Source organism: Anopheles gambiae, chromosome 3 (assembly GCF_943734735.2).
Source record: "Anopheles gambiae chromosome 3, idAnoGambNW_F1_1, whole genome shotgun sequence".
Taxonomy (NCBI): Eukaryota; Metazoa; Arthropoda; class Insecta; order Diptera; family Culicidae; genus Anopheles; species Anopheles gambiae.
In genome coordinates, this window is record NC_064602.1 from 64,715,149 (window position 1) to 65,003,506 (window position 288,358).

At 41.3% G+C, this 288,358-nt stretch overlaps 13 protein-coding genes and 2 long non-coding RNA genes across 34 annotated transcripts; 7 read left to right on the plus strand and 8 right to left on the minus strand.

Moving 5' to 3' along the window:
• The first annotated feature begins 1,054 nt into the window (after positions 1 to 1,054).
• Positions 1,055 to 156,581, plus strand: LOC1275325 (protein O-mannosyl-transferase Tmtc3). Of its 5 annotated transcripts, XR_009766608.1 has the most exons (14): positions 1,055 to 1,187; positions 2,254 to 3,059; positions 18,033 to 18,430; positions 56,665 to 56,801; positions 64,591 to 64,672; positions 85,130 to 85,229; positions 98,475 to 98,590; positions 128,057 to 128,238; positions 138,299 to 138,554; positions 151,793 to 152,545; positions 152,625 to 152,811; positions 153,320 to 153,600; positions 153,675 to 154,589; positions 154,662 to 156,581. XR_009766608.1 is itself a non-coding variant. In XM_061663098.1 (13 exons), exons 3-13 carry the CDS (start codon positions 18,245 to 18,247, stop codon positions 154,440 to 154,442), a joined length of 3,048 nt encoding a protein of 1,015 aa, XP_061519082.1. In that variant the 5' UTR covers positions 1,372 to 1,494; positions 2,254 to 3,059; positions 18,033 to 18,244; the 3' UTR covers positions 154,443 to 156,581. The 5 variants fall into 5 exon arrangements, 4 of the variants coding, with proteins under 4 accessions (XP_061519082.1, XP_061519083.1, XP_061519084.1 ...); XM_061663098.1 differs by lacking the exon at positions 1,055 to 1,187 and adding an exon at positions 1,372 to 1,494 and having other exon boundaries at positions 153,675 to 156,581; XM_061663099.1 differs by lacking the exon at positions 1,055 to 1,187 and adding an exon at positions 1,397 to 1,484 and having other exon boundaries at positions 153,675 to 156,581.
• A 15,000-nt stretch (positions 156,582 to 171,581) lies between these two features.
• Positions 171,582 to 182,691, plus strand: LOC1275326 (bombyxin F-1). The gene is made up of 3 exons (XM_314564.4): positions 171,582 to 172,905; positions 180,595 to 180,808; positions 180,913 to 182,691. Exons 2-3 carry the CDS (start codon positions 180,595 to 180,597, stop codon positions 181,101 to 181,103), a joined length of 405 nt encoding a protein of 134 aa, XP_314564.3. The 5' UTR covers positions 171,582 to 172,905; the 3' UTR covers positions 181,104 to 182,691.
• Positions 182,692 to 184,934: 2,243 nt separating this feature from the next.
• Positions 184,935 to 186,021, minus strand: LOC1275327 (uncharacterized). 3 transcript variants are annotated; one of them, XM_061654382.1, is made up of 3 exons: positions 185,888 to 186,021; positions 185,604 to 185,821; positions 184,935 to 185,487 (listed from the first exon to the last, which is right to left on the minus strand). In XM_061654382.1, the coding sequence occupies exons 2-3, from the start codon at positions 185,779 to 185,781 to the stop codon at positions 185,183 to 185,185; spliced, it is 483 nt and encodes a 160-aa protein (XP_061510366.1). In that variant the 5' UTR covers positions 185,782 to 185,821; positions 185,888 to 186,021; the 3' UTR covers positions 184,935 to 185,182. The 3 variants fall into 3 exon arrangements, with proteins under 3 accessions (XP_061510366.1, XP_314565.3, XP_061510367.1); XM_314565.4 differs by having other exon boundaries at positions 185,604 to 185,812; positions 185,888 to 185,990; XM_061654383.1 differs by having other exon boundaries at positions 185,604 to 185,812; positions 185,878 to 185,980.
• Positions 186,022 to 190,193: 4,172 nt separating this feature from the next.
• Positions 190,194 to 192,839, minus strand: LOC4577740 (uncharacterized). Its single transcript, XM_061656600.1, has 5 exons — positions 192,672 to 192,839; positions 191,918 to 192,131; positions 191,594 to 191,839; positions 191,063 to 191,278; positions 190,194 to 190,980 (listed from the first exon to the last, which is right to left on the minus strand). The coding sequence occupies exons 2-5, from the start codon at positions 192,129 to 192,131 to the stop codon at positions 190,676 to 190,678; spliced, it is 981 nt and encodes a 326-aa protein (XP_061512584.1). The 5' UTR covers positions 192,672 to 192,839; the 3' UTR covers positions 190,194 to 190,675.
• An 11,043-nt stretch (positions 192,840 to 203,882) lies between these two features.
• On the minus strand, positions 203,883 to 204,505 carry LOC1275330 (mitochondrial import inner membrane translocase subunit Tim8). The gene is made up of 2 exons (XM_314568.4): positions 204,274 to 204,505; positions 203,883 to 204,205 (listed from the first exon to the last, which is right to left on the minus strand). The coding sequence occupies exons 1-2, from the start codon at positions 204,373 to 204,375 to the stop codon at positions 204,035 to 204,037; spliced, it is 273 nt and encodes a 90-aa protein (XP_314568.3). The 5' UTR covers positions 204,376 to 204,505; the 3' UTR covers positions 203,883 to 204,034.
• A 244-nt stretch (positions 204,506 to 204,749) lies between these two features.
• On the plus strand, positions 204,750 to 207,252 carry LOC1275331 (F-box/LRR-repeat protein 20). 2 transcript variants are annotated; one of them, XR_009766328.1, is made up of 4 exons: positions 204,750 to 205,048; positions 205,215 to 205,867; positions 205,945 to 206,152; positions 206,226 to 207,252. XR_009766328.1 is itself a non-coding variant. In XM_061659626.1 (3 exons), the coding sequence occupies exons 1-3, from the start codon at positions 205,005 to 205,007 to the stop codon at positions 206,004 to 206,006; spliced, it is 759 nt and encodes a 252-aa protein (XP_061515610.1). In that variant the 5' UTR covers positions 204,750 to 205,004; the 3' UTR covers positions 206,007 to 207,252. The 2 variants fall into 2 exon arrangements, 1 of the variants encoding a protein (XP_061515610.1); XM_061659626.1 differs by having other exon boundaries at positions 205,945 to 207,252.
• Positions 207,253 to 212,596: 5,344 nt separating this feature from the next.
• On the minus strand, positions 212,597 to 218,508 carry LOC1275332 (clathrin light chain). Of its 9 annotated transcripts, none has more exons than XM_061659631.1 (6): positions 218,334 to 218,508; positions 217,000 to 217,107; positions 214,761 to 214,790; positions 214,095 to 214,284; positions 213,748 to 213,759; positions 212,597 to 213,222 (listed from the first exon to the last, which is right to left on the minus strand). In XM_061659631.1, the coding sequence occupies exons 1-6, from the start codon at positions 218,506 to 218,508 to the stop codon at positions 213,039 to 213,041; spliced, it is 699 nt and encodes a 232-aa protein (XP_061515615.1). In that variant the 3' UTR covers positions 212,597 to 213,038. The 9 variants fall into 9 exon arrangements, with proteins under 9 accessions (XP_061515615.1, XP_061515614.1, XP_061515621.1 ...); XM_061659630.1 differs by having other exon boundaries at positions 214,761 to 214,793; XM_061659637.1 differs by lacking the exon at positions 217,000 to 217,107.
• A 287-nt stretch (positions 218,509 to 218,795) lies between these two features.
• Positions 218,796 to 219,332, minus strand: LOC1275333 (dnaJ homolog subfamily C member 24). The gene has a single exon (XM_314571.4). The coding sequence runs from the start codon at positions 219,330 to 219,332 to the stop codon at positions 218,871 to 218,873; it is 462 nt and encodes a 153-aa protein (XP_314571.4). The 3' UTR covers positions 218,796 to 218,870.
• Positions 219,333 to 219,495: 163 nt separating this feature from the next.
• LOC1275334 (NHL repeat-containing protein 2) lies at positions 219,496 to 222,470 on the plus strand. Its single transcript, XM_314572.6, has 2 exons — positions 219,496 to 221,121; positions 221,185 to 222,470. The coding sequence occupies exons 1-2, from the start codon at positions 219,496 to 219,498 to the stop codon at positions 222,022 to 222,024; spliced, it is 2,466 nt and encodes an 821-aa protein (XP_314572.5). The 3' UTR covers positions 222,025 to 222,470.
• A 54-nt stretch (positions 222,471 to 222,524) lies between these two features.
• On the minus strand, positions 222,525 to 236,646 carry LOC1275336 (macoilin-2). Of its 3 annotated transcripts, none has more exons than XM_061659627.1 (9): positions 236,529 to 236,646; positions 234,005 to 234,778; positions 230,342 to 230,486; positions 230,135 to 230,261; positions 229,920 to 230,046; positions 228,038 to 229,822; positions 227,662 to 227,953; positions 226,081 to 226,270; positions 222,525 to 225,989 (listed from the first exon to the last, which is right to left on the minus strand). In XM_061659627.1, exons 2-9 carry the CDS (start codon positions 234,079 to 234,081, stop codon positions 225,283 to 225,285), a joined length of 3,450 nt encoding a protein of 1,149 aa, XP_061515611.1. In that variant the 5' UTR covers positions 234,082 to 234,778; positions 236,529 to 236,646; the 3' UTR covers positions 222,525 to 225,282. The 3 variants fall into 3 exon arrangements, with proteins under 3 accessions (XP_061515611.1, XP_061515612.1, XP_061515613.1); XM_061659628.1 differs by having other exon boundaries at positions 234,005 to 235,038; positions 236,529 to 236,625; XM_061659629.1 differs by having other exon boundaries at positions 236,431 to 236,547.
• A 604-nt stretch (positions 236,647 to 237,250) lies between these two features.
• LOC1275337 (probable elongation factor 1-beta) lies at positions 237,251 to 238,277 on the minus strand. Its single transcript, XM_314575.4, has 2 exons — positions 238,036 to 238,277; positions 237,251 to 237,940 (listed from the first exon to the last, which is right to left on the minus strand). Exons 1-2 carry the CDS (start codon positions 238,113 to 238,115, stop codon positions 237,352 to 237,354), a joined length of 669 nt encoding a protein of 222 aa, XP_314575.2. The 5' UTR covers positions 238,116 to 238,277; the 3' UTR covers positions 237,251 to 237,351.
• A 20,004-nt stretch (positions 238,278 to 258,281) lies between these two features.
• Positions 258,282 to 263,995, minus strand: LOC1269074 (trypsin beta). Its single transcript, XM_061658472.1, has 4 exons — positions 263,827 to 263,995; positions 259,068 to 259,191; positions 258,626 to 259,002; positions 258,282 to 258,535 (listed from the first exon to the last, which is right to left on the minus strand). Exons 1-4 carry the CDS (start codon positions 263,964 to 263,966, stop codon positions 258,340 to 258,342), a joined length of 837 nt encoding a protein of 278 aa, XP_061514456.1. The 5' UTR covers positions 263,967 to 263,995; the 3' UTR covers positions 258,282 to 258,339.
• Positions 263,996 to 265,065: 1,070 nt separating this feature from the next.
• Positions 265,066 to 266,453, plus strand: LOC133393432 (uncharacterized). 3 transcript variants are annotated; one of them, XR_009766154.1, is made up of 3 exons: positions 265,066 to 265,823; positions 265,918 to 265,981; positions 266,052 to 266,453. It is a non-coding gene; the product is annotated as an uncharacterized LOC133393432 (long non-coding RNA). The 3 variants fall into 3 exon arrangements; XR_009766152.1 differs by lacking the exon at positions 265,066 to 265,823 and having other exon boundaries at positions 265,851 to 265,981; XR_009766153.1 differs by lacking the exon at positions 265,066 to 265,823 and having other exon boundaries at positions 265,851 to 265,981; positions 266,055 to 266,453.
• A 706-nt stretch (positions 266,454 to 267,159) lies between these two features.
• LOC133393431 (uncharacterized) lies at positions 267,160 to 268,079 on the plus strand. The gene is made up of 3 exons (XR_009766151.1): positions 267,160 to 267,450; positions 267,546 to 267,611; positions 267,682 to 268,079. It is a non-coding gene; the product is annotated as an uncharacterized LOC133393431 (long non-coding RNA).
• Positions 268,080 to 271,401: 3,322 nt separating this feature from the next.
• On the plus strand, positions 271,402 to 272,119 carry LOC4578478 (trypsin alpha-3). The gene is made up of 2 exons (XM_061656601.1): positions 271,402 to 271,757; positions 271,829 to 272,119. The coding sequence occupies exons 1-2, from the start codon at positions 271,402 to 271,404 to the stop codon at positions 272,022 to 272,024; spliced, it is 552 nt and encodes a 183-aa protein (XP_061512585.1). The 3' UTR covers positions 272,025 to 272,119.
• The last annotated feature ends 16,239 nt before the right edge of the window (positions 272,120 to 288,358 follow it).

Here is a 288,358-nt window from a genome sequence, read left to right on the forward strand (position 1 = left end):
GCTGTCAGTTTTGCAATCGAAATGTGTGAAAATCGGACTTGGAATGGTCAAATATTGTGCATCTAGGATATTGTTTGTTGCTATGCAATGCTTCATCGAAATTGGAACAAAATAACTATAGGTTTGGAAAAAATAGTTTAAAAGACAGTACTTGAACTTTAACGATTCCTTAATTTACTAACAATGCGCAGTTTGTTACATTCACCATAGATTTTTTTAAATGTTTGGATGATAAAACGCTCTTGATACATGTAAAGCAACTTTATTTACTTAACCATCAATTGGATTTTAGTTTTGCGACTTAGAAGTAAGATAATATTTATAATCATTAAAAAGAAAAGATGATGATTATATAAATATGTTATTCCTTGATGATAACACACTGTTTTCTGAGTCAGTTTCGGCATGTGAACGGCATTATTCAAACAATGACAACTGTTGAAAAACATCTTGCATGTTTTGAATAATGCTGTTCACATTGGAAACTGAGCCGGAAATCAGTGTGATGTAATGTTATGATGAAACAATATTCATAATAACCAAAACAATTTCATAAATATCTTCGTAAAATTAAAATTGCATGATGTATGAAGGACACATTAGTTACTACAGCATGCTGATAACATGCCATGTTTAAGTGCAGTTCAAATTCAACTCTCTGTCTTAATTGTAGAACACGGCTTTGTAGGAAACGGTTGCTGTAGTGCAATTTATTAACGACATGTATGCCTTAAGCTCATAAAATTGAACAAATATCAGACCTTTTCAATGTTCAGTACAACAATTTCCAATCTCAATACAATCCATTTAATTAATTGCAGAATACTAAGCAAGTCTAATCGTAGCCCAAGTATTAAAATGCTCACTTACCTTTAACATGCAACAGCTCGCCTCGCTTCGCAAACTGACAGCATACGTTATGGTTTGAAAAGCATGCTTAAGTTCCCCTCGGAACCGAAGGCAACATTGCGCACACTCGTCCCGGATCCGGAGAGTCGTTTCCTCGTGCCCGTGGCACGAAGTTCCCCCATCTATACCGCTCAGAGCACAAAAGGCTCGATCATGTGATACCGAGCGCTTCAGTCTGTCGGTCACTTTACACGCGAACGGAAGTGTCTCAGTTTTAACGCAAGCGGTTCAAATTTGTTTCACCACCCAAATTCAGCCACTGTAACCGCAACGCTCAGGTTTGCCTTTCTAATATTTTTTTTAGTTTGCCGTACTCAATCGTCTGATTCGTCGGATTGCATTTGAGCAACGGTCAATTTGAACGAACCGTCACGCGTAAGACGTTTCGTGAGAGCATGTGCGGACACGTGCGAAAGAGAGTGCACACACGGGCAGAGCGAGGAAGGCGAAACTGTCTGCAAGGTCAAACGTCTGCGTCAAAAACCTTTTGCACACAACTGACAGATAAAATTCGATGAAGAAGTTGTGGCTTTCGGTCCGCAAGGCCGTGCGGGAGCATTCTTGAAAGAAAACAGGTGAAAACAGGTGAACGAATGGCGCTGCTTGGACGGGGAATGTGCTGTGCAATTGAATTACAGTTGCCGAACGGTGGAAAACAAGTGACAAACACGTTCGTTCAATAGATTTTCGTGCCGTTTTCGCCTCCGGTTTCAAAGTGTGTGCGTGTGCGAATCTGTGGGTTGAAGAATGTGACCGCAGCGTCTGGGTTGCCGTGTTTCGGTGGTGCAGATCGTGGATAATTGCTGAAAAGTTCTCCCAGCTGTACCGAACGGCGACAGACAGAAGTAAAGAAAAATCAATCGAATTAAATTTAAGACGTGAAATGGAAGCACAACGAGACACAACTTTTCAGTTTTCGGTCACCGAAAAACAAGTGGTTAATGGGAGTGCCGTATGTTGGAAATGTCAAAACAAGATTTGTTTAGAGCGAGATAGCTGGTGCGAGCTGCCAATGCAAATTGCACAAGAGAGTGGATAGTTCATCGAAGCGATAAAATTGTGCATTCTACGATGAAATTGTGCCGCGTACCGGACACTTTGCCGTGATGCAGATTGCTCTTCCCCACCTCCAGCCGATGCAGTCAAACCGCATCGCATGTCTGTGTGTTGATGTGTCGCAATCTCTGATGATGTTCGCTCTCTCTCTCGCTCTTCCGTGTGCTGCCCGGGAAGGCCGTGCAAGAACAGGCCCAGCTGAAACTATCCCTTTTGCAAATTTACGTAAAACTTAAATTATTTTAACGATTGTGTCTTTTTTCTCTCTTTCTTTCACTCTTCATTCAGATAAAATGAATTCTACCACACTTGTCTAGTTTTCGTTGTCGCCAAATTGTTGTTTGAAAGTCGCAAAAGTTCAGAGTTTAGAGCAGAATATTTTAGAAAGAAAAAATTGCAAAGGTGAAGGTAATCCCACTTCAACCCAGGATCGTCACCAACGTTACTTGCTTGAAAAGTTCATTTGGAGCTTTTCGTACAGAGCGCCTTGCGTGTGTGAGTGTGTGTGTCTGTTCGTGCATTTTGTAGAGCGCAAGGGTCTCTACGTATGTGTGTTCGCGTATGTGCGTGTTTTGATAAATTTGGGCGAAATTCGTGTATGTGTGTCTCGTAAATGTAGGCGCCAGTCACCGTGCTGTAAATGTGCTTTATGTGTGTGTTTGTGTAAAAATGGTGTGTCAATCGTTACAAAAGCAAAAGAAGGCGGTGAAGTAGTGCAAATTTGTTCCCCGTTCTCTCCCAACATCCCTTTAACACCCGAACCCCTAGCAGCACACCAGTGTTAGTAAATGTGTACCCTTCCCTTTCCCACGCTTCCCGCTCCTCTACCACTTGCCGGATGTAGAGAAGGAGAGAGTGCATGGAGTGTGTTGGTAATATCAGTTGTTGTTAAAATGTGCAAAGTGAGCCAATGCTTGAAGTGAAAATATTTTCAAAATTTGTATCCGCATCGATATTGCTCATCTAAAGTTACTGTATAATTTTCACCGAGAAAATTCCGCTCACTCGCCAGAGAATGCAATAAAAGGAGAGCGGGTGCTCTTAAAAAGCCGATAGTGTAAAGGAGGCCATCCGAGAGCAAGAGATTGTGGTCTGTAAGTAAGCAAGAGGAGTGAAAAATGTTCACCCATTTATTATAATTTTCATTTATGTAAAGAAGAAGAAAAAATCCCATGAAGTGAATTAGAATTTTTGCCTCGTTTGTTCTGCTTTGGGGATGATTTTTGTGAGGGAGATTGGATCAATTTTAGCACACCAAGCCTTATTCTAGGGATGTTGCAGTGCCAAGGAAGGAAAAGTAGGCTAGTCGATGTATTCAGCATACGCCGCCCAGGGAACTCAACCCTTGCTTTTCCATCTTGTGTGTAAGTGTAGTGTTGGTTTCGTGGTGAGCCGTACTGTGATTGATAGCTGTGTGAAATCCAAACGTCTGTCGTATATGTGTGTGTTCGTGTTTGTATGCAGGATTCTAGGATGTAGGATTTCTCCGAGATTTCAGTACAGGAAGAAAACAGCAGCGTGATATGGGCACCATATGGTGTTTTCCCTCCTCGCAAGCAGGAATGTCCTTTGAGTGTCCTTTTTGAAGTTGGAAACGCTCATGTGGAGTGATGCATTTTCATCATGCTTTTCATACTGCCGTTTGAGCTGACATTCAACGGAGCTTGTGTGTTCAGCTCTTCCTTTGAATGCAGGGATATATAGATTCCATGGCCTTCCGTTCACTAAACCTTTGCCATCAGGATCAGACATTGATTTTCATCTGTTGGGTTGAAATTTTCTGTGGTAAAATCGGAAGACACGTGCAAATAGGCTGTTGAATGAATAAGCACGCATTTGTGAAGGGGAAAAAGAACCCATCGGCTTCGATTCGTTTCGAGCAGCCACCGGGTCCGGTGTCGATAGAATAATTAATCGAATTCATTCGATACCCCGGTAGGCCGGACGACGCAGTACCGTCCGGGTAAGGCGACACCGTCCGAACGCCGGTGGATCGAAGGCTGAGGACTGATTTACGACGACTGATAGGACTTATTACTGTAATAAATATTTCACCAATCCACCAGCGCGTCCAGATGCACTCTTGGCTCACTCACGCCTCAACCCACCGACAGTCGTCCCTCGTTTTCTCGGGGTATCTTTCAGCACGTTTCCTGCGGGATGAGGGCTGGCAATGGCTCTCCTGTCCCGTTTGTACACAGTAGCGTTTGCGGTTTTGCCATCGGGCCGAGAGTGTGTCTTAATTAGATCGGATTTATCGAGACCATTAGCACGCCAACCCACCCGGTGGCTGCGATGAGGTGCGTTTCGGATGGAATCTAGCCCGCCACTTCCCTTTCGCCAGCAGTGTGTGTATGGAAGCGAATGGTTGCGTGGCCATTAGTGGCCACCCTAAATGTGAGGGTAATTTTATTGATTCTGCTGACCCCATCAAGATGATTCGCTACACGTACCTTGACTGCATGTGGGATGGCATCCATTGCCACCTAAATGATGGCTGTGTGCGACCTTTGTTTGAGGTTGTAGAAAAAGTGTAAAGTAATTGTTATCATTTTCTAGAAAACCTACAAGACAACTTTAAACATTAAACATTAAACTAAAATCTTACTTACGTACTTATCCGGCTGAAGAAATCCGGCTTACTGATTTTCTATATGAAATAATAAAATTTTCTGACAATGTTTGGATGTTAACATGTTTTGACATTACAATGTTATGTTCAAGTAAACGGATTTGTAGACGAATAATTCGTTCCAACGCGTTTTTTAAATGTCATCTCATTATTATTATCATTGTTACCACTATTTACATCAAGTCAAATTAGATTCGATTATGGTAATCGAAAATCGTTTCAAAAACACTTGCCTTTCAGCTATGCTGTTATTGTAACATATTTTGGGCAATGGTGTAACTTTTTTTAAACGAACAATATTTACAATCGATACTACCGAAAGGGAAATACCTTGGGAATGATACAAACCGTTAGCACAAGAAGTGTTAACAATACGGCTATTTAAAAGCCGTCATACAAAAAATAAATAAATAAATAAAAAATAAATAATGTTTTTAATGTTAGTTCTTGATTTGTTCCACTTCTCATAGTTTCTGTAATTTTTAACATAGCCAAAGTAAAACCCCCACAAAAGTTCCACTAGTTTTTTGGTTGTTTTTAGCGCATTGTTTTATGACCCACAGTCGGTCAATTGTAATGAATTCGTTATAAAATGATGAATCAAGGCAACGTCTTTCAATGTTCCTGATAGATTTTCAAGACTTTTTCAATTCCAAACCTGTACCTTACAACGCGATAGCAATGGTTCGCCGGTTTCGATGGTGCTTCGCTTCTTTTCAACGGTTTCTACGTTTTAAAGCAATTTCATGCCTTAGATACTTTCAATACCACGACACAAACTAGAGGGAAATGTACCTCCTTCGGTACCGGATGCCAATTCAGGCTCAGCGGAAAAACAGAGCGATTTCCGGTTGCTGTGCCCGTTTCTTTCAGACCGATTTTCATCACCACCACCCTGTCGCGCCGTCAACGCCGTCCGATACCATTGGCTTTATGAAAATGCTTTTGTTTAGGTTACCTTTAGGAGTAAAACCATCATCTTAAAATTTGACGCACTTGTTCGTGGTATGGGAATGTGGTGGAAAGCACCACACCGCCAAGGGGTAACGAAGATGAAAGTAAAATCTGTTGTAAAATGTTTCCATCCATCGCTTTTCCACCTCAAACCCTGGGTGGTGTGTAAAGTAACGCTGTAGTAAGATCAAAGCAGAGATGGTTTTTGTTAGTATCATTTCAATTTTCGTCGTCAAATTGTTGCGAAACCGTGCATGGTTGGCTATCAATGAACACAGTACTGTAGTGGGGAGGGAGGGATTAATTTCTTTGTTGCTGTTCCTGAAGGCTTTTCTTAAGCTGCAATACCTAGAGTGAATTGGAAATGTTTGCAGTGCTGCTCGTGAGTGATACGAAATTTTGTAGGAAAACACCAGTTTTTATTCAGATTGAGCAATGAACATTCACTGCCGTCTGGTGGTTTTGCAAATGATAGAAAGTAATCAGTGTTCGGATTAAAAATTAACGGTTAATATTTCTTGAACATGCAATTAGTAAATGAAAGTATTCAGCATAGCCGGGCTTTGATCCATGTATTTAGGCTAATTTCGTCTAGATTGCTGTATTAAATGAAACAGTAAGCTAAGTATATGCTGCCATTGGCAACAAATGCTCCAATGATGCTACGAGTTGCTTAATGTACATCAAACTATCTACAAAGAAACTTAAAAAAAAACAAAACGGAAAAAAAATACTCGTCTCATGTGTCATTTCCTCCACTGGTCCAGACAAATTCCAAGCAATTTTTACAATGCACGGTATTTTTTGAATGATTTATAAACATAACAGTACAGGAGAACTTTAGCTTAAAGGAATTTAAAGTAAAAATTAATTATTGGTGCTTGTGATTCACTCACAGGTTCTATCCACCGGTTTAGGTCCTAACGATCCACTTACAAAATTATAGAAATATACAACTGATTACTGTTACCGTTATCAGTTGATCCCATTCCATCCGGTAATCAGTTGCCTCAGCATAATCGCCATAGCATTTTAAGCCCCTATTTTAAACATATTCAATGTAAGCGTTTAATTATTGTTATTTAGACATACTGCCCGATATTAGTACGATGTTTAAGAAATAATTACATTAAAAAATAAATTTAGCCGGTCTCATGGTACAGTCGTCAACTCGTACGACTTAACAACGTGCCCGCCATGGGTTCATGCCCCAAATAGACCGTGCAGCCATCCGTAGGACTGACTATCCTGTTATGGGAAGTAATCCAAAAGTCATTGAAAGCCAACCCCACAAGTGGTACAGGCAGGCTTTGACCGATAACGGTTGTTGAACCAAAAGAAGAAGAAGAAACAATAAATAATTATTATAAATTATATCAACAAGCCGCATACTGATTAAGGTTTTTTATAGTAAAAAAATGCTCAAAAGTACATAAAATGAATATTCTTTGAGTCATTGGAACCTTTCAATGCACAAACTTTACAGGGTTCAGCTTCATTTTTATTTTGGCCATTATCGAATCAGCCTTAATCGGTTCAACAAAGTAGAGCGAACTGTATTTCTGTCTACAAATTTGGCTATAATAATGAGAAGCTACCTTGTTATACTTATGATAATTTGATCCTTAACTCTAATGCAATCGTTTATCTAATAACTAGAGTCATCCAAACACTTTTTATTGCATCAGTTTCTATAGATTTTCAGCATTATATCATGATAAAATGGTGTCTATTAAATCCACCAAATAGAAATTGTATTTGTTATAATTAAACCATGAGAGGTACAACCATGGTTCTGCACTAAACAACACAAAAAAGTCTTTAGTCGCGACTTGTTGGAACAATTGCATCGATTGTTTGACTTTCTTGTTTTTTTCTTCTTCTTTTGTGTTTGGTTGCAGTAGATACTCTTTTCATAGTTTCAACTTTTCTGCCCCTTTTTTACTTTGTTGCATTTGTTCGACAACCGTCAGCGTTGTAGCAGGAAATTTGGTGTTTTTTTTTTCTACCAAAAAACATCGTACAATCTGCGTTCAAAACATTTCGGAAAACTCGCCACCATACCTTGGCTTGTCTATTTCGTACTAAATGTTGTCCAAGTTGTAAACTGTGTACGGTGGTATCGGTGTAAGTTTTCCACCAGTGCCGATGCGGATTGTCATACAAGTGGTACATGTCGTGCGCTTGTTTTTTTTTGTTACTGTTCTTGTAATTCTTTATTTTGGTGTCGAGTTCGTTTCTCCGGGGCTACAATTTGGCGGGCAACCCCACACAGCTGAAGCGGGTTGGTAAAAGTACGTTTTCTTGTAATTTGCTGTGGGTGTGTGTGTGTGTGTGTTGTTGTTGTTGTTGTTGTTGTTGTTGTTGTTGTTGTTGTTGTTGTTATTGTACTGGCAACAGTTTCACAACAACCAATAGCCTAGAGCAATTGACGAAGAAAGTTAAGGCTTTTCCGAAGTGGAATCGTTGCCACAAGGTCCTCGCCTGGCGGTTAGGGTAGACGGAACGGTACGATTGTGTTCAGTATATCAGAAAGCATGCGGAAAGCGCGCGGTAGCATGAGCGCGGGGAAATGAACTGTATTGGGAGTGAAAAGTTAGCTTTTTCATCGCTGGCAAGTTGGATGGCGGGTACCGTAAAGGATGCGAGGGTGAGAAAATTTAATATAACTTTCGTGTAACTGAAAAATAACAATGAAATTCTGATGGGATTCCAGCACGGCACAGTCGATTGCGGGGCCATCTGATAATTCACCAGGCGCATTCCCGGGCGCAGCTCAGTGTGAAGCTTTCCGAAACCGGACTGGACTTTACTGGTTTGCTGCCGAGGAAAACTTTGTAGTGTTGTGAGAAAGATAGAGAGAGAGCGTAAGGTATAGAACCTTGGGTCAGTGTGATGGTAATGAAATGATAGTTAATTTTATTTTGACAACCAACAACAACTGCTCGCCAGCTGGCGTCCGTCGAATTAAATACACATCCTTTTCCTCTCTCACTTTCTCTCTCTATCGTTCGCTCTGGCACTTGCAAAACGATTTCAGTCATTGGCTAGATAAAAGCCATCGACAAAATAAATATAAACCTACTTGCTGAAAGCTTGTGCTCCTCGGCCCTTTTGAACACTCATGCACTAATGCGTTTGTTCGCGCGATGCTCCATTTTTTTAAGGTCATCTTCCCGTTTCCATCGGTTTTGCAGTCGTTCGAAACTTGTACGCAGCAAAGCACGGGAGGCAGTTGTTTAATTACAAGTAAATTTTGGATAATGTTTGACGCAATGGCGCAATCGCTTGAAATAAATGAGAGCATTTAGCGTGCAATTGTGTGGTTCTGTTTGTGTGTGTGTGCATCGGGAATGGCACTGTTTTTTTGTCGCTTACTGTCAATTGCGTCCGGTAGAAGCGTTCAGATCACGAACCGCTGCACATGATTGCCTTTTAATTAGACTCTATGGTTCCTGCTTTTGATAGTAATTGGTTTCTGGAATTTGGTGAACAACAGTCGTATGATTTGGCTTTTAATGCTATATTAAAATATCATTATTGATTAGGGTAAATGTACCAATAGTGGTGCAATTTGTAGTGGTACCGATGTGTTTTAATGGATTTAAAGTGTCAGGAACGACAATTTCTGAATATTTTAACACATAGCAATTGGAATATGTTTTATCTTCGCAATCACAACCATTTTTACCCTGAAATACATCAAATTTACGAAAAAATACATATTTTTGTGATTGCTTCCTTGTACCTATAATGGTGGTATGGTTCCTATAGTCGTCGTATTGTGTTCCAATAGTGGTGGTAAACAAAGATACCTCGAAAACAGAGTATAATATCAATGAAACTTAGTTCCGAAGTTGTTTTTGTATGAATAGCAAGGATAGCTGCCATAATAATGATTTCTTTCGTTATTTGATCGTAAAAAATGTGTGAATTTGGTTGATGAAAATATTGACTGAAGTACTGAATAACACCTGTCGTCAATCCATACTCAGAAGAGTTTGCTTGATTTGAAGTCGATTTTTCACTCAGCCAGATAAGCGAATTTTGGCCTTTGTTTCATAAATTACTTACAGAAAACTAATTTTTGTTGCTTATTTTAATGAAAACAGTACGACATGTCAAAAATGTCGTCGAAAAAAATCTAAAATTAGCTGTTTTAATTGATTTTAGAACTAGGACCACTATAGGAACATGCCTGTTTGGTGTACCTATAATGGCACTATCGTAAATAACACCTAAAAATACGTAAATATGGTCAAAAGCCAATGAATTTGAATAAAACAATATAATTTGATAACAATTATGTTAAAAAACTAATAATTGCATTGTTATGTGGTCATTTAGAACGTTAACAAGAATATGAGTATCGTTATGAAATCCTAAGGATTTTGGAAAAATGTTGATACCTTTCACAAAATAATGGATTTTTCGGTCACTAAGAAACGGAATGGCCCAATTTCATTTTTAAATCCTTTGTAAAAGGCTAGAGAACATTTCACACTATCATAAAAAACTTAACTACTGTTAATTTATCGTATGAGACGCATTTTAGTGCAATACCACCACTATTGGTACTAGCACCACTATAGGTACGTTTACCCTAATTGAGCTGTGTTTTTCCCGCACGATACCAGAACGCCCGGTGAAATTTATTAATCAACTAGAATAACAGAATAATATATCTACATATAATATCATCATTTCATATCATCTACATAACTTTGAAAATGCAAACTGTTACCCATATTACAATAACTGTTCCATCCTTGAGAAATGTTGTTTGATTCGCATGTTATTGATTCGTTTGATGTAACGACTGCCTCACAGGATTTAATTAATTAAACTAGTCATGCTTAGTTTGTTTCAGATGCCTCATTTAGGTATTTACTTGTACGGAAGTATTTAGATCGTAAATTTAAAATTCGTTTCGAATTGAAAGCGTGTGAGTTATGCTCACAAATTATCAATGTAATTAAATTTCAATAACAGTTAGTTACAACTCTTCTCATTAAAGTATACAGCATTTAGGGTCGGTCTTTTGTGCATCTGTTCATTTCCTCATTTCATCATTTCCTTTCCCCTTTGAAATCAACTTATCCTCCCTGCAAGTATGCTAAGCATTCCCATGGGAGCATAAATATTATTCGGTCCCCCATCATGAATGATTATTAGTGCGCGGAATTGCTCGTGGTTTCGAGGAATTTGCGTAATGTAACAGAGAGTGTTTATGGTGCAGAGGAAAAATCTTTCACCTGTATCGATTTTCTATCACTGTGGTCGGAACGCTTGCTCGTTGAATGTTTTTCTGAAACCCAAGCAGTCGTTCATAACTCTTGCCGCCTTCGTGCTCACAGTTACTTGCAGCCGGAAAAGGAGCAACGAAAAGCGGCGTTGTAGGAATGAGGGAGATAAAAAGGTGAAACTTTCGTCCTTTGGCAATCCCTCCGGACCACCAGCGGTTTGTATGTGTAAGTGCTGTGGAAAAACTTTACCGTACGTCTTATGCGGCTACGAAGTGCGTCCCCGAAGACAGACACCTCGGATGCGCCACCGCCCAAACTAATGAGCCGGGCCCGTGACCATTTTCCGTGTGCGAGTTTCCGTTTTCCCCGAGCGCTTCGCGACTTTCCCATCGTGAACTTTCTACACTTTATGCCCGGTGTGCTTCTTACGGGCAAAGAAAAGTCAGCTTTCCGAGTTCGTGCCTGGCTAGCCGTTGACGTGACTTGAGCGGTTGTTTGACGAAACAACGTATCCGTTGCGCTACAGTGCCACCGACGGCACTGGCTGCTGACCTAGTGCGGATGCTAACTTTTGTGCCGTGTTTGGGAGGCGCGATGTCACTGGTGTCCTTGTTTATGGGTATCCCTTGCTGGCCGGGCGTAGGTAATGCTGGATAATATTTCTAGGGATTTTAGCTAATAAGTCGCTAAGACCGGGCAACGATGTGTGAGAAAATTAATTCAATTCCTTCGGATGCATGTGAGTGTGTGTAAAATGGGGCATATTCCAGAGCCGGGTTGAAGCACTTTAAGCGTTCGCCTGGTGTTTTCTTCGCGTATCCTACAAGACAGCGCTCTTTCACAGCGCATCGGCGTGGCTGTTGAAAGTTGTCTTCCATCCTTGGTTTTCGCGTTTGTCTCTGTTTTTCTTTTTAGTTGAAAATTATTCTCTTCCGTCGTCCGACCGTTGCTTAGCTTGCCCGGTGGCGAACTCAGGCAAGTGCATTATACAATGGATTATTCATAATTTTCCAGCCTTCGTTCGGGGGTTTTGAGACTGGCGATGATGAGCTTCTTCGCCCCCAGCCGTTCGTGACCGCTGCTGCCAGGTTGGATTATGCATGCGAAGGTTATTATAATCATGATATGGTGTGCCGTACATTCGGTACACCAGCTTTCATCGCCTGTATCGTTCAAAAGGAGCAAGGGTGCTGTGTAGAGATTTGTTTCTGCTTTTCTCCGATTCTATAAGTTCAGAATGCAAAAGCAGCAAGAAACAGTCTATAGCTTCTTTATGGTTCTATACGTTTTAGTTGTTGAGCAAAGTTCAATCATAGAAATAAAATAGTCAAAAAAGGATTTATTATTTGCATCGCACATTCATCTATTTTAGACAGTATTTCTTTTTGCATTTTTGTAATGAAAATTAACTGGAACAGTGCTGCATAATGTATACTACAATCAATGCAATCAATCAACTGCTGTGACATTATATATTCCTCCTGAAAAGGCTTATAAGTTTTCTCAAAACATAAAAATAATACAAATAAAATGTTGTGTGTGGGACAGAAATCCAGTCTATTTGGAATGTGTTGGATACTAGCTGGTTGCTAAACTGAATAATTATTTGAATTTACTTGTGAATAACGTTGTGAATCTATATAAAAAAACTTGCAATTTAAAATATTCGTTGGTGAAATTTGTGAGTCTCCTATTTTTTTAATTTATAAAATCTAATAAAAATAAAGATCTTCTCCATCCTGCTCCAAGAGTCAGTTTTTAATATAACCTTTGCCATACTTTACAGTAGTACGCCACGGCTCCTCCAGTAACGTTTGTAAAGGGCTCGCGTGTCTGGTTGGATCGTTTAGAAAACCTGCTGCTGTCTTCACAGGCTCAAGTGAAGATTGTCGTTAGACCATTGTCCCTTTGACTCGTTGTCCGACAGTCCCTTTTTTCAAAACCCCCACTGCGCATTTTAGAATCGTGTGATCTTTTCTAGCCGGAAGCGGTTCGTGTGGGTCGTTTTTTACTGTCAGCCAGCATGTGCGTTTAAGTGGCGATATAAAACGGTACTGGCTCGTTGTGTAAAAGGGCCTGCAATGTTTCGGACTGGGTGTCGAATGTCCAACCCGACTCGGGAGGTGGTTGCCCTTTTTTCTCATTCGTAACCACTGTGGAAATCTCCCGAGGTAAAGAGCTTCAACCTGGTTGTAAGATGTTTTTGAGCGCTGGAGGCAAATTTTCGTCTTCCATTGTTTTCTGAATTGCTTTATTTCTGCGTCCTGTGTTTGTTCCAATCTTCTGTGCTAGCCGTTTTATTTTATTTTGGATGGGTAAATATCAACATTTTACTGTACAAGTCTCTCTTACCTTTCTGTGGATCAAATGTATTGCAAACTATCTGCTTATTTAGGGCTGTAGTAGCTTCAAGAGTTTTTTTTTTGTTATTTTGGAGTGATTTAGTTTCGTTCCGTTGATATCCCTTATTCCTATCATTTGATACCAATCGCTTAAACATTTTCTGATTAAATTATTGGAACATATATGCCAGATGTAGAACTATTTTTGTCAGAGAAATGTATGCAACAAATGTAAAATGGCATGGATTTCGGATAGTATAATGCACGATCAAAAAGCGAAAATTAGGATTCTGATGTTGGATGAAAATTAGCCATGAGTCGCAGATCTGCAACGTCCAAGCAATGGAATGTTCGTGCGAAACGTAAAAAAAAATCGTCCGATTTGTCGCCCGCTGCTGAGCTCGATTCACTTTATAGGCTTGTCCAGTTGGTGATTTGCTGTTTTTTTGTTTTGTTTTCTAGTTATGCTTTCCTCCCTTCACAACGTTGCCCGGTCATCACGACACTCGCTCGAACAAGGACCAACCGTGGCGGAAATTTGTGTGAACATTTTCTAGACCCCTTCTTATTTTGCTTCGTTGTGGCACTACGCACTTTGCGAGCAAGCAGCTGAACGAGGCCAGACTTTTCGACTCCATTCGGTGACGCAAGGATATTTTTTTGGCTCTTGAAGGAGAAAAAAAAGTATGTAAAGAAAGCAAAAACCATGCCTTTTTGTCCCAGTTTTCCGGCGCGAAAGCCACCGAAGATGGGACGGCCTGTTGCTGCGTGTTTCTGGTGGCACCAGAATGGAGGGCCGTATTTTTTGCACCTTTTTCCCCCGCCTCGAAACGGGACGTGCAACTTTCACCGATGGACGATGGACGACGGCGATACGTGCAGCAGGAGTGGCACTTAAAATTCAGCCCGACATGGTGGTGCTAAATTTCATCTTTGCTTTCCCGGTGCCATTCATTTTAAATGCCGCTGGCAGTTGGCGATGTGGCCTTTTGCGCCTTTGCCGTTTTTTTGCCTACTTCATTGTGCACGTGATTTTTTTTTGGGATGCTTTTTTTCCTCTTCCCACGCGTAGGTAACATTTTTGAACCTTTCTCACGTTTTTCACGTTCCATCTCTTCAGCCAGTCGGTGGCTGCTGAGGCAAACGGGACAGCACTAGAAATGGCACCGAAAATGATGGCCGAGCCAAACCAGTTTGCTTTCCCCTGGCCGAAGGATACTAATGAAAAAAAAAAGTTAATAAAAAGTCACACGCACACCAAGACAAATGGTCGCACGAAAAAGGCGGCATGCACTGGACCGGCACAGCTGTCGCCTTCCGTTTACGTTGCTCAAGCGCTTAACGCAATGACCTTGGTTTTTTGGAAAGCACTTTACCTCTGCTACCACCATCCACGGCACAAATGGAATACTTTCCCGAGACCCTTAACGTGATTCTGGTGATGCTTTGCAAAAGGACATCGTCAGTTAGCGTTCGGTACGTTAGTTGTCGTCCCCTCGTTTTTCAAAAGCGTTTTTCTGTGAATATAGGTAGAGTAAAACGTTAGTTAAATAATGGCGACTTTACTTTATTCATTGTATCGATGGATTTTTTCTTAAAATGGTGGAGCATGGAGATCGTACCTGGATTGACATCACCTTTTATGGCACTCAGTTTGATGTCAATTAACGGAGAATATCTTAACGGGTTTTCTGTCCCAGGGTAAAGCAAATTGTTTCAAAGGATCTGTTAACATTTTTCAACCTGTTATGATATGCAAAGAATGAGAGATAGTTATTATTGTTATCAATTTTTCAATCAATTTATCAGCTTTTATTTTTGTATAAGCTTTAGTGGTTGAATAAATGGTTGTTGGATTGTGCACTTATAACAGTTGGGGGTCTATTCGATAGACGTGCAAGTACCTACTATACCGGGCAGGACCGATTCCTTCCCTGACAGGTTCTAGTGATTGATCGAAGAGTTTTGTAAAAGCCAATAGGATTGTGTAGGTTCTTCGCGAAAGAAGAAGAATTTATTTCTGCTTAATTTCTCTTATCTTCTTCCCCCGAGTAGATTTTCACCTGCGGAGCTAAAGTTCATCGCCCACTAAAAATCATTGTACTAAAGCTGAACTATTTTGCTAACAGCTAGCATCCCTCTTCGCCAGCACCGATCGGTTTACACACTGACAAAGAAATCTAGAATGTAGGTTGCCCTGGGATAAATGACTGCTCTCTCACTAACCTCGCGGATTGTTGCTTTTGCCTTTACCGTACCATTTAACGGATAAAGACTCCAAAAGCCGGAGTAGAAATTGTTCTACAGTATTTTCACGTTCCGGTCGCTTCGAAGCCGGATTGCGCGTGGGTTTGCTGGAATTTGTACAACTTCATCCGTTTGACGATAGCAGCAACAGCATCAAGTTCACCGGAAGTGCTGTTGCTTGTCAACGGTACGCAACTTCCGGAGAATTGCCCTTACACAGCCAAACACACATACCATCACACACTAACCAGTGTGATGTGTACAAACCCTGTACAAACTGGCTTCTCGCGGGAGAAGATGCATATTGCGGAAAGAATTCTAAACTTTAATCGGCTCACGTTATGGAACGTGGATTTCGTGCGATGATAAGTGGCGGATGTGTTGAATGTGCGTGCGATTCAATAATAAAAATCCAAGATACCGCTCACTTAAGCCTGGTGGTGGTTTTTTTTAGCAAAAGGAAGGTGAGAGATGGAGGATGTCTTTAAAAGTAGCGTTGGTAAAAATGTAGCCACTCTTTTATACGCTGGTCGTTGTAGCTCAGAAAACGAAAGAAACAGCACAATGAATGGTGATGAAGAGTGGCATAAAGTGGTGCTTCTCTTTTTGGATAAACTGTGTGGTAAGAATGTTGTTTTCTCATCACGAGCCGCTCCGGATGATGTTCTCGGCGAAAGCATGACAGTTTGTAATTGGCTTTAAATTAATGAACAAGAGGCATGCGCGCAACGATGCTTTCAATCATTTAATGACGGAAATAATTATGCCCGATGGGTGCCGAGCACGAAAAATTCTTGGAAACGAAACGCTGATCTACGCGATCCCGTGTGGTTTGAATGTCTTGTTCTTTACAGACTGGTGACAAAGGGCAAATCATTTGTTTGCATTAAAGCTTGTTTGATTGTAGAGAATTAGAAACAGTTTTAATTGAAAGCTTTTCAATATTGTGAGACTAAACTAAACTACAAAACTCCTGAAATTAGTTAGCAAGCCAAGTCTCGAAACTTCTGCCCTAGACAAAGAGCCCCAGCGAAATCACCAGAGCCTTATCCGTATACGAAAGACAAAGACAAAACCCGCTGGAATCGTAAATGTTGCCGAATAGAAAAATCTATGAGAAATGTAAATTCATGAAATGTAAATAAATATGACATGTTCTAATTTGATTGGTTGTTTGATTGGAACTCTGTCGTAACTCTTTAGTTATTTATTGCAGGTGCATAGGTTTAGTGTTAAACTACGGTAATCATGTTATCAATTTATTGAAATAATGTTTTTTAACAATAGAAAAAATCCTGTCAATTAAAAAAATACACAAATTAATTGTTTAAAATCCAATTAAGATAGAGTCAAGCAAATATTTAATAAATACTATCTTAATTTAGCGATGTATCATTTTTCGTCGGCTGATTGCATGCTGTAAAACAATTATTTTGCTCCATTACTTTTAAATTTATCAGAAACGTCAGAACTTAGAGTGAGGAATAACATAATGATTGGTGTACCTTTTGCTTGCTGAGGGATTTATGCATAATATACCTCAAATAAGCTTCATACGTATTAAACATACTAGTTCTCGTTCCTTGACCACATATCTACCGGTTAGTGTAACCTTTTGTGGAGGGATTTCCCCTGCCAGCGTATAAATTATGCGTACGCAATGGCACGTATGTTGAATGAAGGGTATTGTTTGGTACACATATCAAACAAAACAAAAATACCGAGAATGTGCACAAAGTACAAGTAGGACTGTAGCAGACCCAAACCATTCACTCTTGCTTAGTTTTACCGCAATGATGGTTGCCCTGCTGCGGTCGATGCAGCTTTATGACGCTCGGTCCCAACCCCTGTTCTCCGTATGATTTTCTTATTAAGAAAAGGTTCGTCTTCTAGCTCGTGTTCTTGTGCTGCTTTCGGAGGGATTTAATCGTACCGGGCAAATTTAAAGCACGTCGGCTCAGGCTGAGCTAAAGTTTTGTTTTCTTCATCGCCATGTAAACTGATCCTTTTCTTACGGAGCACCACAGAAAGGAGCAACCTTACGTTTGTAGATGTGTGTGTGTTGCATGTAGTTTTAGTGTAAGGATAGCCTTTTGTTCATAGTTGCTCAAGGGAAAATGACTTCACCGACAGGCAAGGGGCGGTCGATGAAGTCGAAGCAGAGATTTTGCTGCAGAAATTACGCACTCCCCTATCTTACCGCGGTTTACCCGCGGCAAACAGTTCAGGAGGAGAGAATAAGTTTTGACCCAAAGCTGGTGGTTTATGGAATTGGCCTCCAGGCTATAGTGACGAAGAAAGAACCACATTGTGTGGCCATATCGTTGGATTAAAATTTTCTTTTTCCCCTTATTTTTCACAAATGCTCGCTCGAGTGAGGAAGAAAGTTTTTCATTCTTGAAAGCTAAAAAAATCAATTTCTAGACGGTTAAAAAAGAAAACGCGAAAGCCCTAAACGGTGGCTTGTCTTGTTGTCAAATTTTAATCTGGATAATATTTTCCACCAACAAATGCCGTTTCACTATTGAAGAGCAGCTGCCATCGCAAAAGAAAGCACGGAAAAATAGAACAAAAAAAAAGAAGAAGAAAAAGAGCGACAAAATCTTGCTAATCTCCATCCGTCTTTCTTCTTTCCCTACATTGCAGGTTGGTTTAAACAGTGCGCGACCAGTAGCGGCGACTGTTGCGGGCCGACTGTTGTGAGATTCGTTGCGGGGAAAAGTGTCCTTGGGTGTTGAAAATCTTAAGCCCTGCCATCGCTGATGCGCCCATCGAACCGGTGATCCTAACTTTCGGTCATCCAATCCTCACTAGGCGTCCGTTGTGGAAAGCACTGGTGGACGGCGGCCGTGAGAACGATGGCCACCCACCATCTGCACGGGGCGCTTATCGCGCTGGTGTGCGTGCTGTGCTACCACAACAGTCTCAACTGTGGCTTCGTGTTCGACGACATCAGCGCTATCAAGGAGAATCGAGATCTGCGACCACACTCCTCGATCAAGAATGTGTTTCTCAACGATTTCTGGGGCACACCGATGTACAAGGTAAGTTTTATTTCAGATTGTTTTATTGCTGCTTTTTTTGGTGTGTAATCGCACAAGTCCCATGGATTGAAATCCGATTTTCATTGGCCAGATGGAGTGGCCCTGCTTTCATTCCCTGGCAGGGTGTGCAAGGTGTACTGAACCTTCGTGTAAGGGTCCGCTTCATAGGCGAAGCTATCCCGCAGTCGAAAATCACCCTAGGATTAGGTTACAAGCACACCTTAATTTACGCACCGATATTGTACTAAATTATTGGGGCCATTAAATTGGAAATTCATACTACTTTTCCTGGGCACACACCCATACTCACACGCAAACCCATGGACCGGTTCAGGAACCATGAACGAGGTCTGTGGTGGTTGAGCACGTGAGAACAAGATTTGGTGCTGGTGTAGCTATCGATCCGGCTGCAGGAGTTAGTAACAAGCTGGACTTTCCTTTTTTCATGTAAAGTTGTGTCATTATTTGCTGTTTTGTTGGGAATGTTTCATTACTTTTAGAGTATACCGTGAAATCTAGTTGAAAGATGAACTACAAGCTTAACGATCGACTCCTAGAAGACTGTTGAGTTTAATTGATTGATAAAACTAGAAATAATTTTTTTTGTATCAATATTTTCATGTTCTTGCATCAACCAAAAACAATTTTTTTAAAGGTTTTGCATACATACTATTCGTATTAATTAACCACAGAACCCCCATCATGCGGTTTGTGGAATTTATTTTTCCCACATTTAGTTTCTTACACTGTGCGAAAGCTTTGAAGAAAAAAACCTACCCAGTACAAAATATCATCTTTAAGCTTACAGTGATGACGGTATCATTTTCGATTTAATCCCTTCGCTTTGGTGACTTTTTTGTCCATTCCAATCCGTGCGAAACGGGGTAAGCAATTTTCAACGAGCCGACAGCAGTTGTCATCAAAATACCGAACCTTCGACAAATAAAATAAGCCCGGAAACATGCACAAAACAGCCCCGAAAGGACAGTTCCCGGGAGAAAACCGGCCTAGGAAGGAACCAGCAGTTCCATTTACGGCCGGACGGTTGTTCTTCACCGGACCAACGGTGTTAAATATTCTGCACGAGTCTCCCCATGGCACTGATCTGCTCCCTTTGCGGATGACCCAGTGCGTGTTTGTGTCGATGTGTATGGGGCACAGTCGGTACATATATATATATATATATATATATATATATATATATATATATATATATATATATATATATATATTTGTTTTTTTGTTGTTGTTATATTAAAACCCTGGGCATACCGTGTTCCCGTTTTGCTCCACAAGCCAGTTCGATACTACAGGGCCCGTTCGCAGCTATGCATTATTCATAGCGCTTATTTTTGGGGCGGCTGAAAGGGATGAAATCGAGCTACCGCTTGTGACTTGGCATTTTAGTATCGGGATTTCCCAGTTTCCGGCGAACATTTGCCAACTAAAACGGAATTTAATGTTCTCAGTCTTTCCGCTTCCTCGTCATATGGTTTGAGCGTAACTAACACTTATAGTAGAATTCTTCTACAACATGCCAGAACCGAAGCACTCTAAGCGAACGGTCAAAAAGTGGACACACCGAAATCAGTTCTAATGCTGTTTTATTAATTAAATAAAAATAAAGCCAAGAAATATGTACCATGTGCATGTGGTGTGGGAGTTGGGATACTTCGATATACTGGAAAAAATGTGATAGTGTGTCCCCGCCGTCTTCATTGGATTCCAATTATTTTTGTTGGAAATATGTTCCCTCTGGTTTCAGCTGGAAAAAAGGGAGCCAGAGTGGTTGGTGGGTGGAAAGCTATTCAAAATTTTCGAGCATCACTTATTCATTCTTATTGATTTCTTCCAATTAATTAGAATTATATCGAAATGTTCTGCGAGGGGGATATTTTTTGCACTCCTCTTTGGCTGAATACAAAACAGTGGGAATTGCGTAGGGTGCGCGATGCCTGAGTCGTATTTGCTTACTCCAATTTACGAACTTTTGCAGCATTTATTATAGCACAGTACGATGATTCCCATTTTTCCTTCGTTTCCGTTCGATGATTTGAATGCCCGGTTTTTATCGTTGTTAGTGACGAATCCTCAGGTTGATCAGGGCTTCCAATCGATTTGGCTAAAGCATGTACATGCGGGTGCGTCGTGCGTGCGTTTGAGTAAGTTTTATGATTTTATTTGCTCGCAATCTGGTGATTGTCGAAGTGTTTTGTGTCGGGGTGAATTGATGATTCGAGGACAGCCGGGCCAAAGCAATGAAGGAATGAATAAAATTGATTGATCTCGTTCTAGTGGATAATCAAAATCGAGTGTATCGAGGGTGCGAGGTAGTTTGTTTGAGTACACGACTTATTTTGTTTGGTTTCCTCGGTTTTCTGACGAAGAGAATAAAAATATTTCCTTCTTATTTGAGCATATGGCCTTTGATGTCCGTTTTGGCATTTTCTACTAATGATCTATTCGTTAACCCGTGATTGCGAAAATATTCTTCGTACTATTCGTTTGGTAAATGATTCCGTTTGTATTCGTCATTAGCGTGGCCTGGTTCATGTATTATCATGCTGCTATTAATCCCACTATTAATGACTTCTCATTTAACCGAAGATGAGTTCTATTAGACATCGCCTGTGTAGGGTAATCATGTCGAATAATTTGATAATTGTGTCAGAAGCAAAGTTGCACGCAAAGTAAGCGAATGTGACAAATCACTCCCCATTACAAGAGGTGCGGGCGTGATCCTCCCAGCCTTTCCATAAAGGAAGCCAGGCGTTTAAAGTCTTACCACAGCGATTATTTGTGTACTTTTGTGCGACACTGCCGTGCCATCAAAGAACAAAGAGAAATGTGAAGGAAAAATAAAAAATCAACACCCACACGGGGGAAGGTGCACAAGACTCTCTGTGTAAGCTGCATGCATAAGTAAAATATAAATGACAGAGAAATATTGCTTCTCACGCTCGAGAGAACGCGCGCGCCGTGTCTCCCTCCACACGTGAGAAGAAGGGAGTTCTCTTCTAAGTGTGTGTGTGTGTGTGTGTGTGTGTGTGTGTGTGTGTGTGTGTGTGTGTGTGTGTGTGTGTGTGTGTGTGTGTGTGTGTGTGTGTGTGTGTGTGTGTGTGTGTGTGTGTGTGTGTGTGTGTGCGCGCGACAGTTGTGCGGGACCGAATGGAGGTGATGCAGAAGAAGTGCCACAGCTTTAATGTGTCGCTTTCGTTCCATTTTCTTTTGCTTTTATCACATTAAATTCCCAGGCACACCGTGGCGGCCGTGTGCCAACGGGAGTTCCACCTTCCTCTAGGGAGGTTTCGCATCCCTGGACGCGAAGATGGTAGGAGGAGTGAAGGATTTTTTTTTGTCTTTCAGGTGCGCGTTTTTCCGAGTGAAACAGCGCCTTAAGTGACACGTGGTTGTGACAAGCGTGCCCGCTCACACTACGAAAATAGGCGTGGAGAATATTTCCGCGTGAGCTTCACGAAAAGGTTCACGAGTGGTGTTTTTTTGCTTCGTTCTTTGTAGGGAGGTGACAGGGTGCTGATGTAGCAAATGCTAAAACGGGAAAAAAAGAATTTTCCCTTGTGGCGGGAGAAGTGAGGTGCTCCACAGCGAGTTACATCGCGGGTATATTAAAAGATGTGTCCTTTAGCCACGTGTGCCATTCGCGGAGGGAGGCTTCCTCCTCTCGTTCCCAGAGTTCGGTACCAGTTTTGTGAGTTTTTTTTTATGTGTGTGTACCGTCGTTTACTTTTCGGTAATGTCGCTTTCCTATAAGACTCACTGTGCCTCTATATACGGGAAATACCAGTCAACCGAGAAACATAATCATTCCACCATGAATGTTGCTTGCTTCTTTTTGTCTTTGTTTCGTTCTTTTTCTCTTAAATGCTGCTGTGTTTAGCCGGAAGAAGAGCGAGCGAAAGCCACCTTTGAAGATGTGAAACAATGTATTGCGGGAAAAAATGAAGCACCTACAACGATCCATCGGGTTCCAGGCGTGGCGTTTCCCTTTCTGCGTGGGACGGAAAAGTTCCACGTTCGATTACTCTGTGTAAAGTAGGTGACCTTCTTATTAAATGTACTGGTGCTATGTCTGTGTGTACGAGAAAATTTATAACTCTCCCGTCAGTGCTGTATGCCAAATTTTCTCTGTTCATTCGCTTGTTCGACAAACATTGCGTCTTGTCTTGGGTGGCTGTTTTTTTGCTATTCCCTCACAAAAATGTCACGAACATAAACATGCTCGCTTCTTTGCGAAATTACAAAACATGCTTTTCATGCTCTGTTTCCATTTTCTGTTTCAACGGCGGATGTCGGTCTTTTCCGTTCGGAAGTTCATTCATTCCGGCAGAATGCGTGTAATATCAGAGCGGGACGCTAAGGCGCTAGATTGATGGTTTTACTTTGGCGGGTTTGTATCGAGAGGGTGGTAGGTAGTGAGGTGCTGAGCTTGTTTGAAAGGTAAAAATTAGTCGCTGTCAGCTTAAGACTTCCGTGTGGAATATTTAATGTACATTACAGATTTAAACTACAATACATTTGGTTAAGGTTGCATACTGTTATTTATCGGTTTTCATAGTGCGATTTTACTTTAAATTGACTAACATTGGACGTTCCTCAAATCTTCATAATATTATGCTCATCTGAAAAAACTCTATCGAATGATACTCTCATTGCTGATTGCTAATGACATTTTGTCCGATCGCTAATTCGCTAAATTCGCCAGGAACAGGAGAAAAAAGACACACATACGCAAATAAAAAATGTTTTTTGTGCTTCGCTTTACCACAAACCCATCGTGACATGTTCACTTTCATTTTGAGCGCAACAATGGAACTAAGCAAAATATGTAAAAGCACCCATTTGTGTACGTGAATGTGGCACCGATGTAAAAATGCGTACGCGACGCATTTTGCGCATCGAGCACGTGAAAAGGCTACTCTCTTCTCCGTTCGCCCTTCGGTACAAAACCCATCGATTGGGACGAAAATTTGTGCACAAGATGCGTGACTCTCAAGATTGAGTCTGCTCCGTCTGCTTGCGTCAGCGTTGTTCGTCAAACGGGTGACAGTCACGGGACACGTTTGTTGACAGGTCGGCCCAAGGGGTATTACGCGTCAACGAAGTGCGGGGCACTGCCGGATGCTGGGTGAAGAAAATTGACGGAATCAATTTCGTCATCGATGCGAAAAGCCGATGCAGCCAGCGCATGATGAAGATTTAATCAGGCGGGTTCCGCACACTCACGTCTTGTGTGATGGATCGCGACCGAAAATCTCGTTTCGGGCTGTGGTGGCTTGACAGAGATGAGCCGGTAAATGACAGGGATGAGTCGCTCGATGGCTGGGTGCGGCGCCGATGAATCTTGTCGGTAACCATCCACCCACCTCCCTCCTTCTACTGATGTGCTGTGCCCTGTCGCTCCAGGTGTCCCTTGATTTGATTAAGGAGATTCGATACTGTTACTCCTCCCACTACAATGATTACTACAAAATGTGTTTCAATTTAGCGTTAGCGGCATATGCAAAAGGAACGGAGGTGGTGGAATGATGTTGTTGCTTCGGTACACTCGTGGATAGAGGCTGTAATGCAAATGGTTTTGATATAAATTTGTTCTATGTACCACGGCTCTTCCCTTCCTCTACTTGTAATGATATCGTTCCTAGTTTGTTCTTCCTGTTAAAGGCTGGCTTAACAAGAAATGTTGTTTAACCCAGTGTCGTTGAAAAGGTAGGCCCATTCTATATTTAAACTCGAACGAACGTAAAATGGACGTAATTCTTTGTGTAATGCAATTTTTTGAAAATTAGTTTGTTATTTATACCCGAACAACACATTTCTTTTAGAGTGCAAGTGACTCAACAAATTAAAAGGTTGTTCACATTAATTTAAAACTACAGCTGTGTTTTTTAGGCTTTTTTCCGTCACCCATTATGATTAAGACCATGACAGTAATGTTTGTCCAGCGACAAATGTTTTTAATTTAAACCTTTGCGAAACAAAATTTAAAAAAATACAGAAAATTAAAAAAAAAAACAATGTATGTAAACACAAATGAAAATGGCTCCCATGATTCTACGAATAACGTTGGTTGACTTATTTTTCATTTTGGTATGCTTAATTTTAACGACAGCTCCGACTACCTCAATTGATTTGCGGCAAGAAAATCATTAGCGGAACCAGCAACGAACAAGCGCCATTGCCCTGCCGGTAAGCGCTATTTTGCGTGTGCGTCCGCTGAGTGGAACAAAACGATGATGCCAAAACATTAACCATTCATGAGCATGAAATGGTGGTAGCGCGAGAAAGCGACCATCCAACGATCATCATGGTGTAATGGATACTGGGCAAGATTGGGCAAGGTCGGTCCTTCCAGCTAACTTAGGCTCACCATAGGGCAATTTTCACTGCCCGTCTAACGAAAGCCTTTTCCGCAGAAGCAACTATAAAAATAAATTGGTTTATAGGTTTGGCCAATCGTTTGAGTGCCGTTATTTAAGCACGAAAGTGCAGCAGCGAGAGGAGTTTTATGCTTGCGCAGAAGAAAATCTTTAAAAAGGAAAATTTAAAATAAAGTGTATAAAACGAGTGTCCTATTAAATTTTACCACCGTTGCGTAGAGGAATGGTAGTAAAAAGAAAAAGAGAGTTCATGTCGCATTCTGCCCCTGCGGGCGTGGTAAATCGTGCAAATATTTTAAAGCTTATCTCGGCAAACGTTGATAAGCACACCTTCGGTGTTTGAATGAGTGAAGATAAACGCAACCAAAGTGGTGTTGTGTGCCAGCGTGGTGCTCTGAAATTAGTAGTAATTATTCTTTACTGTAGGGTGAAACGTGAAGCATACTTGTCTGGTTACTTGTGTGTATGGAATGGAAGCGAAAGTCGTCTCAGCACGGTACTTTTAAAAATATACCCTACTAGAAAGGCACCATTTCGAACTCTTCCACTCTGATTTGTGCGCGTGTCAAACGTAGGTCACGCAAGTTGTTGGAAAAGTTTACACGACGGGGCGTAGTCGCTGGGACTGCAGTACTCATTGTAATGAACTGCCACTTTGCCTTGCGAAAGCCCAAACCAGTTAATGGAGTGCTTAGGAGTGAAAGGTTAAGCACCGTTGGTGCTCGATGCTAAATCCTCTTATAGGTGGTCAATTTTTTCCGTAGTAATGGTATTAAACTTTTCTGGTGGGTCATTACGAGCTAAATTGGCATACATAAAGGAGTATGTTTTGTTCATTTTGAAAAAAAGGGAAGTGAGTAGTTATTTTTTTTATTTCTGTAATAAACTGCAATTGTAGTCATCGGGTGGTGGTTGTTGGGTACAGTAATTCCTTAACTTTGATCCAGATGGTTTCAACGTGGCTTTTCCAAAACCCGATTTTTCACCAAAAGTTCTGATGAAGTTCTGGCATGAAAATAGCAATTTCGACTTTCAGTTTCGATTTAAGAATTGAAATTTGACTCAATAATTTAAGATTTTAAATTCGCTACGGCTGTTTTTGCTAATTCGTGAAACGAACAATCCAGGTATGAAGTTTTTAATTTACACCAAAGCGTTGGTTCTTGGTTTTTAAATCCATTTTAACATGATTACTTTAAGCACAAGGTTAACATGAATCCCATAATCATGCTTTGCCTCATATCTACTTGCGAAGCCGTACCTTTCGCCGATTTGTGTGTGACTCATTAGCCGTGCTTTTGGTTTCGTTTAATTGGATTACATTTTCCCATCGTTTATGGTTTGTGTAGGTGTGTGGGTTTATTAATGCGCAAGCGTGCCTGTCTAGTCGCGTCCAGCCTAAAAGAAAACGACCGGCAAGGAGCGTCCCCAGCATTCTCATTCTTTTTCGCGCAATTATGCCACGGCACTGAGGCAGGCTTTTGGTGTTTGTGTGTGTGTGTGTTTTTTTTTATTTCGCCATGTGCCAACTAAAATCTAGGACATTGAAATGTCTTACTTTTTCACTCCAACATTACTTCTAATTAGAGCCGCAGCCACCCGGCGCGTCCCCATTACGCCTAATGAGACATGTGATAATCAAAAGCCCATCATTCGCCCCACGAGACGTTATTCGTGTTGCAAAAAGCGGGCACGTTTTCTACGCAAAGGATCTCAAATTAAGAGCAAATCTCCGTCGCTCTAGATTGCTCGTCAAGGCTTGAATGTGTCTCTGTGTGTGGGGCGGTATGTGTGGCGAACGAGAGGGAAATTCTGTTTGCGGAGGCTGGCTCATTCGAATGGCACAACTCATTTCCACACCGCACCTAATTGGACGCTATCTTTCGCGTACTAGTTGGTATTTGAAGGCATGGGTGCAGTTTGAAGACTGAAGAGAATTGTCATTTGCTTCAATAGAGCGATGAAAACGAGACTCACTTGCTTCACTCGATTGCCTCCCCTTCTTTCCTGTCCATGTTTTGTCGCCTGTTCCATTTCTGCGTTTTTAGATTCATCTAATGAATTCTTTCATGTCGCACATTCCATCGTAATGAATGAGGTTTGTGGAGCATTTTGTCGCGTATTGGGCACTCGTCGAATTTGCACGCGCTCACATTCGAGTATACATATGATGAGCACGCAAAAGTGGTGTATAGGAAAGCTTTTAGGATAAACTATGTATGCTATGTAGTTCTAGGTTTATTTCTTATTTTTAAATTAAGTTATCGTCAAGGTATGGTAGACATGGTTTTATTTTGCTTTTAATCAAATGTAATTGAAGCTTGCGCAAGCAATTACTGGGATGTTAAGAATGTACTTGTAAAGTTGTAATGTTATCATGCATTTTGAAATGCATTTATTGTAGTAATCTGTATACTTCATGTATTAAAACCAAGTTTTTAATGAGAATGCGGTGAATAAAAGTGTAAAGTGGCCATTCGTTCACATGGAGGCGCCTGGTGTTTTACGCTTTAGATTCAATGTTGATTTTAGGTGTTGCCCTTTTTGTGGTGAAATAATAAAATTAATCAACGTGAATGAAATAATAGCCCACACGCTGCTATAAGCGTTTCATATTAAACCGAATGTTTTCGCATTCCCGATCGGCGCTTGATGCATTACAGCTGATGCCGTCGCACCGTTTTCCTCCTTGACTACACAAGCTTTTCCACCGGTTGTGACATTGGCCTACCTAATAAGTAATGATTGTTTGATTTGGAGTAAATTAGCAAATAACTAAGCGATAAATTTATCAGGCAAACATAAACATATTAATGTGGACAGTGACGCATGGTGGTGATGGTGGTGGTTTGCCTGTGTAAATATACATTGCCATAAAAGTTGAAATTCGTTCGCTCTACCGCGTACCCGAGACCGACCTCTGGCGCTATACCAACGCACACACCACCAATGCACACAGTAAAGCTTAGACTAAAACCAAAGCAATGGGGGAGCAGGTATGGGGCTACATTGTATATGCTTAAAGTTAATGTGCCCGAGAGCGGAACGATGCGCATAGAATGTTTATGCATGGGCCAGTGTTATTTGCCCGCAGGAAATCTGGAGCGTGTTGTGCACATTTTGTTTAGAGTTTTTTTGTTTTGTTCTTTATGTTGTGACTCCCTCTCCAATGTTTCAATATTTACAGTATACCAGTAGAACGTGGCTTTCATTAAATTGTGACAGACAGACGGTTATCGTGGAGAAACGGAATAGGTCGACGAGAATGACGATTTACAAACACCTGTTACGTTTAGAGTTTTGTGCGGCTGTGTTGTGTGAGTGTTTATTTCATTGCACGATTCCAAAGTATCGTGAATATGATGTAGAACACATCGTTTAGTGATTTTTACCTGCGTATGAAACTTTCGTTAAATTGTTACTTCCCGATAAGTAGTTAAATGGCGTGTTCAGTTTATTTTAATTGTAACAACAATTTTTATTAAGCATGTTATTCTATTTGCAAAAGTTTATTTCATTGTTTATTCGGGAATATTCTCGAACATTTTTAATTCAGCACCGATAAAAACGATACTACAACTATTACCGTGCCACTACTAATCTCACTAAATAAGTAAACTTTCTCTGAACTGAATGGACTGAATGAAGCTCAATCTCGCGCCCTTGGGATCGTTCGTCGTACAAACCGCGCAATTTGCCTTACCTTGATTTTCCACGAAGGAAAGATTAAGTTAATTTCGGTTCCAATCGTCTGCCGTCACGATGAGGAAAGTTGTTTGTATGGAAATATCCCTTCCTGGCAACTCCCTCGACCACCGGGTACGTTAGCTAAACAAACCTAAAGTTCTTGAAAAATACTTACGCTTCCAAATCACTTCCGTGTCCAATATTGGTCCCAACAAAAAGTTCGTTGTGTTAAGCGTACTCTAGACTTTTGTCCCGACTATCTGTCCTCGACCGAAGGGCACCCGGTGGGGTGATCTACCCCGCACAAGAGTGAGGTGAAAATTACTATGTACAACGACTTGGCACTCGTTAAAACAACACCATGCCTATCCTCAGCATAATTATGCTACTGACAGCTGGGATTTCTTTTGCGATAAGTGGAAACGATACCAAAGACGACTAGAACAAAGAACCGTGAACTCGACTGTGAAGGTAAAGGCGTGATTGAGTCGGAGTTTGATTTAAAAAAACAAAAGAAATCAAACATAAACGTTTATTGCGGGATGGGCGGCAAATGTGTTTTACATAGCTAGGATCTAATTATCAGTCATTTAAATAGATGGAGCAAAGTTTTTAACTACTCGGCGCAAGTTTCTAAAACAAAGAACTAGCATTTGCGTTAACTTCATGTAGGTTTTTTCTCGATATCACTTTATACTAAAGGATTTTATAAGAAACTATAAATAAATTGGAACACAGCCTGTGTGAAATCGACAATATGTGGCTTGTAAACCTGTTTTGAAACTGTTGAAATGGCTGCTGTATTTGTTATTTATCTCGTACCGTTATAATAATCAATTTTGAAAGCGTATCAACGTAAATTACTGAAGTTAACTATGTGTTGTTTTATGTCATCTTAACAACATGAAATACAAGTGCCCAGTATGTACAGAGTATAATATTTTAATTATTGTGGTCACCACTCCGCATACACAACCATACATCTCTTTGCTCAACATAATGGTAGTTTCCTGATGAGCGCTTAATTAGAATGTATCTCATACCTTTTAAAATTCTGAATGATTTACGTCTGAGAGTCTCCACTTCGTTAGAAAGGGAGGTCTCTTTCTCTCTTCAAAATAAAATATATTCGCCCTTCATCCCCAGCTGTTACCAGCTTCCCGCACGAACACTTCCGGTTTCCGGGTAGTGTCCGTCAGTGTGCTTTTGGAACGTGTCATTCAATTCCCCGTTCTATCACGCGTTCCATTTGCAGAATCGCTCTAGTGCTGTTTTTTTTTTTTTTTTTTGCTTGTTGGGTCCTACTTCCATCACCAACCTTCCTTTTCTTCTTCCTTCAGCCGCTCCACTTGTGTGAGTGCATGGCACTTGAGAGATCAGGCACCGGAAATCCTTCCCAATCTTCCCGCAATCATAAGTGATGTGGTGTATCTGATGCATTCTCCAAAAACTCCTAAGATGAATAATTCATACCGGTATTTGTGAGCGAGTGTGCGATGTGGTTCGTCTCCACATCTGTACGATTCTCTCACTTTTATTTTTTGCTTGAAAAGAAGGTTTCATGCACAGATCTAATGTCCTTATGGTCGCAGTTTTTTTCCTTTTCTTTTCCTTTCCACTCATGCATCTCACGCCGAAAGGTATCTCCAAACCCTTCCCCATTCTCCCGTCGAGAAAATTGTTAGCTGTGGCTCCAACGACACCAAACACTGATCGGATTAAAGTTTGGTTTTGGAGCAGTGTCTGGACTGGAAATGGAAAAACCTGGTAGTTTTGTGCTAGCGCTGCCGGGGTCTGCCATACGACACATGGCGTACAGGACACAAGCTTCTCCTCATACTAACCGCACATTAGTGAAGCAAAAATCGAAAGCTTGTTTTTTATTCTTATTTTTCTTCTCTTTTTGGTTCCCCTGCGTCTTGGCCCGTCACATGCACGTGATTGTTTGTGCTCATTTTCTCCACCCGAAGGTGCAAAATGGAAACAGACAACGTTCGCAAGCGGAAGAGAAAACAGTGGTTGGTACGTGCAGGCAAGGCTAGTGGTGTTTTCTTTGTACTGCAAGTCATCCTCGTTGTTTTCCTTCCCCCCTCGGTACTTTAGTCCCGGAAGTGATTGGTTTGGTTTGCATCCGTTATGCTGCGGGTTGGCTGGTACCCGTGCAAATTTACCGGCAGTGTTGAGATATGAATCTCAGAATCATCAGAGTTTGGGTGTACGCTTAGGCGTAAGCACAGATAAAAGGATTGTTGAGGCAAGGACAAAAACTGTAGATCATAAGCACACCGGGATGCACTACCTACTGCTGCACCGAATGATGCAGGATGTGGCTGACGACTGTCGGAAATTCGGGTTGATCCGGTTCGCAGTCGGGTGGGTGTGAGTGTTTTGATCTTCTGGTTGGAAGCTTGCAAGTAGGGCTTTTGTGTGTATGTGTTTTGGATCTTAGTTTTGTAGTGGGGGATTTTTCATTTTTTTCATCATTTGCATCATCCTTTCCATCATTCGTTTCGTGAGGTTGCGCTTTTTTTGTTCCTAATATGTGTGAACCATTGTGAAAGGATTTCTTTATGCTTCATAGTTGCTAAATATTTAAGTATTCTTAAAAGAAGTTGCGTGAGGTATTAGAGTAATCAATCGGAAAGCAATTTTGTGCTCAACGCAAAGAATCTCATTTGGTTCACGTTTTGTCATTCACAACAACAACCGATGATCAATATAGACGAATATTTTCCTGTTCCGCTGTTTTGATCTGGAACTTAACTGACAAAAGCATGCATTTTTGCCAATTGCACATTAACATTGCCCACCAAGAAAGCGCATCGTATACCGTACGATGGTAGAAAACAATCCGCATTCATGCCTGAATTTTCGATTCCACATAGTTTCGGCACATTCTGCCTATTGTGTGCCAATGGTGCTGATGGTGTTGGAAATTTGACCACGTACATTTCCGGCTTGCCAGGGGATTGCGTTGATCACAATGCGCGCCGGTGTCGCCCCATACATGAACATGAAGGTAACAGAAAAAACACTAGCGACTTTCACAACAATAATAACAGCAGTGAACGGAAAATGGCAGGAAGAAAACCATACCGTACGAGCACAGCAATCAACAATAACAACAAAAAGAGCGGAACTACAGGTTCATAGTTTTCGCACCTCACTTTGGCTCACATTTACACACATACGCAAGTGTTCGGATTGAATACAAGCGGCATCATATTTCCACACCAAAACATCTACACACACATACTTCGCGCAGTATACAATGAGAGTGGCGCGATGTTGATTCAGTCAGCCGAACCAAAACCTGGGCCAGCCGGAAATGATAGAGGCGATGTGTTTATTCTAGTATTTGATTATTTTCGTCCAGCAGAAAATGTTCAGCCACCGTTACCACCAGCAACACCTCCACTCGAGTCGCGTTCTTTACCACCACCACCACCTAACCAGCGTATGGAGGGGTTTGTTTTTTCCGCACGGATGCACACTTATCCCGTGTGCGAACGTCCTTCCAGCCCACAAAACAACGCAAAATAGGTACCATTTCGTTTCATTTTGGTGCTTGTTGAAGTTGAGTTTGTGTGTGTGGATTTTTTTCTCTCTTGTTTTCATCCTACTACCGTTCGGTTGGTACTGTTTTCGTTTCATTCGTGTCCAGTACGCCGAACCGCTGATATTGGTGATGGGGCTTAAACAAATGGCGTTCGTTACGGTCGGCTTTGCTCTGTTGGCGGACTGTTTGCTACTGATGTGATTTTTTTTTTCGCTGCTTTCGGTTGTGCAGGGCAAAAATTCCAAATCGATACAGAACGACAAATGCTTCATACCAGTCGTACCCGTGCGCATCATTCTGCAGGAGCGAGGGTGAGTTGTTTTTGCTTTCAGTGAAAGAAAAAATCAACGGGTCCAAATAATTCGCGCATTGTGACTGAAATTATCTCAATCGGTATGCGAATGATCAAACGGACGACTAAAAGTATTGCTTTGATTTGGAATTCGGTTAGCTAGAAGAATTGGGCAAATAATCCGTGAATGTTCATCAAATCGGTCTTCTACTTCTTCGCGTTGTGACAACTGCTTTTATTTCTTGTCTGAATTTGTTGTTACCTTTAAATAGCCAGGCAGATTCAGGTTAGAACACTAAATTTAAATCGTCAAGAGTGTGTGTGTTTTTCCTCATACAATCTCATTCGTACATTGAGCTATAATTACATGCCAGGCTCATTATTGAAATGGGATCACGTCCTCCCAGAAATAGATCTGTCAGCACGATAATGAGTTGTGCCTTACATTTTCGACTGCTCCGTTCACCGTCCATCAAACGTCCTGGGCTGTGTGACCTTAAAAAGTCCTTTTGCCGCAGATGCGGAAACCGAACCCTGCCAGGATTATAGGCAGCGTCCTTGAACTTTAGCCAACTCCGAAATGATTATGTTCCACCCAGCCGTGCGGCCGGAACGAGATGATCTTCGATCCAATTAGCATTCGTTCGCATTTCCAAGAATTACACTCGTTAGCATTGGGTCTGGAACGTTTGTTCGTGCGCTCGTTTTTTCGTTGTTGTTGCCTCCTCCGCCGCACCCAAAAAAGGTCTTGAAGGATAAAAAAATCCTTCACCGAGGCTTACGTGGAACACATTTCGTCGGGTTTTGGACCGTTTGTTTTGTATGTGTGTGTATGTGTGTTTTTTCTCGACTTTCGACATTTCCTGCCTAATGTCATTCCCAAGAAAGATGCTTTAAAAATACTAGTCCGCTTCTCTTCATAAAAAAAGATAAGAAACTTTCTCTCGCTCGTCAATTATGCGTTTCTGGGTCACCGTGCAGAAGCCCTTGTTGTATGGGTTACTGAAGAGGTAAGTTTTTTTGTGAGATTGAGTTAATTTGAATTCATAGCATAGCAAACATTCCTACATGCCACATTGTCCTCCAGTGATATTGCGGTGATAAGCCGGTCTCGTAGTACAGTCGTCAACTCGTACGACTCTAACAACATGTCCGTCATGGGTTCAAGTCCCAAATGGACCGTGCCGCCATACGTAGGATTGACTATCCTGCTATGGGGGGGTAATCCATAAGTCACTGAAAGCCAAGCCCCACAAGTGGTATAGGTAGGCCTTGACCGACAACGGTTGTTGAGCCAAAAAGAAGAAGAAGAAGAAGATATTGCGGTGCTTATAAAACTGTTTTGTAAAAGTAATAAAGTAGCTTTAAGTTAGATGAATTCACCTAAATATTAGAATTCTTTTTTGTTTCTTCGAAGTCAACTGTGACGTACAGATAAAGCTTTCCAAAAAGTAAACGTAACATTACGTTTGCTTGCACCTCCGATGTGAAACGTCCTTGTGGAGGTTCTTTTTTGTATGGAAATAAAGTTATGGTCCCGCCAGACGGTGCTAATTGTCATTCTCATCATCAAAGGCGCTTAAGCAGAGCGGCATTTGTTTCTCAGTGCCTCTCGACTTATCTGCTGGCGCTAAGCTTTCTACCGCAGCACTGTCACGATCATAGGACTGGTGAAAATCTTTCCCTCACCATCAATCGCCATACGGTCGGTCCGAGCATGCTTCGTTGTATTTGTTATTTTCTGTTGTTTTTTTTTTTGTTCATTCGCTGTCGTCCCGTCACGCTTCAGTGTGATCACGCACCACTTTCACTATCCCCGTTGGAGGCTAATGATCAATTTAGTATTCAAATCAGCCAATTTATAAGCTTATTCCAAGTGCTTGTTGGCGCGTTCCCTGCAGGGTAGATTTAACCATCGTCCTGGATAGCGTGTGTTTGTAGCTTAACACCACTACGAAGGAAAAGGAGTGTTACACAGTCGGAAAGACGTCTGGTTCTGCCATGCATCAACTATGTGGTTGTAAGATACATTCTGCCTGACAGTTGCGGCCCTGTTTGCTTGCTTCTGCATAGCTTGCGTTGAGATTTTAGGCTGAAGCAATTACTTTCCAGCCAGCTAAAAAAGCAGGAAATCAAATAAAGAATCTAAATGGGAAATCGCTCGCGGCCAGACTCGCGGGAAATGTAAACTTCTTGTAGATAAAGTGTGATGGCAAAATTGTCAAGATAAGAGAAAGGATAATTCTGAGCGCGGTTGCCGAGGCGAACCACCAGCAACAACAGAGCAATCAGTTCGGCAGAAGGGGGAAAAGAACCGAAACAACCGAAATTAAACAGGACGACAAACATAACTCTCATCGCTTTATCTCGATGCTGAAAGCGGAAATCGCAGGCTGGGAGCAACACTAATTTCCCACCTTCTGCCTTGTTTTTCCACGGCACGGTGTAGTGTCGACGGAAACCCTTTTTTTCGAGGTAGCTCTACACTGGACGGGCCAAGTTTGCCCATAAATCTGTACAAACTCCAGAGAACCCTCAACTATGCCGCCTTCCCCCCTTTTGCCCTGGGTTCTGCAGTATTCGTTGTATCCGTTTCCGGCACTCCAGCGAAACACTCCAGGGGCCGTGACGTGTTAGTGAAAGAGATGGCAGAGGGGACACATTCCTGAACACAGCTTGGAGAAAAAAACTGGAATCCCAGGCTTTTGGCCGTTTTTGGTTTCGTTAGAAAAGTAGCCCGCTGCTAGAGAGAATTGAACTAGGGTAACAACAAATGAAAAAAGCAGCAACTTCTCAACGGTCAAAAGCAGTTGCAAGTAGTAGTAGAAATAGAAAAAAAGGTAACGCAACATCAGGCATGCTTTCCGGGCAATCCCCAAAAGGAGTGTAAATTTTACGATTACACTCCCGGGCGCCCTTGCTTTTGCCGTAGTGCCAGATAGCATCTGGCAGAATCTCGAGGCTTTTGGTGTTTTCTCGTTGCTTTTTTCGTTGTATTTTTGTTTTCTTGCTCTTCTTTCGCGCCAATCTTTAGTTCCGTTGATTTTGACCGCTTGTTGTTTCCCGGGAGGCTGGAGAAACGCTTACGAACGCATCCCTGTGTTTTTTTGGTTATTTTTTGGTTGTTCCAGCCATTCCTTGAATAAGACTTTAGGCGCACTCGCTCCCTATCTGTTGCTGGTAGAGCTGCGCTGCCGGTCCCAGAAGGTTGACATTTCCGGTGCGCCATTACGATTGCCTCAGGGCCGGTGCCGTCGTATTCGGCTGTGGTATGAGTTTTGGTACATGTGCTTGATTTAAACTGGTTTTTAGGGTTCGTGTTTCTCGTTATTGTGCTTGAGCATGTTTTGATCTGATTTTTTTGGATTATCTCTAGTGCAATAGCTGGTGTACTGCCAATTAGCTGGAAGGATATTAAAGAGTTAAAATTTGCACAAACTTTCCTGAAAAAAACAATCAGATTACAGTGCAGTGATCTTTGAATTAAGTTTTAAACAATAGTTTTAAACATCTTAAAAATATTTGCTCCCTTGGTAACAATGATTTTTCCTCTCTGCTGGAAGGCAATAGGCTGCCATTAAAAAAAATTAAAATGTATTGATGATCAAAGGAAATGACGTTGTAGCGCCGATTGATTATTTTACATTTAGGTGTGTTGAAATTTTCAACTTGAAACGAAATAATTTGACAGTAATGATGTGACCGATATCGCATACTCATGAAAGTCCTTTCAGATATCACAAATTGCGCTTCCATTGTGAAATGATTGGGAATCCTTTTTTACTTCAGCATTTGCACAGCAACATCTGTGAATATTGTGCCCAACATCACTCTCATTCGGCATGTACTATGTGAATGAGAAAATAAAACAAACGTTTTATCACATCCCTTTTCAGAAATAATCATCATAATTCGTCTGCTTGAGCTTCCCTATCAAACAATTTATTTATTTTTTGTATTGAAACAACCAAACACACACTCCCAGACATGCAACAGCGCAATTGCGAACGAAATATTATGAACCGCGCGAAAGCCCGACAGCAGCAAACACGAGGATGAGCATTATAATGCAATTATCAATTGAAACCATCATGATAATGTTGCCGGTTGGCAAAGGATTTGCTGTTATTAATCGTTTTGGGTCAATTTAAAAGCCGTGCAAATTGTAACGATTGTCATGTTGTTGAACGCATAAAACTGTTGCCTTTTGTTGGTCGGTATACACCATTTTTTGTACTCCGTTATTCTTTTTTACAGAGCTCTTTTTAATTCCCTTGTTTGCATGCAATGCTGATATGAATCAAATCGATTTCAGCGCACGAAAAGCACATTGAGTGAATTAATGATTGATTGTATTGAAGTTTAATCTCCAAGATGAAGGTTAACAATATTTTGAAAGTAAAGGTATCAGAAGGTAGATGAAATTAATGTTTACTGCCTCGTAGCAATATGCTCTTGAAATACGTACTCGAATGTAATTGTAGAACGAACGTACCAGGGTGATGGAAAACTGGAATTACGTGCGTGTTCAACTTTCATCAATAGGTTGTCTTGTCCGGTACATGCAGTAACAAACAAATTTTGTTTTGTTGGGCAAAACAAATGAACGCTCATGTTCATACTGAACATGTTATCGTGCACGGGTACATTCCCCCTGGCTGCCGAGCAGGGACACGAAAGGGAAGGAACAAAAGCGTTGAAAAGGCGAACGAAAATCTCATTAGTGTGAACAAGGCCTACGAACATTGTCATGTGGCGAGTTCAATTAATCATTTTCTGCTCAGTGTCTTGCGGAAGGTCCAGAGATGATTTTTCACTGAACAAACACGGAGGCATTAAACCCAATTAATGGCCAGTTTGGTTCGAGTTTTTTTTTTGTCACGGGTGCGTTGCTGCAACAGGAATGCATTTTGCGCACCATGCAGTTGATCAATTATGGGTTCCGTGTAGCTTCGAACTTTTGTTGTGGCATTTCATCTGCATCGAAGGGAAGCAATCGAGCATCAAAAAGTTGCAACAACGTACTAGGCTGTGTGTAGGTGTGTGGAATTAATGGTATGGCGGGATCGCTTGCGTTAATCACTTTTTGGACAGCTGGGTCGCCAGTTCGATTACCACCGCTGGCTTTGAAGATTGTCGGCCGTTGGAAAATTCGAAATTAATGTAGCTACTGCGTGCGGGAGAAGAAAAAAATCACATGCATACACACGTTATAACGTGAAAATGAGATGAACCACTGTCCGCGACCTTTATTCTTTTATCCAGTCGTTTCGTTTTATGTTGTAGCACAAATTATCACCCGTGCGTAAGGGTTGTGATGCAAAATCGATAGCGAAATGCGTACAAACCAAACTTGGCTACAAAACCACACACGATCAGCCGCAAATGAGGAAAAGTTATTAAATTTTTCTCATTACTCCCGTGGCAATGATTGGACCGTTCGTTTGTGTTCGCGTGTTGCTACACTCCTGTTTCCAACCCTAGGTTGCTTTCGTTAAAAAAAACTCAAAATATGTGCTTCCAGCGCAACGCATGTTTGAGTGAAGTTTGTTCGAATATTCGTTTGACTGCAGTTTTGTTGCATCGTTGAGATAGGTAGATGGATGGCACGGGTGGATGAAGACTTTGGGTGGGTCTGGGGAGAAGGTTCATGATAGAGTGTTCCACTAACGAGTGCGTTCATCACTGTTTTTGCTGAACCAATCATAATCAGAGCACGACACTGTGCTAGCGAGGTTTCGTTGTGTTGTTGGGTTGGTGGTTTTGTAGGCTTTTTGTTTGCAATTATTAATGATGAAATGAATTTTCTATACACGGATGGTGGCGAGCCATTGGTGTCAGAGGGGGTAAAGCTCCAGGACTTCCCGTGGGACCATAGCTGTTGCTTTGTGTTTGTGGTGTCGGTGGTAAATTTTTTGAATGAAATTTTAATCTAGCAAAATGGTTATTTAGTAAAGTTAGTTCCTGTGGCTCATTTCGCATAAATGAAGTTTGCAAAGAATATTAAAGCAAAGAATAGTTGAATTGTAAATGATGTTTCTTTTTTATTTTATTTCTATATTAGTAAATGTAACCATTTAATCTTCTTAGCGAAAGTTTCGTTCTGTGAATCAATGATTTTCAGTTTAATTGTCTTTTCGGGTCTTTTCTTTGCTTCGCATTAGTTCTCTCTCTATCTCTCCCTTTGTTCTCGTTATCTCTCGATTCTCTTTCCTTATCTCTCGCCTTATCTAACTCTTTTTTCTTTCTACATCGCTGTACACATCAAGTTAAATTTAGTGTGGCAATGATAAGTACTGCTTAATTGGTTATGGTGCAGTTTAAGGCTTTTTTGTGTGGTTTGCTTTTAGGGGTTATACTCCCCGCTGCCAGCGCTGCAAGCCTTGATGTGGAAAATCAATTTGATCGCAACACTTTGTATTGGTAAAACGAAAGAGCAATTGCAAATGATGTAAGGGGTAAGGTATCCGCCACAACAAAGCCCTGAAAATGACATGCCAATCACTGGAGGCATTATCATGCTTTAATATCACATTACTGAAATTGTTAAAATTTATTTTTCACTATTTCAGGTTACGACTAGCATTTTTAAATTTTAATTTAACTTGTTGTGTCTTAAAAAAGGAAAAATTAAAAGATACATTAAAAATATATATTAAAAATTAAGCTAAGCGCAAAAGAGTCGCTCCTCCTCTTCCGATGCGTTGAATCTTTTTTTTATCTCACTGTGTTCGAATCATTATACGTATTTATGCGAACATTCATGATAAGGGATTACTTTGCCTGTTAAACTTGGGGTTGTGTTATCACAAATATTACGAATGACAACGTTTCTGAATGAAACGGTCAGAATGAGCAATTGTGTTGAAAACAATTATTAGAGTTCACATTGCATAAATGTTAGCACTTATTTTTGAAGTTTACATTTTATGCGTGAAACATATTTATTTTTGAAACATCTGACTTTGGAGTCGCATTTTCTGTATCAATTTGACGCTAACATTCACTATCAATCCATATTGTACACACTGTCCTAAGAATCTCAATTAGAATGTATTCGGCGACAGTAAAATTACTTCCAGTGACGTGACTGCGGCACAATATTACTTTCCGTCGCAATAATCGTCCTGCATACAAGGCCTTTCATTTGCAGTATTTTCCACAGCGCATTTTGTGCTTGCAGCATCCTTACTTTTTTTCCTACACGAGTTTCCACTGACCAGCACGGTTGAAAGAATGGTGTTGCAATACCAGCATCCCTCCTAAGTAAAACCACTTAGATCTTGTGCTGTATAGCCTCAGTAATAGGTCTACCGATGAAGTAACTTGGTGGTGCAACTTCGGTGCACTCTACTGCTTCTAGTGCACGCCACTTGCGCATATCCGTCGCATCCTCTGGTGTATTACATTCTGCTACGAAAAGCAGCAAAAAAAGGTCAGTTGCTGCAAAACTGGGTCCAAGAGAGCTATTCTCATCACATATCGATGCAAGACAGATCGCACTCTGTTTTTAAAGATACAGTTTAGTTTCTTTATTTGTAGAGAGAGTGAGAGAGGTAAAGGTACAACGAAAAAACAAACAAACATAAAGTTATATCATGAACACAAAATCGTGAGAAGAACAGCTTGAGCTCGTCGAGCAAGAGTGTATCGATTTTCCCCTTTACAGCTGCCGCTCTACTATGAATCAAGTCGCTTCTGAGGCTGCTACTCTTCTATGGAGACAAGGCTCCTACATTTTTTTACGGTGTACTGGTATCAATGCCATCGGACCAGCCTGTGCAAACCATGAAGCATGACCGAGATCCAACAGCAGCAGCATCGTCATTGGCAAAAAATATATGTGAAAGAATAGTATCCTAAAAATATACCCCACGATGCCCAGTGCCAGTTAGCGTGAAAGACTCGTAAGCTCTTGTGCCAGCGAGATGGCGTCAGCCGGCGTCATCCCGATGGCGTCATGCAGGCATCGAAGTCAGCAGCATACGATTGAACGACTGTGTATGTATGTGTATGTGTTTTTTTCTCTCTCCGGTTTCCACTTGGGTACCCTACAGCTTCTGTTTCACCCCGCTGTGGCAACCTTGTGGCATTGGGTTTGGTGCGTCAAAGCTGTTGTGTTAAATGGTGTTGCCTGTAGAGAACGAATGGTTCGACAACTTAAGGAGTCAAGTTCCTGCTGGGAATCTGGGTACTGGGATCCATGTCCGGCGTACATCAGTAGCGAGGAAAATGATTGCTATCCACTACCGCCCGAAAATAAAAACCTTTGCAAACAGGCAACCGGTCTCTTGGGAAAGTTACAGTCTTGATAAAGTTTTTAAAAAGGATTTCGACAATTTTTGTGCATTTTTTACTTTCTTTTAAAAGTAGTGTGATCTGTTTTCATGGCCATTTGACATTGAGTGACTTTTATACACATTGCTGTTCTATATTTGTATCAGAAAACATCGTAGTCAATGGTCAAATTTTTGATACGATGTTTTTATTTTTTCATGCAAACTCCAAAAAAAAACTCCAAAAGTGTCATGCAAACTCCAAAAATAAAACGGAAGAAAACAGGCAAGAAATTCAACATGGATAAATTATGTTATTGTTTGTTCCATTTTGTTCAGCCCGGTGGTTTCAAAAAATCCTTGTATTAAATTTACAATTCATAAATGTAGGTCACATTGCACACTCGCTCCTATTGAATGGTCTCTTTATTTCCTTCATACTTTGCATCTATGTTAAAACAAGCGTTTCATATGGCTGGGAACAAATTCTGTTTTAATTTGCTTTCAATTAGTTTTAAGTGATGTCGTTTGAAGTAGATACACAAACGGATTAAATAATATTCGAACATACGAAAGCTTCGCAAGGACAAGAAAGGTAGAGAGAAGATTGTGTTAATCAATCTGCAGAAAAATATGGTTAAACATGTATACTCTTTCAGAGTTTTTAAATATGTTTACACCCTACAAAAAATACTAAATCTTAATATCTCCTTTTTAAAAAGCAGAGGATATAAAATAATATTTTACATTAGGAGTACTTCATAAAAGGTATGTCAAGCAGACCCTCCTTTTCTCTAGGCGCTCTGTGAACGTTCTGTTTGAGTATAGTGGATAAACTGTAGCACGCAGTATCATCGTTCAACTGAAATATGCAAACACCCATAATAGAAGTAAATATAGAATAGAAAATATTGATGCGCTACACAAGGCAAAAACAGACCTAGATTAAAAACAACAAGAAACATGTGCAGAATGTGTCGCAGTGTCTTTAAAACTTAACACACATTTACTAAAGGGTACATATTTGTATTATGTGCTTGTAGAACTTGAATAGCTGAAACATTAGAGAATTATACACCTTTACGGGGACATGATCTGAAAGACAGTGTGAAGCTTTTCTTTGAAGTTGGTGATTAACTTCTTTCGGTAAAGATTGTGATAGTGCACATGCAATCCTATACACTGGCTATATCCTATGATATATCATATATCCTTTTGAAGTCTTCGTTTTCGACATAGTCCAATTGAATGGATGATAACTTATAAAATGTGATGGAACATGTACCGTAGGTTAATTTAAAATTATAAGTATTGTAAAATGGTATTTTTCATTCCTTATTGTATGTTAAATCCATGAAATCTGATACAGAAGTATGCCTTTCCAAAACATTTGAACTTCCCCCATTGCAGTTGAACGAACCGATCATTTGACAGGATTTAACCTAGACAAGCATAAAAAAACTCAGATGTCCGTTCCCATTACACACATTATTTGTGAAAATAAAGTAAAAAGAAGAACGACAACGATTCTGCAGAGTATGTTTGAGGTAATCTTGAGTGGAAAAAACTGAAAGGGAAATACGAAGAACATGAACTTCTCCATAAGAAAAAAAAATCCATATGCTATGGGGAAAAGTGAAACGAAGGCAGTTGCATTTTTGAAAGCACATCTCATGCATGTGTGCATAAACAGCATCCAATCTTGTGGTGAAGGGAAAATGTTGCCGCTTGTTTCGTTATATGCCTCAGTCTCTGCTTTTGCCCCCTTCGGTGTGAACAGTTTGGTTGCCAGAGTGCTTGTTAAATCCTTCCCGGTAACGGGCGCCAGGATTAGAAAGTTTCAGGTGATCCTTTCGGGCGTTGCTGCGAGCTTCCACCTTCAAGTGTAGCATCCGTTGTGATGGTGATTATCGGTAACAGACGTGTACAAGACGGCGGGCTGTGCAGAGCAGAGCTGTGAAAGTGATGTTGATGATGATGATGATATGGTGTGAAATTTTGCTTTCACTGTACTACTACACCGTTACCCAGTCCGCTGCATTCGTGCACGTGAAAGAGTTTCTTATCCATTATCCATGTCCGGGGTAGAAGCCCGCGCCCTTCTACTTCAGCGTTGGCAAAGACCGTATCCTTACCGTTACCTTACTACATAAAAATGGCGCCTGTTTTCGGTTTCAGTCGAGTGAGGTTGATCATGAAATATGGAACTGTTGGAACGTTATAAAGCGCATTGAATTTATTTATGTTCTTATTTTGGCACATGTCACTGAAAGATGATCATGTGTCGCGTGTAGTCTGCTTTTTGTGTGTGTCGAACATGTGAAAAAGAGACTGGTAGCAAACGAAGCATGCTTCCGGCTACGGTGAAACTGATGCGCCATCCTGACGCTGACTGTTTTCTGGTCATATAGTCTCGTAAGGCGCAACAAGGAAAACGGGTAGCGATGAATGAATATTGTCCACGGAATTGGATAGCTGTTTCTACGACGACCCAAAACACGCTAAGAAACGCCCTCAGACTTGACTAACAAGGAGTTGTGCAATACAAAGATGCTTGAATTGAACAACCTCATGCACTTCGGTGGCTCGTGTCTGTCAGAGCAGGTACTTGAAACGTGCCAAAGTGTGCGTGTGTTTATATGTGGGTGTTCGTGTGTATGTAACAGCCTAACCATCTCTCTCGTTGGTGTCACAGCCACCCATACTACCCTGAACTTGGTATGGATTATTTTTCCACGCATTAGAAGGATTTCCCATTAGATGTGAGAGCGCTACGATACCGTCAACATATTATTTTCGTTCGCACAAAAGTGTTCGATAATCCTCAACACCATTCGACGTAGGATAGAATCAGAATTACGGAGGGGGAGGGAAAGAGATGGGATAAGCGGTGAAAAAATATGACAATGGGTATTTGATGTTTTTTTCTAACCCTCTCGTTTTTGGTATAGGGGGTCGTGTTATTTCGCCCTGCCTTGAAAAGTCTACCAAATTGACATCAAGTGGGTTAAGGGTTGTTCGATAAGGATGGCTTTTTGACGGCTGGGACTTGCTGTCGGTTTGGTGGTGTGCCTTATTACAGCGTACGCTTTCACGCAACCGAGTTTATTGTTATGGGAAATTATGGTACCATAAGGTGTGCAAATGGCAATCTCTCGAGGGTATTACGCTGAGCCATTTGTTATTTGACAATTGCGTCTTCAGGTTGGATGAATGGATCGCGTTACGCTCCGGAAGAGCGGTGTATGTGTTTGCCCGGGTGTCAACAGTCATGAGTGCTCGAAATGGATATGCGTTAATGAATGAGGTCAATGTCGCATACGTGCCCAGCATTCATGTTTTTCTTCCGCAGCCGTAGGCGCTGCTGTTTCTGAAGCAAGAGTGGCTGTTTGACTTTTAGACTGAAAATTATATATTGTTTTCAATTGAGCTCTTGTTCAGTAAATTTCGTGTTCCGGTCATTTTTTTTAATGTTACCCATTGAAACACTTTTCAATACAAATGAAATGAAATCGTTTCTTAAATGGGTATTCTAAGCATGAGTACACGTGGATATCGGTCAATACCGTGATACCCTGGAGTGATTCAATGATCAATCCTAAACCTACACATGCGAAGTCATTTGTTCACATATTAAAGAATAGTGCAACTGTGAAAAAACAAATCATCAATTCTCATAAAAACAATACACACTAACCATGATTAATTCCAGGATTTGTGGAATACGTTCAACCACAATCGCTTAGTCACGGTTGAAGAGGTTCGCTCCCCTTTGCCGGAAGCAACAAAAATCACACCCTGAATGAGTCTCACTTTGTCCGCAAATATCAATAAATCACTCCTACTTAATCGTCCAGTTCGTGGGTATACATATGTATGCGTGTGTGTATGTTTATGTATGCCGATTGAGTCGTTAAATCCTTTCCTTGCTAAAGTGATGCCCCATCACTTGATTAGCAACCCTTTCCCTCCCAATCAATCATAACATGTGCTTATAAGCAAAAACAAAAGTTGTACTAATGAGTTAATCCCGTTTCTGCTGTTATTTTGCAGGTAATGCGTTTACACCATTATTATCGCGATGAATGCTGGTTCGGTAAGCAACGAAAAGAGAGGAATGGATTTTTTCCATGTCTATTAATTTGCTTTTCCAGCAAAGCTTTGAGCCTTAAGCCTGTCTGATCCATGTTCAGCTGTTCTGAGAATTAGATTTGCATTATTCTAAGTATGGGCGAACAGATATATAGCCCTTTGTTTGGTATACATAATAACCGAGCACGGTTTTGAGAAAGGTAACTCATCACATCCCCCCGCTGCTATCATATGCCAGAAAATCATCGATACAACATTTCATCATGTTAAACACGATAAAACGAAGATAGCATCATTTTGTTTCCCCTGCAACGCACCATGGTCGTACGGGACGGTGGAGCGAGTCTTTTTTGTTGGCTCGTTATCATCATTTCGTTCCTTTATCATCATTTCCAGCGAAAATGTTACCAGCCCGGAAGCGTATTTGGTATTATTTTTTTTGCACTAGCATAGGATACCGGGCAGGTTCACAGAAATTCCTCCGAAAATACAGCGCTCCGTTTCCCATCGTCCATGTTTTCCATCGTAGCCGTTCTGATTCACTTTTGAAATGTGAAAGAATGTTACTCTTGAGGAATGGGTGCTACCGCAAGACCGTACGGAATTGGTGTTGCCCAAAAAACACGACCCGAATGATCACGAGAGACGGGAGAAGCAAAAAAAACCGTGCCTGAGAGCGTGATTTCGACAATATGGCCACAACCATTTACCGCCGGGTGTATCTGTGTGTATATGGTGTGCGGAGTTAGAATCTCGATAAGACAAATATATAGATATACATATATACGTGTGTGTATGCGTGTGTTAAGACTGTGTAGATTCGCTCTCATCACAGCTTCCGGCACTACTGACGTCGACGTCCAACACAGCAGTCCAATCCTTCCCCGGGAATCTCAGCCGGTGCTGTTTGATCGTATCGCCAAATATAGTTATCATTCCCTGCTTCCTTCGTTCGTTTTCCATTCGTCTACTATACCATTCGTGAACGGCTCGCCTGCCGCTTGAAAATCCGTCCGGAAGCGGAAGTTTTTTCGCTATCGAATTCTGGTGATGTTAAACTCTTGCGCTGTAGATCTGAGCCTGATAAGGTATGGGAGGTTACAGTGGGACGCACGACATCCTGTTACTTGTGGAACAGCTTCACTCGAACCTGAAATCGATGGAAAGCAGCTCGATGGGGGCTTTGCAAGCTAGTAGGTATTCAATGTTAGAGGCATTATGGAACCAATCGTTAGTTGAGTATGGTGGAAATGCTCGATTTTCGGTGTAATGGGTGAAAAAATGATAGACATTTTAAACGTGTCCGGTAAGATAAACAAGCAGCAAAATTGTACGTCGTGTAACAAAAAAAAACACGATGCATTATTATTTATGATTGCAAAGTGCTGATTGAGTCAATAAAATTGTCGTTATTTTGAACGATCTTTTTTGTTTATAGCTCAATGTTTTAATTTTCCCATTTTGATTCTGTCTTCATTTCCATCTAATAGTGTAAGGTGTACCACCGTACAGTCCGCAAAAAAATCGACGGACCGAAAAAAGCAACTGCATTAGAACTATCACACGCTCCTGTCTCAATCCGGTTTCCAACTCGTTCGATCATAAACTTTCTACACCGATCGTTTCTGCCAATGGTCCGCACCGGTCTACTAGATGTAGGGAATGGAACGGCAAGATGTGAGACGTTTGTGCAATTTCCATAAATTAAATTTGTTATTTATTATGCACCGAAAGACCTCACCTGGTTGCTTTCAGCTGGTTTGTTTTTCCCCTTCCTCTCACGTTCGATAACCTGTTCAGTCCATTCCTGCCGTAATGGTATCGTAGCGATGCTATCGTTATGCAGGTGGAATGTATTGCTCGAACTGAAACATTGCCAACAATGCAATGCAAAGTGTATGAGTGTTTGTATTGGCGAATGTGTATGTGTGTGTGTGTTGTGTATGGGTAAATTGGAGAGAGAAAAAAACAACAACAAAAAACTGCTTCAAGCGTCGCACCAGCATAAATAATCGTTCGTTACGGTTCGTTATGTTGGCGTTTGTTTTACTGGCCCACCTCGTACCGTCATCACCGATCGCCTCTGTCGTATGCATCGATTTTTGGCTTCGTTCTTGACATTTTGTTCTAACCGTGTTTCCTTTTAAATTGAAAGGATTGGTCAATTATCTCGCTCGCTCGAATTGTTGTGTCCTCCCGTTCTTTGCTTCGTCGGAACTTCCTGTTTGCTTGTTTTGAATACGATCGAGGTAGGTACGATAAAAAGTATTGGTGCGCTACAGCGTGGTGGGGCCTTTCCTTACCACGTTTCTCCTCATCGATCGATTGATAGGCAAAAGAAAGGAAGCGATTCCCGTTTGTCTGTAGCAGTTTATTGGAACAAGAAAATTGGATGTACCGACATGTTTTCTCCTATTTTATTTCTTATGCATTTAACGCAAAAAAAAACACTTGCATGTGCACACACATTCAGTAGGCAACGTGAAGTACACATTGTTCTGTAAGGATCTGGAAAAAGAAAAAAAGGTTTGCTCTGGCAAATAACAAAATCTGACCGAAAACAACTTCCAGCGTGTTCGCGCACGTTTCAGGCGCATCGATGTTCCATGTCCTGTCTGAACAGGACTGGAACAACACACCTTGGGCGGAGGAAATTGAAATGCAGCCAAAATTCCAAGACCAATCGGGGAATGGTGCACAGGCTTCCGAACTAGTTGTTCCTTATCCGACCAGGACCGGGAAACCGGTTCAATATCAACATCCTCGGCTGGTGGCTAGCTCCGTTCACTTGCCAGCCGAGAGTAATGGGTTTCTTGGTGCCATTTGCCCGTAGTAGTATCCGGGCAATCTCAGACCATTCTAGAGGTCAGTAGAGCAGCAATAGAGTGTATGGGTGAGTGTTTGTGTGCTCTTGTTTAAACCACTTCAAGTCAACGATACTCTCTGCTAGCAGTGCTATTGGTCACCCTTAAAACACGGTGACTGTCATAGCCATAGCTTCGCAAGGACATTTTTATCATTCCTTTTTTGGCAAGGGTTGTGAAGGTAGTAGCAGCAGCAGCTCCGGTAAAGAGAATGTTTCGACTCTAGTAGCTTAAAATACCGAGACAGTGGAAAAATTGCTTGACAGAACGGTGGCGCCCAGAGAAGGTACAGCTGTACCCGAAATAGTGAGTAGACTTGCCTTAAGTGACAGAACCAAGCGGCTCCACTCTGGTGGTGTTGGCTGAGCAGTGTGTTTTAATTAAATTGTTTAGCCAACTCCATTCAGCTGCAGAAATATTTGCGGTCTGCTTCGATAAGCGTTGGAGCTGCCTGCTGGCATCTCAAATTGAACGTTCGGGAGGAGCTGAATTTTAGAAGCCGATGTTGTTCAAGTAGGAATGTTATGTTGTTTTTACAGTTGTCTGTAAGCAGTTTAGTGCGAAACCTAGCTATATTCCAGGGAGTAGCACGTTCGTTGTGTTTGTAGAGTGACAGTTCATTTCACTTCTCGTCAAGTATGTACTGCACTAAGATTGAATTTATACTCCACATTTATAGTTTAAAAAATTAGAAGGTTCCCAATCCTGTTCAAAAAAATCTTGTACTAAATTTTATGTACACTTCATGAAGAAATTTAATATTATCTCAAACTTAGAACCCAAATACTTAACTCATAAAATCATTTTTCTTTCTTTTTTTTTAGTTTAGTTTAGTTTATTAATCGATGGACTATGAAGCCCTCTCGAGTCAAAATTTGTTTACAATACACATTAGATAACGAACAGAACATTTATATATTATTATTGTTGAACGCATTCCGAACACTTAAAAGTGAAGTCAGTTCCGTTATCGTCATTCCAGGCTCGTAAATATCGTCAGCTGAATTTAATAGACGGCACATACAAAGAAGGAGGTTGCGAGAGCCAAAAGTTGTTCGGGTTTCAGCGACTGCCAGCATTGGTCGGTGACGGAGTATTCTGGCAGGAACATAGAGGTGAATCCTTGAAAGCAGCTCGGGACAGTCGATGGTTCCGTTTATGATTCCCGTGATAAATGCCAGTCTGGTGTGCTCAACACGTTAGGCGAGAGGCGGGATCCTAAGCAGCAAACACCTAGTTCTGTAGTCAAGACGACGCGGCCAATCACGAAGGGCGAAGCGCGTTGCCTTCCGTTGGATGGCCTCTAGCCGCGCAAGTGCCCGAGTAGATGCTGGCCACCAAACAATTGCTTCAGTTAACATATCCATGAAAAAAACATTAATTAAAAAAAAACTGCAATTATTTTATAATAAGTAATCTCGAAAGAAATGTCGCAAGGTTAAGTAGAATAGTCGATATGTAGCCAGATTTGTACTATTATTAGACTCTCCTAACCAACCAAGTCTGCAACATGGATGATCAATTTTACGTTAATCACCACACTAGAAGACTACACTTTGCATTAATAAAGTTAATTGTTGGCTGCTTCGAACGGTGTTCGAAGGTTTTACACCGTTCCGCTAAACAAGGCATGGTAACGAAAGGAAAAGTAGGTTTTGTTGCCAAACGACCTGCTGTCTCGAAAATGTGTCTAAGCTATTTCGACCGTAACCTAGGATATTTTTATGCTAGGGCTAGCACAGATAGAAATAGTCAAACTTTGTCTGGCGTGAAAATTCCATCAGATGGCATCCTCCTGTTAGCTTCCATTGCCCTTCGACTGAATGTCTTCAGTTCTATCTGTAAACTTCTTCAATTCATTGGTGAGCTTGGCTGGTAACGGAGGGACCATAATAAAAACCGGCACGCTATAGCCACAATTGAAGGGATTTTCACGAGAAACGTAAAGAAGCCAAACGGCAGTGAAGATATTGTGCAGTGTGAGTAAAGTCGTACAAAAAAGAGGATGTTTTCAGGTAGATAGACGCTACCGGTCGGTTAGATTATTTCTTTTACCAAAAACCGACTCTCACAACTCGTACCGATTGTTTGCTTTTGTATATGTGTGTGTGTGCGGCGCGCGCGAGCGAGCTTTTTTTCTTCTTCTTCTGGCAACGTTGATCATAATTCGAAACCCGAAACAAGTAATCGGAAATTCTCCAGCCTCCCCATCGCACCGGTTGTGTGCACGTGCGGTGCCACGATAAGGCAAAAATTCCTGTCAGCCAACGTGCGCTTCACATCACTCTAACGAGGCCTTCGTGTGCTTTTTCTCATCGTTTAGTGAAGACACAGGCGCAACAACAAAAAATTATAAGCATTCAAACGGAACAAAAGGACACACTCATTGCTTCTCGGCTGAGCTGTTCCTGTCCGTAACTTCTTTTTGTGTTCGTCTACTTTCCTGCTCAGTTTTATTGTACTGCCCTTGTTCTGGCTCGACAAAATGGTAGGCAGCGATTACGGAGCACTTCCTAGCTGTGTGCTTCCAGCCTGCCTGTCCTCCTCGTCCCTGGTGCGCAATCTATCGCAGCGCGTGCTCAAGGATGCGTCTATGAATATCGGCGGAATTTCACGCTACAATGATGTTGCAGGTGAGCGATCCTGAAGGTACAACAATTGCCGGCAGCAGGAAGCACAAAAGGTGGAGGAGCGAGGCAGCAAAATTCGTCTGTGGTTCGGTTATTTTCAATTTCAGCTTTCAAGCCGCAACTTCTTTGGTTGTGTTTGTTGCACTTAACAGGGGTGGAGAAAGAGAGTATAAAGGGGAAGAGGAATAAAAGATTCAATAAACGATTTGTTCGCTTGCTCTGGAGCAAAGGGAGAATAGGGCAAGCATCGATTCTTGCGCACGCTGCTAATGCTTCCAGCAGTAGACTTCCGTGGATGTTTAACTGAGCCTCGTGTGAAGTTTGTTACATCCTTGGTTATGGTTTTCTGTGTCATATGAGTTATGTACAAGATGCTTTTTGTTAGAAAGGCTTAACAAATATTGAATGCATGCCTAGACATATCATTTATCGGTTACTTAGAAGTATTGTAGTTTTTTATTGAATTATTATAATACATACATAGTGTACAAAAATGCTTAAAATAATTAATTAAGTGATTCATTAACCTTCCATGTATAAATCTAAAGCTCACAATAAAAACACTTTAATTTAAATTATGGCTTTTTACACAAGTATGTACAATTATATGGGAAATTTTGATCATATCGTACAGATATACACCTGTTTCCATCTACGTTCGAATCTCGTGCCGTTTGCATCGAATCGCAAACCGCCTGCTTCGAATCGCATGCCACTACGATCGAATGCGTGCACCCATGGTTGAATCGCGTGCCAGTACGGTTGAATCGCATTCCACTATGGTCGAATCATATGCCACTACGATCGAATCGTGTGCCGCTACCATTGGATTTCTGAAAGCAAGAGCATAGTAAACTGTTTGTTTACGTTTGAAAGCTGTTTCCTTTTTTGTCGGGTGCTAAAATTCTAATAAAAGGTAATTATTCTCTGATTGTAAGTATAATCCTTGTTTTCTACTAATATTCGTGATTTTTTAACAAATTTAATGTATTGTATGTAATGCTTATCAATGTGAAAAGCATTTTAAATAATGAAACAACGCTGATAATTAATGTTACGTGCCCAAATTTAATGCAACAATATGTATGTATGTAATGAGCATACTAAATTCTATTCTATGGCACAACAACAAACTATAACTAGACTATAAACTATTCAAAATTCTTCTCCGTTTGCACAGCGACGAATATTCGACCACATATGACGAACAAAGCCTTCACAATCATGGCGTGTTATTAGAGACGATCCATTCGAAATAGAAGTCATTAGATGGTCTTCGTTTGACGGCTGTGATCGTTTGACTAATGACTTCCACTTACTGAACAGATTTTCAATTGGGTTGAAAAAAGGGCTGTACGGTGGAAGTAGCATTATGGTATGGCCTCCTTCTTCTATAGCATTCTGCACATCAATGCTGCGATGGAATGGAACGTTGTCCATTATTAAAATGCATCTACCGATGCCCAAATCTGCTATTTTAGTTTTGAGATCGCTGAGGAACTCAATAAAAAATACTTTGTTGATAGCTGAGTTGCGATGTTGGTAGTGTACGATGCCCTTCCTCGTCATAGCGCATACAATAGAAATATTGCGTGAACGAAGGGCAGGAACAACCTTCATTGCTCGTTCACCAACAGGCGATCGTCCATAAGCAACACGCATGTTCACCTAGAACCCAACTTCATCGATGAAAATTATGGCATCATCGGCGTATTCGTTCGGTAACTGCAGGAACCTCTCGGCATACATCTTCCGATCTTCTTTCAATCCTGGCAGTACCGCTCGCTCAGCGCTCAGGTTCCTTTATGAACTCTTTTGAAAGAGTAGTGGAATCCTTTAATGGCTCGAGCTACAGTCGTAGTAGATACTACGACTTGGTGATGTTCCCTTAACTTTGCCACCAGCTCCTTCAATGATTGTGAGCAATCCTAGTCAATCCATTCTCGGATACTAGCAATCTCACGTTGTGAAAGCTTTTTCGTATTCGGTGTCGTTCGTTTTGTCGCCTCAATTACACCGGATTCTCGGTACTTCTTTACGATGCCGTGTACCGTAGAATGCCTCAAGTGCAGCATTTCGGCAATTTCTTTCATATTCTTGCCTTGGTCGTAGGCTCGAACAATGCGTTCGCGGTCTTCTTTAGATGTTATTTTTTTAATGGCCCCACGTTCCATTTCGTGATGTTGCATGTAAAAAGTATGAATATTAGTAGAAATGTAAGTATAATACAATCAGAGAATAATTACCTTTTATTAGAATTTTAGCACCCGACAAAAAAGGAAACAGCTTTCAAACGTAAACAAACAGTTTACTATGCTCTTGCTTTCAGAAATCCAATCGTAGCGGTACACGATTCGATCGTAGTGGCATATGATTCGACCATAGTGGAACGCGATTCGACCGTAGTGGCACGCGATTCAACCATGGTTGCACGCATTCGATCGTAGTGGCATGCGATTCGAAGCAGGCGGTTTGCGATTCGATGCAAACGGCACGAGATTCGAACGTATATGGAAACAGGTGTAATATGAAACATTTTCTATTCTGCAGAAAATATTATCGATTGTACAACGAATTGTTGGAGTTCCAGGTTATTTCTGCTTCATCTTAACGCTCCTTCTGAACTTTTATAATACTGCTGTATGGTTTCAAAATTGAAAAATGGAGACGCCCGGTTGCTCATCAATATATTTTCCTCGTTTCATTTACTTTCTCTTTTGCTTATTTTTATCTTTTTTTATTATTCCTCTTAAGCTAATTATGTCTCAAATACTCTTTTCCTGAAATAGCACGAAATGTCAGCTCATACCAAAAGCCATGATGAGAGTCCTTTCCCCTCCCGCCAACCAGGCGCCGAAAGAGCTCCAAAAAGTAAATTTTGTCGTGTGTCGGTTCGGGTGGAAATGATTTGTGTTTTGCTTTTCTGCACGGCTCACGTCACATCTTTCTGGCGACGGTCGTATTCTTCATGGCGCGTATAATTTGTGATTCGTAAGCCAACTCCCGCGAATGCCTGCCACATTCACTGTACGGCACCGTAGTAGAGATTTTATTCCTGGGCCGACGGTGGCTTTTAACCGCGAACGGCAAAGCGAGACCATTTTCCCAGCCCATTTCCATCATAGTCGGTTTGCTGCTTCGACGACTTTTTAGTGCAAATACAAAAAAAAATCTAAAAGAAAGCGTTTGGCATTTCAGTTGAGTTTCCGCGGCGATTCGGGCTCAAGCGGTTTTCGTTTCATCGCCCTTTTTTCCGCTGTTGGAGCTGCTTGTTCCGTTTTAATTGAGTTATAAATTACCGCCATATATTTTTGCAGTTCGTAACGAGCTGAAGCCGCCGTGATCCTGTCTGTCCACGCGGGGTCGACGCTTTTGTACGGTAAGCAGTGCAGCAGCGTAACAGTAACTGACAAAAGGGAACAGGGCTGCCAGGAGTGGACGAATAGACGTGCTGGTTGACTTGATCAGTCAACCGAACGTTATGCTAGCTGCTAGACAGAAAGAGTTTGTCTTTGTAACCGCGACCGTTGGTGTCTAGAGTTCTTCAAGACTTTGAGTGTGTCTTTGTAATAGTATTATTCGCACCGTCTCGAGGCGACATTAAACACGCTTGAAATGGTCTAACAAGCTCTAGCTAGAATTATTATTATAGCGTGAATGATATCGTTTCTGAGGAAGGAAAGCAATTCAATCCGTTTCGTTTAAAGTACACACCCATGTTCCAGATCGAATGAATTTTCATTCCAATGAAAATGAGCATGTTATTCTAAAGTGCAAAGAAAGACTTCATGGATTGTGGTTCCATTAGCTTATTTATAGTCATGTCGGAATCGATAAGAATTTTTGCTTAATTTGAGAGATTTCCAACTGTAGGGAAATGTAAACAAAACATATTCTAGACAGTCATGACATGCAATGTAGATTCATTTCTCGGTATCCCCCTCACGGTACAAGCATAATGAGATGAAAAACACACAATAAAAGCACACCTTTAGTGAAAGTTGCCAAAAGGATTAATTATTTTCCTTTCTTTGCTCATACTAACCCAACACATCATTTTTTCTCTTATTGCTCACACGCAACCGAGACCCTCAAGACGTCAGGAAATTCATTATTCCTTCATTTTGCCCGAAAATTGATTGGTTCGTCGTGCCGCATACATCCTCCAAACCCGCCTCCACTAGGGCCGACATTAGGTTAATCTTCACGGGTAGGGTAAAAATGCGTGCAAAGCATTACCCAATCCTAAACACTAAACCCGTAAAAGGTACTCAAGTTCCCGAACTCCCAAGGCACAGAAGCAGCAAACTGTTGGCCCGTCAGTGAAAGTGAATACCTGCAAGACTTTCCCGTGGGTTTAAGGTTAGGGTACGGATCTTATTTTTTGCGGCTATGTTTACTTTTTCCCTTCTTTGCTTGACGTACAATGCGCCACCGATTATCGACCGATGATGGATTGCGTATGAATAAATGGGCAGCCTTCTCGCGGCGTAATGTGCGTACCCGAAAGCGATTTGTTAGCGCGTAAGAAGTCATTAATTATCATCAGCGCGCCTCCCGAGAATGAAACGGAGAAAAGTTTTAGCCATGCCGTGGGGTACGTGATTGGAGATTTTGTTCGCTCTTGTTGGCTGGGGGCCAGCGGGAAGCGAAATGCTTTACTAGCAACTGAAAAAATCAGACGCGAAGGGCTTGTTGATATGCGAACGGCATAATGAGATGAATGATTATGAATGATAGACTTGAAGGAGGGTGCTGTACCAGTGAGCCGAACGTAAAAACGCACAACTCATGCACCGAAGAACGTTGCAGATTGGGTGCTGCATATGAATGAAAGAAAAGAAAGAGTTTGTTTTTTTATATTCTTCGTTGCTTATGGGAATCGCATCATAATGATGTACACTTTTGGAGGATATGAGCCGTTTTGGGTTATGTTGATGTTTTCGCAACAGGAAAAGTATATTTAACTGCATTGGCAAGCTGACGATCGGGTACTGACAAGGCAATTTTGTTTCTTGCGAGGTAACGACGCTTTGAATAATAATTCGCCTTGATGAATGTGCTGGAAATATGATAGGGTATGTTCGTGTTATGTGTGGTAGAATTGTTGTTTCATCTTTCGTTTATCAAAATACATTATTCCTTTGATTCACAATAAACAGTCCAAAAACAAATATTTGATTTGTCTTGTATTATAACACTTTACTTAACAAAAATAGTCTGAAAACTGACAACACCCGCGGTAACTTACAGTATCATCTGTAATTAATTCACCGATTCTTAGAACTGCTTAAAAACAAACCTCGCAGCAAGAAGGCGAAATACATAGTGTACCCTTAGGGTTGGTCTTGATTGTGATTCTCCCCTCCCAACAGCGCAGGGTGGAATCTAATTTCAAATCATAACCCAGGCACAGGCATAATCCACGTCTGACCGAAGATCGGTGAAATATATTTCTCTCTTCCCTCCCATTGAAAACCGCGCAATGTTACTGCCCTCAAACTTTGCGCGACGGTACTGGGCAGTTCGCTCGACTTTGCGGATAATCTCAATCCCGACTTAATGTAATAAAACCAAACAAGCCTGCCCCATGTGGTTGATTATAAGTTGCACGGGTGGGTGAAAATGTTTCCCGATACCATCGCGATCATCATCTTCACCGTTGTTACCGTCCAGAGAGTGGCGGAAAAGTGTGTTTTTGAGGTTGCTCTGCCCTCCATGAACTGTTGCTGGAATACTTTGTGTACGATAGGTAAACCTAGCGAGCTTCGCCAGTTCAGGTTATTATATGGTGGGAAAAATGAAAACAGGTTTCATGTGGAGGACGAAAAAATACGACCCGACTAGCCAGGGGCGAAGTAACTCCGGCGCTAATGGAGGTCACGGGCTAGTAAAACTCCTTGCTGGCTACGGTCGTCGCGTGGAAAGTGAATGATTCCTTTTTATAGCACGCCCTCCATAGCGGCCTCCATAGTGCTTTCGCTGCCTGGCCGGGGCGGTTTTATTCTTGGTTCGGTCTATTTATTTTCCCACTATCGGTCACCGGACAGAGGATCGCCACAAAGCAAGAACCTGCACGAATGGGAGCGGCGGCACCTTTAGCGCTCCCACAGGATGGTAAATCCACCATAAATTATTCTCATGCGATTTATTAATTCCAGGATATTCTTCCGCTGCTTATATATACGTATATAATATCCCTTGCCCGGTCCGGACCATGGTTTCTGTTCCTGAAATCCGTTTGCCTTCTGCATGAAGACTTGAGCCTGTTAAAGCCTTCATTGAAGCAGCGCTTGTCCCTGGGCCATAACGTTCATATATATTCTAGTACATTTTCCAGCGTGTGTGTGTGAAGATGAGTGTGTGTGTTTAATATGTTCTCCTTTTCCTTCGCTTCGACTAACGCTTCGTTTTGCTTGTTTTTCTTCTCCTTTAGGAACAGAGTCATAAATCATATCGACCGCTGTGTGTCCTAACGTTTCGCTGGAACTATCTGCTGCACGGACTGGAACCGGCCGGCTATCATCTGGTCAACGTGCTGCTGCACACGATCGTTTCGCTGATGTACTTCCGGTAAGTTTTCTAGCGCAAGCACACCCATCCGTCCTGCAGGCTATCCCAGGGTTTGCGTTTTGTTCTGCCACTTTCCAACCCTTTTGTAGATGCGAGCTTGTATCAAGCATTATATCCAAAAACGCTCGAAAATGTAATGCAATGTTAGCGGGAACTGCATTTGATAGGTCTTGCTCTGGGCTACACTGTACCACGGTTTGCTATGGGCTAGGGCAGTGGCGAAGATGTCAGCTGTATGATTTTGATAAGAAAAAAGTAGCTTTACTGCAGGACATACGCTGAACGAGAGTTCAGTGAAAAGGTTGTTGTGTTGAATGGATAAGATTGAGCTAGAATGAATTTATTTCAAAGATTTATTTGAACGAAGTTGCGTTTTTGGAGCCACATAACAATAAGCAGCATATCCTTCTAAAAATCGACACCATAAATGTGCTAATAGATCTCAGCGAACTTAAAGCAATGCTTTGCCTTCTCGGCCTACAAAAACCAAACGAAGGAAATCGCCTCTCGCATTCAAGCATTCCCCATGCTATTTATTGAAGATATCCTCCCGTTAGAAAGAACGTATAACAGTTGTTTTGCTTTTAAGATATCTTCTCCTCTTCCTCTGTTTAACAAAATGCGTACAATTGGACAAAATGGTTCACCAAGAAAGTAGCATCACCCGGAGTGCTACAGATTCCAAATCACCGCCCACTTATCCGTTTCGGGCTGAAGTTTGGTTTGATTTCTTCATTCAATTTCCGGTTTCCGGCTCAGTTCAGCTTGTTCTGCATCGAAAGCCCGGCAAACCACCCCGCTATTAGTCTCCTCGCTCCTATTAGTCCGCGTCGAACATAGCAAACATAAGGTCTGTTTGACAGCAAATACCCACATCCATGAGCATATAAACTAGAGCTACGGACGTCGCTATACGTCATTGAATGTATGTTCTTCTTTGTAGTAGAGAAAGTGACGATAGCTAAATAATGCTTTCTTTCTACACTAACTAAATGAATACTTGAAACGCACGAGCTGTAGGTTTTATCCCCGCACAAAACGTACACTGCAAAAAAACACATCCTTTCATCCTCTCTCAGCTGCTGGCGGAGTTTGAGAAAATGGAAAAGTCTTGTAATCATGCACGGGGGGTCGGTTTGCCAAACATGTTGTCACAAGGAAAATAGAGATGCATGTACGTGTTAGTGATGGAGTATGGGGAGTTTATTATGATCTGTATTTTGTTACGTTTGCGTTTTCTTAACATTATGCATCCCATGATTATATTTTTCATTTTTGTATTGATTCATATTTGTCGTATAATATATCCAAATATATAATATTTCCTGCAACCTAAAGTATACGTAATAATACGTAATAATTCCATAACGTGTAACACTGCAATCGTGTGGAACATTTAAGTAAGTCCGATTTTGATTATACTTTTCAATCAGAATAATAATCTAAATTCAAACATACAACCTCAACCATCAAATGTCAAAACCTGTTTGTAAAAATTTGGTTGAACCGTCAATCGCCAATTGTTGTTCCTCATATGCATTAAGAAATGGAAAAAATTTGTAAAAAAACTGATCCTCGTAAATGATTTTTGAAAAGTCAACAAAAATCACACTGCATAATTTTAATGTATATTAGCTCATATTATATTCGTGATAAACATACAATAGAAGGAAAATGCTTATCCCAACAAGCAACTACGCTTCCCTCCACTGCTGCACCCAATATTTGCAGCTCCACAAATATGACTGCACCATTGCTTTGAAGGCAAAGTTACGGGAAACTGTACCATAAACTTATTCCGAAGAAATTAAGTTCAGCTCCCGCTAATGCACGCGACGAAAGCCGGGAGAGGGTGCAAAAAAACAAAACAAATTAAAAACATACCAGCTTTACGTAGCAGCGTGATGGATTCTTCCAGCTGTGCACGGATTGTGCCATCGCTTGCCCTTTCGGGAACGCTGCTATACTCCACTGTCCCACACTTCCTGTATTGTTGTGCCTGTGAATGATTTTTGCTTTTGTTTTCTTTGCCCCAATGTTCGGTTGTGCTTGTTTCATTTAGAACCGAGAAGCGTTCATTGTAGAAATTATTCAGTAGGTGAGTGGAGTGTGCGTATCGAAACGGGGGAACGATGGCAAAGTTTTCCCAAAGCTTCACTTCCCGACAAAGGTCGCCAAAGATAGCTGCTGCGTGGGTAAGGGATAGCCAAAGGAAAAGTGCTAGCTGGTTAGTGGTTGCAGCAAAAAAAAGGATTTACTGTGCAAACTAAGGAATGCAATTGCAAACAAGTTCATTCAGATGCTACCATCTTCTTCGGTGCATTGGACGAGCAGATATCAATCTAGCGCATTGGGGGAGATAAACTTAAGCGATACGACAAGGGGTTTTGTTACAAAATAAATGCAATTAGTTGCACAAGCCAGATAAGCGGATAGAGCAGTTCACCAAATTTATAATTTCCACCGGCAGCGCTGCTCCCATCTACTTCAACTAATTGAAACAACAGCTCCAATGGGAGTAACTGTAATCTCTGCCAACAGTATTGTTGATACACTCAAGTTCACTTCAAAATTATTATGAAAATTATTGTAGCTACGAAACTCAGCTCTCGGAAACAGAACACGCATCTAAAGTAAAATGAAAAAAATAATCAATTTTGTCTAAAGCTTGAAATTCCCTTCAGCAAAAAAGCAATGCAAAAAGTTAAATTGCATCACGAGCTAGTTGTGCGAACATTTTAATTCCTGCTTTGCATCTACCCAAAGCTATCAGTAAATTCACCAGCCTCAATTGGCTCTGATCGGCAGCGCAACGGTCCCACGGGGTGGTGTGGTCGGAAGGAGTTTTTTGGAATATTTTTCCATTAAAACTTGTGTCCAAAATTCTCATCTCACCAGCCTCGTGTCGCCCAGGCTGGGGCTGCCATGTTTGTTCCTGCTGCATTGCTACCAGCTCTATAGCTTGTGCCTCGCCTTGCCCACATGCACATGAATGCAAAATTCAATTTAGTTATGCAATTTAACCAACCGGAATCACATACACACGGACGCCACATTTACTACGTATCACCCGTGGTGGGAAGTGCCGGTGCAAAAAGGGAAAATCATGACACGGGATGGGTGCAATATTTCGGACCTCTCTGCCTGTGGATGCAGCCCGAACTCCTGTGTGGAAGAATGGGGAAAATTTGCTCGCTCTCTACATTAGAACCCGTTCGCATTCGGGCGCACTCAATTCGTAGCCAATTTACTGAATGTCCTGTATTGCAATCGTTTAGAGGAAGAGGTGAGCAGACTTGCAGCTGCATCCGGGCCGTTTTAAGTCTCGCGTACAAATCGGACGCAATCCCTGGTTCCCGGCGATGATTGTAATGCATTTTTGTGCAAGTGCTGTGCAAGTGCGTGTGTATGCGTGTTCTCTTTGTGGTGGTGCAGCACGTAATTCAGAGCAATATTTTCGGCCGGCTGCAGAATCTATCCGCAAGTTCGAACGGTTGAACATTGTGTCCCATAAACGGCATTTATTGGGCACTGCGAGAATTGAAACTGATCCTCTCTCGCGCGCGCCAGCAAACATACTCTCACACATCCGCTGTATGTGTGTAGAGCTTCCGAAAACTAGGTCGTTCATGGAACGCACCAAAGTAGATTATATTTTATCCAATTCATGGTTCGGTGAAACAATAATTTCCCTAACATCATTATCGCAGAGGGAGAAAGAAAGCGAGCACAATACCCATTGAGGTGTGGCATGAATGAAAGAAGCGATAGTTGTGTAGATGGGCTTCCATAATATCCCTTGAACAGGTGGGATGGTTTGTGGTAGCGTGATAAGGGTGCTTATGCTTCCACCGACCAGTACCGTTGATCCTCCAGTCGATGCAATGACTTTGAACTCCCCACCTAAAATGGACAGTAATTGAGTTTCGCTGCCGAAATCGGGTGACGTGGAACAACCCTGCTCTTGTTGACGTCTGTCTGTTTTGTCAGTATTGTTTGCATGCCAGCGACCAGCGCACCATTTCTACGGGCGAACAACAAGACAACAGGACGGATGGCTGTCACCCAATTATGCTGTACGATGACGTAAAATATGTTGCCTGTCATTCGCGATAATGATGTCGGGATGTTTGTGTGCTTTTGTCTGTTCTTGCCGTAATGGTCAGTTGCTTTCGTTGGGTGTTGTATTTTTGTTGCTGCACGAAACACTCAACCACAACAAATGATTGAGAAAGCAAAAAATAAAACTAGACATTCTGGGGCGAAATGCTAAACGGTCATCGGTAATGTGCATTGGTCGAAATTGGTCACCATTGAAGGGAGACATACGACATGCAAGAGATTCGTGCAACGAAACGAAACAATCGTTTTTAGGATTGATTGATGCTAATTGATGGATGGCTAATTAAGAGGTTGAACTTTTAGCTTACCAAGTGGTCTATTATGTCTTTTAGATGATAATAGAGAAAGTGGCGTTGCATACTTCAACCCAAAAATCATATTTTGATTAAGACGTGCGTTTTTCCCCCATGTGGATTTGTATGGTGACATTGGATCGATGTCGAAAGTGATGCCATGTTATTAAAAATTCAATCGAGTATCTTTTTTTATTTCTACATTCCAAACGCTCTTTTTATCACTGATCAACCAATAAATATCTTCATTGGAATACCATAAAGTCGATACTACAGTACAGTGCAGTATCCAGGTCACCCAATTCGCAACACGTACCACATTTGTAGCTCAACCTCATTGTGTTGCTATCTCGATCTTGTTAGGAGCAGGCTCGTAAAAACTTGTGCCAAAGAACCATTGACCCACACTCAGACACTCATCCACATGCAAACACAGAACCTGACAAATCATGGCCTAGGTGAATGTGAATCGTTTTGCAAAACGGGCTGCAGCAGTGAAACGTTGATACAAATGCATACAAACCTCCCTGGCGACCATAAAGTGTCGCAATGGATGCGATGATTTTTTATACGATTTTCTATGCTTCGGACACGATGCTTTGCGCCAAACGAAGTTCTTCGTCGTCCATGCCCAACCGGTGAAGCAGTTCCCTCTGGTGTGGGCTACCAGTTGGGAGCAGCTGAATCTTTCCTACCAGCATCCATTGCTGGAGCTGCTTTTCACCCCTGAGGGGCGGTTCGATCATAGCACATTCTCGGGGCACGTTCCGAACAATTGCATTCGTCGTCACTGGCTCGCTTACGAACTCGGAATATGGTTTGCAGTGTTTGTGTAGGAAATGATACTTGCTCGCCCCCTTTGCCAATGCAGTTGGGTCGATAGCTCTGGATCAGGAATGTGCACTGGCTGTGTGAGGTGCGGATGGCAACAGAGTAACATTTAAAGTCCACTATACGAATCGTCTGTTCAAAGGGCTTGTGGTTCAGTGGAGAAAAACTATTTCTAGAATAGCTCAAAAAGTAAATTAATTCCTTTCTAGCAGAGCGCATCGTCTACGCGTTTGTTGGATATGTCAGTTATTTTTTTTTTCATTTTAATGATTTTAACATAAATGACCAGTTTTGTTTAGAATAAAAAAATATTCTAACCTTGCTTGCCTATTAAAAATAATTAACTAATCAATTAAACAGAATTTTAATAATTACGTATCCGGCGCTACAAGCGCTGTGCGGTCTTGGTCTGCTGCAGGTGTTTCCGAAACCTCTCATAACCTCGTGTGTTTGTCTATCAATCTGTTACCCACGCCCTTTTTGCCCTTGAGGACGGCGTAAGATAACTTTACGGGCTGGTTCGTCCGATTCCATGCACAAACAAATTTTTAATAACAGTAAAATTAAACATAAAATAAATACATTTGTAAGGGGATATCAATTCCCCCGTGCTCCTTGCTGTCGTGAATGTTGTTTGCGCCGTCCAGGGTAGTCAGGTCGAACTTTTATTTTTGTCCCGGGCATACGAGACCATTTACGGACTAATCAATCCTTTACATCTTATGTGTCGTGAGTTAAATGTTATTAAGTCAGTGTTTAAGTATTAGTTAGCTTTTTGTATAGACATCAGGAGGCCCGATAAGAATAGAACCAGTTAAATTAAATTAAATTATGACAAAAAACACTGCCCTTTAAGAAAATAAAATTCATATCAATAACACAAATTTGGCTTAACTCAAATGTTTCGTGTTACTTGCTGACAGGAGTACTGGCTATCTTATTAATGACTTACAAGTTCATTACACTAGTTTAAAACGGAAGCACAACAAGAGTATATCCCCGCACGACAAAATCGAGAAGTTTTGCAGCTCGGATTTTCGATCGCTTTCCGCCAAAAGCGATCGAAAAAGCGAGCAGAAATGTCAGGGAAAACGCTTGGATTCCGATCGAAGAAATATATCAATCCAAAAATTTCAGCGCTGTAAATTTCGAAATATTTCATTTATAAGTTTTTAACAATTTTGAATGCGAAATATTTCACAGCCATGGGCTGTGAAATATTTTGGAAGTTTGAGTTTGAGAAGTTTTCGATCGCTTTGCGCAGCGGGTCATACGCTCTTCTGGCACACCCGTCTGGACGACCGTGGGGGAATTCCGTCCAACGCAAACAATTTTAATGAGAGCAATGAGCCGCATGCTAAATTTTCCTGGAATCGGCACTTAATTATGCCAGCGCCAGTGCATCCGTTCTGGGATATACGCAGACCGACATTCTCTCTCCTTCCGTCGTACAGCCTGCGGAGGTGAAATAGGGAGCGTGCACAACCGGCCATCGCTGAAGAAAAGTATACACAGCACACCGCCTGTGACGACAAGCACGAGTAAATGAGTGGAACAGAGTACAAATAGAAACGCAAACAGTATCTACGACTAGTTCAACAAAGGGACCTCTTTCACTGTTGATTTTCTGCTGCGGCAGCCTGCCGCTCCCTTTCGACCACGCATAAAAATCATGCCGCGTGCACTATCGTTTCGTTTGTTAGTTTTCTGCTTCGTCTTCCCTGCTGGCCTGCGGTCTTCTTACCGCTCGATGACCGCCGACGTTCGTTCGACGTTTCTCTCGTTCGCCCAAACGTATATCGCTTTTTCGTTGTCTTCCTTTGCACTGTTATTAAGCTTAGCGTTCTCTTAAAAGCTGCAGAAAGTCGATTGGCCTTCGTGCCAGCAGCAACAAATGAGCAATGGGAAATAATCCCCTAACGGGAAGACAGAATGATAGAGCGATGCTGCTACTGCTATCCGAGGAAAATGTGGAAAGTGAATTGGAGAACAAACGAAGGAAGGGATGAGGTTTATGCGCAGTCCGAAGTCCCAAAGGCCAACGGCACTAATTAAATTAATGCCAAAGGTAGCACAGGGTCAGGGACCTTTGTTTTCTCCCGTCTCTCACTATGCTTGTGGCTTTTCCATTTTCAACGTCTCCCACTGGAGAGCCGTAATCATGCAGGCGAAACAATGGAGCGAATCTAGGAAAAAAGGAGTAGCTAAAATAAAGCCTCAGAAAACAAGAAATTAAAGAAGTCTGCTCTGCTCTAAAGTCACCCAAACAGTAATTTTTTGCGAACAAGACTGCACTAGGTGGGTGGATCAAGATGAAATGAGCCCCGTTACATAAGCCACTAACGAAGCGCCTTCTTCCAGACGCCCAACGACAGACAGGTTAGTGGTAAGAGGTTACTACTGACGGGGGCCAGCAAGTCGAACGAAATTTACTGCCCCATCGTTTACCATTAGCCACATGTGGTTCCTGATGGGTGATTCTACATCTTATTGTGATGCTGTACGTACCCAATGCACTTATTGCTTTTCCTCTTTCATTTCAGAATGTGCGCCATGCTGCTTTCGGAAACGGCCAGCTTTGCGGCAGCTCTATTGTTTGCTGTACATCCGATCCACACCGAAGCGGTAAGTAATGTTGTGCAATGTCTGCGCTACAATTGTTCTTAACTTTTATATTTATTGTTTAAAAAACAATATGCATCTGATTGTTGACATTGTTAAACAAAACAAAAATCAGTTGTGATACAGCACTAATGTTAATCAAGCGTAACTCGCAATGTAGGTGTTTATTTTTGGCTATTTTTCGTTACAATATTGATCGCTAAACTCGTCATTCCGTGTTGTTTATTGACATTTGCTGCAAATCCACTCCAAAAACTGAAACAAAAATAAAAGAATATCCTTCTGATGCTGGCTCAAGGACTTCGGGAATGGACCGATGGAGAATGGGGAAAAATTTGCCACACTTAGGGATCAGACCAGAAAGCCATCAGTATGCTAATACGGCAGCAGATTCGGACCGAAAGCCATCGCGTTCGGTCGGAGAGCTTGCCGAGCGAAAGTAGAATAAACGAATGAACGGTCCCCTAAAGCCGTGACGACACGCCAGTGAGAGTTCGTTGGTGTGTAGTGGGCAGCAAGTTTAAAATTCGTTCCAATTTAAAACTTTTCCAACCGAGGCGTGCCATCGTCTGTCCGATCGAACCCATCCCCAAGGGCCAGCGGTGCGCTTTGCCTGCTACCAGATAAGCTGCTTTTTGTTTCAGTGCATATATATTTTTTGAATGTTTAGTATGGACTTTATTTTGCCACCCGCTCCTTTGTCTCGTTGTCATTCTGCCCGCTCTCCGCAACAGCTAAACCCTTCGTTGCAAGGTAGAGGGAAAGGCCGGCGAACGCTCGGGGGCGGTGATGATGGTAGCAAAGTTTTGCCCATAATCAGCCCCCGTTTGGCTCTTATTTTCAACGGCTTATCCGATGGGGAAGCACCGACCTCTTCGAGCCGTGAAACCCAGCCGGGAATGGTGGGAAATGGGCGAAAATCTAACCATATCAGCCGCCACAGCATCGGCTCCACAATCGCTTATCGCTATGCATGGTGGCCGCCGGCTGCTCCCCTGGGATGGTGGTGTGAGTGGCCGTACTTTGGCACTCGCCAAGAGATAATCGGGCGGCGAAGGAAAATTGTTCCCATTTCCTCGACGGTCGTTTCATCGTCCAATCATCGTTTCATTCTTGCGCCCGACATCCGTTGAGCAGCTGCTTCTCTTGGCGAGAATGTGTGCATCACCTAACTGTATGTGTGTATTTGTGCGGCGGAACCGTCAAAGATGGTAGCGTTGTTACGGGAGCAGCTTCAGTTGTTTGCTTGTTCTTCGTGTACGGTCAAATTTGTGGTTTGATTGTGTGAGTCGTTTTCTTTTCCCACGTCCGTCTGTTTGCACGAGAGTTGCTTATTCTTCTTTTTTGCGAATTTCCATCGAGCGAACGGCACGTTGTGGCCGATGTGTCGAGAGGTCGATTTCCGTGCGATATTTTCTGACATTAGGCGAAACTGGCCGTTTGTGTTCTTCTTCCCCCCGTTGGCCTTTGGACGGGGCTCAACCTCTGCTCAAGTCGACCGTAATTGAGTCAACTGTGCTGTTGACCAAAGAAGTCCACTTCTCGTGCCAGTGCAGTGGTGGGGACCGGCTTGCAGGCGATAATGTGGCGGAACGTAAAAGGAAAAATCGAATTTTCACCCGTTAGCTCGTGTTGTGAGGCTGGCCATAAAGCGATTAAATGGAATGAATAAGTTATGTAGGATAAAATCGGAAACCTTCCGTTGGTTAGCAGAATTTTGACGAAACGATTTGGAATCTTTTTTACTTATGCCGATGTAGTTGGAACAGTTATGGTACAGTTATTTTTCAAAATTAAAATATACGCAACATGCTTGATATGTTCATTAGGCACAAAATGAGTTGTATAATTTATCTACAAAATTAACTATTCACAGCATCGGCCAATTTCCTACCATTTAAACTCTTCAATTGAAAACATGAAATGCGATAATTAAACATATAAAAATATGGTTATTAACAATACATGTAAGTGGAACTTAAATTAAATATAAAAGATAACTATACACCATTAAGAAAATGTTATGTAAATCATCCTTTACATTTCACCAAAGTTTCAGTTTATACCAAGCAAAGATTTTTTTTTATGTAATTGTTTTACATAAAACTGTACATAAGTGTGCTTCTATTCAAACCGGTAGAAACAAAAATCAAATAAAACACAAAGCTTCGATCATGCAAATATCGAACCAAATTGCTTCGAACAAGACGGCATTGATAAAAAAGACCTCTAAAATGTACGAACAGTCCGCCGGCTTGTAAGCGTGTGTGTGTGTGTTTTTTTTCTCGACCTAACGCGCTTTCCATTTGCCGTGCGCGAAGGAGTGTAAAAGAGGATGTTTTATGGTATTAATAAATGAAATTTAATAACACTAAACGACGTCCGACGTCCGAGGCCGCGTTCCGTTGTCTGAAACGAAATGGCCATTGGATACGCTATGCACAAACCAACACACTCCAACGCCTACAAATATCAGACCACGGGTGAAAAAGCAAACGCTCGTTGAATGGAAAAGGAAAGATTTTTTTACTCGTTTACTGGTTGCAGCAGGTTACAGCACCTCGAGGGATGTTAAATAAAAACCAACGATCAGCCATGGTTAAATCCATTCGATTGCATGGAAAAGGGTGGGCAAGTAGTGTGATTCTACAGGAATAGTGGATAGATGGCGAACGGGGGGTGTGAGTGTGCGTTTGTGTGCACTTTGCTCTGCATTGCGTTACAATGTCCTGTAGCAGAGGCATTCATTTTCATCCCGTACTTTCCTCTGTGCTCTCTGTTGCTTTCTGCCGTCCCTTTTGTACGCCATTCGTATTGCCTTTTTGCTCACGGCCTTTCACCTACCCGCCACCCTTTTTGCAATCTCCAATTTCGTTAGCTCACTTTCCCATCTCCTTGCTGCAGGGCGTAAATTTTGAACTTGCAACAGTTGTAAGCCAACGGGCTTGCAGCGAATTGTACAACAAATTGAGCACACAAACTCACACACTTGAACAGACAGATTTCTGATATTTTTTTTGTTTTTGTGTATTACGCCATTTGGATATGCACTCCAAACATACCCTCTAGTACATTCTCTTTCTTTCCCCACACACACACACACACACATCCAAGCAAAAACAAACACATACACATACTTTAGCGGCTTAAACTATGCTTTCACTAACGTCATACTTTTTTATTACAGCACTGTTTGTTTGGGCAAATGTGTGAAAATAGGGCAAAATAAACCCATGCTAGCCGCTCGGAAATCTGCAAGTTGACACCACAACAGTGCCACTCGCATATGGATCTCGAGCTGGCTCTATTTTGTTTCTTATTTGGCTTATGCACCACTGCTGTTTTATTTGAGAACCCAAGTATGTTTATTTGCTTCGTTGATGCTATAGAACGTTAGTTCAGTGCTCATCACATTTCGCTGCATTTTTATGGATTCTAAATACATCCGATTATCCTTATAATGCACACATTGTATCTCAAATAGAATTAAGTATTAATACCAATGTTTTAATACAATAGAGTTATTAATTCAAGGTCTATTTTTTCATTGTTTGCATAATGTACCATTATATCATTTGATTGTTTATTTAAATATCCATGTGGTCAAACCAGGCGTTAAACATCGTTAAAACAAATCCAGTAGTCAATATGTATGACAAATAGACACCCTTTGACGACTTTGACCAACACTTTGACGGCAGCACGATTTGCTCGCGTTTCTTCGTCAGGCTCAGGTTTGTTCGTAGATATTGTTCTAAAAACTGCGCATGTCGCCGGCTTTCAATGATGATGGTTCTCTTTGATATTTTTATTCGTAATTTATATGTTTTCCTATTCCATTCTGTTCTCATTAATTTGGGCGGATTGAATCTGTAAAATTCTATTTAGTATAGCAGTATTAAATGCCGTTAAATCATGAAGAAATGCTCAACCGATACTTTATTCCATAGTGGTGTGATCTGTCGTCAAAGTCGTCAATGATTAAAAAACTGGGAAACACTAATAAATAATGGGACAGATATTTAGAAAAAAAGTTGGACAACAACCACAAACCCATGAGTTGTAGAATAAAATGTACCTAGTTGAATTCGGGATCAGTTCGAGGTGTAATGCGATGATCGTACAACTGTACTTCGAGTACCGTCGCGGTAGGTCAGTTTTTACTGACATGAGCCGAGGTGGATTAAAACTTCGTTCGAGCGGACTTTTCGACACTTGATCGTCCAGGCGATCATAGAAACCTTTAGGAGGTTTCCCTTACTGGAAACGTTGGAGTTTAGAGGCCTTACCTTGGGCAGGGGGACATATCTAAACTCTTTAAATGAGAACTCGATAGATGTAGGATGGGCATAGTCCTATCCTGACAGTCCGAACGAATCTGACCTGCCATGATCGGAGTTGGTTTTATTTATACTCAAAAGAAGTTAAGGGTTTCTCACATTTGGTTCCGGGTTGTATGTTGAAAAGTTATTGTTTTCACTCAGCTAGTTACGTTTGTCTTTTGTTGACAAGAACGATGGTTCTTGTCACTAAGTTCCTGTTTTGGGTTATAATGCATAAACTGTTCCTGCTTATGTTGTACGTTTCGGTTGGTTCTGTTAAGTGTGTCACAATTGTTTATGTTGTACGTTTCGGTTGGTTCTGTTAAGTGTGTCACAATTGTTTTTATATGAACGGTGTGGCCTGAGCTCTTCCGGGTGTGTATGGTATGATCTGATTTACTGAGTGTGTTATAATGAATGTGTTACAATGGTGTGATTTGGCTTTCCAATGTGTCTATAGCTGATAGTGTGTATTATAATTAGTTCTGTATGGCAGATATGCTACACCTCCACCCTTTTTGAATAATGTACGATTGAGTTTATACGAAAGAGTGCATTATTCACTAAAAATGTTTTAATCTGTTTTTATGTACTGTTGTGGTTTTTCCTGTTCGATTGTGTTTTATAACGCAGTTCGTATTTGTAATTTCTACGACTGTAAATGGTCCTATATAAGCTGGATCTAATTTTCTTCTATTTTCGTTTGTTAAATAGACATAATCTCCTATTCGTATGTTTAATTTGTTTACATTTTCATTCAATTTTGCTTGACGTTGTAATTTTGCTTGAATAAGTTTTTGTTTTGCAATTTCATGTGATTTTTGTAATTTAAACTTCATTTCATTGTAGTATTGTTCTATATTGTATAATGGCTCTACTTTTGTTTTATATAATTCTTGTGGTAAATTAGCTTGTCTGCCAAAAATTAATTCGAAAGGTGTGAAATTAGTTGTGCTATGTACTGATGTGTTATAAACGAATTCATAAAATTTAGTCCATTGATCCCAGTCATCATGATGCTCATTGGTGTAACTTCGTAAATATTCATTTAAACTTCTATGGTTTCGCTCTAAAGATCCTATTGTTTGTGGATGATATGCTGCTGCAAATGTTTGTTTGATTTCTAATATTTTTGATATTTGTGCCAAAATTTCATTGTTATATTCAAGTCCTTGATCTGATCTCATTTCTAAAAAGTTTCCAAATGTAAGAATAAAATTTTCTACTAATGCTTTTGCTATTGTATTTGATTCTTTGTTTTGAATCGGGATGATTACGATATATTTCGATAATTCGCATTGGATCGTAACTGCGTATCGATTATTATTTGCTGTTTTTGGTAAAGGACCTACGGTATCAATCGTTATGATGTTAAAAGGTTTAGAGGGTGTTGTCGTCACAACAGTTTTCTCTTTAGTATGTTTTAAGATCTTATTAGTTGCGCATGCTTTACAACTTTTTACATACTTGATGATATCCGCTTTCATATTTTTCCATTTGAATTTATCCTTTATCTTACTATACAGCTTGAATTGTCCTATATGACCTCCAGATGGTGTTGTGTGGAAATTGGACAATATTTTGATCTGTTCTTCTGTATCTTCTACCAGTCTAGGTGGTGTAAATACGACGATGTGAACGTCTGTTATCATTTTGTTAATTATTTCTTTTATGGTCGACATTGAGTAAAATTCGAATAATCTGTCATTCGATGCAATTGCTAAATTCTTGTGATACTTTCTAGCGATTAGGCATGATTCATGCAGTACAAACTCTAGTGTTTGACTTTGCTTCGCAGAAGTTATGGGTATTTTAAATTTTCCCAGCGCTTTGTAGTAATTGTGATTGTATATCACGAGCTCAATAAATTCATCTTTTTCGTTAATGTTTGATTTCATTTTCAACATTTTAGTTGTATCAGATGGCCTGTCTGTTTCATACATGTTTGTTGGATTATATTCTTCTATTATTTCTTCCTTTTTCTTTTTGTTTTCTTTGTTTTCTACAACGTTGTTTTTCTTTACCATAGCTCTAGTATTTACCATTAAGATATGATTTGATATATCTGATTTATTTTTAGGAATTGATGCTTTAAGCTCAGTTATAATTCTGGATAAAGCATCTGCTACTACGTTAGTTTTACCTGCTAAAAATTCTATTTTAAAATCAAATTCTTCTAAATCTAGTCTCATTCTTGTTAGTTTAGATGTTGGGTTTTTCATACCAAACAGGTATACTAATGGTCTATGATCTGTTTTTACGGTGAATTTTCTGCCGTATAGGTATGGTTTGAAATAATTGATTGCCCAGTGAATTGCTGTAAGTTCCTTTTCTATGATAGGCTTATTCTTTTCTCCTTGCGTGAAGCTTTTGCTTGCATACGCGATTGGGTGATCTTTTCCATCTGTGATTTGAGAAAGAACTGCTCCACATGCTACATCTGAAGCATCAGTTGTTAGTATGAATTCTTTAGTAAAATCCGGATACTTCAAGACTGCTGGAGACAAAAGGCTTTCTTTTAAACTATTAAATGCTTTTTGGCATTCATCTGTCCAAATAAACTTGACATTTTTCTTAATTAAGTTATTTAAAGGTTTAGCAATTTTTGCAAAATTCTGTACAAATTTCCGATAATAATTACAAAATGCAACAAATCTTCGTACTTCATCTGCATTTTTAGGTAAAGGGAAGTTTCTAATTGTTTCAAACTTAGAATCGTCTGGGTATATACCCTTATCTGTTATCTTATGACCTAAATAAGTAACTTCTGTTTTGAAAAATGAACATTTTTCTGGATTTAATTTTAAATTGTAAGACCTTAACCTATCAAAAACCTTAACTATGTTACCGATGTGCTGCCGTGCACTGCAGCCAGTAACGATTATATCGTCTATATATACAAATGCTAGCTCAGGAGTTAATCCTGCCATAGCGATAGCCATCATGCGTTGAAAGCTGTTGGGGCTAATGTTTAAACCGAACGGCATACGTTTAAATTGGTAATGCCCTGATCCGGTTGAAAAAGCTGTAAATTTTCTTGAATCATTTTCTAAAGGTATTTGATGGAATCCTGACATGAGATCAAGGGTGCTAAAATATTTTGCTCTCCCTAGCTGATCTAATATTGTATCTATTCTTGGTAATGGAAATTTATCTGGTATAACCTTTTTGTTTAGCTGCCTGAAATCTACTACAAGTCTCCATTTTTTATTATCATCCGTTGATTTCTTTGGAACCAATAATATAGGTGAGTTATATGGGGAGACTGAGTGTTCAATTATGTCATTCTTAAGCATTTTGTCTACCTGATTTTGTATTTCATCAGCCTGTGAGTATATTTGTTTATAATTCGGTATATACGTAGGAATATTATCCTTTAATTCAATTTTCTGAGGGTAAAAGTTATTTGTAGTAATGGGATCATCCTCTACGCAAAATATATCGTTATAGTCAGTTACGATTTTCTTCAAATTATAAATTTCTGTAGTGGGGATTTTATCCACTTTAATTTTTTGTAATAGTTTTTGCAATCTATCATTATTAATTTCTCCTACTTTGTTATTCACTTGTTTCACTTCATAATTTGCTAATGGTTCTGTAATGGGTTTAAATTCTGCATTTGTTATGTAAATATTTCTCTGCCTTGTATTGATGAATTTAATTAACTGATTATCCTTTGAAATAATAGTGCTGCCACAGAATACTCCTGGTTGAATTTCTTGTGCGAAGACTATAGTATCCTCTGTAATGTTTGGAAGATATACTTTACGTACCACTTCACTTCTGATTGGCAAAATAAATCCTTTTCCATCACCTTCTTCAATGTTATGCTGAATTTCTTCTCCCTGACACGTGAATGTAAGCATTTCCAAATGATAATTAATTGAACATCTGTATAATTTGTAAAAGTCTCTGCCTAATATACCATCTGCTCCTATGTTGAATTCATCTGGAACTAATACAAAATCGTGTTCCAATTCTAGATTGTTGAAATATATAGTGCATGTTGTACTTCCTTTTGAATAAATTGGTGTGTTAGTTATCCCAGTTAATGATATTGAGTCTGAACGTATTGGGCCATGATTTTTCTTTAACTTGCTTGCTTTAAATAAAGAAATTGATGCTCCTGTATCAACTAGTAATATTGATGTTTCATTATTTGCAATGCTCAATCTAATCTTTATATAATCAACTCCATTTAGCTCTAATGTGTAAATTGATCTAGGGTTTGAGTTGACTCCTGTTGGTCTAAAAAATTGTTTTCCTCCACTTCCTGTATCTGGGCTGTAGTATGGTATATGTTTCGTTGTTGTTGCCCTGTTTCTCCATTTGTTATTGCCCTTAGGTTTTTGTTTGGTCTGTTCTGATTACCATTGAAGTTGGAGTTGTATCTTTCATTATTGTATCCCTGAATAAATCTGTTGTTATAGCGAATATTATTTCGCTGATTGTTGTTGTAGTTGCTATTGTTATTATTTCGATTATTGAAGCTATTATTATTTCTGTTATTATAGTAGTTTCTGTAGGGTTGGTTTGGATTTGGACCATAGTTGTTTTGATTGTTCCTATTCTGATATCCTCGATTATTATTTCTATTGTTAATTGAACCTTGATAAGCCAATATGTGTGCTTTATCCTGCCTAGATTCACATTCGTTCACTATTTTAGTCGCTTCGTTTATTGTAGCGAATTTTCCTATAATAAGAGCTGTTTTTGCTTCTCTATTTGATACCTTTTCGATTAATGAGTCTATACCCTCTTTTACTGCCAATTCACTTGCCACATCTGTTGGTATTTTCTTTTGTAAATAAAGTACTTTCAATTTCTCTGTGAGCTCTTCTATTTCGTTACATAAGGACTTGGTATCCTTTGTTTTTAATGCCTTCATGTTAGCAATGATCTTGCTTGGCTCTATTTTCTCCTCACATCGCGATTTGATATCTTCCGCCACTTCTTCTACCGTGGTTAAATTTGGTTTTATTCCTGTTTCGGCCTTTCCTGATAATCTTGTGTATATGAATTCAACTAATGTTTCCTCCTGATCTGCCGGGAACATTTTTTTTGCAAAATGTATTGCTCTAAGAAAGGATTTAACTTGATCCGCTGAACCATTAAATAATGGTACTATTGCCGAAGCATCCTTAAGATTGAACGGGGCCATTTTTGATTTTTTATGCAGCTTTAGTAAGACAAATATGATCTGAGCTAAGAGTTTAAATGATAATCTACTGGTTGTTAACAGTGTTACATTGATATTTTTATCCTCTGAGCTATTTGTAGAAAAATCAGATGACTTGTTACATGAATCGTCGTTAGTTTTTGATGTGCTCATAGCAATGATATTTTGTATTAATGCATTAGAAATTTTGCTAAATTCTAATAGTTTGTTAAAAGTATATTTGTATCTATTTTTTTCGATGTCATTTTGAATTTCTTTGAATGTTTCTTCAGCTTTAATTCTTAGTTGTGTTCTTGTACAAGTTCTTTGATTAGGATCCTGTATTTTTTTAAATATATATTTCAAAATTTCGATTTTATCGCTTATAGTAATCATTCCTTTTTCATATTGTTTTCAATTACTTCCTATTTCCTATTTCCTAGCTTTAAAAACCCATTTGACCATATTTTAAAGTTACAGTACCTTAATCGAATATGCGACGTGCATTTTGTTACTGCTGATTCTACGCTGTATTTATACCGGTGCTTGCAGTTTAATCGGTGCTTGGTGTGAATTTCCACGATGTCATCAGTTGTTGCTCGATGTCTTGTCGTCTCAACCCCGACTCGTTCATTCTCGTCTGCCAATCCAGATTGGGCAGTGGGCTCGCCTTGTCTTTTCGTCTTCCACGTTGGGAACGGTTGTTCCATTCAATCACGCTGATCACAACTTGTTTTGCACTGCACTTTATTATTCCATATCACTTGCTCCAAGAATCGTATAGATTGCTACACTGTACTGTGCTGAACTGGGGTTGTTGTTAAAAGTTAGCATTTTTTTTTTCTATAGTTTCCCATTTCAAGGTTACTCTACTAGGTAAACCGATCGCATAAGCGTTAATACGTTTTTACACATTTAGGTAGGTTCTCACAACACTGTGTACGGTTAATGTTTGTTCGTCAATTAAACATTCATTTCGCACTTACACTGCACTAAATGTTTTTATTTTTCATTCTGCACTGTACGAAACTTGCTTGTAGCTGTTCTTTCATCGTTATTGCTTTTGTTTACATATGGGTTACTTGCGCCAGCTGCGTTGATGAATGTTCCGTAAAAAAAATTGCACATTTGACACTTTTTTTTCACTTTCCGCCGAATGCCGGTTATGGTCACAATACTTTTGGTTCGTCACACGACACTTAAGCTTTACGTTACCGTTGTACGTATCACATTTTACTTGAAATAATTTTGCTTACACTTCTGCCTGTCGATTGCAGATTAAGGTCACGGTCGCCATGTAATGCGATGATCGTACAACTGTACTTCGAGTACCGTCGCGGTAGGTCAGTTTTTACTGACATGAGCCGAGGTGGATTAAAACTTCGTTCGAGCGGACTTTTCGACACTTGATCGTCCAGGCGATCATAGAAACCTTTAGGAGGTTTCCCTTACTGGAAACGTTGGAGTTTAGAGGCCTTACCTTGGGCAGGGGGACATATCTAAACTCTTTAAATGAGAACTCGATAGATGTAGGATGGGCATAGTCCTATCCTGACAGTCCGAACGAATCTGACCTGCCATGATCGGAGTTGGTTTTATTTATACTCAAAAGAAGTTAAGGGTTTCTCACATTTGGTTCCGGGTTGTATGTTGAAAAGTTATTGTTTTCACTCAGCTAGTTACGTTTGTCTTTTGTTGACAAGAACGATGGTTCTTGTCACTAAGTTCCTGTTTTGGGTTATAATGCATAAACTGTTCCTGCTTATGTTGTACGTTTCGGTTGGTTCTGTTAAGTGTGTCACAATTGTTTATGTTGTACGTTTCGGTTGGTTCTGTTAAGTGTGTCACAATTGTTTTTATATGAACGGTGTGGCCTGAGCTCTTCCGGGTGTGTATGGTATGATCTGATTTACTGAGTGTGTTATAATGAATGTGTTACAATGGTGTGATTTGGCTTTCCAATGTGTCTATAGCTGATAGTGTGTATTATAATTAGTTCTGTATAGCAGATATGCTACAGAGGATTTTTTAAGGATTTACCGAAAGAGCTAAATGATACAATAATGTCCGTAGAGTTTCACGTGAATAGCCAAATTGTTAAACAAAGAGCAAAAAGATCTTCATTTTCGGTTTTTTAATGCTCATTCTCTGGAGTTAAATCCTCGAAATCATTTGCACCAGGCTAAATTAACTCGTAAATCATACATCAAATTAACATATTCATATTGTCTAAATAGTTTTTTTTGATCAACATATCTTCACGAACTTCATTCTTAAAACAAGAAAAACAACAAGAAAATCTTAAATCAATACTACATATGAAACGGCTTAAAAAGATTTACTCAACTGCTTTTTATAAGTGTCTACGTGTTCTCAAATACCCATAGAAGTAGATTCTTAATTTAAAAAAAATATAGTAAGTTCGTGGTATTTTTCATATTAAGGAAAAAAAAAACATCATCTCTGCCGTGAGCTGGTTTGTTGAATTTTCGAAGCAAGGATTTTTCTGTTAATTTGAAGTCTTCTGGTTGTGTTGATTACTCCAATTCAACCGGATATTAATTAAACCAAAACCAATACCGGTTTATATTATCCAACCCCAGTTTTCGGGACCACCGCGTGCACAAACATGCGCTTTAACCCCATTCTCCGTGTTGGAAATTGAATTGGAATATTTTGATTTGGGATAACAATCTACTTCCACCCTTACCCGTGCCTGCCATGTTTTCGCACCTTACGCTCACAAATTCAATCTTCCGACTCCTTGTCTCGTCGTCATTACTTCCACATATACCTTCACCACGAAGAGCCTCTTGCACACGAAGACGAAACAATTATGCCAGAACCAGCCTATAACCTGGGAACATTTCGTTATCAATGCCCCACCAACACTTCACCCTCCCTTACAAATGGCAATATCGATCGGTTGTGATCTCACATTTAAGGGCCGCGCCGCCCTTGCCTGCCGCAAATCAAATTCGCCAAACGTCCGCTAACCTCCACAGGTCGAAAGGTTAAACAATAAACCGGCAAGCACACGCACACTTGACCAACTGAAATTGGCTGAAAATGCACCGATTGTCGTGTTATTATCTTACTGCACTTAATTAGCTGCAGTATCCACCACCGTTTATATGGGGATGTTTCACCAGTCCTTGTGCATGCGCGCTGTGGAACGACATCCAAGGTATATTGGCACAAATTGGCTTCCCGAGCCCCCAAATGTGGCACGTCGGCTCTCGTAACTTGCCAATTAAATTTTAACTCGATTGCCTGCGCTCCGGACGAACACAGTCGATTGAGGGCATATACAGAAGCGGTACAGCGACTCCGACCTACCGTTCTGTATCGCTCTCTTTCTCTCCTTTAGATCTGTGTTTGCTTTCTTCGGTGCAATGGTTCGTATTAAATGTTTGTCTCTAAATCGAAGTGCACAAAACTCATTCACGGGGATAAAAACAATCAAATCAAAATCCGCAACCACCACTCCAGTTACTTGTTTCAGAGGCATGGCACACGGGACTAGAATAATGCGACAAAGACAGCAATACCGATGGTGGGAGCAGGTTAGAAGGCGAGAAAATGGAAAACGGTCAAATACCGAGAAGGTATTATGGCAATAATTGAATTTGAAATTGAACAAACCACGGACCCACAGTGGATGAGCTGGCCGCAAATGTCGTTCCATGGCCAGCTCGAGGTGGTTTTGGTCCCGCGAGCATGTGTGACATCTTCTTGCGGGGTGGGGTTAAATTGTGCACGAATACCCCCGGACTTTACTCAATCTATTCTCAGTCGCAAATCGCAAATCCGTGAATGAGAAGCAATAAGACGTACGTGAATGGTGGTCTAGATATCCATGTATGAGCGTGTGTGTTTGTTTGTGTGCGTGCATGAATCTAAGAGTGAGCGGAATCGAAAAACTGAAAGCTGATCCATGTTCAGCAACCACACTCCCGGCTTGGGGAAAGAAAACTGATTCCAATTTCGGATAAATCTTTTCCTGGCCCGGCGATAGTATAAAACCCATGATGCAGGGATGAGTGTACGGATGAGGCTAGGTAGAATCTCACCAACCACAGTGTGCTTTAAGCTTCACGTTGCTCCTATGAATAGAAACCTCGCCTGTTTGAAGATCTGCTTGGCTCGCGCTTGGTTTTAAACGAGTGTGGAAGAAAAGGTGTTGATTGAGTTTTTAATTGCTTGTAGAGCGCACCGTTACCACGACTGGCTCGAAAAGAAAGGGCAGCTTAAAAAGCTGGCTAGATTGCGGAAGGCATTAGCTGCGGTGGAGGTCTATTCATTCAGATGCGGATTTTGTGGTAGATTAAGTGGTGGTTTTAATACGGCAGGAACGTCTATCCCTAGCCAATCGGGTGGTAGAATGAATTTTTTGCTCGGATCCCTCCACCCTCTTTTTTCTGTGTGTTCTGATTTCTAACCTGTAGACAATTGATCAAGCTTCACACTTATTGATTTTTTTAAGATTCTTTAAATAAAAGTTTATATATTTTAATTCAAAATAATCTTTTTTTATATTTGAAATAAAGGAATGTCCTTAAAATTCAAGATATTCACATTGATAAGAAAATCAATTCCTCTGATCGAGTCTTATATGCTTGACTCTTATTGGATCAACTAGTATTATCTCGTCAATTTCTGGTTCGCCTTCCGATTGATGAAGAAAAAGATTGTTTCACTCAAACATTACCCATTGTGTGATACATCAGCAGTTTTCATCCTCGTGGAAACAGAGAGGGAGCGTTTCTCTTGGCATCTTCTAGTATTTTGCTGTAGCTAACCGAATAGCAAACAACTTTTCCAGAGATGCAAGGAGTGTTTCTCCCCAAATAACCCACCACCATGTGGTACCAAAGCAACAAGGAAAAACATAATGCTCGCTTCTGCCCTCACCAAACTCTCGGCGATGGGATGCGATTGTGGGCACAAGTCGGGTTTTCATTCTCCAACCGCTCTTAGCGCACCGGGCGGTCCGTTGCTGATGGTTTGCCGTTTTGAAATAATAGCAACGTAAATAGGTAATAAATCTTGATTAATGATATTGGATTATGTTCACCGAGCGCCACCCAAACTTGAACCATCAGACGGGGCTGGCCGCTGATGGGCAGCTATTTCGGATTGCACCGCCGCTAACGCTAGCAGCAGTGCCGTAGAAGTCAACAGCCAAACGGCGTTTGGACAGTGAGATAGTCTGGGACCGCGAACCGAATGGCGTTTGGAAAAAGGGAAAATAAAAAAAAGTATTGCCAGTCAAGAATGTCCTTTAATCCAGTTTACCCTGACTTTCCTGTACCGAGGGGTTTCAACCACCCGGGGTGGTTCAACTTTTGGAAGAGTGGGCTGCGTTGGCCAACTAGAATCAACCCGGTCTACTGCTTGGTGGGGTAGCTCTGACAGATTAGAACAGATTAATGGGCGGTGGGGCTACATGGGCGCGCTTTAAACAGCGCAGTGAAACGTTCGCATCGTGGGACAACAATGAGCTTTTGGCATATGATGTAGGTTGGTTGGAGCATAGTTTTTTTTTATTTTTTAGGTCATAGCGCTACATGCTAAGCGTCAGAGTTTGATATTTTATCGGTTTCCTTTATTCAAAAGAAAACAAGATAGGAAGTTGAATCACATTGCTTTTACAATGCCACACACTTCATCTGCAACTGCTTGCTGTACTATATATGTTAGACAAAACTAATCAAACTTATTTAAAAAAAACAAGAAACAACCAAAATTCGATTCATTATTTATTTCAGTACAGCACAGGGTATTAAATGGTTGGTTATTGATTATAAGTCGGCCATATTAAAAGTTATCCCCATGGAAACTTAATTTTAATTTGTAGTTTATTTTTGAATATTCAGATTAATGTTTTTTATGTCTTTCAGTCAGGGTAACTAGACAGAGAGAGTTTCCTTGTTTCCAAACAAAAAGTGAAGTTTTCTTTTTTTTTCGCCGCATTTAAAGTTTAATGTTATTGTATGCATTTAATCTACATTTATATCAATAGATATGTATTGTATTCTCATGTTTTATCATTAAAACGGTCTAAAAAATTGTAATTCTAGCATGCCAAGATGTCAAAAGAGTAGACAGAGATTAAAGCATAAAAATAAGCATGATTTTTAGTTCCATTATCGGTAGTTTTTTAACTGTTCATTAAAAAAAGAACACGTATGTAACCATTTTATTGCAAAAGCCTCAAACTTTCATGGTCTTTTACAAAACAATCCTATTCAGAAGATTTAAATTGGCGTATTGGAGTCCTTATTATTACTATTACAAACATTATTACAAAACATTAACAATTTTCGATTAAGAGGGTTAATTAAGTGGCAACGATCGTTCTTTAACCATTTGATTACGTTTTTTTTTCTTTTTTGCCTTGTCCTAAATGAACGGCCTTCAGGTTCAGTGGTGTAATACATTATACACCTGCTTTTAAAAAATCCACAATAAATTACATAAAAAGTCATTTTTAGCTAGCTGAGTAATCGTTTTCTTTTGAAATGTACTCCCAAAACATTGCACCTAAAAATCTTCCGAAAAAATATGCTTGAATAACTATTGAAAAGCTATTCAAACATTGGTTATCGTATACAATTAGCTAACTTATCGATTGTCAAACGTATAAGTTTCATTATTCTCAATATGTATGCTATTTCCAATATAGTCGACACTTTCCCAACTTTGACGTCCTTGAACTCTGCATGCGTAGAAACTCATCTATCGATCCAATAACGAAGCCATGGTTTCTCGCAATTTTCTCGTGCAACGTTCCTGATGGTCCCATGAATCAACCGCTAACGATCGCTTCCGCCAGGAGGATTCAATGCAATGTCGTTGTCTATGCCATCCTTTGGTGCAAAATAATCACACAGTTGCGCCGAAAGCGCAGGACCATCGAAGTGCAATTCTCCATCACCACCGAGTATGTCATCCACTCGAGCCGTCAGCGAACGTGCAAATCGTGGTGTTCCGCAAGTCTGCTTGCAAGTGGTACGATGAATTGTATGCGTGTGATCTACCCAACGGGCTTTCTCGCGTAGCGCTCGAACTATTGGCCAGTGCAAAAAAGATCCTTCCTAGCACGGGCACCCAGATAGCCTGCGGCCGGTGGCACAATGCTTCGGATGTGGGACGAATTAGATTTTTCATTCCCTGCTTCCGAATGTGTTGGTTTGCAGGTTTTAATTTCTTTCCCTCACCCTGTCACACACTGTTGGGATGTCCTATATATTGACGGCCGTACTGAACGTACGACCACGCCCGCACTAATCACACCATGAATTATGCTTGCCGGAACGCAGATCTGTCGTAACTGATGGTGTGGAAGCAATGCCGCCCGGAGATGAATGTCCCTATACAACTTGTTAAAAGGAAGAGAAAAGGGACAAACGGTTACAATTTATCGCTCGCGAGTATTCATTTGTCAGTGCGATCACGAGGCTCAGAATAGGTACCCTTCCACGGCACGATTATTTGATGGAGAGTCTTTACTTTTCCATTCTTTTGTGCTGTTTCAAACGTAAATTTTTGTTAATATACATATTCGCATAATTACATGTTTTTATCTTTTTGGAAATCACTTACACCTTTTAAACGTATGTTCTCCCATTCAAACAAGAATTTTCAAATAGGACGTACCGTGGAAACTAGGCTAGTGGATGCGACTCCAACGTTTTTATAATCGAAATACCTCCTGAACGTCTACAGAACAGATGCTAAGTTCCTGCAAACAAAATCAATGAAGTGGTTTCTTTTCAGTTTACTCGAAATTGTAAGAAATTAAAAAAAAAAGTTTTAGCAAAACATCTAAATAATTGAACGTGGATTTGATTGGACCAATCACTCTATCAACTTAAATCCTCTAGAAATGAGCTATCCCTACCGTAAGCAGCAATGAACATAATTGTTCTGTAATAATTACGATATGAGTATTATTGTAAATGAAAATCAGTGTTAGTGTCCTTTCCATTTTCTTTAACAATTTACTTTTCTTTAAATTCACTAACTACTACACGACAATCGCTCATTTAAAAAAAATGCATTTAACGAAACCCTGTTCAAAGTTTATCTCATCTTTTGCCATGACCGACATACAAAGGATTTGTTAACCGTACTAAGTATATATCCCTTGAAACGTACTTCCCCTTGATGCAGCTTGATATGTACCACCAATCTTTGTAAACTCAAATGAACCAGTTTCACACGTCGCCAAAGGAAATTTCGTTTTCCATGTGCTTTAACCGCCCTGCCAACGCCACCGTAAGCGGATAATACCATCTTAATTGCATCTTGCAGACTGCATTGAATGTATTCCCTGGGGATGTTGAATCTTGCGGGTAACGTTGTTTTCGGAAGCGGAAGCGCTCCATAAGCGCTCCTTTTGGTAGTCTTGTGAAGAAAATCCGACACAACGTCAACACCGCAATCCCTTTCTGCATAGAACGTATAAAAAGTGCAACCCCGCTCAATCTTCTTTCCTTCCTGTAAAATGCATACGTTCTCATGCATCTCATTCCGTAATAGAAATAACACGCTAACTGGTAATCTGATTATGAAGAGGAGTTTTGTGATGCATAAAAATAGAATCTCTATTGCCAATGAATGAATGAAAGGTTGTGCCAATGAATGAATGCCAATGAATGGAATGAAAGGGCAAAGGAATGAATAAGCGGATAATTGAGAAGCCGATAATGTAATGTATGCTTTCGAGAAGGCTTAGTGTTTTAATAGCTTTTTATTAAATATACCGAGTTTTGTTTGATGTCTTATCGTTTGTCAATCTGGAAATTGCTCTTTGTTTTTAAGTTATTTTTGCAGAGTTATGTTTTCTTGCCAACATTTGATACAAAAGTGAAAAATAACTTTGAATAATTAAATAACTAGTATTAGTTAATAACACGTAATATGTTACAAAATGCATTGAACCGATCATGCTTGAACTTCTATACAGCTTCAATGTTCTTGCTTTAACCTTTCGAAAGGAAATAAAACTCCCTTCCATTTTATTGTATTTTATTTGCAGAATATGGTTAGCACATATAAACATAAAAAAGAAATTGAATTACAAATCATACCGCGTATTATACTTCTTCTTCTCATATTGAATGCCGCTGACTGGTGTGGTTTAACACTAGAACCGCCGATGGGACTTTTTTGTCCCATCGCACTCGAAAAAGGTGTGTTATTCCGCTTGTCGCCGTGACAAACCATTGATTTCTGACTTTTATTTATTTTGAACGATCTTTCGAATGCGCTCATAAAAATAATTGTATCCCATATGGCTCTTTAAAAAAATCATTTTTATCTTAGAACCGCCATATGGGACATTTTTGTCCCATAGGCAAAATACGTAGTGGTGGCTGGTATATCTGCTGTCAACGAGTGACGGATGTGCTTCTGCAAATTTGGCAGCACTGGGTAGAAAGTATGCGTAGACAGTACTCTGTGAAAAATGCTAGTAGAAGACGGCCTGTTCATTATTTTTTTTTTTTTTAATATTCTGGATTTGGCGAGAATCAATGGATGGGTTTTGTGCAAAGAACTTACAACAGAAAAGATATCTAGATGTGATTTTCTTTCCCAGCTAGGCAAAGAACTTTCATGTTTCATGTGAGCCAGGTTCTGATGAAACAAAGATGTGTTTTAGATAATTGAAATAATTAATCTAGGTGTTCCTTTTGTTTTCGAAAAAAAGTCTTGTCCTCTTCTTTTGACCATTTAGAGCTGTGTTGACATCGAATTTTGTAATATTTCTAAAGCGAGTCATAGACGTTTGCCTATACCCAAAAAACTTTGAACATTAGACTTGTTTCATTATCATAAAAACCCAACTTATCAGTTGATTGTTTAAATAATTTATAGCTATAAGCCTAGATTTACTGTATTTCAACCCTGTAAGCAATAATCTATTCATATAAAAATCTCGTGTCACGGTGTTTGTTGCGAGCAACCTCCGAAACGGCTGGATCATTTTCAACGAAACTTTGCACACACCTTATGGTGGTATGAGAATAGGTTTTAAGAGTTAAAAATGGTTTAGATGTTACACTAAACTTAATTTAATAATGATTTTCTAACTCCCATACAAAGAGTAGGATTGTTGTTGTGTTGTATACGGCACTTTGACACTTAGTGTGAGGTGCCTGGCGGTTTACACTCGATGATCGGATCCTGAGGGGATACGGGCACGATACAACTATCCCAAGTAACAAATCAATAATGGAATATTTTTATTTTATTTTTTTTTTTTTTTTGAATAACTAAGTTTGTCGGGCCAGCTAGTTATCTATAATATAATTATCATAAGGAGTGTATCACTAGAAGCTCTATAATGTTATATTATTCTACAGAAAACTGGCTTTGATATCTTTGCTATGCGGTTCATATGATCACACTTCGATTTTTTCATTGATTGAGTTGCTAATAAAGCTGCATTATACCTAATTATAATGTTTAGCAATTAACTATCCACAAGAAACCCTTAGGAAATAATAAACATGTCTAAATATTTACAAATAACTAATGGGACAAAATTATCCCATCTGGCGGTTCTAGTGAGGTTGAAAAGACCGACGGTTCTAGTGTTAAATACGCCAACGTACCCTAGAGTATTGTCAAAACTCCATTCCTCATAATCCATTGGTCAGACCAATCTAGCTTAGTAACCAGCAAGCCTCGATTACATTAATTAGCTCATTTCTCTTCCCGTCGGTAGAGGTCTAACATTGATTTTTCTTACCTACAATTTCACAACGTACACCCATTTCATTCCGACCGAAGCACCGATGCGGGGCAACGCAAGGTGGCATAATTCTCACCTAGCTCCCCAAAAGCTCTGTGTATCGTTCCTCTCTCGCATTGGAGTACAAATAATATTCCTACCATTATTATGCCATGTCCTGGTACCATACTCACTTTTTTTTCTTCTTCCTTTTTTTATTTTGTATCTCGTTCCAGGTGACCGGTGTCGTCGGACGGGCGGAAACACTCTCGTCGGTGTTTTTCCTGGCAGCGTTCATTTTCTACACGAAGGCTACCAGGCGGAAAAAATCCACAGGTACGTATCGCATCGTAGCTTGTCGCGGTGGGACCAACGTTCAGCGCGTGGTGAAAGGGTGTAATGTTGCGCAAACAAGTGTAATCACCTTCGAGGGCAGCAAGGGTGATAGAAATGAGAGTAGAAATGGTAGTAAAAAAAATGGGACCGACCGAACGTGCGGATTTCACAACTCGGCGTAGTGTCGAGCAGGTGACGATTACTCTAGCACTGCGAAACTGATGAATAACTGTTGCTTTGTGAGCGGTTGAAAAAAGTACTTCCTGTATAAGCTAACAGAGTTGGGCGGAAGTAACAAAGCAACACTGGTGAGGCAAACATGTCTGACCGCAGCAGGAACAGAAACCAACGATATGGAACAGTATAAAACCTTCGTGAAAAAAATATCGAAACATTACAGCACTATTTAATCTTTTGTGCAAGTCTGATTTTTCAACTATGTACATCAGTTGTTTATTTCTGGGTATAGCTGGATAAATGCTATTTCATTAAGTTCTAAAATCTCATGATTGAAAAACTAGTCGATTTCATTCAAGCGTAAAGTATTTGCAATTCAGCTCTACCAGTAAATACTTTATATACTTTACTGTTTGGATTTGACATATGTGTTTCCCTCTGATGAAAGTTTTCAAAAATAATTCATTTATGGTTTCCGTGCCTATAACCACGGAGCTTCAATTAAATCCTTTATTGATCAGGTTGGTTTAAAGATATGTAAAAAAAATAACGGATAATCTAATAAACGATGTTCAGAAATAAGCCCCTGATTAGTACATATGGAAAATCTTTAGCAAATACAGCCAGAATCCGCTCGCTATGTTTCCAATTAGGGAATTCAACATGCAGCGAGCCGAAATTAAATCACCGATAGCCGGCTTTTTTTCTGCTGACTTGCAACCATATCTGTCATAATAGTGCACTTGATGCACTCAGTACCCTAATGCAATTCAACTCGTACCGTGGCACCCTACCAGGCATGGCACTGGGCAACATGCTTGTGTCAAGGATCCACTCAAAATGGCACCTAATATGTGAAATCAATCAATTTAGAACGTTCCCATGCTGCTACTGTTGCTGCAGCTGCTGCTACTGCTGCACCATATCATAGTTGTGATCCAATTTCAATTCCACCCTTATCCTTTACCGCGCACCAGAACTACCACCACCCGGTACGTTTCACTCGCTGTGCACAGCTGAGCCCAATGCTTGGCGTTGCACATTATGCAACTGTCCGCTCACCACCGTTTCGAGCAATTTGCTGATTTTACAAGAGCACATGCACACAGCACAAAATGTGATTAATTATTGAAAATCCGCTCCCTAATGATTTGCTATTCATTGGCGAAAATTCCTGGAGCGCTTGAAATAGTGGTGGCCTCCGGTTGTGTCCGGGTGTGTGTGTGTGTGTGTACGGTGTTTGGTTGCAGTGCTTAGATTGCACCTGTTTGACTTTTGATAGTTAGCGTTTGTGTACAGTGAAAAGAAAAAAAGACAGCTGAAGCATCATCCGACTTTATCTAGCGTTTACGCCATTTATGCGACGAGGATACCCATTCATCTATTTTGACTTTAATCACAGCTTCCTTTATCTAGCATTGCTAGGTTAGGTCTTTCAATATGCTGTATACCATTATATAGTAATATAATTCATTATGGAATATCAAATAAATATGCTTGCTACAGTTTATTTCCTTTAAAAATAAATGATTTAATGAAACAGAGCAAATAAGACTTTTGTAAAAGCATTAAATGTTAGAGATTGTTTTTAAGGAAAATAGTATATTCAATCGTTTTTTTTTTAGCCACAAAATTTCAAAAAAAAAACATAATTTAATCATATGATATTATTTTTGCTTTACTCTGAAGCCATTTAATATCCATCGTCACATGCACTTAAGCTTTTGTTTTTCACGTTGACGTTAGCTTTTACATTAAGCAAAAGGCTCCTCAACACAAAAAGAACATAAATTGTTGCAGGGCTTACATTGAGATTAAAATGTAAACCTGTTCATCAATCGCGCTTGCGTGTACTCCCGTGGGGTTGCAGGAAAATTAAGGAAAATTTAACCGTCCGTCTCTCAACGGTGACTTGGCCTGCCATTACGCAAACCTTTTTTTACCATTTTGTTAAAAATGACCACCATTTGCAATGTAGAGAGGACAGTCAAAACCCCTTTTGGAAAATGTGTCCCAAAACCATCCACACCTACCACCATTTACTTCCAGCATCCCACACGAGATTTCTCGTTCATCCAATCCCTTCGGCGCCACACAATGGATTCGATTTATTTTCGAAATTGCGACGCGAAAAACTAACTACCTTACTTGCAAGTACCGTTACGGTAGAAAGAAAAAAAATACGCCGTGCTCTTTTCGGCTTCGCGGTACGTGGGAAAATGTTAAAATTCCTTTCACACCAATGAAATTACAACATTTATCAAGTAAATTACTTGACGGGTTTTTTTTTTCTTCGGAAAACGTAACAGAGGTTCGAATAGCTGATGGTTTGGGCTTTGTGGCATCGTCACGAAATTGGGATCAGTTGCAGCAGCGTTTACCGCAGTCCTTGTGAGATGTGCCAGCGCGTTTTGGAAGCGTGGAATGAACGGTAAAGCATTGGGGGAGTGGAGCGGAGGTAGCATGACTCCCACAAGAAAAGAATCTGGCTCTGTTTGGCACCGGCTGCAATAATCGGTTGGAAGCCGACAAAGTTTTGCACCGAAATTGAAAGAGCATTTGGCACGTTTTTTGAGTGAAAGGTTGCTAGGTGTTTGCGTTTCAGTGCCAGCAGTGTAGTAGTTTTGGGAAAAATGCATCCCCACTGACACCCCCCAACCTTTTCCAACAATTGTGAAAAGTTTTGCGTTTAGGAACAATGTAGCGCGCTACTTTGGTTCAGTTAGTGGTGCACAGAACCTGGCGCGCACTGTACGGAAAATAAATCATGGTAGCAATGGTCCAGGCGGTATGGGAACGGGTTGAATTTATGTGGGAATAATTTACAAACTTCAGCTTCAACGGGCTCCAGTAAGCGTCAATGGGGAATTTTTAACGAAAGGTGTTGGTAATAGCTGAAATTTTATTTCATTTGCTTTAGTTTTCTTGCCGTCTTTAAACGTATTTGTTACAATTTATTTCTATAACGAGGCAGCTTGGTACCCACTTCACAGTCATTTGACAAAACACAAGTTTCAAAAATCTTCTTAAGTACCGAAAAGACACTAAAATATGAACATAAAAAAATATATTTTAAATTTCAGTCACGTTTTACTTGCTTTAGCGCCATAAATAATTCCATCTGATATTCTCAACGAATTGCATTTGCCAATACCCTCGTGTAAAGTGAATGTCAACTTTTACTGCTGTCGTCAGCAAGATCTCGACAACACATCCGGCACTCCGGCAGTGTATGCGGCAATGCGCATTGCACATACTCGAAGCGAAGCGACTCAAAGCGACAAGCAACTTGGAATATTTGCACAAAAATTAACCTTCTGTGTGCTAATCGCCATCACCCTCAAAGTGTATTCGGGTTGCAGACGTTTTTTACCCATATGGTATCCGTTCATGAAACGCTTCGCTAACGAATGCTGACTTGTATGTTCCTTCTTCTCATCGACAACACTCAGGACTATTCCACATAAAAACGAACCAAACATTTTCGTATGCAAACCATTCACGATACAAATTGAAGTGAAGTGAACACATAAAAACTTTTAAAAAATGGTACGGACTGTTCCAATGGCCATGTATGTGTCATTTGCACCACGATACCGAGAATGGAGATTGAAATATGCGTACTTCATAGTACATCGAGATTTGGCGCCATTTTGATCGCATTTAATGTTTGTATGCAAATAGAATTGCAACGTCGTAAAAAACCTGAATCCACTGGCTTTCTTGCACACTCGGAAATAATTTGATTGAATTCCAAGGAAACACATGCCAATGCAAAGCATTATCGTGTAAAACCACGTGGTGGTAAATTTGAATGAATTTCAGTAAAAATAAAATACGTGCTTGGCTGGAAGGGTTCCCGGAAATTTGACAGGAAAATTGCTTTCTCCAACAACAAAAAAGCAGCGCAGTCGAAAGCAGCACCCAACGAACAAAAAAGATGCGTTTTGAATTAACCATACCGGGGGGGTTTCTGTTATCCGGTGGAATAAACTTTCAATTTTACTACTCACTGCTGGGACCATCTTGCAACAAGAGTGCTAGAAGAAAGCTTTAAGCAAAGTGAGTAGAAAGAAAGAATCACTTTGCAAAATGCACCCGCAAAACGCTGCAAACGTTGACTTTGGTTCCGGCTGCTACCGTGACTGCATCCGGTTGCATCATTAAGAACTGCAGCACCAATGCATAGCTGCACTGTTCCTGTTTCCTGTTGAGGCAGGGTTGAATTTTTCTCCCTATTTTTCCTGCTCTAATTTTGTTTACTTCGCCTCTTCATTTCGTGCAACGATCGAACCATGCTCTGCCGTGTCGGGAACTTTTCGCAAGCAAAGAAAGCTCTCTCATTACAAACGACGTCGATGCTGCAGCACCGAGGTGTTGGCCCGCGATGGTGTTAGTGGGTAAAACATTAAAGCTTGAACTGATTGTTGGCGGATTCCGGTGCAACTGCGCTGTTGCCTGCCCTACGATGAGAGAAAGTAGCACGATTGCTTCACGCGCTTGCAATCTTCAAATCCAGGACAGCAAGGAAACACTCTTCAACGCGGAGAACTTGGTCGTTGTTGCTAACGTCGAGAAGACTCCTCCCCCATGAAAAAGCATTCCATCAGCAGTTGTTACTGGAGTCGGACAGAATTGTGGATTGTGCAGCAGGGAAAAAAAAACAAAAACACGCCAATACACACTGTAGCGGATCGGAGGACTGAGTTTCTCGTAGCATACGCGTTACTCCTGCCAACGTTTTGGCACGCTTGTTTTTCTTCACGTTTTTGGCGTTCACCCTTCGGCAAGTAGCTGTGGTGAGCTTCTTTGGAGTGTAGGGAAGCGTCCGAGGGCGTGATTTATTTACGACAAGCTTTTGGAAAAGTAAATTCTTGCAGCACAACATACAACTTCGGGAACACTGCGATTTGCCTGCTAGCTGGAAAGTGTCGACGATGCTTATAGATGAGTAATTGAATATTCTTTTTTTTTGTTTAAAGCAGCTAGGGAATATTCATTGATTTTTGGTGCATGTTCATATTAAAAGTGCATAGATGTTCAATTTGTGAAATTCAATCTGAAGTTTATATGTAAATGACATGGAATGTGTGTCAGCCAACTCAAGATGCAGCTGATTCTAGAAACTTACCTTTGTATGTTTGCCAGCTTGCAACTCAACTTCAGAAAATATAACTATGGGGCCCTTCACGATTCTATTCAGTTTTTTATATGCAGTTTGACAGTTGGAGGCTGAAATCATGTAAAAATTCCATACAAAACCGAACACATAACTAGCCTGCAATTTTCAGTCTAGATTATTCTAGCCTCAAAGTTAAAATTAGATTCCTTAGTACCTGTTCGAAAAAATGGCAAAACAAGGTGGTATTTTCATTTATCCCAAGGTGCATTAAAGAGATCAGGTGATGACATCTAGAATCAAAGTATATGTAGTCCAGGTGGTCTCACAGCATGTTTTTATAAACAAACTAGCTGGCCCGGAAAACTTAGTTAATCTCAAAAAAAATAATAATAAAAAAAAAATCATTGCTTTCCTATTTGCGATAATTGTACCTTGCCCGTATCCTAACAGTATTCGATCGTCGAGTGTAAACCGAGAGGTATCTTACACCAAGTGTCAAAGTACTGTATACAACAACAACATTCCTGCTGTTTGTATGGAAGTTAGAAAATTGCAATTAAATTTAGTTTAGTGTAACATCTGAACATTCTGTAAGTCCTAAAACCTATTCTCATATCACAATAAGGTGTGTGCAAAGTTTCGTTGAAAATGATCCAGCCGTTTCGGAGGTTGCTCGCAACAAACACCGTGACACGAGATTTTTATATATATAGATTTGAACATCATTTTTTGACAAGACGGGTGAAAACTTTTGCTCGAACAGGCTTTCTAGTAACTCGACGACTACACAAAATACGCTGAAAATCTTCATTCACAAGCAGAAGTGATAAACATCAACATTCAATACGTACACCTTAGGATATGCCCACCTGTTTAGTATACCCTGTTGTTTATCAACAGTGGTTCTAGTTTGACAGCTGCGTTGTGGTGAAGTGAGAGAGAAGGACAGGTAGCACAGGCGAAGTAAACACGGGCGAAATAAGAGAGTAACCGTAGCAATAGACGATGCGCAATCTCAGATTGCGCATATATTTATCTGTCAAACGGGTCGGTTTGATATATTTATCTGTCAAAAAAAATTTATATATCTCGGACATATAATCTTGAAAATTTATGCGCAATCTTGGCGCAATCTGAAAATGTATGGAAATGACGTTTATAGCTCAGGGTTGGCTACGCGAAATGACTTATGTTTTGATAAAACGAATATATGCGCAATCTGAGATTGCGCATCGTTTATTAATACGGTAAGAATGGTTCATCCCGAAGGAGCTTCGCGTGCAACGGATGAACCTGCGCAAGTTAAGTGGAATGACCGCAATCGGGTTTGCAAAACGGACACGAAGACGAAAATCGACCTCTTTCTACCATCGCGCCAAGAGAAGCAAGGTCACTGAATTTTTTAATACAGTTGAAGTGAATTAAGAAAACTGAAGTTTCAACTTTTACTACGCGAAAGAAAGAGCTTTGTTGCTGGACGCAACATACCCACTGTGAAATATATTCACTAAATTGCTGGATTGTGATATTAGCTTGTATAAATTTGATGTGAATGAAAATTGAGAAGACTGCTCCTTAATCGCCGGTCTGTTTGCAACTGTGTATTCGTTTGTCCCATAGTTCATTACATAATTCATTACAAAGTTCATTCGTTTAGTTCGAGTTTAGTTCATTTCCTGCAGTCCTAATTAGTCAAGTAGTTTTATCTATATCCTATGGTTTAGATTCTTGTAATTCCTACGTGTTTTCCTATTTGAATTCATATTCGAAATATTAATATTAACCCAAAATCCAACACCCACTTAGATAGCTGCTCGAAAACTGCTAGACGATGCAAACAGCTGACAGGCTGAAATTTCAGCCTGCAATCTTAAAACGGAAAGGGGCCCTATGATGGTATTGTGATAGTGAGCAATTTTTATATTTTTTTATAAGCTTTAGGAACTCTCACTTTTTATTCAGGAGTGATTCAATGCACTTCATTGCATTGTAACATATAATGGAAAAGATAGCTATTTTCAAAATCCGTACCGCTTTGAAGATATTCAAGACTTTATTGTGTCAAAATTAATTGTGAGTATAACTCAAAAGTTTTTAGGAGGTTGTTGCGAATCACAGCAAAATGTATTAAATAAAATAATATATAAATAACAAAAATAGAAAGCAAGCTGTTGAACCATTAAATCAAATCGTTAATGAAAGCCTAATGTATTAGTCACTTCAAAAAAGCGTGCTAACTATGAATGTTATTGTATATGAACTATCTTCACATGATACCGTTTGCGCAAGTGCTCCAACCCACTTGAAAAACATTTTCAAGCTACTGAAGCCATACTTGATGGAGTACAGAAAAGAATACATTGAACAAAAAAAAATCCTTCTTCATAAGATGATAAAAGCCTGCTGCATACTGCATACTACACTCGACGAAAGCCCTGCAAACCTTGCGGCGTACCGAAACGACTACTATCCCTCGATCGGTTGCAGATTGCATTGGTTGCCAATCGTTTACATCGTCGACCCGCATCAGCACGGCACGGCAACACCGGAAAGCATCGGATGACACTGCATCGTCCGGCCTGTCTCTGGTCGCTTTTCTCTGCAGAAAAGCGCACTAAGTGGATGCACTTAAGACCGATGCGAAAACCCATCCGTCCAAACGAAACGTTGTGCCTTGAGTATTGCGTCATCGCATCGACGAGACCGCAAAGGGAAAAAGGGTGAAGTTGTTATTTTTTTCACACTCCCAATGATGGACACCACAGTTAAAAGCAGTCGCTAATGGGTGTCTTTGTCAATACTATCTGCTGATAGGCGCAGTTCCAGCGATTGCGATGGGTGAATCTTTTTAATTGCCTCTTTGTATCGACTACTTTATGCAATGGGAAATGGATAATTTGCGAAGATTCTCTCAGCTTTCATATCTATCCATATTTAATTAAACCCTAACAGTGCTCATCCTGCGCTAGCTACATTTTATGAGTTAAAATGTGTATTAGTCTCTGCAGTACTTTCTCCTCGAATGTTTTCCTCGCGCTATCAAGTTTTTCAACCCTTTTTAAAATCAGGTCACGCAAATGCTTCACAGCAATTTGGTGCTGCTGGTCGCCCAAATACCCCAGAGCACCATCAACACATCGTAATTGTCACATTTGTCTCATAGTTCGGGATGTTTCGTTTGTACTTGTTTGTCCTTTTCTTGGCATCATTGCAGCACATTTTATCCTATCATCGCAGCTGACCCATGGCGACAACGTGGCACTAAAGCGTTTGTCTACCAGTCGTGATCGATGCAGTTTGTGTGTGTGTTTTTTCCCCTCTCAGTCATACTTTCAAGCTTTATCGTAAAACGCTTGCTATGCAGAAGCTAGCTTAACAGTCGAATGGAGCATGTTTTTTATTTCCTTTTTTGACTGACTGATATCTGTTTTTGTTTCGTAGGTTTGATTTTTTTCAACTACCATTGTTATGGTGCGCCGGGGAGGTCATTTTATCCGTCATTGTTACAGTTTTTTGCCATTTCTCGCACGATTCCATTGTATGCCTCTCTTCCTCTCCAATGCATAATGGAAAAGCTTTTTCACCCAAGGCTAAGCGCTCGTCAAGCTGTAACAATGGAAGATGTTCAGCTTCGTTACGTTGAGCTATATCATTCCTTCAAGATCCTTTTTACGTTTGTGACGATCTTCATTGATTTTTAAAGCATCTCAAAAAATAGGTCAAAGTATTTTTAACACAAATTTCCCCATAAAGACCTTTGGCTAAATTTTCCAAATACTTTGTTGTGTAGTTCTTCGACAATTCGTCTGGTATCACTACCTGAAGGAATGAAAATTGCTGATTTTCTGACACCACTCTGTTGAACGGTAGAACAATCTTTCATCATCTCGTCATCGTTTCAACAATCAGCCACTGACAGACGGCACCGGGATTGGAGTAGATCGATTTACAGATATTTCCTTTCCCTTGGTCCTTTATCTTCCAATGGAAGATCCGTACGAAAACTGCTTCGACATCCAGCGCTTTGCCGTAATGGCTGACGATTTTTCTTTTCATGATGGTGAAGTGGAATAAAATTTCTTTTCGTTTATTTATTCCGCTTCCGCCCGGTCCTGCCATTGTAGTCCTTCACATTATAAGCGAATTGCTCTTACGGTATTCGAATTGTAAGAAAACGCATCAATTCGGTGATTTGATGACGTGGAAAAGAATAGCTCGTTATCACCAGTTCGTTTTGTGAACGTTAGCTTCAGTTAAAACAAAATATTACTGTTACAATATACAATGTATTATACAAATTACATTAAAATAAAAGTCCAGACCACGATAAGAAAACAACTTCATACTAATGCGCAAAAATTTTAATCGATATTCTGACTCTTTCTGTATGAAGGAAGTTTAACATCAAAAGACATTTTAAAGACGACCAAAAGCCCATTCCAGTCACACAACGTTTTCATTTTTTACTCCACAATGTTTAGCGAGTAAATGAAGGGAATATTACTATTAATTACATGCAAATGTCGGACGGATCAAATTACTGACCGCTGATTCACCGTCACCGTCATCGTCGCAATTTAACCATTGCTTCATTTTGTAATTAGCAGCATTATAATTGGGTCATTATATTTACCCGTACTTTAATTAGTGTTCATCAAACAGACGCGAATAATCACTCTCATGGAAAAAGGGAGCCGCCATACCGATATGAACGAGAAGAGAGGGAAACAAGGAGTACTTTTTTATTTTACCTTCCTGCTTACGTCCTTTGAGTGGCAGAAAAGGGTTTGTTCTTTGTTCAGGGGCTTAAATTTAGCTTGAGTTCTGCTTTGAAATTGTTTGCACTGGTTTCGTTTTGCAATAAAAAAAAGGTTTTACTGTTCTCACAGTAATTTAAGCTTTTTTATTTATTATCAAATACGTTGGTGTAACGATGTGTGAAAGATGTATGTTTTTATTATGTTTGTACATTTATTATTTTGATGTTTATTTGTACGCTTGATTAAAACCATTCTAAACTCTACTTGTTACATGATCTCGAAAAGCATTCAAATTCATTTATTGTCTTAATCAAAGAATCATTTTGTCAATGTTTACCAATCCATAAAAACCTTTGGGTCATCCCTTAACCCATCCTATTTAATACAACAGGATATTTTTATTCCTTTGGCAAACCATTTGTTTGTTACAGAAATTCTTGCAGCTAGATTCATCTCAGGATTGCCACAAAAGCAGAAACGATAACGAAGCATAGATAAATACGCAAATAAACAATCCTTCGCGATCGTTCTGTACTACTGGCGCAAATAAGAAGGGCCCACGGCATGCTTGTTACTGCAAAACTTAATCCTACCGTGTAGCTACCTGCCCGCTAGCCTATCTATGCTTGCTCTCGAGATGACTTTCGCTTTGAATCGCTTAGATCATATTTACCGGTGTCATGTAACACCGACCTGACGTTGGATTGTTTTACCGAGAGCAAAATAAATGGATCTTTACATACGTAGCGGTGTCGTCAGCGCATTTATCATAAACGGGGCTTAAGTGAGAAAGGAAAGTCGGGTTTTGAATTGAATAATATGTCTACAAAGATCCCAAGCGACAAAACCAACATGCATTCCCGCTCTCTTAGGTTTACTGGTCTGTTGGGTAAAACGAGAAAGCATGTTGATTTTGTAAGTTGGGATGATTGATAAATCAATGCTAATGCCCTGTACTCGTAGCCCTAGCAAAAAGGTAGAAGATTACCTATTGTTTAACTTTTATATCAAATCCAAACAAATTTTAATCTCGTAAACGATATTGGTTGACATAAAACTTCATCTGTAGCTAAGATACAAACAAGTTGAATTAGTGTATGTAGTTTACAAATCACAGACTATTTACAAACATTCACCTTCAGTGCGTATATTTATTCCACATCCAATCCAAACCGAATATCAAATCTAGTTATTGGAGTCGTTACTAATGTTTTATGTATTTTACAGTGTAAACTAGAAGAGCACCATTGCTTGTTATTCCTATTTTGCGGACAGCTTCACGTATGTCATAAGAATCGCAAATGAAACATTATTAAACCACAATTTCCACGTGCAATCACAGTTGATGCTTATATAACACGACAAAATACAAACTCTTCATTGAAATCTGTTTCGTTCCATCGATTCAATAACATTATTGATGTATCCATCCATCCATACATACGTGCATCATTCGTCGCGTTTCAATGATGTTAGCTTATTTTTTCCAGGCAGTTTCCACGAACACAATTCCGTACGTTTGCAACATGTTTGTTATGCTATGTAAATTTCCACTCACTGCTCAGTGGTACGGTGCAAAGGAATTAAAATCGTGCACCGACGTCGTTCTCTTTTCCCACGCACTGGATTTTGTAGCGAGCTTTGTTTATGCTCTCGTTACATTCGATTATCGTGTTGAGGGAAAATTTTGGTCATGATTATTCATCAAAACCATTCGGAGCATGCTGCTGTACACTGCTACTGCTGCTGCCGCTACCGGGGGTGAAACATGCTGCTTTGCGATTGCTTTTAATAACGGCAGCGGGAAGCGGAATGAATTATTCAATCTCAATTTGTTGAGTAATGAGTGATGAAATATTTCCGCTCGACAGTCGCACCGAGATCGGAACATCGGATAAGCTTTGGCTGGGATGTCATAAATTTAAGCCCGCGCCGTAGATTGTAAAATGGAAACTAATAAATGATTGATTTGTACGATGAGCTCTGGCGCACGCTGGTGGTTTGGCTAAGCAGCTCGATAAGCAATTAGCTCATAAGTCAATAAAACTATGCAAATCAACCCATTTGTGGAAGTGTAATTTGGAATTGCAAATCTGGGGCGGATTGTTGATGTTGTTTATTAGAAAGATGTAACTGTAACTGCGGTGGTTAGGAATGTGTTATATTAACTTGTTAATTTAACTCATGCTCACATGCTGCGTAACCAAACATAGGCAACATTGAAACAATAACACACACACACACACACACACACACACACACACACACACACACACACACACACACACACACACACACACACACACACACACACACACCGGTTGCGATAGTAACATGGAACAAAAATAGACCGGATGTTGGTGGAATAAAACAGACACAAGATTAATGTGCAAACATCGTAACATGTATGTGTGAGAACCGAGATGAAAAATGGTAGGCAGGATGTTTCATTTAATTAAATACCTGCCAGGCATGGCTGTTGGCGTGCATATAGTCGAGACGACGGTTGTCTATTCGATATCACTGTCTGCTTGGACAATTCATGTGCTTATTTTAGTATTCTGCGAGGGAAATGGTACCCCCAGTGTGTCGCAAAAGTTCCTCAATACATAAACATACCCTTTGAGAAAGCCTTTATCCTCGGTCGCTGCACAACCATGAGGCAGCTTAAGCTTACCTCATCCAAACGCTTTATTGGTGTCTGTTTGTTGGTTTTCGCATTATCATTCACTGGAAAGGCGTTTCCTTTCGCCCGTTGTACGAAAGTGTTGCCATTGCAAACAAAGATCGTTCATTGTGTGTTGCTTTCGAATGCGAGGAAATAGTTGAGGGCTGACTGAAGAAATAAAAACAAGTTACATCTAGTCAGTTCGCACAAGCGTCAACAAAGTTCTCCCTGCAGTACAAACCGTGCAAAATTAATAATCAATTAGGCGCCAAAGCAAGGGTGGCATATGTGATGCAAATACATATTCTTAGATGGGAAGTTTAGTCTATATAAAACACTTCGTTTGTCACATTCATGCAAAACGTTAGGTTAAAAGGGATTAATAATGTTGGTTTATCGTACAGCTTAAAATTATTTAAAAATGTGTTTTACATCAAACTGACACATTGTAAACAAATATCATTCATATAAAGTAACACCACGAATCATTTTCTTTTTATTCCCACTATAATCATTAGGTTGGCGATTCCTTTGTCTTTCCATGCTGTTTGTTGCGACGGCTATGCTTTGTAAGGAGCAGGGCATCACCATAACGGGCGTGTGTGCAATCTATGAAATCTTCGTCGCCCAAAAGGTACGTACAGCTTTAACTGAAGGTTACATGTTTTTGTTCCACTGTTTAAACCAGTCGTTTTAATCTATTTGTAGCTTTTCTCTTCATGTAAGACTTCATGCCCCACTAACAAGTTTATGAGCGGAGGAAGAACTTTATTTATTTAGTGAAATATATGCATGGCCTTCGCAGTGGCCTGCAAATGACAAATACAGTGACTTAAGGCTATGAATCTCCTTCATAGTTTTAGAATGGCGATTAACAAAGCCTAACATTTTGTGTGCTTTACTAATACGCTTTAACAATAGAACAATCCATGATATTTTGATCAATAATTCCTCCCAAAAAAAAAAAATCGAAATTACCCTCTGGTGGGGAATTCCCTACCGGTTGAAAACCGCTGGTTTAAAGTCCGCCACATGGTAATTTCGAATATCTTTGTCAAAGTAAACAAAACTGGTATGGGTTTGGCATTGCATGGGTATGGCAATGGCTTGGATATATGGGTTTAAAAACATAAACATATGTCGTACGGCTCAAAGTAGCTTGAAGCATGCAAATATTCTATTATTTAGATTATTAATTTATTATTATTTTAAATATTTCGATCAAAAAGGAAGAACAAGCTACATATTTCGTTTCCTTATAAAAAAAATCCTTCTCTCACAATCATCTACATTGCTTAATTACAGTGTCTGATGAATCAAGAATATCGGAACAATTCCAACAGTTTTGGTCAATTTATCCGCATACACTAAGTTTGGTTAAACAAATACGAAATGAACATATTTTACATCTGTACCGTAGCAAAAGGTATTCAAATTTCCATTTCTTAAGATTTTTGCTAAAATCTTAATAAACCGGGCAATTATTTTTCGGTTATGTAATCTCTATTTATTTACAGATACAACGACATTTGTATCATGATTACACAATTACAGCTTCGGCAAAAACATAAATAACTATTTTTTATTGTTTTTTACGATATTTTATTTTGTAAAGATGGAAAAATTAAAAGTAAAAAAAACACTTTTTTGAATTGCTATGCTGTCAAAACCAAACTAATGAGAAACAGATATATGTCAGTTAGATATGGATAACAAAGTTCCATAGATGAGTTCGCAACATTTCCGTTATCTTATTATATTCAGCACAAATCCCATCAAGGTTTAATTACGCTGTATTTTATATTTTCTATGTTAAAATCGCAGCATTATTTACTTGATCAGCTTACTTCACTCACAGTTGAAAGCTGCAGATACTCCTGACCTGTGTAAGTGATATTGCGTGTGGAAACAGCTCGCGATTCACTTGCAATCAGGATTTAAAAGCATTTTCAGCCGAGAATGTAGCCACTTTGAAATCTTTGGCGAAAACGAAGTGCATTAGCGTACGCCGTATTGGCAGGGGAGTGATAAAAGCACTAGCTTTCCAACGAGATCAACCGGCTGGCCTTATCCGCTGCTCCTTCACACAGGTTTATGCTGCAAGCGGGGAGAGTTGTTTGGTGTCGGTTCAGCTGTGCAAATCTCTGGTTGGATTATTTTTCGCTACCGTCAAGTGCATCCTTTCATCAGGTTTGTTACCGTTCAGTAGGGTCCTTCTCTTTTCCGCCCAGGAGACTCAGTTTGTAGAACTGCACATTGAAGAACAGACGAGACGGGGGAAGGAACCGGCCGGGCAAACATTATGTTGTTGCCACGGATGAACATCATGCGCCATCATTTGTAGTGCGCGTAATGGGAAACACCGAATAGCGTGTCCTACTTCGCTCGACAGTGGCGAAGGGTCGTCGAAAGACCACAAGGATACATAGATGCCTTCCCAGTGACTCGATGCGATTGCAGATGCCCTGTGGACCAGATTTTTCTTTCTTTTTTTCTTTATTCTTTTTCCAGGATTCATTTCACACTATCCACAATATTGGCTTGGGGCAAAGGGTTCTGTTTTGATGCGAATGTGTATCTCTGTCGTTCGTATAACATGAAAGGATGTTTTGTACCTCACAACGGCTGGCAGAAATTTGTTCTCGTTGAAAAAAAAAATCAGTTCACTTATTGCCCTCGTGATATGATGGCAACCATCCTAATTGACCTGGATTATTGCAGGCAAAATGTGCGAATGCACCCATCAATAATATTTTTATTTGCTTTGCGCTGTTCAAAATGCATTCCATTTTCAATATATTTTGAAATAGTGCTTTGCCAACCTTACCTGGCAATAGATATGATTGGGTCAACAGTTTAAACCCGTTTGATGAGCCCGCTTTGGGCAATAATTCAAATAGTGTCCCCCTCATGTGTCAAACGACCAAACGTGTCCAATCAAATTTAAATTCAAATTGGGTATGGCTGAATGTTTGATTTCCTATAATGCAAACAAATGTATTGATTATACATTTGTAGTTTAACTGATTAAGCAGTATTACCGCATTGAAGCGTAGTGGTTTTGTTTAAAAATCATAAATTGTGTAAGGCAATACAATTGGGTAAGACTCATTCAATTACTGTCATAATAAAAATGCTTGTTTTTGTCTATCTGTATTCTATTATCTTTATGTATTCTCTTAAATTATGTATTTGTCTTAAGCAATGATACATGGAATGTTATCGACAGTCGGTTACTAAAAAATAAGATAACTATTTGGCAAACATAGAAGCTTTGGCCAAGGCGGTCTCATGGTACAGTCGTCAACTCGCACGACTTAAGAACATGCCCGTTATGGGTTCAAGCCCCAAATAGACCGTGCCGCCATACGTAGGACTGACTTTCCTGCTATGGGGGGTAATTCAAAAAAGTCACTGAAAGCCAACCCCACAAGTGGGTACAAGCAGGCCTTGACCGACAAGGGTTGTTGAGCCAAAAAAAGAAGAAGTAGCTTTGGAGCTGAACATCTGAAAATCGTGAACAGGTTTAAAAATTGACGCAATAAAGTCAAAAAATTACTTTCTTGAAAATAACCAGGTCCACAAGACGGTTGTAACAATTTTTTCGCAGATCCAACTTGCATGCACGCAGGTAAATAAATCTCAATAAAAATCCACTCAACAAGCTCGATAATGGCTGTCAATGCCTATGTAGTTAGCATTCCATTAAATCCAATGTCACAAAGTCATACCAAATGCTGGATCATATCTGTCATGCACCAAAAGACACGTAAAATTCTTTATTTCAGTCTTTCCAGCTGACCCAAGAGGGAAAGCGCTTCGAGAAAATCATTCAAAGGCCAGTGAAACCGGCAAGGGAGTTCAGAAGCTCACAATACGAATCATGTTTGCTTTACCATTCCGAACACGATCAAATAAATGGATGCATTTTTCTGTGTCAAACCCCACTCGTCAGCTCGGTCGACCGGTAAGTGTTGCCAGAAATGAATGCTGACTGGTATTAAAATTCCACGTACATCTTCCGCATGACAAGCGAGCAGTGCCTCTAGGGCCGCAACAGCTCGAACGCAGCAAAGCTACTCGATCGTAATGAAATATCGATGTATTCATAATTCAATTCGTCTTCTGTGTTTTACGAAACGCAACGGCACAGTACGGAATAACGACTAGAACGACACTCAAGCTTTATTGGCTTAATGTGGGAAGCAAAAAGGAATCCTGTCACAAAAGATCCTCAATAGCATCAGAACATATCCTCTTGCGAGCAACATCTCTTTGCCGGCGTGTCCGTTGTTAGTCACAAACCAGTGCTCTCTAGCCTGTGAGGTAAGAAGAAGCTCTTCCGAATGCCAAAAGGACACCGGTTCTGATTTATTCCATCCGTGGCTGTACGTTTGCACAATGTGCTCTGACATTTGCTTAATCTATGATGGTAACGCAGGCTATTCGGTCATTGGATTTGGTAGGATCGAAAATTAAATGAAGATGAGCTATGAAGTCCGGGACATACAGTATCCCCTCGGAGCGAGTGCATTCCTATTGTTGTTCGGGTTGATGAATCACTGCTCAACTCAAGCACGAGCTGCAGTGAAATAAGACACAAAAGCATTCGATCCACAACCGTCCTTATAATGCTGCAAAGACGTTGACGAGAAGAAACCTCTACAAGACTTATCACTATCATTCCCACTAGTTTCTTGTAGCTTTTTTATGCGTCCCATGCATACCCTGGGGTCATTCAGCAGAGGAAGTTTTGGGTTGTATTTCAAATTTTTCTCCCTCTTGCTGTTCGTTTCATCCGACCGTCTCTTGCCGATGCATCGTTCAGGTAGCTGCATCCAGCCAGAGCGGAAGTGTTAGTCAACTGTCAACACGGGTCGACAGGACGTGACGACACGGACACCAAAAAAGCTGACGACATGTGCAAAGTTCTTCCATCATTTCGATACTTTTTACGCCATGGCTTGTGGGAGGAGTGAAGTAGAACGAAGCCAGTACCATGCATCTCGCCACGCTCCAGGGCAGGTGAAACCGGGTTTCATCGTCTTGTCAGGCGAGCTTTCAGCTCAGACGATTGTTGCAAGTTGTTTCCTTTTTTACTCCGGAATTGTAAAGCTTCTGTAAAGGAAGAAATATGTCTGACATGATGGGATGTTTTTTCCCTCCTCTCCGTTTCTTCATTCTGCTCTCTGTACTCACTACTTCTCAACTATAGCAATACAACATTACTGGCATCCGGTGCCGAGTGAAGGAAGCGGAAACAAACACATAGCAATGCTCCAGACAGGTCAAACCACTTGACGAGTGCGAGTTAACAAGCAGCGATGAAAATTTATGTTTTAATCTTGCCAGAATTATCAAGCTGGACTGTAATAGTTAAAGGATAGGACTAAAACTTTTGTGTGCTAACATTAATCACAGAGAGTGGAAGAAACATATTTTAGAAATAGTAAAGTATTACTAAAAAATAATTGTTACTTTTTCAAATATGTCCTGATTACTCAGTTGAGTTTTGCTCAGTTATTTTTGTAATGTATTTGTGTTAAATCATTAGTATTATATGTCTACGCGTCTTCGCGTAAGGTTGTACCAGATGTGCTGCCTACCTTTGCTTTTGTGTTATGTTGCATTGGTCCAATGACCAAATTCACGCGATCGTGGTCAAAGGAATGACGTAACGCCATTTTTTCTCCTAAGCCTTAGAAAGACTGTTTTAAGTCTTTGAATGTCAGTCATGAAGGAAGGTTTCTTCTGTTTCTTGTGATTTTTTTTTTAAACTACGAATTTATGTGAAAGTTTACTTTACCTTCATCTTTTAGAATTATGGAAACATGAGTGCATTGTATTTGTTGCTTGTATATGTTTATCTTTGTTTATTGGACTGAAAGTATATCCGCTGCATTACTTTTAGTCTATTTGCGAACCCAAGTAAACAATTTTTAGAAGCATTAAAATAAAATAAATCATTAGCTACCACCATATGACGCTCAACTGAAATACTGAGGCCTGTCTTAAAATACTCTAACCTGCTTATTTTACTTTATTCTTCATGCACACATTTTTTGCTCTCTAGAAATTAATATTGTATTTAACAATGGGCGATAATTTGGAGTAATCATGCTAAAGATGATAATCGTTTCTTACATAGGATCAACTAAGTGTAGATTAAATGTAGACTAGATAACAAGCATCATCTATGATAGGCTAGAATATTTCAAGTTGAAGTTGAAAGCCCGTGCAAGTTAATTTTAAATTTAATTTTATATAGTTATATTTTTTACTCACGAATGTTCACGAACCTTCTTCCACGAGCCCTACATATCACAAAAATTTGCGAACAAGTGGGTCATGTTCAACTAGTGATCATTTCACATCAATGTAATTATTGACCATCGCTGAGTGTTGTCTAATGTAATAAAAAGCAATGTTTTTGAACCACACTCTTTCGATCCGTTCCGACCAGTACCTCGACTAGCTGTCACGAACCAATTACGAACAATGTGCCAGATGATGTTCTGAACCAACACGTGCCGGAAAATGAGAAAAATCAGTACCAGTGGTTTAGCGGTTTAACATTGTGTTTCCCCACTGCAAACTATTGTGAGTGTGTATTTGTTAACAATTTCCTCCCCTGGGAAGTATGTACGCAACCATACAAAGAGATTATGCTAGTATTCGTAAAACAGTAGTGCATAATTCTATCATAGATCAAAACGGAATTGGAAACATAAATCAATTCTAAAGCAGAAGGCCCAGCAGGCTAGAATGTTCAAAGCGTGGATTCCTCCCGCATCGTTTTCCAACGTGCACGAACTTTGCGGTCATTTTAGCGTCACATCCGGCACCGAAATGTTGCTTCCATAATATACGCTTCTACACATTAAACTATCGCACAGTAGTTGCTTTGTTGTGTGACAAATTTCAATTAAATCACACTCTAACATCTACGGAATGCTGTCCGTGGTCGTCTCTAGGAAAATCGAAATTCTAGCACCCATGCGGGGTATAGAAACCCTTCCCAAAAAGCATGATAAGCATCTCGAACTGTTTCAAAACTTTCACTCAGCAGTACATTCCAGCACAGTAACCCTCAGTGACTCTGACTGATGTGCAGTTCATCCATTTTGTCGTCCCGGGCCCGAGTCTCGGTGGCATGCGTAAAAGACCGTCAGTGTGGCTTGAAATATCGCTTTCAAACAATATTATAAATCGGTCCCCCTTTACGCCACACCATGTCAGCTACGGACCACGTCAACCAACATGTGGAACACGTTCGAAGGATGTTGTTCAGCGCTCTCGAGTGCCGCTAACCCGTACATTTCCGCGTGCGTTTTCATGTGGTTGTGCGCATGTTTCTGCGTATGTGTATGTTTGGTTTATTTGTCGACCCTTGATGTGTGTTTTTCCAAAAAAAAACCAGCCAGTTCCGTCGAGTGGATGTTTGCTCAGTTCGGGAGGACATATTCGTCTTCTGTCCGGAACTTTCGCATTCCACAGTGCCGAATTTTGTCGCAGCGTGTTGAAGCGCATTTCAACGCACTTCCCTTACGGTGGAGCTGCGAGGGAAGGTAGTGAGAAAGACCCCCCTTGCCATGAAAGCTGTGTTACGAACCTTTCAACCCTTTTTTCATCCGTGGAAAGGAAGGGAAGACAGGATGAGCATGAAGAGAGTGAATTCCACTTCCGGATGGGTGAGGTAACGAACGGTTTCGAATGCCACGAGTAAGCGCAATGATTGAGTGACAAACGAAAAAGCAAACATCGGCACATCGTTCGATATCAGGTGGCGGTGCTGAGGAGCGGTGTAGCGGAACACACAGAATTTATGGTAATGGGCCAGGATACAGGGAGGTGCATTCTTGACATACACACACACCCGAACTGTAGAATATTTTTATTTGTATCTCGACAGCCTTTGTTGTATACCCCACGAACACAGACCGGTCATTATTAGGAGTGAAAATGTATTCCCAGTAGGGGTACCGTATGTGTCGATGTCGCTTACAGTTCCCGCGAGAAATCTTTTTTATTATTCTTGTTAAACTAGCTGGTGAAAAACGGAAATGAAACAATGTTAAACAATTTTTATCAATAGATCTGTTTCTTTTCCAATGAAGAATGCCTGAAATCCCGATACCTCAAAGTAGTGAACATGGCTGTACTTCATTGTGCTTTACCTTCATGAAGTGAAATCACGAACCTATGGAAATGTCGTCCTTTAGTTTACTGGGAAGTTATAAATAATTAAATCATTTGATTGATTGACTTCATTTCTCTTGCGTCAGCATCGACCTAACATGACCAACAAAATTTTCCGCAATAACTCTTAATCTTTTACTGGGAACCGAATGATTATTACCTTGTAGGTCCGATTGATACATTTGCATGAACGTTCATGTACGCTCACGATTCATTCATTGTTGGTTTATAATATTGTGTTGATACTGCATGTCTACCTATACGTATATGGACGTATATACGCTCTCTGTAAAAATCACGCTCCATCGCGTATCTAAAAATAGCAGATGAACTTACTATCGGCCTCCCGAAACGGTTTTGTTAAGTATCCGAACATGTTTAATTCCCTCTATGGGTACTTTTAGTAACCGAACTGGGACGTGTTTTATACGCTGTGGGTCGTATTAGATATTGATGTTGTAAACGTATTTTAAATTGTTTACGGTCACTCGAACACAAATAGCCTCTATCGTCAATTGTGTCAAAAAAACACAACTTTCAATACTTCATGTGTATAAAACAATCCTTTCTTGTACATGCAGTGTCTGATGTTTAAAAAAAAATTAAAATGTAGCAATGTCAACTTAAAAAAGAAGAGCAATTTTAATAGTAATCGCTTTGCTACTTATGTTGACTTGACTAAAGTCACAGGTGCTCATTTAGATCTTCGTTCCGATGTCTAGCAACCATACACTTATATTATCTTTCCTATCAAAAGCTCGTTAGCGTTACATGAGCACGTAGGCAGGAGCATATTAATTAATTTGAAAAAAAGATTAAAAATTTCATAACCCTCCTGTAGCGATGCATACATGTACTGAAGAAGCGCTAGTAACAAAGATGCAACCATTTACATCTTCTCATAATATCCTAGGGCGTACATACACCCTAATGGAACACCCTCCAAGCGCTATTGGGGCAACCTTAGAAACAAATAAAATTAGAAAACTCTCCAATATGGTTAAAATTTTCAATCTAGAACGCTCACTCTTTCCACAACAAGAACTGATACAAGAATCAAATTCCTGTGTATATCAGCTGAGACACTCAATCAGGTAATAGTAAAATTTTGAAGCATAGAAGAGTTCTGTATATTGAATTTGTTTAGACACGATTTTAACATACCTCGAACCACGCGCCTCATTACGATTATGTTTTTCCCAAATCTATTTCAATAACATTGTTGCTACATGTTTTATTTCGTAGTTCCTCGCTATATTGTCAGACTGTTCTAAATAATTCATTCTACGCACTAAAAGGTTGCATCGAACAGTTTTAACTACGATGATGCTTTGGGTCTGCTTGCTAAAAGCTAGTTCACAAGCACATGTATTAAGTGCTTTATTTCGATTTTTTCTTTCTCTCTCAGTCGTCAGTCACTAGTTTCATTTTACACACACTTATTATCGTTACGTGTGCAACGCGTTGTATTTTCGTAGGGTGGTAATACATGTATAATAACTTTTATGCAAGAGATTGGAAAAAAGCGGCAGAGCAAGAGACAGTAAGCATGAAAATGCGAGTAGCTGTGTAGTAAGTGTCAGGTGAAATGGTGTTTTGGTCGGATGTTTTTACTCGTTACCGCCCTGTCCTTCTCACTGCTTAGCGAAAGTATGTTGAGATGCCACAAGCTTCTCAACGGTGTAGTTGCGTGGTAACCGTAAACAAGCACGGGGAAAAAGGTGTTCGTTTCTATCAGGAGCGGTACCGCACATGAGCCGCTCATACGTTACACATTAGCGTTTATGTTACCGGTGTGAGATGATGTTATTAGTGGCGGCAATGGTTAACATTTGCTCCGGGGTGGGGGAGAGAAAAAAGGTTTTGCCCATTTACACCACCACGCGCACCAGTCAAGCGCGGTGGTAGTACGGTATATACACCACCATCAGACACGATAACGGTGTCCCGAATGGAACATGTCGTGCCGAAATGATGATGGTGGAACGACAGTTTAAGCGACGAGCTCGTAATGGTGTACGAGCGTCAAGGGACCAGGTTTGATGCCCTGGCCACCTCGAATACCTGGGATGAGTGCTGCTCTTATGTTGTGGTTTGAAACATCAAATCTTTACATTCTATGTCTGTCTGAGCTTTTAAGGAAGCACGTGAATACTGAAAATAATTTGTATTTTCTCTTTCTCTTTGCAGGTCAGTATTTCTGGAGTGAATATGGAGAAATATTTCAACAGGTTATGATAATGTTGTATCATGATTATACTATTTTAATTTAAAACGAAATATTCAATTACTGCCACTATTGATTGAACGGAGCTATCAACAATCTTCAAAACTGCTTAAAAATTCATCATGTAATGTAATGATTTGCAAAACGTTAGGAGTAAACTAATTGCTCCTTTCAGCTCGTAAGCTTCCCTATAACGTAATACAACCCCAATTATGGTACAACGAACCGGGTTGTAAACCCCAAAGCTAACACGTTAAAGGTCTTGGATTTTTTTTTCGGTAATCGTATCAAAAGATTCATTTCGTCGAATTACGATCATTTATAGCGAGCTGCAACCGTTTCATAGTACAGAAGATGACCGAGAGCGAGTACGTAGAGGTCACTAGCACTCCGAGATTCACTACGGTCGATCGATATACATTCGGGAAGATGCGGTGAAGGAAACTAATTACATCAGACATTACATCCCAAACGTCCAGCCGAGCTTCTTATGTGCCATGGGAAGAACCGTTCGAGTATCCCATCTGCGTCGATTCTGGGAAAAAGGGTTTCCATTCGAAAAGTGGTCCTTTCGGAAAGCAAACTCAGTTATGAACCAACCGTTTCCCATACCCAGCCCTAGAACCCAATTATGCGCTAAACATAGATCCTTAATTCCATCTCCCCATCGTGCTTTCCGCAGCAAACATTCTTTAGCCTCGTAAATGCTTTCCCAAGGATGATGCAATCTCACCGTACGCCTCCTTAAGGCTAGCACAAATCGAGCACAGTTTGACGGGACAGACGATGCGATAAAAGTTGAATTACAGGTGTGAGGATGGTTCGGTTGGCGTTAGTGGTTGCATCTGTCAAAAGTGCACGGATGCAATTCCCCCAGCAGCCCATCGCTCGAAGCACATGATGGCACGTACAGTTAGTGTCGGTCGGGTTGCTATCTGTCGGGCACTCATTTTTCATTTCATTTTCACATCACTCCTAGTACTGCTCGACCGTCCTGCCACGGCAAAAAGTAACGTTCGCAACAGTCATGCCCAAGCAGCTGCCAGATACGAGTTTTACGTTTCGTACGTCATGGAATACGCCCCAAATGTGGCGGAGTAGACGAAGTCTTGAAGCTAACGGTGCTGAGGATGGCAGTGTGCATCGAAGTACGATGGATAGGTTTGCGTCAAGCGCATCAGCGTTAGCCGGAGTCTGCCAGTGTGTAACCATTTCTCCAGGTCGAAATATCTCAACTTTGTTGCATCGTTGCTTCTCCGCTTGCAGAGGAGATACACTAATTTACCGAGCTCAAGGCACGAACGTACAAATAAACTGGACCCCAGCGTCAGCCGAGACGCCGAGTAGCAAAGCAACTTAAAATGCAGTCACCGGGAACAGTGTACTCGGGGGCCGAATCATGGCAGTATGTTTCAGGTAGTCCTGAACCCTCTGCCAGTTGCAAGCTGTAGCAAATATGTACACAACAATTACCGAAAACAGTTGAAATATTTAACCTCTTCCACGACTTTTCCTTCCCATAACGATCTACCAGTGGGAGTGTTTGGCCCGTACCATATGTTTTGGCTTGTAGTGCTATAACCGAGATGTGTATGTATGTTTGCGGAAAACTCTTCGCCAGGTTCTCTACAAACACAAGGCGTGCAGTATTGATTTATTTATAGTTGTAAAAGTAGGTTAACTAACAACATTAATCATAAGCAAAGCCAAAAACATTATTGTCGTATTATATAACCTGTTGAGAAGCGAATCCACTCTTCCAGTCAAATTTACGATCATACATAACAAATCAATTATATCATTTATTATGCAAACTAACGTTATGGTCAAAACTTCACAATAGAAACGGGTTGTTTTTCATCGTGCAGGGATAGCAAACTTTCGTTGCGCAGATATTTTAACGAAGTGCACCCACTGCAACACCATACCAGTATCATAAATTCCAAAACCAACACATACACACATTCGCAGGGTGCACCGGATGGCGGTATGGAAGGATTTTCCCGGCAGCAAAACACACATTGCTTTACTCTCAGCAACGTCGATGAGGGACCGTGAACGAGTTTCGTTTCTATGTACCGTGCTGGGAAATGGAAGGAGGATATAGTGAACTTCAACCGGCAGTTTTTATATAGATGTGTTTTTTTCTCATCCTTCTGAGGAAGTCCTTTATCTCTACGTTGAAGTTTATGACTGAGGGCAGCACCGGATTGTGCATCCAAGTTTTATTGTACATTCACTAGCCTTCCTTCGTTTTTTTGTGTACTCTTCGTCCTAAAAAGCACCATCCTGACTAAGCCGGATGGTCCGGTTGGTAAAGAAATTACCGACAAATTAAATCGAGAGTGAAACTACTTTTAGCTCCACAGTTGCATATATGCACCACCCCTAAGGTTACCTCGTGGTCAAGTACTGTATTCGTGTCGGGTGGGATGCCCGATGTTCGAGAAGTAATCAAGTCCCCGAATCCTGTGGGAAGAAGTCCATCCGACGGGAACTAATTTTTATTACGCAATTAAATGCGCTACTGCGTTCACAGAGCCGGGGATGGATGGGTCTAAAGTGTGAATTTTAGTGTTATTGGTGCCTTTTAAAAGACAATCTGCATGGTCGGAAGATGCTCGACCGGGACACCGGGTCGCATTTTCGAGCTCATTCGCTTTGTGCGAGTAAATAGTAGTTACGTTACATCCACTGCTCCTACCAAGCGCTTCAATATTTCCTAACCAACTCTTTTCTTGATTCCCGATCGGTTACTTCACCAACCGGTAGCGGGACATTTTGCATTACATCCCATCGCACCCGAGTTTCTGCATCCATTAAAAACGGGTAGCATGATGAGATGCCATTGAGAGAGAGAGGAACGAGAGGAGGCCATTAGTAGCACCAAATTACAATGAATGTTTCGGGTGCGCGTTTGTCGTCGTCCCGTTCCAAGGTAACAAAGTCTTGCTTTCGTGGGCAGTGCGAGCTGAAAGTGGAAAGGAAGATGAGATTCATCGTAATGGGAGATTTTTATCACCCACCCTCTGCAACCCATTCTCACTACACCGCGCTGCGCCGAATCACATCACATTGAACTGTAATCAAAAATTAAGACGCACTTTAGCCCGCTTGAGATAACGCCAAAACGATCCTTGGCTGGTGTTTGCGTGTGCGCTGCTCGTGGACGGTCGCATTTACTTAAAAGTGTCCTATATATTGCGCAGAGGGGGGACTCGGTCAGAGCAGTCGGGGGATCCAGGAGGATTTAAAATGAAATCGTCATTAGTTGGTAGTACTCTACACCGCACTGGGGAAGCTTTTAAGCTGCTTTAGGGCTGTTAGTTAGTGGAAAGTATCGTGCCGGGCGTCGTTATTCCGTGGTTCATTAAAATCGTTCGCAATCGTTTGCGATCGTCTCTGCGTACGGGGCGCGCGCATTTTTTCTTTTCTTTGCTCATTCAAAACTGCCGGCACAAAACAAGCAACATTTATCTGATTTTAAAAATGGAAGAATTATCAACAAGTTGAGTACATTTTCGACACGACGTTGCTTTTGCGTTTAGAAGACATCAGCCACTTCATTACTTTTTATTTAGACGTTGCCAAAGCAGTTCACAACTACGAGCTAACTTAATTTTAGACTGCCAGTCTTGTCATAACGCTCAAAGAAGATTGCTAACCTATGCCGTGTCGTTGAAAATGCACATAATGAATTCAATTGTACCTATCAAATTGTAAAAAAGCGGCACAGGAAATGCAATAAGCCTGTGTTGTGCTAAGAAATTTGTTTGATGCTAGAAGCTTTTAGTCAGTTTTTCAGATTAGCATTTACCGTCTGGCTGCTAAAATGATGTGTACACTTCCCAATCAGTATTTCTAAAGGTTTTTTTTTGTAGTAAGTGCTTGAAATACGATGATTATTTTATCACATACTACCAAAGACCATTACGGAGTAATACATCTGTCAATTGGCAACGAACAACACAAACACGATGATAAATTTTAAATGAATGTTTAGGAATTAATGTTCATGTAAATATGAGCTCTCGAAGGTTAACAAACGCCCGAAGGCGTCTACTCTGCTCATCTTGGCTAGAACATTACTTCAAAACAATTGCTTTTACATATTGTTTCTACATAAAACCGATAAATAATCAAATATATTGCATCAAACCTAAACTCTGGGCTAACCAGGCTAATGTTTGTTATACTGCAAAACACATTTTAATCAACATCTTGCTTTACTTCTCAACAGTTACACAATATTTTATTGAATATGATTATGCAGATACTGAAAAATTTCATGTACAACGAATCAAAACATATTATAGACTGAAGCTTATAAAAAAGGTTTTTTTGTTGAAAATAAATAATTTTCTTCTTCTTCTTTGGCACAATAACCGCTGTCGGTCAAGCCCTGCCAGTACCCATTAGTGAAGTGAGCTTGGCTTTCTCTGACTTATTGTTACCATAGCAGGGTAATCAGTCCTACGTATGGGGGCACGGTCTATTCGGGGCTTGAACCCATGGCGGGCATGTTGTTAAGTCGTACGAGTTGACGACTGTACCACCAGACCAGAATAATTTTACTCTTAATATTTTACTTTTAATAATTTTACTCTTATGTAAATTATGGTAAAGACAATATGTTTTAAGTAATATGGCTTTTAATTCATTCCTTTCTAAATTAAAAAAAAAGAAGGATAATAACATGTCTAAGTATATTACAAATGTTCAATCATTATAATTCAATTTAAAGTATTTATAAAAGCAGTAACGAATGTAACCATTTCCTTTATCTATTCGGTGTGTTGTTATTTTACGAAAAACATTAAATATTCTTCTATGATAAATAAGGCCCCATTCTCATAAACCTAAGATCACCTTGTACTTGAGCTTTTTTTACTCTAAACGAAATTTTAAAATGTCTACCCTTGAAAAAAGATCAATCCATAATTACTGGCATAATTTACTTGATTAATTGCTCAGTCTGCATTCAATTTGGTACCTTTTGTCCCTGCCCACCGACAATGCAGAACGCTTCGCATTCTACATTTTGTACCCTTTTTTCCTACTTGGGATAAATTAAGAAAGAAAAAAAAGGTTATCCAAGACAAACCACAACCATGTGAAAATTAATCTTTTTTCTGATAATTTTTTACCGACTTTTTGTTCCTTAGCTGAACGCAATGTGTTTTAAAAATACTTTACACTTTGCTATGGGCGAAGTGAGTGCATGGTATGCGTGCAATGGTGGGGTAAACTTCGGAACGGCAAAAGGGCTTTGAAATGAAATTTTGTAATCTTCACATCACAAGCGAAACTTGAACATTCATTTGAGTTGGGATGAGCGTGAACACGCCCACACGTTCAACAAAAAACACAGAAAAGGGAAACATTTTGAAGGAAAACATTTGCAACTCCCGATACTCGTTTAGCACTGAAAGTGTCCTAAAATGTGCTCACGCAAACTCTGGCACACTGTAACGGGGTAATGGGGCAGCAGAATTGAGGGGAATTCTTTTTTGTCCCTTACCACCCACTGTGCACTGTGTCGATGAATGGGGTTTTCCACCGGAATATCCATTATAATCCTTCATCCTTAACCCACGGTACTTTTTGCTCAACGTTTGCGTTGGTGTAAAAAGGTACGGCTCTTTTGTTCCTTTTCTTTCTGTCTTACGTTCGTCCTTCTTTTGTCAACATCTTTTCCTCAGAGTTGAATCCGGTGTGCGTGTTTTTTTTTTCCTATGGTCCTGCACCGGTTCCATCTCCGGCCATCGCCATCTGACGTCGTGGTGAAGCAGAAAGTTTTGCGTTTTTCATGGTGGAAAAATCAATTAATTTTAAAAAGGGAAAACCCGGACCGCTTCTCCGCACCGCATTGCCCTTGGTACGGTTTATCCTTGTCAGCTGTGGTCATTAACATTAGCAAAGCCGCTGTTAGGACGAATTTTGGGATCGAACCAGTAATTAGTGGGACTTTCGTTTTCCTCGGCATGGCTCAATTCTCGTTTCCCGGACGGACTCTCTTTGCACAAGTTTTAGCGAAGGTGAGAAAAATTAAACGCCTTCAACGAAAATTGATTGTTTTCAGCTGGCCCGTTTGTACTTGTTCGGGAACGCAGTGGGAATGTTTTCATTGACCAGTTACCCTTCTAGCAATGAATTTATAACTTGGATAAGCAGCGCCAGCACGCATTGAAGGGGATACTATGAGTATGAAAACACTCACCAAATCCACGGAAATTGATTTTCTTTTGTGTGTATTTCAATATAATTTCACTTTGAAGGAAGACAGTTGGGCTTCGGTAAACTGCAGAGCAAAGCCTCCTCCAGGAATTCTTTTGTGCTTTTGTTTGAAATCGGATGTCGTTGGAATTTCCTTGCATTTTCCCGTTTTGTTATGATCCAATGGTTCTTTCTACCAAGAAAGAAGCACCCTTTTCAATAGTCAATAAATGTGCACCACAAGAAGCTTTTGGATTCGAAGGGTTTTTGAACAAAATGTGCCAAATCTCCCGATTGAAACGATTCCCACACGCTCCCTAAACCTGGCTTCTGGCTTTCTTACCTCTCTGCGGGTGGCATCCAAATTGACTTTGCTTTCTCTTAACCCACACTACTTCTCCCTCTTGGCGTCGGCATCGCTAACCTAACAGAGAGTTTTCTTAGCTCTTCCACCGCAAAATCGATTGTTTCTATCCTACCCGTGGAGGATTGGAGAAAACCTAGAATCGATTAACTGTAACTCACATGCTGTGCGAAAGGATACACGCGTATGTGTATGTGTTTTTACATCCTTACACGAAGGAAGGAAAAGCACGCCACAGCCCGCTCAACTCTACCGGAGAAGAATAATAAATGAATATTATCCCTTGTACGGGGGACGCGATTTTCCTTCCGCGGCCTTAGGCGGACTTGTGTGTAGCGGGCCACTAACGAGCCTTTGGGGAAAATGGAAGCTTTGCCACCGCTCCTCAGCCAAAAAAGTCCTACCCTCTGTGCTCGACTGCTTCAAAACTCTGCAATCCAATCCACGAAACCAATAAAAAAGCGAACCGAAACTAAAAGGATTCAAGGGACCGAAGCAGAGCGGATTTCGCTTTCGCTCGAGATAGATTTTCTAGAATATTTGTTGCCAACCAAAGCCACCCGAAGCAACAAAAAATGGGTCCTTTCTGTTTTGGAAAAGTTTAGCGCGAAAACGTATCCTTTCGCCCTCTGGGAAGATTCGGATTAGCTCGTAAAAATATGGGCTCCGAAAAATGGTCGTCGTCTTTGCTACGACAATGATGAATGGTCCGAGCAGTATTCTTGATAAAATTACTGTTTAAAGTAAAGAGTTGCGTGAAAAGAATTGTATTTGTATGCTCGTATTTGTATTTTTGCCAAACAGAGATGTGTTTGATAGGGATAACAACCATGAAAAATTCGATAGTACAAAATTCGAAAATTAATAAAAATCACCAGGCGCCTCCATTTTAGTAACGTTGTTTTTCTAACAATATACGCTTTTCATTTTTCCATCCTACAAAAGCCAACAATTTTCATCTACTACTATTTTATTTTCATTTTATTTTTATTTAACATTGTTTTACTACCTTAAAATGAATGAAAACCATGCTTCAATCTTTTCTATGTTGCTTCAAATCGCATGAAATCGGTATGCATTAATTCAACTACTCTTTTTCCTCTAGAGGATCACCACTAGAAGTGATTAGCTTTGTGTCTTGGACAATCGAAAGATAGCTAAGCACTGCTACTCGCTCTAATCGATAGTTCCATTTTTCCACGCTCTTATCGCGTGCAAAAAAAAATGACTGCACCGAAGCGCACACCCTCGTTCGTTTTCGTACCATAAAGACTCACATCCCTTGGCTGTAAGCAATCCGATAAAGACGTCAATCGATGCGTCAAGTGCAGCTATAAATAATATCAGATTTATCACTGTCGGTTCAAATATTCGATTGCTTCGCGTTACGTGGGCTACCGGCTGAGTAGAGTCTGCAGCCAGTCGGAAAGCTATCTCTGTAAACTTGTGCCGGTGGATGTACGCCGGTATTGCAACGTTCGAGTGAAACGAATGTGCACCATTGACCATATCGATGAATGGATGAAAATAATACGAAAAACGAAATGTATAGCTTTGTTCAATACGGCAATATGACGTCATTTATCGCATTGCAAACCTTGTTGCTTATAAAAGTGTGTGTTAAAGAAGATATACATTAGTTTACTTTGTGGAATTGCAATGGCAAGTGTAAAATAAATGAAATGCATAATTATCTCATGAAAATATATTATAGGTTCTGAAACAAATTTTAAAGCAATCATTATCAAATCTTAAATGGTTCAAAAAAACCAAATCCAATTATTTTGCAAAAATATATCAATATGTATTGTTTGTTAAGGCTTTCTAAACAAATTTTATAAAATTTAAAAAAAATACTTTAAAATAATTATTGTTTCATTTTGCTCCTACATTTTGCCGAGGAAGAAATCGTCCAGCAATGAACAACTATGCTTTTCCTTCCATTCTATCTCTTCGATCACATTCAACTTCACTCTCAGAAGTATTCCTATTTGTCTCGGTGCTTTTCTTCCCTTCCCAGCAAACAGTTCGTCCATTTGTCGGGGTCTTTGTTTCGCCTGTTCTGGACTGGTGATTGATAATACCCCAAAGGATAACTCACTTCCAGTTCAAGAGCCAGCATCGCATGTGAATGTCTCCTTGTATGTGTATTGTTAGTTATCTCTCCTCACGACTCGCTGCCGCGCCTCACTTGTTACGCTAGGTTACTGTGCAATACGATGTGTGCTCAAACCGTCATTGTTCAAACAGCAACCGGCTGAGCATAAAGCAGCACCAGCCGGTCGATGTGAGAACTGTCAACAATTGTACCCTGGACATTCGAGTGTTTCTCTTGCTTACTCCTTTGTATTTATATTGATCCGTGGGTTGTAAGTTGAAAGAGTTCAGACAAATACTGTACGGTACGAGCCGGCATGCGGATCACTTTTTGCATACCCACCCTTGAGAGAGATACTAAGCAGAAAAAGTGAAGCCATTCATAGTTCCCAAGAATTCATCTTCCCGTCATCGACAGGCGGATTTGTTGGCGAAAAGTAGCAACTAGACAAGGTTTGAAGCCTGTAAGCGGTATTTATGTGAGCGCTTTCCTTCCGAACAAAGAAGCTTCGAAAAAGCTCGCACACAAGACTGCTCCCATCGGTTCTCCATGCCGTCCCGCCTCAAGGTTGGCACACGAGCAAAAGGGAGATTAGTTTTCTTACGATGCAAACACGTTCCAGTATGAGCGACCAGCTCAGTACCATCTTGCAAAACGAAGACGGTAGCAATGGCGACACTGCCATCGAACGTATATTTCATTTTAATGAAAGAACAACGAAACAGGACTGTGGGACACTATACACAATATAGCAGCCCGGCACTACGACATGTGAGCACATGCGAAACGTAGCACATGGAACATAATGTTGTGTACATTGCCATTGGACCGTCAACAATTCGCCTTTCTCCTATGTTTGCTTGCTTGCTTGCCGAAACAATACCACTGTGCGTCGCATATGTATGTACGAAAAAAAGCCATCCAGCACCAGCATACTGGCTCTATTTGCTTTGGTTCGACGCATCACTGCAAAAGCAGGATATTGTAAAACATATTTTCTTTACCCTTCGGTTCGATCGTTTCGTTTTTGCTGTGAGACTTTGGGCGATACGTCAGAATAGAGTTATACAGCCTTCTCAAGAGAGAGGGATCGAGAGTAGAGGAAACGGGAATTATTCTTGCTCCCAGCGTATTCATCAACCAGCGCGTAACAATAACGAGAAAACTTATTTCGAGACATGAGGCTAATCAAGAAATCGCACGCGAGTGCTATAAAATGAAAGTAAAGGCGGGAATGGATTTTTCTTCCATAAAACGATTCACAGCGTCTTGCGAAAAGCTCTCTATTTGAGTGACACGAAAAAGTACTCCAATTATTCGAATCATAAAACGTAAACCAGGAAAGGAAAAAAACAAATTCCTGCATCAACACACCCAGAGGACGAGAAGTTACTTTCCACCAATAAATAGGCCAGCGATAAATCAGCCCGCCGTGGGTTGCAAAATCGCGATAAACCAATTTCGTGTTATGTTGGTTCTCTCAATCTAGCTCCTATTTTGCTTCATCGTTCCATCTCTTCCACTGATAAACTATTCTGATGCTTATTTTTCTTCGTTGTCGTGCGATGGGATGAAGGTTACTACCTAACTTTCAGTAATCGTATTAGGAGTTTGTCGCCCAAACGTTCATACACAGCCAAAAATGTCACTGATAAAATAAGACGGCGAGCTGCGGGCACAGTGTGCGCCACAAAAAGCTCCTTTACCCTAGCACAGCCTCAATCCTTGCAAGAAGTTACAAAAAAAAAGTTTGTCCATAAATTATACGCAACCGATTTTACTACGCTATTTTTAGAGCCGCCCAAGACCAACCACCAAACCCTTACCGCCGAAACTGCCACGTTTTCGTTCGTTCCGCAGGCCAAAGTTCAAACGAACCGTGATCACGGAGGTCACACACCATCCAAACGCACACATGGAAAGGGCTCGATAACAACTCCACCTCTCTGGCACTCTACTACACCACCAAATGCACGGGTGTCGATGAACATATTAAAGCGACACTCGGCGCAGCAGGACCCAACCATTTGCCGTTCGCCACGGGAGGTTATAAATCTGGCCCTCCGGTACCATTCCTTTACCGGGGTTGCTCGGTGAATACCCTTTTCGAGGCTGGTATGCATCTCCGCCCTACCGTAGGTGAACCACGCATGTCCTTGCTATCATGCATAATAAATCCTTCCCAAGGATTGCCTGAGTAAAGTGCGATATTGAAAATGGGGAAGACACCACCGAATCCCCTCATGAACAAAGAGCACACAGCAGCACGCCCGTGGTTTGACCCCTTTCATGCGCGTGCCGAGCCAGTGCCACTTTACCGCCGGATGTGTGTTGGTCACTGGGAAATGAAATGTTGGAAAACTTTTCCCACTCGAGCTCGACCTGAAGAATAGAACAGTGGGAGCGTAAGAGTGTGCGCGCCCCGAGCTTCCAGAAGATTGTATCCAGCATCCGTCTCACTACGCGAGATAGTGGGTCGCGAATTTTGCTTCCGTTTCGCTACATCACATTAGTGACCGAATTTAGTTCCGGGTTGATCATGCTGGGACTGCAGGGGATGCTGTAGCAGAAAGCAACTATCTGATAAAGCGTATGCAGGTCTCGTACTTTCTTCTTTGATGTCACTGAGAAGAACGGTTAAAGGATACATTCAGCAAGAGCGACACAAAAAACGAAGCGGGAACAAAGCGCAACGCTCACATGATCCCCATCAGCAAGTGCTCCCATGTTTCCTTTCGCTGTTAAGTAACGTCCTACATCCACGGATACTCTCTCTATCTCTCTCTCTCTCTCTCTCCCTCTCTCTCTCTCTCTCTCTCTCTCTCTCTCTATCTATCTCTCTCTCTCTCTCTCTCTCTCTCTCTCTCTCTCTCTCTCTCTCTCTCTCTCTCTTTAGCTCTCTGTATAATTCATTGTATAAAACAAGACCCAAAAAATTATCTTTCAAACTTTTCTCCGAAAGAAATCTACCTCGTTGTTTTTTTTTTTTTTTTTCTTGGAACGTTTTCAAAGTTTGACGCGTACCCCTCGGTACACATTTATTTTCACTAGCCAACCACCAACCACCTGACACGAAAAACCCATGAGAGGGGAGTTTGTCTTTACGTTTAAAAAAAATGCACAACCGCACAAGGACTACCGGGCACCCCAGCGGGCTGTGCTAATGTAACCCTTTCAGGTGGTGAAAAATAAGGAGCAAACGCTTCTTATTTTACCTGCAAAAAGGTGTGCAGAACGCGTTGGTACGAAAGGGGGTGAGGAATAACGCAAGGGTTAGCGGATGTTACTTCCTTCGGGAGACATTGTAAGCTAACTTTTCTGCCATATGTCATCCTTTCGTGCGCGACCGTATCCTCCCGGAGGGAAAGTGGATGGCAAGATAGATGATGGTGGTACAATCTAACTGGGTTCTCGCTGCTGCTGCTGTTGCGGCTACTGGGGTTTAATTTTGTTTGCCGTGAGAATAAAAGCAAAACAGCGACAGGCAGATTTTACCCTGTCGTTTGATGTGGAAAACTTTTCTCACCTGATTTGTGACATGTTAGGCGAATGTTAGTCAGTAATTCTTTGCTCATATACCCCAGCCAACGCAGATCTTGATCGTTTTAAATGAATAATTTCTTTTCAAGATATGAATTTAAAACTAAATAATATTCGTTAAAAACTTTAGTTGATTAATATCAGCTGATGAAGTGTATGAAAACTACATTGTTTCAGTTTTGCATTTAAAAATATTTTTTACCCAAAAAATACATTACTTTATTATTTTCATTTTTATATATTATGCAACGCAAACATTCTGCAACAGACATTCTTCTTCTTCTTTGGCTCAAAAACCGTTGTCGGTCAAGGCCTGCCTGTACCACTTGTGGGCTTGGCTTTCAGTGACTAATTGATTTCCCCCCATAGCAGGATAGTCAGTCCTACGTATGGCGGCACGGTCCATTTGGGGATTGAACTCATGACGGGCATGTTGTTAAGTCGTACGAGTTGACGACTGTACTACGAGACCGGCAACAGACATTAGAGAGATTTATTTACAATTAGATGTTTTGGTTGTCATTTGTGCTGATTCATACGATTTTCAATGTGCGTTATGCTGTTGTCTAAATGCTACATAACATGGATATGCGTGCACCATTTCATCATTTTATTCCGCATAATTCCTAACAAAAATTGCGCGATTTAGGAAATATTCATGGAATCGTTTTCAAATAGATACAGGAAAGGCAATAATAAAAAAAAACGTTTAACGGCTTTTTTCAAGACAAAAATATTGGCTTTAAATGAGAATATTTGATTGCTTTTATTTTTGAAGATACATGTTTGGCCTTTAATGGGTATGCAGTAATTTAAATTTAACACGTTTTTAATTTTCCTTCGTACAAACAAATCGCATCGTGTGCTTCAATCCCCCTGCCAAAAGCAGAGACACAATGTCCCAGCCAAACAAAACTTAAAAAAAATGCTACTCACAACCGCCACCAAGGCAGCTGGAATGCTGTCCGTGCTCATAAAAGCAGCTTAATATTATGCTGGCAAAAGTTTCGCGTCGCGGTAAGCATAAATCAAAATGTAATGAATTTTTAACAAACTTTCCACACCGAACATGGAAAACGTTTTGCGATACAGAGTGAAGCTTCCATCCCAGCACACCGGGCAGACAACCGTCAGCCGCGCGCCAGTGTGTGGTTTGAAATGTGCAGAAATGATTCGCTTCGCTCTTGACTCGCTTTCCCTCATTGCATTTCGTACGCCCGTTTGTTGAATCGATAATTACATATGTTTTTCGCCCAACTTTTAACAACAGACACACACTAACACGCGCACACGTACGTTCGCCTACACGCATTACAGGCACACTTTTTGGCATACAATTATCTCAACGCCACGTGACGAACTGCCACGATCGGTGTTTTGTATTGGGCACGCATAAAGCATCCTACCGACACAGCTGTGCGCCTGCAGGTTCTTCCCCCGTTGATGAAGTTTTACAATCGCTACCTCAAAAAGCCGAGCCGCATAAATTATGCACCAAGCAACGACGACATCCCCGTTGCGCGCTCCCTTCGCATCATCCGTCAATGCGGCTGGCACACCGTACGGCAACTGATTCAAAAGTTACTTCTACGCACTCATTGGCAAACAGGGGTTGGGGGAGGAGTGAAAGAGAAGCGTGGAGGTGAAAGGACGCGCACATATTACGCTTTACAATCGGTGCTGTGCAAAGCAGGACGTGTAATTGAAACTAATGAACGGCTGATAGTGAAGTTTCGCGGGGTATAGCGGCAGTGGCTGGTGGAACGATGGCACCGGGATGCGGCAACTCATTTTAAACTATGATAAATGAAACGAAGGTAAAATTAATTTCTGTACCAAGCAACAATCGGTGCATATGATTAATGGTACACAACGTGCAGTCGTTGCTGCTGCCGCTCGTGTTCCTTCTGTTCACACGTTCCGATCCCACACCTCCGTGCGGGACATTACGGTTGTATCTATTTGTGTCAATTAAAGGAAAGATTTATTTTTCATCGTTTTTTATTGCAAATTTAACATTACATTTTTCTGCTCGAACACGCTGAATGATTGATAGTCCTTCAAGGCTGACGTTTGGCACGTACGTTTCTGTTGTTTTTTTATCTATGAATTGTCTATTTTTTTCATTTGCAATTTGTCATACATGTTTAATGTTATGGGTTTTTAACGCTCAGGTTATTTTTTTTTTTATTTCTGCAATTTACATTGTTTTGTACATTTGTACATTTGTTTTGTTGTGTGCATCATTAGGGAGTTCCACCAAATCCCACACATATTTCCTCTTGAAGTAGGCGAAGCATATTCATCAACTTTTTGTGAAACGACGTGAAAAAATCAATCACAATCGCATATCATTCTTTACTGCATTGCAAACCCTCTTTACCTTGATTTATATCGAACAGCTATAGAAATGTGCTTCACCAGCGCTCTTCTGTTTATATGCATATAAACGCAATGTCACCATCAGCACATAAATTTAAATCCTGCTGTAGCAAAAATGGCTTCCACTGTGCAAGGCGGTACGATGGCAAATAACGACATTTTCTTATAACCTCCCATCTCTTGTTGAAAAGAATCGAAGGTCTGTTTTGTGCACGTTTTTCCCGGAGCGCCCACAGCCAATCGTTCATAAACAGCATTATTATTGCATTGCCACGAAGGTATCGTGGAAAATCGTTTCCTTGTTAGATAACGAAGCCATCTTTACTTTTCCCAGTGCGAATGCTTTGCGTGTGACGGTGCTGTGCTGTGGGTACAAAGTTGAAAAGCTCACTAAAATAAGCATAAATTTGCATCCCGCTGCTTCGATTACATTGCTTTCTTTCTACTCGCCTTTCCTCCCCTGCTTATCGCTATATTCGTACAAAAGTCTCATACAGAATCCTTTATCCCGGTTAAGTTGGCGTTTCTGTGTGCGTCCCTGCAACTTGCGTTGGAGAGTGCGCTACATGATGAATCGACAGCCGGTGTTGGTTTATTTTGAATTGTTCTTGGGTTTATGCATATTTCAAACATTCACTCCCATCGAATGACGAAGACAACGAACGCAGCCTGAACACCGGATGTTTCTGTGTATGTGTGTAGTTGAATAGGGCACTTTTGCTAGGCTTCCAAACTATACAAGTGTGGTACTGCACTGTACGACAGTAAGAAAGGTTTCTTTGATGCATGTAAACCATGCCCCAGGGAGAGTCTCCGATGCACGTGTTGGTTTCGACACGGAATGTTCTTAAAGGAATTCCTTATTACACTTCGATAGTGAAGAGACTGTTGCCACCGCTCTGAAGCGGCTCCCAGTGCACCACCATCGAGAGCTACAATGAATGGGACGCAATATCGATCGGCAATGTAATGCCACATTCCACCCGCCCGAAGGTGCCAGGTGGATGGAATGGCCCTGGCAATAGATGGGAATAAAAAAGAACGTCAACCAGAAAAGGCCTTTTTGTAGTAACTTCTTCACGAGTTCAATACACTGTTGCGATAGAAGATTGGTGTAGTACTGTACAAGTACAAATCCATTCAAATAAGGTGTATCTACATCATGCAATTATTATTCTATAGTTTCTACAAAATCTATATTGTTTCACAGTATATCCAAAAATAACAAAAATATTAATTTTTTTTCGCTTCAACACCTTACCCTTTAGATTGTAAAACCGATACATTAAATTAATGCGATATACATTAAAATCTATTTATTTGGTTTTTGAACTTTTTCTTATTTTTTTATTGCTATCATTCTATCAATTTGTTATTGCTATCAAGACAGTTTTTGTTGTTGTATTTTTTTGATGTATTCCTATCGAATATAATAGTATTATGCGTTTTAAGAATTGTTTGATTTAAGCAACCCTCTAAGCTTTGTTAACGTACACAATCGATCCAAATCTGAGTTTTGAAGCTCGTTATAAATTACATCCAAATATTTACAGCACATTCGAGTCTGGTGCGCTTGCATGTGGTTAAATCGATAATATGATAAATTTATCAGCCAAAACAACGACACCAACACTTCAGTGGCAAAATTGTCAACAACAATTCATCTCAAACTCTCACACTGTAAAAACGTCAATAATTACATTTACCCGTTTCCTGCTGCAATAAAAACGACAAACATCTAAAGCACACCGCACCCTCCCTGCGGTAGGCAAATGGGCGGTACAATTTGTTTTACAATTCACGCTTTCACCAACGTAAGTAGCGGTGCGGAAAATTAAACACTAATGATTCCCAGCAATCGCATCACGTTGCACCAGTGAGCGGGAATAGTAAAAGCTCCATTTCACAGTACCAGGATAATATCGGGAAATGGGATGATAATTTTGCTTTCCTCCCATGTCCTATGCGCATGAAACGCCATGGATGTGTGAGGAATATGAGAGCTGCATAAATGCCCGCTTGCATTAGGAATGGCAGGGGATGGTTTGGTGTAATTTTTGCACAGCACCTGATACTTATGTGTGGCGGCTGCTTGTATGCGGTGATTACTGAAAAGCTGAACACACTCTGCCGGAGGACGGAGGGCGGGTTGTAGCGATGGTTTACGCCACCGTGGATAGTGGTGTTGGCGGCTGTGATTTATTCGTTTCGGTGTGTGTATGTGTGTTTGTGTGCACACTTTGAAGCTTCAATCGTAACGAAACAATCGCAAAATTCGGTGCACCTGCGGTGTGTGGAAATAAGTAAAGCTACATCCAACACATCTATCGATCAACCCCAAAGCCGTTGCTTTACCCGGGTATCGGGAAGAGGGCGTATTTGCTTTATCGAATGTTTTACGGTACAGCTCCACCACCGGCAGTGCTGAAACTTTCGCACGAAAACAATCCTAAACCAACCCGCTTTCTTTTCCCACCATTCCGTTGGGGGTGGTGGTGTGGAAGGGAGATACGGAGGAGTTAGGGAGGGGTCAAAACTAAGCGCACAGTTAAAATAAATCCCTCCTACTCTGTGGGATGTGAAGTGGTGTTGTAGCTCTCGCTGCTCCCTGGTAGGGAACGGTATAATGGATAGCACTGCAAACTATTTACGCTCGTGTTGGAAAAACCTATACCCCCCCCCCCCCCCCTCCCAACTCTCCCACACACATCGTTTTCTCCTTTCCACTTCGTGCAAGTTGGTAAGCATAATCATCAACAATCACCACAACCACACCAGTGGGAGGAGATTCTCCAAACGGTGCAAAATTTCCTCCACGATCGGCCCCATCATACCTTGCCGCTGTGGTGAGCTTGGTGGTTGGTGGATGCGTGGAAAGAAAAGCACATCGAAATACCCATCGAAAACCACCACCATCGGTTCAAAGCGCAAGCCACCACTACACCTCGGTTTTCCCAGCGAGGCTTAAAATTTGAAACAAAACCGATTTGAAAAAAAAAAAGGAAACCGAATCAGCCAGCTCTACCGCCGAACCAGGAAGACAGCAAGCAGCTTTATGACTAGCAGAGTGTTGTTTTTTTTTTTAAATTCGCCCCAACACCGAGCACGGGACGAATGATGTTTGCTTAACGCGATAATAATTTATACCGTTGGTAAAATTTACGTATTATAGCCAATTTGATGGTCGAAGAGTTGTGATCTTGCTGGTGCGACTAAATAGAATAATTTATAAAGCATTTTCAAAATTTATTTTAGGGGTTCAACGAATTTGTATACAAATAGTATGGGAAGTTTTTATTTATTAAAAATTGTTAAGGCTTTATGATTTAACTGTAAATGTAAAATGAGTAAAAGTTATACGAAAATACAACACCAGTTGTAGCAGCTAATCACGACTCGAAATTACTAATGTTAAATCGTAGTGATATTAAATCGCTTCCTTCTCTAATGAACGCATGCGTCGCTACGCAGACAATATGCTTTACTCGAGAAAAGCATGAAGAAAAAAGTCAAATTTACTCACCCATTCATCAGCTTCCGGTAAACAACCGCAACGGGTCCATTTGCAAAGCATAAACAGATAGTTTACGAGCCTTAAGTGAGCTCGTTTGCGTCTGACGATAATGATGTTTGGGGGAGGTTGCGGACGATGAGCGTTGTTGTTGCCTCCGGAAGCTACCGGCTAATGTGTGCTTAAGCAGTTAAAAAGAAAAAAACTAATGTAAAGCAAACCCCCCAACAAAAGATGAACAAAAATCATCGCACAACTTGCTTCTTTATCCAGCAGCATCGTTCGGTTGGGAGTGTTTTAACGCGTCGAGAGCGCATTAAATAATCTGGTAAGATTATCTCGTATGCCTCGCTTATGATGGTAACACAGGCATCAAGTGTGCAGGAGAGGGGTAGGTTGCGAAAGACAAATGTGTCACAATTCATTCACACACATCCTTGCTGTCGAGTACGGGGGCCACGTGTGTCGATGCCACGCACCTCGGTAGTACGTGTCAGTTTAAGAGTGTATGTGATTTAGTGCTCCATTGGCACACGTTTTATAGGATTTTTATCCCACTGTCCGTACACCTTGTTAGGTGATTGCCGAAAGCTGTTGGATGCAAAGGGTTCACGCAACCCCGTAAGCACTTATGTTCTGTGTTCATTTGTCTCCGGCTGCGAAGCAGCGTCTGCCCACCTTTTAGACTGACAGGGGGACCTACATTACGCCTAAATGATGCATCGTGAAAGAGTGAGATAAAGCGGACAACGTTGAGCAGACGGTGTGCGGTTGTTCATCGTCCGCTTGCGCGTGTGAGTGTGTTTTTGTGTTGGGTGGAGTACTATGCTTAAGGGTGTCATTCTGTGGAAAAATACATCCCTGTCTTCCCAGAAAAAAATTGTTTCTTTCTAGGTAAAAAAAACATCATCCCATTGCCACGGTCTCTTTACTCAGTGTAACCCAAGCCCTGAGTCTTTAGTGAAGACCGTATCACACAATTCCATTAGTCGAATGAGTCACTGCTAATAGAGTTATTCTCCTGGCAGCTGTGTAGTCCAGTCTGCGGTTCGTATTATACACTTTAACACACGGTTGTCTTGTCCCTACACCAGCCCAAATGTTGGCCTCACAAAGGAGTCAAGGAAATTCCTTTGGATATTCATTTCATCCTAAGGGGCAGCGCACATTCGACTTTTCCACATCTGTCAACTACACCAGAGAGTGCTCTATTTGCCCGAGGAGCCATTATTTCTTTATCAAGGTTGGTTATCGTTTGAGTCCATTGTTCCAGTTCGCCAACCCTGTGCGGACATAGCGCCCACAACCACTTTCCAAAACCAGCGCGTCAAACAGTCCTGCCACCCGGCTAATAATTGATGTCTGTTTGCGATGCAAAAGCAACAGCAACGGCTTCAAGTCAAAGGTTGCTCCAGTTTTCCAGGCAGCGCATACGCTTGCGCCCAGTACCTAAGAGCCCTTGCCTATCGTTTGTCCATCGAGCAACGGCAGTGGAATAATTCAATCATTAGCACTCATCCTTTTTTTCTATTTCTCTTTCTCCTTTCCGGTTCACTGGTGCAGATACGACTCGGTGACATCTACCATCTGGCGCGCTCGATGATGAGCGGGAAAACGTTCGCCCTGCCGACGGGCTGGTGGCCCCACGAAGCCTCCCGCCGGCTTGCCGTCCTGTGCGTTACCACCGTGGCCCTGCTATTTGCCCGGCTGCAGATCATGGGCTCCCAGCTGCCCGTTTTTACCAGGTGAGTACATATCATGCGCACGTGCACTACGCTTCGAAACCACCGGGGCGTCCCTCGAAGGTATGCAAAGGCCGAAAAATTGATTACGACTGTCGAGGGGACGACGCCATAGGTCGTTCGTGCCAGCCATCGGTCATCGGATATTGGTTTGTGACATTGAAGAGCCGGGCTGCGTTCCACACGACGGGATGCATGGGAAGCTCACGGGAAAGTCGAACGGTGGCCAATACAGCACGATTCGATTAATTTGTCTACTAATGCACATCGATGCTTGGTTCACTATAGTTGGCTTTTATAAGCTACTCCATTTCAAAACAATTTGGCGTGGACCTCTTTCGAGTAGGGAAGGATTCGGAGAGGATGTTCGTGTATCGCCGGTAATTATTTATAGTAGTTTATGGCACCAATTAAATACTCAACCCTCTCTGCACTCAAGTTTCTGCTCCAAAAATGTTTCCCAAAAGTTGACAATCTTGATAATGATTTGATTCGCTGGTGAGCTGATAATGTATTGAATTGTTGACTGGCGTGTTGTACAACGCAATTAATACAGTTTACTATCGCAGCCTTTTATAACCATCTGTTGGATATCTCTTTAATTTGGGTTGCCTTTTTTGCTGCAAAACATGATTCACTTTAAACTCGAAATCGAATTTAGCATTATTGAATTATTTCCTTTTTGTTATGTTAATTCACACAGCTCCCAAATTCAACGAATCTCTGTGACATAATGTAGCTCCTTTTCATTGTAAAACTAAGGTACGTGTGTATGACATTCCTCTGCAACTTTAATTGTGTTTCCATGTACGTTTAGCGTGTTAAATATCTGAAACATTGTTACAGTTCATTAAAATCCGCTGCACGATCCGCTACCAAACCGTGACTGAACGACTGGCCTGCAAGAATCCGCAGTCAATGGGCCGCATACACGTCAGAAGCTTACCCAATTTGAGCAACCAGAAAATCCCTCCTCATTAAAACATCCGGGCACGGTTGTTGCCTTCCAGCTCAGTTAGTTAACAACATAGCAGTAGCAAAAAAACGTCCAACGCTTCCGCCTGCACGGAATAGGTGTCCGCCCTGGCACACTCTCGGTCGGTATGATAAATCACCCATGAATGTAATTTCCGCCTACTGCGTTAGGCAAAAGCGTTGTAAAATCAAACTACTTGTCTGCCGTAAGCTAAAGCCACCTCCCTCACGGGAAGCTCACGTTACGGTGCCGTACGCACCTGCCCGATGTGTGATTTTCCGGGGGATTTACTACGACCATGTCGATCCGTAAACTATGTGCACTGCTGCAATCTCACACGCCGATGGGAGGAGAGTAGGCACGAACCGAACCGAGGAAGTCGAGCACAAGGACAGACCGGCTCGGTGCGGAAGGATACGGTGCATCGGTGTTGGGCTGGGATAAACGTACCAGGGGGCTGGTTTAACATGGTCCACCGTATAAACAACAATGCTCATCGTCTATCGATTGGATGACACGATGCGCCGAAGGGTCACTGCGGGCAACCTGGGTGCGGTAATGTTGCGAAAGCGCCGGGAGCTGTGAACATGATGCCCATGGTCGTATATCAAACTTCAAAATCAGACACATACACACACACACGCGTATGAGCTGGCAGACCGAGGAAACGACCAGTACGGTCCCGACATGGTTTCGAACCCGCCTCTGCGATGTGAGAGATACGAGAGAATTTAATTAGGATTACGGTCTTTCTGTGCTGCGAAGGAACTGCAGACCGGTCACACCAGTACCATTCCGTATCCGTCCCCAGCTTCAACACACGCTCTGTCATCGCTAGCTGGACACGGACAATCACCACCGACGCCGCTTGTTCCGCTATCGATCTGCTAACATGTGACACCGGGTCGTCATTCCCCTTCGTTCCAGCTACAATCGACCATTGTCGGAACATGTGGCAAGCAATGGTCAACTCATTTCAACCTTAACTCCCATTGTTTCTTGTACCGGCTAGCAGTTGCATGAAACTTCTAGTAAGCGGTTACTTCTTTGTGTGCGTTTTGTAATGAGAGCAATCGTTAAGCTTGAAGTGCATCGCCATTTCGACCACGACAAGACGTGGTCTTCGGGTTTGCTCTAATTTGGTGAGGCAGTCTTTGCTCGACATATTTTTTTTTTCTAGTGCTTCCAAATTTACTACATTGTAAACCTCCATTAGTTACAGCGTTGTGCCTCGAACGTTCGACAACAAAAGTCAATTTAAGACAGCTTAGCGGTTCACCGTAGGATTTAAGAAAATTTGCGATTTGTGTTTGTGATTACAAGCTTTTGATTTTAAATAGTTTCCCTTTAAATGTCACCGAACTATTTTAACACGTACTCCATCAAACAATAATTATGGGTCCTTTTTCCTTTTAAGATCGTAGGCTGAAATTTCAGCCTGTCAACTGTTTGCATTGTTTAGCTGTTTTCGAGCTGCTACCAAAGTGGTTATAATATACAGATGGGCTTATCCCGAGGTGTATGTATTTAGAAGGTTGATTTTTATCGCTTCTGCTGGGCGACATTGTGGGAGACATCTGTCAATCCCTGCATTAAAATTTCAAAAGTGTACGTATACCAGGTGGTCTCGTTGCATGTTTTTCAGAACCAATTTTGAACACTTTTTGATAGGGCGAGTGAAAAACTAAACAGGCTTTCTGGTAACTTGACGAATTCACAAAACAGCTCTTAAAATCATTATTCTATTTACTAAAAATTCTTCAAACACGTGAAATACTGCTCAGAACAACTTAACATCCATTTTTGATTCGGTACAACAATCTTCGCCGGTCTCGTAGTACAGTCGTCAACTCGTACGACTTAACAACATGCCCGTCATGGGTTCAATCCCCAAACGGACCGTGCCGCCATACGTAGGACTGACTATCCTGCTATGGGGGGAAATCAATTAGTCACTGAAAGCCAAGCCCACAAGTGGTACAGGCAGGCCTTGACCGGCAACGGTTGTTGAGCCAAAGAAGAAGAAGAGACAACAATCGTCGATGAGACGAATTTCTTCTAAGTATGTGTATGTGCTAAGTGTATGTCTACATACACTTTGGTTCTAGATTCCGCCACCATTTCATTCTATTTTTTCGAGCAGGTACTCGAATCTAATTCTAGCTTTGAGGATGAAGTAATCTAGGCTGAAATTCGCAGGATAGTTTGGTGTGAGGTTTTGTGTGGAGTGTTGACATGATTTCAGTCGTCAACGATCAAACTCCATATAAAAAGCTTGCTAGTATCGTGAAAGGCGCCTATGCTGTGTAAAACCGTCAAATTGAAAAATTAACTACAGGTGTCCCCTGAGATACGACTGTATTTGGGACCGAGAAAATGTCCCAAAGCAAGACATAAGTCGAAATAGTCGTATGTCGAATATCCGTGAATATAATGTTTATAACTGAAATTGAAGAGTCGGGATCTATGAAATCGTGTATTTTTTTTTTAAATAATTTACGATAATGTATTAATTTTCCTCCAAAAGCCGTTTACACAATATAAATATTCAAGACCGGGGTGTTGTGGAATCTGTAGAAATGTCTTTGTAACGATTATCAGCACAGAAATTCAAAAAAATACATCAATTTCGTTTCAATTACAACTTTCCAGTTTGACACATAATGTCAAAACCTTTCGAGAGAATTTCACCATCAACGATCGTATGACTGGCTCTTATCGACGTTACCCTCCATACCTATGTATATAACATCGTTGATCATCTACGCTCCATCAGGGAAATCGATCCGAACGGTATGATTGCGCACCGTATCCCATCCGAAAAAAAAGAATCATCAAACCTTTGGGACGACCGAAACGAAAGGCTTCATTAAACATTAATTAATCCCCAGTAGCGGATGATTAAATTTCCATTAAGTGCATCCGAACCGAAGGGTCGATCGAACACCTCACCACCACGACGACTACCGGCATCATCATCACCATCATCCGCTCTGACCGAAATCAATGGCATGTAACAGAAAACCTCCCGAGAGCTTGGCAAGAACGGAGCAAATCGCAGGATCCATAGCAGGAAAAAAGGAGAGAAAAGATTACCAAAACTCCATGCCGATGAAGCATGCCGCGTGCTTCCCTTGCGGAGGCCCAAAACAGTCGGTCACGGAAATTGTTTGACGTGTCGCAAAAAAATGTGACACCCACCCTCTCTCGTTCACTCCCACTCATCTCGTAAATGGTATGTACCGGCCGGAATTTTACGCCGGGTGCGTTTGGCAAAAATGAGTCAGACTGATTTAACGCGCCCTGCACGATGGAATTATTTCATGCCGAATAAATAACGCAGCAAAAAGTGGATTGTAATTCTCCTCCTGGTCGGCCGCCGGCGCTGCATGAATCATTGAGCTTCGGAGAGCCGTGAAAAATCGGCTTATCTCATGCCCAAACCTTTCCGATTGACCAGTCAAGCAGATTCCCGTGTAGTGCCTTCGCATTGAACCGTTGAACCAAAATCGGATAAAATTCCTACACGAAACCTTGAATCGGGCGCGTGCAATACCACCGCTCGGCAATCGTTAGCCTCTCTCGCGTGCAGAGTTCATTTGCTTACGGAATAGCTTAGTGAACCATAAAGCAAGAATGTGTCCGTAGGTGCGGGGCCGCAAAATAAAGAATCTCTCCCATACGTGACGCATCGTTTCGTCACCCGATTCGTCTCACTTTGCACCTCGTTGTCCCGGGCACAATCCCAAACAAAAAAGGGAGCATGTCTTTCCCTTTACGCCATACCGATAGGAGAATAAGGTCAAGACACTTCCACAACGAGACAATGTAAAAACGACGATAGAAAGCTTCGTCTACTACCTCTTCATGTGCAGAAGAAAAGAAAAGGGTCGGAAGGGGGCGAATAATAGGGCTTGAAAAAGGGAGCTGATGGCATGTGATGCTTGCTGGTTCATAAATTATGTTTCATGTTTTGACGAGGGTCGTCCACACACACACACACACTCTCGCGCTCATGCTTACTTCGATGGCGGGTTAACGCAGCAGGAAGACGAGGGTACTCGAAATAAAATAAGCAAAATATATGCCACCCCGTTCCGTTGCGAGTGATCCAGCGTGATCCGCTTTTTTTTTTGTATGTGAAACATGCATAAAACGGGAGATCATAGGTCACAGTTTCCATCGGATCCCGGTCGGTGGGATGGATGAACCAAGTGCGACCAAGAGGCACCAAGAGCTCGGGCGGGCGGGATACGTGTCCCCCTGTATGGAAAGGACCTACTCGTCATGTTTCGCTACACCATTTTCTTTCCGATACTCTCACTTTCGCCCCTATTTGATATACTTTTTGCACGTGTGCTTGTCTGTTTTGCAATCGCTCGTGGGACTTTGTGCCGACTGTATCAACACAGCACATTCCACCCGAAAAAGGGAAAACTTTAACTTTCGATAGGTTTTTAATTTGATTTATGATAACAACACAATCTCCTTCCCGGGCGATGATGTTTGTCATAGAATACGGTTCGGTTGCATAGAATGGCAGTGTACTAGGCTTGCTCTTCCCGGTTTGCTTGTGAGTATGTCAAAAGGGGAAGAAGCATCTAGAACTTTAAAACACACATTAAATCAACAAGATACGATGGTACTGAAATGAAACTTATCATTTTGTTTCACACAATAAAATTTGACTGAAAACTTCCCGTAAAAAAAGGCTGGAAATTTTTTTCAAGTAAACTGGTTATATTTGGAAGAAAGAGTTTCTTTATGTTCATCATGCGAAAATCATTTCTTTTTTTTCTATATTTAATAAATAAGTTCATAACACGTTTAACAATATTCCATAGTATTTTCTGTTCTGCTATCATTCGGTAAAACTATAATTGGTGATAATAATTATAATTTTAGCTTCTGTATTCAAGAGTGTCTCGACGCTCTCCTGGTACAGTCGTCAACTCGTACGACTTACCAACATGCCCGTCATGGGTTCAAATGGACCGTGTCGCCATACGTAGGATTGACTATCGTGCTATGGGGGGAAATCAATAAGTAACTGAAAGCCAAGCCCACAGGTAGTACAGGCAGGCTTTGCCCGACAACGGTTGTTCAGCCAATAGAAGAAGAAGAATATTGAAGAGTGTCGTAGGAACTTTGCTCGAGCCCTGACAATTCCTGTCATGTGTTTGTACAGCTTCAAAAGTTTTCTATGTAAAAGCCAGGAATCGATTCGAGAATATTTCACGAATCACCGGGAATTATCACTCTTTTGGAAGACAATTTTCAAATAACGTTTTAAAAATAGTTTTTATTGAAAAGAATTTTAATATGTATTACTATTAGACCATACCAATTCAATTCTGAAGTACTGGTTCATGTTAAACTTAGTCTAATTAAATTCAGTGTTTATTCACTCGCTACTCACCAGAGATTCAAACATATTCCACGAAAAGCTGTCTTTTCAATTAAGCATTATAACGATTTGCACGTGCGAGTAAATTAATCTCGTTTTCATAATAACTTCACCCGACCGGTTCGGTCGGTTCCTCAACTCTGGACTCAGGTTGATAAAGGATCTCCCGTTAAAGACACGCATTGTGTAGATGTGTTCCAATGTAGGAATAACACACACAGAGCCGTACTTGCAAACACACATCATTGTTCAGCTTCTTCCACGTATCCATATTCGCATATAATTTTACGCGCAATTTGGCCCAGCCCGTCGCTCCAGTGTCCTTCCGTGAGATTAGTTTTCGTGGCTGCTGCTTCGTCGTTTTTCCGGGTAAACTGATCTTAGTTTTGCGATGCTCTCCACGCACTACTACATGAGCATAAAAGAACCGCCGAAAAAGCGCACACCTTCCAATTGACAGCTCATTTTGGGGGCGACAAGTTCGCAGAACGTGCTGCTTTTTCGGTGGAAAACTAAAATGAATATTTCCCCGTGAGCCACTCCACCTTTGCTTGCCTTAACTGCTGTTGCTGCTGCTGACTGAGTGGCATATTTGCAACCACACCAGCCGTCAGTAGAGTCGACATCCAACAATCTAGCATCTAATCGTGATACTGTGCCGTCCGCTTTCATCCGCAGCTTATTTTTCGCGACGACAAACATGACACGGTGTGTCGGTGGGTGTCCTGTTGTTCTGCAACATTCTAGTTTACGGTGGATTTGTGCGAAAAACGTTGCGCCAGTCGCGTTGACACTAACGACGTGTTGGGGGCAACTACTGCAGCAGCACCATTCCACCCGGCAGCTGGTCTCCGCTTCTTCCCTGGCAGGTAGCAAGCTCACCGGCACATTAAACTATTCGACGCTATAATAGGAAATTGATTGGAAACGTTATTTTGCTGGAATGATTTGATTTCCTTCCTTCCGCCGCTGCCGCCGCGTATGTCGCGTGCGCGTACCACGAGTCCAAACCGAAACAGCACGCTGAAACAAAACTGCCCGCGCGCGTACGGTTACGGTCTCGAGCAGAAGAAGCTTCCATACCATAAAACGAACGGTGGAATCGGAGTGAGACGTACAGAAAATCTGCCGACCCGCGCTGCTGCCCCCTGGTGGTGAATGTACCGAAAGTTATTGCACTCTCAGCCCTTATGTTTTACTACACCGCACCAACACACACACACTTCGGCACACGCGTGGCACTCTCTGCTCTGCCATCGTCCTGTTGCTGTTACCTTCCCAAAAATGCCTTCCATTCTTTACGAGACGGCGCATAGTTCGCATCCGTGACCATTTACCAACCGTACGATGGGAGTGGGTGGGCCCGGCAAAAGCTAAAGGTGCTTCAATTTGGCAATCGAGCATTTTTATAGCGCTTGAAGGGTAACCTTCACTCCAGTTTGCTGGTGACCTCGAGTGGCGGCGAAATGATGCATACCGCCTGGCATACACGGGCAACAGTCGAGTGCAAACAATCAGCAGCAACGAGATTGCAGGGGCATTCATTCCTTTCATTTTTGATTACTGACACTAATGATGTTAACAAGTCATTGGACTCATTTTTTTACTGAAACGTATTATGTTTAGTTCCTAAAATTAATAAAGCATTGTAAAATATATAATAAGTATACAAGTTATTCAATTTTTAAGAAAAATGCCATAATTTTCATCGCGGCTTTATCACGTTAAATATTTGATCGATTAATTGCTGGTAATTGTTTAGGGGTTTCCCCATTCTACAATTCTTTGGTGTTTTGTATTGACATCTTTTCTTTTATATTGACACGTGATTTTAATATTTGGCTAACAAATTAATAAAAGTTTCAACAACATTTCCATAAAAAAAACATATTAAGCGAAAACCAAAACGTATTGTTTGTACACAATTGTTGAAATCTAATTTAAAGGAATCAATTAAACGATCAAATAGGCATTAATAATTATTTTTTCCGTCCTGTGTATGTTAATACCCCACCAAAGAGACACTCGCTGTTGCCTGTCTGCGTTAAAAATCTTTATAGGAATGCTATAAGTATTTTGAATAAGTTTTATCAAGATTTATTAAAGCATTAAAGCCACTATCACTCTGAAACAAGCTATTTTTTCTAACACCTGTTTGCTTCAAACTTTGCCACTAACTCCTGTTTCATACGCCGCGTTATTTGCGCACAGGGCTGTACAAAGCACCCAGCAGTCCCCTCGCGGTCCGTTCACGCCTGCTCAAGTAGCGCGTAAGCAAACATGACAGCAGGAATAGTCCTGTCACTTCACAACCTTCCACCCACTGTGAAATGTGTCCCGTGCCGTGCAAAACTCGCACGCGCGGAGCGAAGCACGGGAAGAGCTCGCGCGTACACGGGCAGGAAAATTATTAACCTTTATGGTAGTTTTATGACGTGAAATCGCGCAATAGCAAAAACGTTGATGGCATCGTTTCTCTAGCTTCGCTCGGTTCGCTCGTTCTTCCCCCCGGTGCAGCCGTAGTGTCCCAGACACGCGGCTTCAAGGATCGTCAAGGATAACTGTTTTCCGCACCGCCGTTGTCATTCACACTGCCCTTTCCTCTGGTTCCTTTCGGCGGTGACAGGATTCCGTCCGTGAGGCCCCGATCCGTTCGGTCCCGCCGAACGCCGGAACAACCTGTGTGCGTGCGTTGAATGTTTCAGTTTTCTTTTTTTCTACCTTTTATTGCGCTGACAGAGGTGCTTTCGAGAAGTACCACTCCCGCTTGGCGCTGGCGCACGCAGAGAAGGGGGAGGAAAGGTAACACAAAAAAATCCTTCACAAAACGGTTGTGACTCCAATGCTGACGAGATTGGCTCGTGGAAATGTTACTTTGTTGCGCTACTACCTCCGGATGAAGGTCTTAGCATGGTTGTGCCGCACACACGGTTAGAGTGCCGGTTAGCGATCAGACGGAGTAGAAAGTGCAGAAAGATGGTTTCACCAGCAAGGAAATGGCGAGATTTGCCCTCTCTCCTCGGTCCATGCGCTGGCTCAGCGTCACTTTTGCTTCTTTTATCCTTCAGCCACTCCAAGTCGTCCTCCCCGATGTCACATGTCACCAACGATTACGACGTGCGACGGAGTACGACATTGCACGGCCACCCGGGGGCCACCGCTTGTACTCTCATCAACGATTCTTACTGTCCCGCTTTCATGCGCCATCTAAAAAGGAAGGCCAATTTGACCGTGTGTGCTACACCCGTGAGCAATAAAATATCTAATTTCATTCTCGTAAAAATATGAGGTTTACTATCGATCATATTATTTTGCGACCTCTTTCATTTTCCGATCCCAACGAATGGCAACGTCACGTGTATGTGCATCGGTGGAAACGTTTTTGGCTGTGTTTGCGATTTTGCTTTATGACGGGACCTTTGACACGCACCCATGGAGTGTGCTATTAGGGCACGGTGATCAACTAATCAACTGTCGCTTGGTTTATGACATTCCGCATTCAATAAGTGTGGTTGAATGGGACATCCCATGGTAGCGTAGTGTAAACGTGATTGCGCCATTTGTTATGCCTTCGACCGCTCTTATATTATTGTCCGTAACGTTTATAAAGTTTCTATTAAACTGTCTTACTTTTTTGGACCGCATTTCATTTATCTTGTTTTTTCTACTCATTGTTTCAGATTCGACAATCCAGCCTCTGTAGCGGTAACACCAGCCCGGCAGCTGTCCTACAACTATCTCGTCTCAGTCAACCTGTGGCTGCTACTGTTCCCTTGCGATCTTTGCTGCGACTGGACGATGGGAACGGTACCGCTGGTAGAATCGTTTACGGATCCACGCAACCTGGCCACGCTCGGGGCATACAGCCTGATAGGTGTGCTGGTGTGGGTTGCATTCATCGAGAACCATCGGCAAAAGTCTGCCGTGGTTGTGATGGTGAGTAGAAATTATTCATATCGCGCGCCCTTTTTGGTCGGGAGAAAGTTTTAACGTCTTTATATAAAGCGCCTAATGTGAAATGAAATATGTCGGTTATATTTAGTTGCGTTGTAACATTTTTCAATCTCACTTTTCTCTGCATCGTGGCGTTATATGTACGAACCAAAAGCAAACTGTACGAAATCTCTCATGCGAGCAGCAAACACGCATGGGAAATATATATCCTTTCCGACTCAAGCACAGAAGCTCTCCGAACTGTGCGGAACGGCGGTTTATCATCATTATCTGGCAAACATATCCTACACATTCTCAAGTTTGCTGTTGATTTCAATTTTCGTGCCACGCATCGACGAACCCGAGCGCCATTACTTGCCCATCCATTTCCCATAAGAATTTCAACCCAGCAAGTCCCAAAGTTGTCGGGCGTTGGCAATGAAATTCATTCCCCCCGCTATTACAGCCAGAAACACTCAAGGATGGGCAGATGTGTATTTGTGCGTGTGTATGTGTGTTTGTGTCACTGTACAACAGCTTGGAGATGCGTCAAAATCCTTTGTGTAGATGATTTTGGTTTCCTTTTGCCGCCATTGTCCCCACTAGCAACGCATTTATTCTGCGTCTGTCCGTTTGTCCCTCTTCATAGAATAGATTCTCTGCATTCCTATTGCTTACAGCAAATCGATATGAGACAAAAGTCCTTAAAGCATCACTCTCGTACACCCAGACACACACACATACATACACGCACAGAACGGTCGCCTTTATATGGTTGAACAACCGAATCCTCAAGCACGTTTCGATCGCTCACTCATGCAAAAAGAACGGCAGGATACGTTAGATTTTCTCTTTCCCATCTCGGATGTCCTTTTCTTTATCGATTTTGTGCCCCAGTTTTCTGGTGTTTTTCATCTTTCTTTTTTTTACTTCCACATTGTTGGACCAGGAAGGGTATTGGATACAGTTGACCAATCGATCGAGCCGTAAACGCGTGAAACTGATTTCCTTTCCACCAACGAGCGATCGATTTTCCGCCGGCTGACCCCGCGACGGTATAGTATTTTCATTTGTTTGAGTGAAAATACACATCCACACCTTCGCCGGAATCGTGCGTTGATGATGACATGGTGAGGCAAACAGCGATGCGAATCATGTTTTGCCGTCGGGTTCAAAAGCGAATGTCTTGCTGTTTCCGTCAGTTTGGTATGGCATTTCTCACACAATCTTAGTAGGATATCCGGTTTGCTTAGCCCAATCGTGACAACTGTGTGTATCTGTTACGGTTTGCCATCTACTTTTTCAATCTATTTTATTTTAGATAACATCGTTCGATTTGGAACGGCTCGCAATGATCTTCAATCCGACGCAGCATATAACTAGCATTCAGATAAGAATTCTGATTCCTAGCCACTTTTGATCTGATCGAATACTGACGGATACTAGACAGTAATGAGTTAGGGAACGAAAAAAATTGTTTGTTGCTTTTTTTTTAACTTTAACCCCTGAGGGAGAATTTTTAAAAACGTATGCTCTACGAAATTGTTGCTGTATTTTTTACAACGTCGTGTTTTGTGTTGCAAAATTCGACATTATTGTTTATCTTTCTGTACAGTTAAGTTTATACTTAGAACTTCAGACAAAATTATCTTTTTCATATTTATAATCTGTGTTGTTCATCATGCCGCAATGTCGCAATTTAAAAAAATCAATTTTTAAGTCATGTAACGTTGGTAACGATGGGTAATAAAGGGGTTTTCAGGGCCACGAGTTTTCATAATTTTAAGATGCTTTCTTGACTTTTTGTTAGCCGAAGTCAATTTTACAGGGTTTCCAACAATTTATTGGTCGGCACGCATCAATTTTTGCTGGATTCCCATATTGTTTTGGTGCGTTTCCACGATTTTTTGGCAGTTTTGCTAGAATTTGTTGGTCCAATTGTATTGATATCCAATCGGAAAATACCAATAAATTATGGGAACAAACCAAAAATCTATGGGATACGATCAAAAAATCGTGGGAACGCACCAAAAAATCATGGGAACTGACCAATAAATCGTGGGAAACCCTGTATGTGTTATGATTTAAACTCTATGGGAACTTAGTTTTGAACAGCCTCATTAGGATTATGAAGGAATATGAATTTCCATCACATGAAGTACACTTCCAGTTGGAAAGAGGCAAGTAACTGTCCCAAAATTATGAGACCCTTTAAACCCCTGTAATGATTATCACGGTTTGGCCAAACAAGGTTAGGCATATGTAAAGTTCGTTGCTAGATAATTGAAAAGAAGATAAAAGCAAATATTTGCTACTAAACAGGGTTTTACAAGTCAGAATAGAATGTCAGCAAAACAATTTCAGAAGCTCAAGATTCACTTTAGCTGTCAAACGTTGGCCTCTCGTGTTTGAATTTGCAAAACGATGCGAAAGGCCTTTAAAAAAACAACTTGAGCGATTTAAAAATCAAATTGCGCTATTGAAAATAGCATCGGTGCGGTGAAATAACAACTTTTGACAGCTAAACTGCATCTTGAGCTTCTGAAATTGTTTTGCTGACACTCTATTCTGACTTGTAAAACCCTGTATTTCTTTTTCTCTGCTTTGACAGCTCGCACACTGTCGGCCTCAGCACAATTTTTCGATCGAAAAAATTCGATAGGCGCTCACGTAAAACTGACAGTCGGCCTCAGCACAATTTTTCGATCGAAAAAATTCGATAGATCCGGCTGTCATTTTGGTGTCATTTGACACTCATTTCGCCGCCAAGGTGTTCATTTTACTGGTCTTTTTGAAAACTGGTATACCATGACACTCACGAGCAAAATGAACTATGCTACACAAATTCGATCGTTCCGCTTTGTATGGGACAAAATCCGCGACGCATTGAGCTGCGGAAATTATCGAATATCAGAAAAATTCCGTAAATCAAGGTTGATATTTTTGAAAAACTATATGTAAAAGCAAGTTGGTAGATGTGTTGGTTCTTTTTCAATATTTTGGGTGATAAAAAATTATTTATAAATTATTTTAAAAATTGTTTACCTGGGGGGCCAACTTCATGTAGGGGTATAAAAGAAATAGTTATACTGTCAGTTTTACGTGAGCGCCTATAGAATTTTTTCGATCGAAAAATTGTGCTGAGGCCGAGTATAACTATTTCTTTTATACCCCTACATGAAGTTGGCCCCCCAGGTAAACAATTTTTAAAATAATTTATAAATAATTTTTTATCAGCCAAAATATTGAAAAAGAACCAACACATCTACCAACTTGCTTTTACATATAGTTTTTCAAAAATATCAACCTTGATTTACGGAATTTTTCTGATATTCGATAATTTCCGCAGCTCAATGCGTCGCGGATTTTGTCCCATACAAAGCGGAACGATCGAATTTGTGTAGCATAGTTCATTTTGCTCGTGAGTGTCATGGTATACCAGTTTTCAAAAAGACCAGTAAAATGAACACCTTGGCGGCGAAATGAGTGTCAAATGACACCAAAATGACAGCCGGATCTATCGAATTTTTTCGATCGAAAAATTGTGCTGAGGCCGTGTCACTTCTTCGGACATCGTATTTGTCAAAACCCAAGATTACTATAAACTGAAGATGTTTACACTACTTTGTCCTTATTAATTTTAGCAAATAAGAAAAGCATTAGCCGTAATTGTCTTATTTTCTTTAATTGATAAGAAAAAGTAGAAATCGGTTAATAATTATATTGCATTTTTACATTTATTTGCTAATATCGATCTTTGTTATTGAGAACATTTTTTCCCCAATCGAATTTTGTTAATTAAACATATTTTTATTCATCGGTTAAACATATTTCTTTTCACTACATGATGTATTTTACCACTCTCACTATCTTGACAATCAGCAAGACAAACGAAAATCCACGCCCAAAGAAAATGTAATCGTTTTCCTAGCTTCAGTTGTTGAGAAAATCGCGTACCAAGTCAATCTTCCAATTGCACTCTTGACGACAGACGTAAACCTTCCTCTAAGGAAAAGCTTCCCCTTTCCATGCCACTTTAAACCCTTCGATGTGTTTGCTTCGATGGCTTGAAAAGCCACTGACGATTGATATTACACTCGGTTGCTTGCAAACGAGGAAATTTGTTTTCCTTCACAACACTTTCCGTATTCACTCGGCCAATTCAACCGAGCGAGAGGAAGTTGAGCAATTTTGTATTCGCTGTGGAAGCGGCAGCATCGCCTTAAGTCCCACTTGCAAAGTGAAGCTTGCGTACACATTCCAACGTGCATTCGATTTTCCTGCGCTTTAAATTGCTCCCGCGCTCGCTTGCGATGGATTCATTCATTTCGTTCCATTCCGTTTGCGCCTTTCGTCCGGTGGATTTACATATAAAACGAAAATGATAGAAGAAAGCAAAACAAAAAAACAGAGAAGCAAACTTCTTTGGCGGACGGGAACGTGAACTCCTTTTTTCCAGTGGGGCAGTAATCCTTATCGAACGCCGCCACTCATACAAACACGTAGAACGTAACGCTACACGGATGTAAAATCGCGCCATCCATGCGCGAAAGAACGGCAACCGGAAGCCGGTGGTTCCAGTTCGCGAAAGACACTACACCCCGTAACCGAAGCCATATCCTTAATCCGCTCGAGTGTGCACGAACTCGGAAAGACGAGTCGGGCATTCGATGGTTCCAAATGTAAGCTACCGATGAAGGCACATCCTCCTAAACCTTCCGTCAAAGCTTTGGTGTGGTTTTGCTGTAAGGGACACATCGTCGGATGTTCGGTGAATTACAATATCGACGGCATTCCTTTCCTCTCTATTTTATTTCACGACCGCTTTATCTCTTTCTATCCCTCTGGCCTTTCTTCAGTTTCTATGCTAACGAATAATCGTATAACTTCAGGAAGCTCGGAGAGACTTCCGGGCAAGGCAACACCGGACGACATTCCGGTTGAAGTAATAACCCAGTTGCTTGGAATTCTCTTCATAATCCTTTCGGACTCGTAACGGTTTAAAGGGTGTCCTTTCCTAGCGCTACTATACCCTTGAACGCATTCGCAATTCACTGCGATGGGTATAATCGATACTTTTCTTCATTTGCCTTCGCTTTGCAAAATTGTGCTTTTTGTGCCACAGTTCTAACTCCAAGAAAGGGCAGAAATCGTAGTAAAAACAGTCACAAACTGACCACAAATTTTCATTTCTTGTTTCCGATTCCATTCCGATCCATTTGTAAGCGTTCAACTGTATTTTAAATAGGACAGTTATAACTTTACCCACATTTAAATACGACTGGACTTTTTCATCGAACTGAAATAACAATAAAGCTGTAAAATTTATTGTGACCCTATTAAAGCTTTTTCTTGTTCAAATATTTAAATTAATAAGCACATGGCATAACAGCCATTCCGGTTCATTTAGGTTAATTTCAGGATCACCGATCGCTTGCATTATGCATAATAGCCACGCTATCCGCTGCCCTTTTGCGTTAACCTAAGCATGCTAATAAACGCCTACATGTATGCTATCGCAATGCCAAATCACTCAAATGAGCTTCACTATTTTATCGCTCCGGTCTCTTCACTCATACCACATTATCTCTGTCGTTGATTTTCATTCCAAACATTAAAAGCAATTTGCGTCTTGCAAACAATACGCGCACGAAGAAAACCACTTTTGCTTTTCCTTTCACTTCGTTTCCATATCTCAAATCTTTTCCTCATGTTTTCTGCATTTGATTCGCGCCACTAATCCTAGACTCTTCGCCTAATGGGAGGCCGCATCTTTGAACGTTGCACCATTTATTTAGATTTATGAGTCAACGATAACTCAAAGTGAAATCTTTTTCGTTTTTAGCAAATCATTGCTCCGCGTTCCGCGACTCCCGACCAGTAGCTCTACTTGTCAGTTCTCAGCTGTGGGCTGCTTCAGAGTGCTGGCATCCTGTGCCGGGTTTGTTTGTATGTTTATACACTTTTTTCAGTTTGTTCCATCTCACCGCTCAATTACTGTATTACTGCAGCGAAGCCTTCCGGACCCTGGACGCCCAGCTCGAGCAGCCTTCCATTAGTGCACACCACTGGCCTACGCTGGCAGTAGTCTGTGAGTGGAAAGAAAACGACAGAAAGATGAAACAGAAGCATTCCCTCCTGCACTGCGCGAGAAGATTGATTACAGCTGAGGGCAAAATCTCCTCTCCATTTAAGCTTTCGCGTTAAGGTTTCAGCCATTTTTTCTTCTTTTTGTTGTGTTAAAAAATGCCTGCCTTTTTTGCATTTCCTTTTCGGGCGTAAAAGCTTTGGAATGGTGTTGAGCATCGGTACTTTGTTTCTTTTGCATGTTTGCAATTTCTATAAGTGATAAGCCGCTGGGCTGAATCCATGCCTGCTCGGCAGGTTGTTGAAGGTAGCGATAGGACGCGGTAGGGGTAGTAGCACTAGACGGTCAAATAAGAAAACTCATCAATTTCATGTCACTCTACCCTTGGTTGGCAGTTTGCACGAGCACCCTGGGTCATTCAAAATCCCCAATCATGTGAAGAATGGGCACAGGAAAGCTGTAAAACAATTTCTTGATTTTTTGTTCATTCTAGGGATGTTAGTTTTAGAGTTTTTAAATTAATTACGCTTTGGCAATTATTGGTCAAAATTGGTTTTACATTATTTTTCCTTCTTTGACGTTTAACATTACCCCGCAACTCTGTAAATGAAAAAAGTGTTTAGTACTAAAACATGTTGGCCTATATTGCGCTAAAAATCGTTGTTTATGTTAGTTCTATGATTAATCGATTATTTACATTATTTTCGTTCTAATAAAATGAATTGAATTTGAAATTTTAAGATGTTTTGCAAATATGTTTCGTAAAGTTATTTAGTTTGATGTTATAAAAAATATGTTCAATAAAGTAATTAAAATTTGATTTTTATATCTTTTACCATTTCTGCCAACAGTACAGCGACTTTATGTAGATATTACTGTTAAGTATTATCTCTTAGCAGTTTCATATTAGTGTCCCGGATTCGTATCAATACAAACGAAATTTGCATTAAAATTTAAAAATTTGCACACTCATCTAATTGTCCTGCAGATTATGTTAACAAGCAGTAACCTTTTTTGTCCGGGCATACTGAATACCATGCCTGTTCCGTCGTGTTTTGAGTACTTAAATTCAAATACTTAAATGCTTTCCAACCATACCGTGTGGTTCGCTCTATACTACATGCTTGCCATTCTTGAACCGGTGATGCCATTCGTCTAGTTCCTCGGGAGGATTAAAGTGACATAAATTTGAAAACTAAATGAAATTTTGCTAGTATGTGTTTGCCCAGTATTCCCTCCCACCTTTCTGCCGTCGTACGACTGTCTAGACGACGATGATCTCCCCGGGTGATTCTAACGGTTCCGCTACACATAAACACACACACACACACACATTGACACACATGTATATGCTAATAACGCACGGTTGCTGCAGCGAGTGCTGGTGGAACAAAAATAAGCAAATGCATTTATTCGTTCGTGCTTTTTCTTGTTTGCTGCTTCCTGCTGCTTCCAAACTGCCGGTATTATTATTATGCGAATGGTAATGGCGGCGATGTTGAGGTTAGTCCCCTGGGTGTCGAGATTATTCAACGCTCGGTAGTAGTTTTGAGCATTTTTTTTTTTCGAGTATGTGTGTATGAGCTTTCCTTCCTTCTACTTCTTTTCTGCACATACCTCAAAATGTGTCTCTCTATTCGCATCGTGTCAGCAGTGTCGTCCATCGGAAGCACGGGAAGAAACACCATGAAAGAACCCCCGCTGCCGAAGCGGTGCATGAGAATGAATGTTTCCATTGCAATTCATATTTTCAATTGCACGGAGAGTGTTGAGCTTTTTGTACTTGTCCATCTGCTTTTTTTCTATCTTGCTCCTGCTGTCCGTGTGCTGCTGCAAGTGGGACGCATCATGCAGGGAATGTGATGCGAGAATAATAATACCCCCGGGCGTAGCGTGACACATCTCACATGGGTAACTAATGCGACCGGTGGTACCTGCAGCACAGGTCCACTTGGGAGACATTTTGATTGCTTTAGACAATCATGTGTTCAAGATGCAAAGCAAAAAACACTGCACTACATCACTCTTTTTTTTCAACCAGTGTGGGGATTTAATCCTAAAGAATCTTAGCTGTTTTCCAGCGGCTATACGAGGACGTGTATATCGTTTTGCGTTGGTGTTTAATTGGACAAGAGTGAATGACAGTGTGAAAGAAAAGTAAATACGCAAATAATTATGCATTTGAATTTTCCTATACGATTGCGTTTTCTAATAGCAATGTTGCGTTTTCTAATAGCAATGTTGCGTTTTCTAAAAGCAATGTTGCGTTTTTAATAGCAATGGTACTTAACTAGATGAAGTAAAATGCACACCGTTTAAAATTTCTTCCACTACAGCTGCTGTCAGTATTGGTCAACCATAAATCACAAGCTGCAACTTCTTCTTTGGTATCCACACATATGATAATCTGTCGTTGGAATGGGAAATTTGACACCATAAGGACACCATGTGCATACATACCCAACATATCTCCGATTCGATCGATGCATTATTCGCTGTAACATATGTTTGCTTACATATTCTTTTTGCTAAACAGTTTTTAAGAAGGATTGTTCGAAAAAATATGTGTTAGTTTCTCAAAATATGTACCATACATCTTGAGTGTTTTTTTTTTTTGTTGTATGAGTAGAAGTATTGGGAAAATTACAATATTTGACCACATATTCTTAGCCTCAAACAACACAATTTCTCATAACGCTATCGAAAGCTGAATGAACGTATTAACCACGTACTCATTCAACATTCGTACTATTATTGAACGAATGCTGTGACCATCCTTTATGAACAACGTTGTAGCATTTCTTAATTGAAAAGGAAACCTTAGTTATGCATAGATTGCTATTAGATCCAATCCAATCCATAGATTGCTCTCAGATTGACAAATATGAATTGACAGTTTTGACATTCAGGAACTGCACATTAGTATCACGTGAATAAGTAATTTACAGACAGCTCTTTGGAAAAGGTCAAAAAGGCAAAATATAATGCATTGATGGCTCGTTTCTGGAACGTACCTTATCATGATTTGAATTAAATCAAGCTAAAAAAACGTAATTGAAGTCAATTGATTTTGACATGATGCTTTTTTGCTGTAAGGGTGAATTGACAATCAAGTCGATAAGATCGGATCTCCTTATCTCTGCAAAAAAAAGAAACGACAAAATAAGACAAATTTATGAGGTTTGAAGAGACAAGACGAACAGTAACAAAAACAAAAACAACAATCTTATTGAAAGCGGATCCTAAATGTAATAACGACCGATGAAAATGTGTATTAAATAACAAACGACTGTCTCGAGCATAGCGAAGAAAAACGAAGACAAAAAAAACTGAAATCAAATCTATCGATTTGAGCGATATCTTCTTCTCATCAAATAATCAAAGAAGAAAAAATACTCATCCAGCTTCTTCTGCACCGCCACAATACACGATGGCCAAAATGCGATGAAAGCGAAAGAAAATAAGCAAACGCTCTCGCAAATCAAGCAGCGCCGGGAAACGGATGTCACGTTTGGCTGCAGCAAAATCGCACGAGCACGAGCTCGAACAAGGCGGGAAGGTAAATAATTATTTATCGATTATCGACATCTCCTCAGCGAGCCATCTGCCGCCCACGAGCGCCACGCGGTGCGCGGTGAAAACAAAACCAAACAAAGTCGGCTCGCTCTCACCGCCTGTAGATGTACGTACATCATCTTTGTCCTACGGTGATGTACCCGTGAGCTTGTGGACGCTATCAGGACAGTCTGGCCCGAAGGAAAAGCCAAAGCTGATTTCAATAGTATGCTCATTATCGTCAACCATTATCAAGATTTACCGAAAGTGAACCACCATCCGGACGACGGTGGCAGGCAGGCGTCAGCATTGCCGCGTGCGACGACTGTCACCACCGTGGACGTGGGAAATACGACCCTACCACTACCATACCATGCGCTTTCCATGCGTTCTTACACGCACACACAAGTGCCTCACTTAACGTGTCAGTCGGTCTGTGCGAGTAGATTTATCTGATCAGTTTTTAATCGAAAACTCGCCCTACGTCTCATAGATAATCGAACGATTTGCCGGCAGCCGGTTATGGACACAACGAAGACGTTCGTGTAACACAAATCCCTCCACCAAAACTGTCCCGCCTCTCCGCCCCCTAGAGCTGGCTGTGTGGGGGTTTGGTGTAGGATAATTGTAGCAAGGACTTGACACGTCCGGAAGAACATGCTTTCGCTTTGTTTTGTTTTATCTCTTCGATTTCCGATAGCGAATCGAATATTCATTTCCCCGGGCCGGATGCTTTCGCCCTCTCCGACATCGGCCAACCGAACACCCGCATTCTTATCACGCAAGGTGTAGTTGGTTCCACTACGTAGGCATGAATGGAAGGGAATTTCGTAGGGGGGGGGGGGGCAAGCGAAGAGAAGAAGGAATTTAATTAAAGCAATCGTTCACTTCGATTGAGAACCTTCCACCAACCAAAGTAAGGTGTCCTTGGCTTCGGTTTACTTTAGATCCTTCGCGCTATACCTCATGATTGTCTGTCTGTGTTGTTCCTTTTTTATATTAATTCAAGCGCTTTAATATTTTGGTACATAAACTATCCTTTCCTATAAAGAGCGGTGCCGATGTGCTCTTCTAAGTATCACTCTTTGGCAGAAATAAATTTGGTTCCATTTTTGGCCTTCCTGAGTTTGTACTCAGAAGTAATAATGTATTCAACAGTCTTAAGAATTGAACCACTCCGACAGGAGGAATGGCACACTTACAATCATTACCCACCCCAAATGGCAAGTGTCGAGGGATCGTAAATGGTATCTGACACGGTAGTTCGCCTGACAGACAACCGGCCATGCTATTTGGAGCTCGTGACGAATCATGGCATAATGGCTGACATTTAACGGGTATCGCATTTCCCGGGCAATGGCGGCGTCTTGCCGTACCCTTTTCGTTGCATAATTGAGCAATGTAAATGGAATGGACTGCTTTTTAGCTTTGGCTGTCGATTAGTGGACTTTGCAGTTTTTAATTTTTAATATTCTAATCCACGATCTGCTGCTGGCTTTAGCCGATCCGATCGAATATACTACGCCCGTGGGATAATAGAAATTGAATTATTTATCTACAAAACGATAACATTTACTATCAAATATATGTAATCATGCCAATTTTATAAAATTTATTTTGGAAAATATTGTCTAAATCGTGAGAATGTGGATCATAAGAAGACGTACCTCTCAAAAAGAATCAATCGTCTATTATAATAAGTATAATGGTTAATGGTTACTTATACGAGCTTAGTTAGGTGAATAATTCATTTTTACAATTTATTATCAGAATCTTTACCCACTAAAACCTTTAACCAATAGTTTTTTTTGAACGGAGAAGCGCTGAAGTTGAAATCGTATGAATGACTTTATTTATTTGAGGAGTTCAGTCTAGCATAACTATAATGCGAACTCTGGAGATTTAATTTGTTTCTGGCTCTTAGTATATAATGTAGAACGTGAATATCCGAGTTATCAAGTATTTTAAAATGCGTATTTCATGTTTAGTTACTATTAATATAATGGAACTGAAATGCTCCAACAATGCAAACAAGTTAAAATACAAATGTGTGCCTGTGAGAACGAACGAAACATTTAAATATGTCTACAAAACTTTCTCTTATTCAACTTACAAAACAAACCAACAGATGCTGTTTCGTCTTAAACAAACTCATCATAAACTAAAATTAATAACACAATGTTTACGCCTTCCCATCCACAGTTAATCAGATTATCCATCCCTCTGCGAATGACCAAGCGGCAGTGCTCAATCTCCAAGGTCAAACTTATGCCATTTCTCTCGATTTGTTGCCCTCTCCCTCTGGTTTGCATTCACTCACAGTCCATCCATTCACCTCTGGTGTCATAACATTTGCAGAAGGTTATTATCATTTATTATCATCGCCTTAGGGATATTGCACTGAAGAATTTGTTATCTGTATACCATCGCCCAATGATAAATCCGCCGGCACAGACTGCTTTTCTCTTATCCTTTTATTGCATCGTACCAGCGCTACATTATGCTGCATTGCAATGAAATAAAACTTGTACAGTTGACACAGCATTTGCTATGGTAGATGATGGTGTAAGTAAGGGAATGGTAGAGGATTAATCAAATTGTTTCCTAACCCGCCCGGTTGGTTCATTGCTGTTTGCTACTCGCAAAGAAAAGGCAAGTTATTGGCGCTTTCAGCGTGGGTGAATGTAAAGCGAGAAGCTTTTGGTTGATTCACAAGGATTTTTCATTGCTCTCTGGATGAATTTTTATAGCTATTTATGGAGAATTCTTAAACATTGTTTCAATCATTTCTGTATGATGGGTAGCCCTATACACAAAGATCTGTACAGGTTGAAAGTTTGTCGCCTGTTTAAATAACACAGGCTACCAATTCCCTTTTTCTGCAAAATAATGCAAATACTTTTGTGGGTTAAATTATTAACCAAACTGTTTTTGTATTTGAAATAGTAAACTTACACCAGGCGTCTCCATTATCAAACAAATTTGAAATGGTGATAAGGACAAAAATGCACAAATACAAAGCTTTGTAAACGCACAAAGCAAAGTACATACAAAATCTCCTACTTTGTTTATTGTATTTTCCACTGCGTTCTAAAAACTTGTCCAATTCCATGCAATTTAAATAAGCTGCTTCGTAGGCGGCGTTAGCAAGGGGAATGCAAAGAAAAAACCTCCCGAATGGTGCAAAGCGCACACCATAACGAACGTGCACTCCTAATTATCTTCAGCAATTCATAATTTGTGTCTAACGAACAAAAGCAGCATCCATAAGTACATGCAAATGTACGGCAGACAGAGGTTCATGTATTCAATTTGTCTGCAATACGTGAAGCGTAAAAAGAACACGCAGAATAATGGGCAGCAGTGGATACAAGGATGCAAGCAATAGAAATTACATTTCCTCGTTTAAACGTACAAGAAAAAAAAAACTATCTTATAACCATTTGTTTGAATATAAATTTTCTTACCCGAAAGTAATAGTAAATCCTTTTAATGAACGTTAACATTTGGCTTAAAGTATTATCTATTATATTGTTGAACATTAAACTAATAAAAGTTCATTTTTTATTCCCCCTTTTGTATTTCCGTGTGTTTTCAGGGACTCGCATTTATGATCCTTCCGTTTTTACCCGCATCAAATCTCTTCTTCCCGGTGGGCTTCGTCATTGCCGAGCGCGTCCTGTACATGCCCTCGATGGGTTTCTGCATGCTGGTCGGGTACGGATTCCATATACTCTCGGAACGCTGGTCACGCAAAATGACCTGGTGTTGTCTCGGTGTGCTGCTGCTTACCCACTCCATCAAGACGTACAACCGGAACGCAGACTGGGAGTCGGAGTACTCCATTTTCATGTCCGGACTGAAGGTGAACCAGCGCAACGCAAAACTGTTCAACAATGTGGGCCATGCGCTCGAGAGTGAGGGGCGGTTCGAGGAAGCACTACAATTTTTCCACAAAGCCGTCAGCGTACAGGAGGATGACGTCGGGGCGCACATTAACGTCGGTCGTACGTACAACCATCTGAAGATGTTCAAGGAGGCGGAACAGGCGTATCTGAAGGCAAAATCATTACTGCCGAAGGCAAAACCGGGCGAATCATACCAGGCACGCATTGCTCCGAACCATCTAAACGTGTTTCTAAATCTCGCCAATCTTATCTCGAAGAATGCGACGCGCCTGGAAGAGGCGGACCTTCTCTACCGACAGGCGATCAGCATGCGCTCCGACTACACGCAAGCCTACATCAATCGGGGTGACATTCTGATCAAGCTGAACCGCACGAAGGAAGCGCAGGAAGTGTACGAGCGGGCGCTTCTGTACGACAGTACCAATCCGGACATTTACTACAATGTAAGTATTTGTTGAAGCTACTCAAGAGGTTACGTTGCAACCTTAATGCATTTATTATTGTTTCGGTCATTTCTTTTAGCTTGGAGTCGTTTTTCTGGAACAAGGTAAAGCGTCCCAGGCCTTGGCATACCTCGACAAGGCGCTCGAGTTTGATCCCGAACACGAGCAAGCATTGCTTAATTCGGCTATCCTGCTGCAAGAGTTGGGCCGGCCAGAGCTACGAAAAATAGCACGTGAACGTCTACTGAAACTGCTGGCGAAGGATGGTAAGTAAAATATATGGAGCATTTTTTTCAGACACATGCAATGCCTGCGCCTACACGCGTGGTCCAAAACAGCCGAAGTCATACAAAATTATGAAAAAGTCTGCGCCCTTTTATTCCGGCGTCCTTTTTAAGTTTACCGAGCCGAACCGAATAGTTGTGTTCGATAAACATGTGTGCGTAACAGGTAGCAGTATTTGTACTGCTTACCTGCCGTATGCCGCTGTGATAGCGAGCGAGACGCATAGACAACGCGTCTAGAGGACATGTGTAGCCGTCAGGAAACTTTTCTGTGTCTCTTTTGGGTTGTCCTTGCCTTTAGATCCTGATGAGTGAAGCATGCATACCTTTCGGGTACGTTCGGGGTATACGCCCTGTTCCTCTCATGTTAATGGTAAAGATAGAATCGTATGCAATCGGCTCTGCATTCGGGCGTGGGCAGGCCCGTGGGCGCCGTTTGTACGCAGGCATTAACTAACGTCGTAACCATCTTGTTCTCTTCGTGGTATAGAAACGAACGAACGAGTCCACTTCAATCTGGGTATGCTAGCCATGGATGATCGCAACACGGACGAAGCAGAAAATTGGTTCCGCCGAGCTGTGCACCTTAAGCAGGACTTCCGTAGCGCGCTGTTCAACCTGGCACTGCTGCTAGCTGACGATCATCGTCCACTTGAGGCGGCTCCCTTTCTGAACCAGCTGGTCAAGTATCACCCGGATCACATCAAGGGATTAATTCTGCTCGGTGACATCTACATCAATAACATCAAAGATCTGGATGCAGCCGAAAATGTAAGCATTTTGTTAGATGGTGCCCATGCTGAAGGGTTTTTTTTTTCTAATTATTTGCTTTCGTTCACTTTTAGTGCTACAAACGCATCCTGCAGCTGGACCCGATTAACATCCAGGGCTTGCACAACCTGTGCGTAGTGTACGTGGAGCGGGGCAAACTGTTACAAGCGCAGGATTGCCTCTCCCACGCCCACGAGCTAGCACCGGGTGAGGAGTACATCGGCCGACATCTTCAGATCGTGCAAACGCGCATCAATCGTCTGCGACAGTCGCCGGACGGAAGTCGGGAGAAGGAAATTGCCTTTGCAGACTATGATCCGCAGGAGTTTGGTGGCCGTGCCGGCCGTACACTGTCATCCGATAGTGTCGACCTGTTGCCGTCGCTTGGCAATAGCATTGTAAATAGTAATAGCGAAGAACCGAATGGCCAAGAGGGCGACCTGTCGAAAGAAGATGCCGAGGTTCCGTTCGGTTACGATAATAAGAAGAAAACAGTATTACCTCACCAGCAGCTAGAGCCACAGGCTGCACCGCTTCCAGCGGACGATGATCCGGTGTTTCTCGAGTCGGATAACACAAACAGTCCACAAAGTTTTGCAGCAACGGTAGGAGACAGTATAGCACACGATTCGAAGCACCACCGTACCGACGGTAGCAGTAGTGGCAACCATGCTCCAACAGCTGTCCATCGGGATGATGGTGTGCCTTCGGTGAAGCGTGCCGATGTCAGCCATCCTCCATCCGATGGTTCCCTTCATCATGCTCATCCCGCGCAGCAGCATCTGCATCGACCGAAAACGATCGGACAGGATCTGGACGATCCATCGTCCGGGATGTCATAGCATCACATTCTTGACTACAAGCTTGATTGTTTCAAAATCAACTAGGACTACTGCACCTCCCCGCAAGAACTATCCTTGTAAATAGGTAGCCGAAAACGGACGAGCAGCGGGACGAGTGAAGCAAAAACGAAGCAGCGTAGGTGTGAGGTAAGATAGTGTATGTGTTCCTATCGGAAATGGACTGCGAAAGACTAACTTTTGACTGATTTGTTAAACCAGAACTAACAGCTAAGCCACTTCAAAACCAGATCTCACAAAGATCGTGCAAAGATGGAAGATGAAGCTGTGCATTGAATGCACTGTTCGGGGCACTGTGGGTGAGAATGCCGCACGAGGCAAAGGGAACGATTCTGAAAGCCGAAGGAAAATCCTTCCTCTGTTTTGTTCTCGTTTTGTTGCATTTTCAGGTAGCAAATTGTTAGCATCGATTGTCGTACGAATGCGGTTTGGAGTGAATCAGTGCATCTGTATGCAATTGTACGAATGCAAGTATGTGTGTATGTGTGCGTAATTTGTTAGGAATGAATGTTGGAAACACAAAAAAGGATATTTTCTATATATACAACCATAAATGTGAATGCGAGAGTCGTGTAGTTTGAAATGGATTTCTCTCCTGGAGAGGATTGTTAGCTTGTACAGAATGGTAGCAGACGGGCAAAAGTTGTCGATTTGTGCAATGTTGGCCTTGGAACGCTGGTGAGAGTGTTTGCAAACTTAAAACAAAACAAAAGGTCCCCGCAACCTGTGTAGAATATGCGGAGGTAATCGGACATGGTGAACTGATAAGAAATTAAGTTTTCTATCGATTTACACACATCCACTCGGTGGATGTAAACAGAACAAAAAAGAAGAAGAAAAACAAACCGAACCGTGCTGAAAGCTTTCATTGTTCACCGAGTCGAAAAAAAACGATTCCAATACTACCGTCGCTGCGCGGAGTCATTCAACCAACGTCGATTCGCAAACTACCTAAATCGGGGTGAAAAGGAGAGTTTTGGTGTACAGCCCCCGTATCTAGCAGAAAAAAAAATTAGTAAAGAAAATTATGTATTTATAGACACACAGAAATTCACACACCCAATAGAGCTTTAAAGAAGCCCAACAGAAAACACAAACTCATTTATAGAGAAGACTTTCAATCACCCATCAGACATTTACGGTCCCCGTCTCGTCTTCTGGTAGTGTTATGTGCATTATTTTCTGGATGTGCGAAAACGTTTGATAACAACACAGTATCGCAAAAACACACGCACACAGAAACAAAAACAAAGTTGTGTCGATCACACACTAACTAAACAGACCCCCGAATTAGTTTTTTTTTTTTTCATATCTCGTTCCGGCTTAAAATTGATATTAAACGTCTGAGAGATTTATGAGTGTGTATGGCCCGGGTGTAAGAGAAAGCAAATAGTGTTACAGTATGCGCGCGTGTGTGTGCCTGGACTGAGAGAGCGGAAGGAGCAAAAGTTTAGCAAATTGAGGCGCGGATGTTGGAAAGTTGTAAAGCAAAACTCTTATTACGATGTAAAAACAAAGATTCACAATTGAGATAACAACGTGAGCGAGGCTGGGATGTGTGAGATGGCTGCAGAAAGCTAATTAGTACTAGAGATGTTCCGGAGCAGTACACCGGAAAGCGTGTATAAAGAGGTTCAGAGAGTGGAAAGTAAAGGACAATGTGATTATATAGAAACTACAACATAAACATAGAATGAAAAACAGAACTGGTGATGGGATAGTACTTAACTGTATGCCACATTTTCCATTAAACTTTTTTTCCCCTACAAATATGTATTTACCTTTATTAGTGAACATCGTTTACAATTTTAAGCACATTCCATTTGCATTTATTTTGATTCAAACTCCTTTACACAAACAAACAAAAAAACCTTTAGCCGTATATTATGGCCGCGAGAGCGGCGTCGATGTTGGGTATAATTACTATAACTAGGATTTGGTTTACGGAACAGAATCTCCATTCCTTTCCTATTTCCCTAACAATGAAACCGGCACATCGGTTTGCTCGTCGAGTGTGGATTGTTCTCAGCATTGGAATCAATCGACCCATCGATGCAATCCGATGCACGTGGTAGATTTATGAAGAAGTATTTGTCCTGAATAAAAACTCACTACAACCGATGTGAACAAGATTGCTTTCAAGTGTAATATCGTATTAATAATATTGAGAACCTTTGATTGTAACTTTTTTTTTTCTTTTAGTGGTAATTTAATTCATAAACTATTTGTTATTTTTACATCTTATTTCAAATTTCTCATTTGTTTTTTGGGTTATTGGGAAGAGGGGGGATTATACAGGTTATTTTCTATATATGCATTGATTGCTAAAAACGACAACATTGTCGTTGTCTCTCGTATTTCTGAATTTCCCATAATTGCACTTATATAAAATATCTTTTAGACGCTGGTGTCTTACTATTTATATTTATTTTTACTATTTACTGCTTATGAGTTCACAAAACTAACGTTGTTTTGTAGGAAAACAATTTTTTTTTTTTTTTTCAAAAATATCGGATACGGTAAATACCAATAGTGGTGCAATTTGTAGTGGTACAGATGTGTTTTATTGGATTTAAAATGTCAGGAAGCACAATTTCGGAATATTTTAACCCATGGCAATTGGAATATGCCTTATCTTCGCAATCACAAACATTTTTACCAGGAAATACATCAAATTTACGAAAAAAATACATATTTTTATTACTGCTTCATTGTACCTATAATGGTGGTATGGTTCCTATAGTCGTATTTTGTTCCTATAGCGGTGGTAAACAGAGATACCTCCAAAACCGTGAATAATATCAATGAAACTTAGTTTCGAAGTTGTTTTCGTGTGAATATCAAGGATTACTGCCACAATAAAATAATTTCTTGCGTAATTTGATCGTAAAAATGTATAAATTTGATTAATAAAACTATTTACTAAAGAACTGCATCACACCTTCCGTCAGCCCACACCCGGAAGAGTGATTTGAAGTCAAATTTTCATTCAGCTAAATAAGCAAATTTTGGGCTTTTTTTGGTAAATTACCTACAGAAAACTCATTTCCATTGCTTATTTTAGTGAAAAACAGTGTTAATAATGTCCTCTAAAAAATCTAAAATGACCTGTTTTTTTTAACTATAACCACTATAAGAACATGCCTGTTTTGCGTACCTATAATGGCACTAGTAATTGCGTGGTTATATGGTCATTTAGAACGTTAACATAAATATGAGTTTCGTTATGAAATCCTAAGGATTTTGGAAAAAAGTTGACACATTTCACAAAATAATGGTTTTTTCGGTCCCTAAGTATCGGAATGGCCTCATTTAACTTTTAAACCCTTTGTAAAAGGCGAAATAACATTTCACACTAACGAAAATAACTTAATTACTTTTAATTTGCAGTATGGACCGCATTTTAGTGCAATACCACCACTATTGGTAATACCACCACTACGTTACGTACGTACGGTACGGGTACTTAGGTACGTTTACCCTACCGGACTCATTTTATATAATATCATAAAGCCTTTTTTATAATAATTATTTGATCGTGAATACTAAGGTTTTTTATTCAAAGTTTAAAGTAATAATTTGAGAAATCTTGCCTTGCCGGATAGAACATCGATTTAGTTTGATAATAAATTTGGAAAAATAGCGAAGAGATTCGTACATTATTGACAATGTACTATATTTCAACCGCTTATTGACCATATCTTAAGCCGGTCTCGTGGTACAGTCGTCAACTCGTACGACTTAACAACATGCCCGTCATGGGTTCATGTTCCAAATAGACCGTGCCGCCATACGTTGGACTTGACTATCCTGCTATGGGGGGGGGGGTTATCCAAAAAGTCACTGAAATCCAACTCCACAAGGGGTACAGGCAGACCTTGACCGACAACGGTTGTTGAGATAAAATAAAAAAGAAAAAAATTGAACATATCTTAGACTGATTGCCTTCTCTCAATTAACAGTAAATTATATTTACTACAATATCAGAACATTTTACAATCAAAACGACAAGTCAAAGCACACAAAATGACTACTTAGGTCTATATTAACACTTAAAGAAGACTCGTAAAAATACTTTTAAAAAATGCCAAATCTAATGGATAACGTGAGAATCTCGATTCCCTGTATTCCATGTCCGTTGATGGGACCATAGTTATTGCGAGTGCAAATATCTGGTCTAATGCCAGTGATGTCAAACTCAGGCACATAAAGAGCTATCTAGAGATACACTTGAGATTCAATGAAATAAAATTGACATTTTATTTCGCAAAGCGAACTATGACATTGATTTTATCCTTAAAATTTTTATTTTTTCCCCATATTTCATCGCATCGTCGCTTTTGCATACTCTTTTACCTGTGGATAAAATGCTCTAAGATTCAATTTTTTTTATAATTTGTTAGCTTCAGTCAGTTGATCATTTGCTATTCTATTAATTTATTGTAAAAAGAGGAATATTAAAGAATTATTCCTGAATTGAAACACGTAAACATGTAGTGAATTTTTGAATTGGGCGTACAATGTAAAGTGCACTAGGTGATCGGACACGATACGATTCTTCGACTACCAATCTTTTCCCCATTGGAAAAAATGTTAATCCTGCTTGATTTCCCCCTCCACGTGGAAAAATATTTCAAATTTTTCGAGCGGAATTCGTGTCGTCTGATGGCACCTATTGAATGCAGTAAAAATTAAATAAAATTTAGCATACCCTACGCAACATTCAATGATAAATTAATAACTTGATTTGGTGCGTTCGTATGGTGCTTATGTGGCAAATGATACATCGCGACGAGGATATTGAAGCAAAATGACCAACATTACAGGGAAAATTTGGCGGACGTACGTACTGAAATATTTATTTTCAATTTCCGATATTAATCTTCTTATTAATCGCCACCTCTCCATTCTTCAAGAATCTTCCAGCATAGTATTTCCACAACCTAATATATTTTATTCCTGAGGTAACCTTATGTCAGCATTTGTTAAAACGCGGTGTAATCAATTCGATTTGCAATTTGTATTCAGATTTCATTGGTCTCGTAGTACAGTCGTCAACTCGTACGACTTAACAACATGCTCGTCACGGGTTCGATCCCCAAATAGACCGTGCCGCCATACGTAGGATTGACTATCCTGCTATGGGGGGAAATCAATTAGTCACTGAAAGCCAAATCCCACTAGTGATACAGGCAGGCCTTGACCGACAACGGTTGTTGAGCCAAAGAAGAAGAATTCAGATTTCATAGCATAATCAGAATATAATATGTTTCCAATTTGAAAAAGTGCTCTCTTGTAAAATGCTCTCTTGTCATCCTATTGTTGTATTCTAATAGATGCTTCTATTTAGCTAAACGTCGTATGAGGACTTTCCGGCCTATACAGGCTTTCGAGACTTAATTCATTATCACACAGTCGGATAGGATAAAGTCAAATCCTTGCTACGGGGAGACGGTCCCATTCTAGATTTGAACGCATGACGGGCATGTTATTGAGTCATACGAGTTGACGACTGTACCAATTGAATTACAAAATGTTGTTGCCGGCCGGATGAACTTTGCTAGCGGGCCGAACATAGCCATGCCCTGCTATAAGTTTTAAACAACACCAATAAAACTGCACTTCTATGCACCGTTCTAGCACATGTGGCCAAAAAAAATCATACTCTCTACAATTTCACTGTGTGCCCGTTCAGCATTAAACGAGTGCAGCCCGTACGTAACATCGTACACACCCACACGTTTACAATCCGGAACTAGCTCTGGATCAGCGGCGGCGATGAGTTGTTTACGTCCCGAAGACTTCCCATGCTTTTCATGCTGGATTTCATCAGCAGCTGATAAGCCTGATGATGATCCCGTAGTAAGCAAATACCGATGGACCTGCCAACCAATCACACAGTGGCTGATTGGAAGCGGTGTCAATATTTACTATACCGAGAAAAAAGCAGGTTCCTGCGAGAGTGCATCGCTCAGTTGGTAACATTCCCGACCGTGGTGATTAGCTACTTCACACCCGGCACACCACCGCACGGGTGCTGTCCCTAATCTTTGTTCATCTGGTATCGCTCGTCTGGACGACCCTTCGAATACTGGGTTCGAATCCCGGGCGGTTGAGGAGCGTTGTCTACTGTGTCGGTTGGCAACAACAACCATTGCTAACACAATCATCGCCCAATCGAGTAATATGTGTGTGTGTGTGCACGCAATCGTGAGTCAACAAAATATACAACGCGCTACATTTTGTTCTCTTTCTCTCTCTCTGTCTTGCGGGTCATTACATTTGGGAAATATGTTGTCCCACAAAATTTGATAAATGTTTGTTTAATACGGACACTTCTAGGTGAACGATTGTTGTTACGGCTCTTTCAAACATTCAATGTTTAGTATTCAGAAAAGAGTACTAACTGAATTACTTCTTCTTCTATTTGACGTAACGTCCTATGTGAACATGCCGCCCTATACAGGCTTTCGGGACTTAATTCATTGCCACGTAGCCGGATAGTCAAATCCTTGCTACGGGGCGACGGTCCATTCTGGGCATGAACCCATGTTATTGAACGGACATGTTATTGAGTCGTTCAAGTGGACGACTGTACCACGGGACCGCCACACCGAATTTCTTATTCAATCTGTTTTACTTTCCCGGTTGTCTTTCAAAATATTCTTTTAACACTCTCCCTGTTCCATAGCTTTCGTGCCGGTCTGGTTCTTTGTTTAATTTTACTATTTTGTGTTTCGAACGTTCGTCATGATTTTAACTTTTTTGTGCCAACACTCTTTACTTTATTTATTGGAAAACCTCAAAGAAATTGTATAATTTATTTGCAATGGAAGATAAAATTAGATAAATTAGATAAATTACCTTCTAGAGTTTCACAGTTTCACAAACTATGTTGTTTCATGTCTTGTTAGATGTTTTAGGTGCCTATCTGAACGTAATTGCTGCGGAAAATCCATCAGTTGACGCAATCAGTCTGGCCTGGTCGCGAGAAAACGGCAAACGTAATAAATAAGCATAATCAAGGCGCCACCAGCATAAACCAGTACATCAATGCTAATCATGGTGTTGTTATTTTTACTCTTTAAAGCGCAGATTAAAAATGTGCGTCCTTCTAAAATAGCTTTCTTTTGTTCATCACTTTCGGTGTGAGTGTGTGTTGTACTCTCACTTCTTTCTTGAAAGCTATCAGTATGGCGAAGTCATGGCTAGGGTGTAAAATCATCCTCAATCTGTAAATTCGCTGAACATGGTAAACATACGAATAACAAAGCAATAAATTTAATTTTTTAAACCTCCATCTGTTGATTGATAGTAATGCTGATTCATTTGCGCAGAATAAGTGAATAAAATCGGTTTCGCACAAGATAACTGTAATCTAATTGCACCAAATTAATGTTTGAACTCGTATGAACATACAAAAAAGGTAGCTGATCATTGCGAAGCAGTGAAACTTCTTGCTTTATCACGACACGTTAATAATCATAACAACTAAACATTTGTTTGTAAATGACAGCTATTGCGAGGGTTTTCCCGAGAACAAGAAGCCACCGTCCCTGCGCATGTTATGCAAACATGATGCACACGTTGTGATTAGTATGTTTTTTGTTTAACTTGAACTAAATTATGCCTAGAGTCGGTATAATGACCTCCTGCTCCATCCAACCCTATCATAGTTCCCATTCGGATAAAATGCAAGGAATGAAAAACAATTACATTTAGTCGACGAACTAAAATGTTTGTTATTATTAGGCAGGCATGTGTACCGGCAAATAACAAAACAAAAAATTGGGTTTTTTTTTTTGGTCACTAAATCTGAACGGTTTGAGCCTGCAATGGTGTAAAAGGGCAGGCTAGTGAGCTACATGAACTTGGTTCGATTCTGATTACGGACCCACAGCATCATTATTAACAAGTACTTTCATCTCTGGAACTCACACGACTGTTTGATGTTATAGTTTTGAAATGAGGAAAAGTTTATTATTATTATTTACTATTAATAATTTATTGTGACGTACTTCAAATGCACTACCAAAACGAAACACGATTCTAAATTATGGCTTTCAGTCAATGACAATGTCAAATTTGTTGTCCTTCAGTAAACATTAATTTTGTTACTTTTAAAATACTGAGGATGGGAAAATTCTAATCAAATTAATATGTTAACTTTGACGCGATCGACAGCGGTTCAGAATCGATATTCATCCTTTTGGCAAATAATACTCTATCAAGCATTACTTTAACAGTTTTTATACATACAGCATTCATTTCATTCATAATAATTTCATCACGTGGGCCACAAAATAATTTTTTTTTATCAGATTTACAAAATATGTCCGTAAGCTGGTATAGAAATGGTATATCGCATTTGGATGAAATGAAGTTGGAATTACAGTTACATTAAAAGAGCAAAAATCTTTAAAATAATACATTTTTATAAAACAATAGTTAATGCTGTACTGAGCAGGATTGAAAATATCTGAGTTTTATTTAAACATTCCCATAGCCGCCATTTTTCTCTATGATGTGTCAACAATTAATCGTTAAGTGCTCGTCAACAATTATTAATTCCTTTATTATTTTCCTTAACAATCCTAGTCGTTCTAGACCTATATTAACCGAAGATGTGCTTGGTTATGATTAATTTTATTGGTTTACGCAAGATGTATTAATATATAACGATTTGTTTTGATCAAATTTAGGGTACTCGCATGTATAAAGATATAAATAGTATCTCAGTTAGGTATGTAAAACTCCTAAATAAGTGAATTATTTCTCATTGTAATTGTCATTGTAAGCCCATAAGTTTGAGGTACTAGGCATTATTACCAGTATTTACATATGCAAAAAGGTAGTAGAAAAAGGGAGCTGAAATGCCGTACTTAGTCGCTGACTTTTCGAAAATTTGAAACCATTTTCCAATTCAAAACTTCAGCTTTTTTTCAATTATTGGGGCTCTTTCCGTTTGAAGTTCGTAGGCTGAAATTTCAGCCTGTCAGCTGTTTGCATTGTATAGCAGTTTTCGAGCAGCTATCTATGTATTTATTTATTTATTGAAGATAATTGCGTGGCGCGCGCAGGGGCCTTTGCAATATTAAAATAAAGTAATACTTAAAATAACCCTACTTGCTATATACTTGAAAACAGACATGAACATTTAAACGTGGCAACTGTAATGTTGAAGTCAAAAAAGCAGTAGAACTTATTGAAAGCTTTACACATTGAAATAATTGGATCATGAGCTCCTCTGGAAGTACGGGCCCGGTCTATTTTGATCAGAAAATTTCGAGGACGTAGCGCGTGGTCAGGGGCGTACAAATTTATTTTAAGAAGAAGCTCGGGAGCATCAATTTCGCCTTTTATTAATTTTGCTACAAAAACTGCTTGTGCTACCTCCCTACGTCTCTCTAAGGACTGCAATCCTAGAAGAAGCCGTCTAGCTTGATAGGTTAGAGGCTGGTCCATGTTCCACCGTAAGGTTCTTATAGCTATTTTTGTGAATTTTTTCTGAATTCGCTCAATTCGTGTGGACCAGTTGTTAGTGTGCGGAGACCATGTTACAACATTAAATTCAAGTACGGACCGGACTAACGCGACAAACAGTTGTTTTAAACAGAAAGGGTCATTAAAATCAGATGTCAGACGATGAATAAAACCAAGCTGCCGATATGCTTTGTCGATGACGTACGAATATTGTTGACGGAAGGAGAGTGCTGAGTCAAGAATAGTGCCGAGGTCCTTAGTTTCTATGTTACGTGGGATTATACACGAGTCAAGATGTGTATAATATACAGGTGGGCTTATCCCAAGGTGTATGAATTTAGAAGGCAGATTTTAGTCGCTTCTGCTTCTGAATGAAGATGTTAAGAGTGTTTTGAGTATTCGTCAAGTTACCTGAAAGCATGTTTGAGCAAAAGTGTTCACTCGTTCTGTCAAAAAGTGATGTTCAAAATTGGTTATAAAAAAATGCAAAGAGACCACCTGGACTACCCAAGTGACATTTGCTCGAAATTGTTTTCCCATATCTGCTCGATTAGTACTCGATACGCCTGAAATTGTGGATTTGTGTGTGATCAAGTGTGTTGAAAGCGCCAAGATTTGGTGTGATCGTAAATTAGACGTTCCTCTATCGATGGACGATGCCGTCGAGCTCATTTTTCATTCATGACTATGGTTTTTTGATGAAAAACAAAAGCTATTTTTATGTGACGTTATTCTATAAAAATGGGTATTATTTAAGTATAAAATGGGTACATGACCAACTATAACGATAGGAAACATCGTTTCCGAGCGAATCTAGGAGAAAGTAACGAAAAAGCCGCATCACATTTGATTTTAAAGGACTTTTTCTAAATTCCCTTAAACTGGTGCAGTTTAAGGGAAGTTTAACGGCCAAGCTACACCCCAATTGACATTTTCGAGCACGAATAATCGGGAATTCGAGCAAATTCCCTTAAACTGGAGCCTTAAACTTCCCTTAAACTGCACCAGTTTAAGGGAATTTAGAAAAAGGCCTTTAAAATCAATTGTGATACGGCTTTTTCGTTGTTTTCTTCTAGACTCGCTGTTTTCTATCATTATAGTTTGTCATGTAGCCATTTTATACTTAAATAATATCGATTTTTTATAAAATAACGTCACAAAAAATTTGCTTTTGTTTTTCATAAATAAATCCAAACTACGAATGTAAAATGAGCTCGACGGCATCGTTCATTGATAGAAGAAAGTCTAATTTACGAACTTATCAAATCTTAGCGCTTTCAACACACTTGATCACACACAAATCCACAATTTCAGGCGTATCAAGTACTAATCGAGCAGATATGGAAAAACAATTTCGAGCAAATGTCACTTGGGACGTACCGGACGACATCGGACGATGCCATAAAACGTAGGACCGCAGACAAGAGATTCACGTCGGGCCGGGCCGTGTCGGATCACAGCGGGCCGATTTTGTATGGGATTTGACAGTTGGTATTAACGGATTTATGGCATCGTCCGATGTCGTCCGGTACGTGTAGCTTGGCCGTAAGGCTCCAGTTTAAGGGAATTTGCTCGAATTCCCGATTATTCGTGCTATAAAATGTCAGTTGGGTACATACACTTTGATTCCAGAGTCCACCACCTGATCTCTTTACGCACCTTGGGATAAATGTAAACAACACCGTGTTTTCGAGCAGGTACTCGAATCTAATTATAGCTTTGTGGCTAGAATAATCTAGACTAAAAATTGCAGGCTAGTTTTTTGTGTAGTTTTGTATGGAGTGTTTACATGATTTCAGCCTCCAACTGTCAAACTCCATACAAAAAACTCACTAGAATCGTGAAGGCCCCCATTGTTTGATAAGGTGAAAAGGTGAATTTTTCAAATTGCTTTTTATTACTCTTATTATTGTTTTCTTCATCCACAGCGCTGATATGTAGCGTTAAAAGATATAAAAATATACAATTTTTAAAAAATCCCATTGGTACAGAAGAGCTAACTTTTATTTCTGCTCTAGGGGTTGCGGACCACTCTCCACGAGCTGGTCGTCAAGGGCCGCATGTTTGACATCTCTGCTTCCAACAAAAAAAATGCATTTATAAGTCTAAACACACAGATCAATACGCTTATGTTTGACTGTATGCTAAATGACAGTCGCCTGGTTTAACGTTGAAAACATTAAACACCAAGCAGATACCAAACGGCAAGATGCAACTCTTCATTTCACCATGCGCAAGACATGTTAGCTCCAGTCTCTGCTTCAGTGTTTTTGTTCAAAACAGAGTAATAAGCATAAAATAATACTCCCTCGTACTACCATTATTTGGTACTTGATTTAAAAACATGCCATGTACATCCGTAATGATGCAGCGGTGTACAGAAATAGATTGAATATTTAACTCCCGAGAAGCAACTCCTCTTCGAAAGCTAAAGCCTCCGAAGTCGCGCCAATCGCGGCGGTGACCTTCTTTCTGTGCCATTGAACCACAAAATTGAACGATTACAACGCGCCCAAATGAATTGACGATGCACAACGGCAGGGCCACCAAGGGGATTTTATGGTTTTGTTTACCAGAAAAGTTATGCTTGCATTCTTGCAATGCCTTCAAGCCCCATTGCCATTACACCCCATTCGGGTGGCGGGACAACCAGACAACAGCTTTTTTTATGTGTTTCCCGGTTAACTGCTGCTTCCTTCATCCTCGCTCGTCTTGGAATTGATGTGTTTTGAATTATTCTTTTTTACTGAATCCTCCACTCTTTCTCTCTTTCTCTCTCCCTCACACACACTCTCTATCTTTTGTGTGAGATGCAAAATGAGAGACGCTGGTTTGGTCTTTGCAAATCGAACACCGACTAACGTTCATTTTTAACGGATTAACCTATGCCCAGAGCTAAACGGAGGGACCGAACATGGCGCTGGTAAAGACTCCCTATTTCCATTTTTTGTGTCCATCACCGCCTCGCGTCACTTTGCTTCCCTAAGCCCATCGGCAATTGCAACAGGTCGTACGGGTATAACTTCGCTGTACCGGTCAACGCTGTAAAAGGGCTATTTTTAGCTTTCCCGCTTCGGCTATGCGGTCCCACATTGGGCCGATCTGTCAAACCATTATTTACGGGCCGATCGACCGAGGGCTCGACTGCGGAAAGACCCACTCGCCAGTTCATCGGTGTCTTCGCGTCTATAAATAATGCGAAGGTGCCACCATGTACGTGGGCAGCGGTGGCTGCAGAAGCAACATCAATAACAAAAAAACTCCTCTGGATATATTCACACAGATTCCGAAAAGTACAAACTGTAAACCCCCACCTCACTTCCACGTCTTCTTCATCTTCTTCTCCTGTTTGCTCCCGTTACCCCTCTTTACAGGTCATCAGTGGCACATACGAGGTTTGCATTATGATGTGCCATTTTTGCGCTCATTAGTTACGGAAACCCACGCCGAAATTGGCAGCCTTAGCCGATCTTTTGCAATGCCTGCCAGTGACCCGTATGGAGGAGGTTGGTAAAGGAACCAAAAGCGTTAGACCGAGGGAGTAGGTAGGGGCAGGGGGTAGAGATGGAGCAGAAAGAGGAGAAGGTACTAAAAATAAATCGAAGTAATAAGGAAGAACTTACCATCTGCATCGCTTGGTAACGCTTTTCTGCCTGTCTAACCGTTACGTGACGGAACGTTAAAAGGGTGATTGGAAGTTGGAAGCTTTTTTGGTATCGGCCCGATCGGCAAGAAGAAGTTTGCGTTCATAGCCCACACTGAATGCTGCAAAACTGTTCTCCTTTCTCTTGTTTATTGTACCAGTCTTTTGTCCGTTGCTTTGGATCGCATTTTAAGTTTGCCAGTTTGGCATCATTTAGATCATAAATGCTGCAAAATTGTATGCAATTGAGGATCGTGTTATTAATGTTATTTTTGAAATATGTTTCTACATAACTACTTGTTAGCTTAGTAAATACACGCATGTAAGAAGATTAAATGGCACATGGTACAAATAGGTAAAACATATATTATTTAAAGTACATATCTACAGCAGGGCTATAAACATATTGCGGATCTTTTAAAATGAAATCTTAAAATTTTTAAACGTATGATCTATAAAAAAATAATCCTGTAAAATGGTATGGTGGTATAATTATTTAAAAAGCACAGTTTAATGCCATACCCATCAAATTCATCAATAAACCTGAGATGCTTGTGCAAAATTTCATGGAGAGCTTTTTCCAACAGAACCTCAATTACTAAATTGGCCAACCGATTTTTTTATTAACTGATTTTCACAAGGTAGTAGTAACAAGAAAAACAACTACGAACTTTTACTTTATACATTATGATTTTTCTTGCTTTTAAGTGATAAAACTTGGAATGAAACGCCTCTCTAATGTTCGTCATGAGAGGTGAAAGTTGATACGTCTATAAATGACTGTGGTCGAAGCATTCCGATTCAGTTCTATTGTTTTGGTATCATTTGAACAAATTATGGTGTTTTTTACCCTATTGCGTTTAAATGTACAATAAACAGACATGTTCATAAAGTGGTACTAGTCAAAATGAATTGTCAAAATGAATGAATACACAATGAAATCGTAAATCAAATTCAAATCAAATCAAATTTATACAAATTCATAAATTTTCCTGTATCAATCCTTCTTAAACCTTTGTTTGTTTGTTTGTTTGTTTTTGTATCTGTAAAACACGTCGACGGTTTAAACATTCACATTTAAGGGATGTTTTAAAAGTGAGTATTCGAGGGTTAATAGGAGTATTTTGGGTCTTCAAATGAGCACTGCATGCCATTTTGAATGCCTCTTTTATTGTATTAAGTGGTGTCTTAATGTGGAAAACAGCTAAATTATACAACGAATTGTTGATCGGAATCCATAACCGTAAGCATATTTTCTTTAAGAACTGATTTTGAACTATAAGAAAAATCATATTCCAGCTTGAGAAGCTTAAAAATGCATTAAATAGTATTTGCACAATTTTTGGTTTCGATAATTTTCTTAAATGTTCAGCTTCAGTTGTTTTTTTGGATGAATAATTCTTGAACATAAGCTCTTTTCGACAAAACCAACAACCCTATGATGATAACAGATCATAAGAATGAATTCATAGATTACAATATCATGCTGAAAAAATCATGATGTAATAAGAGGCACATGATCTAACTGTAAGCGATTCTTGCGAAATACTTTCGCGCAATAGACTTTGCAATTTCATTCATCGAAAAAGAAAAAGGAAACAGCGGTCTATCGGTATTCTATGCGCTCATCAGCTGAGTAGTAGCGAAATGGTCCACAACGAGGGGGTTAACCCTATTCTAGTTAACCTACATCCGTGGCAACGATCATAACATTGGCCACAGTTTGCCACCGTTCTGATTATCCACGGGGGCCATACGCGGGCCGAGGGCATCTTTCTTTGGTAGCCAGCCGAAGCGGGCGTATCAGTGCTACGAGGAAACGTCAAGTTATTTGCGATTACCACCCCACATCGGTCGGTTGTAATAGATTATTGGCAGTTGCGGGCGCCAGTAGTATTGCGAACTGTCCGTTTTCTTCGAAGGGGATGTATTGTGGGTGGCTGTTGTGCGATCGTGGCCAGAAATGGGATCGCACTGGCGCCGCATAACAGCAGAATGCAAAACGATCTTTATTTTTGCTGTTTTGTTTTCGAACAGCCCAGTGTTACAGAGGCACTTATTAATCGCAGTGGTATTGAGCGAACATTTAACCCGATAGTAAATCGACTTCACACGCCCAAAATGCGTTGTTATAAAGTGCTCTTTATCCTGCCCCCTTTTTAAGCTAATCGAACTGGCTCTAAGTATCGAACACGCCCAAACGCTGTCCTGCCGGAGAATAAACTTTAGTGAAAGCTTTATGACGTCAGTTCGTCACACCTTTGACGTCAATGCTTATGCGATATGATTTTGATCGCCATATCCCAACCCTACAATTAATCCACCCGCGTTGCGCAGTCCTGCCAAAATCACACAACCTTACCTGTGATCATCCAGTGCTAATGCTCCACCGAAGGAGATCAATTATCGACGAGAAGTCTATAATCATTCAAGTTTTGTCTATTTTCAGCACTTTTGGCAATTCTTAGCACTACGCTGTAGCTAGATGACATACTGATTGAGACAAACTAGATTCGGGGTTTGTGAAGGATCACAAATTAATGATTTGAAGATCGATTTCGGTCGGAAATTCAGCACAGAACATTTTATCCCAGCTCCATATATAGTATATACACATGAATATACAAGTACACATGAATGATGTTCAGTAAATCTGTTTACTTTATTGTTAAACTAATTGAACTAAACAATGTAGTGTCAGAAAAACAAAACAAATTGAAAGAGCTTGTCAAAAAAAACAAAAATTTGATTCTGCGAAGACAATATCATTTCAAATAAAAAAGGATATTCGGCAATGATATTCAACACTTATGAAAGCACGGTAGAAAATGAAAGCTATAGCAAGAGTAAAATATCATACAGTACAATCATGCATACATACGCTCTAATTTTGATCTTTAACTTGTTAAATTTAGCTGAGATTCCAATGATTGATTGGGATTGATTTCGAAACTAAATATTATTTTAGTTTTATAAGTCAAAACTGTAGAAGCTGTGGTTGTTAATTGTACTTAAATTATCTGTTTCTTTTTCTGTATTCTATTTCTATTTAAGTATTCTATGTTCTTTTTTGTTTATTTATGGGCAAAAATAAATCGAGTGCCGAGTTCTACAGTAAGCAAACTGGACAGCCGGTTTTTTAGGCCTCATTATTCATATACGTTATAAGATATTTATTTTATTTTAGATCCATTATAGCCATATATTATCCATTATATATTATAAATTTCATACATATTATAATGAGAAGAGATAGTCCTTCGTAGGGTCTTATAGACCAGTGGTCTCCAACCTGTGGTCCGTGACGTTAACAGATGTGGCCCGCGATAGAATTCATTTTTGAAAAAGATTTGCTTAGTACTATACATATTGTGCTTTTTTCCCACAATTAACATACAATTTTCAACAGCTATATCTAGGTTAAGATTTTAACATACGTTTTATCGAAAACTTTGAACTTATTTTACAAAATGTGTGCTCTCAATGGATGTGGGCCGCTGCAAATATATTTTCAAAGCCAAAGGTCCGCGATGCTTAAAAGGTTGGAGAGCACTGTTGTAGACGATGGGATCCGAATACCGAAGGGAGGCAAATCCAGCAAATCCAGCGACAGAATTGCTGAAACTCCCTCCCCTCCCCTATATTTTCCTAATTGAAATATGTCCCTATTGTGATAATTTTCCTGTATTTACTATCTATTACTTTGATTGATGCAACTTGACTTAACTTTTATTTAGATTTTCTTATAGCTCTGGACTTGAATTCAATTTGAAATTTTAGTAATGACATTAATGTGAAATGTATGAATATCAGTCTCTATGTAATCAGTCTTTCTGTTTAATATGATTCCACCAACTTCAATCCCCTGCAAATCAATGCCAAAAGCATCTGAGCCAAACACAACTGAGATGAGAGCGAAATCTTCCGAGCAAAAGATCAATTGATCACACATGAGAACGAACGATGAACGTTTATGCCGGCAGCTCGAGCGCTTTGCATCGGTTTCGGATGCTGGAAGCGCGTGTACTGGACCGGCCAGTGAGAGAGCAGCTTCGGCTCACACAGATACTCCGAGAGCCAGTGAGAAAGCGACAAGAAAAAAGTGAGAAAACAACAACACAATACGGAGAGCGGAAGAGAGATAGACGGGCAAAATCGACCGGATCCGTAGGATGCAGAGCGAGGTGGGATTTAAAGCGATAGCCCGAGCCCGGAGTGTCCGAATTGCAATTGTGATGTCGACGAGATAGCAGGCAGCGAGCGACCAAATCCCATCCCATCTACCGGGGGAACACGAGCTTTGGAGTCGAAACGTGCGCGTCTTGGTGTTTATGTGTGTATAAGTGTGCATTTGTTGCATTCCCCGTATGTGCGTCCAACCCGTCCGTACGTGCATCGTGTGCCCGAACGCATTAGTTTTGTGCAAGTGAGTGACCTTTGACCCGTCTGCAAAGGGAATTACGAAAAAGGGTGCAAACACAGCAAACAAAAAACAACCATACTCGCAGCAAACGAGAAACGACGTCCGGTGACCACAGCTTCCTTTCGCTAATACCGTCACCTTCGTCGCCGTCGTTCCGTTCCAAGATCGCCCCGCAAGATCGCCGTTCACTACCCAGCATCCGTCACTCACGTTGCTAACCAAGGCAGGCTGTTGACAACTTGGCTTGTGACCCTTTTTGGATTCACTCGGCAAGAAAATTGTACATCCTGAAACAGAAGCGTGCACACACACACAAACCCACACAAAAGCAAAATCGATTCGATCCAGTCAACTCAAATCGTAACAATCGTATGCCACACATGTACCTTTGCTCCGAAAGCCGTGCCTGTCGCTGTTGAATTGAATTGAAACAAACAACAAGCTGTAATCAGAAACGAGAACCAGTACACCTCCAGTGCTCATTAGTATCACGTCGGTGAATAGGTGCCTTAAGTAGTGGATAGGTAGTTAGTTTCGTTTACCAAGAAAACGCAGTGCAAGTGTGCCCAAGAACATCTGCAACTAGGCCTCGTCCAATAGGTGCGCCCCTTACCGTCAAATGTATCCGTTTTGCCAGTACGAGCCGTTCTAAGTGCGAACAAGAAACTGTATCATTAGTGACGGGTCGACAGGAACCGCCACACCCGGTCCTACGCCATACAGCCCAGTTTTGAATGTGTACTGCGGGCAGCTGGATTGATTTTGTGTTCATTTTCAACAAAAACTGCTCGAAAAGCGGCAAACCGCGACGAACCAACAACGATCGAACGTATCGTCGCACAGATTTCGATTCCGCGTTGTGTTCGAGCCACTGCTGAGCAATTCGCTGCATAAAGGTAAGCAATTAAAATGTGTGTTTATTTTGTCTTACATTTTAATATTAAATTATGAAAAATTGCGTTTGTGTTTGTGTTAGTGTTGGTTCGCTCACGTTGTACTACTTTCAAGTGTAGTTACCCTTAAGTGTATGACACGGCCATAACCCATACTTTTGGGATAAAACTTAGCTCGTTAAGTTCATTTACAGATAAACAGGCAGATTAGTGGCTTATATATGCTTAAATCGAGAACAATTGTTGTGTTGAGTAACAAGAAGTGCAACAAGAAATTCTTAAAGTTTATTTACGCTGACCATTGTTATTGTTTTGAAGATGAATCTTGTTGACAAGTCCATTTAGTGTAACAAAACAAACTTCCTTTGCAAATTGTTTGTCTTGTTTTTTTTCAATTTTCAATTGATTTTTTATGTGTCTGATGGCTATAAACAAATTAAATTAAATATTTAATCCTAAAATGGAACTACAAGCAAAACTAGGAGATATTTCGACCCACCATTCCTTTGTAACTAAATTTACTGCTACTCACAGAACAATGCCTTCGCCTGATTAAAACAATCATGGTCCTGCCCTCGTCATGTCTATAGTTAAAGCTAAGCCACGATCACACTGCACACTAATCACACAACCTACCAATCGACAACAAAAACCCTAACAAACATGGCGACTGATCAGCGATGAAGTAACACACTCACCCGAGCAATGATCGTTGATGGTCCCCGGGTGGGACATTTTCGAGCGAACCTAGTTAAATGCTGCCTTAGGGGTCGTGTTTATGATTTATTCTCGCTTTCCACCCATCCCCGTACGTGTGTGTATGTTTACGAACAAAAGACAAGTACATACACAAACACACGGACACAGTGCAGGAGGGTACTGCTATCTGCTTCCTCCCCCCCCTCCCGGTTTTACGGGTTCAACGAGGCCACGGTCTACCTCCGGGCGGCTTTATCAGCATCATGCCGCAGCAGCAGCAGCAGCCAAAAGGTTCTTCCATGTCCCGGGACAGCACGGGATGAAAGCAGGTTCTAAAAATAGCCAGACGCAGGAAAAGGGCTGACACATGGGATGACAGAAACAGCTGGTCGCCGGGGGTTCCGGCTGCTGCTGCTGCTGCCGCTACTGATCGGTTTCGCTCGGTGGACGGGGGTCGATCGATGTGACGGGTGTGCTGGACGTGACCCGCTGGGTCTTTTCCATTCGAACCCGTCACGGTAATAGCCGTGCCGCAGGGGGTTCGGGCATTTGTTTGGGTTGTTTTTGTTGTTCGCTTCGTTCCCATTTGTTTCGTATGCACTGCACACGCACACATGCATACACACTCGATGGCCAAGCCGCACCAGCATATCAGGCTTTTCCCAACCATCTGTTCTGGGCGAAAACGATGAGGCGCGATAAGGGCAAAGCCGTACAATCCCAAGGGACGATGGAAACACAAGGAGAGAGAGAGAGAGAGAGAGAGAGAGAGAGAGAGAGAGAGAAAATCAAATGATCTTACTCGTACACGGGCCAGAAGACGGCAAGGCAAACATGGTGCATGGTAGTGGTGATGGTGGTGGTGGTAGTGGTGGTGCTGGTGGCTAGTTGTGTAGCAGAATATCCGGACAAAAACAAAAAATAAAGCAAAACAAACCTCTCGTCACCATGTGGTGAAGGGCTCGGGAGCACACGGGTTCACCCATCTTATGTAGGTCATGCAGGGAAACCGACGCCCGAGTGGATGATGACGATGATGATGATGAAGCAGCAGCAGCAGCGATCGGTTTCACCGGGGACAGGGTTTTGAAACATTGGACAGTTGGCAGTGGAAATCATGTAAACACACGCATGTGCGCTCGGCGAGCATGACCATGTGTAAGCGAACGGGGATCCTTAGCTAGATGAATATTTATCTCTTTTTAATTTCCAATTAAGGCACAGAATGGTGACGTATTGCTGGATAGATCCCTCGTTCGAAGGTGTAATTGGAAGGCTGGTGGTTTATAGCCTTCATTAAAGGATGGCGTCCATGGGCAGGAGGACGTTTCTGGCTACAACAATCAATCACTCGTGTGGTTGGGTAGAAGAAGAAAAAAACATAAAGGGGGGAAAACCAGCCGCAAGCAAAGAAAGGGAAGAAAGTTGTCGTCGAAGATGATTGAGAAGACGACGATTAAATCGATCATTGCCCTCAGTTAAGAGCTGCATTTATCGCTGCAACAATGTTTCGTTAGCGCTTAGGCCGACGCGGTAGCAGGTTTTTTTTATTATTGTTTCTACCGTCTCGGAATCCAAAACGGACGGTCCAAACTAACTAACCCTTTCCCTTCCTTCCCACCCTCCTGTCCGACGACGTGCTTTCGAGAGCATTCCGTGTCCCCAAAACTGCACCACAAATGCACATTTGATGAGCAGCAGCTCGTGACCTCAAACCTCCGTGCCGTACAAAACCGAAAGCGAACAACAGCCCAGCAAAAGAGCACTGGCGGGAAAGGGAGTCGCATACACGGAAGCACACAAGTGCCAACACGGTCTGGGCAAGGAGCGGTAGTAACGAGGAGAGCGAGCGGGCGGTTAGTACGGCAAAGTTGTAAACAAGCGGTCAAGTGCTCCAACAAGCCGATGCATTCGAACGCGTCCCGATTGGGACGAAATGTTGCACGCGCTCGCAGTGTGATTGCCGCGATCGTCCTACAAGACACTTGCCACACTCGCTCGCGCACTCTCGCTCTCGCAAAGGGCTTTCTCACACTCCCCTCGCGAGACTGCGGCACGCTTCAGTGTGGGGTGGAGCGTATTCTCACGACAGGGCAGCATAAATATGGCGATGGCGAGCATGAAAGACGCCGATGATGATGCTGATGATGATGATGATAATGATGATAATAATGGTAGTGACAGCGGTGACTTACCTTCGACATTCGTTTCTTGCGCTGTCGCGTTTGCCTTGCTTCCTTTGCGCCAGACAGCCTCGCCTTGGAAAGCGTCTTGGGGTCTTCGATTTCTTTTATTACCTTCTGCAATCGCGCTGCTTGTTCCCTGCCGCAATTACCGCACACCACATTACGTGTCGGAATGTGCAAAACCCCATCCTTCGCCCTCAACCGGCTGGATCGTTTGCGTACAGTTCACAAACAACCAAAACAATCCCTCCCTCCCCCCGTCCCGATTGACCATTCCTGGCACTGATCAGTGTCTCAGTCTGGCTCACACCGGTCATAATCGGTTGCTGTATTATATCTGTCCGGTGAGACTCAAGGTAAGGCAAATTTTAAAATAATAGCTCAACTCATTGCCCATGTGTTTGACAAGAACGATCGATAAATGCTGGAGGGAAATGATCAACAAGGTGCAAGCACTCTTATGTTAAAGAAGGATTGTTTAACTACTAGAGAACGTTGGGAAAGTATCGAAGAACATTTAATGCACAAAATTTAACATTAAACTGATATGGTACGATCATTCTCATACTTTTAATTGTGTTGATCACTTTCACACTAGATGGCGCATCCACAGTATATTCTTAGTATTGCTATGTTCTATTCCTTTTTTCTGTAGCGATTTAATGCATTATTTTATGATTTATCCTTCTTTTTACGGCAAGATGTTCACCTATTGGAATAATTTAAGCGCTAGGAAATGTGTACCTGGAACATCATTTGAAGATAAACCAACATGCGTTTAAAGCAAAAATGAACTGAAAGCGAACTTCCATAATAGAAAAGATAAATATGTGCGCAACGTTGAAGATACTTAGTTCAGCTAGTTTAGTTAGTGGTTTTGATTGGACCGATATTTAAAACAGTCTGGCATTTGATTGTTTCGCTTTTTACCTCATTCAACTGTGCCTTTTAATCAGAACCCATTTACTGAGCGTAATTTTGAGTTTAACAATCGTTTAAACTGGGTTCTAGCGCTGTTTTTTTTTTCTCCAAACTAGTGTGTTACATCTGCTTGAAAAGCCTGTGAATACAGCTGCAAACTCAACACCATAAACTAATACAGCTATGTTATCCATCTAGCGTCAATGATCAAAAACGAATTAATTTATTTCAACCAGCTGTGTGCGTTTCTTGCGTTACTTAAAATTATCACTCAATGCTTATTTGGGTCTACATTCGACACATGATAGACAATGTTGAATTGGGATTTTACGGTTCAAAACGATATTGTTACTTTTCTAATCAAAAACCCAGATAAAAGGATTGCTATTTCTCGATGCCCTGCCCGACAAGATGAGTCCACCAAACGGAGAAACTCTTGTAAAAATCTTCTGCCCCGAAGGGTTCAAAGTACATGCTGTGAAGCGCCTTCAAAATTGAAAATTGCATCTCTTTAATCCGGGCACCACTCGACCCGGGGTGCGACGAAAAGGGCAATCAACATACTGATTCCTCCTTTCCCCTGTGGCTGCATTCGTAGCGACCCTCACATACACACACACACACAATGGGTGCCGTTTCGTTACGTTAACACGAAAATTAAATTCTGCCTCAATCTGTCGGACAACTAAAGTGTCCACAAATCATGCCGGGATGTATCAACCAGGCCATGCGCGCTAGACACACCAGACTTAGGTTGTTCTAGTTCTAGCCCCACCCTTTGCGTTGGTGGAAAACCCAAGGCGCGGATTGTTGTTGAAATAAAATCATTTGTTTTCATTTGCGCGCGTGTGCCGCATTGCACACGCACACACCCATAAACCACATGCATGCACCACAACAAGAGTGCCTTTGGGGGTGCATGGGTCCTCCTCGTAACAGGCACAAACTGCTGCTCCGATAGCAGCACCCTTCCATCGGCATGCACGAGAAGACGGATCCGCATTAACTCATTGGGACGACATTCATCTGAATTTAGACCGAGCCGAGTATCCGGAGGGTCTTATCGCGGCCAGACTCCCGTATCTATTTCGAGCATCGTCCAACGTCCAACCCGGACGCCCACTATTGGCACTGGCCAATTTACTAGCCGCCGTGCCCGTGCCACATGCACACTTACGTCGGCGGTGGTGGTAAGTGTTGTAGCGCTGGATCGCTCCGTAGGGGTCGGGCGATCGTACGCCAAAACCGACCCAGTACATATGAACTCTTGTCCACACGCGACCGAACGGATCGCACCTAAGTGATGGCAACGGTAGCCGAGTGGGACCGTGACCCCTCGCACACACAAACACACGCACTCACGCACGCACGTACATACCCTGCACCATTTGCAAAAGAGTGTGCGATTCCATCAATCAAACGCTTCTCCACCATCCCCCGTCGAAAAACGTGAGGTCAGTATAGACTCGATCTCAACTCTGAGTAGCCGTAGAGTGTCACACACATTGTAGCCCCGATCGAGCCGGAGAAACAAACACGAATCACACGACCGCACGAGATATGGTCGCCAGTGGTAACCGGTGCCGGTGCTTTCAGGAAGAGAAACCCCGTCGAACGATCTCCGCGCACTCAATTGAGCCCGATGAGCAAGCAGGCGATGGGTAACGAGAGGAGGAGGGGGGGGGCAATCCTATTAGCGCACGGCACAGGACAAACCCCGTTGGCCCCAGCTGGCACGATAGATCGAGAAGAAAAAAGCGCACACCGCCGGTTGAATTCAATTTATTCATTTTTGTTCATTGACGCAGGGGAGATGGCACATGACGGGACGGCTGGCCGGCTGGCGGGTCGGAAAGATCGCCCCGCTGCGATGTCATAACGGGGGTTGTCCTGTGCGTGGTTTCACACCCTGGCCAAAAAGGTCCCGCTTTCGAAATTGTCTTTTTTTGTGCCCGCTCTCTCTCCTCCTCCTATCTGTCTCTCTATTTCTTGGATGGATCGCATGCGTGTGTCCCATTTGGACTGAATAATGCGGTGCGAGGTCACCCAGTACGTATAATCCGGATATTTCGCGAATTTTCATAACTATCATTATTTCTTTTATTTTATTAGACCAATTGTCCAACCGTGGGGAGCCTGAATCGGTACTTCAGGGTGGGCTTGGGACTCCCAAAAAAGGGAGCCGTGAGGACGTTTCTTTAGCCGAACGAATAAAAATGTTCTAAGTACCCTAAGCGCTTTGAGTGGATTTGGCCACTTGGTGAGTTCAGTGCTCCCTCGGTTCAATAAATTGATTACCATTCTCTGCGTTGTGTTAGTGCGCGCCGGGTCGGCGTTTTGCACGAATCTTCCTCGGTACCTCGCGCGTAAACTCATCTTCCGCAATCGCTTCTTCGTTCGGAACCGGTACACATGGGCACTCGCTGGTTCGCTAAACGATACACTACGCTGTTGATGGAGTATCGCTGATTGGTTTATTGCTGTATCTGTACCCCTCCCGCTGCTGCCCCTGACACCCTAATGGATCGAAAGTAATAATAAAACCAGAGTCCAGAGACCGGTGGTCCAGTCCCGATGACAGTCACGGATCGTGGGATTCACTCCCAAATCCAAGGACTCGGGCTCGACTGGGGGGCGCATCGTGGCCTTCAACCGAGTAGGACGATTATTTCTTTCAATGAACCCCAATTAATCGTACTTGGTTGTCTCCCATCATCCGCCCGTACTGACACGCGGTCGTACGCGTGCGCCTTGGTTGGACCGTCGCCTGCTATCGATTGTTTGAAAAATAGTTTAATCTTACCTCGCAAGGGACGCAGCATTGGAAATATTTTTTGAAAATTTCCCCCTGGAAGGTTGTTGAAATGCGTCCATCTCTATCGCGCCCGCGATCAAACGAGCGAGAATTCTTGCACTGCCCTCGTGCTGTCAATCTTCCGCCGTCAGTGATGGGCTCACAAACAAGCGGTGTGTTCATGTGGCTGGGGCTGATCAGCGAAGGCGCACACACTAGCCGAGCTCATGCTGCTGTTAATCCAGAAAACCAATGGAATTCCGTTCCAATTTTACACATTCCCTTTTTCTTGTTGCCGCCCAGTCCAGTGGATCAGTGGAGGGCAACTGATAACCGCGAACCGACAAGCGCGGTGTGGGAGCGCTAATTTTACAACACCTTCCCGTCGGCTCCCTGCAAGTGGTCAAGGAACAGGAGCATGTTGCAAAACCACGCGGCACAAACAACCGGAAACTGTGAACCGGTGGCGGCATGCGACGACGGCACTGTTGTTTACCGCCTGTTAATCTAAGTCCAAGGTGCGATCTCTGGCCAGTCGGCTCGGTAGGATGATCACACACAATCGCAACAAACGGTACGCTGTTTGCGGGCTCACTGATTCACCGCGCACAATTCCGGTAAAGTGTGATGTTTACAGCCATTAAACACGGTGCTACTAATTACACTCCTTTTGTGTGTGTGTGTGTGTGTGTGTGTGTGTGTGTGTGTGTGTGAGTGTGTGTCACAGATTGCGCACTAGCGCATTTCGACTTGACCTTACGCGGGCAGTTGATTTCAACACACAACACCGTCAAGCGGGATGTTAATCAAAGAAGAAGAATCCGATGCTCAAAACATGTCCTAATCATGACAACATGGGCCTAGTAGGCGGAAAATGTCAATAAACCTTAGCAATGAAGGGTTTTTTTTGTTTCTTGATCTCCCCCCTTTGTGAAAAAAGCTTATCAAGAGCTGATCGCTAACCTTTGATTGCTGCCAGCAGTGTGTCCGTCCAGTAGCTGTTGTTGATGGCTTATTTATTACAGTAAACGATCTCACCCTGAACCACATAAATACTAATGTGCACGCTTCCCATTTTTCCCATTCTTCCAGATGCGATCCAGCGCTGTCGGCATGAGCTCCATCCTGATCGTGGCAGTGGTCGTCGTGCTGCTGATGCTGAACGAAAGCCACGCTACCTCTACGCCCAACAGCGATGCCCTGATCAGCCAGCTAACACGCTCGCGCTACTGTGGCCGCCGGCTGACCGAAACGCTAGCCTTCCTCTGCCAGGGACGATATCCGATGCTGACACACTATCGCACAGGTACGTAAAAGCGCCACCGGCACGTGGCCAACGCTTCCCTATTGGTCGATCCTTAACCAACCGCAACAACGCGGCTCTTCTTTCTGCTTGCTCCGTACTTGCAGATTATGTACACGATCAGGCAAACCAGCGAGTAAAGGTGGAGGTGGCCACCCTGCCCGACACACTGCCGCCCGGCTTCCCTTATCCCGGTGCCGGCGTTCATCGGCGCAGTCGGCGCAGTTCCGGCGGTATCTACGATGAGTGCTGCAAGAAGAGCTGCTCCTACGTCGAGCTGCGTGCCTACTGTGATTGAAGCGGAAAACCCGATTGGGATGAGGATGAGATGCGGTTAGGAGGGGGGAAAGCAGTGAAAGCACCCAAAAGGCGGATGTTACGAATCAGGCGCAGAGAGATAGAAAGAGCGAGAGAGAATCAAGGGAAGGAGATATGTAACCGGTAGACCGGTGTGTTTAGCAACTTGTTTACCAATTGCTTGCGTATTATTCAATCCAGTTTACTCTCTTCTATATCTTTTTTTGTTTAATTTGCTATTTTACTCGCCCTCCCCCCGCTTTTCCCAAGAAGTCTCGTCCGGCGTGAGGCGATGTGTAGATCAATTGCTATTATTATTATTACAATTTTTATAGGATATTACAATTAGCTGCAACACGTTTTGTGCGCTACATTACGCCCCTATACGATTGTTTTTTTTTTTTAATTGCTTGCGTGCGTGTGTGTCTGTGTCGAGAAATAACTGGAGACCGTTTGGGCATCTCAAGCGTCTCGTGGCTCCGAGATTTACTATAATTATATCAACACTCTATATCCATGTACCTTTGCGTTAGTGGTTTGAGAATGCGTTTCCTTGCTTTTTACCCATTTTTTTATTCACTTTTCAATATATACCATCATCAATACGGCTTCTATCGTTCTGTTGCGAGGAATTAAAAGCATTTCAAAAGAGTCTACCTTCCCTAAACACACACACAAACAAACAAACAAACATATGTATACAGACAGAGTTACGGTAATATAGCGCTTCTGTGGTACGGATGGAACGTGAGACGGAACTACGGGTGGTGGCATCAGCGAGCGTGTCCGTGTGTCCTTTATGGTTTTTTTTTCTTTCCCTTTAGACCGTAATAGCTAAAGCAGAACAGTCAACAAGTAACTAGTACGAAGTGCTCACCGTGTTCCGTACCGCTACCATTCGATTTTTGATAGTATGTATGTATTTTTAGTACACGTTTAGTGGGGTGGCGATGGTAATGATGGTGAGATTTTACCTTTCGGTTCTTTCCCTTCCCCTCGGCACACGGCACTGGGGAAGGGAATTTAACCGTAGATGATAGCAATTGAACAACACAAACAAACAGAGAAAAAGTTCTTAGAGTGTGAAGCCATCGGGTCTGAAGGGTTTGTACGCACTGCACCATTTTAGGCGTGTGTGTGTATGTATTTACCATTAAGAAAGGCGAAAAAAGACGTTGGTAAAGTGGCGACGATTAGTTTCGTTTAGAAAAGCGATCAAGAAAAAAAACAATTATTAACAGAAATTGTAAAGAATGAAAAATACATCGATTGATCTTAACAAAAAGGGCTCGATCGCAGTCAGTATGGTTTCGATAGGGAAGAGCTGCTTTACTTTAAATCCCACTTTCAATTGACCGAGCCGTGCTGCAGAACCTTTCTTCGTACAATCGCCACATTCGGCCCACCCGACCACCCCGCACCGTGTGTCCCTATGTCCTCTGAACGAATGTGATCGTATTTGCCTGTGTAGGCTCTCCTCTGTGTATCGATAGAGTTAGTAGCCGCGTACGAAGTAGTAGATTTAAAGAAACTCAACTTCAGACATCAATGAATGACAGTAAAAACAAAAAAACACACAACAACAACAACACATTCGTCTATCTGTGGCTGCTGTACACTACTGTCCGAAAATCGACTTGATCGTGGTTTCAAACGTGACCGTTTCGGTCTTCACAACACACATCGCGCGACACACTGTCGCCGCCGTTAATTGACCGTTGGCCGGGAAGGGTTCCAGGTTTACCGCTACCACCGGCATGGGCCAAATCGATCGAGTACACTGATACCGTGGTCCCGCATCTCTCTTCCTCGCACCCTTTCCCGCCCGTTGATCACATTTCTATTGCGTGACCGGGTCTGGGCGCATCCAGCCATCCATCAAAAACAATCACCACCAAGAAAGAGAGCAGCATGGGGCAGAGAGGAACAGAGGAAGAGCAGTGCAATGCATCCCGCGCACTGTTTCTGTTATGACTTACGACGGTTACGTGTTATGAAATGGACCGCTCACTCATCCCAGCCATCAGCTGACCTTCAATCGTGCACATTTCTGTTGATTGAGTTGCATTTCCCAGCCCTGTGTCGCTATCTGTGTCCGCGGGACCGGCGTCTGTTGTTCTTTATTTGCCACTGTTTTTCTTCCTTTGGCCCCCAGCAGCAGCAGCGGCGGCGTGAGACATTTGTGTCATTTTATGTTATGTTTTGCTGTTGTGCTTGTGTTGTTTGTCTTTAGTTTTGTGCATCTCGATGGCATGTAAACCTCGATTCCGCCCAGTCGAACTGGTGCGAACTGGACAAGGTGCGTCCCTGCAACTGAAACAACGTTGCGGTGCTGCCTACACCAATGATTAATCAGTGAAGGAAGGGGACATATGTTCCCCCCCCCCCCCCCCCCGCCAAGTGGGAAGACGATTTGTTGAATTTAAATATTTTGATCCCAATTCCTAATGGTCATACAACCATCTTCATTACAAATGTAGTAAAGTGCATCTTTTTAATTATTTAATGATTTATTTTCCTAGTAAAAGGCTTCCCATTACTTGCCATATCAATGTGACTACAGGAATTAGCAGGATTGAACATTTTCGAACAATTAGCGAATATTTTCATTTCAAGTTACTAGCTTTATACGAAAATAACAATAGCAATAAATAATGAACTATTCTCGTTTGCAAAAAACCGAGAACAAACAGATATATCTGGCGCAATTGTGATGCATTGCTAAGGTAGTATTGCAAAAATGCATGGTTCTAATCAACTTACTGATTTAATTTCTAATAAATACTCTAATAAATAAAATAACGATCGATATTCATTAGAGCTGTCATGTGGTATAGCTTTTTCGTTCGTTTGGCGTTGAAGTTAAGTCACTTTGAAGTTTTTGGATGCGGTCACGAGAAATAAAAATGAATATTATCCAGCACTACAACTGCTTTACAGTCTTGGTCTGACTCAGGAGTGTTCGAAACCGCTCACTGTCTTGCACCTTCGTCTGCCATTCCGTTATCCCGACCTTAACGCCGTCTTGCCACCTTCATTTGGTCATACCACACCTCATCTGTCCATCCGTACAACATGACCTCCCCACTGGAGCCTGGCGAGCTTAATACGTTGCACGACGGTGAGGTCGCCGTACATCTCGTATAGCTCATCATTCTAGCGGCTCCTCCATTGTCCTTCGGCACATACGGGGCCAAGAATCCTTCTGAGCATCTTCCTTCAGATTTGGACAGTGTCCCCCTCTCAGAGGCGTATGTGAGTACCGTTACTATAAATAGGTCCTACATAGTTCTAGTTTCGTCCGTCGGGACAAGTTCTTTGAGGTGAACTGATTTCTCAGGCCATAGAATGTGTAATCATAATATCTATGGTTTCTCACACGAAATTTCGAAGATTGTATTCAAATTTGGATTTTGAATGAAAATTCTGGTCTATTTTTATTACATTTTCTTTTTACTTAACGGTTAAATAATTCTGCATAAGGGTCTGATAATGATGATTTGTGATAATAAATTCGTAATTATAGCTTTCACTACCACTAGTTGTAGCCGGACCGGATGAGAATCAATTATATCCGGTCTTGCATGAGCTGACGCATCTATCGAATAGACCGTTGGGTTCTGGTCCTAGTATCCACCTAAAATAACTGTTATGCTATTTATTTGCTTGTTTTAATCCCAATTTTATTAAAAAGCAAGCGAAATTAAACATAATAATATTTAACAATTTCCTTTAACAATTTAATGAATTAAAAAACATAATTAAGCTACTTTTTGGCTATTCGATAAGTGTAGGTAAGAAGAAAAGTATTAAAAACTACCACAAACCATCATTTGCAGAATGATAAATTTTATTTAAAGTTTATTACATATTCACACGGTGCTTTCCGTCATAAAACTTCCATGCGCTAGCATACTATCATAATGGTAACTAATTATTCCATTCGCTTCGAATTCGATTCGATTATAAAACTCAGAATCTTTAACGCTACTGTTTGCTCACAAGTCTCTTGGCTGCTCATTTATCCCTTTAAGTTTTGTTTTTATCGTTTCAACAAATAAGATATCGTACTATAATGTACTAAGTGGGCACCACTCCTGGTGCCACCACCTTACAATAGGACAGCAGCTGAGCCATACTGCAATCCTCCCGGCAGCATTCGTCCGCGACATCTCTTCGGAACCGTGTCTTCAGGTGAGGTACCATGAACCGATGGTAGGGTTTCTGCCTGAACCACATCGATGGTTCAAACTCATCCTCCACCGGTTCCAAGTGATTGTAGCGTGATGGCACATTAAAGTTCCTTTTAAACCCATTCTCACTAAAGTCCCAGTCTAACTGCGAACCTGGGAACTGGTTTGAAGTCACAGGGCTATAAAATTCAACTACAAAAGAAAGCAATTGCTTCGTTCACTCTTACGCAGACATAATAATATGATGATGTAATGCAAAAGGTATAACTTTAGGCGCATAAAAAGCACACTTTTTTCATTTCTGTTACCTGTGTTCTTTCGGAGATCTTCTAATGAAAAATATTCCACACACAGCATGGCAAGTATCTTCGGCAGCTGATCACCACAGTACCGCTTTGCGCTTACTGGTTGTAAGCTTCCGACAGCAATCAACAGCACCAGCAGTACTCCAACATTCACGAATGTGTTGTGTGGAAATTTCATCATCAGAGCTGCAATCCAAGCGGTTGCAAACCCGCTTTATTACCTTCAAAATTAATGAATTTACTAAGCTTTGGAAAGAAACACAATACAATACCTTACCTTAACTTACCTTTTATCTTTTCCCACTAGCTGTTGCCTGTTTAGTTAACCGTCCTCAGCTTGTCGACCAGAATGAACTTCCTGCAACAGTGGCACCGTTTATATAGTGCACTTTTCTCTGTAAATTTATGTTTAAATCCTAACAGCGACGTGTGCAAACATCTTGCAGACATCCTGGAAATCCGCACTACAGCAGAATGAGCGCTACGCTTCACGCCGCATAAATAGATGCACACAGTGGCAATATCAGTATGGACAGAATTTCTGTGAGTTTGTTACTAAATTATCTAAAACAGAGGTAGGAATCTAAAGTTTATAACATCACAAGGATGTTTTCCTTATTTATTTGGTCACTTAAAATGATTGTCCTTATTTGCCTTAGATATTGTTAACTGTTTCCGTAATATAAACTCTAGTACGACAAAATGTAAAAATTGAGCTGTGTTCTGCACGTCGACGATGACATCGTTTTCCTCTTATTATGCAGGTGCCGCATTACACTGTGTACCGCTTGTCCAACACTATTAATGCAATGTAGTGCACTCAAAAGAGGCTAATTTTCCGAGAAACATTGTGCTTGCTTGCTTGCGTTACCATGCAGTTGTAAGAAAACGAGTTGTTTCCAGGTGTGAATTGTTTTCAATCGACTAACAATTTTTAGCACAACGTGTATTTGTTTTCCGATTGATGAACTATCAACAACAATATGTTGGAATTCATAGAAATATTAAAATTTAAATAAAAACAACATATACTGTATTAGTTTAGTTTAGTTTAGTGTTTGTTAAACGATGGACCAATTGTGTTCATAATATATAATAGTGTTCATAATATATAATAAATAACAAATAGAACATTTATGTATAAGTAATGATTGGACGCATTTCGAACACATAAACATGACGTCAGCCCTGCTATCGTCATTCCAGGCTCGTAGAGATCGTCAACTGAATTAGTAACTTAGTAAAAAAAAATCCATCGTAAGATGCAAGCACCTAGTGGATCAATCATACGTTGAGGTGTCTTTTACAGTACATCTGTTATGCAAAGTTATCATAACCTATAACCTCAATTAGGCCAATGTGCCCGTTGAATTAAATAAATAAATAATAACCTCTAGCGCTGAGGACATTGACATTTGGAATTGAAATTGGATAATGTTTCTTTTCAATTATAATTGATTTTAAAATGAAAACTGGGAGTATTTGCAAAATGTCAAAGCATTCGAACATCAACGATAGAGAAGAAAAAAGGTTAATAAGAACTGCATTGATATTCAATCGGAATATACCAATAAATTATGGGAACGAACCAAAAATCTATGGGATACGATCAAAAAAACGTAAGAAAGCACCAAAAAACGTGGAAACTGACCAATAAATCGTGGGAAACCCTGTAACGCGCAGGGAATTTGTTTCATTTTTTTCTGTTTCAACGACTTAACACACTGTTAACACGTTCAAAGCAAATCTTTGTTTGTACAGCCTTGCATTAAAGTGAAACAGGGTCTTATTTGCGTTTTTTTTATCTCTGATAGTTATATTCCTACAAAATCTCCATAGGACAATCCGAATCCATTTTTTGAGCCATGGTAACTTCTATCAAAAGCACTTTGATTTACTAATTCCATTTCAATTTACCAAATCTAATGGCACTTTATAGGGTCAGTAGGTTGTAATTTCCTATTAATTAGACACTTTTTATCATTATTTTGCTTCTCATATTTGTATTTTTTATTTATTTTGTAAGCCTCTTGCCTTTTTGTTTGTTACTTATACTAAAAAGCACACCATCAATTCATCAATTTGTTTTAGGTAGATAGTAAACGTAATGTTTCTAAGCCTCTATCCAGGTTTTCTTTTTTACATAGAACTAAACATACATATTTTTTCATTATACTTAGTTTTTTTGCTAACACAAGTACTAAGACAATTAACTTATTTACGTTAAATGGTTTCTATTTTCCAACAGCATACACAATTTGGAGGAGATAACATTTACCATTCAAACAAGTTTTCTCAAAATATTATTTTACTATTGATAATTTCCTATGTGTACTACACACGACTTTCCTTCATTGTTAATTTTTGCATCGGTAATATTTTTTCCATATTTTATGCCATTTTAGTTTTTGACATTTTTGTTTAGCATTCCATCGATTTGAAGTTTCGTTCATATAAATGTTTGGCCTTTTTGTAAATGAGAGAGATTCCTGTATGTAAATAGGGCATATACGTGACAAACATGTTTTGTTAGGAGCGTTAGTTATTATGTATGTTGTTTTGTTTATTAAAGGTATACTGTGTCTTTCTGCGCGCAAGGATGCTGGCTGCCAAACGGTCATTCTACAGCCTGAAAAATCAGCTCATCTCAAAGAACCTGTCGCGACGGACGAAGCTGGAACTATATAGCATCTATATAGTGCCAGTACTCACATACTCCTCTGAGACATGGACACTGTCCAAATCTGACGAAACCCTCTTAGCCGCGTTCGAGAGGAAGATGCTCAGAAGGATACTTGGCCCCGCCAGAATGACGAGCTATACGAGATGTACGTCGACCTCACTGTCGTGCAGCGTATCAAGCTCGCCAGGCTCCGGTGGGCTGGCCATGTTGTACGCATGGAAATGTACGATCTAGCTCGTAAAGTCTTTTAAGGCCGGGATAACGGATTGGCAGACGAAGGCACGAGACTGTGAGCGGTTTCGGACACTCCTGATGCAGGCCAAGACCGCAAAGCGGTTGTAGCGCCGGATAAGTAAGTAAGTATGTGTCTTTCTTGACTATTGACTAGCTTTCAAGTTTAGGGGAGAGTTTATTAAATTTCCTTGTATTTTTGCCATCGCAAGTTATTTTAAACATTGTATAGTTTGGAAAGGGATTTGGACACAGTTTCCTATTGGTTTAAATATTCTGCCCGTATGAAATGAGCTGATTGTTAAATTGGAAGTCACATAAAATACAGTGAACCCTCTCTTATTTGACACCTCTTCAATTTGAGAAACCTCTCTTATTTGAACATTTTTCACAGTCCCTTGATTTCCAGTACATTTTTGTCCCTCTTATTTGGAAAACCTCTGAAATCTGTATCCCTCCTATTTGTGTATGGTGTTGCCATGGTTATTCAAAGATGTATGCTCAACCCCTGTAATTTGAAAACCCCTCTTATTCGACAGTCCCATCGCCTCTCAAATAAGAGAGAGTTGACTGTAGCCTTAATGTAAAAGAATTGTAGCAGTATTTTTTTTTTAAATTTATGTGTATGTATTTCTATGTATCATCATGATTTTTGCAAATGATCGTTGCTTTTCAGATTAAGTAGACCATTAATCTCAAAGAGTTTGTTGATATAGTGAATGTGTTCAAGATAACGTCTTAGCTGTTGCTAAGATGTGTGTGCGATGTTGCTGCGAAGAGCCGATGATTGTACCGATATTTTAAACATAAAATAAAAATAGAACAATCAACTCGATCCTTAGCGTGAAAATCAATTGGAATAACAATAAACTCAGAAAAAGAAAAATTATGAATGAAAATAAAAATGTTGGTACATAATCAAACGTGAGTGGGTTCCTCGTGAATTGAAAGTACATAAAGTCAGTGGAAAGCAGTAGTAGGTCGATAGAAGACTTCCCCCCATCAACTACTTTATTTTGAAGTTGCAATTAATCATTTGAATCATATTTTACCAGGAGTGATCATTTGGCTTATTGTTCGCTATTGTAGACCTTATAGACAGACACTGGATCTTTGGTTTGAAAAAAAGACGAAACAAATTTATAATAAAAAGCAAGCTTATCTGACCTCTGTGAAAGTGAATTATGGTAATGCTGTTAATTAACATAGTCAAAAGAGTTTATGTACTATTTATACAATTTTGCAAGGCATTCACTAACTCTTCTTCAAATATGTAACAGAAAAAGATAACTATTTTTAATAGAAAATTATTGTAAAATAGGATTTCTCTCTTTCCTCGCTCCTGCCAAGTAACTCTCCAAAATCCCAAAATTCTAATGATCCTGGTTCAAGAACACTTTTGTTTTCCATTTATTTCTCGCTTTGAATGAATATGTAATTGTTCAATAATATTAAACTTAAATTGCATTAATTCAATATTTCACGTCAAAAATTTATCGATGGACAAGACGAATAGAACAGCTTAGCTATGTTTAAAAGTACAAAAAATGAAACAAAAATACAGGATGAATCTGATTGTGGAGGAAGAAAAGAAGTACCATTAGTTTCTCCCAATACATACATACACCAAGTGAACCAAACAACACTAAATTAACCTTCTTTGAAACCAAAACTTTCAGTTTGTGTTTTGTTCATGCGCTATTTGCAAATGGCCAATAATCGATAGTTTTTTTTTATTTTTCATGCTTTACCAAATAGTCCAATAATATCTGTAGCTATGCTTGGCAGCCATTTAAGGTACTTAAATACGTGGTTCCCTACATCATCTGGTCTGGACTGCTTGCCGCAACCGCACAAGTGTTTAGTAACATCGTTAAAATATAGAAAGCGTTTCTAATAACAGCAAGAGCTTGTGAGCCTAAGCTAAAGGTATTTTAAGGTGAGTTGTTTATCAACTTTGTTCAATGTTGTGCTTTATAATACGGCTTTGTACGAAACCATTCCCTGCATCAGTGACCTACGTCAGGGACTTGTTCCCTCCTATTTTCCCTGCTTCTCGTGTGACACAAACCATTCAATATGAGTAGAGTATTATATGCCAAACACACTTATGAGCGTATAAGCTTCACTTGCCCGACGTCTACTCGTTCCCGTTGACCTTTTAGTACGCGCTAACCTTCTTGCAGTACTGCAGCAACTGGTTCATACCGCACGGCCGCAAACAACACTCCTCCACGATGCCACCACGATTCTTGCGGAAGCGGGCCGGTATCAGCTCGTTGTGTCCTGCCCCATGACGGTACATGTAGTTCGATGGGTAGACCATGTTCATCCAGGCGGGTACCGTGGCACGATCATCCGGCATGCCGACCGACTGCAGCTGCTGATCGAGTATCTGCTGCGTGTTGTCTTCCACGTTCATCCAGTCCTCCGTGGCCATATCCGACGGCTTGGCGAAGTTGTCAGCTTTAGCAAGAGGGGATGAAGTTTACTGTTAGGAGGATAGTTCTGCCAGGGCGATGGGTTGGGCAGTGGTTTTGTCACTTACCGGACCGCTTGCTCGTCGTATGCAGATCGGGGAATTCATCACACAGGAAGGACAGTACCTTTACCAGCTCCGCTCCACAATATCGCTTGTTGGCCGATACCATCGCTATCGACCAGAGCAGCACCAACGCTTGCAGGATGTAGAGCGATCCGCTTCGTGCTCCGTTCGTGGACGACATTGTGCTGTGCGAGAGTGGTGCGATGCTAGACTGCAAAACTGTAAGTAAATCGTCAGCGGTATAAAAAAAAATCTTTGAAAATTCATATAAAGTGTAGCTGTTAACGATCGCCCTTAAACTCAATCACCGCCCCAAACGCTACAGAACAAAAACGGAAAGGAAAGCGTTAGCGTGCGCGTGCGATAGGCGCGTTTATTCCGCCAGAGGAAAGAAAACGTCCACTACAATAGTTATGGGAACTGGCACAAACAACACTCTAATATGTGTGCGACAGTCGGCCGTAGAAGCGGTAACAGCAGCAGATCGATGACAGCAGATCCCTTTTATCATCAGTCAATCAGAAGTCAGTCTTTAGTCGGCGCAGTAGCTTTTCAGCGTGTCCAGCGTGCAGCTTTGGTAGCAACATTCGGCCACCACCTGACGCCGTACGCGGTGGAAGTTGTGCTCCTCGTGCGTGTTCAGATGCTGCAGCGTCACCAGCGCCTGGTAGATCATGTCCGCCGAACGATCGTTCAGTGTGTGGAGCCGTTCGATGTCGCGTTCTAGCTCATCCAGTAGTTGGTGTGGTTCCGGACCGGCAAGGGTCATCAGTACATTCTCTGCAAAGTGCACATGCAACCGTACAGTTGTAATGTAACAGTGTTCGAGATTAAGAATGCCTTCTAAACCACGCATACCGGACTTTTTGCGGAATCCATTGAATCTGTTGCAAAGCTTAGCCAACGTGTCGCTCAGTTTAGCGCCACAGTAGTGAGCCTTCCGCTGTGAGTTGGACTCAACGTACTGGAGCGATCCGTCCACTCCCGATACGGAGAGCAGAACGAGCAGAAGCAGCAAGGCGGCCCCACAGGACACCACCAGCAGTAGATGCCGGCTACCCTTCGTTGGCATCTGCAATTGGAACAGAGGGTGAAAGCTAAACCTTAGCGAGCGCGAGGTGTGGTACTCTATGCTTAGCCGGATACAATCGTACGCATATGGACAGGATACTAGACTAGAGACAATGTTCGGCTTTGCTGTGTGTTTGCTTTATTTGCTTGAGAGCTTCACACAAGAACAGGACGTAAATTGTATGACGTCTGACGGCTCTGCAGAGAGATAGAGAAGGGGGGAGAAATGCTGCAGATGTCCACTAGCCAGGAAGTATGATCAGTTGACATGATGCCCATTCCGTCCAATAAGGATATTCCCCGGGCACGTTTAGCCACTGTACAGAACACCAATTACTGGAAAACTCTTTGAAACTGTATAGTAACCATGTCCAAACGATCTTTGTATCAAGAGCTAAACTCACTTCACCTACCTGTATTAAGCGATTCAAAAACTTACCCACCTGCTTCGACAAACACTGCACTTCACTTAAACACTAAAAAAATTCACCCAATTCTTCACAAATAATAGAATAGAAAGACGGTTTGTTGAACAAATTACCTTGCTTGAAACCCGGTTGGTACAGCTGCTACTGTACTGCAAACCTGGACCACGGTGGTGAGAGGGTTTAGTAAGCCTCAAACACTACTCCCCGGAGTGAAAAGCTAGTAAACTACACCGCTGGAAATCCGTTAGCAGACTGCGTGATGAATGTGTTTTCTTGGCCGCTTTTATACACCTCCTGTGTAAAGGTGCAGTAAATGTGTTTACAACGCATCACCGACACGGCGACGCGAACTATATTCCCGGTACTGCTCATCATCCCCCGATAGTACTAGCAAGTACCAACGAGTAGGAGGAGTTCAAGGATATGCGTCGCGTGTGTGTGTTTGTGTGTTGTGCAGGAATTAAGACGACCACCTATGATCCACCTGTCGCACGATTTGCATAATGTCAGCGCTTCTAAGATGAGCTGGAAGCCACCCCACGCCCTATGACGCGATGGGGAGACAAAACATTGCGCGGTGGCGCCAACCGTCCTGCTGAACGATTTCGATGCCCAATCGAGCGTGAAACGTGCACGGGAGAAAGTGAACGAAGTCAAGAAAGAGATACAGGGATTATTTAAAAAAAGAAAGATTCCTTTTTTACTATCAGGGTTGATGCTGAATGATTTGGGATAAAGATCATTGCCGATATGACCAACATCGCCGATGTGCATCTATCGGTTGCATCTATCAATGGCGTTCCGGGAAAGCGCCGTGTTGATTATGCTTATTTACAGGCTCTCCGAAGCCGGACACTGAGCTAGCTCGTGAACCGATTGTTGATGCGCTAAAGGTGCTGCGATGTTGTTTGAGCGCACTTCGTGAGAACAACAATGCAGTGGGCTCGAAAAACAACCAGTGGACGGTGCGAAAACAGTTCTGTGGAATTTTTAGTCTAATAAAATTGACAATAATTTCTTTCCACTTCGTTTAGAGGATGAGTGGTGCCGAACAGCAACGACCCATTTTACAGCTTCAGTTGGCGATCGGACACTGAACTAGGTCGTTTGTTGTTGAGTTTAAGTTGCTTGAGTTGCTTCTTCGTTTATTGAATGGATGGAGCAATGACCTATTCCACAGCTTGTAGAGCTATTGTAGCTTGTAAAAAGAAAAAAAACTATTTAAAGTTTCATTTTTTGTAAGAGTGCTCAATGTACAAACACTACATGAAATATAACGTGATAAACAAATATTTGAGATGCTTATTGTGACAAAAAAGCTGAAATCCATCGTTCGCGCCAAGTGCTATCCGAATGGTTTAAACACCTTATGTATTTAAAAATGAACTTAAGTACGTGTGTTTTAATGGAAAGACATTTAACATCGTGACCCCAGTTCATTTGCACTAAAACTACTGTACCTGTATTGTACTTACATTTACAACATTTACCGTGTACCTATTTTTGGCAGTATTTAAAGTCAATGATTACCTGTTTTTCGTGATTTTAAAATTCAAAGCGAGCTAGAATAAATTCTACAGCCATAGAATATTTCATAAAAACCACACGTTCATTAGTGTACTGTTCTGGTTCTCTTAATAAAGAAACCTGCCGAACTATTGGCTGACAGCAAAACTGCCGAAAAACTATGAACTCTGCACATTTTGTTTGATATTTTGAAAAATATGCAAGGAAATGATGTGATACTTCGTATATGAATAACAAATGAGTGAAATGAATAACAAATGAAACAAAAACCATTTATGGCCGTACCATAACTATATAGACTGAATGAGTAATGTGGTATGTACATGTAGTAGATAAGTATTTGTAATGCCGGTAAGAATATGTGCAAAGAGTATTATGGTAGGCCCATTACAATTGTTTATCGTATTCGTCTGCACTTTCTCAAAAACATTTAGGGGCGCCTTTGTAGTGGCCTTACTTACTTACTTACTTATCCGGCGCTACAACCGCTTTGCGGTCTTGGCCTGCCTCAGGAGTGTCCGAAACCGCTCACGGTCTCGCGCCTTCGTCTGCCAGTCCGTTATCCCGGCCTTAATGGCAGACGCCTCCACGCCATCTTGCCACCTCAATTTGGGCCTACCTCGCCTCCTCTGTCCTTGTGGACGGCCTAAAAAGACTTTACGGGCTGGGTCGTCCGTTTCCATGCGTACAACATGGCCAGCCCACCGGAGCCTGGCGAGCTTAATACGCTGTACGACAGTGAGGTCGCCGTACATCTCGTATAGCTCGTCATTATATCGGCTCCTCCATTGTCCTTCCACACATACGGGGCCAAGTATCCTTCTGAGCATCTTCCTCTCGAACGCGGCTAAGAGGGCTTCGTCAGATTTGGACAGTTTCCATGTCTCAGAGGCGTATATGAGTACTGGTACTATATAGGTACTATATAGTCCCAGCTTCGTCCGTCGCGACAGGTTCTTTGAGGTGGCCTTAGAGGACATCAATGGTGAAATGAGTGGTGGGAGGAAAATATATCAGGCTAGGATTATATTCCTTAACTATGTATGTAACAGCAGCAAATATTTAGATTCTGCTAAAAAATCATTGTTGAGGTATTTGTGTCGCTTTTGTTTGATCGGATCAGTTTTGAACCATTGTTCACTAAATTGATAAGGCTCTCGTGGCAATTTAAAAATAATTTTTGAAAATCTTTTTACATACTTTGGTTTGCATTTTCAAAATAATCATTAGAGGCGAAAAAATAGTTTTTTTTATTCTGTTAGAAAATACATTCTGGTAATTATTCTTATAAAACTCATAAAACTAAAACAAAGTTATAAACTCACTTTTTAAAAATCTTAAAAAAATATTTTGCTGTAAAACCTTTCTAGAATATGTTATTTAAAATGTTTTTCGAAGTGTCTTTATAGTTATGGTACGACCATAAATTTGTTTTTTCGTAATAAGTCGTGTTAAAAAGATTTAAAAAAAATTGAAAAAAATTACAAAGATGTGAAATAGTATTCTGCACAACTCATACATTCATTGTTTTTATCTATCCCTAACGGATTTTTCGCAAATCGCGAAAAACGAATGTCCATGTAGTGATAGGCACTGTATTGTTTATTAATATTCTGTAACAATCATGCTGAAACAGCTGTATCACAAATATTTAATATAAAACAGTGTTAAAAATAAAAAAAACAGTACCTTTGTGCACTTAACATTGATACTCATAATACAAAGCAGTAAGTTCCATGTTAAGACATTTAACCCTATTCTACTCTCTTGCTGTACTATAGAGTATGCATTTCTCTATTCATAATATTCGCTCGATTCTCGCTTATTGTCTATAATTGATTAATTAATTCCAATTCATATTCTATGGTTTCCTCACCGGATCTGGATCCGTTGGGAATGCCAAGACAGGAGGATTTACCGTCCGACTTGGCCGCTGTGTTCCTCACCGGATCTGGATCCGTTGGGAATGCTAAGACAGGAGAATTTACAGTCCGACTTGGCCGCTGTGTTCCTCACCGGATCTGGATCCGTTGGGAATGCTAAGACAGGAGAATTTACAGTCCGACTTAGCTTGGACAAACAAACAAACGCGTTCCGTGAGTTCTAGTTTGAAAGTCAATTTATTTCGATTTTACCCTAACTTAAATACTAAATTTTTGCTGACCGATCGCGATCAGCATATTGACAATATTGGTTTTTTGTCGCCTTAACGGTTAATTGATATTGGTCAGCACTTTATTCCCTGTCGTTGGCCGCCGCCTCTACATTCGTTTCGATAACGCAAAGCGCGTTATGCCGTGTCGTCGACATATTCTATAACAATATATTAATTCATTTATGACAATTAACCGTACTTTAAATCGTATGTTCTATCAGATGGCGGACCCATAGTACAGTCGTCAACGCGTACGACCTTATAACATCCCCGTCACGAGTTCAATCCTCCCGTAGCCAGGATTGTCTTATACGGCTGCGTGGTGCGGATAAGTCTCAACAGTCTGTATATAGGCCGGCATGTATCCGTAAGAAGTTACGCCAAATAGAAGATGTGTTCTCATCTGACTACAGAAGTCCTCATGGTAAACATATTTAAAAAAAATCAATTAACATTAGTTCAAAATATGTACCATTCTTTTTCACACTATTTTGTTCTTATTAAGTTTTGCAGCGGAGCCTCGCACATCGAGTTTAACCCATTCCAGTGACTCGTAATACAAAGAAAACTCGTTAAGCGGGAGGCTATTTTACTTATTATTTTGTATGACAAATGGAATAATTGATTTCAGGATTATGGAATTATGCTGGTATACAGGGCATCCGAAAACATTAAAATGTCTTCATAATACTAACAACTTGGATGATATTTATAATATACGATTTCTTTGCTAGTGGTCGATTGTTTAAGTTTTTTAATCCATTAAGTGATTTGGCTGTGATTTTGTTCTCTGTTTCGATTCAATTGTCGCGTGTAGGAAGGGAGAAGTAGATAAAACAATGATAATGACACACTTGGCACATCAACTTATTTGTAAGGCAGCGGTTTGCAGAACGGGCCACAATTATTTTCCTTTAATTAACTCTTTCTCATTATTTCGTTATGGGTTTGTACATTTTCTAAGAATCGTGGAACTTTCAAAGGGTTAATTGTTTTATGGAGGCTTTGAGCCTATTGGCTGACATTTGTCTCTTAGTTTTAGTTCTTATTTACTAATTGTGTCTTAGGAATATAAATAAAGTTAGGTTTATTTTGTTATAAACATTGACCGCTTTCAAGAAATTTAGTAAAATATTTTCATTTTTTTCTTTGTTTGCTAAAATTTCATCATAATATTGTTTCCCAAAGTACAAAATTTCGCTTTCTTTATAGTATCCTGCGCATTCTGTTAGTATGTGTCTTATTGTTAGCTTAATTCCACAATAGCTAAATTTTTCCGGATCATTTTGCGTTCAAAGGTGGCAATAAGTAAGACGTGTTACTGATGATCGTGTTGATGACGATGATGATGATGATAAATCTTACCTCAACACAGATTTTCTTTTTTATCTTTTTTTTTAACGAGGAGTAAGCACGTTCCCTTCCCGACCTATCCAACCCTGCCGGTACGCTGTAGTGCGTATTACTTCTTGCAGGATACCCCAACACAGGTTTGAGAAGGACGGAAGTATATTTAAGACAACATTACTTTGATAGAAATAATGAAACAAATTGTACAAGCAAATGGTGGCATCGGAAAATCCTCAGCAGAATCCACCGAGCCATACAAACATCCAAGACGACCAACATAGTTTCATCACATAGGTATTCCCTAGCATCCTTTACGTAGTTCGCCAAAAACCAACTAATGGATCTGGCGCACCACTTATCAGGACACAACTGCGTCATCCAACTAACGGATGGTACAACGAGCACTACCTTCCGAAGCAGGAGAATCTAATTTTTCTTTTACAAAGCTCGTCAGGAACCAACTAATGGATCTGGCGTTACTGTACTTTTTACTAATCGAAGTTTTTTTTTTTTCTTTTAAATTCAACCATTCTTCTTTCTGAATAAAAAAAAATAAACCATTCATTTTGGCAGGTCTGATAGATAATTTTCTCTTTTCACACTTTACCATCTCCTTTCTCGATAAAGATTTTTTTTTGTCGAAGGTTCTGTTTTTGTATCATCATTTGCTGACGTGTCTGCATCTTCATTTTTTTTTTTTTTGGCTCAACAACCGTTGTCGGTCAAGGCCTGCCTGTACCACTTGTGGGGTTGGCTTTCAATGTCTTTTGGATTACCCCCCATAGCAGAATAGTCAGTCCTACGTATTAGCGCGTGGCCACGGAGCTGACAAAATGTTGAAAAAAATTTCAACTTTGTCAAAATTGCTTGTCAACTGCAAAAAAGAGCTTTTCGCGTGGCCGCACCAAAAACATACACAAGAACGACAAAAAGCTCCAACATCTGAAAATCATCGATATTTTGTTTAAGAAGCACGAAATAGGTACATAAATCAATTAGAATCATGCATTTTAGCACTATTATCGTAGCAATGGGTCACAACTGCGCCAAATAGTTGTTTGTTTACGCTTTTTCGCGGACGTCAAATTTTGTCACTTTTTGTCAACTTTTGTCAACTTTTTTTCCTGGCTGCTCCAGGTTACAAAATTTTGACAAAAGCTCAAAAAAGTGACAAAAGCTCACGTTTTGAAAAATGTGTCAGCATTTTGTCACTCTCATGGCCTTTCGCCTTATGGCAGCACGACCTATGTGGGGCTTGAACCCCTGAAGGACATGTTGTTAAGTCGTTCGAGTTGACGACTGTACCATGATACCGGCTAAAATACCAACGACACATGGTTTTTCCAAGTCTGCGTCTTCATTATTATTTTTATTATTTATTTTTAATCTTCATTCCTTTTTACAGCGCCTACCACAACTATATGGGCAGTCGTTTTTCGCGATTTGCGGAAAATCCATAAGAGATAGATAAAAACAGTGAATGTATGAGTTGTGCAGAATACTATTTCACATCTTTGTAATTTTTTTCAATTTTTTAACACATTTTTACACGACTTATGACGAAAAAACATATTTATGGTCGTACCATAACTATAAAGACACTTCGAAAAACAGGTTTTATGTGCTAACTAACGCATTTAAAAATCGTTCAAAAATATAAATAACATATTCTAGAAAGGTTTTAAAGAAATACATTTTTGAACGATTTTTTAAAAGTGTTTTTATAACTTATTTTAAGGTTTTATAAGTTTTATAAGAGTAATTATCATAATATATTTTTTTCAAATACCAAAAATGTTACAATTTTTTTTACGCCGGTAGCCGTCTGCTTGTAAAGTTTAGTAGTGAATTCGTTAGGTAGCTTATGAGCCTAAATAAGGACTAGCTGAATTAGTGATGTAGTGTTTACATGTATTAGATAAGTATTTGTAAAGCCGGTAAGAATATGTGCAAAGAGTAATACTCTAGGCCCATTGCAATTGAATATCGGGTTCGTCTACACTTCCTCCAAAACATAAGGATAATTGATAAGGTTCTCATGGCAATTTCAAAATAGTTTTTGAAAAACTTTTTACACACTTTGGTTTGCATTTTTAAAACAATCATTAGAGGTGAAAACAATTTTTTTGTAAATTTTTTTGATATTTGGAAAAAAAAATATATTTTTATAATTACTCTTATAAAGCTTATAAAACCTTAAAATAAGTTATAATACATCTTTTAAAAATCGTTCAAAAATGCATTTCTATAAAAATATATTTCCAAACTCATACATTCACTGTTTTTATCTATCTCTTATGGATTTTCCGCAAATCGCGAAAAACGACTGTCCATATAGTTGTGGTAGGCGCTGTATTACACAGTGGCCTAGAATCTTACAAAGGTTTGTTCTTGTTGGGACCTGAATTTTATCCATGATCTGATTAAGTTCAGTTGTTAAGTTAAGTTGTTTATGTCATTTCTTATTTTTTACCAAAAAGAGACATGTTACATTATTTGGTATAAATCATTTGCTCTTAGAGTCACTGCTTCGCCCGAATGATGATTGCAGAGAAATGAGTAAACAATTTTAAACCACCGCAGTGAAACCACTATGTAAAACGATCTTTCATTCGTTTGAGTGAAGGAAGAATTTGTTATTCAAAAATTAGATATATACCCACAAAAAAATCATGTATTAGTAGATCTAGAACAGCCTGCCAGAGACATTACATAATCAATATACCACACACTTATGGCACACGCAGCTATACGATACTTTCTTCCTTGCAATAGTATTTTAGTAAACAAAATTATAGAAATGCTAAATGTTTACCGATCGTAATATTTTTATTTTCACATCGGCACTATACAAGTGTATCAAAAACACAAATGAAATTGCTCGTTATGTGAAATTTTACTCGTTAAGATTTTACTCGTTCTAGCTAGACTAAAGAGAAAAAAACAGTAATCTGACGGACTAAGGAGGAGATGTAAGGAACGAGTCATTGAAATAGGGATCGTTAGCACTGCATACCGTTGGTGTGATGGGGTAGGTTAAGCAATCTCACTGGTGAAGAACGCACGATGGGGCATTATTTGGATTGTATTAATCTCCGGAAAATGTATATAGTTCCTCAGAAGACTACTCACAAATGATGTTTGTGCAATAAAGCCATTTCAGTTTTGCGAAAAAGTCAAAACTTATAATTTTAGTGTATTATACTACGTTTGTAAATGTACCGTAGATATTGTAAGCAGTTGCTCACAGTTTTAACAAACGGCGTTCCTCTTTTCCCCCAATTTTCAAAATCTTTACTATTTGGATATATCTTCTTGTATTGTTTTTTTTTTAATTTATTCATTTTTTATATATTTATTTATTTATTCATTTATTTATTTATTTACTTATTTATTTATTTATTTGATTTTTTATTTTATTTTTATAAATTTTACAATTTTTTTTCTTATTGATTTTTATTTATTTATATATTTATGAACTAATTAATTAGTCCATTTATTCATTCATTCATTTTTTTATTTTATTTGACGTTCTTCTAATTTAATTAAAACATGCATAACATACCAAAGGGTTGTCGAGAAGTTTCATTTTCCACTTCTTTTATCCCACTCACAGTTGAGTACTGAGAAACTGACATGGGGCCCAGTCCTTCACCCTCGCTCTTCAGCGTAGTCTTCGCTCAATGTTTAAACCATGCTGCTCCATCTAATTTTACCGCTGTTCAGCACCGAATCCCCAAGATACTCTGCATCTTGAGTTTCAGTGATCAACAAAGTACTGTTCACGAACCCTGCGCCTCATTTTGCTTACTAGTATGCGATTATTTTCCCTTCATATAATTTAAACTGCTTTCACACACTTATATGATTCGTTTATTAATTTGGCTATTACCTGTTTTTTTTTAATTATAAGTTTGCCCTTTTTGACCACAAAATTTGGCTAGCGGTTGTCAGCGGTTGTTAATCAAATACTAGCCAGTGTTTGGTGTAAGAACATTTTCATTTCCTACAGAAGTCTTGCAAAACAAATGCGCAATTGGTCGTATTTATAAGCTAGGAATCTTGCATATGGATATGGATGAAACAATGAAAAGATAAACTGGCGTTATTAAAACTCTAGACTTTCCAAATGTCAGTACTGATCCACCTTCACAAATTTGACCACTGTAACAACCTGACAATTCTAGCAGACCTAATAGGACTATTTGGAAAGACTAAGAAAAAAAAACGAATTTAACTAATTTATACTTTTGTATTTGTAAGGAAAATTTTGCAAATCATTTGTTTGCGCAATCATGTGTATGAGAGGTGAAAGCCATTGCACAAAGCTTGTGTGATTTCCTGTTTCACAGATACATAGAAATTGCCTGAATTCCAAGGGTCAGGCTATGATTATCCTGTACTTGCGTATTTGTAGACTTGTCGCCCTTGCATTCGAGACCAACGACGAAGTTCTTTAAAAAAATTATGCATTCTTTCTTGCCATGAGAGCTTTTATTGCTAATATGGAAGAGTGAGAAAGTATGTCGAGTTTGTCTAGGCCTTCAAAAATTAGCCAAGTAACAATTTTGATTGCTTTAAACGTTATCGTTCATATGTGCATTAATAAGAAAATCAATCGCATATAAAAGCGAACTGACATGTGAAGGTTTGTAGCTAGGGACCTTTTTCAGGCCGGGATCTTCCGCGGCCGCTCAATCCGCTTTTAGAAAAATCCGCCTCTTCCTATAATGACACATATTTCACTGATATATACCATCCTCACTCATACTCCAGGAAATCCTATTGTTGTATGCTTATTTATTTATATATTTATTGATTTAATTGTTAGTTTTGAAATGAGCGAAAACAATTACTACAGCGAAAATGCTTTCTTCCACATGTTTAATGAAAACTTGCCTTGCAAATCGTATTACCTCTATGTTACTACACTCGTAACTTTGGACAACACTACAACGCTTAAATCAACTAAAACGCGTAAAAAAACTGTCCTGTTTTCCTTAACGCACGATTATGCGACTTTCTTCATTTCTAACATTTATTCGGGTAAACGGGAATGAATTCGTTTTCCTTTCGTGTGGTACATAAGTCATAATATTTTCGTATTTTTGTTCAACAGTTTTCAATTAAATATATCCAAAAAATCACAATGCCATCCTTTAATTCACCTACGTTATGTTACCTTTGTTCGGATTCTTTATCTGAAGGATTGAGCACGAAAAACTTCATGCAATAAATGAAACTACGGTACGTTTGCTTTCCTCATCATGGACATTGAAAATTCAATCGTTAGCCTTGGGATTCTTTTTTTTGCAACGTGAAGTTCTGAACATCTAAATGCAACGGAACATTGTATAACGAGTTCGATTCGATGTAATGATACCAATTTCCATATAATTTGTATGAAAATTGAAATAATCGAAATGCTCCAAGTTGTGAGAACTTTAGTACAAACGAATGCATAAGCTTCATTCTATACAAGTTAAACCTGATGAAATTCTAGGAAGATTGTTGATGCGTTACATCCGCTTACTTACTTATCCTGTGCTACAATCGTTGTGCGGTCTTGGGCTTGTTACAGAGGTGCCCGAAACTGCTCATGGTCTAACGCCTTCGTCTGCCAATCCGTTATCCCTCCATTAATGGCGAACTTCTCCACACCATTAAATTTGGACAGTATCCATGGTTCAAAGACGTATGGCGTATATCTGAAAACATATCGGCCATGGAACTGATACTGGACCCATACCCGTCTTGGAACCGATCACAAACACATACCGGTTCTGGAACTGATACTGGATCCACATCGATCCTGGAACCGATACCGAACCCATATCGATGCTGAGGCTAGTACGGAACCCACATCGGTTCTGGGACTGATACAAACCCATATTGATCCTGGAATCGATACTAAACCCACACAGGTCCTGGAACTTATATCAAACCTATAACGGCCCTGGAACGGCTGATGATTCCATAACAGTCCTGGAACTGATACTGACCCGGTCCTATAACCGATTTTGTTTCCGATTTTGTTGCTTCTTGTAACTGTACCAGAACCTGTTCTGGATCCGGAACGAAGGTCCAGCTGAACTTGTTGTAGCGATCGATTTGAGATGTTTTCGAGTAGAGCACCGGGTGCCCTCATATCCTGTTTCCTCGATATGAATTTTTTACCCAATTTTGTACCTGTCATCATCCTTGTCTTGAGTATTCCATTAAATTATCAGTCAGGGATAATATGAAACTGTAAAGACGAACATTAAACTGTTTAAACAATAATCAATCCACATTTTCACTTTCCTTGGAGGTAAATTATATATGCCGTTCTGCACTTATGTATTTAACAGAACAGAATGGTATGATTAAAGGGCCCTGCTGAAACTAAAAACTACATCCCAAAATGCGTTCCCATTGAAACGGTACCCCACTAACCAGAGCCCTTTACATTCCCTGGCTCTTCTGTAGGCTCTGGGCGAAACGCTGCGTGATCAGGAGCGACGTGTCGACGAAGCGGTTCACACAATTCGCCAAGCACGTTTCCGTACGGCTGTCCAGTTTGTTGCTCGGCTTCTCCACGCACTTGTCCCAGCAGATATCATTGAACTCGTGGATCTGCAAGGCAAAAGAACGTTAAAGAATACAAGTGGCATTGAATGCATGCGGTCGGAGATGACTCTTACCTGTGCGCTAAGCCGGGCGCGCTCGTTTTCAGCCATCAGAAAGTCCTGCAACTCAGGATCGACGTTTGCTTTCGGCGTGTCCGCACTTCCGAAGCTAGACATGGCTGCAGAGCGAGTAATTTGTGGAGTTTTCTATGAAAATAACTATTTAACGCAGATTGTATAGTTCTGCTGATGAAATTATTTGCAGTTTCGTTTCACCAGTTGTCAGGTACTTTTTGACAGCCTCGTGTTATTACGCAATGCATAGTGGATGCAAAGACACGTAATTTGGATAAAATTTAATTTCTTATTTCAAACATAACTTAAATGGATTTTAAGGCATTTCATGGTGTCGGATTCAATTGTAAAAAAATCCACGTCTTTTTAATGAACTTTAATTGCAACAAAAACTACCCTAAACCCAATTTGTTTGCATCGCCATACTAAGCTACCACTGTGCAAGCATCAAGCCAAGGCACAGGGTGACCCATCCTCATGACAATCAGCTTGGTTGCTTTGTTTATAAACATTCATGTCCGTGTGTTGCTACGTCGCGTTTTCTCCGTTTCGTCGTGAATATTCGATGTAAATAGTGTTCCATTTCTTATTCCTTAGTTCGCGATAGCACACCGTACGTGTGCGCCGCAGTACAATTATACCCAAGTGCCCCCCTTCCTCCCAGTTCCGGATCGCCGGATCAATAAAGGCGTCAGCTCGTGTCGTGAAACCAAGACGGAAAAGCAACAACAATGAGTGTGAGGCCTGGCCAACAGCCAGAGACGCTGTTTCACTCGTACGTATAGCGAACGCACAGGTCACGACGCCATATGGTGGGGCAGATAGCGTCCCACGCACATTGGACGACGATTCCTGTCGCCCACATCCAACCAAATTTCAACGGTGTTTTATGCTTACTTTCTCCCATTTATTCTCCTCCCTCCCCACACACACACTCCCAGATGCATTCGATTTGTGGCGAAAAATCTTCAACTGTACAAAAACATCGAGTATCTCGAGCTGCTGCCCGCATTGGTGAAAAATGCCATCTTTCTGAACGTGGTGCGCGTTCACAAAGGCTTCCACGACGAGGAATTGCCCCGGCTGCTGCTCAACTCGTCCCTCACCCGTGTCAACCTGTCCACATCGACCATCACGGACGGCCTGCTGGCACTGCTGGCGGAAAAGTGTCCTCACCTGCGTAGCCTTACCCTGTCCGAGGGCAATTACCGGTTTACCCGGCCCGGGCTGTGCGCAATGATACAGCGGCTGGGCAAGCTGCAGCATCTGTACGCGAAAAACTGTCCACAGGTGGATGACGAGTTTGTGCGGCTGCTGGCCACCAGCTGCCCCCAGCTGGACACACTCGATCTCGAGTCGTGCAAACAGGTGGGCGACGGGTCGGCGGACTCTTTGAGCGGGATGCCCCTGGTACGGTTGAACCTGTCGTACACGAGCATTACGGACAAATTTCTCAAAACGATCGCTAACGAGAGGTGCGGAAAGACGCTTGAGGACCTGAACGTGGGCCACTGTCCGATCACGAGCGACGGGCTGAAGGCGCTGTCATGGAACACGATCAAGTACATTGGCTTCGAAGGGTGCAGCATTGAAGGTGAAGGCGGATCGGAACGGTGCAATGGGCTCTTGGATTTGATTGCTTTATTAAATTAATTCTCTCTTCACGTACAGATCTTGAAATTGTTGGCTTTGGCAAGCATCTCAAGTACATCTGCTGGACCATCTCTAACTGATACAGCGGAGATAGCGGGCAAAAACGACAAACATTCACGGAATTCCTGAATCTCATACGAAAGGTAGTTTTCACCTGTATTGTTTCTTTCGACAAGCAAGTAAATTTGTGGACAGGAGCCTGCTTTTTGCCGCGTAGTAGTAATAAGTAATAGTCAATGACAGACTCATTTCTTACGATTTTAAGATTTTATTAACGAAAATCATTTGTCTTTAAACAGTATTTAAACGAAGTGTTTTGTTCCATGGAGCACATTCGACAGGCAATATGTAATCCAGTGATAGCAATGAGACAAAGCGAGAAAAAAAAACAAACGTATATTGCAATACTTAAGCACCGCTTTCTCTAGCCAGCAATGCGGGCGGGGAGGCCAGTTTACCGTGGACCAACAAAGCTAACAAAGGTACGAAAAGGAATCTGCTTGCTCCTAAAAGGAACAATACGATAGTAGAACTTACGCTCTATCACACTAGATGATGATAGCTATATTTTAACGGATGTACTTGAACAGCATCGACTACTCCTATAATCTAACTGTACTACACCGACACTGTTTAGCCACACATACACAACCTAGCATTAGGGGAGCGACGTTACGCCTGTAATGTCGTAATTAAACTATTTCAAAATAATAATACCACCACCACCACTACTACTACTACTACTACTACACGACTACTTCTAGCAAACCTTATCTAGCCACTAGCAAAACAGACAAGCAATCAATTGTAATACTACCGTATAAGTAAAGCAAGCGCAGTTTGCGTACATAGACCCACTTTAGGCAAGGGAGGAAAAGAAAGGAAAATCCTTTATCCCAGTATATTCCCCCGTGCTGCATCCTTTTTACACAAAACAAACCACAAAAAACGATTCCCAGTGGTAGTGCGCAACGCCCAAAAGGATTTTCAAAAGGACCATTAAGTATAGCATTAGTAATAATAAGCTTTTATAGGACGTACAAGCTACAACGCGAATTGTAGTTAAACGTCCACAGTGCAGTAATGCTGAAGGCACAGGCAGGTAGCAGCAGCAGCACGCAGTAACAGAAAAGAAAAACTATTTTAACGCGGTGATTTTATTGTACCAATAGTAAAGACACCGCCCAGTTAGGAGAAGAGTAAAAATCAAACCAGTTTTTCGTCTGATTGATTCCAGATGGGCGGGGTAGATCATTCAGGCCAGCTTTACAGCGAACTCATTTTATTTTTTAATTAAATGCATCATCAACATTAGTTTTAATGAAAGATGTGTTGTTAATAGTATTCTCTCGTTTGCATCCACTATGACCTCAACCTATTCGCTAAGAGGAGCAAACAAAATGCGCTACATCAATTTCATTGCAACTTCGTAACAGTATTTGTACTTTATATTGCACCGTCCAACGGACATCCAAACAAGAGGCTTTGTAGTTTTATGAACACGGTTCTACATTTACTTCACTCCATTACATTTTACTCATTCAAATAATAGCCCTCGCGTCAGTCATGTTCCTAGTGTCGACACATACAAAATGTCCATTTAAAATGCACCAATAATAATGTACCAGGGGGCTGGAGGCGAATTGATAATAATGTTAGAACGATACACGTGCACCCGTGCACACACACACATACATACACAGGAAAGCAATGAATTTTTAAAATCTTAATGACTTGTATCCTGTCTAACTTGTAACACTGTCAAACTTAAATGTCGCAAGCGTGCGGGTAAAAATTAGCGTAATAATTGAAGAAAATACGAAGCAGCAAAACGAGTTACTACTACTACTATGCGTCGCGGACCAAGGTTGGTGGCTGCAGTAAGCAGCGAGATTTCAAAACCGCCCGTTTCCGTTTTCCCGCACATTTCGGGTGGTAAAGGTAACGATTTTGTTATATCCAAAGTGTAACGCGTAATAGCTTTAAACAAAAAAAAAACATCGAACCAGGAAAGCAATAGCACGCACATGCTTGCGATGCTTGAAATGGGGAAGAGTCATTATGGAAGAGGAAAGGGATACAAAAGAGAGAAAGATAAAGAGCATGCCGCAAAATTTAAACCTCCCATTTCTTAACAATCACTCTGCCCCTTTCGAAGATAACCATTTCATCAGACCAGTTTTTCAATACAAGATACAAAAAAAGTTCAAGAAATTCCTATATATATATTCACATACAAAAGAGTTTCACAAACAAAAATATGGCATTTTAAATAACACAATTCGCGAGCGATTTAACTAATGTATCACACCAAACGTTACGGGCACACCACCACACATTGTTCCATTCCAGTACTATTTATTAATACAACAAAACAAATGGTAAAGATTGAGTCACACACATACAAACACAACAACATTGAATAACTACTATAACTACTACTTACTAACGAAGCGATTTGTAACGATGCAATAATTAAGATGAATGGTGATGGGTTACTACCGCATGTATACAGACCAGGTACACGTACATTGCATAATGGTATGTGTATGTATGTATGCCCGAATGTTTTTAAAATCAAAATTTTATAATCGAACAGTAACAAGGATGGAAATAACAGTATTGACATCGGGTGGAGTGGGCTTTCGAAGTGGGTACACTTTCGAGCCCCTTAACCTCGTGTTGAGTCATCGAAAAACGGAACCATAATAACCAGACAACTAATAATAATATTATTAATGAGAATAATAATAGTTATAATTATAGAATATTAGTAATAATGCAACAAAAAGCAAACACTATATAAATGCAAAATTATTGTAATCGAAAACACCACTACTGCGCTAGGATGCAAGCATTGGGCCTCATCGCGAACGAAAGTCGATAACGGAGTGGATAATTTAGCCGATCGGTTAGCAAAATTCCAATGTTATCCAATTGCGTTTTCTCAATCAGAATCTTCGCTAACCGATCGGTTTGGCAGTGGAGTGGAATGGTGTTTGCCGCCATAGCAACGTGGTTAAAAAGTCGAGCAGTGGGATATGCAGTTGAAAACTTCATATAAAAAAAACCATTTCAGTCGGATAGCCATATCTACTGCTCCACCCCAGTTGATATAACAGTGGAAAACTAAATAATATTAAAAACCATGTTTCGCAGCTCGCAAAAAAGGATGTTTTATCGCTGTTTGAGTTATTTAAGATGTTTTATCACTCGATTTAGCTAAAATATTATTTTTTAGAAAATATAAATTTACCTGTTTTTTTTTTTTTAATAAATAATCAAAACACATAAATTTAGGTTTATAACAGGTATCTAGTTTTTATAGTTCAAGATAAGAAATAAGAAACCAAAAATATCCTTTTCTGCTAATCCTTCTCTTTTATCCAACCTTATGTTATGGCCTTATGGCATGTTAGAATCGGTTCCGACACGTAAATGCAACGAGATTGGGAAGACCAGTATTATCACTAGGTACAAGAAATTATAAGCAACTCATATCCGTTGGAGCGGCGAGTTCCGGTCGGAATCGTTTGCGTTGTTTTGCACCTATCGAAGGTGTTGTGCCTACTTGTACCTTCCGGACTATCCCCAAAAACTCAGGGTCGCTTATGGAAGGGTACAGCCCGGGAGTGTTCGGATTGACACACACATCGCTATTTTCCACGCCTCGTGACAAACGTGTCACCCAATGAATTTTTTTGTTCATCCATTTAAACGAATATGTACACTTGAATAGCTTCTCTTCTGAATCACATACATTACAATTTTAACGTAGTTATTTTATTTTTATCAAATCTGACGAAATCATCATCGTATGTGTGGAAGCACACTCATTGTCGTATCAAGCTCGCCAGGCTTCAGTGGACAGGCCATGTTAAACGCATGGAAACGAACGACCCAGGTGTTGTGCGGAAGGTGGTGAGGAGTGGATTTCATCACTTGGTTTTGAAACAAATATACTTTAATTTTTTTTTTTGGGAGTGGGGGATGTTGTTTGGGATCCCTCATATATGGGTCCCCTTGTAGTCATTGAGTCCCTTCGTCCGTGGAGCCTCTATCGTTCACGGAGGCCCGGGATGAGACTACTGTACACACCATATATGCTGGACTTTATATCCATGGAGCCTCCTGCGGCCAATCAGTCCGCTTACGGTTAAATCCGCAATTGCGAAGAGGGCGTAGTAGGTTTAAATTTAAGTGGCCAGATGACTTGGAGGCGTCAGTCATTAAGGCCAGGATAATGGAATGGCGAGGGCGAGAGACCGTGAGCGGTTTCGGACACTCCTTATTGCACGGAATAAGTGTACCGCGTTGTTTCAATATATTTTTGCACGAGGGCGTAAAATACGGACGTTCACGGATCCAACGTTCGCGGTGGCTGGAGTTGATGGACGCACATGGTATATGGCACAGGATAAGCGTCAGTGAAGGTGGCAAGCTCAGAAAGGATTCAAACCTCGTCCTCCAGTTCATACGATTTTGTTTCAACTAGACTTGTTCAGCCTACAACCCGTTTTACACTTTACCCGGATTGTTTGAATAGGCCTACAGTCAGTACTGTCTAAGGCATGGTGTAGATTCTTCACTAGATGGTCCGTAAATAAGCAAAATTTACTATTTTATTCATTCCGCAAAACAACACCTCTAAATGTAAACAAAAGTGTAATTGACAGATAGGCAAAATCAATGGCTACTCGAATCGGAAAGAGTTATCCACCGGTGGAGAAATTATCCACCGGTGGAGAAAATTATCCACCGGTGGATTCGAGCAAATTAACCGATCGGATAAATTTTATCGACTTTCGTTCGCGATGAGGCCCATTGTTAGTTGTTATAATATTGTAATAATTGCAACACGTCTCTGCTCTGTCCACCCAGCAACATGGGTACGGGGCCGTGAATGTTTCCAAACAATCTTCTCCCTATTTTTACACAACACATATGGCAACACCCAACATTAACACAAAAACATACGGCAAGTAAAATAATGAAAGTTTCTATTGTCACACAAAAACACGGAAACAAAGCACAAACGAAACCCAAAGCACCCATTCACACTTCCGCAGGAACTGTTTTGGAGAAGCGTATTTTTATAGAAATTCATTAATATCTAGTAAATAATAGTCATTAAGCGCCAGATTTTAGAGCGTGTTGAAAACGGTATAGATAAATAGAGTAAACTAGTTAAAAATACAGACGCACCAGAGGTCTTATATTTTGTTTTATTTCGAATTAGTTTGAATATGTTTGTATTGCTTTAGTATTAAAACATAAATATTTATTTGAAAATGTAAAAATGTTAGCGTTTTTTTTTTCTATATTTTTATCTATATTTAGGGGAAGGCGGGGCAAAATGGACCTGTTAAGGATTTTGGACTGTATCTTATTGTGGTTAAACCACTTTACACTGTTATTTTAACGGCAATCGATACTGCAACGTCTTATTCAAGAAAAACAATCAGAAGTTTACCCATTAATAACAAATATATATGTTTAAAATTCATTTTAAAAATCAACTTTAAATCAACGTCGTAAAAATGTATTGTGCGGGGTAATAAGGGTCTTGCTATGGAGCCAAATGGTCTTACCCAAAATGTTACACATCAACATCAAAACAAAGGGGCAAAATGGAACACAACATTGAACTTTAGGTTTTGGTTTGAGCTCTTGCATCTCATTATGAGAGTAGAGATTTAAGCTTAGCATTAAAGTGTTTTGTTGAATAATTTAGTCAAGCCTCATCATGTTGCTCGTGTCAAAACATACCGACCATTTTGCCCTAAGTGAAACAATATACAAAATTATAATTATAGATAAATATCATGTGCCTGGTTACACATTCTTTTTTTCTCTCTAATTCAAAGATAAATTCTTACGAATGCTTATTTTCGAGACGGCGAAAATTACATCTTTTTGAGCAAACATTTTATTTGCGAATTCATTCAATTATTTTTAAATCTTAGGATATGAAACGTTCATTGTGGGCTTTAAACATTGTATTTGATGATTTCAATCATTAGAAGTCATTATAAACATGTTAATTTGCCAATAATGCAGGTGACCATTTCGCCCCAGGTTCCCCTACTTAGTAAGTTTCCTTAAAACACACACACGTATGAAATTTCGTAAGAAAGCAATATAATAATATGAAAAAAATATAAACTATCGTTATTACACCATCGCAGTTTTTAACATGCTGTTCAAAGCAGAGTTTTTCGAACACGAAGCAAAAAAGCGAACATAAAAAAGAGACAAGAAACAAATGCAAAAAGACCAAATGTTATAATTGCTGTAGTACTTTCACCCGTGATTGTTTGAAAAGGCGCCAGAAACAAAACAAATTATTGAGAATTAATATTTCACATTGGCACATGAAAAAACAAAAGAACCATGCACGCGTGTTCTTAATAATGCACCTTTTTGTCCATCTGTCTCTCTTTATAACATCAGTATGTTTTTTAATAAGAAAAACCTACAACTAACATTCTGACTAACTCCATCGCGCAACTAATACATCATTATCGTGTGGATGAATGTTTGAGAAGAGATAATAATAATAAAAAAGCGGGACAACTTGTTTGTTTGTTTTATATCCCCCCACACATGGAGGTGTTCGGATTTACTGACTTGAAAGAAATGGTGCATTGAACACCAAACAGCCATCATGTGTACGACATCCTTTCGTGTATCGTTTATTTTCAAATATGTATTATACCTTTATATATCGCTAACGGCATATCTGCACATGAATGTATCGTGTTGCTATTATATGTGTGAGGAATTCTTTCTTTTCTTTTCTTTTGCTTCAACTTTAACCAGTAACTTATACAGGTATTATTTATACGCCTTTTGCTACCACCCATCATGCATCGTTGCACATTGCGGCGTGCAATGTCCGAGTGTTGCACTGTATTAACTATAGTTAATATTTATATTATCTCAATAACGCTTTAAGGTTCATTTGCTTTAACCTCCTGAACTTTCTATCCATTCGTCCCATTCCCCACATCCTTCACTTCCATTCGCCCTTGATCTGTCTGCGTATGCTTTTCTAATCCCCCCAAAACGAATGCTAGAAGCGTGTAAAAGCGTACCTCTGCCCGTGCGCCTTAAACCTTCTTCGTAGCCTGGAGTGGATTCTGTTTGAGCTGCAAAATGATGGAACGCATACGCGAGATGTCTTTGTTCGATTTGTTCGTCTTCGGGTTGAAGTCGCACAGTTTGGCGATCCGTTCCCATTCCGTGCCCGGTTCGATTTCGTCCGTCTCAGCCACGAACTGCTTTTCGGCGTTTCTGCAAAACAGGCAAACGAAGAAGAGGAAGAAAATGGCACACCAATTAGTCGCTTCGATGGTGAACGCCGCGTGCAAAAACAATACTATCATCGTTACTAAAAAAAATGATGCAAAAACAATATAAAGGGAGGCGCAAACGTAAAACATGCCAATTGAAGATGAACGGGAGGTTAAATGTCATTGCAACCGATGACCATCACGGGTTAGTAACAAATGCACACACACATATATACACACTATCACACACTCTCGAAGTTAGTATATAAATTTAGTATTACACCAAAAGAAAGAGATAAATAAAAGGGACACATACACACACATCGTCTGAGATTCATTCAGTTTTTTTCGGAATAAAATCAACTAAATCAACTAATCGCAAACAAATTTCAATTAAATTAAAATGGATGAAAGAAAGTATGGGAATAAAATGCAAGCCAAATCAAACTGTGAGAAACGCAACGGTTTGTTTTACTATTATTGAGTGCTTTTTGGTTTCGGTATGGTTTAGTTCCGGTTTACTTACTTGGCCGATTCCCTGTGTGTTTTGGCGCGTATCAACAAAATCAAACAAATCGCGCAAAAGTTGATTGGTTAGTACGTTACAGTTTTGTTTTGTTTTTGTGTTTGTTTGTTTGTTTTAGCAAAAGAGAAAAGAACGGTTTCAGACGGGTTAGAATATAAAACAAAAACATTATCCCAAATCTGTACTGCCCCCAACCCCATCCGGGACTGTCCACGAAATCTCGCAACACAACACTCCTGGTGGCGGAGGAGGGGTTGGTCACTTTTTCCCGCAGTAGTTTTTTTTGTACACAGCACGGCGCCACAACTGATATGATCGACTGAGCGCAGCAGCAGAGCAGAGCTTACCTGTTGGCTGACTTTGTCTTGGAAATGGTTTCCTCGTGATGCTTGTACCAGTCCTCCAGCTCCTTGCGGGCCTGTTCGCGCAGTTCGTCCTTTTTGCGTTCCTCCTCGCGGTCCTTTTCCTCCAGGCGAGCCTTCTGATCTTCGCGCCATTTGCGTATCTTTTCCGGTTCCTCCGTCACTTGCTTCGGCACTGCGGGGCAGGAAAGGAAGGATGAAATTGTAATATCGAAATAGCAGGTAGAGTGTTGTGGTCGAAATTTTACACAATTCACTCTGATATTAGAAGGGATAGTGTAGTTAAATCGTTATTTTGTTTAATCATTTCAAGAGTAGTCTGCTGCTTTAAATATTGTATCACTATAGTAACTAGAAGAGTGAAAAGGATGCTTTCATTGTAGATTAAAATGGTTCTACAACAAAGTTTAAATGTTTTTAATTTAGTGTTGTCTGTTTTGCCAATGCTAACAAAAACTACAGCAGCCATTAAAGAATAAATTACAACAAATACAGCTAAATAAATTTAAGAACAAAAAACGCTAAATAAAAAGGGATTTACAGTAAGAACGACATTTGCGCGTAACAAGGCACGTTAGAGAAGTTAGAAAGTGAGATAGAAAATTAATGCCCAAATTTTCATTCCATTTCCCCCACCTTTGCGCCACTTACCTGTGAAGCCTGCAAAATCATCATTATCATCTTCTAAGAGAGATCGAGAGAAAAAGAAACACATTTGTACAAATATTATTAGACTAAAACACAAAACGAAACCAAATGGGAAACGCGTATACGATACGGCGAAACTTAAACACTACTTTATAGTACACAAGAGTGACACAAAAAGAACGAAGCGGAAACACGCTACAACAAATTGCACGTGTGTTGCAAAGAGAGGCGCGTAGGGTTGTGGGTGTGTGTGTTTGTTTGTTGGCACGGTAAACACGTAAACTGGAATCTACTTCCATTCATTTTTTCTGTAGAGTTGATGAATTTCGTCTTGAGTCAGTGTGGGTCATATCCTTTAAAGAATAAACTATATAAAGAATAACTATATGTTTAAAAACTAATAAAATTATATTCACATGAAGGGAGGTTTGTTAATCTATATCGATTTATCTCGTGAGGATATATCTCATACCTGTAATATGAACACTAACTCTAATATGAACATAACGCTGTAATTTCATCCTTTTTTAAAAAAAATATTAGTCTCTCTAAAAGCCAATTTAGTGATCGAGTGAAGGTTACAGGATTTTTCAAGGGTTCTCATAGTTATGGAATACTTCCTTGACTCTTTCTCATCGGAAGTGAAAGTCATGATGCAAATATATTTTTGCCATTAATAATTAATTAATAATAATTATAAACCGGTCTCGTAGTACAGTCGTCAACTCGTACGACTGAACAACATGCCCGTCATGGGTTCAATCCCCAAATAGACCGCGCCGCCATACGTAGGACTGACTATCCTGCTATGGGGGGGAATCAATTTGTCACTGAAAGCCAAGCCCACAAGTGGGCACAGGCAGGCCTTGACCGACATCGGTTGTTGAGCCAAAGAAGAAGAAGAATTATAAACATTAATTATAGTAAATATTACATATAATTTATGCATAACTAGTTAAGAGGAATGCATTGTTCTTCCCAGTTGGTAAAACATTTAACTAAAACTAAATGGTCATTTACAAGGAAGTGTCTTTAAGATCAACCGTAGAGAAACTACATCGTATTTTCATCATAGACAATTACTTCTGCCTGGTCCTGCTAATGTATTCGATAAATAGAAAAAAAAATGGATTGATAAAATGAGAGCATTTTATCCCTTGCATTACGTTGGTTTTACCACATTCTTCAGAGGTACCGATTTTGTTGTTATTAAATATCATTACTAAAAAGCTGATGAAAGGCGTAGTAGAAGCGAGTTTGTATGTATATAATTTATAATTCCGGAAGAAAACGATTGTTCTCTTAAAACATATACGACGAAAGGTTGTATGTTTATATTTGCCACAATTATTAGCTTTTTTCATACTATATTCATCTGTTTGTACAAGAAAAATGTTAATGTCATTTAATTAAAATTATTATTGCATGTTCCTAACTTGAACTGAAAAAAACGACAATTCGAGGATAATTCTAAGCTATCACATGAAAGTGCACAAGGATTAATTTAGAAAATATTAAATACAAGTTTTATACCTCTTGTATTCTTAATGTAACATTCTAACGCAAAGTCTAAAGTAGCATTTGCTATGAAGGTGTTGTTTGGACCTGTTATTAAGCACAATTACAATTAGGCAGGAATACAATATCATAAATATACCATAAATAGGCGCGAACGAGGACGTTTTATCCGGTATTCGACATAAAGGACTTTTGAAGAACAATTTTGGTAAAAGAAAAATATAAAAAATAAACATTATGTTTAAAACGCAAAAGCAGTACTGTGTGTTATTGAGAATTTGTGTATATGTTTTCTGCGACAAGAAACTGATTAACCGTAAATAGGGATACATTTTTGATCATTTGCAAACCGAATGCGCAATTCCAAACCGAAAGGGGACTAAATTTTTGGATGGATAGATTGAGAACAAGTTCCTTTTAAAAGGTAAGGATGGGGCAAGTGATAAAAGAAATGACAATGATAAACTACCATGGACAAATATTAGTCACTATATGGAAAGGTACAGAGAATGGGAAGTAAGTCAGGATGCCATAGCCATAACATGGCTCAACAAAAGACGGAACGTTATTTAAGAAAAAAACTCGCTAAAGAACAGTACTAAATGAACTACTTACTCCCTGAATAAGACGTTGGTAGTAGATAAAACATTCGTATCTTTTTGGGGTGGGATTTCTATTTTTGATCTTTTTTTTTTGTTTTCTTCTGCGTTAGTAATGTATTTACCTGTGTTGAGATTATTATCGCCAGTAGTAGTGGTGGGCGGATCTTGCGCATCGGCATTACTGATCATTTCAAAGCTTCCGTTTAGCTCGTTTTCGAGTCCTGTCGATTCTGTGTGTTCGTGTGTATGTGAGAGAGATTATTGTTCGTATGCGTACGATAGGGGGTGTGTGTGATCGCGATTTTCGTGAAGCAAAAGAAAACAAAATCGTTTGCGGCGCGCAATTTTGGCACAATTTTGAGAGTGTTTGTTTTTTTTTAAACATGCGTCAGTTGGTTTTGTTTTTCCGTTAGTAGATTAACGTTATTAGCATAAACGGCACGACACCACCATATCGTTAACAGGCGAAAACCGAAGAAAATTGGGTAGAAGTGGTAGTAGTAGTAGTAGTAAGCCAAAAACAAAGAGCACGATCATGCCCCGAGTGGCCGGCGCAGAATGGGCGTGAACATTGGTTGTGTCGTATCCGGAGCAAAGAAAGAATAAAAGAAAGAAAACATGAAATGAACAAAAATTAGATTAGAAAAAAACAAACGATTACATGCACAGCTGCTTGGCGCCGCGGCATTTGGATGGATCGGAATATGATCGATTAAAAAATGGACTATTTTATGTCGGTGGGAGTTGTAATGATTAACGGAGGGACTTTTTAGCACATAATAGTCCCTTGTGTGTGTTTTGGATGTTGTAAAATTGTGATAGCGTATTAACAGGACGGAAAATCCATGGAACAACATGGAAATGAAGCCTAAGGGAAAAAGCAGTTTTTGGACAGTAACAAGCACATACTTGATGCTTGTGCATCAGAAAACAATACGGAACAACGGAAAAAATAGGCATCGCAAGTGTAGGAAGCTGTGCGAAACAGTAGATAAGCGTTTACATTATGCAGTGATGTGTGTGTGTCCGTCTGTGTGTAATGCATATGTGATAAGCACACTTATGACATCGAAGCACACTAACGATATGTTGGCAGAAAACACTATCCATCCATCGCGCTCGGGGGCGTTGGGACACGCACGCACGAAGGGGATGCATTATCAAGTTTCGTTCCTTGTTAATTGAATTAACGAACCAACAACCCATCCCCGATTGGGGTTAGCACAGACAAACAGAGAAAGATTCTCCAACAAATCAAACATCAAAAATATGCATGTGGCACCCGGTCCGGCACCGAGGGTGGAGATGACTAATGTTGTTAAGACGAATGTGTGTTGGTGAGCAGCAATCCTTCCCCCTCACACCCCAACAATGTGTACGACACCCGAGACTGTATGATGCCTTGCACTTCAATGGGCAAAACGACTTGTGGAAGCTGCCTTGTCTACACACGCACCTGCTTTCGGCACGGGATCGCCATTGACGGAACCATTGGCGGAGGTCCCCGCTCCAGCGGCCACGGGGGGAATTTCATCCTCCAGTCCAGCGAGGGCGTTCTGTTCGCGGGCCAAAAACTCGGCCGCCGGATCCACCTCCGACTGCTGTTCGAAATTATCGCCGAATGCGTTCATGATGATGGAGTAGGAGTGATGACACCACACTAGTTTCGGGAAGTAAACACACGACCGATTTTCTCGCGCGACGGTATTTAATCGTTTGGCTGCTGCTCCTCTCTGGACACGGGGAAAACTTTTTCGATTCGATTTTTTTTGTTAATGACGCGACGGAAAACTTGACAGCTGGCAGACGCGTTTGACGTTTAGCGATGGCCAAGATAAATAGATCACAAAACGATCAGTTTGTAGATAGCGTAAACGATAAGTTAAAATTAACTTTGTTTTTTACATCTTTCGTGGTATTTTAGTTAAATAGGAGTATATTTTTTAAATCAACTTTACAAATTTGCAAATCCCATTTGGCCAGGATGGTAGCCTTAACGCTGCGGCACTGTATTAACCTGCACTATCAATGAACACTCATCGCACGAAACGTAGATCGATTCGCCCGGCTGCACATCCTCCGGCAGAATGTAGTATCCCCCGCACCGACACGTGCGCAACAGCACATCCCCCTGTTCCGCATCCCGCTCGAAATCGGCCTCGGTAAGGATTTCGTTCACAAAGTATTCCTCCGCCCGCTGCATCTGCTCGGCGTCGTAAATTCGACGCAAACGTTCGTCCCGCAGCGTTTTCCACGCCTCATCGATGCGGATGAATTGATCCGCGCGTTCGTCGCCGCCTGCTTCCCGTTCCGAGGCTTTTCGCTTGTCCGGGTGATATCGTAGGGCGAGGGTTTGATAGGATCGACGGATTTCTTCCAAGGTGGCTGTGCGGGAAACTTCGAGCACGTCGTAGAACGATAGGCGGTGGCTGCTTGTCTCACTGATGCGTGACATTGCGGGGCGGAAAATGCTGAAAAAGATAACCCAGTGAGAAACTGTGATTATTTGCATAATTTTCTCATCCAAAAGCACATTTTTCACACCTGTTTTATTGCTGCATGCTTTGCTAGTCCTTCGTGCACACCAAAACAATCACACGCACACACAAACACGTGCCATGTTTGTTGTTTTGCTGCGTCGTTTCTCGCGAGCTGGTGCGATCCGTCAAACGCCTGCTGCATTCCGATGTGAAACGTCACCGATCAAAACAATCGCTGCTGCTGCCGTGCGTGAAAGTTCCCGATCCCATCATCACCTTATCCAGCGAACGTTTCCCCACCTCCTTCACCACCCGAGCGTCGCCGTCAAGATAGGTACCAGGATGAGCTCGTCGCCCGAGGGTCAGGACGCGATGGAGGTCTTGGCCTGCAACAGCAACCAGCTGGCGGAGGATCTGTACGCGGCCGGCAGCAATGCGGGCAGGCGGCAGAAGCTCGTCCACGACTACCTGAAGGTGGCCGACCGGGACGGCAAAAGCGTGACGGCCGAGTTTCCGGACGGCCTGGACTGGTTCAACGTGACGGAGCCGCTAACGCTGCAGGGATCGCTGCGCGGCAAGGTCGTGGTGCTGGACTTCTTCACCTACTGCTGCATCAACTGCATGCACATCCTGCCGAACCTGAAGCGGCTCGAGCATCTGTACCCGATCGAGGAGGGGCTGGCCGTGGTCGGCGTGCACAGCGCCAAGTTCCGGAACGAGAAGGACTCCGCCAACATCCGGGCGGCGGTCGAGCGGTACGAAATTTCGCACCCCGTCGTGAACGACAACGTGTCGGCGATGTGGCGCAAGCTGCGCGTCCAATGCTGGCCCACGCTGATGATCCTCGGACCGCGGGCCAACCCGCTGTTTGTGATCATGGGCGAGGGCAATTACGAGGACCTGAAGCTGTACGTCGGCAGTGCGATCCGGTTCTACAGGGAGAAGGGCGAGATAAAGCGCCATTCGCTGCCGATCAACCTGGTCAGCAGTGGGGCGATTGCGTCCAACATGAAGTACCCGGGCAAGGTCGCGTGCTCCGTGCCGACCGGTGCGGGCGGCAGCGAGGAGCAACTGTTTGCCGTTTCGGATTCGGGCAACCATCGGGTGCTGATCGTCAACAGTGCTGGCACGGTGCTGCACAAGGTGGGCGGCAAGCAGAGCGGCTTCGTGGACGGTAATTTCACCAAGGCACGGTTCAACGCCCCGCAGGGTGTGGCGTTCCAGGGCACGGACGTGGTGTTTGTGGCGGACAACGAAAACCATGCCGTGCGGCGTATCGACCTGAAGGCGCGGCTCGTCAGCACCATCGCTGGCAATGGCACGCAGGGGAACGACCGCACCGGGGGGAAGGTGGGTCGAGAGCAGCTGCTGTCCTCGCCGTGGGATGTGGCCGTGTACTCGACGCGCGATCTGGACATGTCGTTCCATGCGGACGAGGCGAGCGCACCGCCGTCCAAGGACGTGCTGTTGATAGCGATGGCCGGCATTCACCAGATCTGGGCCCTCTTCCTGCAGGACACCATCTGGTGGAAGTTCAAGAAGTACGGTGCCGGAACGTGCTGGGCTATTGCGGGCAACGGCCACGAGCAGAACCGCAACACATCGTACCCGCAGAGTGCGGCGTTCGCGCAACCGTCCGGGTTGGCGATAAATCGAACGGCGAAGGAGGTCTATCTTGCGGACAGCGAAAGTTCGGCGATCAGGAAAATTTCACTTGCCGATGGCAAAGTGATGGCCGTGGCCGGGGGCGATCGTAATCCATTGGTAAGAAGGTGGGAGTCGTGTTTGAAAATCACGCATAATTCGGTTTCTCTTTTGTTCACACAGGATCTGTTCGCTTTCGGCGATGTGGATGGAAAGCAGTACGGGGCCAAGTTTCAGCACCCGCTCGGTGTAGCCTACAACCCACAGGACGGCTTCATCTACTTCGCCGATACGTACAATCACAAGATTAAGAAAATCGACGCCGCAACGAACTGTGCCACGACGTGCGAGTTCCGTGAAGCGAACGGTGCAGTTAGACGCTTCAACGAACCGGCCGGCCTGTGTTTGGACCGCTCCGGGCAGCTGCTGTACATTGCCGACACCAACAACCACGAGCTGCTGGTGGCCAACCTTACCGACTGTACCATCCGTCCGCTGAAGTTGAATTTCCGCGTGCCGGAAGAGCTGGACAGTGTGGCGGGCGAAGCGGAGCAAGGAGGTCGCCGTTCCGGCACACTGACCCTGAAGCCTGCGCGTCCAATCACAATGCATCCCAACGCGGGTCAGAGCTCCCTCCGGTTGACGTTTAATTTCACCTTCCCCGAGCAAACGACCAAGCTGACCGAGGGCGCACCACAACAATGGTCCCTGGAGCTGCCGGCCGGTGGATGGAGTTGTGACAGTACCAAGGGCACGATCGATACGAAAACGCTTCAGCTGCTGATTGCACTTCCGCCCGGGAACGACGCAACGAATGGCAACGAACCGTCGAATCCGGTCGCGCTTACCTTCAAGCTGAACCTCTGCGAAGGGGACATTTGCTTCCCGAAAGAGTTTGTCGTGCTGCTGGAGGTGCAATACTCGGCGTCCGAAGCGGGCCACCCAAATGTGGACCGTTACGATGCGCAGGAAACGTACGAGCTGCAGCTGTCCCGCAAAACGGTAGCGCTGCAGCAGCCCTAAGTAAGCTGCTATTAAGCGCATCCGGCACAACGGCTGCACAACGAACAAAAGCGCTCTTTTTAATGTTTTTACCTTCGAGTCGTAGGATACATCACGGGACGATGTAGTTGCATTTGTTATAGTCATTTAATTAGTAAGAGTTGGTGGCACATGCAGCAGCATGTGTACCTTCCCTTGGGTGTTGCGTCTATTGTGGTAGTTTTTTTGATTTCGTTAAACTTTTGATATCTTTTTTGCCTTCATCAATCATCATCTGCAGCTGCAGCTTTACGGCTGGATTTCAGGGAACACGAACACGATGAACTGCACCGCACAGTGTTTCTCGAACATGCAATCGACAATCTGATGCCTCAACGACTTGCGTTCGGATAGATTTTCAAACAACACAAAACCGCACTGTCGACCAAATGGTGTCTAAATAAAAAAAGCTTCCAAGATAACATAAAGCAGCAAATATTTCGAATGTTTCTCAACTAAACGCAAGCAATGCCCGAAGCAGGTTTCCTCTTTGCTTTTCATTTGCATTTATCACCTTCGCGGTTTAATCTCTTCAGTGCGTTAATTACACCATATATTCGTTCTTCTTGTATGTTTTTATGTTCTTAATGTTGTTTTGTTGCTCTGTTATCATTCTCGAGATATTTGTTTTGTTATGTTGTTTGTCCGTATAAGTGTTTGTGTGTGTTTGTAGTACGTACCTTATCGTTTACTAATTGTCCCTCCCGCGCAGTTTTCATCCTCTTCTTCCGTTTACTTTATCTTTTATCGATTTTCCTCTCCCTCTATAATACATGCATCATTGCGCGAGTTCTTTTTGCCTTTTCAGGTTTATTTTTCTTCCCTCAGCTGTTTTGTTGTCGTTTTTTCGTACACTTGCTTCTGTCCGTCCCACTTTCGCCAAAATTTGCGCGCACCTTTTCTTCGGATGATGTTCTACGATAAATTATACAGCTTTGTTTTCTGTGTTTTCTGTTGTTGTTTTTTCCTTAGTTGTTTGCGATTAGCTTGTGTAAGGTGTTTGTGTTGTTTCGTGTGCGGTTGAGCCCGTCACCCCACCATCCAAGAATGAGCGGGGCGTGTGGTGGTGGTGGTGCATACATCGGAAAAGCATAGCTTTTCCAATTCAATTCATTCTTTTACTTCTGCCAGCAGCAATGGCCAATGTATCGACGTTTGTTTATTAGCGCAATCGTATTTTGTGTTGTAAAGATAACAAAAAAAACGCAACTTACAACGTGTGCCTTTTTCTAATCGAAAAACCAAAAACGAAACTCTCAAAGCAGCAGGAATCGGCTCAAAATCAAACTACTTTCGTGCGACGCTTTCGATGAATGTTACTAACTAACTAAAAAAATACACACACACACTCAGAGTCTAACTATTTAGGATGCGAAACTTAACTAAACAGCATTGAAAGTATCAGTACTTGCGGCAGTTTACTATCGGCAGGTTTTTTTTGGAGCGAGAGTCATAATTTGAAGAAGACAAAAATTTTGAATGCCAAAAAAACTTCATTCCGAACTATCACTCGAAATTTCACCAAAAAGAAAGGCATGCTTTCAAAAGGCATCTGCCTTTTTTATGATTGAATTTTGTGTTAAAACGGGTTACGGGATCATTTTTTTTTGTTTAAATAGTTGTTTTTCCACTAAACCGCTTTTGAGTGTTTTTTGTTGTTGTTGTTTTGTTTTACAACGTTTGTGTGTGTATGTATGTGTGTACATGATAAATAATCTATAGTTACGATTAATTGTAAAAATATATATTTAATATTAATTGTAAGAATATATATTGTACGTGTATATATATTTAAGTAATATGAATATCACAACATTATGTCTGCAAATTCCTCCTTCCCGGCACACGATACATATCATTTTCTTGTTTGCATTTTTTCATTTTACAAAACCGCTCTGGCCAAGAATGGTGGCTTTTAAGGTAGAAAGGGACCCACAGGGAAGGGCAACGCAGCTGAACATCAGTGCGTATAGACATCCGCAATGGGCGCGCACAAACCATATGTTGCTGTATCGCCTTTGCGCTCTCTGCAGCCAAATCAGGGACAACTTAGAGGAAGAGGAAAAGTAATGCTCGACAAGCAGCACAACGTAGAGTAATGGAAGGAACTAGCATTAGACACTCTATTCTCCTTTTCCCGTGAATGGAGTGAGTTTAGGATGTTTGGATCACACCAAAGTACAGTCCTAAGTACGATGCCAAATCAGCTAAAATTCCTTTGAAACACTAAGCGATAGCCTAGAATAAATTGTATTAAATGGAGGAAAATACACAGAGAGAGTCATATTCAGAAGATCAGCACAAATTATGGCCGAACCGACCAGTCAATTAACAGATAATGTTCGAAGAAAGAAAAATGTAGGAACTTTGTGCAAAATAATTAAAATAAAAAAGCAAACACGTCCCACAAGGTGCGTGTTTCAGGTAAATTATTAACCCTACCGTAACCTTTGTACAGCGCAAGTGAACGATGGACAAGCTCGTACGGGGGGTGACGCGGGAGAGAGATTATTCTTATGAGATCAAAAACCGTTTCAGAGCTTTCGGGAGCTGCACAGCGAAACATGCGTGTTACGTTTGAACAGTGTATTCGAAGAAGCAGTAAAAGCCTTTCCCTGTGTTGCGAAATTTTCGTCACCACGGCGGGAAGGAGAAGCTAGACAGTTTAAAGATTAAAAGAGAGAGAAAAATAAGAAGTTCAATGTAGAAAATTTTAACCCAACGAACCAAACACAACAAATCGAACGTGAAGAAAGTTTCCGATGCGTGATGCGTTGTAGCAAATTAAACGAACGGATCGTTTGGCGGATGTTGTCGATGCTGCTGTTGTTGTTGATGATGCGATTGCTGTTTCTGTTGCTGATGGTACTGCGAATTCTGTTGCGGCTGCTGCTGCTGCTGCTGAAAGTGCTGATGGGCAGGATGACTCGTTTGCGTCAGCAGCGACGTTGAGTGTGACGGCAAACTGCTTGCAGCAGAACCGGCCACTGAATGTTGAGCATGGTGTGCGTTGAACTGTTGCGCCAGGTTGGCCACGCTAGCGCTGATCAGGTTGTTGGTGGTGGCGATGCTGCTGCTGCTAATTGGATTTGTTGCGCTGGCGTTAGCAGTGGATGTAGCAGTGGTGCTGACGGTCCCACCAGCGCTGCTGTCCAGGCTGACAAACAGCGCTAGCGAGGATGCCGATGGGAGCGCTGAAAAGGTGACATTGCCGGGCGGGAAAAACGATAACTCATGCGGTCAGGCTTCGGTGCCGCCGACCATGCCGTTGTTCTTCGGCGTGTAAATCGTCGCATTCGGATCGAGACTGGAGGGACAGTTGCCGCCGTTGGCGCCACCACTGTTTGCGTTTTGCATTTGTACTATTTGTCCTCCATTGTTGCCACTGCCAGGGCCGCCCAGCGATGGCAAACCGACGCAGACAGTACCGGACGACGGGTGGACGACGCCGCAGCCATTGTTCGCCGCACTCGAGTTCGGACCGGCCAGCACCGACGACGAGGGCAGCGTCGTCATCGTGGATGTTAGCACCCCGAGGCTACCTAATTGACTGCAGAACGATGGTCCGTTCTGCACCACCATGTGCGACAATGGGCTTGGTTGTTGCTGCTGCTGCTGCTGTTGTTGTTGCTGTTGCTGCTGTTGCTGCTGCTGTTGCTGCTGCTGACTGGTTTGATGCATTCCGCCTACCCCGCCTGTGCCTCCAGCAACACCACCTCCCCCAGCTCCACCACCGCTAACCGGCCCCATCCCGTTCAGATGCCCGCTCGACAGCGATTGCGGCAGAAGCTGTGGTGCGTCGGCCAATCGCATCATCGACGACCCGTCCGTTCCACTTCCCCCACCATGGCTGGTCAGCCCGAGGGCATCGTTGGGCATGACCGCCACGAGCTGCACGATTTTTGCATTAAGATCGAGTATTTCCTTTTCCTTCGATCGCAAGGAACCTGGCAATGAAAAAATGTGTGCAAAATTGGATTTAATATACTTCCCACCGTAATCGTACAAATTGTCGTGTGAGCGCTACAGGTTACGTACAGGTGAGAATTTCCACCTCTCGCCTGGTGCCCCCCAGGGCTGAGAATAAGTCCAGCTTAACTCTCGTTTCGGCCGACAGGTTCTTCTCCAGCGTTTCGTTCTTTTCCCGCATCACGGCCAAAGCGCTGATCAACACTTCTGTGTTGGGTTGCGATTCACGGCTTCGCAGCTGTAGCTCGTACTTTCTCATCTGAAAGGTAAAGGAAAGGTCAGATAGGCAGAACAAATACAAAGCATAATCGTATAATCGACTCTGTTGTGTCCAGGTATTTCCAGACCAGGTGAGAAAAGTCTCACGCTTCGAGCCACGAATCTCTGATAAACCATGCATCTGCTTTAGTGATGGGAAAAATGAAGTTTTTGTCGAAATCGTTTCCGGACAACAGGTCTAGAATCAGTTTGTGGAACCGAATCGAAATCGGGTACGGGATCGGAATCAGTATCGGAATTGAAATCGGATTCGGAATTGGCACCGGAATTGAAATCGGATTCGGAATTGGTTCCGGAATCGGCTCAGGGATCGGAATCGGTTCCGGAATTGAAATCGACTAAGGAATCGGAATTGGCTTAGAAACGGAGTCGGTTTTGGCATTTCTATAAGAATAGGCGTTTGGGTCCAATGATGCTACGTATTGATAGTAGTGATGAGCGTTTTTGAGCGCACCAACGGCTCCGGAGCCGGCTTCCAACTAACGGCTTCTGAGTCGGCTCCGGAGCCGACTCGGCCGTTGATCTAGAGCCGCCTTCAAAATTGTCTGAAACCAATCGAAGTCGTTTTGCCTATCACTAGTTGATAGCCCCAAAGAATCAAAATTTACTTGTAAACGATCCATTTTCATAGAGATTCCCGGACTGATATCGCTTCTGAAACTTCTTATATCAATTAAAGAACTGATTCTCATTCCGGAGCTGATTCCATTTCTGGAGTCAATCCTGATTTCGTTACCGCGGCAAATTGCAATTCCCAGGTAGATTCCAATTCCGGATCCGATTACGATCGCAGATTCCGGAGCAAACTCCAAATCAGCTCCGGAATTGACTCCGGGAACGGGTACGGAATCGCAATCGATTCCAGCATTTGTATCGGTCCCGAGCTCCCGCCACTAATCTGCTTAGATTAATTAATCTTGTTTCCATGAAACGATTTCTGTTTGAAAACTCCTGTCAATATCACCGTCTCTCCCATGCAACGGAAAATCGAGCAGCGTTCGGCGAATCTTTTTCGTGTTATTTTTGCCATCTGCGGTAGGCTGGATGGAATCTTTGCTCGTAATCTTTTGACAGTTGTAAAGAGAACTGTGAATTTTGGTATTTCAACTTCTTTTTGGGATCCCCGCGCATGGGAGAACCTTCGTTTAAAGGTTTTTAGTGATTTAGGTAAACACAAATGTCAATGTGTATACGTTCATAAAATCGTCATTTTCGAAACCACAGAAGAAACGTGTCGTGGAAACGCAAAAAGGCTGCGAATCTTTTTTTTACGATGGAAGCGGAAAGATCAAACAATAGTTCCTTGGAATGTTGCCTATTCACAACTATCGAGCAAAGCATGGGATTTGTCCTAAACTATTGCAAAATTACCTCCTGCTCATAGTTGCGAGCCTGCTTTTCGGCCATCAGCTTGCCCTCCTCCGCGTTTATCACTTCGTGCTGCAGCTTGTCGATTTCCATTTCCATCTGTTGCTTTTTCATCTTGCACGACTCGCCACACTCGGAGCGCGCCGCCTTCTCCTCGGCCTGCTTCCGGTACTTGCGCTCATTGTTCAGCTGAGCCTCGAGCGATTGACGGTGGCGCCGCTCTTCACCCAGCCGTCGTTCAACGGTTTGCAAATTTTGCCGTTCCTGCTGCCGCTGGCTGCTAAGCTCTTGGTATCTGCAACGATTCGAACGAAAGAAGGGAAAAGAAAGGTTTAGTCTAGAGCTGGATTGCTGCTCGATTTTAACCGATTGCTCCTACCTGCTCTGTAGTTCGTCGTATTCCTTCTGCTTAGCCTGTAGACACGATTTCAGGTTGCCCGTGTTGGAATCATACTTTTGACGCAGCTCATTCTCTGTCTGTCGATGAGTTGACAGTTCAGCCCGCAACTTCTTTAGGTCACCTTCGAGCCGTGGGCACGATTCGCACACCTTCTGCACTACCACGGTAGTAGCGACTGGCGGTGCTACTCCAGCAGATGAAGCTTGTCCAGACGACGATCCTGCCGCCGCTGGGGTCGCTTTCGCTGTTCCATTTGCTGACATACCGCTGGCATCTTTTTTGCTGTCTCGGGCGCCACTACTGCTGCTGCTAGACCGACCATCGCCAGATTCCTTCACATGTTCGCTATTGTGTTGGTGATTGTCCTTAACGGAGGCAGACGGCACACTGCCAGCCCCGGTGTACGAAGCTGACGTGATGGTTGTTGCATTGTCGCCACCACCACCGGATGACAACGTGGCCCCGGCCGCTGTCGTTAGCGTGGTCACCGAGGACGCCAGCGCCAGGGTAGCACAAAGTTTAGCAATTGCGGACAGTTGAGCCTGCTGCTCGGCAGCTTTCTTAAGCCGATTTTTGCGCCCGGAACGACCACCACCCCCTTTCGATTCTGACCCAGCCGTCGCTACTTCCGTACACGCCACCTGCTGTACAAGCTCCGGCTGATGGTATTGCGAACTGATGTGGCCGTTCTGTTTGTTACTGTTCGATTTGCTGCTTCCCACCGCCACACTATGCGTGCTGCTTTCGGTTGGACTTTTGGAACGATTGGAGTGTTTCGCGGAGCTCGAAGAAGACGAACCGATCGAACCGGCGGCCGCACTGCTACTGTTGCTCGTTGTCTCCTTGTCGTAATCTTTACGAGCGGCCAGACTCTGCCCGGATCCATCTTTTGCATCCTTTGTCACAGCTCCACCGTTGCAGTGAATGTTACCATTATGATCGCCGCCACGACTTCCCGTGCTCGAGTTTTCTTTTGTACTGTGTGTGGCGCTACCACCACCAGCGCTACTGCTGCCGCTGGAGCTACTGCTGGTGGTGCTAGCGTTACCACCGTTCTGTTGGAATGTGGTGGTCTGGTGATAGGAGTAGTTACCTCCACTGCCACCGCTACCACCATTCATCTTACTGCCAGCATTAAACGTACTGGTTGAATTGGATGACGCATTGCTGCCGCTGCTGTTGCTGCTGCTGCTGCTGCTGCTATCCTTGTCCAAACTTTTCCGATGCTTGGAAGAGCCTTGCTGTTGGTGTGAAGCGTGATTTAGGCCGCCGTTCATCGTACTGGTCGACGAGGAGGACGGCGAGCTACCACTGCTGACGTGCCCATTCACATGCGTCGTCGAGGAGGAGCCACTGCTGGACGATTTGTAGCTCTGCGCGCTCTTACTGTGACTTGCATGATGCTGCTGCTGTTGGTGATTATGGTGGTGATGATTGTGATTATGGTGATTGTGGTGGTGATGCTGCCCTGTATCACTTCGGTTGCTCGTAGCACTGTTGCTACTACTGTTCAGACTATGGTTGTTGCCCGACGTCGCTACGGGTACGAGCTCCTTCGTTGAAGTCAACTGCTCACTGCCCGCCCCGGTAGCCCCGTCGGCCAGCGGTTCTAGCGCCCTGGATTCCTCCTTCGGCAGTGCTTCCTGCAGCAGCTGCATGTAGAAGTCGTTGTCCTTTGCTACCTCGCGCTGCTTGCGTTGCCGTATGCGGAAGCCTACGTAACTCTTGAAACCGAACCCAAGCGTCACCACCGGATAGCCAATGCTGAAATATCGTTCAAGATGATCATCAATATTGCTGTGTGCCCTTTCGCGTTTGGCGTTGCAACGCGGTCACTGTCGAAACCAACTGCCATGCTTACCAATGAGCGGCGAACGGTCGGCAAAGATTGAGATGCGGTATATTGCGACTGTCCTTCCATCGTATGGCAGCCTCCAGATATACGAACAATATCCACAGTATTATCGTTGGCAAACAGATTCCTTTATCTAAAATATGAAAAAAAAACGGATTATGATTTAGGTATATGTGTTCGTCTGTTCGTCGAGCTAAAATACGGTAAAATATAATGCGTACCTGTATGCCAGACGTACTGGACCCAAACGTATGTACTGGCGGCAAAAAATAGCCACTGAACGGGGATGAAAAATAGACATACCAAATCGGATGTCACCGCTATGCAGACGAACAGCACCGAAAATGCCTATAATAGAAGTGGACGTAAAAATAAGAAACGGCACATAAGTCAAGTGCCATACAAGTCGGTGGATTGTACACACTTACCAATCCTTTATATTTGTAGGAATCATATATCGAACGAAGCAGCAACCAGAACGGCCATAGGAATTCAAAACGGAATTCGAGCAAAAAGTCTGCTGTTATTACGGACGCCCATAATAGGAGGAATTTGATGTAGAGCAGGGTGTTGCTGAAAGGAACAAAATAACAAGTAATCCATCATTATCATCATTCGAACATGTCCTTTTTGCTCGCTGTTTGGCCGAGGGGATTTGTACTTTGAGCGTATTAACAATAGAATTAAACAAAGCTGAAAAGATTTATAAAGCTCCTAAGCTATTCGTTCGCTGGCCATGAATCGTTCAGGAGCTGCTTTTTTTAGGCGGAAGCAAACGCCGGGGCAATAAATGTGAAAGGCAGAATCAATTTGTTTCCATTGGGTTAGGAAGGAAGAATAAGCTGACGCATATAAGACACATCGACGGCCAACCGATCTGCATTCACCAAGACGCGTTGAGCAATTCAAACAGAAAACAACGAAGCTTCTTTTGCAGAGCGAAGTGTAACTGAAGAGAGAAAGAGAGAAATAAAAACACAGCCCATCGATAAATGATAATTATCCATTGCTAAGGAGGAAAACATGCTTCGACCACCTTCAAAACAACTTCTTCAAACGACCTGGGCACCAAACACGCGTTGCAACCAGAAATGAAAAGGCACCAGCTGATGACGGCGATTGCAACACAGAACAGAAACCGGAACAGAACTAACAAAAACTGCAGTAGAATAACAGGCAGCCATTAATGCATCTGGCAAGGGAAGATCCAGAGACGACCAAATGCCCGCTGCAACCAAGTAAAAGCCGTTCGCTTCTCGGTTGTTTGCAGCTGTTGTTTTCCGTTGCTTATTCGTGAGAGAAATTATATCACATACAAGAATAAAGGGAGCATTGAATGGAGAAAAAAGGAGACGAAACACAAATAATCTCCGCGTACATTACAGCAAAAATTAATAGCCCAGATCTGATCGATTCGGAAACCAGTAAGTGCTAAGGTAAGGTTGTCAAAGTGACATACTACCCATGAGAAAGAATACTTAGCGGGCAGGACAGAGCAACAAGTATCCCTTGACCAAATACAGGCGTGCGACAAACTCTACTTGTAGGTACGAGTCATGCTCTTGCTCGGTATTTCTATTTGAATGATAAAACGATAGCTATTTACATAACCCTATAGCCCTATATCGCACAAATGGTCATATTTTCATCACGCTAGTACTTCTACGGTAAACTTTCTTAACCTTTTTGTTCCAAATTGATTTCACAATTGATTGATATCATCATTTTTCCTTGGCTATCTTTCATTATTCCATCATTTTTATGAAATTGATATCAATGTTTCCTTGGCAGCTATGTTTTAAAGTCTTGTGTGATTCTCATGAACCATCGTTTGGACAAATCATCTTACAATACTATTAAAAATTAATCAATAATAGAAAAAATCAAATCAAGGGTCAAGTGAGAGAAAAAATAGAGATCCCGAATTTGAAGATTCCAGCTTGAAATAAAATACAATATAATATAATGTAATTGAAAAAACTGATATAAAATGGGTAAGCTAAGAGGTTTTTTGAGGATATCATTAATTGACAAACCGCAAAAAATATCGTCTATTTTTCAGACGGGCGACTTAGCTACACGCTCGTCCACGTTTAAAACTTGTATTAACCAAGTCATCTATGCACAGGACGAACAATCCCAGCAAAGGGTAGACCGACTGTGAGAAATTACCAAACTTATGTTTATTAAACATGTTTGATAACGTAAGCCGGTCTTAAGCCGGGTTCATGGTACAGTCGTCAACTCGTACGACTTAACAACATGCCCGTCATGGGTTCAAGCCCCAAATAGAACGTGCCGCCATACGTAGGACTGACTATCCTGCTATGTCGGGGTAATCCAAAAGTCATTGAAAGCCAACTCCATAAGTGGTACAGAGGCAGGCCTTGACCGACAACGGTTGTTGAGCCAAAAAGAAGAAGAAGAAGATATCGTAAGAAAGTATATATTAATATATTAAAATATATGAGTTTCAACATTCAACATATTTTTTTTACGTTGAAATATGCACTCCAAAGAATTTATCATTAAAGCATAAAAAAGCGGGATACAAAATTCTTTATACAAAAAAAATCACCAAGTAGTGCTTGATTGGATGGCCTAGATGGGAATCGAGCCACGTCTTAGCCTTTGCCAAATTCGACACGTCTACCAAAAGACCAAGCAACTGCACCCATATTCCTAATACCTCCATCGTAACCCTTGAGACGATCATCATTAAGAGAATTGCACAACTAATTTATTTGTTGGCAATATATTTGCGCACGAGAAATTATTTTCGTTAGACATATTTGCGCAGTAGACCCCTCAATTTCTATGTGCAGAGCTTTCAATGAAGTATATCAATTTTTCGAGTTCGATACGTAACTAAAGTATTTTAAAGACCGCATTTGTGCCAGGATATAGGCGATAAGTGAAGTTTGTAGCCTAAGTTAGGTTTACACCTAAGGAAATTCATCAGGACTATAACTGTTATAAGAGGCTAATGAGGCCAATCGGCTCAAAATCTCTATAAAAAAACCATAACTGTCCATTGAATAATGACCTAATAATAATAAAAACTTTTTAACCGTAACTTAATTATATCTTACAGTGGAGATGGATAAACAAAACTTAGCATAGAGCATATTTTCAGGATCAGGCAAAACAAACCCCCAACGCGTGGATAGGATTTTGTGAAATCGTCTCGAACAATCTCCCGTTATGCTAAGGCTTCACTACTAGGACAAACATATCGATTAATGTGTCGCATCGATTTTATACAGCCTCCGGCACCATCTGTCAAGATGGTGGCGCGGGCATGTGGCGTCTCTTCCGAGCGCGTGTACTGAGCTAGTCCGCACCAAAATCATCTCAAGTCGAGAGAACGAACCAGCCAAAACAAATAATCATCATAACGTATGCTACACAGTTTCCCCAACATAAAGGAATGGCGAATGGACAAGCTACACACGGAAGGATAACACACGGGGAGGGGGTTACGTTAAAAGTGTCATTAACCGCGATAGCATAGCGGAAAACCGTTGCCTTGCCGGCTGCTTGCTCGATACGGCCGGATTGTGCGCGCGTGTGTGTTTTCGTTAACTGGCAATAAAATGCCAACGCATATGTACCTCCCCCCCATGCTCCTCCCCCCCCCCCCCCCCCCCCCTTCATGCTGCTTCCCTCAGCAAGGGGCAGAGCAGCATGAAAGCTGTGTCTCATTTGTTTACAACGCGCGCGCAGCGTTGCCCCAACATCCACCTCACCGGGAGCCATCCTCAAAAAAGCTTTTTTTGGAGGCGTCGCAAAAAAAATCAGAACCGGCCTTTTGTTGGAGTGGATGGGGTTTCCATCGAGTTCAGGATGATTTCTATATCATTGTTACGGTATTATTGTTCCCAATGCACACAAAACATTCCGACGCGGTTTATGGTCCAGGCTCAGGAAGAAGAATCTATCGCGCATAGCTAAAAGTACATCTCATGTCCTCCAAATTACTGTATTAAATAAAGTCGACAAACTGAATCAGTTCCCTAGTGAGTCAAACGAATGCCATTGCTTCCCTGGGTAAAACTATAACAATACCCGCTCCCCTAACCCTTACATACCTCCCAATCTGTTCCGCAATTTTGTTCTTCTTGATGGGCCGTCGTATTTTGCCACAGTCGGCATTGCGCCTCTTCATTATAGCGCACCGCTTGATGGTGATGTCGGTCCGGCCAGCTCCGTGGTAGCGAATCCGTTTCCCAACGAAATGTTCCACGCCCGGCAGCAGCTGCCCGGCTTTGCTGTTCAGTCCGGCGGATATCCTGCCGACCAATCGAGGGACTTTCCCGGTTCGCTCGCACACGCTCTCGCGAAACCAGCAGGCAGTAGTAATGTGTAGTAGGGCTGTGGTGTTCTGTGTGGCTCCTGTCACTCTCACGCCTACTGCGATTCAGCGCGTGGAAAGCCCCGCTGCGCGAGTACACACACCGTTTTTCGCAGGACGCCTATGATGATGATGTTGCCACTAGCAGCAGCACAGCCAACGACACAACAACACAATCGCTGGCATGAAAAGGGGAAAAACCAACTAGTACTAACACACACACACGCACACAAACCTTGCGACTGTGTCCACTTTCGATAAATATAGAATTTTTGATCTCTCTCTCTCTTTTGGTTGTTGTTGTTTTCTTCTTCACTTTTCTCTTCACTCCGAGCAACGATGCACCTTTTCTTCAGCCGCACACACGGCCAGCGGTAAACACGCGTCACACTTCAAACCGTGCACGATGCTGGGGTAGGGCGGGCGGATCGGGACGGCAAGGTTCCTTTTTAGATGATATACCACCAGACTATCACGGCCAGCACATTGCACCAAAAACACAAAAAAGCACCTAAAGGGATTTGATAACAAAAGCCATGTGTTGAGATTTTCCCGAATCACTTCACATATGCATGTACAAGCGCGCACACAAACCCACACAAACACACACACACACGAGTGCCACGCAAGATATGCGTGGAAATTTAGGCGAAGAAAAATCGCTACAACCTCCCAGGATTATTTGCCCTGCTCACTCTCAACTGCACTCTCGGTGCTCACAAACAATTGCGGAGATGTAATTTCGACCTCGTGTGGCAGTTTCCTCTGCACCTGTGTGGTAAAATATGCATTGACAAACGTGTTGATCTTATTTTTGCTCTTGTTTTTGGCAAACGCTTTTCATCCGAGCTCAGAAACCACGCACAACGTCACAAGCACGTCACCGGGACGGCAGTGGCGGCCTACTACACAACGAAATTTGCTAATCTGTTTTCCAACACCCTAACTCAATCTCACCTCGGGTTGTGTGTGCGTGTGTGGTTTTGTTTGTATGTGTAAAAATGGAAACGAAGAGAAGATTCAGAATAGAGATTTTCCCGAACAACGAAACCAACCAACCAACACACATTTTGCTATTTTATCGTTTCTTTAAACATTCACGATATGCTTTTCCCGTCGTGTTCCTTCCTGGTGGACATATTTTGAAATGTTTGGAGTTAATCAAATTCCGAAAATCTGACATGTAAAATGAAGCCGATGTATTCTCGTTCCTCCACGAACGCTGCTACCATCAGACCCCCGCCACGGGAAACCAAAAGGAAGGGTACAGATCGCTGTCCTATGTGAATGGGGGATCTTCTCGGCGTTCGCAGGATGTTGCCTATCGTTTCTGTGGATGGTTGTCTCCGTTCCGGTTTACGCTGGAAGATGGAACCAGCTTCCGCTTCGAAAAATACCACGCACAAGCTTTTCTGCGCGCTCTCGAGTACATCAGCACGGCCGTTCGTTGTCGCCGTTGATGCGTTGGGTTCTTGCACTTTCTCGCTCTCTCTCTAGCTCTTTACGGCTGGTTCGTACGAATTTTCCTCTTCTCTCCGGGCAACATACTTTATGCTCTCGTTATTGCCCTCGGTCGGACAAGCTATGAAAGGCAGGACGGGAAGGAAAATCTTTTTTTTCTCCTTCATAATGCTTAAAATAAAAGAATAAACTAACTAGCTGGCTTCATGGAAAATCACAAAACTCGCCGCTGGCGATTTACTTTCCCTCCGCAGTGGGGCGGAAGAGCAGAAATTCAACAAGGAAATAGTGCGCAGATTGCCACGCGGGACGCAGACTCCCGTTTTTCACCGTTCCAGCTGTTTTGAATGAAAGGCCTCCGGGAGGGGATGATCCGGGGGGGAGTAGATCACAAAATGAGCACCGCACAAGGGAGCGATTCAAGATTTTCCCATTTTTCGCTGTTGCACTACAAACACACACACACGCACACGGACACATACACACGCTACCCAAATAGGTGCGGAATCAAGAACCGGAATTTTACGCCAGAACACAGCTGAAACGTACAATCCCCAGCACAAATGATCACTCCGTCACCCCGAGCACAATACATAAAATCGATTTCCCAAAGCCGCCTGCTCTCTGCGCTATCGGTGATGATGATGAAGATAGGTTTTCTGATGTGTGGAACTCTCCCCCCCACTCTTCCCTGCACTTTACGGGTCGGCTGGTTCGACGGCAAAACAATTGAGGCGCACATAATCAACAACCAGTCGCACGATTCGATCGTTCACGTGCTGCACACGTTAAAGTTTCACCTTTGAAAGCCAGCCAAACTGTGGCAGCGCGCAGTTTTACAGGATATTTCCGAATTTTACTTCTGCTGTGTGAGCGAGTCGCGTTTCGTTTCACTTGCTGTCTTGCATTTGGTGCTTGTGCTTTTGTTTGTGTCTGTTGCTGCTGTCACATGCGGCTGGGTTTATGGGCGTAGTTGGCCGATTCAAACCATCTTCGGAAGCGATCGGGCGGGCCAAACATTTGTAGGGTTCCGCGGTACAGGGTTGTTCGCAATAAAGGAAAATGTTTGATTTGGAAATTCGTTCGTTGAAAAATTATCAATAAATAAAAAAATAAACAATATGCAGAAGCAGATGGAAAATCAATTGACAAAGTATTTTAGTAAAATTTGGTTGGTTTGGATAACTAAGGAACTAAGAGAACACAATTCGAAAAGGATAGCCTGAAAATGAGCAGTGGGTTCGGTATTGACATTTTTATCTCAATTATTCAATTGTTGTGTTAGTTTTAGCAGCATTTTAAACATAAATTTAAACGTAGCAGTTATAATTATCAATTATTGAACTGGTCAACATGACGTTTTCTGTTTGCATATAAAGTATTATTTTGAGAGGCATCTGCATCGAAATATGGGATGTGAAGTACGTTTTTTTGTTTAAAGAATAGATTTTTATGCACACCGGTCACTCCGATTTCTGAAATGGTGTATCTTTCGGCTGTTCGTATCTAATATGCCAAGAAATCTGAGTAGTAAAATGGGTTCATTTATTCCATTCTTGTCGCACTGTGAAGAGTAGTTGGTAGAAACTTAAAACAGAAGCCAAAAAACGCACACACACACATTTAGATCTTGTTGAATGCGGCAATGTCCACAGACTGTACGTAATCCTCGAACTCCTGAATCGTCTCCGTCAGCAGATCGACCGAAACCTTGTCGTCCTCGATAACGCAGCAGATCTGCAGCTTCTGGATGCCATAGCCGACCGGTACGAGCTTGGCCGCTCCCCACAACAGTCCGTCCATCTCGATGCTGCGTACGTTCTTCTCCATTTCCTTCATGTCGGTTTCGTCATCCCACGGTTTGACGTCCAAAATGATGGAGCTCTTGGCGATGAGGGCAGGTTTCTTCGACTTCTTTGCATTGTATGCCGCCAGGCGCTCTTCCTTCAGTTTGGCCGCCTCGGCGCTCTCTTCCTCATCCTCCGATCCGAACAGATCCACATCATCATCATCGTCTCCGCCGGCCGGTGCGGCGGCGACAGTCGGCTTGCCGCCGGCTACCTGTGGCAGGGCCTGACCGCCCCATTCCGAGCGCTCCTTAGCGTTGAACGATGCGATGTGGTTGTACCAGCGCAGCGCGTGCACATGGGTAGCGGCGGGAGCTTTGCCCAGGGCATCGAACACGGACAGATCAGCCTTCGATGGAGCGTATCTGGAGGGAAGGGAAAACAGGTTGCGTGTCACCATTCCAGCAAGCAATCCGTGTGCTAACCTCAAAAATTTGAAACCATATTTTAACTAGCTTACCCTTCGACATAGCTGTGATCAGCCAGGAATTTGTCCAATTCCTTCAGTCCGTTGGCGGTCTTAACATCTCCGAATGCCATTTTGAGCAAATTTCCTTAAAAATCTCGGAACGGAGCGATTGGACACGACGTGTGCGCGATGAAGATTTGACGGAAAGAGATTTTTTTTAATCGTATTTTTGACAAATACGACAGTGCACAGAAGTGGACTCGTTAACTATGCTATAAACGCGATACCCGAACAGTGTGGTCAGATTATTTTGGCGGTTTTCGGTAGGCGCCAAGGTGGATTTAAAAATATCAGGTGGTGGATTAGGGCCTTTGGGGGGTCGCCATAGTTGAGGGACTTTACGTCATTTTAGAACCGTTGACCATTGCACAATGGGCAGTTTAGAACAAATTGCGGGATAAAATTATTTTTGCAGAAATTGTTAGTTTTTATCGTTTGTAGTAAAGTATTATGATAGTAAATAACATTTTATTTGTAGTTCGCATCCATACCACCAGGTGGCGCTACATAAAATAGTCTTTAAAGGGATCTTTGCTTAGTTTTATTAATTTTGTGTGTTTTTTTCTTGTATTATTTGTTGCTAATAGTATAAACCATTTTAAAATATACTGTAATGTTCCATAATGAAGATTAAATAAATAATAATAATAATAATATATAAAAAAACATAATAATTTTGAATAAGATATTTTTTTCTGCTTTGTATAGGACATTTGTTGCTAATTCTCGTCACTTTTACTCACAGGTAGTACAAATATTAAAAATTTACATACACAACTTAGGTGGATGCTATTACAAGCTCCTGACGTCTAGTTCACTTTTCTAAAGACATGAATAAAGGCATTTAAATAATTAGATAGAGCAGGTGCATTGAAATAAAGTACTTCCCATATTCGTAATGAAAAGCAGCACATATTGTTTGTCTGTGAATATTCATCCAATACCTTTCCAAGTACTATACTGCCTTTAGAAGGGGTATTAAAACTAAAAATTCCTTCTTGGTTTTACAACTATCTGAAAAAATCAAAATTGCACGATAGCTACAAACTAAGTATTTACTTCATTTGTAAAGTTAAACCCTGTCTTTGTTTTAGTGCGTGTAGCTACTGATATTGAACTGGTTAACGAATCAGAGGAATACAGCTCATTATACAAAATGTCCTTCTGGATGCATTTTCTTTCTTGCAAAATATGCTTTGTAGCATACTCCCCTCTATCCTTATATTTAGTTTGTCATGAGTTTTGGGAGTTTCTTCTCCCAAAACGCCAATAGATGCTACTGCATTCATAACGTTTTCCTGTTATGCGTATAATTTAAGAATTATTTTCCTTATATCCTTCTATAATCTGCAGTAGGACCAAAAGGTATTTGGTTCTGATTTGCTTCATTATATTTAATAATAAAGTTAGGTTAGAATAGAAATTTACATATTAGATAAGTACATGAGCTGAAACTAAGATACACAGCTTCGTAATTGAAATGAAAGTTAATCAAAAGCACGTAGAATATATTTTTGTAAAATACACGAAATACGCTACACTAGGCACTTATGGAGCCGCCTAGTTAAGCATGTGTCTGTTTTTAGAAAAAGTTGATGTGAAAAAACTTCAATAAAATTCGCGTTCGCAAACTTTCGCAGAATATTTCTTCACAGATTGATAGTATATATATTACACTATGATGTGACATATATGAGACAATGCCACTCTACGCCACTTTTATAATGGCATCAAGTCAAAAGTTAAAATGATGAAAATTTTCAGGAGGTTTCTTTAGTTATTATCGTATATTTTTGCATAAAATTAACTTAGCTCAAAATTTTTCATGTGTTTATAAAGCTGACTAAATATCCTTTATAAAATGTCTAAACTTATCAAAATCGGTTCATATTTGAAAAAGTTACAAAGGTTCAAAGTTTTCCAAAAGAGTGAAAATTTTTCTGCGTTTTTTTTAACAAATCTCGACTTTGAGAGGTGTTTTCTAGAGAACCAGAACAGATACAGAGCTCATATTTTGTATTTTTCTTAGTTTAACCCTTAGTATTAAAACCTATTATTTGGAATTGCGCTATTACAAAGTTGATTTTTTGAATTTCATCCCGGCAAATGCCCATTGTGCATTGGTTTCCGCACACAAAGCTTAGCAAATATAACAGATTTCTTTGTTATTATGTGCATTTTAGTGTGTCTATTGATTTTATCGAAAAACGTAATATATTAACAAAAGATTTGATGATTTGTTTATGCACGAAGTTTAAAATCATGTGAGTAAGAGTTCTTATCTCATGAACATTGTCCATGCGGCTCGTAGATAATGAGGAATTAATGTAAAAATTGAAAAACTTAATGCTTTCTTAATTTTTATCATTAAAAATGTCGAAAACACAATGAATTATAGATTAAATTGACGGAATAAAACAAAATAACACATTTTAATCCATGTTTTAATGTGTAATAAGAACTCGCGAAGCCCAAAATATATTTTTAAAGAATTTTTAATCGAAAAAATCGGCTAAATAAATCTTATGAACAAATTTAATAAATGTAAACAAAGTTTGAATCCTGGGGACCTTACGTCAAGTGACGAATTGTCAAAATGCACTAGAGTCCACCACCTGATATTTTTAAATCAAATTCAAACTTTGTTTACATTTATTAAATTTGATCATATAATTTATCTAGGGTAACTGTACCAGTTTTCGGCAGTGTACCTATTTTCGGCAGAGTAGCTAAAAGCGTGAAATTCTGCACAAATGTGGTAAAAAATTTCACAAAACACAATTTTGTAGTGAAAGTGTAATTATTTGATGTTCACATACGAAGTTTCACACCATTTCATTTCGTATTTTTCAAAATATCAAATAAATTGTGCTTTTTTTCGGCAGCTTTGCTGTCAGCCAATGGTTCGGCAGGTTTTGTGATTAAGAGAATCAGAACAGTAAAACAATGAAAAAGTGGTGTACAGGCGGTCCCCGAGATACACGGTTAATGGGGACCGAAAACGGCCGCAAAATACCGCGTATCTCGAATTTCCGCGTAAGTCGAATCTCGTGATTTCCAGCTAAAATATCACAAATTTTCGTATAATTTTGCAGGTTGGGGGTGGTTTTAGTCACTTTATGAATTATTTGATATGATTCTGACTGAATATAACTGTTTTAAACCTTTTGAAATAGTTTTTAACATTCGATCAAAACGGGAATTATTTGGCAATTTGCAATTGATGTGTCAAATCAGTACAATTTGCTCAAAGAATTGTCAAATTTAGAAAACCGCGTATCTCCGAATCCGCGTATAACCGTATTAATACACGATGCGCAATCTCAGATTGCGCATATATTCGTTTTATCAAAACATAAGTCATTTCGCGTAGCCAACCCTGAGCTATAAACGTCATTTCCATACATTTTCAGATTGCGCCAAGATTGCGCATAAATTTTCAAGATTATATGTTAGAGATATATATATATTTTTTGACAGATAAATATATCAAACCGACCCGTTTGACAGATAAATATATGCGCAATCTGAGATTGCGCATCGTCTATTGCTACGGTAAGAGGTACCGTGTATCTCGGGGACCGCCTGTATAATAAAGATTTTATGCTTATTGAATTTATTCTAACTTTTCGGAATTTTAAAATCACGATAAACAAGTTATTTTTCACTTTAAATGCTGCCGAAAATAGGTACACAGTAAATGTTCATTTTTGACAGCTCAATGTTGTGGACTCCTGCCGAAATTCAGAACAATAACACACTTTGAATTTGGCTGAATATTCCTTTTAAAATTGATCAAAACACTACAATACGTATGTCGACACATAATATGACCTTTCTTGTACCAAATATCACCAATTTTACGACAAAAAATGCACTAACTTAAGAGAAAAATAAATATTTTTAAGTCGATTCGCACCGTACGTTATAACCATCAAACTGTCAATGGCTGCTCTGTTTAAACGTCGCATCAAAATGGCTGTCAAAACGGGCCAAAATAAGCAACATAAAATTATTAATTAAAGTGCTTTTTAACATCAGTATTAGGAAAGTAAGAGTGTAAAATTACTTTAAACATTTTTTGTACATATTTACATAGATAATAACATTTTCTGACCCGTATTCGCACTGCCGAAAATAGGAACACAACCTGCCGAAAATAGGAACAAACTGCCGAAAATAGGAGCAAAAGCAATGTTTGCATTTTTACGAATATTTATGAAAAAGGGCTTTGAACCGGCAAATAAAAAATAGTGTAACATATTATGATAGTTTATCAACCAGAATAACATCATTTTCATGAAAAATAATAAAAAATGTTTATTTGTGAGCAGTTTTTGTGAAACTGCTGCACTAGCGTGCCGAAAACTGGTACAGTTACCCTACCCCATTTTTTCGATTAAACATTCTTTAAAAATATATTTTTGGACTTCGCGAGTTCTTATTTAACATTAAAACATGGATTAAAGTGTGTTATTTTGTGTTATTCCGTGAAATTATTCTATAATTCATCGTGTTTGGACATTTTTGATGATAAAAATTAAGAAAGCATTATTTTTTTCAAATTTCACATTAATTCCTCATTATCTACGAGCCGCATGGACTATTTACGTGAGATTAGAACTCTTACCCACATGATTTTAAATTTCGTACATAAAAAAATCATCAAATCTTTTGTTAATATATCTCATTTTTTTGATAAAACCAATAGACACACAAAAATGCACATAATTACAAAGAAATCTGTTCTATTTGCTAAGCTTTGTGTGCGGGAACCAATGGTTAACGGTTCTAAAATGACGTAAAGTCCCTCAACTATGGCGACCCCCCAAAGGCCCTAATTCACCACCTGATATTTTTAATCCACCTTGAGGTTAACCACCGACAAACCGACGTGACACTTCGAAAAAAATGAGCTTCAAAAGTTGCCTCCTTATTTAAAATGAAAATACAGTGAACCCTCTCTTAACACCTCTCCAATTTGAAAAACCTCTCTTATTTGAACATTTTGCACAGTCCCTTGAGTTCCAGTACATTTTTGTTCCTTTAATTTGGAAAACCTTTGAAATCTGTGTCCCTCTTATTTGAGTATGGTGTTGCCATGGTTATTGAAAGATGTGTGCTCAAATTGTGCTCACTGTACGTTAAACACTAGCGCCATCTCTATAACGATTTGCTCACTACACTGACACAGAGACAAAACTGCTAAATCCCCTGTTTGTTTTTCTTCGCAAATTCCGATGCGTATTGTTTTATGTACTTCTCACACCTTTTGTATTGATTTGGAAACTTATAAAATGATTTTCCTGGGTGTTGTATCCAATAATTCTCACAAAATCTTGCCTCACACTTCCTTCGCAATTTGTATTTAGAAAAGTTGTTTCAATCAAATCATCAAATAACGCCAGGACTCCACAGAGCATAACACGGAGCGCAACATAACAACTGACAGCTGCCAAACGCTTCAGAAAACGCTTTATTGCTGGTATCATATTTTGAACATCCTCAGTAGGCCGCTCTTTGCTCGTAGAAAAACTACCAGCCTACTGCGATAACCGAAAGTTAATGAAACGCTTTACCTCCTTTCCCATGCGTTTTGGGAAGCGTTTGGCAGCTGTCAGTTGTTATGTTGCGCTTCGTGTTATGCTCTGTGGAGTCCTGGCGTAAGACAAACATGTCAAATCCCATACATTTTTCATGTTCGATGTCGTGTTCGATTGGTGCTAGAGCGCCGGGTAACACGCATAACGCAGTAACATTGCAAGACTCGATCAGAGTACACATTGAGTGAATAAAGATGATTCCATTCTGAACTAAGGAATAAAGCAGTTGTGTTTTTACACTGAGATTCCAAAATCAAACAAATGACGAACTTCATTAAACACCCGAATGGAGTTAAGGGGTTTCTAAAGCCATATCCAGTTCGACTACGGTTCAGGGCAAGTAACGGACGAGAGCGAAGCTGAACAGCAGGCGCGTAAAAGTTTAACTGCTGGAGTAGGGATGGACAGTCGATGTTACTTTGCAGTAAACCAGCCACAAACAGTTGTTGTGCGGTACGGCGTCGGATGTGGAGCGGTTGCAGTCCGAGGAGCAGAAGTCGCGTTTCATAAGGTGGTAACTGACTGCCAGGTGGCCAAGGTAACAAGCGTGTTGCGTATCGGGATAAGCGACGCTGTATCGATTCCATTCTCTCAGAAAGTCTTTGGGTTGAGGGCTTCCAGACGACACAGGCGTATTCGAGTACCGGGCGGATAATACCACAGTATAACGCTTTGATGCAGACTGGGTCTTTGAAATCTCTTGTTATCCGAAACAACATGCCAAGCAATTGATTACCTCGGGTAATCACCTCCTCTGTTTGCTGGTCAAATGACAGCTTTGAATCAAGTATGACTCTGAGATCCTTCATAGCATTAGTGCGTTCTATTGGTAAACCGTTAACTGTGTAGCTGGTGTTCTTAATTTCTCGTGCTCGTGTGAATGAAATGACTCGGCATTTTTCAATGCAGAGGCTCAGGCGGTTTCGATTGCACCATTGGTGAAAATCGAGAAGGTATTGTTGTAGCTTGGAGTGGTCTGTGTCATTTTTTATCGTCATGTAGATTTTAATGTCATCTGCATACATTAAATGATTCGCTGCTGGTACTACATACGATAGGTCGTTGATGAACAGTACGAACAGTAGTGGACCCAGGTTGCTACCTTGGGGCACACCAGATGATGCAATGAAAGACCTTGAATGGCACCGTGAGAAAGATACAGCATACGATCGATTGGCAAGGTACGATTCTAACCAGCATATTAAATTTCGCCCAAGTCCCAACTTATTCATCTTGGCTAAAAGGATGTTGTGATCGATGCTATCAAAAGCAGCCTTTAAATCCATATAAACTGCATCTGTTTGCATCCTGCTATCCATGTTACGGAGACATTGTGATGTAAAGTCAACAAGGTTAGTAATCGTCGACCGCTTTGGAACGAAACCGTGTTGTTGAGGGCTAATATAGTGATATGAAGCCTTGAGTAAACTTGTTTGGATCACTTTCTCAAAAACTTTGGCTCCAGCACTGAGTGATGTTATGCCTCTATAGTTGGCTGCATCTTCCTTGTCACCTTTTTTAAATATGGGGACAATCCACGAACTCTTCCAAATAGAGGGGAATTCTCCTTGTTCCAGTGAAAAATTAAAAATTTTGGTGAAGATCGGCGCAATGGACTCACAGCATCGGCTGAGAATGATGGCAGGAATACCATCTGGGCCAGGACTAGTGATGAGTCAAGTACCACTTTTCACTGTGTGGTGCTGTGGTACCACGCACAGTCTACTGTGCTGTGTGTGCGTGGTACCACACTTAATGTGTGGTCACACAGTAGCTGTGTTCCCGCACAGTTTTTGCACAGTTACTGTGTTATCGCACAGTTAGTGTGCTTTGCACACTTTTTGTGCTCCGCACAGCTACCACACAGTTTGCACAGTTTGTGTGCTCCGCACAGTTTGTGTGCTCCGCACAGTTATTGTGTACAATCCGCACAGTTTGTGTGATCAGCACAGTTTGTGTGCTCCGCACAGTTTCTGTGCTCCACACAGTTAGTGTGCTCCGCACAGTTTGTGTACAATCCGCACAGTTGCATACAATAACTGTGCGGAGCACAGAAACTGTGCGGAGCACACAAACTGTGCGGAGCACACAAACTGTGCGGATTGTACACAATAACTGTGCGGAGCACACAAACTGTGCGAAGCACACAATAACTGTGCGGAGCACACAAACTGTGCGAAGCACACAATAACTGTGCGGAGCACAGTAGCTGTGCGGAGCACAGTAACTGTGCGGAGCACACAAACTGTGCGGAGCACACAAACTGTGCGGAGCACATAAATTGTGCTAAGTGTGGCACCACAATTTTATAAAATGTGCAATTGTGCTCGCACATTTTACTGTGCTGTGTGTGCGTGGTGGCACAGTGCTACTTGACTCATCACTAGCCAGGACTAGCTTTGGGCTTGACTGCTTTGAGTACATTTAGAACAGATTCTTGCGATATATTAGTTAAATTAAGGTCGATGACATCATTAGGAGTATTAATTAAAGCGTTGGTGATAATATTGTCGTCAGTAGTTGAGATTGTGTATGCCTCCTCGAATCTACACGCAAATATATCACAAATATCTGAAGCAGTTGAACCAGCTCGGTCATTGTGGTAAATCGATTTAGGTGTCACATTTGTATTATTGTGTTTCTTACGAAAACTCCAGAGAGCTTTGGGCCTTTTGATGAAATTCTTCTCCAACCGAGACAAGTAGCCACCGTAGCGTATTTTATTGTATAATTTTAATTGTGATAATTGGTACACACGAATCAAACGAGGATAAAAGAAAGCGTATAAATATCGATAAAGCTTCATCAACAGAATTAAACTGGCTAATTCTGAACTGGCTATTAAAATTAGTTATGAGCTCATCAAGCCGAGTAAAATTGGTTTTATAAAAATTCATCCTAGGTCTACTTGCTTGAGTCAGTGTAGGATTAGGCATTGTGCTTGGAATTCGAACCGTTAAATCGATGGCTGGATGGTACAGGTCAGGAGAGACTAGTGGTGTTGGGCAGGGGTGCAAATCGATGCAGTAAGTTGCGGCAATAAAATTTGCGAATACTAAGTCGAGCTGCCGGTTAAGCGAGTTTTTGATACAGCTTATTTGATAAAGATCGCTAGCGTTAATTTCATCCAAAAACCGGGATCTGACCGAAGATGATGAATTTGCCACATAGTGCGCGAACGATGATGAGTGACCAAATGTTTGTTGTGAAAGTGACCACGATACTGCCGAAAAATTAAAATCTCCAAACAAAAATATTAGATCATTAGTTTTTGCATGGTTTACTATTGCACTTACACTTTCAATCACAGATGTAAGAGTATCTGTGTCGTTAGCTCGATTAGGAGGAATGTAAACAGTCCCGATGAATATCGTGCAAGATGATAGGCGAACGGTAAATTAAACAAGGGACTTTACGGACTGAAGCAGGCGGCAAGGTCATGGAATCAGATACTGGATGAGGAGTTGAGACGTCAAGGCTTCAACAGTTGTTTGGCGGACACTTGCTTGTATCGAAGGCGGCATCGAGGAAGCTGGTGTTACGTTCTCGTTTACGTTGATGACTTGATCGTGGCGGGAGAAGATCCTGGAATGATTTCGTCTTTACTCGCGGGACTGCAGAAGTCATTCGAGGTAAATGTTATCGGTGATGTTTGTTTTTTTTAGGAATTGAGATAGAAAAGGACAAACGAGGCGATTATTTCCTGAGCCAGAGGAAATACATAACCGATGTGATCGAAACTTGTGGCTAAGTCGACGCGAAGATATCCAATATCCCTCTCGACCCCGGTTACGTTAAGCGTGAAGAAGAAGAAGTAACACTAGCAAGTAACTATGACTACCAGAAGATGATCGGTAAAGTAAATGTAAATGTAAAGTAGCTACATAGCGATAAATACGAGGCCCGATATCGCAGCAGCAGTTTCAATTTTGAGTCAAAAAACGATTAGGCCCACTCAAAGTGATTGGGAAGAGGTTAAACGGGTGGTACGATACTTAAAGGGTACAATCGATTTTCGTTTGCGGTTGAGCCAAGAAGGCACAAAAAATGGAATTATAGGTGTAGTGGACAGACCGCTGCCTCATCCTGAGGGCTCGCCGTTGACAGCAGGGCTGTCATCCGGTGACGTCCTCAGTGAGGATCGCGGCGCGAGAGAGATCAGTCGTCCTCTCCCCGCATTGCGTGTGTTGCGTTTATGTTATTTTATACCCGTGTAATACAATAATACCAAAGAGTAGTGATAAAATATATATTCTGTTTGTGCCGTACACACCGTCTCTTGTTTCATTTGTGCGGACACAACAGTGGCGACGAGGATGGGATCCTCCTCGCGTAGGGGGGGATCCTACAAAGGACCGACGCAGCACGGAGGTCACCATCGCGGTTCCACCATCGCGCAACCGCCATCGCGCAGGATGGGCACGCTCGGGCTTGCACGAAGCCCCGAAGAGGATCCTCACTCCGCTGCAGCGTATTCCGGCCAAGGCGAGGGGATATTCCGCCTTGGAGCGACGACACACGGCATCACCGCCGCCCGCTGCAGCGTCATCGCACACACACTGGTGCAGTATTGTCGTGCGCGGCATCACGGCCGCCCTTGCTGCACCAGCATCATCGTCGAGCCCGGTGAGCAGGCACAGTGCTGAGGTATATCGGCTGCCCCCTGTGCATCTACATCGCCGGCGCTCCAGCTGCACAGGTGCATCTCGACGGTGGCACCACTGTCGCCCCTGTGCAGCACCATTTAATGTGTCCCGAGTGCACAGTCGTCGTGCGCGGCATCACGGTCGCCCGCTGTGCACTCGCATCGTCATCATCATCACCATCATCCTGCGCGCCCTGCACAGCAGTTCACCGGCAGCGACATCACGGTCGCCCCTGTGCAGTGGTACCGGCTGAGGGGTCCAAGCGCGCGCGGCACCACGGCCGCCCCCTGCTCAGCCGCACATCGACGCCCCAACGGCAGCAGCATTCGTAGAGCTGCCTCAGCAGCATCATCGGCGTCCGGTGCAACTACGTACGACAGCGGCAGCGTCATCAGCTGCAGTGGCACCGACAACAACAACAACACCACAGAGACTGCAACGGTACGAGCGAGCGCAGCACATCGGCTGCCCCCTGTTGCAGCCCGCAACGCTCATCTCATTCGAGCGTTTAACGCAGAGGCCGGTCGGCACTCTCCCCTGTTTTACACAGCGCCACTTGAGCCGTACGCTTGCCACTCCGGTTTTAAGTACATTAAAACCGCTGCGTTGGCTTAAGCCGTACCGGCTTAATTAAAACGGGGATATGTTGTGGACAGACCGCTGCCTCATCCTGAGGGCTCGCCGTTGACAGCAGGGCTGTCATCCGGTGACGTCCTCAGTGAGGATCGCGGCGCGAGAGAGATCAGTCGTCCTCTCCCCGCATTGCGTGTGTTGCGTTTATGTTATTTTATACCCGTGTAATACAATAATACCAAAGAGTAGTGATAAAATATATATTCTGTTTGTGCCGTACACACCGTCTCTTGTTTCATTTGTGCAGACACAACAATAGGATACTGCGATTCAGACTGGGCAGAAAACAAACAGGATAGGAAATCTCATCATCATCTATCGTATCAGCGGATACGTATTTAAAGTGAATGGTGGAACAGTTAGCTGGGCATGTAGGAAACAAAGTTGCGTGTCACTTTCTACCACAGAAGCTGAGTTTGTAGCATTATCGGAGGCAATTCAGGAAGCGATTTGGCTTAAATTACTTCTTAAGGAGCTCAACGATGAGCAAGAGGTTTTAATATATGAAGATAATCAGAGCTGTCTGAAATTGTTAGACGTAGAAAAGTTAAGCAACAGAACGAAGCACATCGCTACGAGATATTATTTCACCAAGAATCAGATCAAGGAAAGAAAGATTAGTTGTGTATATTGTGCTTCGGAAAATATGATAGCAGATATCCTTACAAAACCCTTGCCGAGGATAAGATTGCAAAAGTTAGTTGCAATGATAGGATTAGCTGGATATATTTAGGAGGAGCTAATTCTTTAACAAACACGCGTTGAGGAGTGTTGAATAAGTGCAAAGCGCAAGAAGTCGATCCGCACATATGTAAACGACGACAAAGGCTAAGCGGGACGTCGAATAAGCAAGAACGTCAGATATTGAATAAACCTCGCTCTCTTTTGCTAAAACCTTCAACCAGACAACACGTGCGTAAGAATCCTCTTTGAATCGACATATATTTAACAAGAGAAAACTGATTGTTTGTTAAAATAACCGAAATACGGAAAATAAATCACGGAGCTATACGTAAACACGTCTGACTATGCCGATTTGACAGCTGGGGATGATGTAGGTATGATATGTACCCGCAAGGTCAATACATATGATCGGAACTGACAGCTCCGATTGTTCTAAAATTTGGTGGGTTAACGACTGAATCGACCACCACAAACCCACGTGGGTTTGAAGTGGCTTTATAGTGGTTTAAGGCCGATTTGGTTATTTGAGAAACGACGCAAATAACCAAATCGCCCTTAACCTACTGTAAAGCCACTTCAAACCCACGTGGGTTAGGGTGGTGGCAACGCTTTTTCGCATGCGATTTTATCGGACGGCCTGTCAAATTTTTGTATGGGATTTGACAGATAACGTCGGACGACGAAATCGCACGTCCGACGTTATCTGTCAAATCCCATATAAATCTCGTCCGATAAAATCGCATCCGATGAGCGTTGCCACCGCCCTTAGTGGTGGTCGATTCAGTCGTTAACCCTCCAAATTTTAGAACAATCCCAAGTGGCACAAATCCACTAAACGATTACTAAACGGCTTCTAAACGACTCAAGTTCTCTACCTAAACGGAATATAGAAAGACTTCGTTTAGCAGACGGCAAATGACTCATGCATTCTAAAAATAGCAAAAAAGCTGGTGGCGCTCTCTGTTGGTGGGAAACCCCAACCAGTTGAGCTTCATCGCTTGGAGGAGAGCTTTCTCATTTCCTCTGTACTGTTGTATGGTTTCGCATTGAAGTTATGCATCGCTAGAACTAGAACGGCGATACGATTGTTTAAATACTAAACTCCAACTTAATCTATCAGCACTGAAGAAAGTGAGATTTGAGTAATGGTCGTTTAGTCGTTTAGTGGATTTGTGGCACTTGGGACCGCCGACAGTGAGATTCAAATTCAAATTTAAATGATTTTCTTTGACGAGCAATTCTCAGAATCCCCACAACTGACATTTTCTACTTATTATGAACATTAAATTTTAACGGATAAAATTTTGAATTCAAAACGCATGCAGCATTTTTCAAGTGTCAGAGCGTTTCTACATACACCGAGACTGAAGGTGAGAGATGGCTGTGAGAAAATTGACAATCGGTTTCTCACGCCGGTGTGTGTAGAAGCTCTGAAAAGCGCTGAGATGAGACTTTTAAAATGATGTTGAAAAAATCCATTTTAATCGCTAAAATGAAGTCAAAAAAGTTTCTTTTATTGTTTAATAATATTTCTACGATTATTAGACGGCAAAAATACAAACTATGATTGATCAATCGCTATAAACTGCCAATTCAATTTTTTCTCAGCTCCATCGTTCTTTGCATGCCGAGGAGAATTCTCTCACCGAAAATGCTGTCAGTCGCTGTCAAAGCACGCTGTCAGTTATTTTCTCAGCTGCATTCTCGGTGTATGTAGAAACGCTCTCAGGCAAACAAACGTGCATCAGCGCGATAAATAACAAATAAGGATAGCGATCCTTGAAACAGCATCCCAAGCGCCACATGTTAAGCTTAAACGACTGATAAATCAAATATCTGTAATTTTCGGTAGGATAAATGGAAAATCGGTAGTTTTAGGGTGGTCATCTGTGAATCAGAAGGCATATAAAAAATCGGTAGGAATACCGATAAATCGGTATTTCTGGTCACTCTGTACCCAAAGTTCTCAAAGATGAAACGTCTGAGCGTTTCTACAAACACCGAGAATGCAGTTGAGAAAATAACTGACAGCATGTTTTGACAGCGACTGACAGCATTTTCGGTGAGAGAATTCTCCTCGGCATGCAAAGAACGATGGAGCTGAGAAAAAATTGAATTGGCAGTTTATAGCGATCGATCAATTATAGTTTGCATTTTTGCTGTCTAATAATCGTAGAAATATTATTAAAAAGTAAAAGGAACTATTTTTACTTCATTTTAGCGATTTAAATGAATTTTATCAACATCATTTTAAAAGTCTCATCTCAGCGCTTTTCAGAGCTTCTACACACACCGGCGTGAGAAACCGATTGTCAATTTTCTCACAGCCATCTCTCACCTTCAGTCTCGGTGTATGTAGAAACGCTCTCTTATTCGATCAGTGCTGGAGTATGGCAGCGTTGTGTGGTGGCCCTCCTCTGCTCGGGGGGTTGCGCGCTTGGAGTCCATCCAGCGTAGGGCTACCCGTTTCGCGCTCCGTTCGTGGGGCAGCTACAACGACTACACAACAAGGTGTTTGTTGCTCGGGTTACCCCAACTCGACGACCGAATACGAAATGCTAGGCTGGCTTTTATCGTTGGGCTTCTCAATGGTAGCATCGACTGTCCGGTTTTGCTCTCGTCGATACAGCTGTACGTGCCTGCAAGAACTCTCCGCCCTCGGGCGATGCTGGCCATCCCAGAGACAAGGACCGCCTTCGCCTCCCGAGACCCGTTTTTGCGTATATGTCTTGCTCTGAATGCGGAATCTGATGCGTATGAGCCCGGCATGACGATGGCAAATGTGTTGAGTCGCATTAATTTACTTCGCGCCTCTCGCCAGAATCTTTAGCGTCCTTGTGATTGTTATTGTTGTTATTATTGTGTTATTGTAACGCGTGTGACTATTTTTGTTATATTCCTATTGTACCCTTACATATATCCAGAGGGCTTATGAGGTCCGTCAATCATTTAATAAATATACAAATATACAAATAAATTGAATATTCGAATTGCAGTGTGCGATATTTTTTGAAATTTATTGTTTTTGGAGACGGCCGTTACGGAATCATGTGTGTATGAGCGTTTCTACATACAGGTGTCCCCCGAGATACGACTGTATTTGGGACCGAAAAAATGTCCCAAAACAAGGCGAATGTCGAAAAGGTCGTATGTCGAATATCTATGAATATAAAGTTTATAATCGAAGTTGAAGAGTTGGAATTTATGATATCGTTTATTTTATTCAAAATAATATTCGATAATGTATGAATTATATTTAAAAAACCGTACACAATATAGATATTCAAGATAGGGTAGTTGTGGAATCTTTGGAAATGTGTGTATAACGGTTATTAGGCCAAATATCCAAAAAAATACATCAATTTCTTGTCAATAACAACTTTGAACTGTCAGAATCAAAATCGTCGTATTTGCGAATCGTCGTAACTCGAGGGGGTCGTAACTCGGGGGACGCCTGTACACCGAGAATGCAGCTGAGAAAATAACTGACAGCATGCTTTGACAGCGACTGACAGCATTTTCGGTGAGAGAATTCTCCTCGGCATGCAAAGAACGATGGAGCTGAGAAAAAATTGAATTGGCAGTTTATAGCAATCGATCAATTATAGTTTGCATTTTTGCCGTCTAATAATCGTAGATATATTATTAAAAAGTAAAAGAAACTTTTTTGGCTTCATTTTAGCGATTAAAATGGATTTTTTCAACATCATTTTAAAAGTCTCATCTCGGCACTTTTCAGAGCTTCTACACACACCAGCATGAGAAACCGGTTGTCAATTCTCTCACAGCCATCTCTCAGCTGCAGTCTCGGTGTATGTAGAAACGCTCTATCATATTCGGCAACAGAAAGGATCAGAATAAGAAGCGGTCCAATGGTACAATCGTCAGGTCGTACGACTGCATAACATCCCTGTTGTAATCTAGCAATCGTGTAATTGTCAAACTTATATGTAGATCACAGTAGTCTATGAACGCATAACGGATTAGTTAGATGTAATAAAATCTCAGAATCAGATTAAATCAGATAAAATCAGAAAGAACAGACGTCTTTAATCCCCGTTGTAGGTTCAAGTATAGAATGGACCACCCCCCGTGGCAAGGGTAATTGTACCAGTTTTCAGCAGGGAAGGACAACTGTTGCGAACGCAACTCTTTTAATTTTATAAATTTCATTTCAATAAATTTCTCTTTAGGAGCGATCGTCACGACGATCTCATTTTTAAACCTAACGGTCATTTACGAATTTAAGACCGAAAATACACGGACCGGCATTCTGCGGCCGCGGAATTTCGCTTGCTGAAAAATGTATGGATACCCCAGTTCGAAAAACTTCCCAAATAGCCAGAATTGCTTAAGCAGTCAATTTTGGCATGCTAAAGATCGCTGCTTGAATTCGCCTTTTGCAGTAGATATACAGCGACAAAGTTCCAGGTGGTCCTTCTAAATAGCGCCTAAGCAGCTTCCTTATGCCAGGTTACCGAGGATAGTTTTTTGTGTGTTTTTTTTTTTGAAACAAACGTCATCGATTAAATAAACAACACGATGCATGTCTTTTTTATGTCCATGTTAATTTTAATACTTTAAAAGCTCTTGAACTCCATATAATATTACATAGTCTACTAAAAAATCACAAACACAGCACACAATATTCCTTCTTCATTTAACTTATCTAACTTGTGCAGCAGCAATGAGATGTTTTACGGCACCAGTCTTTGACACTTTCACAAGAGCCACCTCGTACCGATGTCGTACATTAAAAAGCTATAAAGTTCCACAAAGTTCGGCACATCATCTTAACAAGCCTTCAATTTCCATTATGAACCATACACATACGGCCAAACAGCTGCAAGGTTACCGTACCGAGTACCGAGTGCTTGTTAAAAAGCGCCAAAGTTCCGGAACGTACTTCTTATCTCTTAATCAGCCACAAAGTACGACATCGGAACGATTTTTCATTAAACAGCCTCAAATCAGCTATAGAGTTCGAGCTGGTTATTTTGGTTGTTACCTTGGCTACCTGGCAGTCGATTACCATCTTATGAAATACGACTTTTGCTCCTCGGACTGCAACCGCTCCACATCAGACGCTGTACCGCGCAACAACTGTTTGTGGCTGGTTTACTGCAATGTAACATCGACTGTCCATCCCTACTCCAGCAGTTAAACTTTTACGCGCCTGCTATTCAGCTTCGTTCTCGTCAGTGACTTGCCCTGAACCGTAGTCGAAATGGATATGGCTTTAGAAACCCCCTTAACTCCATTCGGGTGTTTAATGAAGTTTGTCATATTTTTGACTTGGAGCCTCAGTGCAGGCTTTTAAAATCGCCTTTGAGTGATTAAGTTGATCTATCTATTAAGCGAAAGGCCACAGGAGTGACAAAATGCTGACAAATTTTTCAAAATGTGAGCTTTTGTCACTTTTTTGAGCTTTTGTCAAAATTTTGTAACCTGGAGCAGCCAGGAGAAAAAGTTGACAAAATTTGACGTTCGTGAAAAAGCGTAAACAAACAGCTATTTGGCGCAGTTGTGACCCATTGTTATGATAATAATACTAAAATGCATGATTCTAATTGATTTATGTACCTAGTTAGTGCTTCTTAAACAAAATATCGATGATATTCAGATTTTAAACTCCGTCCTTTGCTTGGTACCCGATGACGTATGATATAAGAGATTATAGAATTAAATCAGCCATAGAACATAGAATTTATGTTATTAGGAACAAAACATGAGTCCAAAATAGTAAAAAAGACTCCCATTCGATCTATAGCAACGACCAGAAACAATGTTTATTTGAAATGTCAAAATTTTCCCATGGCTCGCTGTCAAATGGCCCTAAACGCTTCAGCCTGTTCCCCGCTGCGCAAAGCGACGGAAGAAATCATGGAGTTCTGAGAATTTTATCATGCCCTCTTTTTCTCTCCAACGGCAAATTTGTCGAGCAGCTCGTCGAGCTGCCCGTCCCTGGCTCCGCCTCATTCCCCTCGCCTGAGCGCGCTGCCGAAGGTTTGAATGTGTTGGTGCGTCAGACGGCCAATCGCTGTCAGCCATCGTCCGTGCTCTTTCCCTCCCTAGCGCTATCTCATTCTCGCGTGTTGTCAATGCTCATGAGTTGCTGTGGCGCTTAAAAAACCGTTCATACACATTGCGGCAATGAAGTTGCATTTTTACAAATCAAACCAAAAAAGCGCAATGTAAAAATGATTACGGAATCGCTAGCGCACTATGGAGGGTTTGCTGTGCAACGCGCAGAACCCTAATTCGCTCCAACACGTTTCTAACACTAAGCTTTTGCTTTCGTCTGTTGTGGATTACATAGATATGCTAAGCATCCTGCGCATGATTGTGAGTGTGCGTGTGTATGCAAAACTGTCGCCAAATGTAATTTCTTCCGGAATGTTATGATCAATCGGTCAAAGAAAGGAAGGTGTTCATGAAAGGCGGAAAGACGAATTGAGGCCCCTGTCAATGGTAACTGATGACCGGGAGCAGGGGGTACTGACACACAGCTGTTGGAAGATTGAACAGTATACTTAAAATGCCGGCAGATGGACGGGGGGGGGAGGGGGGGGGGTTGGCCATGGGACCCCTACGATCATCGGTCACAGTCCCTAAAATTGTTGTCGCCATGGGGGGAGGCGAGGTGCAAATGGTTCTCCAGCCACGGAGCCCTAACGACCATCTTTCCCGGGGCCCTTGTTGCTAATAATCTGTCCACTTGTAGACATACGGCATACTACAAACTAGAAATCTTCGGCGACCGCCTAGTCCGCCTACCGTTAGGTCCACCGCTGGTTCATGACGGCGTTTTTTTTATCGTGGATGTGCATCCTTCCCCCTGCCTGCAGCGTATGCATCGAGCAGGAGACAGTGTGGCAGTATGCAAGTTGCACGCTGGATAGGAGCGGTCCCGCAGCACCGCCATCATTCCGCACATCTGCATGCCCGTCATGGGTTCTAACCGCGTATGAACCGTCCGCCGTAGCAAGAACTGACTATCCGGCTACGTGCTACTCAAGACTTGAAAAGGCCGGCATGATCGCGTTGGCTATTACGCCAATAATAATAATAATAATAAGAAGAAGAAAAACTTAGCATAGCAGTCCACACTCGGGGAAGGTTTTTGTTTTGACTTTGTTGCTGCCGGTCTACCGCTGTGACGAGACAAATACACGGAATTCAATCGACCAAAACATGAACCTACCGATCCGAACCCATTCCAAGGCATTGCCGGTCAATCGGCGTCACGATACCGACAAGTCAACAAGCCGCCCGATTCTGGACGGACTGGTGCAGCACCATACGCGCACCGTAATAAACAAATCCAGAATCCTCTTTTGTATGAATTCAATTCAAGTTTTGTTTCCACTTGCGTCCGCTAGCGGAATGGGAAAGAAATTTGCTACATATCACATGCACGTTCGCTTCGATCGTGTGCCTTTTTAACACCCCCAACAGCAGAGCCGATCGCAAAGATGCCAATGGTTGTGTTGTCTCTCAAGTAGCGAGATCGAAAATGCATGGACTTTGTAGCCGCAGCGGATGAAAATGTACCTATCAGAATCAAATAGTTCTGGGGTTTCCAAACGCACGCACACATACAAACACGCGCGCAAACTCACACACACACACACACACAAACAAACGCGCGCGCACGCGATAAGGCACCTACGAACGCGCGCACGCGAGAACGCACCTACGAAAGCGCGCACGCAAGCACGCACCCCCCACCAAACCCCCCTCCCCATCCGCTAACATCAGCTATCATATAGCGCATCCTCATCCCTAGCGCCGGACGGGGTGGGGGATCGCGGCATGATAGAGTGAACGGTCACTTTCCCCGCGCTGTGTGCGTGCGTGTGTGTGTCGAGACCCAAAAACTCGAAACAGATTTCGGCAAATTAAAAAAAAAATATAACCACTATACACTGTGCTACATGACGCATAGAAGGTCGTTGAAGCATCAAACATGTTCAAATTAAAAAATATTAGATTAGTGTTAGACGTTCTCCTACGCTTGTTTTAAATAGGCTTCTTCACCCTCAATTGGCAGGGGCATCGAATGGTCTCATCAGCAGCGGCACGAAATAAAATAAACCATCAATACACCGATAACACTTTGAATCCCAATCCAGCTTCTCCCACAGCGTCTCAAGGTCACACACAAATTAATAAATGCTAACACCCACCAATAATAATACACAACCGCAATGCACATATGAGTATCAACGCATACACCGCAACAGCCAATCAGCTGGCGGCGGAAGGCACGGGCTGAAGCGCAAGTAAGGCAAGGCAGGGCGAGGGAGGGAGAAGAAGCGGACGAAAAAATGGGCGCCAATTTTTTTAAATTTTTTTGACCGTTTTTTTTTTTTGCTCCGCCGCCCGAACTGTCCGAACTGTCCGAACTGTCCGAACTGCCCGAACTGCGCGACCCAGCGCAGAAATCGCTGAAGAACAGCGCGGGAGACCAGGCCAAATCTGCGCTGGCCAGCGCAGATTTTGGTGCATTTTCTGCGCTGGAAACTGCTCGAATTTGCGCAGCGGGATCTCTTTCATGGACCTTGTTGATGGTATACGTTATTTATTCTTCTGGAAAACCCTGTACATTTAGACGCGCAGGACGTTATGCCAAATAGACGAAGAACAACATACGCACACACACACATAATTTCACGCAATAAAGGACTACACATCTGTTTATTACTGCTATACAACAATTCTATAATCTAGATTTCAGCGTATTGGCGAATAAAGCTACGAATACTTGGTGCAGTAATTTTAGCAAATCCTGCTGGCCATGCGCTAGTACAGTTAGGATGACTAAACGACACAACTCCCGCCAATCCACTTCCGCACACCAACGCACCGCCGCTGTCTCCACCGCACGTGTCTACACCATTGTTGTATTTGGCACAAATCATGCTAATCGGAATGAAAAGAACCAATAATAATCAATCAGGATTTTTCACGCAAGCTTAACTTGGCGAACAAGGCTGAGCGAAGATAACTTACTTCGAGGTAATAGATTGCTTGCATGTCCCGCACAACTTGCGATATTCAGCCCACATTGTAGCACAAGTGCTCTGTGACACAATATTCATGTTGGCGTAGCGCAATTGATTTACAGACGCTGGTTGATTATTACCTGTGCGTCCCCATCCAATCACGAAGCACTCAGTACCGACCGGCAGCTCATTGGTTTGCAGCGCTAATGGGGCCATGTTTGGCCTTCCGCTGAAGGAATTCACAGGAACAGTAAGGACAGCTACATCACAATCCGATGCAGCGGGAAACGCCTTACGATTATAATTAGGATGAAGAGCTATACTGACCACGGGGACTTCAATTCCACCAGAAGAAGTGGATGTGCTTCCTCCATACAAAGTTACCTAAAAGAATCATTTTACGTTTCGAAATTTACTTAATTATACAAGGAGCATGCTGTACCACTTACGCGTGATGGATCGGACGGATACTTATACACACAATGCGCAGCAGTCAACGAATGCGAATTAGTAATGATGGTAGCTCCGCAATCGAAAACACCGTTAACTCGCAAGCTCAAGGCATACTTATATTTAACTGTTGGATATCACAGTACACATGTACAACCATATAGAATAGTTATTGTACGATCGTAGTATACATTTATAACCTTATAGAATAGTCAGTTGGAATAAAGCTATTAATCTGAACACATCGTAGTCTGGCAACTAAGTATATAACAACTGGCGACGAGGATAGTTGAACTAAAAGCAAGAATGTCTCTCGAAAATCAGAACATTCAATTAGAGATTTTGAAGGCTCTGCAGAAGCTATCAGAAACATCAACGGGTACAAATAATACGGAACGATTCGTGGCAATGAACATGACCGAGTTTACTTTCGATCCAGAGAACGGAGGAACTTTTCAAAAATGGTTTCGACGTTATGAAGATTTGTTCGAGTCGAATGCCAAAGAACTCGAAGATGTCGCTAAGGTCAGGCTTTTACTGAGGAAGTTGGATGCACAAGCACACAACCAGTACACCAATTACATCCTCCCGAAACTTCCGAAGGAGCTAACTTTCAAGGAAACTGTGCAAACATTATCGAAAATTTTCGGGTCGCAGAGTTCACTTTTTAGCAGACGTTACCGTTGTCTTCAGCTCGTCAAAACCGAAGCAGATGACATTATTAGTTACGCGGCGAAAGTGAACCGGGCTTGTGAAGATTCAGAATTCCACAACATGAAGGCTGACCATTTCAAGTGTTTAGTATTTATTTGTGGATTGAAAGGTCAAACCTACGCAGACATACGAGCCAGACTACTCTCTCGCATTGATGCCGAAACTGCAGATGCGCCCATTACACTGCAAAATTTGGTTGACGATTTCCAAAAACTCGTCAATTTGAAAGCAGATACTTCCATAGTTGAGCAACAGCCAAACTCATCTACAACGGTAAACGCTCTACATGAGAAGACAGAACATCACCATCACGAACAGTATCGACAGCGGTATCAAGAATCAAAAACATCAGAGCAACCTCGCAGACCATGCTGGCGTTGCGGTCAAATGCACTTTGTTCGAGATTGCCAATACTCGACACACCAGTGTAGAAAATGCAATCGTGTTGGTCACAAAGAAGGCTACTGCGGATGTTTTTCAAAATTCAAACCTGCCGGGGAGGAGAAGACTAACACGAAACCATCAACAAGTGATCAAGAAAAACTGAATGCCAGAGGTGTCTATATTGTCAATCACATCACTCAACACTCCAGCAAAAGAAAATTTGTTCCTGCAACCATCAACGGCGTTACAATCAATCTGCAGCTCGACACAGCAAGTGATATTACGGTGATTTCACAACAAACATGGCAAAAGTTGGGCTCACCGAACATCCAACCAGTGACGATTCAGGCCATCAATGCATCTGGTAAGCCACTCCATTTATCGGGCGAATTCCAGTGCACCATCAACATCAACGGCCAGACCCAACAAGGCAGGTGTTTCGTCACTACAGCAGTTAACCTAAACTTGCTAGGAATAGAATGGATTGAACTATTCGAGCTTTGGTCCATTCCAATTGATACGATTTGTAATCAACTAACAACAGAATCGATCGACCAGCAGATGCGAGAAATTCAAGCGAAGCATGCGGATGTTTTTAAGGATACATTGGGGCATTGCAAGAAAACTAAGGTTAAGCTTTACCTCAAATCAAACGCAAAGCCTGTTTTCTGCCAAAAGCGTCCTGTACCTTTTAACACAATACCTTTGGTTGATGCCGAACTTACTCGATTGCAAAACTTGGGCATAATTGAAACTGTCGATTTCTCCGAGTGGGCAGCTCCAATTGTGGCGGTGAGGAAACCGAATGGACGTGTTCGAATATGTGCCGATTATTCAACAGGATTGAATGCTGCGTTGGAGGCAAACCATTATCCATTGCCAACACCAGAAGAAATTTTCTCGCAACTTAACGGCAGCACCATCTTTAGCATCATAGACCTGTCCGATGCCTATCTTCAGCTCGAAGTTGACGACGATTCAAAGCATTTACTAACCATCAATACACATCGTGGATTATTCCGATTCAACCGTCTCGCACCAGGGGTAAAATCAGCACCAGGAGCATTCCAACGCCTCGTAGATGGAATGATAGCTGATATTCCTGGGGTGCGATCATTCATTGATGATGTTATTGTTTTCGGCAAGGATATGAAATCACACAAGGATTCACTCAACACCTTGTTCGCACGTCTTAAGGAGTACGGATTTCACGTAAAAGCCGAAAAATGCCATTTTTGCAAGACTCAACTTGTGTACTTGGGACACGTTGTAGATAAGCATGGTATTCGTCCAGATTCCGAAAAGATCAAGACAATTGCTTCGATTCCACCACCAAGCAATGTGTCCGAGCTACGATCTTATCTTGGAGCAGTGAATTTTTACGGAAGATTCGTTCGTAACCTGCACGAATTACGTTACCCTATGGATCAGCTGCTTAAGAAGGAATCGAAATGGAAATGGACGCCAGAGTGTCAGGAAGCTTTCGTCAAGTTTAAGGCAGCACTTCAGTCACATTTGCTCCTAACGCACTACGATCCAAAACTTCCGATCATCGTTGCTGCGGACGCATCAAACACAGGAATTGGTGCAGTCATCTTTCATCAATTTACTGATGGAAAAATGAAAGCAATTCAACACGCGTCACGAACACTTACACCCGCTGAACAGAACTATGGACAACCAGAAAAAGAAGCTCTCGCATTAGTTTACGCAGTATGCAAGTTTCACAAATACTTGCTTGGACGTCATTTCACTTTGCTCACGGATCACAAACCATTACTTTCAATTTTTGGTTCAAAAAAAGGTATACCACTTCATACCGCTAACCGGTTGCAAAGGTGGGCACTTACCATGTTGAATTACGATTTCGAAATTCAATACGTGTCCACACAAGATTTCGGATGCGCAGATCTTTTATCACGATTGATTGACCGAAACAAGCAGCCGGAAGAAGAGTACGTAATTGCAACACTGACTTTAGAAGATGACCTTTCGAGCATTCTGTCCGATACATCACAGAAGGTTCCGATTTCATTTCAAGCACTCCGTAAAGCAACCGCTTCAAGCTCAACACTACAAGCTGTCTGCAAATTCATTCGTGAAGGTTGGCCGAATTGTTCCACTAATCTTCCAACTGCAATCCAACCTTACTACGCGAGGCGCGAATCATTATCAATAGTCCAAGGATGCGTTATGTTTGGTGACAGAGTTGTTGTACCAAATATATTTCAAAAAAAGATCCTACAACAATTTCATCGAGGACACCCAGGGATAGTTCGAATGAAGTCAATCGCTCGAAGCTATGTTTACTGGCCTGGTATTGATAAAGAAATCGAGGATTTTGTTAAATCTTGTAGTCCGTGTGCAATTACAGCGAAAACACCGACAAAGACAACTTTGGAATTTTGGCCCATACCATCAAAACCATGGTCCAGAGTACACATTGACTATGCAGGCCCAGTAGACGGATTCTACTTCCTTGTAATCGTGGATCCACATTCGAAATGGCCGGAAGTTTACGCTACCAGATCAATAACTGCGAGAACAACAATAAGAATTTTGAAACAAATTTTCGCAACTTTCGGAGTGCCAGAAGTTCTCGTGTCTGATAATGGTACTCAATTTATCAGTTACGAGTTTAAGGAGTTTTGCGTTAGTCAAGGCATCAACCACTTGCGCATTGCTCCATATCATCCGCAATCCAACGGGTTAGCTGAACGATTTGTGGATACACTGAAACGAAGTATTCAAAAAATTCGCAAGGGAGGGGAATCTCTCGAAGATGCACTAACCACTTTCCTTCAAGTATATCGAACCACACCATCTGGAGATTTGGATGGAAAAGCTCCTGCTGACATTATGTTCTCTAGACCATTACGAACTATATCGTCGCTCCTCAAACCAAGCGAGCACGGAAATGTTGAGCCGAGGAACAGAATGAAGGAAGCCGAATTTTTCAACAAAAAGCACGGGGCAGTGAAACGATGTTATCAACAGGGCGATGCTGTTTATGTCAAGATATATCGTAGAAACTCCTGGCAGTGGGAAGCAGCAACCGTAATCGACAAAATCGGCAACGTTAATTATAACGTTTTCCTTAAAGAAAAACAGCAGTTAGTACGATCACACACCAACCAGCTGAAATCTCGATTGGCAAACGGGCAAAACATGGCATAATTTTCAACACCACTATCTGTACTGCTTGATGATTTTGGTTTGAAAACACCTTTACCGTCAGACCAACAATCAACGTCGTCACAGTTTGTTTCCTGTGATGAACCTGTAACAACATCAAGCGATACTGAACTAGCATCTCAGACACTCTGTTCAAATCCAGATCATTCTGAATTGGGTAACATTAGTTCCGAAAATGACAACGCAGAAGAATCCGAGGGAGAAGAACCAGTTGTTCAACAGCAAGAGCAGCAATCATCAATTTTGGAAAGAAGTCGAAGAGTTATCAAATTACCAGAACGGTTCAAATCTTACTGGATGCCGAATCCATAAGGGGGGAGATGTTGGATATCACAGTACACATGTACAACCATATAGAATAGTTATTGTACGATCGTAGTATACATTTATAACCTTATAGAATACTCAGTTGGAATAAAGCTATTAATCTGAACACATCGTAGTCTGGCAACTAAGTATATAACATTAACAATGCTCACTGCTTTTCCATTTACAATGCGGCCAGATTGGGACGCTCCATCCGGTTTGTTCTGATCGCTAGCGTCAGTCAGCACTGCGCTGCCGCAGAACAATCCGAATAGCACTAGACTGATCACTTGTTTCATCTTGCTGTCCTATTCGACTACGGCAATGCTCCAACTGTTATCCGTATTTAAAGCACTAAAAAGTCTTTCCTGCAGGTGTGTTTCGCACGCGTGGAACCATGTATTTAAACAAGGCTATTCCTAAATCCCCGGTGAAAAAAAAACTCAAACTTGTGCAAATATAACAGAAGCCGTTCCATTTCCTTATGAGCTCAACTGGAAACAGTTTTCTGGATTGTTAACACTTGTATGACGCAAAACCTACTTAAAACATAACAAACAGAATATCTTAGCTCCGAGTGATTCCAAAAACTAATCTCGTACATTGGGCCTGGTCACGAATGAAAGTCGAAATTTCATCTAAAAACTAACAAATTTCCAACAAGTGGTGCTTATTACCCCAGCAACCCTTTCATAATCTGTTTGTTATGCTTTCCATTCGATTTGCGTCACACGACTGTCAACAATTCAGAAAACTAATCCCACTTGAGCAAACAAGGAAGTTTCACAGATTTTTATAATTTGCACAAGTTTGTTTGTAATTTTAAGAGCCATTGATTAGGGCATCGTCGATTTATTTCCGCGAGTTAGAAAAAGAATATCTTCTAGAAACAACTATGTTATACCACAGCATACCACTCCTTCAAACACGTTGCCATGTATTAGTAAATAACATCTCTCCACGCGTTGGAAAAACATCTGCCGGAAGTGGATTTTCTAGCTATAAATACGGATAACTGTTGGAGCATTGCCATAGTCGAATAGGACAGCAAGATGAAACAAGTGATCAGTCTAGTGCTATTCGGATTGTTCTGCGGCAGCGCAGTGCTGACTGACGCTAGCGATCAGAACAAACCGGACGGAGCGTCCCAATCTGGCCGCATAGTCAATGGAAAAGCAGTGAGCATTGTAAAATATAAGTATGCCCTGAGTTTGCGAGTTAACGGTGTATTCGAGTGCGGAGCCACTATCATCACTCATAAGCATGCCTTGACTGCTGCTCATTGTGTGTATCCTCAACGATTCGAACCAATGCGAGTGAGTTGTGCAGCATGTTGCGCTACCTATATGTACGCTATTAACGATATATTGCACGATTTCAGGTCTCCCCAACCAGCATTATCGCGCGATTTTTATGTGTATCTATCATTTTTCTCATTCTAACATTCAGAAAAATTTTCATTCTGTCTTGCTCTTCTGGGTGTTGGTCACTTTTTGCTCGCAACTTGGCTGTGTCACATCAACCATCCTCATGTTTCATATGGCTCTTCTCTTTCCATCGTTCGAGAGAAACTCTTGTGTCTCGCTTTTCTGGGACTTGTCCAATTTCGCTTGCTACACCAAGCGTTCACGCAAGCGATCTTCTCTCGTCCGCTCTTTGTATCATTGTACAGGTACTCCCCGATATACGCTATTAATGCGTACCGGAGGCAATAGCGTATCTCGAATATTAGCAAATGTCGAGTTTTCAGTCAAATTATAGCTAATTTTCATATAATTTTGCATGAAGTGGTAGGTTTTAGCCGCTAAATTAGTTATTTGATATGATTTCAACTGAATATTACAATTGTACACATTTTGAAATGGTTTTTAATATTCGACCAAAAGGGAATTTATTTTGAATTTGATATTCGATGTGTCAAATTAGTACAATTTGCTCAAAAAACTTTAAAATTTAGAAAAAAAGCTTATAGCGAAATCGCGTATATCGTGTATGGCGTATATCGGGGAATACCTGTATAGCCACCAGAGGAAGGCGCTGCTTCGCGTTCATATGAAAAAGTGGTAGTGTAAAATCAAGTTTGTAAGAAGAAGGACGCGTCGATGCGTGCTCGTTTTTTCTCTCGTGAAACCAGTACGGAAAAAAAAAACTATTTGGTAAGTACAGCTTTTAATAAAGGATTATATCAATCTGTATCAAATTGAACGGTATTAATAATTGGTGATATCAAATCAATTTCGTTTTCTATAGCAAATCGTAACACACGCACAAACGGAAGTGAGCACGGACCACGATAGAAATAATCAATTGGTTGGTAAGTATTATGCTTCGCGTTAAATGGAACAGCGGTTTTCAAAATAGATAATATTTCCCTCTTTCACCAGCAGTGCCAAAAACAAAAGGACAGGAGAGGTAGGAACGACCATTCAACGCGTTAGCGCCGGACGAAGGAGAAGCGGCAGGAAGGCAGGAACGATCCTTCAACGTGCTAGCGCCTGGTAGAGGAGAGGCGGCAGGAAGGTAGGGACGATTATCCAGCACGCTAGCGCAGCATCTGGGAACAGCGAGGGGGAGGCAAGCAGGAAGAATTTTTAACGCGTGCACACCATTCGACGAAGCCAACGCTGTATGAAAGGAAGAACGAGGAGAGAAGGCAGGCAAGACGGGTACGTGTGTATCCCGCAACGGGTTTTCGGCAGTGTGAAATGTGAGTATTGAAAAGTGTATGTGTGAGTAGAGGTAAAGAGGTAAAATAAAGAGCGAATGTGTGGAATGGGAAAATGAAAGAGAGTCTGTGTTTGTTTTGGGAGAGAGGAGAGAATGAAAGAAATTGAACAATAATGTAGCATACAGAAACCACATGTATGATACACGCTGTCGCACCGTTGCAGAGACGTGCTCTTTAGTGCTGCTAATGAGCACGATTTGAGAACGTTTTGAGCCCGTTTTTTCTCATACAAAATTTTAAAATGTCGCGCGATAATGTCGGTTGGGTTGTATGCCCAACCCAACCAGCATTATCGCGCGATTTTTATGTGTATCTATCATTTTTCTCATTCTAACATTCACAACATTTTTCATTCTGCCTCGCTCTTCTGGGTGTTGGTCTGTATTTGCTTGCGACTTGGCTGTGTCGCATCAACGATTCGCATGTTTCATTTAGCTCATCCCTTTCCATCGTTGGAGAGAAACTCTTGCGTCTCGCTTTTCTGGGACTTGTCCAAATTCGCTTGCTACACCAATCGTTCACGCAAGCGTTCTCCTCTCGCCCGCTCTTTGTATCATTGTACAGGTACTCCCCGATATACGCTATCAATGCGTACCGGAGGCAATAGCGTATCTCGAATATTCAATAGCGAAAGTCGAATTTCGAGGTTTTCAGTCAAATTACAACTAATATCCGTATAACTTTGCATGAAGTGGTAGGTTTTAGCCACTAAATTAGTTATTTGATCTAATTTCAACTGAATTTTTCAATTTTATACCATTTGAAATGGTTTTTAATATTCAACCAAAAGGGAATTTATTTTGCATTTGACATTCGATTTCTAAAATTAGTACTACTTGTTCAAAGAACCGTCAAATTTAGAAAAAAAGCGTATAGCGAAATCGTGTATATCGAGTATGGCGTATATCGGGGAATACCTGTATAGCCACACGAGGAAGGAGCTGCTTCGCGTTCACATGAAAATGTGATAGTGTGAAATCAAGTTTGCAAGCGGTAGGACGCGTCGGTGTGTGTCCGTTTTTTCTCTCGTGAAACCAGTACGGAAAAACTATTTGGTAAGTACAGTTTTTAATAAAGGGTTATATCAATCTTTATCAAACTGAATTGTATTGATAATTGTGATATAAAATCAATTTCGTTTTTTTTAAAGAAATCGTAACACACGCACGAACGGAAGTGAGCACGGACCACAACAGAAGCAATATTCAATTGGTTGGTAAGTATTGTGCTTGACGTTAAATTGAACAGCTGTTGGCAAAATAGTTAATATTTCCTTCTATCCCTAGGAGTGCCGAAAACAGAACAGGAGAGGAAAGAAGGCAGGAACGATCCGATCCTCCAACGTGCTAGCGCCTGGTAGAGGAGAAGCGGCAGGAAGGTAGAGACGAACATCCACCTCGCTAGTGCAGCACGTGGGAGCAGCAAGAGGGAAGCAAGCAGGACGCGTACACACCATTCGACGAAGGCAAAGCTGGAGGAAAGGAAGAACGAGGAGAGAAGGCAGGCAAGACGGGTACGTGTGTATCCCGCACCGGTTTTTGGCAGTGTGAAATGTGAGTATTGAAAAGTGTATGTGTGAGTAGAAGTAAAGAGGTAAAATAAAGAGCGAATGTGTGGAATGGGAAAATGAAAGAGAGTCTGTGTTTGTTTTGGGAGAGAGGAGAGAATGAAAGAAATTGAACAATAATGTAGCATACAGAAACCACATGTATGATACACGCTGTCGCACCGTTGCAGAAACGTGCTCTTTAGTGCTGCTAATGAGCACGATTTGAGAATGTTTTGAGCCCGTTTTTTCTCATACAAAATTGTAAAATGTCGCGCGATAATGTCGGTTCCCAACCGGTTTCTGTATGCTACATTATTGTTCAATTTCTTTCATTCTCTCCTCTCTCCCAAAACAAACACAGACTCTCTTTCATTTTCCCATTCCACACATTCGCTCTTTATTTTACCTCTTTACTTCTACTCACACATACACTTTTCAATACTCACATTTCACACTGCCAAAAACCGGTGCGGGATACACACGTACCCGTCTTGCCTGCCTTCTCTCCTCGTTCTTCCTTTCCTCCAGCTTTGCCTTCGTCGAATGGTGTGTACGCGTCCTGCTTGCTTCCCTCTTGCTGCTCCCACGTGCTGCACTAGCGAGCTGGATGTTCGTCTCTACCTTCCTGCCGCTTCTCCTCTACCAGGCGCTAGCACGTTGGAGGATCGGATCGTTCCTGCCTTCTTTCCTCTCCTGTTCTGTTTTCAGCACTCCTAGGGATAGAAGGAAATATTAACTATTTTGCCAACAGCTGTTCAATTTAACGTCAAGCACAATACTTACCAACCAATTGAATATTGCTTCTGTTGTGGTCCGTGCTCACTTCCGTTCGTGCGTGTGTTACGATTTCTTGAAAAAAAAACGAAATTGATTTTATATCACAATTATCAATACAATTCAGTTTGATAAAGATTGATATAACCCTTTATTAAAAACTGTACTTACCAAATAGTTTTTCCGTACTGGTTTCACGAGAGAAAAAACGGACACACACCGACGCGTCCTACCGCTTGCAAACTTGATTTCACACTATCACATTTTCATGTGAACGCGAAGCAGCTCCTTCCTCGTGTGGCTATACAGGTATTCCCCGATATACGCCATACTCGATATACACGATTTCGCTATACGCTTTTTTTCTAAATTTGACGGTTCTTTGAACAAGTAGTACTAATTTTAGAAATCGAATGTCAAATGCAAAATAAATTCCCTTTTGGTTGAATATTAAAAACCATTTCAAATGGTATAAAATTGAAAAATTCAGTTGAAATTAGATCAAATAACTAATTTAGTGGCTAAAACCTACCACTTCATGCAAAGTTATACGGATATTAGTTATAATTTGACTGAAAACCTCGAAATTCGACTTTCGCTATTGAATATTCGAGATACGCTATTGCCTCCGGTACGCATTGATAGCGTATATCGGGGAGTACCTATACAATGATACAAAGAGCGGGCGAGAGGAGAACGCTTGCGTGAACGATTGGTGTAGCAAGCGAATTTGGACAAGTCCCAGAAAAGCGAGACGCAAGAGTTTCTCTCCAACGATGGAAAGGGATGAGCTAAATGAAACATGCGAATCGTTGATGCGACACAGCCATGTCGCAAGCAAATACAGACCAACACCCAGAAGAGCGAGGCAGAATGAAAAATTTTGTGAATGTTAGAATGAGAAAAATGATAGATACACATAAAAATCGCGCGATAATGCTGGTTGGGTGATGCGACACAGCCAAGTCGCAAGCAAATACAGACCAACACCCAGAAGAGCGAGGCAGAATGAAAAATTTTGTGAATGTTAGAATGAGAAAAATGATAGATACACATAAAAATCGCGCGATAATGCTGGTTGGGTGGCGGCCCAACCGACATTATCGCGCGACATTTTACAATTTTGTATGAGAAAAAACGGGCTCAAAACGTTCTCAAATCGTGCTCATTAGCAGCACTAAAGAGCACGTTTCTGCAACGGTGCGACAGCGTGTATCATACATGTAGTTTCTGTATGCTAAATTATTGTTCAATTTCTTTCATTCTCTCCTCTCTCCCAAAACAAACACAGACTCTCTCTAATTTTTCCATTCCACACATTCGCTTTTTATTTAACCTCTTTACCTCTACTCACACATACACTTTTCAATACTCACACAATTCACACTGCCGAAAACCGGTGCGGGATACACACGTACCCGTCTTGCCTGCCTTCTCTCCTCGTTCTTCCTTTAATCCAGCGTTGTCTTCGTCGAATTGTGTCCACACGTTAAAAAATCTTCCTGCTTGCCTCCCTCTCGCTGCTCCCACATGCTGCGCTAGCGCGCTGGATGATCGTCCCTACCTTCCTGCCGCTTCTCCTCTACCAGGCGGTAGCACGTTGGAGGATCGTTCCTGCCTTCCTGCCGCATCTCCTTCGTCCGGCGCTAACGCGTTGAATGATCGTTCCTGCCTCTCCTGTCCTTTTGTTTTTGGCGCTGCTGGTAAAAGAGGGAAATATTATCTATTTTGAAAACCGCTGTTCAATTTAACGCGAAGCATAATACTTACCAACCAATTGATTATTTCTATCGTGGTCCCTGCTCACTTACGTTTGTGCGTGTGTTACGATTTGCTATAGAAAACGAAATTGATTTGATATCACCAATTATTAATACCATTCAGTTTGATACAGATTGATATAATTCTTTATTAAAAGCTGTACTTACCAAATAATTTTTTCCGTACTGATTTCACGAGAGAAAAAAACGGGCACGTATCGATGCGGCCTACCGCTTGTAAACTTGATTTGACACTACCACATTTTCATGTGAACGTGAAGCAGCGTCTTCCTCGGGTGGCTATACATGTATTCCCCGATATACGCCCCATACTCGATATACGCGATTTCGCTATAAGCTTTTTTTCTAAATTTGACGGTTCTTTGAGCAAATTGTACTAATTTGACACATCGAATATCGAATTCAAAATAAATTCCCTTTTGATCAAATATTAAAAGCCATTTCAAAAGGTGTACAATTGTAATCTTCAGTTGAATCAGATCAAATAACTAATTAAGTGGTAAATCCTACCACTTCAAGCAAAATTATACGAAAATTAGCTATAATTTGACTGAAAACTCGACATTTGTTAATATTCGAGATACGCTATTGCCTCCGGTCCGCATTAATAGCGTATATCGGGGAGTACCTGCAAGATGATACAAAGAGCGGACGAGAGAAGATCGCTTGCGTGAACGCTTGGTGTAACAAGCGAAATTGGACAAGTCCCAGAAAAGCGAGACACAAGAGTTTCTCTCGAACGATGGAAAGAGAAGAACCATATGCAACATGAGGATGGTTGGTGAAACACAGCCAAGTTGCGAGCAAAAAGTGACCAACACCCAGAAGAGCAAGACAGAGCGAAAAATTTTCTGAATGTTAGAATGAGAAAAATGATAGATACACATAAAAATCGCGCGATAATGCCGGTTGGGGGTAGCACATCAGCAGTCACTGGTGGCGTCCTGTTTTCGGTGGTCCGTATCGCAGTTCATCCTGGGTACGATCATAGTTATTTCCCTGATGCGTCTGAGTACGATGTGGCTGTCTTAACTGTAGCAAATAATGCCTTCAGTGGAAAGCCAAACATGGCTTCGTTAATACTGCAAACTTCTGAACAGCCGATTGGTACTAGATGCTTTGTGGCTGGATGGGGCCGCACAGGTAATAATGAACCAGCGTCTTTAAATCAATTGCGTTATGCCGAAATGACCATTGTGGATCAGAGCACTTGTGCAAGAGCTTGGGCAACATACCCAAGACAGCGTGTTACATCCAAGTAAGTGAACCTAAACGGCGAACAATACTGTCTATACATTAATTGTGATTGGTTATCTTTTTTCTTTTCAGTATGATCTGTGCCAAGTACGGAAATGGCGTGGACACGTGCAAGGGTGACAGCGGTGGTGCATTGGTGTGCGGAGGTGGATTGGCTGGAGTTGTGTCGTTTACTAATCTTGAATGTACTAGCGCATGGCCAGCAGGATTTTCAAAAATTTCTGCACCAAGTATTCGTAGGTTTATTAGTACCGAGGCTGGCATTTAGAGAATGGGTATATATTTTCTTTATTTGTTTAATGAAATTATACGTATGTCACCAGTAATAAACGGACAAGTAGTGTTTTGATGGATATGACGGAATTGAGGAGTTTATTTATTTTTAACGATATTGGGAAGGGGGAGAGGAATTTATCTAAGTTTAGTGCATATGCATTTTTTTGTAACACTGCTTTTATAAGACTACACAAATTGAGCTAAAATACTTAGGCTATCTGCTACGTTGAATTCCCACTTTATTTCCTACCCTAATTCCTCATATTCCTACACTGCACATGTATTGCCAGGTCGTTTCAAATTTGTAACAGTTCAGTTACAGGTACAGTTCCAGGAACGGAATAAAATCGGGAGCTATTACAAGACCTGTGTGGATTTCATCATGATCAGTTACATGACCAGAATGGGATCATGTTTGGTTCAAGGATCCATATGGGTCCATCATTAGTTCCAGGACTGGTATAGGTTCATGATTGATTGCAGAACCAGTACGGGTTCATGATTGATTCCATGATCGGTAAAAGATCAGTTTAAGCTCCAGGATCGGTATGAGCTCATGATCGGTTCTAGAACCAGTGTGTGTTTATGATCAGTTTTAGGAATGGTAGTGGTTCAGTATCGGTCCCTGGAACAGTATGGGTCCAGGTGGACGGCATAAGTTCAATATGACGTTCAGAACTGGTAAGACAAAGCGGCCACATGCGGCCCGCGAAGAACTTTGGCAGTTATTTGAATGAAACTGAAGTAGATTGTAGATTACGAGACAGGAATAGTGGGTGTACTAATTTTTAACCACTGAGGAAGAAGATTTTAACATTCAGTCTTAATAGTTCGTTTAACGAAGTATCGAGTAAGGTATCGTCGAAGATGGCATGTAGCATGTATTTTAGTTCTTGTTGGCTGGTGGCTCATCAAAGTGGGACTCATATTTTCCCATGTTTCTACCCATTTTCTAACTTTGAGGCTTTCTGGAAAATTCGGAAACCATGTATTTCACTCGGAATACCACTTTTTTAGCACTTTTACTTTATAATACTTAATTGATGAGGGTACTGTTTAGCTAGGCTTTTAATAAAATCAGGGCGATATCTTTAAACATCTTGAAAATCCAAGAACATCAAAAAGGCTTGAATTGGATGAGGCCTTTTAGAAGTTGGTAGTATCTTTTCCGTGGGAAGGTCATCGCTACTTCGTCTCGTTCATAGACGATCAGTCCCATTTTGCTGTGGTGTATTTGCTTCGAAAGAAATCTGAGGTCTTTGAAAAATTCAAAGAGTTTTCAGCAATGGCGACTGCGATGTTTGGTACGAACATTTCAAAACTCACTGTAGACCAGGGACGTGAGTATTTTTCGAATAATCAACAGAAGTACTACAAGGCGATGGGAATTCAGATGGAGCAAACGGTAGCCTACTCACCGCAACAGAACGGGGTCGCGGAACGGTTCAACCGCACTCTTATCGAAAAGGTACGTACTATGTTGATTGGATCGAATGCGCCCAAGTCATTATGGAGTGAAGCTGTGCTAGCAGCTGAGTTCATCTTAAATCGAAGTCCAACGTGTGCGATATCAAAGAACGTTACGCCTGCTGAACTATGGTGTTGAAGAAAGCCAAGTCTGGAAAAGGCTCGTGTCTTTTGATGTCAAGTATTTGCATGGGTGCCGAATCAAAGAAGAAAGAAGCTTGATGCAAAAAGTCGACAGTTATTAAATGTCGGATATGCACCAAACGAAGATGCACCGTTATGGGACAAGGATTCTAAACAAATCGTTATTGCTCGTGATGTGAAGTTTAACGAAACATATTTTCCATGGACAAATGATGCAGAAAATAACGGAAAATTAATTGTACCGCTAACTTACGAGCAAGAGGGGGAAGAAGTAATCGAGGAAGAAGTGATCGAGGATGCCGTTAATGTACATCCGGAAGAAGAAGATCCTGACGAGCAATATGGGGAGAACTCTTCAACTGAATCACTTGACTGCGATGGTGTCCAATCGTGAAATGATGATGAAGATGCAGCGGAAGCAGACGATACCGCGCTCCCTTTGCATCTAGATTTGGACTTGTCTTCCGGCCCTAGTGGCGAACAGTCTAGGAGGCGCAGCGAACGGGAGCGCCGATTTCCCGGTAAGTTCCATGACTATATTTCCGGATTTAGTGCTTGTGCTGTTGGCCCTCCGTTCTCATTAATTCATTAATGCTCATGAGGATCGTGACCGATGGTACAAAGTGGTACAAGACGAACTAAACTCCATGAAGGTCAACGATGTGTGGAAGCTGATGGTGTGTCCAGCCGGTGTGAAACCGCTAAAAACGAAGTGGGTGTTCCGGCTGAAGGAGGATGAAACCGGACAACAGGTCCGGTACAAGGCGCGATTTGTAGTCAAAGGGTTTCTGCAACGGCCCGGGATTGACTTTTGTGAAATATATTCACTTAAGTGCTGGATTGTGATATTAGCTTAGTATAAATTTGATGAGAATGAAAAGAGTGCACCTTTATCGCCGGTCTGTTTGCAACTGTGTATTCGTTTGTCCCATAGTTCATTACATAATTCATTACAAAGTTCATTCGTGTAGTTCGAGCAGTTCATTTCATGCAGTCCAAATTAATCAAGTAGTTTTATCTATATCCTATGGTTTAGTTCCTTCTAATTCGTATGTTTTTTCCTATTTGAATTCATCTTCGAAATATTAATGTTAACCCAAAATCCAACAACTTTGAAGACACGTTTGCACCCGTTGCTAGGCTGTCGACAGTTACGGTAGTACTAGCTGTTGCCGTCCATCGTGGCTTACACGTACACCATATGGATGTCAAAACGGCTTTCTTACACGGAGTGCTAAAGGAGGACCTGTACATGGAAGTGCCCCAAGGCGTGTAGGCAACACCAGGCATCGTGTGCAAACTTAAAAAATCGCTTCATGGTTTAAAACAAGCTCCACGATGCTGGAATGATCGCTTCAACTCGTCATTGTTGAAGTTTGGGTTCCGTAGATCAAATCGGGCCTTATCTGTACGTTTCAACTGAAAAAGGTGATGAAAATTATCTGGTGCTTTATGTCGACGATCTTCTGATTGTTGGACGAAATATTCGAACGATGGAGAGACTGAGACGGCGGCTCACAGATGAATTTGAAATGACCGACTGTAGACAAAAGAAGTTTTTGCTGGGATTGTGAGTAGAGTACAACCGTAATCGTGGCGAACGGAAGCTGTCACAGGAGGCAGCTGCAAACAAAATTTTAGAAAATTTTGGAATGTCGGAATGTAATCCAGCGAAGACCCCGATGGAGAAAGGACTTCAGTTGAGTCGAAAAGGAAATCATACTGCACAGCCATATCGAGAGTCGCTACGCAATTTAATGTATCAAATGATATGTGTGCGACCTGATTTGTGCTATACCGTAGATTACATGGCACGATTTCAACAATCACCACCGAAAGATCATTGGCAAACTCTTAAGCGTATCATGAGATACCTATGGTGTAGTAAGTTCGGAAGATAGCTACGTTCGCCATGTAATGTGATGAGCGTACATACAGTACAACTGATCAACGCGTACCATCGCGGTAGGTCAGTGTTTCGCTGACATGTATCGAAGTAGAATAATACTTTGTTCGAAGCGGACTTTTCGACACTTGATCGTCCAGGCGATCATAGAAACCTTTAGGAGGTTTCCCTTACTTGAAACGTTGGAGTTTAGAGGCCTTACCTTGGGTAGGGGGACATAACTAAACTCTTTAAATGAGAAGTCGATAAATGTTGGATGGGCATAGTGCTATCCTGACAGTCCGAACGAATCTGACCTGCCACGGTCGGAATTGGTTTTATTTATACTCAATAAGTTTCGTACATTTGGTTTTGGAATGTGTTTTTGTCCTAATTAAAGGTTATTGATATAAAGGCCAGGCTACATTGATCGTACTCGCACGCGTAATTTTGATTTTCACTAGCGCATCTGGCGGCGGCTGGTGGAAGCTTTTTTTGGTCGTCGGGGGAAGGGTCGTGCCGGATCTCAAATTTAAGTAGTTTTTTAACCGTTTTTCGATGCGAAAATGGCTGGAATACTTGCACAACATATTTATGTATCAATTACAAAGCTTTCTCAGTCCAGTTAAAGTGAAAAACATGGAAAAATAACGTATTTTCTGAAGCGGCTCCAAATTGTTTGGCAAAATGCTTCGGTCAGCCGCCGCCAGATGCGCTAGAGAAAATCGAAATTACACTTGTGAGTACGATCAATGTAGCCCGGACTTAAGGTGCTATTTATACATTGTATTGGAGTGAGGTGTCTGTCAATATGTGCCTATGGTACGTTTTTAGTGTTTTTACGAAGGTTCTGGAAAGTATAAACTGTTCTAGCTAAAGAACGAGTGCGTCCGTCGATCATTGCATACATTGCGCTTTTAGCAATAAGTTGCTATGCGTTCTCTGTTTGTCCACTTTGCTGTAGTAACGCTTGAATTGCTTATGTTGCGCGTTTCGGTTGTTTTCGATAAATGTGTCTCAATTGTTTTTTCTATGGACGGTATGGTTTGGGTATATTGCTATGGTGTGGATTGATTTGCTGATGTAATATAATGAATGTGTTGCAATAGTGTGATTTGGCTTTCCGAAGTGTGTTACAATGTGTCTATAGCTGATAATGTGGTTTACAATAAGTTCCAATTAGCAGATATGCTACAATGGGACTATAAGAAAAATCCAGGAAATAGACCACTCGAAGGATATGTCGATGCTGACTGGGCGTCTGATGCAGAAGATCGCAAGTCTGTAGCTGGTTTCTTGTTTAAGGTATATGGTTCAACAGTATCTTGGGCAAGCCGGAAGCAGTCGACAGTCTCCTTGTCATAAAGTGAATCTGAATATGTAGCGCTAAGTGCTGCTGTTTCCGAAGGCATCTGGTTGGCTGGTATTTTGGAAGATTTGCAATGTAAAACACCATCGGATCGAGTTATTATATACGAAAACAACCGTAGCTGTATTGGTCTGGCTAAGAATGCTGAATCCAAAAGGATAAAGCGCTTGGATATTAAACATCATTTTTTTAAAGACCATGTTGCTGCTGGTAATGTTAAGATTGAACCGATAAGTACTTCTGAACAGCAAGCGGATATATTAACGAAAGCGTTGGATGCAAACCTATTTGAATATCTCAGAAGCAAGATTGGAGTCAGATATTCAGAGGGGGTGTTGTAATCTAGCAATCGTGCAATTGTCAAACTTATATGTAAATCACAGTAGTCTATGAACGCATAACGGATTAGTTAGTTGTAATAAAATCTTTAGCCGGTCTGGTGGTACAGTCGTCAACTCGAACGACTTAACAACACGCCCGTCATGGGTTCAAGCCCCGAATAGACCATGCCTCCATACGTAGGACTGACTATCCTGCTATGGTAACAATAAGTCATTGAAAGCCAAGCTCACTTCACTAGTGGGTATAGGCAGGCCTTGACCGGCAGCGGTTGTTGTGCCAAAAAGAAGAAGAAGAAGAATAATAAAATCTTCAGAAAGATCAGATGTCTTTAATCCCCGTTGTAGGTTCAAGTATAGAATGGACCACCCTCCGTGGCAAGGGTAATTGTACCAGTTTTCAGCAGGGAAGGACAACTGTTGCGAACGCTACTCTTTTAATTTTATAAATTTCATTTCAATAAATTTCTCTTTAGGAGCGATCGCCACGACGATCACATTTTTAAACCTAACGGTCATTTACGAATTTAAGGCCAAAAATACACAGACCGGAATTCCGCGGCCGCGTAAATGTATGGATATGCAAGTTCGGGAAAGTTCCATGACCATCATTTCAGCATGACCCATCAACGAAATGTGACCCATCTCTTTTCCTGACCTTATTGGCCATCACAAAATGCACTGATTCCTAGGTAATATTTGATTTGTTGAACATTAAAAGGCTTCTTTCGTTAGATAAATTGTCAAGGATGGCTGCTTACATGGCAGTTTGTCACACAATTAGTGTCAGAAAAATGGCCAAACTCTGATCTAATGAAGGAACGAGGCCTCTCACACATTTTGTAACCTTCAAAAATGGGTAGGATAGGTTATTCATAAGTTAAAGAAACAATTTTCGCCATCATTCTCCAATCATTTAACTCCCCCGCCTTTACTGCCTCTCTGGCCGCTTGAAGTGCAATTGAAACAACGGAAATGCATTATTTTAGAAGGAAGTCACCAGTAGATTAATAATAATAAATTTAATTCATATCTACATAGTGTTTGTCCAGCGTAAATAATTAAAAAGCTACATGGCCGAATACTTTTTGCGCGCCCATCAAACGACTTTTTTTAGTTTTTTTATGTATTTTGGTTGCTATTGCACTATTTAAATGCTTATTGTTTAGCAAAACGTGTGTATTGATGGTCCTTTTATCAAACCTAATCATTATGTTTATCGCCCCATACGTATTGCGGCCATAATTCACATTTTTCTGTAAAATATTCAGCTAGACCAGGTATGTCAAACTGGCGGCCCGCGGGCCGCATGCGGCCCTCGTCAATGCTGAATGCGGCCCGCGAGAATATTTTGAGAATTGCTAAAATCACTCCAAACCAAAAAACTGTTATTACGATTTGTCGAAGTGTATTTAATTTTCCAGAGAAGAACAATCATTTAGATTTAGAAGAGATTCAGATTCGATCATATTTTTCGAATCTAACATGAATGTACCCATAATATCTCATAAACTTATTCTACACAATCGTACAGAACAATTGAGACCCTTAAGAAACATTGAATTGAACGCAAACTCAGTCGGTATTATGTTTCGATTAAATTCTGAATATTAGCATAGTATTGTGCACACTCGATTGCACATTCTATATGGAAAAATAGATTTGCGACCTTCTACCAACGAAAAAGTAATGAAAATAACTTGATACACACACTTGGGAACTTCGCAACAACTAATGATGGATTGTCAGAATCGCATCCACGACTCAAAACCGTTTTCGATCTTAGCTATAGCAACTTCGAATCCGGCCAAATCAAACCAAAAGTTCCGTTCGGTGCCGTCCGAAGCCTATAGAGCCGTTTAAAACCATTCGGAACCGTTGGAGTCATCGGTTGTCGCACGGAGCGGCTAATCGGCAGTGAGAAATGGATCCGGTCGGTCCCACCGAATTTGACCATCTCAATGCCCCCGAGTGCCGAGTAAAGGATTCATTCGGCTCCGAATTTCTCCGATTTGCACGGCTCCAACCTTACAATGTTACATCATTGATGTTGGATTGGAGCCACTTCTATTTTTTTGTCATAATCATGCCACCATCAATTTTAATAAAGATGATTGTAGCCAAGTTGGAATTTTGTCTACCCCACATTTTGCAAGACGAATTAATGTACTTTTGAACCTCCCCAAAAATCTGAACCAAAATGATATGATTACGCTTAAGACTAAGAGATTTAGATTAAGGATTAAAATAATCGAAATGCCAAATCCCTGCAATACATAGCTTATTAATAGATTAGCTCACACAGTCCATACCTCAATTCGCGAATCATCTCCCTTCAAGTGCAAAACAAGATTTGCCAATCTTTATGGGATCACACACCACGAATCTTCGTCAGATAAAATTATCGTAATTTAACAAAAATATTCGTAAAATACGGGTTCTTGTAATAAGAAATGCCACCATACCACCATATACCACCATATACCCCTTCAAACTTAGAAATTAGCGAAAAATAATGTTTAAACACGTTTTTTTTACAATTTTCCTCTTGATCTATCAAAAAATTGCATGCAAATATTTTTGTTATTCATCCAGCGGTGGATAGCTCGGATGGCTTGAAAAAGTTCCGCAACAAGCTGGTAGACTTCCCCTAACTCAGTAAAAAAGTGTGGTTGAGTGATATTTTCTAACAGAAGTGCCGTGTTAGACCGCGACTAATGAGAAATTTCCTATTTTAATAATAAGGATGAAAACAACGCATGTGACTAAAACATAAAAAAAACATAGCAAATTTGTAAATAAGAAACTATTCCAGATTTGAAGCGAGGAGTACAAAAAGTCAATTTGTTTAACAATAATGATTTTAAACAGTATTTTATATGATTATTGAGGTATATTTTTTATTCTCAACTTTGCGGCCCACGAATCACTGAAAATCTGTACTTGCGGCCCTCTTATGAATTGAGTTTGACACAGCTGTTATAAATCTATAAACTGTGCACTGACCCGCGAAATGAATGTGTGCGAACAGACAGCGTCCACGGGCCTGCCCACGCTCGAATGCAGAGCCGATGGCATACGATTCTATCTTACCCATTAACATGAGAGGGACAGAGCTAATACCCCGAACGTACCCGAAAGGTATGCATGCTTGACTCATCAGGATCTAAAGGAAAGGACAAGGCAAAAGAGACACAGAAAAAATTCCTCACGGCTACACATGTCCTCTAGACGCGTTGTCTATGCATCTCGCTCGGTATCACAGCGGCATACGGCAGGTAAGCAGTACAAATGCTGCTACCTGATACGCTAACATGTTTATCGAACACAACTGTTCGGTACGGCTCGGTAAACTTCACGAGGACGCCGGAACACAAGGGCGCAGACATTTTAATGATTTTGTATGACTTCGGCTGTTTTGGACCATACGTTTAGGCGCAGGCAATGAGTCCATTTGCAAGTAAACAAACACACACAAATATGTTTTACAACAAACGAAAATAAGCCCGCACGTTTAATCGCTTTCTTTGCATAATTCATCACATTTTGGGGGTGAAACATGTTGAGCAAATGAATTACCCGTGTATAAAAACTTACTTTAACAACATTGAAGTGGCCGCTTATGTGGCCGTGTGGTTTAACCCACCAAACTGACAGTGCTTTAGCTTTGTCTGATGCAACTGGATTTTTAGTACAGGAAATTGGTGGCGTTTTCGGTATCTTGGTTATTTGTGTGGTTTTACCCAACATAGTATAAGTTTGCTATTAAGTATTATAAGTTGTAAATACAGGTATCTGAGTGCACATTTCTTTTTTATGTGTTTATATCATTGACGCTTAATAAACACATTATATGGTACAGAACATTATTTTTAACAGAAAATAAGAATTATACCATATAACCAAGATACCGAAAACGTCACCGATCTCTTGTACTAAAAATCTAGTTCCATCAAACAAAGCTAAAAAACTATCACTATGGTGGGTTATGCCACACGGCCACAGAAGCTTCAATGTTGTTGAAGTCCTTTTTTTATGCACGGGCAATTTATTTGATCAACATGTTTCATGCCGTAAATGCTCCTCCTAAGTCTGCATACTAGCTTTTCTGCTCCTTTCTTCTCATATCCAACAGGTTGTTTCATATATTGCTCCTCTTCGAGATTACCATACAGGTATGCAGTCTTCACATCGAAGTGCTTCAGAAACATCTTTTTCATGCTTGCAATGGCCAATAAAGTCCTCAGAGTTGTCTGTTTTGTAACGGGGGCAAAAACTTCATCATAATCTTCCCCATATTTTGGACTAAATCCCTGTGCTACCAGCCGCGCTTTGTATTTCAAAATATTGCCAGCTGCATTTCGCTTCCGTTTGTAAACCCAATTACAACCAACTGGTTTACGGCCTGCGGGTAGATTCACCAAATCCCATGTACCATGTATTTGTTGCATGAGATTTCAGCTCATCGGCCATGGCTTTCTTCCATTCAAAACTGTCCTCACAGTTTAGCGCCTCCTGTATGTTTCTAGGTTCCTTCTCCTCCTCTTTGGCGATTAAAGCTTCCTCAATCAACCGCTTGGGAGGAACACCCTTATTAGGTCGCAATGATCGTCGAGGAATTTCGTCTAATTGAAGTTCTTGAAATGACTGTTCACCCTCGGATACGTTTTCATAAACCGTATCGTCCAGTTCATCCAATGGTTCATCATGTATCATTGTTTCGAGTTCCTGTGTGATGGTGGTTTCATGATCTTTAATCTCAGCCACTGCTTCGGTTAGTGTTTAAATACTTTCGTAGTTTTTCATCCTCGACGATGGTAGTTGCACCATTTCGATAGTTGGTTCAATCGATTCAGTCTTGTTTCTGTCCAAATCCGTTTCGGGCATTTCTATGAATTTGGCATCTCTACTAATCATTATCTGATTAGTTTTGCGATCCAAAAAACGAAATTGCGATCCAAAAAACGATCCGAAAAACGCTTTTCGTTCTTCAGCATATCCAACGAAAACCATTTTCTTCGCCTTCACATCAAGTTTCAAACGCTTCTCTTTGGGTACATGTACGTATGCTTCCGAACCAAAAATTCTGATATGATTATATGATGGTTTCTTATTATGCCAAAATTCATACGGTGTTTTCTCAATTGATGATGATGATGGTAGCCGATTCTGCAAATAGTTTGCAGCTGTTATTGCTTCCCCCCAATATTGCTTTCCGACTCAGACCAGACTCAGCAAGCATGCACCTAACCATTTCCACAACATATCGATTCTTTCGTTCCGCTTTCCCGTTCTGTTGAGGTGAATAAGAGGCTGTATTTTGATGAATAGTCCCGCTTTCCGCTAAAAACTTATTCAATTTTGCTCCAGAATATTCTCCTCCTCCATCCGTGCGTAGGATTCTTGGATAGCGCCCAAACTGATTTTTTAATAAGTTAAAATACTCATGTATACGCCAGCAGATACAGTCCTCGACACTACTCCTTCATCCGTATCATAGTGGAGCGTTCGGCCAATGAAATAGTTCCGCAGCAACGCCTGTAAATAACGCGGAGTGTTTTTACGCTGCAGAGCTTGGCCGATCGCTGTCCAGTTTGCCGAGTTGAAGGCATTCCGGACGTCCACCGTTACCACCGCACAGAGACGATCCCCCTTTCGCTTTTTATCCAGAGCGACTTTACCGTTATCCAGCACCCGAGTGATGCCATTCACGGTTGAACGCCCTTTACGGAAACCGTATTGGGCGTCCGAAAGTCCCCCGGTCGACTCCAGATGGGTTGTCAGCCTCCGCTGAATCAACCGCTCCAAAATTTTCCCCAGCACACTCAGCAAACAAATTGGCCGATATGACGAGGGCTCCCCAGGTGGTTTCCCCGACTTGGTAAGCAGCACCAGCTGTTGCCGCTTCCATGCATCGGGAAAGTGCCTGCCTCCAGTAGCTGCTTATAACTTTTGGCAAAAACTTCCGGAAAAGCCAGAATTGCCGCAGCTGCAGCCATGTTCGGAATATTGTCATCCCCCGGAGCTTTTTTGGGGTTGAGTGAGCGGGCAATCTCCTTCAACTCTTCCGCCAACTCCTCCTCCGAGACCGGATCCTGTGGATCCCCACCTACTTCCGTCTCGGGCCACTCCATCGGGGGACGCTCGGGAAAGAGCTCATTCACGATGAACTGGAGCTTATTGGCATCCCGTTCTATCGGAACCAGAGCTCCTTCCCACTGCTGCTTGCAGATTTGGTACGCAGGGCCAAAGCCGTGCGGTTCCAATTGTTCCGGCAGATCCTGCTTGTGTTGGTCCTTGCTGAGCTTGATGGCCCGTTCCAGGGCAGCGCGTGCGTCCGACTTCATTTGACGCCTTTCCCCGCGCTGCTCCTCGGTCCGGGCCCGGTCGAACCCCCGTTTCATTCCATGAAAATGGCTGCGCAACCGTTCAATCTCGGACGTCCACCAATAAACTGGCCGCCGGCCCTGTCGCCTTGGGGGTTGCCTAGGCATGGTGCCATCACAGGCCACCGTGATGGCCTGGGTCAGCTCCTCTGGCGTAGCAACATGCCCAAAAATGTCCTGGTCCCTCAAGATTTCAACGAACTAATCCTTGTCGAAGAATCTTGTGGACCACCTTCCCCCATTCACTGCTGAGTGTCCCACGTTATTGGGGCGCTGTCTCGGAACCCTGCCGACCACAAACTTGATAGTGTTGTGGTCACTTGGGGTTTCGTCACACACGCGCCAATTGTTGTCCCCTACCAAAGAGGGGCTGCAAAAGGACACGTCCACAATGGAGTTGCGGCCGTTTGCCCCAATCCAAGTGCTCTGGTTTCCCTGGTTCAGGAGAACCAATCCCAGAGCAGCCGCCGCATCCATCACAACTCCCCCCCTAGATACCCTTTCCCCATCGTTTGGCCTTCGCTCCATCCCCCATGCACCTGACCAGGCGTTTACATCACCCCCGATCACGGTGTCCCGATAGCATAGAGCACCTTTACACGCTATATTCGTCCCATCAGCTAAGCAAATCTCCGGTTGTCTGGACGAATATTTGATTTTCAAAAAAAGAAAAATCATTGTTTGTTATATGTAACGTCGCGCCAGAATCCAGATACCACCAGTTTCCTTCACATGCTGATGTGACACATCTCCTTTTTAGGGTGAACTTCTTTAACTAAGTTGGCTCTGGCACCTCTCCGGTTGTTTTTCATACAAAAATCTTTTCGAACGTCAGCCATCAGTGGACAATCTCGAATAAAATGTCCCTCTTCTTGACAAAAATGACAAACGCCACGTTTCTTCATCTTTGGCAAAGCCTTGATGCTGGTTCCAATCTTCAACGCCTTTTCATCACTCGGGCCACTTTGAAAATCGTAACATTCTTGCCTGCGACGCCACTCGTCGCGCAATTTATTCTTTACAAAATCCACCGTGATTTGATTCTTCGGGTAGCTTTCGATGACGTTGATGAGTGTTCCGTAGGACATAGGAAGTCTTGAAAGCATTACAGCCACAAACTGTCGAGGCTTTAAGCCCTCATCTGCCACTTCCAAACGATTGTGCATCGCCGTCAACTGCTTAAGATGCTCTGGAAGATTGCCGTCTTCTGGCAGTTTCAAAGAACACATCTTTCGCATTACCGTCATCATCGTATTCATAGATTCTACTTTGTGAATGCTCATGAGAGTGTCCCACATTTCCTTCGCGGTAGTTTTCCGGCAAATGTGGACCAATTGATCGTTTTCCACGGCCAAACCGATCATATGACGCGCCTCTCCGTCTCTTTCAGACCAGGCCGCCATCTCTTTTTCCTCCGTTGGCTTCAGTTCTTTCACGGTATTAATCAGCTTCTCCTTGGTCAGCTTCAGCTCCATTTTGAACTTCCATATTACAAAATTCTGGTCGTTAAGTTTTTCAATCTTGTCGTTCGCCATTTTTTCTTGCGACAGGGTTCAACCTTTTTCGACCAACCAAGCACTTATGAAACTCCGGAAAAAAATGAAACGATGAACTCCACTGATTCTAATTAAATTTAATCCGCGTTACACTGGGCCCATAACCTATTGAAAGTATGTGTAGTGTTTAACGTTTATTGAATCAAAATGAACATTTAATAAGATATAACAAGCCTACTATGCAACTCTGATATGTTGCTTATTCCAATAAAACAAAGATGCCTCAAAAACTGTGTAAAATATTTATATGAAACTTAGTTTTGCAGCTGTTTTCGTATAAATAGCAAGAATCACATCCATAATATTGATTTCTTACATAATTAGACCGTAAAAAACTTATAAATTTGGGATATAAAAATATTGATTAAAAAACTGTATTAAGACTGCCGTCTACCCAAGCCAGGAAGAGTGTGCTTGATTCGAAATCGATTTTTCACTCATGAGTTTTCACTTTTGGTAAATCTATACACAGTGGAGCGCCGTTTATCCGGGTACCTTTTATCCGGCTTTCCGTTTATCCGTGCTGTTGAGAAATGACAGTTTAGTACAAAAGTGACAATGCGTTATGAGGAGGATATTTGAAAAAGCGGTTATAAGAGCACTTTGTCATAACAAAAACACTGTAATGCATGGCAAATTTTAAATATTCTCTTTGGAAAGACATGAAGTTAGTAAAAACTGGGTTATTTTTATCAAAAAATAAGAAAAATTTCCAAAACATAACCAGGAATTGGTGATAAAATATATCATTTGACTCATTATCCGTGTTATTCGCTTATCCGGGCGAGGCCAAGTCCCGAGAAGCCCGGATAAACGGCGCTCCACTGTATATAAAAATCTCGTGTCACGGTGTTTGTTGCGAGCAAACTCCGAAACGGCTGGATCATTTTCAACGAAACTTTGCACACACCTTATGGTGGTATGAGAATAGGTTTTAAGACTTAAAAATCGTTCAGATGTTACACTAAACTTAATTTAATAATGATTTTCTAACTCCCATACAAAGAGCAGGATTGTTGTTGTTACAGCACTTTGACACATGGTGTATGGTGCCTGGCGGTTTACATTCGATGATCGGATTCTGAGGGGATACGGGCACGATATAACTATCCCAAGTAAAAAAGCAATAATGGAATATTTTAGTTTTTTTCGTAATAACTCAGTTTCTTGGGCCAGCTAGTTACTTAGAAGAAACTCATATCTGTTGCTTATTTTTGTAAAGAAAAACAATACAAAGTGTTAACATTATCCCATAAAATATCTAAAATGTCCTGTTTTCACTAATTTCATAACTATGGCCACTATAGGAACATCCCTATTTTGCGTAACTATAATGGCACTATGGCAAAAAAAAACTCATTAAATGTGAAAATATGGTCAAAAGGCAATGAATTTGAGTAAATCAATAAAATTTCATCAAGGCATTGTTAAAACGATAAAAATTGCGCTGTTATGTGGTCATATAAAGCGTTAACAAAAATATGAGTTTCGTTATGAAATCCTAAGGATTTAGGAAAACGTTAACAAACAAACAAATTTCACAAAATATGGGGTGTTTCGATCGCTGTAATGGAATGGCTCAATTTACACCTGTTTCCATCTACGTTCGAATCTCGTGCCATTTGCATCGAATCGCAAACCACCTGCTTTGAATCGCATGCCACTACGATCGAATGCGTGCAACCATGGTTGAATCGCGTGCCAGTACGGTTGAATCGCGTTTCACTATGGTCAAATCATATGCCACTTCGATCGAATCGTGTGCCGCTACCATTGGATTTCTAAAAGCAAGAGCATAGTAAACTGTTTGTTTACGTTTGAAAGCTGTTTTTTTCTTCGCCGACTGCATTTCGTTTTTAAAAAACTAATAAAAAGGAATTCTCTGATTATAGGAAAATCACGAATATTGGTTCAAACCATGGTCCCTTGTTGATGGTAAAATCCTTGTTTTCAACTAATATTCGGTGTTCGTTGTTGATGGTAAAATCCATGGTTTCAACCAATATTCATCGGGTTTACCTATAATCAGGGAAAAATTCCCTTTTATTAGTATTTTAAACCTGTTTCCATCTACGTTTGAATCTCGTGCCATTTCTATCGAATCGCAAACCGCCTGCTTTGAATTGCATGCCACTACGATTGAATGCGTGCAACCATGGTTGAGTCGCGTACCAGTACGGTTGAATCGCGTTCCACTATGGTCGAATCATATGCCACTACGATCGAATCGTGTGCCGCTACCATTGGATTTCTGAAAGCAAGAGCATAGTAAACTGTTTGTTTACGTTTGAAAGCTGTTTCTTTCTTCACCGACGACATTTCGTTTTTAAAATACTAATATAAGGGAATTATTCCCTGATTATAGGTAAACCCGACGAATATTGGTTGAAACTATTTTACCATCAACAACGAACACCGAATATTTGTTTGAAAACAAGGATTTTACCATCAACAAGGGACCATGGTTTACATAAATCAATGTTCGTGATTTACCTATACAGGGTTTTCAATGATATTATTGACATGTTCAGCGAGTTGTTGATTCGTTCGGGCATATAATTGACACTTTCAGCGAGATATTGAATTGTTCGTAAGCAGGCGTTGACAAGTTCAGCAATTCTGTAGTGTTGTCATTTGTTTTGTTTACACACTGTGCCGCAGGGTTCAATTTTTCATTCTGAAAAGTCCTAAAAGTAGCTAATAATCATTCCCCAAGCTGTTTAATTCATGAATTAGTTAAAACAATCATATTTTTACGAAAACCGTTTGTTTACCTTCTGATGAGAATGATCCAAGCTGCAGTCCAAGGGGTACGAAAGTGACAGCTCTATAGTATCGCCGAACTTGTCAACGCCTGCTTCCGAACAATTCAATATCTCGCTGAAAGTGTCAATTATATGCCCGAACGAATCTACAACTCGCTGAACATGTCTATATAATCCTCGAAAACCCTGTAATCAGAGAATTCCTTTTTATTAGTATTTTACTAGCTAAATGCCGTCGGTGAAGAAAGAAACAGTTTTAAAACGTAGACAAACAGTTTACTATGCTCTTGCTTTCAGAAATCCAATGGTAGCGGCACACGATTCGATCGTAGTGGCATATGATTTGTGGATAATTAGTGTCAGCGCAGAACATTTTCGAACGCGTGAGTGTCGTTCAACCGTAGTAGTGGAGTGGG

Bases quoted from the DNA above. Each gene is read 5' to 3' on its own strand.
- LOC1275325 (XM_061663098.1), top strand. From the start codon at position 18,245: ATGGCCACCCACCATCTGCACGGGGCGCTTATCGCGCTGGTGTGCGTG. The intron at 18,431-56,664 runs GTAAGTTTTATT...CTTCTCCTTTAG, and splicing joins GGGGCACACCGATGTACAAG to GAACAGAGTCATAAATCATA. The intron at 64,673-85,129 runs GTAAGTAATGTT...ATCTCGTTCCAG, and splicing joins ATCCGATCCACACCGAAGCG to GTGACCGGTGTCGTCGGACG.
- LOC1275326 (XM_314564.4), top strand. From the start codon at position 180,595: ATGCGATCCAGCGCTGTCGGCATGAGCTCCATCCTGATCGTGGCAGTG. The intron at 180,809-180,912 runs GTACGTAAAAGC...CCGTACTTGCAG, and splicing joins GCTGACACACTATCGCACAG to ATTATGTACACGATCAGGCA.
- LOC1275327 (XM_061654382.1), bottom strand. From the start codon at position 185,781: ATGATGAAATTTCCACACAACACATTCGTGAATGTTGGAGTACTGCTG. The intron at 185,488-185,603 runs GTAACAGAAATG...TTTCTTTTGTAG, and splicing joins AGATCTCCGAAAGAACACAG to TTGAATTTTATAGCCCTGTG.
- LOC4577740 (XM_061656600.1), bottom strand. From the start codon at position 192,131: ATGCCAACGAAGGGTAGCCGGCATCTACTGCTGGTGGTGTCCTGTGGG. The intron at 191,840-191,917 runs GTATGCGTGGTT...TGCACTTTGCAG, and splicing joins TGGATTCCGCAAAAAGTCCG to AGAATGTACTGATGACCCTT. The intron at 191,279-191,593 runs AAAGACTGACTT...ATTTACTTACAG, and splicing joins GAAAAGCTACTGCGCCGACT to TTTTGCAGTCTAGCATCGCA.
- LOC1275330 (XM_314568.4), bottom strand. From the start codon at position 204,375: ATGTCTAGCTTCGGAAGTGCGGACACGCCGAAAGCAAACGTCGATCCT. The intron at 204,206-204,273 runs GTAAGAGTCATC...TTTGCCTTGCAG, and splicing joins GCGCCCGGCTTAGCGCACAG to ATCCACGAGTTCAATGATAT.
- LOC1275331 (XM_061659626.1), top strand. From the start codon at position 205,005: ATGAGTGTGAGGCCTGGCCAACAGCCAGAGACGCTGTTTCACTC. The intron at 205,049-205,214 runs GTACGTATAGCG...ACACACTCCCAG, and splicing joins CCAGAGACGCTGTTTCACTC to ATGCATTCGATTTGTGGCGA. The intron at 205,868-205,944 runs GTGAAGGCGGAT...CTTCACGTACAG, and splicing joins CGAAGGGTGCAGCATTGAAG to ATCTTGAAATTGTTGGCTTT.
- LOC1275332 (XM_061659630.1), bottom strand. From the start codon at position 218,508: ATGAACGCATTCGGCGATAATTTCGAACAGCAGTCGGAGGTGGATCCG. The intron at 217,108-218,333 runs GTGCGTGTGTAG...ACGAACACACAG, and splicing joins CGATCCCGTGCCGAAAGCAG to AATCGACAGGACTCGAAAAC. The intron at 214,285-214,760 runs GTAAGTGGCGCA...CCTGCCCCGCAG, and splicing joins TGATTTTGCAGGCTTCACAG to TGCCGAAGCAAGTGACGGAG.
- LOC1275333 (XM_314571.4), bottom strand. From the start codon at position 219,332: ATGTCACGCATCAGTGAGACAAGCAGCCACCGCCTATCGTTCTACGAC.
- LOC1275334 (XM_314572.6), top strand. From the start codon at position 219,496: ATGTTTGTTGTTTTGCTGCGTCGTTTCTCGCGAGCTGGTGCGATCCGT. The intron at 221,122-221,184 runs GTAAGAAGGTGG...TTGTTCACACAG, and splicing joins GGGGCGATCGTAATCCATTG to GATCTGTTCGCTTTCGGCGA.
- LOC1275336 (XM_061659627.1), bottom strand. From the start codon at position 234,081: ATGAAGAGGCGCAATGCCGACTGTGGCAAAATACGACGGCCCATCAAG. The intron at 229,823-229,919 runs GTAAGCATGGCA...ACGATATTTCAG, and splicing joins CGACCGTTCGCCGCTCATTG to CATTGGCTATCCGGTGGTGA. The intron at 226,271-227,661 runs GTAATTTTGCAA...TTTACCTTTCAG, and splicing joins CTCGCAACTATGAGCAGGAG to ATGAGAAAGTACGAGCTACA.
- LOC1275337 (XM_314575.4), bottom strand. From the start codon at position 238,115: ATGGCATTCGGAGATGTTAAGACCGCCAACGGACTGAAGGAATTGGAC. The intron at 237,941-238,035 runs GTAAGCTAGTTA...CCTTCCCTCCAG, and splicing joins GATCACAGCTATGTCGAAGG to ATACGCTCCATCGAAGGCTG.
- LOC1269074 (XM_061658472.1), bottom strand. From the start codon at position 263,966: ATGAAACAAGTGATCAGTCTAGTGCTATTCGGATTGTTCTGCGGCAGC. The intron at 259,192-263,826 runs TGTTATATACTT...TCCAACAGTTAA, and splicing joins AAAGCAGTGAGCATTGTTAA to ATATAAGTATGCCTTGAGCT. The intron at 258,536-258,625 runs GTAAGTTATCTT...CATTCCGATTAG, and splicing joins AAGCAATCTATTACCTCGAA to CATGATTTGTGCCAAATACA.
- LOC4578478 (XM_061656601.1), top strand. From the start codon at position 271,402: ATGCCGGTTGGGGGTAGCACATCAGCAGTCACTGGTGGCGTCCTGTTT. The intron at 271,758-271,828 runs GTAAGTGAACCT...TTTTCTTTTCAG, and splicing joins AGACAGCGTGTTACATCCAA to TATGATCTGTGCCAAGTACG.